A 245,432-nucleotide genomic window follows, 5' to 3' on the forward strand; every position below is an offset into this window, starting at 1 on the left:
TTCTTAAAAATTTTTAAGATTAATTACATCTTTTCGAGAAATTCGATTAAAATTGTATTAAAAATAATTGAAATTCTGCAATAAGTTTTATTACTTATGAAAATAATTAAATTATTACGAAAAATTTTATACAAGAATTTATTTTTTGAAAATAATTGAATTTCAGTAGAGAGAATTCAATTACTTTTTGGTAAATAATTTAATTCCTGTGAAGAATTTTATAAAAAAGTTTTTAATTAATTGAATTTCTGATAAGAATTTTAATAATTTTTGAAAATAATTGAATTCCTAAGAAGAACTTCATTAAAAGTTTTGAATTTAATTTAATTCTTACGAAGCATTTTATAAATATTTTAAAATAATTGAATTCCTGTGAAGAATTTTATTAATTTTGAAAAATAATTGAATTTTTGCGATGAATTTTAATAAATTTTGAAAATAATTGAATTCCTGTGGAAAATAATTGAATTCCTTCGGAGAATTTTATTATTTTTGGAAATATTTGTAAAATAATTGAATTATTGCGAAGAATACTCTTGAAAATAATTGAATTTCTGCAATAATTTGTAACTTTACCAAAATTAAATTTTTTTTCGTGTTATTAATTAAAATTCTTCTATAAATATTGTTTTTAATAATTTTTGAAAAAGTTCTTTGAGAATTTTTAAATCCATTTGTTTACAATATTCAATTTTACGAAATTTCATTTATTTGTAAATTCTTCAATTAATTATATATTAGAAAATAAAAACTTTAAATATTTTAAAAATAAAATTGGCAATTAAACTTTTACAAAAAAAATTAATTTCAAAAATTCAATTATTTCTAAAAATTCACGCTATATTGCTTTATTATTTATGAATATAATTGTATTATTGGGAAGAAATTAATTAAATTAAGGAACATTTTTTAAAATAATTTAATTTTGGAGAAGAATTTTATTACTTTCGAACATAATTGAAATTTTGACAAGAATTGTTAATAATTAAATAATATTAAAATTTTTTGAACATAATAAAATTGAATGTTTACATAGAATTTTATTAAATATTCTTTTTAAATAAGTGAATTTTTATGAAAAATTTTATTAAAATAATAGGTCATTAAAAATCATTGAATTGAGGAAAATTTTTGCAAATAATCGAAATTTTGCTAAGAATTTTATTGAAATTTTTCAAAATACTTCAATTTTGGAGAAGAATATACATTGTTTTAGGAACCCGTGTGGAAAAATTTTAGGGCGCTGACCAAGCGCTTAATAGACTGTCTAACGTCTTTCTAGACCCAGGGCAGACGGTCTTGTCGAGCGGCTGTTCAGAATTGAAACGAAACTTCTACGCTATCGTCTAGAATAGACCAGCGTTTCTGGTCTGATCAGCAGTGCTAGTAAATTCTAATCTACGTCTATTCAAAATTTCTCATTATATGTTATGACAACTATTCTTAGAATGATAAAACTTAATTATATTTGAAATAATTTTAATGACTTTTTTTTATATAAAATTATTAAAAAATATTTTAACTTTCTGTATTTTTCACTTCAACTTTCTTTAAGCGTAAGGCTTTGTGTCCCTCCTAATCTTTGGCATTGGAGATAGTAGTCTTTTTGTAAAATAAAATTTACTGCAAATCAAAACAGCCGGATGAAACTATCAGTCGTACTTAGCACCAATCTTTAGGCGTCAACCACTAATTAATGAAATTAATAAATAAAAACTTATTAAATTTGCTATTTAGTGGATATTGATTCTCAAATAACAATACTCGATGGTTTTTTAAATCATTAAGTATTACAAAATTTGAAGGAGAGGCATATTGGTAGATGACGCCTAAACATTGATGCTGAGTACGACTGCTAGCTTCAGCCGACTAATCAAAACACATAGAAACACATCAAAATCATTTTTTTCAGGGCACATTTAAAATTAAATTATACAGAAAACAACAACAACATAGCACATTATTATTCACGTAAAACAGAAACCACAACAAATACTATAATTCACAAACAAAATGCATCACACACTGACTGATCTAACGACGCCAAACGACGCGACGCCATTAGGCGCCATGTTACTTAACAGCTGGGCATTCATCGACGCATGCGCATATAACATCCTAGACCAAATCTAGACGGTCTTAATAACACCGTACTAGACGGACATATTTGACTTAGATTTTTTCTAATAAGCCAATCTGTTAAGTCACTGATTCGGGACTTGATGGACCCTCTAGAATTAGACGGACTTGATGATTGCTAATCGGGAAATCATTGGACTCTAGACTGCCACAATATTTTTCCACACGGGAATTCGGTTAAAATTGTATGAAAAATAATTTAAATTCTGCGATGAGTTTTATTATTTATGAAAATAATTGAATTCATGTGAAAAATTTATTATTTATGTAAATAATTGAATGATTGCGAAGAAAGTTATAAAAAATTTGTAAATAATTTAATTCCTGTGAAATTTTTATTACGTTATGAAAAAAAATTAAGATTTGCGTAGAATTTTATTAATTTTTTTTAAATAATTGAATTCTTTTGGCCAATTTTTTGAAAAGAGTAAATATTGAAAATCATTGAATTGAGGAAAGTTTTTAAAAATAATTGAAATTTTGCCAAGAATTTTATTTAATTTTTTGGAAATAATTGAATTTCGGAGAAAAATTTAATTATTTCTAAAGTTAATTGAAACTTTAACGAGAATTTTTTCAATTCTTTTGGACAATTTTTTTTTAAATAGTAAATATATTGAAAATCATTGAATTAAGGAAAGTTTTTAAAAATAATTGAAATTTTGCCAAGAATTTTATTTAAATTTTTTTGTAAATAATTCAATTTTGGAGAAGAATTTAATTATTTCTAAAGTTAATTGAAATTTAAACGAGAATTTTTTGTTAAATTTTTGAACGTAATTGAATTTCTGCAATCATTTGCAATTTCTCTAAAACTCTCCAAATTATATCGTACAATTTACGAACTTTTCGTCTTTTCTCAATTAAATTACAGACTTTACGGACGATTTTTAAAAAAACGGACTATAATTAGCGGCAATTTTGTCGAAAATAATTTCATTAATGTAAATTAATAAAACATTGATTGATATTTTTGTTTGTTTATTTGTCTGTCTGCTGTTTTTCGAATAGAGATTTCGCGGCGGCATAAAATTATGATTGGGGAAATTTTTGGAAAGAAATGATTAATTGACCGGTCATTAATTATTTGCCAGGATGCGTTTAACCGGCTTAATGAACCGCGAGGCAGTTCACGCCACATGCGAACGCGTACTCCGTTTATGCGTATGTCGTTCCATGCGATCGTGTGTTTATTTCCACAATCAGGCGTCATAATGCTATTATCAGAGGGTGGAATACATGAAGGGGTGGTTCAACCCCTCACCTCTCCCCTCACCATTCATCCAATGCCACTCTCTCCCACATTGACCTACTGATACACCAACCCCATTAACTCTTCACACCATCCAAAATCCATCATAACAATTTATACATTAACCACATTTTTCTATTGTTGTTGTTATTATTTGTCTGCGAAACAATTTCAAAAATAATCGCTACTACTGTTTTATTATTATCGTTAATGAATAAAACAGGACTCAAATATAATTATAATTTGGAGAATTTCAGAGAAATTACAAATGATTGAAGAAATTCAATTATTTTCAATCAAAAGTAATGAAATTTTTCGCAAAAATTTATTTATCTTCAAGAATTTAAAAAAATTCTCGACAAAATTTCAATTATCTTTAGAAATAATTAAAATTTTCTCCCAAAATTGAATTATTTTCAAAAATTTTAATCAAAATTCTAAAGGGAAAATTCAATAAGAATTTAAAAGAAAAATTTCCCAAGGTTGCAAAGGAAAATTCCACAAGATTTTAAAGGGAAATTTCCTAGAGTTTTTTAAGTGAAATTCCCCATAGTTTCAAAGGGAAAATTCCACAAGATTTTCAAGGGAAATTTCCTAGAGTTTTTTAAGTAAAATTCCCCAAAGTTTCAAAGGGAAAACTCCACAAGATTTTCAAGGGAAATTTCCTCAACTTTTTGGGGAAAATTCCCCAACATTTCAAAGAGAAATTTCCTTAAGTTTTTTTGGAGAAAATTCCCCAAGACTTCAAAGGTAAAATTCCCCTATAGGTTTTAAAGAGAAAATTCCACAAGATTTTAAAGGGAAATTTCCTCAAGTTTCCTCAGGGAAAATTCTCCAAGTTTTCTTAGTGAAAATTTACATTTTAGATAAAAATAATAATATTACAATTCGTAATTTATTTTAGTCCTAATATAGCTGCAAGAATGTTATAAAATCAAAAATAGAATTCATTTTCTTATAAACTATATAACAAAAATTTTATCAGTATGTTATATAAAACACATTTGTTGCTATATATTTAAATAAAAACTCAAAAAATAATTTTTTAAAAATTAATTAACTCGCCCCATTTCTAATATTGACTGACAACTTATTCAGGGATTCAATTATTTTCGTAAATAATAAAATTCTTTTTAGGGATTCAATTATATTATTCATAAATAATAAAACTAATTGTTGAATTTCAATTATTTTTAATACAATTTTAATTGAATTTCTCGAAAAATGTAATTATTCTTAAAAAATGTTATTAAATTTCAGAAACATGCAATTATTCAATAAATTATTTATTTTTATATTTAACTAATTGAATCGTCGTAGAATTTTTTCATGAAAATTAATTTAGGAGTGAATGAAATAATTTAAGTTATAAATTTCTTTGCAGAAATTCAATTCTATTAAAAAATTACACAAAATTCTAATCAGAATTTCAATTATCTTTATAAATAATAAAATTCTTCTCAGAAATTTAATTATTTTCAACAAAATTTCCTCAGTTCAATGATTTTCAATAAAAACGATTTTAATAACATTTTTCAAAAGTAGTTCACAGGAATTCACTTAAGGGCATTTGAACCTTGATGACGTCACACATGCTTTGCACAAACTGTAACGTCATCAAGGTTCAAATGCCCTTAATTACAAATTTTTTATAAATTTCTACACAATAATTCAATTATTTTCATAAATAATAAAAATCATTGCAAAATTTCAATTATTTTTAATGCAATTTTAATCGAATTTCTCGAAAAATGTAATTATTCTTGAAAATTTTATTATAATTCGTCGAAAGAATTAAATTATTTAAAAATTTTGTTGATAAAATTCTGTATGCGGGAATTGAATTTTAAAAAACATGGAATTATTCAATAAATTATTTATTTTTGCATTTAAATAATTGAATTCTCGTAGATTTTTCTAATAAAAATTGATTCAAAAATTAATTTCAGGTTAAATTTTAAATAATAATTGAATATTAAAAGCAATTTAGCATGAATTTTAAGAAATAATTGAGTTTTGAAATTAATTTTTTTGAAACAGTGTAATTGAATTTTTTATAGTATATTTGAAGTTTTTATTTTCTAATATCTGGTTAATTGAAGAATTTACGAATAATTGAAATTTCCGTAAAATTGAATATTTTAAACAAATGGATTTGAAAATTGTCAAAGAATGTGAGTAAGGTAAATGACTATTTAAGATTTATTTTAAAGAATAAATTTCTTAATAGAATTTCATTTAAAAAAATAAATGAAGAAATATTCTTCTCACTTGACGAATTTCATCAAGATTTTCACGTCATACAATTCTTATGTCATGAATATTAAATTGAAAATATATATTTTAATAACTTAATTAATCCTACAGTGTGTGACATATCTTGAGAGAAAAAGTCACTTGATATCTTTGAAATAAAAGTATAAGTCAGCTCTGAATTTATTTGAATAATAGAAGTGATTTAATTAAGAATCTTTTCGTATTAAAAATAAAATTCATTGAATTATTTTTATATTTATCTTATTCTTCGTTTTCTTAGTTATTTTTAATTTTTAATTTTTAATTTTTAATTTTTAATTTTTTAAAATTATTTTAAAATTATTTTAAAATTATTATAAATTATTTTTAAAATCGGGTAATTATTTAATAAAACACCTAGAAAGGTAAAAAGTGAATTTATCCTAAATGGATTTAAAAAAGAATTTATAAATTCATCAATTACAAAAATTCCATAAACTTGATAAAAAAAAATAAATAAATTTACTTCTATTTATCCGCTGGTGAATTTTATTTTAACATCATTCTTTTGGATCAATTAAAAAATAAATTCAGTCAACAGTTTGTTATTCAAGGGAAATTAAAAAAAAAAAAAGATAGAAATAGTATCGAAAAATTTTAATTTGTGTGTTATATGAATAAACTGCAATATTTCGGGACAGTTTTTTTTTTTTTTTTTTTTAAGTGGTAGAGGCGCAATACCGCATTTGGTACGTGGAGTATGTTTAAGCACGATGCGGTCACTGTGGGTACTCACTTTAATCCGTGGGCACAAAAAAAAACAAGAAATGAGAAAAAAAAATATGAACAAAAAAAAAAATGGGGAAAAAAAAGAAGAGGGATATAAATCGATGAAAAGTCCCGACGCAAGCGGGAAAAGTGTCGGCGACACGCGAGCGGACAATGAGATATTAATACCTCCCATTCGGTTTCGATTTCCTGGAAAAACGGTTGATGGAGATAAAATTACCACCGACAACGGAACACCGTCACAATAAATCAGGCGCATATGTAGTCGTTTTATATATATATATATATATATATATATATATATATATATATATATATATATATATATATATATGTTTATTATATCGCATATCAATCCGTATATGTCAATATTATGCACATCAAAATTTACTCATTGTCTTAATTGAAAACTTACACATTAGAATTTCTTTCGTATTTCAATTTCATTTGTGAAATTAAAAAAATTTTTTTTTTAAATTGTGAACAATTTGCAGTAAATTTTTTTAACAAAAAAAAAATAATAATAAGTTAGTAATAAATTAATTAAAATTTAATAATTTAATTAATTAAAATCGAAATTTCGAATGAGAATGCGGGGGGGGGGGGATTTTTTGTTGTCCAGAATGATAATACGAAATGAATAAGAGTGATGATTGTTGGGAAATTTAATTGGAAATCTTAAGGGTGTAATAAAGTTACGGTGTGAGTCGCGAGATAGAGAAATTCGTTAAACCAGGAATGTCCGTGGAACCAAAAGGTTATTGAGGATGAAGATTGCCCCCTTCCGATAACATGGTACTAAGATACTGCCATTTCGTGGCCACTCGAACTTTATCTTGATTGAGATCTTGTTCTCCTGTATATATTCCATTCTCCCAAGAATCTCATATCCATTCCTTCAAGTTCAACTCTAAGATATATTCTATTGATGATATTTACAAAATTTATTTTTTAAATTAGTTATATTAGTTTATATTAGTTATATTATTAGTTATATTAAATAATTAACAATTACTATTAACTAGCAAATGATATAAAAAGTGATATTCAATTTATTATTATTGTACAACTTAAACAAATTTTTTAATTTTCAAATATGAATTTTCGAATAATTTCAAATTCCAAGTTTAAAAAAATTCAATTATCAACTAGTTTACTAATTAATTATTCTTCTTTATTAATTTTAAAAATTTTAATAAAATCCTTCGTAGGAATTCAATTATTTTCATAAATAATAACGTAGGAATTGAAATTATTCTTTAAAAAAGGTCAAATTTTTGGCCAAAAATTCTAATATTTTCAACAACAAAAATTCCACGACAGAATTAAATTTTTTTTTTAATTCGTTATAAAATTTTTCAAGAGAATTCAATTATTTTCTTAATTCGATATAAAATATACCAAAAAAATTGAATTGTTTTCTAAATTTTTTATAAATTCTTCGAAAAAATTCAATTATATTTATAAATAGTAAAATTGTTTGAAAAAATTCAATTATTTTCAAATATATTTCACGACAAAATTCAATTTTTTTTTTAATTCGTTATAAAATTTATCAAAAGAATTTTAAAAAAATCAATTATATTTGTAAATAGTAAAATTCTTTGCAAAAATTAAATTATTTTAAAAAATTTTAATAAATTCTTCGAAAAAATTTAATTATATTTGTAAATAATAAAATTCTTTGCAAAAATTAAATTATTTTCTAAACTTTTAATAAATCCTTTGAAACAATTCAATTAAGAAGAAATAAAAAGTGAAGAAAATAAATAGAAAAGAAGTAAAGTAAATAAATAAATATAATAATAATAGTGATAGTAACAGATGTTAACTTGTATGAATGAATAAATAAATATATAATAATAACAAATAAATAAAACAAAAAATATGCAAAATAACAAAAAACATGAAAATAATTATAAAATAATAATAAAATAACATAAAATAAATAATGGAAATTTTAATAATAATAGTAACAAACAAGCAATACAAAAAAATACAAAATAACAAAAACATAAAAATATTAAAAGAACATAAAAAAATAATTAAAATATTAATAATAATAATATGTAACAGTCGGTAAATTTTATGAATAAATAAATAAATAAAAAATCAAAAGATTTGTAAGGGGATGAAACTTGTTGAAAATTTCCGTTACGATTAGAAAAAAAAGAAGAAGAAGAAAAACGGTTTTTATTTGTTTTTTTTTATTAAAGAGGAAAGTACAATGGTGGATAAAGTGAAGAGCATCTTCGCCAGATGGTTTGTGGGTGTTTTTAGAGAGAAAGAGAGAAAGAGAAAGAGAGAGAGAGAAAGCACGTGGACCTAGAATCAATTTTCGAAGGATACAATCCCTCATCGTTTTGAGCACGAGCTCGTTAATAGACTGGCTCTACTCATAAATAGACTATCGTAGATAACCGTTCCGGATGATTCGTCATAAATGCAGCAATACACTAAGGTCCAGTGGATTTTAATGAACCTTCTTGAAAAAATATCGACACATGTCTCAAGTAGTGTGAAAAAATTTTCAAACACATGTTACTTTTGAGACGATTATTATAATACAAATTAAATATTAAATATATTTCAATTTTTAATTTAATTTATTGCTATGTCAATAAGATTGAAAACATTTTCCCCTGCGGAGAAATTTACTGCGATTACTAAATTTATCATTTACATCAATAATCAAAAATCAATTACTTGTCTATTATCAAATAAAAAATAATCTTTACTTCAAACAAATAATTTTTTTTTCAGTGTATTATTATTTTTATTATTATTTATTCTTATCATTCTTATTAATTAATATTATTAATATTTTTGTTACTATTATTATTCTTATTATTATTTATTCTTATCATTCTTATTATTAATATTATTAATATTTTTGTTACTATTATTATTCTTATTATTATTACCTATTATTATTATTAATATTATTATAACAAATTCAGGCGGTTAATAGTGCAAAAATATAATAAATAAAAAATAATTATACAAATATAAATAAAAATCGTAAATAAATATAATAATGATAATAAAGTAAATAAATAATAAATACTGCATAATAAATAATAAATATTAAAAAGTAAGAAGTAAATATTTAAATAATAAAAAATAGTTATAGTGTCACATTATCATGACGTATTTTTAATAAACAACGAAATAATTAATAATAATATGTAATTAATAATCAATAATAATAATAATAATAATAATAATAATAATAATAATAATAATAATTGTTAATTAATAAACAACTTATTAACGATTATTGAAAAATAATAATAATAATTCATGGAAATAATAATAATTATTTGTAATTATTGTTGATTATAATTGTTCAGATTAATTTAATAACAATTAAAATTCTATAATTTAAATAAATAATAATAATTAAATAAATAAAAATAAATAATGATTAAATAAATAAACTTAAATAAGTAAAAATAAATATATAAAAAAAGGAAAACAAATTATAATAATAAAAAATAAATTAAATAAATAAATAAAAAATCGTGAAAAATAATTTTTATTTTCGAATAAGTTGACAAAATTTTTATTTACATGAAAATTGTGTAACGTACTTGAAATTGTCAGTAAATTTATTAGTCATTGTGTAAAGGAAGTTTGGCTACATATCTTTATAAGATAAAGCAAAAAAAAAAAGAAAAAAAAAAAAAACGGTCAGTGAGTAAATTTTATTCGTCGCATGTGTCGGATCGTTAAGAAAGTTCATGGAGCGTGAAAGACGCACCGCACGGGGCATAGAGGGCCACACATGTTTCGTAAGAAAATAGCACCTGTAGGGGGGCTTTTAATGATAAACCGTATTTTGAAATACGTTAGCATCAACACCGTAACGAAGACGTTGCTGCCGCTGAGACTTTTTAAAGGGACCCCTCTCTCTCTCTCAAGAGACCTTTAAAAACACCGCAGAATTTATAAATGAATATTCATGAAATTTTTTTTTTTACTACGTGAACATTTTTTTCTTGCTAAACAAAATGTTAGAATAATTTCTATTTGTTAATATATTTTTTTATTTTTCTATTTATTTTACCGAGAAAAACATAATTTTTTTTTGTTTTTTGGTAAAAAATTTAAAATAATATAAAAATTAGTAAAATATATTTTTTTACAATCTAAGGACAGTTTCTTTCAAAATTTTTACTTAGAAATATTTTTTTTTTCTAATTTTTTAATAGAAATTTTTTTTTACTGCTTTTGAAATAATTTATTTGCAAATGAAATATATAATTTGGAATAAAAGCAAATTTGAAATAGTGATTGATTTTTTGTTTTTGAATTAGTAAATTTAACTAATAAATAGACGTTTCTAATTTATAAATAAAATTTACTATGAAATAAAAATTTTTCTGTAAGTAAAATTTACCATAAAAAAAAATTTTACTATAAATAAAATTTACTATAAAATATGTTACTATAAGTAAAATTTACTATAAAAAATGTTACTACAAGTAAAATTTACTATAAAGAAAATGTTACTATAAGTAAAATTTACTATAAAGAAAATGTTACTATAAGTAAAATTTACTATAAAGAAAATTTATTTTCAAAAGCAATGTCAATCACTAATTTAAATTAGTAAACTTTTTTATTAATTCAAATTTAGAGAGTATGAAGTACTTTTAATAAATGGTAGTAAAAATAAAAAATTAATATAAAAACAATTTTCTATTTAAACTGGGAAAAAATATAAATAATTTTTCGAATATAAAAAAAAATATACAGCCAAACAATTTTCTACGACGAAATAATTGATTTTTAACCTTTGCTCATATTGTGAGAGGAGTATAAATATTATTTTTTTTTTTTTGGATATAATATCAATAGATAATGTTGGATTGATTGAATTTTAAGATTTAGTTGGTCGCATAGTGTTCTTTGTAAATTTAATTAGATTCTTCAAACAGTGATAGTTGCCAACATTGAAAATGTAAAATAAATATATATATGAACACACATTTATTCTAACGCCCGCATATCATTTATCTTTTATCATTTCTCAAAAATCAGTATAAATACCTTTATCTTTTCAAAATAGAGTTCAGTTTATCGAAATCTATTGATTTATAAAAAGGTAAATGTGTCTAATTTTCAATTATCGAAATAATTTCGTTTTCGTAAAAAAATACGATAGAGAAATCATTTATTTTATATTTTATCCTTTAGTTTACATGTGAATTTATAATGTAATTATTTATTTACTTATTTGTTTATTTATATAATTTAATCATATAAACTGGTTATTGTTTATAATTTATTTACTTGTATTTTATTTTATGTAAGTTATACTTTTATTTTTTATTCTATTCGTTTTTATTTACTTTTATTTATTTTTATTTCTATTCAGTTTAATTTAATTTATTTTTAACTAATTTTAATATTTTTTCTAAGTTTATTTATTATTCATTTTTTATTTTTTAGTTTCTTTATTTTTACTTTTTATTTTTTTATCTCTACTTTTTATTCTCTTCATTTTCATTTTTTAGTTTCTTTATTTTTACTTTTTATTTTTTTATTTCTACTTTTTATTCTTTTCATTTTTACTTTTTATTTTCTTTACTTTTACTTTTTAGTTTCTTTATTTTTACTTTTTATTTTTTATTTCTACTTTTTATTTTTTTTCATTTTTACTTCTTATTTTCTTTACTTTTACTTTTTAGTTTCTTTATTTTTACTTTTTATTTTCTTTATTTCTACTTTTTATTTTCTTTATTTTTACTTTCTATTTTTTTATTTCTACTTTTTATTTTTTTTTCATTTTTACATTCTACTTTCTTTATTTTTATTTTCTTTATTTTGTATATTCTTACTTTCTATTTTTTTATTTCTACTTTTTATTTTTTTTATTTTTACTTTCTACTTTCTTTATTTTTACTTTTTATTTCTACCATTGATGTCTAATTGTGTTTTAATTTAATGATTTTTTTACAATGTAAAGAAAAATTAAATTAAATTTCATTCTTTTTTATTTTAAATACAAATAAAACTTTTTATTTTGTACATTTTTACATTCAATTTTTTTATTTTTTTCATTTTTACTTTTTATTTTCTTTTTTTTCTACTTTTTAGTTTTTATTTTCTATATTTCAATTTTTTTTATTTCTACTTTTTATTTTCGTCGTTTTTACTTTTTATTTTCTTTACTTTCATTCAGTTTAATTTTATTTTTTTACTTTTCATTATTTTTGTACTTTTTTTCCATTTCAATTTTTTTCTACGTTTGTTATTTTTATTTTTAGATACAGAATTCGTAGTGAAAATGAAAAAAATTTTCCTTACACTCTGCGTGACAATTTTGATGGCAAATATTGTCAACGCTGAAAATGATGATTCGGAGGAATTTTTAAGTCAAGAAGACATCATTGAAAGTGATGGCCTGCAGGAAATTTTAAATCTAGAAGCCAATGCATTTCTCGGTTATCCAAAAATGTTAATTTCCCGAGATGTTTATTTGGATGTCTACAATAATATTGAATTAGACGAGGAATCTGGAAAATGTATTCGTCCCTTAAGAAGCGTGAGTAGAATTTTTAATTTTTAAAGTCATATCTTTTTTCCTAAAAATAGAATCAAAAAAATAGTAATTTTCAGTTGTTCAATATTTAATATTTTTTTTCATTCGATATTTATTGACTCAAGTATTGTTTGAAAAATAAAATTAATTTAAAAAAAAATTTTTCCGGATTCAAATTTCAGTGCGGTAAAAATAACGAGCGTGAATGCTGCCGAAATCTCAGATGTGGAAGAATTATCAAACGTTGTCTACCCGCTTGGCTAGTACCAAAACCTCCAGAAACAACACCTGAAACAAATTATTAAAATTCAGAAAAAAATTTATATTTAAAAATAAAACCAGAAATTTTCCAATAAATAACATAAAAGTAAAATAATAATTTTAATTTCACTAATTAAAAGTAAATAATTTCTTCCCCCGGAAAAAAATGGAAAAATAGAAAAAAAATTTCTTTCAAAACAAAAAAATGCGATGTTAGACAATTGTCCTTTTACGGCTCCGTTCACAATCGTGGAATCATAAATCGAAAGCAATTGCGGTTGGCATGAAAGCTTTCCGAATACAGGCAGCAGGCTTGCTATATTAGCTCTTGTAGTTAGATTTTAGTTTAATGATTTCCGCTGGACAATGACTGCGGTAATAGCGTCCGAATCCTGTCCGCCTCGTTCCGACCGAGCACATTCTCCGAATGGTTCCGTGGCATGGACCCCGCGCGTCGTACTCTATACATACATACATACACACATACAACATACATTTCTCTCTTGTGAACGCTTCACATGAAGTAAAGAGCTTTATGTTAAGTTTACACATACAATCGATTTTCATGTGTATTTTTGATTAATTACCGCAAATAATTTACAAGCAGAAACATCGAATGGGAACATTTTCTGTGTAAATTTTCTTTTTTCCGCTCTTTATACAATTTTATTGTTTTAAAAAATAATTTTTTTATTTTAATTTTCTCAGAATTAATTATTTAATTTTTTTTTCTATTTTTACTACTAGTATTTTTATTTCTATTAAAATTATTTTTTTTTATTCTCACGCGTTGGGGATCGAACCACTGACCCTAAGTTCCATTCTCTATTTTACGTGCCTTAACGACAAGGACAAACGCGAATTATATTTTTACTACTGATTTTCTTATTATTGTAAATTTTTTCTAGATTTCAGTATTTTTGGTCTGACTAAAACTATTTTATACCACTGATTTTATCAGTTTCTAAAATTTGTCTAGATTTCTATATATTTTTTTGGTCTGACTAAAACGAGTTTATACTACTGATTTTTTTATTTCTGTCTAGATTTCACTATTTTTAGTCTGACTAAAACTATTTTCTACAATTGCTTTTCAAAAATTGTACCTAAATTTTGCTTAGAATACTAAAATTTCACTGCCTGACAAAAACTAACTTAGACTAATGATTTTTTAATTTTTGTAAATTTTCCGTAGATTTCAGTATTTTTGGTCTGACTATAACTATTTTATACTACTGATTTTTTATTTGATATACTTTTGCTAGATTTCTGTATATTTTTTGTCTGACTAAAACTATTTTATACTACTGATTTTTTGATTTCGTAAATTTTGTCTAGATTTCTGTATTTTTTTTGTCTGACTAAAACTGTCTTAAACTACTAATTTCTTTATTTTTGTACATAAATTTTGTCTAGATTACAGTATTTTTGGTCTGACTAAAACTATTTTTAACTACTGATTTTTTATTTGCTAAACTTTTGCTAGATTTCTGTATATTCTTTTTTCTGATTAAAACAAAAAAAAATTTTTTTTATACCACTGATTTTTTGCATTTAGCACCTAAATTTTGATAAGAAATCGATATTTTCTTTGTCTAACTAAAACTGCGTTACACTACTGATTTTTTGGTTTTTTTAAATTTTGTCTATTTTTCTGTATTCTTGGTCTGACTAAAACTATTTTACACCACTGATTTTTGTATTCTAATTTTTTAATTTAATAAATTTTGTCTAGACTTTTATATTTTTTCGTCTGACTATAACTATCTTACACTACTTATTTTTTTATTTTCGTCAATTTTTGTCTTTATTTCAGTATTTTTGTATTTTGTCTGACTAAAACAACTTTTTACTACTAATTTATTTATTTAGTAAATAAATTTCTTAAAATTCTTAAAACTAAGACTATTTTATACTATTGATTTTTTTCATTTTGTAAATTTTGTCTAGATTTTTGTATTTTCTTTTGTCCGATTAAAACTATTTTATACTACTGATTTTTAGAAATAACTCTCTAAATATGAATTAATAAAAAATGTTCACTAATTTCAATTAGTGACCGACTTTTTTGTTTTTTAATTTAATAAATTTTACTACTAAATTAGTAGAAATTACTATTTATTGGTAAAATTTACGAATTCAAAAGCAAAAAGTCAGTCACTAATTTAAATTAGTAAACTTTTTAACGAAAAAAATGATAAAACGAAATAAAATTCCAAACTTGGTTCTCAAAATTTTTACTAAGAAATTTTCTTTTTTCATTTGGTTTTAGGGGGAAAAAAAATCTATTTTGTCCCTATTGTAAATTTATTTTTCTCCTTATGCCGAATTTTGTTTTATGGTAGATAATAAATTTTTGCAAAAACAACAATTAAAGAAACAACTGTCGTTGAAGGATATTTGTGATTTTGTTAAAGAGATGTTTTGGATGGGATTTCACGAGGAAGGGTTATTCTAATTAGAATTTCCGCAATAAACTTTATCGTTCAGGACAATCGGACAATAACGATGAACCCAAAACAGAGATCTTCAAAGTTCAATGCTTTAATATAACGCTCTAACTTAAAGATAAACAATAAGTTTTCAAAATAGTGACAAATTTTTATTTTCATTTCAATAGAGAAAATTATTATTATTATTATTATTATTATTATTATTATTATATCCGTGATTATTTTTTGAAAATGAAAAACAAAATTTATTTTTTTTTCAAGATTTAAATTATTCATTTTAATATTAGAAAGAAAAAAAAAGAAACTAAAAACTTTTCTACAAATGGAAAAAAATTGTTGGAAAATTTGGTTGTGACTGTCAAACACTGAGAAAATGAAAACTAGAGTGCAACTAAATTCTAACGACAAATAACGAATTCTAAACTGAACTCGACAACTAATTATTAAATTACACACTTGGAGACATAATGTTTGTAGAAAAAGTAAAACAAAGTAATCAGTTTTGTACGTATTTAGATTAAATAGGGGAAAATTTGTTAGTTATACACATGTAATTTGCAAATATATATTCGCTTTCGACTATATGTACTTTTTTTCTTTCTTTTCTTTTTTATTTATTTATTTTTTATTTATTTTTTATCTATTTTCATTTATTTATTATTCATTTTTTAAATTTTTTATTTATTCTTTTTTACTTATTTATTAATGTACTTGAAATGAGTTGTCGTTTTTTTAATTTTCATTTTACCGCCGCGTCGTCTCTTGATTCTAATTTTCCTTTTTCCCCTCGTACATATGTTTGTCTTTCGAAATCAGATTGAAGTCGCAAAACCGTTTTTGCTTTTCTCTCAAAAGGCCTTGACTGAAGGCATTTAACCGTTATATTGTTTTTGATGGCTCATTTTCCATTTCTCGAGCTGTTGTTTAAATCTATCCCATTATTTCCTTTTCCGAAATTCATATATTACATCTGTGATATCGCGCTTCTATATATAAATATATGCAATTACACTATAACAGATCGAATGAAATTTTTTGCTTTTATAATGAAAAAATAAATTAGAGAATTATTTCTTTAGTCCGACTCGAACTATTTTATACTACTGATTTTTTGATTTAGTAAATTTAGTCTAAAGTTTTTAGATTCTTTTTTTTTTTGACCAAAACTATTTATAATTACTGATTTTTATATTTTGTGAATCTTTCCTAAAACTCAAGATAGTTTTGTCTGACTAAAAATATTTTATACTACCCATTTTCTGATTTAGTACATTTTGTCTGGATTTCTGTATTTTTTTGTCTGACTATAACTATCTTACACTACTGATTTTTCATTCTTGTAAAATTAGTCTAGTTTTCAGTATATTTTTGGTCTGACTAAAACTATTTTACACTACTCATTTTTTTGATTTAATAAATTATTTCTAGATTTCCATTATTTTTCGTCTGACTATAACTATCTTACACTACTGATTTTTTTTATTTTTGTCAAGATTTAACTATTTTTTGTCTGACTAAAACTATTTTATACTACTTATTTTTTATATGTCAAATTTTGGCTAGAATTCTGCATTATCTTCTGTCTGACGAAAACTTTTTTATACTACTGCTTTTTTTATTTAGTCAATTTTTTCTAGATTTTTGTATTTTTAATTATTGACTAATTGAAACAATTTTATTTTACTGATTTTTTGAATTCAGTACCTAATTTTCGCTTAGAATTCTAAATTTTCTATGACTGACTATAATTATCTTACACTACTGATTTTACGATTTAGTAAATTTTATTAAAATTGCCTGGTTTTTTTTTTGTTGTCAAAACTATTTAAAAATACTGTTTTTTAAAAATAGTGTTTTTTAAATTTAGTAAAGTTTGTCTTATAACGACTCAAGATTTTTTTGCCTGACTAAAACTATTTTATACTACTTATATTTTTATTTAATAAAATATGTCTAGATTTTAATTATGTTTTTGTCTGACTAAAACAATTTTAAACTACTGATTTTTTTATTTCTGTCCAGATTTCACTATTTTTAGTCCGCCCAAAAGTATTTTATACTACTGTTTTTATTATTTAGTAAATATTTGGTAAATTCTTGCTAAATTTCTGCATTTTATTTTGTCTGAATAAAAATAGTTTCTACTACTGCTTTTCAAAAATTGCATGAAATTGGAATTTCCGTGGAGTTTTTATTTAAATTCTGCAAGTTTTTTATTTTAAAATAATATTTTAATAATTCCAGGGTTATGTCATAGGTAAAGAAAATTAAAGAAATTAATGTTAATTAATAAATTAATTTAAATAATAAATTAATTTAATAAATAAATAAATTAATTAATTAATGTTCAAACATTTTTAAAATTCGATTCACAATTTCTATTATCTTTAAAAATAATAAAATTCTTCTGCAAAAACCAATTATTTACAAAAATTTTAATAAGATTCTTGTCACAATTTCAGTTATTTTCAAAAAATTTTCTCAATTTAATCATTTTCAATATTTACTAGGTTATAATAGAATTTTTCAATAGATTTCAATTATTTAAAAAAAGTGTTGATAAAAGTTATAGAAAACATTAAATTATCTTCATAAATAATAAAATCTTTTATCGAGATTCAATTATTTTCATGAATAATAAAATTCATCATAGAATTTAAATTATTTTTAATACAATTTTAACCAAATTCCTCGAAAAATATAATTATTCATGAAAATTTTATTAATATTCGTTCAAAAAATTCAATAATTTAAAAATTTCATATGATAAAATGCTTTATGAGGATTCAATTTTAAAAAACAATTAATTTATTCAATAAATTAATTATTTTTGTATTTAAATAATTGAATTCTCGTAGAATTTTCTAATAAAAATTGATTTAAAAATGAATTTCAGTTAAAATTTTACATAATCATTGAATATTTAAAGCTAATGCTTTTAGCGTTAATTTTCAAAAATAGTTGAAATTTGAATATATTTGAAAATAATTACCTACATTTTTCCAAGAATTTATTTAAAATTATATTATAAATAATTGAAATCCTGTGAAGAATTTTATTATTTAGGAGAAATTATTGAATTCTTCTAAAGAATTTTTATCATATTTTTTAAAAATAATTGTAGTCTTGTGAAGAATTTTATTATTTATTGAAAATAGTTGAATTCTTGCAACGAATTTTTATTAAATTTTTTTTTTTAATAATTGAAATCCTGTAAAGAATTGTATTATTTGTGAATATAATTGAATTCTTGCAACGCATTTTACTACATTTTTTTTTTATTATTGAAAACATTTTAGAAATTTTATTAAAATTTTGAAAATATTTTCATTTTTAAAATATCTGAATTTTTCGGTCTGATTAAAACTATTTTATACTACTGATTTTTTAATTTTGTCAAATTCTGTCTAGATTTCAGTATTTTTGGTTTGACTAAAACTATTTTATACCACTCATTTTTTTCATTTTGTAAATTTCGTCTAGATTTCTGTTTTTTGTTGTCTGACTAAAACTATTTTATACTACTAATTTTTGTATAATTGATAAATTTTTCCTAGATGATTTTTTAAAATTTTTTCTAGTTTTCTGTATTCTTAATCTGACTGAAATCATTTTATACCACTGATTTTTTTATTTAGTAAATTTTTTCTTGTTTTCAGTATGTTTATAGTCTGACTAAAACTATTTTATACTACTGATTTTATCATTCTGTAAATTTTGTCGAGATTTCTGTATTTTCTTCTTTCTGACTAAAACTATTTTATATTACTGATTTTTTGGATTTACCATCTAAATTTTGATGAGATTACAGTATTTTTGGTCTGACTAAAACTATTTTATACTACTGATTTTTTGATTTCGTAAATTTTGTCTTGATTTCTGTATTTTTTTTTGTCTGACTAAAACTGTCTTAAACTACTAATCTTTTGATTTTCATACATAAATTTTGTGTAGACTACAGTATTTTTGGTCTGACTAAAACTATTTTATACTACTGATTTTTTTATTATTCTTGTTAATTTTGTCTAGATTTCTGTATTTTTTTCTGTCCGACTAAAACTATTTTTACTACTGATTATTTTATTTATTGCTAAACTTTTTGCCTGACTTCTGTCTGACTAAAACTATTTTATACTCCTGATTTTTGTATTTAATACCTAAATTTTTCTAAAAATTCTAAATTTTCAGTGTCTGACCAAAACTGAACTATTATTATATATATAGATATTGACAACAGAAATCTTGCTTTTCAGTGAATAAAAATAAGCTCAATGAAGATTATGTAAAATTCTGTAGGCTTAGATACCATTAGGTAGAGATCACATCAGATCGTTGGAATTAGGTTACACGCTTATCGGCTCCCCCCCTCCCTCCCCCTCTCGCCCTGCACTTCCACGAGTATAGACTGCAACACCCGCGCTCGTCCCTCATGTGTGTGTTCGTCGACTACATACATTCTCGCTGATGGGATAGGAAGGCAGAAAGGACTGGCTCTGGGGAGTCGATGCCATCGGGTGGGTCGATCTATGGATGCTGGACGCTCGCAAATCAACTACCCCACACTGTAAGTGTACACACATACATATATCTATATATAAACGTGCAGGATAGACATGTGTGTAAACATATCAACGTGTAAGAATTTCAATGTATGCGTTTCCTCTATACCAGAACTCAATCGCCCTACCCACTCCATGTAGAGAGAGATGAACGCAAAGACTGGTCTGGCTGTGCAGCGATAAGACTTGCAAGACGTGAAAATTCATTTCCAAGTTCCACTCTCAATATATACTGTCTCCGTTTCATTGATTTTACAATAAGCATTTGATTTCAATTAATGTTGGAATTTGTAAATTATTTCTGACTCGAGAGTTGTGTAACTGTTTATACATGTAACTTTCTGCTAATGTGCAGTTTTTTAGGAAGTAAACAAATAGTGAGCTATACAATTGTAATTATTGTTTACAATTATAATTACTGTTAGAATTAAAATTACTATTTCTAATTACAATTACTATTTCTAATTACAATTAATATTTCTAATTACAATTAATATTTCTAATTATAATTACTATTTCTAATTACAATTACTATTTATAATTCCAATTACTATTTCTAATTACGATTACAATTATTTCTTACAAGTATTCTAATTACAATCATTATTACAATTGTTTTTTACAAGTATTTTAATTACAATTTATAATTACAATTAACATTAACATTACAATTACAATAAGTTCTTACAAATGTTATACTTACAATTTTAATTTGCAATTACAATGACAATGTATAATAAAATTATAATTATTATTTTTAATGTAAATTTTAATTACAATTTTCAATAAATTACAATTACTATTTCTTTTTACAATAATAATTACAATTTACAAGTAAAATTACTATTTTCAATTATAATTACAATTCGTTTCCTTATTTACTATTACAATTACAATAACTATTTCTGAATACAATTAAAATTTCAATTTACTATTGTAATTACAATAATTTTTTTTGTTACAATTACTATTAACAATTTTAATTACAATAATTAATTCCTACTTAAATTGTTAATATTCTACTTACAATTACAATTTAGAATTACAAATATAATTATAATTTCAATTACAAATACACAATAAATATTAGAATTAAAATTATAATTACAATTACTGTTTAGAATTACAGTAAAGATTACAATTTAAGTTAGAATTAGAATTAGAATTTTATTTATAATAAATTAGAAATAATTTTAATGAACTTAGATTTTTGCTAAATTTTAATAATTCAAAATTTTCTAAAATTAATTAAATTTGTCAATATATAACTAATTATTAAAAATAATGGATTCAAAGAAGAATTTAAGTTAAAAATACTAAAAAAAAAATTGAATTTTGAAGAAGTTACAAATAATTGCAGAAATTCAATTATTTTCAATAATAATAAAATTCTTATCACAAAATTCAATTATGTTCAAAATTTACAAAAAAATCTCCACAAAATCCCAATTATTATCTTTATAAATAAAAAATTCTTCAAAATTCAATTATTTTCAAAAAATTTTAATATAATTCTTGTCAAAATTTCATTTATTTTTTATAAAATTTTCTTCATTTCAATGATTCTTAATATTTACTATTTTAATAAAATTACCAAAAAAATTCAATTATTTAAAAACAAATTTAATAAAATTGTACGTGTACGCAAACATTTAATTATTTTCATAAATAATAAAAATTTCACAAGAATTCAAATGTTTACAAATTTTTTATAAGTTTCTTCTCAATAATTCAATTATTTTCATAAATAATAAAACTCATCGCAGAATTGCAATTATTTTTAATACAATTTTAATCGAATTCCATGAAAAATATAGGTAATTATTTTCAAAAATATTCTAAATTCAATTATTTTTAAAAATTCATGCTAAAAGCATTAGCCTTTTAATATTCAATTATTATGTAAAATTTTAACTGAAATTCATTTTTAAATCAATTTTTATTTGCAAAATTCTACGAGAATTCAATTATTTAAATTATTTAAATGTTTTTCAAAATTAAATCCTCATAAAGCATTTTATCAACAAATTTTTAAATAATTAAATTTTTTCGACGAATTAAATAAAAATTAATTAAATTAATGAAATAAAATTTTCATGAATCATTATATTTTTCGAGGAATTCGGCTAAAATTGTATTAAAAATAATTGAAATTCTATGACGAATTCTATTATTTAGATTTTATTAATTATGAAAATAATTTAATGTCTGCTTTAAATTTTATAAACACTTTTTTTAAATAATTCAAATCTATTGAAAATTTTTTTTATATAATTGAAATTTTGCCAAGAATTTTATTACATTTTTTTTAAATAATTGAAATTTTTCCAAGAATTTTATTACATTTTTTTTAAATAATTGAATTTTAGAGAAGAATTTTATTATTTTTAAAGATAATTGAAATTGTAAATCGAATTTTTTAAAAATTTTTGTACATACCCAATGGGAAATTTACAACTGGCGTAGTACTGCGCCAGCACTGGCAGCACTGGCGGCAAGGCTGAGAGCCAGCACTGGCATGGCACTGGGATGATAACGCCGTCTGGCGCTGCCGAAGTACTGTCTGTCAGTGCTGCCAGACAGCGCTGGCGCAGCACTGGACCAGTGCTGGCTGAGAATATTGCCGCAATAAATGCCGTATTGCTATTAATTAGTCGTAAATTCATAATTATAAATAATTTAACAACAAAATGGTAAATAATATTAATAAATAGTTATTATTCATAAAATATTTCTCTTCTTAAAGAAATTGTATTAAAGATGGAGACTAACAATGGATATAGTAAATGAAGTAGAAAAAAATTGTTTATAACATTTAAAAATTAAATAATAAACAATTACAGTAAGTGTGCATTAGATTTTCATATTTTAGTACCTAACGATTGGAATCTAGAAATATCGCAAACCTATGAAAATAAACAAAATTGCTGACGAGGGGAATCGAACCTACGACCTACGGACTAACAGACTAACGCTCTAACCACTATGCTAACGACACATGTGTACAGTAAAGTATTAATATCTCAGTATCATTCAGACATACAATTATTGAGTCAAAGATGAGAAAAAAATAGGGATACGTTAGAAATAATAAATTGAAGTAAAATAAGTTAAACTAAATTTTAATAATTAAATTAAATTATTTTATTTATTGCATTTAACATTTTACGTAATTCTTAAATTACGTGGTAATTTTTTAATAATTTTTTATTCATAGTAAGAAGTATAATAGTATTTTAATAGGAACCAAATTATTATTGAGATTAAAGTTTAAATTTTGTTTATAATTTTAATTTGTTTAAATAATTTATTATTTACAAAATTAGACAATTGTGTTAAATTGTTATTATTAAATTTAATAAGAATAAAAAATGAACAACCAAAAAGTAAAATATTAATTTTTTGAATAAATTTATATTTATAAACATTCATAAACTTTTTTTATAATTTTTTTCAAGTTTATGTCAAAAAAGCAATGTTGGCAAAGAGCGTCGTGAACAATTTTTCTATACTCAGCCAGCACTTGCCGCCGTGGCTTGTCCAAGCTTTGGCGAAACAAAAATTCTGTACTGCGCCAGCACTAATTGTCGAGGCTCGGCTAGACTACGCCGAACAATCGTCTGAGTACTAAGCCAGTGGTGAACATCGGCACTACACTGGCATTTCCCATTGGGTAATTGAATTTCTACGAAAAATTTAATTACTTCTTCTAAATTCAATTTTTTCCAGTACTTTAATAAAAATCGCTGACTTTTCCCTTATTTCCCTGACCTATCACAACCCTGGAAATGTTAAAATATTAAAATATAATTTTATTAAAATTCGTCAAAAGAATTCAATTATTTAAAAATTTGCTTATAAAATTCTTTATAAGAATTAAAGTTTAAGAAACATTCAATTATAATAATTACAATAATATAAATTTCAAAAAGGTTTGAATTTGAATGTTTTGTAGAATTTTAATTCCTACGGAAAAATAATAATAATTAAATATTTTAAATATTTAAAAAATAAATTATTGTTTTCAAATAAAATTACAATTTAAGTTAGAATTAGAATTAGAATTTTATTTATAATAAAAGTCGCAGTTATAATTTATTATTGCAATCAAAGTGCTGATTATAATAGAAATTTGATCAATAATTAAAGTAGCAGTTATAATTGTAATTTTACTTAAAGTGAAATATATAATTCTCAACTTTAATTATACCTGAATAGATAAAAAAATAAATTTAACAAATTTAAACAATTGTGACATGATTATTATAAAACTGAAAACATTTATAAACTTTGTAATGGTTGATTATTATTGATATTTTAACAGTCTTCTCAAAATATAGATATACGAAATTGTCTTATTTTTGGAGATTTAAAGGAACCGTAAATAAGTTTTTGAAACTAGGTTAAAGCGTAATGATATGAACGATGAAATAATTAATAACATGGAGCTTTTGAAAATTTCTGATAAATAAATCACTTGAGCATGGAAGCAAATTCTTATCTAAATTTCATGCCGCTCACTTAATGCTCAGTAAATACTCTCTATATACGAAGAAAATCAATGTTGAAGACATTTCTCCGATTTAACATATAAACTGCAAAGATAAAAAAAATTTAAAAAAAACAAAAAGGAGGAAGAAATAAAATAAAATAATTAAGAGACTAAATTTTTTGTCTGACTAAAACTTATTTTTACTACTGATGTAAGAATTAAAAAAACGACTTTTTTGCCATGCTTGAATTATGACCTTCTTTTGTTACTGATCCCAAAAGTCAAAGAACAAATTCAAAATTTTTAAATTTTGGCAAACAAAAAAAAATTCTAATTTCTAATTTTTTTTGTCTGACTATAACTATCTTACACTACTGATTTTTTATTCTTGTAAAATTAGTCTAGTTTTCAGTAAATTTTTCGTCTGACTAAAACTTTTTTATACTACTTATTTTTTTATTTAATAAATTATGTCTAGATTTTTATTATTTTTCGTCTGACTAAAACTATTTTACACTACTGATTTTTTTATTTTTGACAAAATTTCACTACTTTTGGTCTGACTAAAACTATTTTATACTACTGATTTCTTTTTATTTGTGAAATTTTGTCTAGAATTCTGTATTTTCTTCTGTCTGACTAAAACTATTTTATACTACTGATTTCTTTTTATTTGTCAAATTTTGTTTAGAATTCTGTATTTTCTTCTGTCTGACTAAAACTATTTTGTACTACTGATTTTTTTATTTTTTAAATGATGTCTAGATTTTTGTATTTTTAATTATATTGAATTATTGAAACAATTTTATTTTACTGATTTTTTAAATTTAGTACCTAATTTTCGCTTAGAATTCTAAATTTTCTATGGCTGACTATAACTATCTTACACTACTGATTTTTCGACTTAGTAAATTTTATTAAAATTTTCTGGTTTTTTGTTTGTTTGTCAAAACTAATTAAAAATACTGTTTTTTAAATTTAGTGAATTTTGTCTTATAACGACTCAAGATTTTTTTGCCTGACTAAAATTATTTTATACTACTGATTTTTTTATTTAATAAATTATGTCTAGATTTCAATTATTTTTTTGTCTGACTAAAACGATTTTGAACTACTGATTTTTTTATTTCTGTCCAGATTTCACTATTTTTAGTCCGACTATAAAGTATTTTATACTACTGTTTTTATGTTGTCTGACTAAAACTTTCCTTCACTACTGATTACGTATTCACTATTACCTAATTCTTATTATTGTCAATTTATTATTTAACTGATATTTGTTTATTCATTAGTTATTAGTAATAAATTTTTACTAATTTAAATTTCGAAGAGTGGAAATTAAAAACAGAAGAAAGAAAAATTAGAAAAGAGGAAAGGGAAAAGAAGGAGAAAAAGGACTACTTTTTTCTTTTTTTTCTTTTCAGAAGAGAAAAAAAAGAGAAAGGAGGAGTAAAAAAAATGAAGATAAAGAATAGAAAGAATAAAAAAATAAGAATGTGAATAAGAAAAAATAGAAATTAGAATAAGATAAAAATGTGAAAAAAAATAAAAAGAGAAAAAAGAGAAAAACCCTCATGTGTGAAGAATGTGGAAATTTTTTCTCTGGCGTAATAGATTAAATCTTTTCTTGGCACCAAAATATTGTATCTCTATAATACCCAATGTGCCACCCCTCAATATATGCTGCGTATGATACTCAATCAGTGGTTAGTATTTTTATTCGCCAATTTCAAGGTCACTTGTTGCTTGTTTAGTTATGTCAGCTTACACAGGCGCCTAACACACAAAGATATTCTTGTGTTCATATATAAAGCCAATGCACTCGTATTGGTTACATATACACATTTATTTGTCCATATCCGACATTCAAATACACATACCAATACATATATACAGTGAAACGACCATCGGACCGATATATAGGTGGACGCCCTGTCGATTCTTTCTCCCTCCCCCCCCCCTCTCTCTCACACACTGCCGCCGTCGACTTTTTTTTTCACTCCCGCTTTACTATCACATGAACCCAAGCGAACCACTATTCCCCCCCCCCTTTACCCCCTCTTGTTTTTTTCCCAACACATTCGAGTTTTGGCGTTGCGGTTTTTTTTGCGCAGCTTTCGCTTCAACGTCGTCGTCGTCGTCGTTATTGTTGTTTTTTTTCCTTGAATTTCTTCATAGCATTTGTTTTTGCCCCTGAGAGAGATTTCTTTTTAGCTGCCACGTGCTTTTGCGCGCTCTTTCTCTTTTTTTCTCTCTTCTTTTCCTTTTCGTACGTGGAAATACTTGTCTCGCCACGTGGTATGTGTCGATATTTTTTTTCTACTCTTGTATTTTTTTTCTGTTAGTGGTAAATATATTATTCATTTTTTATTTAAAAATTAATTACATTTTTTTTTATTTTTATAAATTTTGCCCAGATTTTGTTATTTTTGGTCTGACTAAAATTACTTTTTTAGTTTTTTTTATTTTTGTTAATTTTGTCCAGATTTCCGTATTTTTGGTCTGACTACAATTATTTTATACTACTGATTTTTTTAATTTTGTAAATTTTGTCTAGATTTCTGTATTTTCTATTTTTGTCTGATTAAAACAATTTTATACTACTGATTTAAAAAAAATTAATACCTTTTGCTGAGAATAATAAATTTTCTCTGCCTGACTGATACTATTTTTTTAAACTACTAATTTTTTTATTTTTTAGTAATTTTATGCAGATTTCAGTATTTTTGGTCTGACTACAATTAATTTATACTACTGTTTTTTATTTTTGTAAATTTTATCTGGACTTCTGTATTTTCTATTATTATCTGATTAAAACAATTTTATACTACTGATTTTTAAAATTATACCTAAATTTTGAATAAATTTTCTCTGCCTGACTGAAACTATTTTTTTACACTGATAATTTTTTATTTTTGTAAATTTTATCTAGATTTCAGTATTCTTGGTCTGACTAAAAGTATTTGTTACTGTTTTTATTATTTGGTAAATTTTTGCTAAATTTCTGTATTTTTTTTTTCGACTAAAACTATTATCTACTATTATTTTTCTGATTTAGTAGATTTCTTCTAGTTTTTTTTGTCTGGCTAAAACTATTTTACACAAGTGATTTTTTAATTTAATAAATTTTGTCTAGATTTCTATATATTTTGGTCTGACTATAACTATCTTTCACTACTTATTTTTTGATTTTTGTCAATTTTGTCTTTATTTAAGTATTTTTGGTCTGACTAAAACAACTGTTTTCTACTGATTTTGTTTATTTTTGTTAATTTTGTCCAGGTTTCAGTATTTTTGGTCTGACTGCAATTATTTTATACTACTGATTTTTTTAATTTTGTAAATTTTGGCTATATTTATGTATTTTTCATTATTGTCTGATTAAAACAATTTTATACTACTGATTTTTAAATTTAGTACCTAAATTTTGCTGAGAATAGGTAATAAATTTTCTCTGACTGACTAAAACTACATGATACTACTAAGTTTTTTTTGTTTTTCTAAATTTTAGTATTCTTGGTCTGACTAAAACTTTAATTCAATAAATTTTTGTCTAAATTTATGAATTTCTTTTTTTGTTTTGACCAAAATTATTTCAAACTACTGATTTTTATATTTAGTTAATTTTTGCTTAACAATTCTGGATTTCTTTGTCTCACGAAATAACTAGTAACTAATTAAGATAATAGATTAAAATAATTATTTATAATAAAATTGCATTTATTTTATTTTTTATTATTTAATACTTGGGAGAAAAAGTAACTCAAAAGCAGAGGTTTAAAAAAAAGTTTTATATAAATTAAGAAAAAGAGAGAAAAAAAGGAGAAGAAAAATTAAAGGGGTTCGAAAAATGAGAATTTCTCGAAGTCGATTCAAATGAAGGATTGTGCAACCCTCGAACATTCAATGACGTCAGATTGGTCAATAGAACCGTGTATGACTTGCGAATTCTCAACTCTCTTCTCTCCCTTTTCCCCTTAGCTATACGTTCTTCTTTTTTATCTTCCCTTCTTCTTTTTTCTTCCTCTCTTTCTCTCGCTCTAACCCTCTTGATGCTTATTCCAAACATCGAATGCCGCTTATCAACCCTCTCCCCCTCTTTTTCCCAAAACCAACCCTTCGCTCACGTTCCTATATAGAAGCGCGCGAAAGCTCTCGATCAGCCGTTGGTATTTTTATTCTCCCACTTCTCTCACCCCCCCCCTCCCTGAGTACTTTTTTAAGGTCACTTGTTGCTTTTTAACCTCGCAACCCGCAAAAAAAAAAAAAAAAAAAAATTTGCCTTCACGCGATTCTGGTGTTTCTCGCGTTTATGTACACAACAATGCATTCTTCGAATTTTCTATTTTGAAAATTTGCATTCGGCCAGCCACCTCGCTGGTATTTTAACTCCCCTTTCCCTCCCCCGTTTTTGCCTCTTCAACCTCTACCCCCCACCACAGTTGGCGCGTCTGTTGGATTAAACAAAGTTATTAAAACCACAGTCGAGACTCATTTGAAAACGATAATTTACCGGAATCGCTGAAAAATGTGTGCACGCTCGCAGTGTCTCTCTCTCTCTCTCTCTCTCTAAAGTTAAATGAAAAATTTTCCCCCTTCCCGTCAAGCGTCGAATATTTGTGACTGCTTTTCTGGAAAAATGGGGATTTTTTCCCTGAGGGGGGAAGGGGGATGATAATTTTCACATTAAGTGTAGTAGAAAAAATAGATATAAATAAATAAATGTTTAAAAATTTGTTACATTTTTGCTCGAAAGTAAATTATTGTTAAAAAAGTAAATTTAGCGAAATGGAATTATGAACATTGTTGTATTCCGAGGGGAGATTTTGGATTTTAAATTTTAAATTTATATTAATTTAAATTTTAAAAACAATTTATTTTCATTTTAATTAGATTTATTGTTATTTTCATTAAGTTAAATTTTATTAATAAATATTAATTTAATTCAATTTCAATTCATAGTTTAATTATTCAACTGAATTACTGTAATAGAAATTATTTGAACTATTTACTTATAGTTTTTTCTACAAAATTAATTATTTCTAACTAAGAAAATAAAATTTACGTTAATAGAAAATTGAATACTAACTGTAAAAAAATTTCTTTATTAATTATTGATGAATTTTAAAATTTAAATACAGTTGATGGACAAAGAAACTTAGTCAGTAATTAAAATTAATTAGAATTCCTTTTAGAAATTATTAAAAAAGTTTTTCAAGCATTTGAATTAGTAAAAAATTCTTAGTTTTAAGAATTTTAATAAATTTATTTACTAAATAAACAAAATCAGTAGTACAAAATTGTTTTAGTCAGACCAAATCCAAAAATACTGAAATAAAGAAAAAATTGACAAAAATCAAGAAATAAGTAGTGTAAGATAGTTATAGTAAGACTAAAAAATATAGAAGTTTAGACATAATTTACAAAATGAAAATATCAGTAGTATAAAATAGTTTTAGTCAGACCAGAAAAAATACAAAATTCTAAACAAACATTCACTAAATCAGAAAATCAGTAGTATAAAATAGTTTTAATCAGACCAAAAAATATACTGAAACCTAGACAAAATTTACAAAATAAAAAAATCAGTGGTATAAAATAGTATTAATCAGACAAAAAAATTCTGAAATCTCGACAAAATTTACAGACTAAAAAAATCAGTAGTATAAAATAGTTTTAGTCTGACTAAAAATAGTGAAATCTAGTCAAAAGTAAAAAAAATCAGTAGTTTAATATAGTTTTAGTCAGACCAAAAAAATAATAGAAATCTAGACTTAATAAAAAAAAAGAAAATAATCCGGAAAGAATAAAAACAAAATTCAAATATCAATAGAATTAGACAGTTTTTGTCAATTGAAGCAAATTTAGGAATCTAGACAAAAATTTGCAAAAAAATATTAGTCGTATTAAATACTTTTGATCAGATAAAAAATATACTGAAAATTAGACTAAATTTATACAAGAATCAAAAAATTAGTAGTGTAAGACAATTTTAGTCAGGCATAGAAAATTTAGAATTCTAAGCGTAAATTAGGTGCTAAATTTATAAGTCACTTATTACTAATTACTGACTAATAATTAATTTTATATTAAATATAAAATTGTTTTAGTTAGACCAGAAATAGTGAAATCTAGCAAAAGATAAAAAAATCAGTAGTTTAAGATAGTTTTAGTCAGACGAACAAAAAAATACAAAAATTTTGACAAAATTCACTAAATGAAAAAATCAGTAGCATAAAATAGTTTTGGTCAGACCAAAAAAATATAGAAATCTCTACAAAATTTATAAAATGAAAAAATCAGTAGTATTAAATAGTTTTAGTCAGACGACAAAAAAAAATACGAAAATCTTAACAAAATTTACTAAATCAGAAAATCAGTATAGTGTCAAATAGTTTCAGTAGTCAGACCCAAAAAAATATAGAAATCTAGACAAACTTTACCAAATGAAAAAATCAGTGGTAAAAAAAACTTTTTGTCAAAATTTTAGGCAAAAAATCAAAAATAAAAATAAAGTAAAATTTTTAATTCTTAAGAATGGAGGGGGGCAAAAAGAAGGGATAAAAGGAAAATTTTCATGTCGAAATTAGAATGTAATATTAAATAGTTTTAGTCAGACAAAAAAAAAATACAAAATTCTAAACAAAAATTTACTAAATAAAAAAATCAGTGGTGTTAAATAGTTTTAGTCAGACCAAAAAATACAGAAATCTAGACAAAATTTACCAAATGAAAAAATCAGTGGTATAAAATACTTTTTGTCAAAATTTAAGGCAAAAAACCAAAAATACGGATAAAATTTTTAATTCCCCAAAAAGGTGGGGGGGGGGGAGATTAAAAGAAGAAAAAGTGAAATTTTTAATTCCTAAGAATAGATGGCAAAAAGAAGGGACAAAAGAAAAATTTTCAAAGTCTGAATTAGAAGCGAAAAAAAATAAGAAATGAATAAGAAAAGAAAAAAAAATTGTGTCATTGGGTCAAAAAAAAAAATTTTTTCTAAAGAAAAATACAATTATTAATACATCAAGAGAGATGATACATTCATACGTCTTTAGAGTAGGAGAGAGAGAGAGATAGAGGCGATGTGAAAATGGATCCAGGTTTTGTGATATCGGGATAAGGAAAAGGGGTTTTGAGGGTGGGGATAAAGGAGAGGGAGAATTTCTCTTAGTTAGTACGGCAAGCAACCGCCTAAGCAAGAGTTCGCCACCGTCCAGTAACCCTTTAACTCACACACCATTACACCCCTTTTGGGGGAAACCCTTAGTACACACGGATGGAATCCCCCACCCCCCTGAAGAGCCCGTTTGCTGGCAGTGTGTTGAGGTGATTTTTCTTTAGGACACCAATACAACCCTGTGACCCCTTACAACCACCAATTCAGTATCGTCCATCGCACTCGGACAACACCGACGCGCACACCCCATCTTCCCATCTCTTTCCACCTCTCGTCCAATATTCGCGACTCTCTCACTTTTGTTGTTCGCGCATGACCGCAAAGGCAAATCTTCTCCCTCCTTATATTTACTCCTTCCACGAAAGGGACGGGGATTTTTTTTTTAATGTCTTACTTTTTTTCCTATCTTATTTTTTCAGTCTTAATTTTTTTTTCTTCCTTTCTTCCTTTCTCTCTTTCTTTTTTTTCTGTTTCTATCTTTTTTTCTTTCTTTCTTCCTTTCTATCTTTCTTTTTTTTCCTCTTTCTATCTTTTTTTCTTTCTTTCTTTTTTCTTTCATTCTTTTTTCTTTCTTTCTTTTTTCTTTTTTACTTTTTTCTGTTTTGCTCTATTTGCTATTTTTGATTTTTTCTCCTGAGTTTTCTTTTTTCTTAATTTATTTTTTATTTTAGTTTTTTTCTGCCTTATTGAATATTCTATTTTATTTTTTTTCGTCTTACAGTATTTTCTATTTTACTTTTATTCTGACTGAATTTTTTTCTATTCGTTTTTTAAATATTTTTATTCGATTTCCATTTTTTTATTCGATTTCTATTCGCTTTTTATTCGTTTCCTATTTTTTTCTACTTCTTTCCGTTTTCTATTTTTCCGTTTTTCTATTCCTTTATTCGATTTAATATTTTTTCTATAATTTACTATTTATTTTCATTTTGTTTTCAATTTTTTTCTATTCGTTTCGATTTTTTCTATCAGTATTCTACTATTTCACTTTGTTTTCAATTTGTTTTCTTTTCTTTTTTTTCTGTTTGATTAATAGAAAAAATCAAAAATTGAATACAGAAAAAAAGAAAACAAGTTAAAATGGAATTTTTAATTTTAAATCAAAAATGAATAGAAAATTATAAAAAATAAATAGAAACAAAATAAAGAGAAATAGAATGGGCGAAAAGTAAAAAAATAGAAAACTCATAAAAAACATTAAAACAAATAGAATAGAAATATTAGTTCTTTATTTTTAACATTTGTTTTCCATTCAAATTCAATTTTTTTCTTCTTTTCTCTATTCGTCTTCTATTTTTTTTTCATTTTTCTCTATTTGTTTTCTATTTATGTTTCTCTATTACTTTTTTATTTTTTACTTTTACTTATTTATTTCTACTTATTTTTTTACTTTTCTACTTTTCTCTATTCGTTTTCAATTTGTTTTCTAAAATTTTCTATGCATATTCAGTTTGTTTTCTATTATTTCCATTTCTATTCCATTCTATTTCTTTTCCATTTTTATTATTTTCTACTTGTTTTCTATTTTTTCCATTTTCATGGAAATTTTTTCCATAATTTTTTACTCATTTTCAGTAGTTTTTTATTTCTTTTTAATTCATTTTCTATTATTTTCTGCTTTTTATAATTTTTTCTATTATTTTTTTTATTCTTTCTTCTTCATTTATCAATTTTTATTCGTTCTTTCTTTCTTCATTTCGACATTTTTTATTTTTCTATTATTTTCTATTCGCTTTCCAATCGTCTTCTATTTTTTTCCACTTTTTTCTATTCGTTTTCTATCCACCCCCCTCCCCCCTTCTCTACTTTTTAGGAGTTTAAAGCAAAACAAAAAATTTTAACCTGATAAAAGAAAACAGAAAGATTGAAAAAAATAAAGCCTGAAAAAAGGCTAAAAAAATAAGAAAAACAAGCAGAAAAGGAGGAAAAGGGGGGGGGATAGGAAGAATAGAAAAAGGGGAAAAATAGGAAAAAGGGGAGAACAAACGAAAAATAAATTTTCAAAAAGGAGGGGGAAAATAAAAAAATTAAAGAAAAATAGAGGAAAAAAAGGAGGAAATAAGGAAAAATAAACCAAAAAAAGAGGGGGTGAATAAAAAAATAGAGCAAAAAGTAAAGAATAGAAATAGGGAGAAAATAGGAAAAAGGAGAGAAAAAAGGAAAAAGAAGGTAAAAAAAAGGGGGGGGGAAATAATAAAATGAAAGAAAAATAGAGAAAAAAATGAAGAATAGAAAGAGGGAGAAAATAGGAAAAAGGGGAGAAAAGTAAAATAGGCGAGAAAAAGTAAAGAAAAATAAAGAAAAAAGGGGAAAAAAAAAAAAATATAGTAAAAAAAGGGGAGCGAATAAAAAACTAAAATAAATATAAAGAAAAAAGGAAGAATAGAAAAAGGGAGGAAATAGGAAAAAGGAAAGAAAAAAGGAAAAAGAAAGTAAAAAAAGGGAGAAAAATAATAAAATAAAAGAAAAATAGAGAAAAAAATAAGAATAGTAAAAGGGAGAAAATAGGAAAAAGGGGATAAAAAACAAAAAATAAAGTAAAAAAGAGGGAAAAAATGAATGAAAAATGGAGAAAAAAACGGAAGAATAGAAAAAGGGAGGAAATAAGAAAAAGGAAAGAAAAAAGGAGAAAGTAAGTAAAAAGGGGGGAAAAAGGAGAAAAAGTAAAGAAAAATAGAGAAAATAGGAGGAAAAAAAGGAAAAATATGAAGGAAAAAGGAAAAAAGAAGGAAAAAGAAAAAAGAAGGAAAAAAATGAAAGAAATAGTTGTTTAAATGGTAAAAAAAAGAACTTAAACTGCATCAATGGAAGAAAAAAAGAGAGGAAGAGAGATTTTTAGAGGGAGAGAGGAGTTTTTTTAAGATGAACTTTGAGAGGAGGGGGTATTTTTAAAGGAGTCTTTGTCTGAGGTCCCCCACTCCTGAGCGAGACTCCTTCTCCTGAGCTTCTCCTCGGAAGCTCACGGACACGCTTTACATGGCCCACCACCCAAAGAGCCTTGAGGACGTCCTTGTTTAGAAACACACACGTCCGGAGAAACTTTCAACGTAAGCTGTGCGTGTGTGTGTGTGTTTGCATGAAAGGAGACTCTCTCCCTCTCTCTCGTATCCTTCGTCGCAAGCTCAGTCTGGCTTCTATCGGAGCAACGAAAGCAAACGATCTAAACCAACGTCGACTGTCTTTCTCTAGTGTCCAGCAGGGTAAATTCCCCTCTCTCTTTCTCTCCTTCTGCTTCTCTCTCTTTCTTTCCTTGTGCTTCTCTCTCTCTTTCTCCTTCTGCTTCTCTCTCTTTCTCTCCTTCTTCTTCTTCTCTCTCTCTCTTTCTCTCGTTCTATTCGTCTTTCTCTCTTTCTCGTTCTCTTCTTCTGTCTCTTTCTCTTCTTCCATTCTCTCTCTCTCTCTTTTCCTCCTTGAATTCGCCTCTCCTTCTCTCTCTCTCTCCTTTGCCGTCTCCTGATTCCATCCCCACCACTGACTAATTCCGTCGCAAGCTCCTCGGCGCCTTTCGTCCTCGTTCAATTGCCAGCACTCGGATACGTCGGCGCCGTTTCGTTAGCGAGCTTTCATCTCGCTCGGTGTGCGTCCGTCTTTGGGAGCTTGCGACGACCAACGCAAGAGGCGCCACTGTCCGGGCAAAAGAAGCCACTCGCTGGCGGCTGGCGCGTGGTCTGGCTTACAGCATCCGCGATCTTCTCCGCCTACGCGACCGGCCGCCTCCGCCAGTTGCGCCCGCAAGCCCGCAAGTTCGCGCGACACATTCGCCGCGTTATCAAGTGAGGACTTTTTTTTTAAGCAAAAAAAGCCAAAACAATTAAAAAAAAAAAAATGAAGTGAACAATAAAAAAACAGTTTTTTGAAATCTCGTGGTTTATAGAAAACATTATTAGTGAACTTTTCACAAAAAATCTACGTCTCGATTTTTCACAAACAAAAAAAAAAAAAACAAAACAACAGTTTAAAGAGTGAGAGAGAGAAAATTTTATGAGGAAGAGAGGTGAGTGCGGCAAGAAAGTCTTTAATCTCAAAAAAAAGGCCAAAAGCTCGCATCCATTTTTCTTCATTTATTTTTATTTTTCTTTTAAATTTTTGAATTTTTCTTTTGTACTTTTCTCACTCAGCGAAGTGCTCCCCCCCTTTTTTTTCATGACAAAACGAATCAACGAAAGTTTTTTTTAGATAGAATTTTTTTTTTTCGAAAACGGAATATTTTCTTAAATAGGAAAATAGAAAAATATTCTCTACTTTTTGAAGTTTGCGAAAGTTAGAGAGTTAATGAAAGGAAATTTACTAAAATTCAATTCTCAGCGTGAAAGGAAAGTGGTACTTAGAAATTTTTACAATTCTCTGTGATTTGGATACGAAATGTGAAGAGGAAGATTTCAACAAGTGCTTCAATTAGAAATGAAATTGAGAAAAGGGAATAAAGTGACATTGTGTTCTGAGAGAATCGGTCGACTTTCGTGGAGAGTGTTCCAAACAGTGTTCACCTTTCGGAAATAAAATATTCAAAATAAATATTATTCGAAATAAATAAATACTCGAAGTAAATAAATACTCGATATTAATAAATACTCGAAGTAAATAAATATTCGGTATAAATATCAACTCGAAGTAAATAAATAATTGAAATAATTTTCGAATTAAATAAATACTCGAAATAATTTTCGAATTAAATAATTACTTGAAATAATTTTCGAATTAAATAATTACTCGAAATAAATAATAGTCGAAATAACGAAAAATATACGAAAGTGAAAATAAAAAAAAATAAACAAAATTCAAAATAAGTGACAGGAAGAAAATAAAATTTTGAACTAAAACAAAAAAAAAGAAACAAAAGTTTAATAACAAAAGTTAATAAATAAAATTTGGAATTAAAATAAAGAAAAGAAGTTCAATTATAAATAACAACTCAGCGAATTTAGTCTCTTATTTTCTCTTTTATTTATTTTCTAGAACAAACGGAATAGTAAATAAACAAACAGAGATTTTTATCAACTGATAAATAATCATTTCAATATTTTTTTTTGAGATTTTGAATTTATTTGTGTCATTGAAAGAACCAAATTAAACTTAAACTTTTTTTAACTGAATATGTTTTTTTCCTATTTTTCAAATTTTGAACTTTACTAATTAAAACAATTCAATTAACGAAACGAATTAAAACGCTTCTCACGATTCTAAATTCTAAAAAACTCTAAACGATTATAATAGAAGCATAAAGATTCTAAATGATTCTAAAAAAATTCTAAATGATTCTAAAATAATCTATAAAGTTCTAAACGATTCGAAAAAATTCTAAAAGCTTCTAAACGATTTAAAAGGATTCGAAAGAATTCTAAATGATTCGAAAGGATTTGAAAGGATTCTAATCGACTCTAAAGGATTCGAAAAAATTCTAAACAATTCGAAAGAATTTCGAAAAGATTCAAAAAAAAAATTCAAAAATTTTTTTGAAAAGATTCGAAAAGATTTTAAACGATTTTAAACTATTAAAAATCGGAAATTATTTGAAAATTTCAAATAAAAATAATTAATTTTAAAAATAAATAATTACTTAAAATACAAGTGTTAGTTCTGCATTGTCGATGAATTTCAGTGATTGTTACACGCATTCGAGAACTTGTATCGTTAATTCCACTAACGAAGGACACTTAACCGCGATTAGAAATTAATGATATTCGATGCACTGCGCTTCAAATTCGAGATATCAAATTTTAGTCACCACGCGTATTAATTTCTTAAATTACAATTACATTCAGATTTTGATTTCGTTTTATTACGAATTTTCTAAATTTTTACCTCGAAAAGAACATTTCGAATTTTCCTTCGAAGCAAATAAAAAAAAATAATAAAATTTTCCCTTTAGTTAAATATATTCCAAAAATTACTCGTGAAATTTCAATAAAGTTTTTCGAAAATAAATTTTTTTTATTGAAATAAATCTTCAAATAAAATTTTAAATACATTTTCAAAAAAATTTACAAATAAATTTTCAAATAAATTTACAAATGAATTTTCAATTAAATTTTCAAATAAATATTTAAACAAATTTTCCAAAAATTTTTAAATAAGTTTTCGAAAATATAGTTTCAAATATATTTTTAAATTTTATTTTTAAATGAGTTTTTAAAGAAATTTTAAATTATTATCGAAAGTTTAAAAAGAGATTCTCTACGTTTTTCATTTGATTTTCAACGAATAGAAAACTAAATTTTTCGGAACGTGAATTCCTAACTTGTGACAGTGGAAAGTGATGATTCAATAAAAATTTTACCCTCTTAACGTCGAGCGAAAAAAATTTAAAAAACGATCGAAAATAATTATTTACTTTAAAATGAAACAAAAATAGAGAAATATAAAATAAAATTTTCTAAAATTAGAAGTTGTGAAAGAAAATTGATAAAGTTTTTTTGCACATTTTTCGAGAAACTAGCAAAAACGAAGAGAAATTAAAGAAGAAAATAAGAATTTTAATCGGTGGAAAAAATCAGTGAAAAATCTCAAAGCGAAGGAAATGAAAAAAGAAGAGAAAAATTCAACTGGCGAATAGAAATCGCAAAATATATTAGAAAATCTCAAAAATAATATTCGGAAAAAATATAAAAAATATTAAAAACAATATTAATGTTAGAATAGGGAAACAAATTTTTTTTTTTAAAAGTAAAAATAAGAAAAAACGGAAAATTAAAAAGAAAGAAAAGAAGACATATAAATCAAGAAAATAATTATAATGAAGAAAACAAGAAATTTTTAAATCGGTAATTTTAAGTTTCAAAAAGGAAAATTATAAAAGAAGACAGAGCAAGAGAAAAAAAAATTCTAAAAGAAAAAAGAAGTTTTTAAAAGAAAAGAAAATAAAAAAAGGAAAAAAATCACAAAAGAAAAAGAAAAGAAATTATGAGAAAAAGAAAATTTTTCGATTTTTCGTGAAGAAAATGGAAAAATCCCATGAAAGTAGTACAAGTTGATAAGATGTCAGACATAGAAGAGTGTATCAAGTCCCGTGTCCGACGGACGAAGCAAAATACTTGGAACTTAGTAGAACTTGGAGTATCTGGTTTTTTTTTTCTTCAAAATATCGACGATTTTATCAGGGGAGAAAAAGATGTAAATTTTTATCAGATCTAATGACAAAGAGGCGACAATATTAATGACACTGAAGTATCAAATTGAAGAGTGACAGGGCACCTCAACACTTCCGGAGGACAGTAATCCGGGACTCAAGATATACGTCCGGTGCATTTCATTGAATAATCGTTTAGACACAAAAAAAAAAAAAAATAAATAAAACAGGAGAAGTTGAAAAAGAGAAAAAAAAATTGCTGTTTAATGAATCGAAATTTTTAGTACCACTTCCTTCACGACAGAGACATTGATACTTAGTCGGGTTGTTTTAATTAGGAAAGCGACAGAACGAATTTTCCTTCGTCGATTTCTATTTTTTTTATTATTACTTTCAATTTCAATAAATTTTTAAATTTTTATTATTTTGGTTACTATTTTTTTCTATTTTTATTACTTTTTTTTATTTTTCGACTATTTTTATTACTATTACTTTTTTTATTTTTCGACTATTTTTATAACTATTACTATTTTTTTAACTATTTTTTATTTTTCGACTATTTTTATAACTATTACTATTTTTTTAACTATTTTTTTATTTTTTAACTATTTTTATCACTATTTTTTTATATTTTAAACTATTCTGATTACTATTATTATTTCCATTACATTTTTTTCTATTTTAAAAATTTTTATTATTACTATTATTTCTATATTTTTAACTGTTGTTATTACTATTTTTTATTTTGTTCTATTTTTTCTATTTTTTAAAACTATTTCCATTAATATTACCATTTCTATTACTATTTTTTTCCCACTTTTTTATTACTTTTAAAATTTTTTGTTAACAATATTTTTTATGATTACGATTTTTTGAAATTACAATCGAAAATTCAAAAAGTAGAGAAATCAGGAAAGAAAAAAGAAACTAAAAATTTTTTCCCTATTAGGAAACAAAAAAATTTTCCTTCATTTTTTATTTTATTCCAATTTTTTCGAAATTGTAGTAAAAAATTAAAAAAGTAGGAAAATAGAAATTTTTTCCACGACTAAAAAGCAACTTTTAACGAATTTTCCCTTTTTTCCTAAACATTTTTCCAGTGTTTGGAAATTATAAAAAATTAAACATTCAAAAAGTAGTTAAATGTCAGAGAAAATAGAAATCTCCCTGCGATTGAAAAGCAACGCATCGATTTTTCTCCTTTTTTCTATATTTCTTTGTATTTATTTATTTACTTAACGCTTATCAAATAAATAAATAAATAAAAAGAAATATTTTTAACTTTTTATTTATTTATTTAACGTCTATTAAATAAATAAATAAATAAATAAATAAATGAAAAGGAATATTTTTTAACTTTTTGAAATTGTAATTAAAACAAGGAAAAGTAGATAAATAGTAAAAAAAAAATTATAATGTATTCACAATTGAGAATATTTGGAAATAAACTGACAAGTTAGTATTATTATTACTAGAGTATAGTTAACTTACTACAATTTCTGGAATGTAGTGATAATTACATACTAGTAATAATAAGTCACAGTAATTAAAAACTAAATTATATATTATATTATATTATATATTTATTTTTATATACATTATTATATTATATATTATATTAGTATATGAATAAAAATAAATATGTAAATAAAATATAAAAAACAATTAATATCATATTGTTAATAAAAATGTCAATAATAACAATAATGATAATAATAATAATAGTAATTATAATAGTAATAATTATTAACGTACTAGTAATGATTCAAATACTAAATAAAAATTGCAAATAGAAATTCTAAATTCAAATAGAAATTCTAAATTCAAATAGAAAATACAATAAAAAAATAGTAAAGAAGAATAGTTGCAAATAGTTATCATAATTAACAAACACCCAAATATTAAAAAATTTCCACAGAATAATTAAATTAAAAATTAATAATTCACATTTATTTAGCTATTAATTGAATTTAGCTTCGAATTTCCGGAAAAATTCCACGAGAACTAATTATGAAAAAATCTTTCAAAATTCTACAAGTTAGGACGAAAAAAAATGTTCCATTTTGACCAGACAGACATTTTTCCCAATAAAGTTTAGCACAATTCGTTTTTCAACTTTTTTTAACACCAAATAAATAATAAATTTTAGTTTTTATAATTTTTTTCACTTTATCGACAATTTAATTGGAAACAATTAATTATAATAAATTTTCGTTATAATAACTTTTTACTCACGATTTTACAACGTAAAAATTAACATATTTTACAAATATGTTAATTAGAAACAAATAATAAATTTTAGTTATAATATTCATTCACCACTCGGATATTTTAATAAGAAACAATTAAAAAATTTACTCCTAATATTTTCTGCTTACCACGTCAATATTTAAATTCGAAGAAATCGAAAAAAAAACTGAAAGTTACAAATTTAAAAAGAAATTTCAGAAAAGTTTAATCACTTATTTCTTGATTTTGTTAATATAACCAACAACGAAACTTTTTTTTCAAAATAAAAATCAATTTCTGATTATAGAACATAAATTCTTAGTCACTCTCGAAAAAAAAATTTTTCCCGAAATCGGACAGTTTTTCCGGCAAACTGACACATTAGTTTCGTCAAAAAAAAAATAAAACACTTTTATTTCCGAATGAAAATTTTTGAAACACAATTTACCATTTTTCGAGTAACAAACGACAACGACGACTAGAGTCTGCTTAATATTTGCCGGAACTTCTTTTTTTTTTCTCCTTTTTACTTCTCTTTGCTCATTGGAAAGGGTTAAATCTGGTCCTACCGGTCACACGAACAGATGGGGGGGAAAAAATAATTTTATGGACAATGAACTGGTTTTTTTTCGGTAAGAGTGAGAGAGAGAGAGAGAGTGAGTGAATGAGTGACGATTCATTTTGAAACGGTTTGCTCGTTCCAGTAATGCCGCACACACGGTCGACACAGTATTCGATCGATGGTCACGTATAAACAGCTAATAATCAAACGAATCGTGTCATAAACAATCGTTTTTTGGCGGGGGATACACACGTTTGTTGGTCGCAGAAAGTATAAATGAGTGTCGATTCATATACATATTGTGGTGGAGGGGGAAGGGGGGGATGAAGAGAGAGAGAGAGTGACGGTTTTTACAATGGTGGGGAGAAATGAATGTGCTTCGAAAAGCGCGAACTGAAAATAAATGAGCGAAAATTAGTTTTGATACTTTAACCCTCCCCCTCCCCCCCTCTTTCACATATATCAACCCCACCGATACACCATTTAAACCATATCGCGATCGACCTAGTTTTATTTTGCAATTTTTTTTTTTTGCCTCACCCCACAAAACTCATTTCACTTTTGGTCTCAATTGATCATGAAACTTTTGAAATTGTCTTTTTTTAATTTTTTTGCTTTTAATTTTTTTTGTTTTTAATTTTTTTTTAATTTTTAAAAATTTTTTTTTACAGTGAAATAATATGTTTGTATTTATTCGGTTTTCGCGTAGTTTGTGACTGTTATTTTTGTCTATTTGCCTCTTTTACAATAATTACTTTCTTTATTTAGATAATGCTTTTCATTTTTATCTGTCATTCTTCTTTTTTTTATTAATTATTAATTTCGATAATTAGTTTTGTAAATTATTTCCAAATTGTTTTTATTTATTTCCTTTTAATTATTTTCTTTATTATTTAATCTCTAATAATTTTCAACTCTGTTAATTTTTATTCATTTTCCTTTATTATTACAATTTCTATAAATAATTTTATTATTATTATTATTATTATTATTATTATTATTATTATTATTATTATTATTATTATTATTATTATTATTATTATTATTATTATTATTATTATTATTATTATTATTATTATTATTATTATTATTATTATTATTATTATTATTATTATTATTATTATAAACTATTTATTTATTATCTTATTTATTCGTAAAGATTTTTATTTTTTATACTTTTCAAATATTTTTAATATTTTATTATTTATTGTTTCTCATTCTTTCTATTATTTGCTATGTATGATGAACTTGGAAATTTTTAACAAATTGAAAAAAAAATTCTAAACCGGAAAAAAAGTTATAAATTAAAAAAGTGTTAATTTCCCTTGATAGTTTGTGAATAATAAAAAGAATATTTTCCTGAAAATAATTTTATTTTTTTAGCTCTTAATCGATGTATTTTACAACTTATATAATTTTTCTTAAATAAAACAAATTTGAAAAAATTCCTATATTTTTTCTCAAATAAAATGAATTTAAAAAAAAATTCTTTAATTTTTACTTAAATAAAAGAAATTTAACAAAAAATTATAGAATTGTTTTTAAATGAAATAAATTAAATCGAGATTTATATAATTTTTCTAAAAATAGAATAAATTTAAAAGGAATATTTACTTAAGAAATTTTTGAAAAATAAATTAAAAATAAATTAACAATATATTAACAATAGATTAACAAAAAATTAACAAGAAATAAACAATAAATTAACAATAAATTTAAAAAAAAAATACTTTTACCTAAAAAAAAAATACAATCGGTTACTTAAGAATTTCGAAAGATAAAAAAAAAGCAGAAAGCTATAATCGAAATTCCGGAACATTTTTCATGTTCAATAATTATTCACATCCTTCAATTTCTTTCTCTTCTCATTTAATTAATAACTTTCTTCCGCTTCAAATTAGAAAGTAAAATACTCTATCAATTTTTTTTCCATTTTATATCAAAAATTAACAATTTTTGTTTAAACAAAAAGAATTTAAATAAACAATTAATATCACTCGACATGAATAAATTTGGAAAATTTTAATATTTTATCCTCTTATATTTTCAATCTTTGCACAAATTTCTCAGAGTATTTAAATTTTTTCATTCATTTTCATTATACCCAGCTTTTTAAGTTCGAGATTCAAAAGAATAATTTTGTCCATGAAAATTTAAAATGTTCGATTAATAATTATTAAAATATCGAAAATTTTCTATCTAGAGAAATAGAAATATTCCTTTTTAAAATATATAAGGTGCGCAGAAAAAAATTACATGCTTTATACACTTTATACTTTACAGGAAATTACAAATCAGTTAAATGAATTTTTAATATGTTGAATAAAAGGGAAAAAGAATGACTAATACAATTAACTTTTATATTCTCTGGCTGAAAATTTATTATCAGTGACAGTTATCTCATAGTCTTTTATTTGATTATAACGTGAATTATTTGTCGAATTATTTTCTGGAATAATATTTGAGAAATGGAGAATAAATAAATTTTTATACTCTGGGAAATTAAAATAAACACTGAAAATAAAATCGTTTTTTTTTGTACCTTTGGGACAAATTTTTCTAAATACTTCAATTATTGGTATTTCAATTTATAACTCTGCTTTTAATTAAGTCTATTTGTTTGGTTCTCTTTGTCTTATTAGTTTGGGTTTTTGTCAATTTTAGTAATTTTTTTTTGTTGTTGTTGCGGCTTTTAGCAAATTTTTTTTTATTAACCGTCTTGTTGTTTTTAGAATTTTTTCTTGATGCTCGTACTTTAGGATTTTTTCTTATTACTTTTTCTTTTAGTTTGGAAATATTTTCTTCCTACTTTTTTGTTGGATTTACATTTTTTTTAAATTTACTATTTTTTTTGTCATTTCGCCTTTTTTATTTATTGCGTTTTTAACATTTTTTTTGCTTACAGTATTTTTTAAGTGTTTTTCGTTTACAGTATTTTTTTTTGGATTAAAATATTTTTTCTCGTTTTTTTTTGCTTACAGTATTTTTTAAGTGTTTTTCGTTTACAGTATTTTTTTTTGCATTAACATATTTTTTCTCGTTTACAGTAATTTTTCGTATTTTTCTGTTTTTACAGTATTTTTTCGATTTTAATCGTTTAAATTATTTTTCAATAGTATACAGTATTTTTTTTCTTCTTTACAATTTTTTTTCTTGTTCTTATTTTTAGTTATTTCTATTTTTCTTTAATTTTCAGACTTTTTTTTACTGTATTTTTAAGGTTTTCGAATTTTAATTGCTAACAGTACTTTCTTTTGGTTTCTTTGTTTTACAGTATTTTTTCTGATTTTTCCCTTCACTGTATTTTTGCGTGTCTTCTTTCTCATTTACAGTATTTTTTTCTATTCTTTTTCGTTTATAGTATTTTTTTTCCTTTTTTTCGTTAACATTATTTTTTGTTGTTTTTCAAGTATATTTTTTAGTACTCTTTTGTTTTCAGTATTTTTTTTTGCATTGTTTTTAGTACTTTTTTTCTTTTTAGATTCTTTTCAGTACTTGTTTCCTTTTCGCATTTTTACAGTATTTTTTCTTTTTCGCATTTTTTTCAGTATTTTTTCTTTTTCGCATTTTTTTCAGTATTTTTTCTTTTTCGCTTTTTTCAGTATTTTTTCTTTTTCGCTTTCTTTCACTATTTTTGTTTCTTGAACTTTTTCAGTATTTTTTCAAGGGCTAAAAAAGAAAAAACGAATATATTGTGAACGAAAGAAATCAAAAGGGAAAAATTACTGTCGTTCGTTCACAATATTCTTTTTTTTTTCTCTTTCACAGTATTTTTTCCCCTATTTTTCAATTCTCCCATTTTTGTAATTTTTATTTCCATTTTCCGAAAGTAAAATAGTTTTTCGTCACTCTTAACAGTCATTCTTACACTTTTCCCTTAATTTTCTTTTCTCTCACTTCCACTTTCGTACTTTGATTATCAACCATAATTTCCCCATTTTTTTCCTCCTCCCTTCTCGTTTCTTAAATTCCCACAATTTTTCCTTTAAACTTTTCTTTTTTTCTCACCAATTCTCTATTTTCTTTTCCTTACCTTCTTTCCATTTTTTTCGCCACTCAAAATTTCCTTCCTCTCGAAAAATCTACCATATTTTTCTTTCTTCCATTTTTTCCTCATTCTTTTTCGAAATTTTCCCACCATACACGAAAAATGCTCAAAGTTTCACAAAAAAATCCCCTTTTTTCTCAATTTGGCAAAAAAAAAACCCATTTTGAAAATACCCCAATTTACCGGGAAAAAAAATTCTCACCCCAAGAAACTAAAAACAAAAATACAAAAAAATTTGACCCCAAAATGCACTCTTAAAATTGTGTGACGCACTCAACTGTCACAGAACGTCTTGATCGGTTATATATTGGAGGTCAACGGAGTATGGCAATGAATGGGTACAAGAGAGGAGGGGATATGAGTGCGAGAGAGAGAGAGAGAGAGAGTTCGAATCAGTCAGAAATCGAAGAGAGAAAAATGCCAAAATAAACACAAGGTTTGGGGTTATTCGCATCGGAAAAAAAGTGCATGGTCAGGGGTGATGAGCAACCGACAGTGAGTGGGGGAAAAACACTTTGTATCGAGAAAAAAATTTCACCCTCTCTCTCTCTCTCTCTCTCCATTACTCCTCTACTAGTAGAGAGAGAGAGAGAGAGAAAAAATCCGGAAGGGGTAACAAAAAATTGAAGGTTGCCGTGAAAAGAATCGAAAGTACAAGGACGAGTCGAAGGTTTGATTCCTACACTTGTTTCCTTCCCCTCACCCTAAGGGGGGTAGGGGGTAGTGGTGAAGAGAAAAAGTGGGGGGGTGGGGGCAGTAAAAACTGATTGTCCGTGTTTTTATCTTAAGACGATGAAGAGACTGAGTGGGGGACAGGGGGTGGGTGGGGTGGGTGGGTGAGAATTAGTAGAGGGGCGATTGTCGGGGAAAAGCTCGTCGGGGGGTGGCTTTTGTCGTGAGGGTGGGGGGTGGGAGATGACTCCTCCGCTTTGTAATGGAGGGGATAAGACTACCCTCGGAGGCAGAGTGCGTTTGCGCCGCCGCCGTGGAGGTGGCATCCCGCGGCTCTAAGGGTTGCTTGGCCCTGGTCCGGGGGTGGCACGGGGGTGGGGGCGTCCCTGACTGCAGGGTTAGGGTGGTCTTTAGGTCTGTCAGTAGCAAAGCGGCGGCCTCATCATACGGAGCTGCTGGGCTGACCAGCTAGGCCGAAGTCACTTAAAGACGCGTACCACACCTTGTAATATAACACCAAAAAAAAAAAACCGCTACACGCTCCCGCCACCTATACACACACATACACACTTTCACATATACACACATATAAATATAGACACATATGCATATAAATACACTCACATATAAGTACATGTGCATGTAAATACAGTACATGTGCATATAAATACATTCACATATAAGTACATGTGCATATAAATACATTCACATATAGTACATGTGAACATGAATACATTCACATAAAAGTACATGTGCATATAAATACAGTACATGTGCATATAAATACATAGCACATATACAAATACAAGCACATAGACACATATAAATACACACATAAACGAAAATTATCACACATATACAGACATAGACACTCTTCCCCCCCCCCTGGACGTTCAAGTTACACGAACACTAGTACACACACTTATCCTAGTGCACCTTCAAGGACCTATACTTAAGCGCGAGTCAAAGGCACACGATTATACGGTGACCGACCGTCGTCGTCGTCGTCGTCGTCGTCGAAAGAAAGACACTCCGCGAGGACCTAAACGAGAAGAGTGCTCCGTGTTATATTATAAATACTGAAACAAAATAATTTTTTGATTATTATCAAAGACTGATAAACTTTTTTCGAATTATTTTCTACTTTTTCCCATCATTATCTGGAATTTTTGATGACTTTTTTATCATCATCAATTCTTCTTCATCAACAACAACAATATCAAGTGTTTGGAATCTTTGTTAGTGTGCGAGTGGAATATTTATGTGAACCACGTGCATTAGAGAAATTTTCGTCAATTATACGGAAATATTGTTGATTTTATTTCTTGATGTAAAGAAAGGAATTATAAACGAAGAGAAGGGATTTTTTATGGAGATTGGAGTTGATTGATAATAATTCTTCCGTGAAAGACTTGTTGTGATAAACGGGTCTTAGTTTTCGGTTTCGGGAATTTTTTTTTCTTTTGTAATCAAGTGCTCAACACGTGTTCTTTCTTGTCGATATTTAATACACTGACAGGGATAAGCTAAGAAAGGTAAATTATTGGCTAGAGGATAATTTCGATTGAATTTGAAATTTTTCGTTTCTCACCGAATAAGTTGAGTTAGGAAAGAAATGGATTATAATTGGAAAAAAATTGACAATTGAGAAAATAGAAAATTGAGAATATTATTTTTGCGCTTTATTTTCGGTTTATTTTGCATCGTCAGTTTTATTTTCTATTTTGACGTGTTTTCTCCATTATTTATTATTTACTGAACTTGATTATTTATTATTAGTGTACTTGATTATTTATTATTACTGTATATTTAATTTATTATTACTGTATATTTAATTTATTATTACTTTATATTTAGTTTATTATTACTGTATATTTACTTTATTATTATTGTATATTTAGTTTATAATTATTGTATATTTAGTTAATAGTTTTTTATTATTTAATTTAGATTTAATTTTGCAAAATTGTACTTTGCTGTTAAATTATAATTGTTATTTAATTTTCGTCATTGTATTCAGTTTCCCAGTGTAAAATTTATTTTATTTAATTGCCAAGTGTATGATTTATTTTACTTAATCAACTAGTGTATAATTTATTTAATTTTTAATTACCTGTGTAATTTTGTTTTATAATTGTATAATTTTTGGTATTTTTTAATAAACAAGTATATTTTGTTTGATTTTTAATAACTTATTAAAAGTTAAAAAATTTATTAAAAAAACTATTTATTCAAATTTAACAAATTTAGTGTATAATTTATTTAAATTTAATAAATTATTGTATACTTTATTTAAATTTAAAAAAAATTTAGTGTATAATTTATTTAAGTTCTAAACAATAAGTGAATAATTTATTTAATTTTATTATCCAGTATATAATTTATTTAAATATGGAAAAAAAGTTTCACCTGAAGCACCTGCAAATTTCACTATATTAGCGAAATTTTTAATCTTTTCATTTACGACTTTCGCTATTCTAGAGAAATTTATCGCTTTGTTAGGAAAAGCTTCTTTTGTGAATTTAATTACTTAGTGTATAATTTATTTTAGTTTTTAAAATATAGGATATAGTTTGCTTTATTTTTTATAATCTAAAATATACTCTACTTAATTTTTTATAAACGAAAATATACTCTACTTTATTTTTTATAAACTAAAATATACTTTACTTTATTTTTAATAAACTAGAGTATACTTTATTTCGTCTTTAAATAAACTAGAGTTACTTTATTTTATTTTTAATAAACTACTGAAAAATTTACTTTAGCTTCAATAAACTAGCGTATAATTTATTTTACTTTCAATAAACTAGTGTATAACTTATTTATTTAGTCTATATAATTTATTTAATTTAATTACCTAGCATATAATTTTTTTTGTTTTTAATAAACTTTGTGTTATAATTTATTTTAAAATCAATTATCAAGTGTGTAAATTTCTTTTTCCTTTAAATACCGAAAGTGTAAAATTTATTTAATTTTCAAAAAACCCAGTGTTTGTTAACAAATTGTTAATAATTATTTCCTTGTATATTACTCGTATATTTTTTTACTCGCTCCTTTTGTATATTTTGCATATAATTTCTGCGAATTACTCAATTTTTCTTCGAATTTTTAATATAAATAAAATAAATAAAGAAATAAAATAAAACGAACTTTTAACTAAAACTGATTCTAATTTTTTATTTTTTACGATTTAGTAATTTTAATTTTAGTTACAATTTATTTTTTGATAAAAATTCGATTTTAATTTCTGTGAAAACATTTTGTTAAAGTAGTGCGGGAAGAAAAGTTTACAACTTCCAGTTAAATTATTCCTTCAGTTATTATTTTTTAAAAAAAAGATTTGAGAAAAAAAATTGTTACTTGTAAAGTTATTTATTGTAAAAGAGAATTTTATTAATTTCTAAATTTCGTTAAGTTTGTGAATTCGAAAGCTCCTTTATAACAAAGACTATAAATGCTTTTTTTGCTTGAACAAAAAGCATCTTTTCTATTTTTTACTTTTAGTAATTTTCTACAATTATTTATGTTTTTTTATTTTTTGTTCATTTTTTTGAACTATTTATGCCTTTTTGTCTTTTTTTATCCATTTTTTGAAATTATTTCTGCATGTTTAAATTATTTTCGCATTTTCAATCATTTATGCTTTTTTCATTATTTAAGCATTTATTATTAATTCCCATTTATTATTTTTGCATTTTAAAAATTATTTATGCATTTTTTAATTTTTTTTTGCTTTTTTATTATTTTAGTATATTTTTTAATACTTTTGCAATTTTTAGTTATTTTTGCCCTTTTTTACTATGTTGGCTTTTTTTACTAATTCAGAATCTTTTAAAGATTAAAATTAAAAAAAAAATTAAAAATTTTAGAATTTTCTTTTATATTCTTATCTTTTTAATTATTTTTAACTTGTTTTGCATTATTTCCGCATTTTTATCTAAAATACGAAATATCCAAAAAATTTTAACAAAAAATCTTATTCTCACTTTAATATTTTTCAAATCTGTCTTCTTTACATTAAACTTATTAGAGTAGCGAAACTTTTTCAAATATTTAGTCATTAAAGTTATTCGCTGAAAGTTTTTTGTTTAGAAAACATTAATAAAACTTTTCAGTAATGAAACTCAAGTACATAAAAGTTTTGTTATTTTTTGTTTTTTTTTGTTTTTTTTTTTGGTTTTAGTAACGAAACTTAATCACGAAACTTTTTAATTTTTAGTTTCAAAACTTGTTGGCTACACAACTTTACGTGGTTTGAAAAACTTATTTTTGAAATTAATTACAAAACTTATTGGTTAATATTATGCAATTGTGAAACTAAATGAAACTCGCGTTACTTATAGGGAGTGTTTTCAATAATTTAGTTAGGACAGTGAATATAGTTTCTTCTCTATTTTTAAGTAAATAACTTTTATAATATTTTTAAGTTGTACTTTAAATATCAAAATTTCGGTGAAATTAGAATTTTGGAAAGAAAAATTAATTCGGACTTATGATTTTCGAAAATAATTCTCTTTGGCATATTTAATCACTTTCACGCATTTTTCACAACTTTTTAATAGTTTTTATTATTTTCTCAATAATTTCAGTATTTTTCAACATTTCTTAAAATTTGTTAACATATTTAAACATTTTTACCTATTTTTATCAATTTTTGCTATTTTTTACTATTTTTTTTTTTAGTATTTTCAGCATTTTTGAGTTTTTTCTAAAATTTTCCAAGTTTCTTTTAGTATTTTCTGGCAGTTTTTAGTATTCTCACGCGAAGAGTTTTTTTAGCAAAGTTAACAAAAAAAAATTCGTCGTTTAAACAATTTCTAAATAATAAACAATTGTAATAATTACAACTTTGTTTAAAAACTTCCGAGAAATTAAATTTAATTCCCATTCCATTGTCTCTCTTTTTTTTTATTTTTACCCCAAAACAATAAATAATTAAATTATTTTTAATTCCCGTCTGCTTTTATATCGCTTCATTTTCAATCTCAATTTTTTAATTGACAATATAAAGTGATAAATTTCAAGAAAAGAATCGCCAACTTATTATTAAAAATAGAATTGAGAAAAAGTGATATAACTTGAAAAGAATTGTGACATCTTCCGTCGGACTCAGCTAAAGAGAAAAAGAGGAGAACAATCCCAGGGGTGTGGGTGGGGGAAAAAAATTACAAATCATCAGTTCATTAATATTCTCCTTCCTGTCGCGACTTGATTTCGTTTGTCTGGTGTTAAAATAATTTTCCAATAACTTGCCGACAATTTAACGGCAAGAACGGTTCATTAATTTTCGAGGATCAATCGTTGTAATTCGTTTTAATAATTTGTCATTTCTATTCATTTCTATTCTTTTTTTTCTCTTTTTTCTTTTTTTTATATTTTTGTTGTCAACCATTCTTTAGTTGGCAATTTTTTTTCTGTTCCTCATTCTCATAACGCGTCAGACCTATTATCTAGATTCTCCTGCCAATTTGCTTTATGCAGACTGACACAAACCGTTTTATCAGATAAAAATTTTTATTGCAATGAGTGACGTTAATTAACTTATAATATCTGAATTAGATATAATCTTATTGAATTTAAATTTTTAGAGGATTTGTCATTTTTTTTTATTAATTCTGTGATTTTAGGTGAATTGTGTTTGAGTGAATTTTTCTTTTTTTGGAAAAAATTGGGTAAGTTTTTGAAAAAGAATTTCATTTTTAATATTCAATTTCGAAAAAGGGTTGGTAATGAAAAATAAAATATTATTGTATCCATATAAAATAGTAAAAAAAAAAAAATAAATAAAATAGTAAAGGAAAATAATAAATAAAATACTAAAAAAAAAATAGTTGTACTTAGGAAAAGTGATAAATTTGACAGTAGTAATAGTCGTTATAGTCAGGCATACACTTAACTATTTTTAAGCCCAACGAAAAAAATTATTTAATATTATATTATTACCTATTAAATTTATTTTATTTAATATTTAATTTTTATTGTAAAATAATTCCGATAGTGTTTAAGTAGAAAAACAAGTTTTTAGTCAGACGGGGAATAATTTTGGTGTTTTTCTCAGTTCATTGTCGATCTAAATTCATTTTTTTTCCAAGCAAAAAAAAAGTGGTGTAAAGTACAAAATCTGTTAAGAACGAGAAATTTAAAAATAGTGTAAATAAATAAATAACGAAATAAATAAATATAAATAAAAATAAATAAATAAAATATAAAAAATAGTTTAAAAAAGTAATAAAATTAAATAAAAGTTTTAAAATAAAATTAGAAGAATCAATTAGACTGATAAAAGTGATTGTCAGTAGTAAAGGTTTTTATACAGTCAGACATAATTTTACTCAAGTGATAATAGTCCTTAAGGGGAAGAATTAATACCAGAAATATTAAAAACGAAAAAAAACTGTGCAGAGCAAAAGTTATAATTAAGGAAGAAATAATCGCGAGAAACACACACTAAATTTCAGTAGAAATGACCAATTTAAGTCAGACATTTTTCCAATAAAGAATTTTCATCTCCTATTACTTATGTGACATTTTCCAAAAAAGAAATTGAGTTCGGAGAATATTTTTAAATTATAAAACCAATTAGTTATTTTGATTTTAGTTTTTTAACTATCTTTCATTATTATTAATTTTCATTTGCATAATTTTGAACATTTTTATATTAATAAACATTTTTTTAATTAATCATTTTTTTATTATTAGAATTTAATTTGTCACTTACTATTTCTTTTTTGGTAATTGGTATTCATTTCTTTTGTCGCTATTTCCTAGTTTGAATTTTTCGATTTAAATCGAGGAAGTAATTTTTTCTACTAATTGTTCTAAATAATTAATTTTCTATTAATTTACTATTACTTTTCTATTACTATTATTATTTTTATTAATATTCTATTACTTTTCTATTAATTTTCTATTAATTTTGATTGATAATAAATTTTTTTTATTACTTTCTTTAAATATTTTTTTGTATTATTTTTTCGAAATATTAATCAAGTAAATAAATAAAAAAAGAGAAAGGATTTTTCTTAAAACAAAATAAAATTTTGTCAATTAGAAAAAAGAATTTATTTCATAAAATAAAATTTCGTTAATTGAAAAGAAAGAATTCATTTTCGATTTAAATTTAAAATTCTTTCAATTAAAAAGAAATTAAAAATTTCTTGACTTGAAAGAAAATTTCCTAAAATTAAAATAAAAGTCACAATTCAAATTCTAATAATTTAATGCAGCTGTCAGTGTCTATAATAACTTTCTCGATCGTTTTCTTATCAACATCTGCTCGTTGCAACTCAGAGTGGTCAGTGTTTGAAATATAAACGCGTAAAATTATCTAAAAAGGTGTGTAAACCAAAAAAAAAAAAAAACCTTTATTGTTTGATCAAAAGGACAATTTTTTTTTCTTCATAAAAAAAATAAATAAAAAAGATAACAAATATTTACCACATCGCGGTGAATTTATAATATTTGATGATAGTCGTCAATTTTTTTCTCACAGAAACTAAATCTTGATAGTGACACTTGCAGTTTTCTTTATCTGTATATATATATTCATGATTCATACCGGTTCATTGCACTCATTTCATTTCTCAGGAAAGAAAAATTAACTCTAAAAAGAAAGAAAATTCACTTTTAAAATTTTTCCATCAAAAATTTATTTAATATTTAATTTTTCCTTTATTATCGAACAACTTCTTTTCAATTTTTCATTAAAATTGGATTTTTAATTTTACTAAAATTTTTTTCATTACTTTGACATATTACAAAAATAATATTGAAAAACTTTATCTTGCAGGACAAAAAACTTTCGGATAATTACTGTTTGTAAAAATTATTTTCGAATCTTTTATTTTATTTTTCCGAAGTGAGAAACTTTTGCGATAATTTCTTCTCTTTGGGCCAAAAGCAAAAAAAGTAAAAAAAATACAGTTTGAAAAAATCGAAACAATGAATAATTATAAATAACAATAAGTGGTAAATAATTGAAAATAGAAAAATTATTTTTTATTAATTCATTAAAAGTAATAAATAATTTTTTTCAAATAGTTGCCGAAACGTTAAAATTGTGTTTTTTATTCTTTTAAAATTTGACTTAAAGGATTGATAATTTTCTTGACATTTTAATGAATTTTTTTATCTATTTTCGTAGGAAAAATATTATATATATTTATATATAGATTATAGTTAATAATAAATTAACAAAAAAAAAATAAAACAATAAACAATTGTTTATTTATTTTTAATATAAACGATTTTCGAACTAATTGTCGACATAATTATAAACTTATAAAAAAAAATTCTTTTTTCCCATAACAGAGAACTTTTCGTTAAGTTCGTAAATTGAATGATTGAATGGAGAGAGCAGGAGGGATTGAAAAATGTTGAATTCGGAATTAAAAGAAAAAATAAATAAAAATAAAAGGAAAAAAAAGAAGGGAAGCGGAAAAACAATTGAATGTAAAATCGTGACTTCCTTTCGGTCATTGGATTGAACTGGCAAGGCGGAAGGCGACGGAGGGAACTGATGGCTTAGAGGGCCTTGAGTGGTTGATCGGACGGAATTAAACTCAGCGTCTCCATTACGAGTGATCTTAACTCTGGCGTATTCCCCCTTTTTCCTTTCGTATTCACTGCAAAATCTCTCTTTCTCTCTATCTCTCCCCCTTTTCTCTTTAATTTACCACTTCGCTCTGTCTCTCTCTTTACTTCTTAATTAATTTTCCTAAACCAATTAGCCATGAGGATAAGATTGAATCTCCCTTAGAAATTAGAAAACTTGACTGTTATCTATGACGTAAAGTCACAGTGACAGAAAATTTCTCTCTCATTCAAAAAACTTTACCAACAATATTATCCCACTGGATTTCAAATCTTCAATTCAAAATTTATCAAAAGTTTGTAATTTGTTGCGATTTTCATCCTTGTAAATAGTTCTTCAAGTTTTGCATATTTTAATATTCAAATGTGAAGTGAAATTCGTAGTTTTTAATTTAGCGATTTGTTTCATTTTTATATTTTTCATTTTTATAATAAATTTTTTAATATTTTGAAATATTTTTTCTATTTTTATTCTCTCTATTTTTTCTACTTTTCGTTTTATTGTTAATTTTTTTTATTTAATTTCAGTTTTGTTTTATTCTTTTGTTGTATTTTTTCTTTTTTTTTGTTTTCTCTTTTCCTTTTTTGTATTTTTTATAGTAAATTATTTTTTATGGTAAATTAATTAAAAATTTTATAGTGAATTAATTTATAGTAAATTTGTAGTAAATTTTTTAATATTTTGTGTTTTGAAAAAGTTTGTTTGTTTTCAATTTTTGTTTTTATTTTTTCATTTTTTGGTTTTATTATTTTTTTATTTTATTTTTGTTTTATTTTTATGTTATATTTTTACATTTTTGTTTTATTTTTACTTTTTTCAACTTGTCTTTTTTTTGTTTAAAATTTCTTTTACTTTTCCTATTTCTTCTTTTTTATTACTTTTTCTTTGCTTAATTTTGGTTTTTTTCATTTTATTTTTTATATAATTTTATTTTTCTTATTTTATTTACACGTCTTTTATTAAAACAAATCCTACTGTAATAAATCCAACAGACAAGTTTTCTTTTTCTCTATTTTATTTTTACTTTTTCAATTTATTTTTCAATTTTCATTTAATTTGTATGTAATTTGTATTTAATTTTGATTTAATTTTTATTTTGTTTTTATTTTATTTTATTTTTGTTTTATTTTTATTTTATTTTATTTTTATTTAATTTTGATTTAATTTTGATTTAATTTTTATGTAATTTTTATTTAATTTTTACTTAATTTTTTATACATATTTTAAAAAATTTTTTTCTGCTGGAAGAAAAGTTTTCCAAGACGCGAAATTGTGTACGATTTGAATAAAATTATGAAAGTGGGATTATTGTGATTGTTATGTAATGTGACAAAAGTGGAGAATAGAGGAGATCGTGAATGGCGTTTGTTGTCAAAATTTTGGCAAGTTTTGGATGATAGTGACACGTCTTAACGGAGAAGTTCTAGTGAAAGGAAGTTTCTGAAACTTTGTCAACCCCAATTCTCGTGAGAAAAGTTCTGCCAAATGTCACATATTAAGGATAATGCGAGTTTCTTAATGTGAATACTAATTACTATCCTAATGTGATTAAAAGTACGTCCCTTCCAAGTGACACTTTGCCCAAAAATAATGAGCTTTAAAATAAAATTCTCTTCTTTTTTATTCTATTCTTATTATAGTTTTAAGAAAAAAAAATGTTTACTAAAACAAGTTTTAATAAAAAAAAAATCACAAAAAAGATTTACTAAGAAGCTTTACTAAAAAGTTTTACTAAAAAGTTTTACTAAAAAAAATCACTAAAAAGCTTTACTAAAATTTTTACTAAAAAGCTTTGCTAAAAAGATTTGCTAAAAAGCTTTGCTAAAAAGCTTTGCTTAAAAGATTTACTAAAAAGCTTTGCTAATAAAAATTTACGAAAAAGCTTCACTAAAAGATTTACCAAAATTAAACTTTTTTTTGTCCCAATAAGATTTTTTTTTTGACAACGAAAGCAATTAATTTTGTTTTCACTCTGAGAATATTCGAAAATTTATAATATAGAGATATTTTGCTTTCCCTTAGTATTTATATTGTTCTTCACCCTCCTGTCGTCGGAAACTCTTTATTCGTATTTTATGAGTCAAGTGCCTAAGATTACGAAACAAATGTTCCTTATTTGCATACCCAAATGAAAAGCCAGTGATTTTATTCTGTCCTTTTTTGTTCGAATAAAAACTTTTTTTTGCCCACGATTCATTAAATTTACAAGAAACAAAAAAATTTAATTACTTTTTCACAATTTCTCTAAAATAAAGTTTAGGAAAAATTTTCGAAAAACACTTTTATGTTTCAAAAAAACTTTTTTGTTCGAAAAATACTTTTATATTTTCGAAAAATAATTTTGTTTTCAAAGACTATTTTTATATGTTCAAAAATTATTTTTATAATTTCGAAAACGATTTTTTCTATTTTCGAAAAATATTTTTTATACTTTTTCACATGTTTTATTCAAAGTGGTCTCATTTTTTTTTTTTTCTTTTTTTTTAAGAAGACATTAAACTAATGCTGAAAAAAAGGTTACGCCCTTAGAATACAGAACGAGTGGTACTCGCAGAAAAAAGCTTTACTTAATGCCTTATATCTTGAAAGACTTGGGAGAAAAGTCTGAGATTTCTATTTTAAAGTTCTCTTAAAATCCAAAAGGAATTGAAAATTTTTCCCCAAACTGATAAAAATTATGCAATTTTTAACAGTTTGGAAAAAAATTTTTGATTCCTTAGAAAACTAATTTTAAGCGTTAATTATTTAAATCAATGTAGTAAAATCAGCAATATTAATTACTGCTCTTAATAATTATTAACAATTACGATTAATTAATTGCCGAATTAATTAATTACGATTTTAACTAATTAGCGAATTAAATAATTGCCAAATTAATTAATTACGATATTAATTAATTAGCGAATTAAATAATTGTCAAATTGATTAATTACAATTTTAATTAATTAGCAAATTTAAATAATTGACGAATAATTAATTTCGATTGTAATTAATTAACGAATTAAATAATTCCGACCAATTAATTAATTAAATTTTTTTTTAAGTTTCTTCAATAAAATCTTAGAAGTAATTAATTATTAATTTAATTTTCATTCAAAACCCGGAATTTAATTCGCAAAGAAAAAAAATTATCAATTAAACAGATGAAATAGCGCTTAAATAATAAAATCGAGAGGAGCAAAAAAAAAAAGTTTGATTAAAACAATTAAATATCATAAAAGTGGAACGTGCAAATTTTTTTCCCCCAAGAATTTTGAATTATCAATTTCCAATGATTTCTTCGTTTTTTCATTCTTCCATTTTTTTAATAATAGAAAATTCAAGTTATAATCGGAATTTTTGAATGGCGCTATTCGGTGGCGTCAGCTTTAGCCCGAGGGGAATTGGGGAATATGGGGACCAAAAATATGAAATTTGTTGCAATTAATAATGTCGATAATTGGCGAGCGTATGGTCGTATTATGCACAGCAACAGCCGTGTGTGTCGGTGAACTTCGAAGGTCAACGCCTGATAACGAGTTTAATTAAAGCAATCAAATGAAAATATTCACATTAACACACATGCGCTCATGAACTTTCGAAAAGTGCGGAATTTCAATCACCAAATGATCTCTCTCGCACTCTCTTTCCATATATATATATATATATATATATATATATATATATATATATATATATAATTATAAATCTAGATGTGAAGTTATACATCCACATGTGCATTATTTATAAATTTTATTTTTATTTATTTTTTTTATTATTTATTTGTAGATAAATTTACATATATATGTGTAATTTTTAATATATATTTCTATAAATATACGTTTATATGTGTAATTATGCATCTATATGTGAAATATAAGTCTAAATGTGTAATTATACATCTACATGTGTAAATATAGTCTTCATGTGAAAATATACATCTATATGTGTAAATATGCGTCTATATGTGCAATTATACGTCTATATGTGAAATATAGATTTACATGTGTAATTATACATCTATATGTGTAAATATGCGTCTATATGTGCAATTATACGTCTATATGTGAAATATAGATTTACATGTGTAATTATACATCTATATTTGTAAATATAGTCTACATGTGAAAATATACATCTATATGTGTAATTATATATGTATATGTGTAAATATACGTCTATATGTGCAATTATACGTTTATATGTGTAAATACAGTCTACATGTGTAATTAAACATCTATATGTGTAAATATAGTCTACATGTGAAAATATACATCTATATGTGTAAATATAGTCTATATGTGAAAATCTACATTCACATGTGAAAATCTACATTCACATGTGAAAATAAATATAAAAATACAAATACACATTCATTTAAACGTACATATTGCACACGGGAGCGTATAATATAAATATAAACCCAGATCTCTGCACAAATGTATATACGTACATAAACACATATATATGTGTATTCAGACACGAATACAGTCAATTTTGACTCATTATGCAGAAAGTTCGTTGCGCTCGGTAATTTCAATATTCGTTCCATATTCGAAAATGTTTGTCATTGATCCATGACATTGACCTAAATCAGATCACGGCAAAATGCATTCACGCGGAAGTTTATTATTGTGCAATTTCAACCCTCGTTTCTCATTTTCGATATTTAACGGTGTAAAAAAAAAAATTATCAACACTTTCCCACACACATTGTTTTCCATTTTTTTTTTGTTTTTTCATTTTTACTCGTTTTCTTTAAATGCGATAAACATTTTTTTTGTGTACTCACAATTTCTATTTACTAATATAGTATACTAACGAGCTAACTACTCTGGATTCGAATTTAAATAGGCGGGAAATTTAAAGTACAAGAAGTGTCATTTATTTATTTTCAATTTCTAGTTGATTTTTCAATTTGAAATTTTTATTTACTTCTAAACGGGACAAACCCTTGCGTTGGTAATTATTAATGGGCAAAGGAATTATTAAATATTTGTAAATAAATAAATACACTTATATGTGTAAATACACTTATATGTGTAAATATACATCTACATGTGTAAATATATTTCTATATGTGCAATTGTACATCTATATGTGAAAATTGACGTCTATATGTGTAATTACATATCTATGTGTGTAAATATATTCCATATGTGTAATTATACATCTATATGTGTAAAAATACTTTTACATGTGTAATTACATTCTATATGTGAAAATACACGTCTATATGTGTAATTACATATCTATGTGTGTAAATATATTCCATATGTGTAATTATACATCTATATGTGTAAAAATACTTTTACATGTGTAATTACATTCTATTTGTGAAAATACACGTCTATATGTGTAATTACTTATCTATATGTGTAAATATATTCTATATGTGTAATTATACATCTATATGTGTAAAAATACTTTTACATGTGTAATTACATTCTATATGTGTAAAAAAAACTTCTATATGTGTAATTACATTCCACATGTGTAAATAGACTTCTAAATATGTAATTATACATCTATATCTGCTTGATATTAATATATTTACATAGAAAATTAAATTTCCTATAACCGAGCTGCGTAACAGGCTTCGATAGCAAACGCCTCACGGGATGCTGCACAAGGGGGTAATGTGTACACACATATAAAGAAGGGGAAAAGTTTTTTTTTAGAGATACGCGACAAAAAATTGAAGAGAGAAGTAAAAACATCATATTCAGAGAGTTGAAATCTAAAGGAGAGTGTCAAAGAGGGGGGAGGGAGGGAAAATAAGGGAGAAAAAAAGGGGGGAGGAACCATGGGTACCGTGTGCCACCGCGAGATGCATACTAATTACACGTGCCCATTGTTTCGTACGTTCTGTAAAGACATGCTAATTACATCGCGAAGAACTCTTATATACTCCGGGACCTCGACTTCGTGAGAAAAATAAAGAGTCACCAGCGCTCGTCTTCTCGCGTGCTCTCATCTCTCACATTCAAAAAAAAAAAAAAAAATTCTCCTTTCTTCTCAATCTTTACATTCCCGGCCCTCTTCTCACACTAATTTCCTTCTTTTTTTTTTATTTTGTCACCCCGTGAATAAACTGACGCCAAAAAAAAAAAAATTAGCCACGTCTGAATGATTTTCATTTAGAGAGAAATTTAAATTAAATCGTTTTCTTTTCACTCGTAAGATTTTTATCTCATTTCTTTTCAATATTGTAAAAATGTTATTATATAGTCTTGTTTATTTTGTTTTAATAATTTTTTTTAGAAACAAAAATTAATTACACTACTAAATAAATAAATAAATACACTATACTATTTATTAATTTTTACACCCTTTTTCAAAGAATATCAAATTGAGACCGAAAAATGTATCGCAATAATTTTGATCCTTTTTTTTTGTCTCAATTTGATATTCTTATTTGTTTATAAATTAATAATAAATTAATAATTTTTTTTTATAAATTGCAACATTTTGATTCGTTTGTTGTCTCAATTTCATGTCCTTAGGAAAATTGTGTTAATTTTAATTTATTATAAAAAAAAAAAAAATCTTAAATATTTTGAAAAAAATTTGGTAATTTTTTTTTTTCTTTCGAAGAAATACAAACAGAGAGAACAACGCATATAAACATAGAGAAAAAGAGAAACAATTTCGTGCGGCTGCTTCGCAATGACTGTACAACGATAATGATAATTGCGTAGAGAGAATCGCTCCCTTCTTTTATATTCTTTGTTTTCGTCACGGAACTTAGGCCCCTTTAAAGCGCATAGATTTTCGAGTTGTTTTTTCCACACGACAATTATGCATTCGCGTCATTTAAGTTTCTTTTTTTTTTTGTTTACTTTTTTGGTGTCCCAGTTAAGAATTCTATTTTATTTCCTTAAATTCTTCTCCGATTAATATTAATTATTAGATTTTAGTACAAACAATTAGATTAAATTAAATTTAATTAAAATATTAATTATTAGTTTTCAGTAAAAACAAATTGATTAAATTAAATTTAATTAAATTAACTTTATTCAATTAAATTTAATTAAATTAACTTATTTCAATTAAATTCAATTAAATTAACTTAACTTAATTAAATTTAATAAAATTATTAATTTAAGAAACTAATAATTTTTTGCTTCACGTACTTATTGAGAATTTTTTTCTTTTTCTAGATTGACAAATGACGCCGTAACGGAGAGTCGGCTGGTGCAAGAACCAGACAAGAGAGGTGAGTTAATTTAAAATAATAATAATTATACTCTCTAAATAATCGATGGGAAAAAATTATTATATATTCTACTGAATAGTAGCATCTTTTTAATGTAGAAAAGTATTTTCTACTTTTCAGTAGTATTTTCTATTAAATAGTAGTAGATTTCTACTTTATAATAGTATTTTCTACTTTAAAGTAATATTTTCTACTTTATAACAGTATTTTTTACTTTAAAGTAAAATTTTCTATTTTATAATAGTATTTTCTACTTTAAAGTAAAATTTTCTACTTTATAATAGTGCTTTCTACTTTAAATTATAATTTTCTACTCTATAAAAGTATTTTCTACTTTAAAGTAATATTTTCTACTTTATAACAGTATTTTTTACTTTAAAGTAAAATTTTCTACTTTATAATAGTATTTTCTACTTTAAAGTAAAATTTTCTACTTTATAATAGTGCTTTCTACTTTAAATTATAATTTTCTACTCTATAAAAGTATTTTCTACTTTAAAGTAATATTTTCTACTTTATAACAGTATTTTTTACTTTAAAGTAAAATTTTCTACTTTATAATAGTATTTTCTACTTTAAAGTAAAATTTTCTACTTTATAATAGTGTTTTCTACTTTAAATTATAATTTTCTACTCTATAAAAGTATTTTCTACTTTAAATTTAAATTTTCTACTTTATAATAGTATTTTCTACTTTAGACTAGATATTTCCCTACTAAATAGTAGTAAATATTGTCTCAGCCAGATTTAAGTGGAATTTACCCTTTTTGGTCAGACAGTGAATTGTTTAAAGAAGACTTTACTCAAGAGAAGTCTTTCTTCTTAAGTAGAACAACTCGTGAATAGTCAGACGTTAGAAAAGAGTAATATTACTTTGTCAAGTAAAGTCCTAAATTTTAAGTAGTATAACTCGTAAATGGTCAGACAGGAACAATTTTAATACAGACTTGATTGAAGTCCTTATTTTTAAGAAGTATAACTCGTAAATGGTCAGACAAGGGAAATTTTAATACAGACTTAAGTGAAGTCCTAATTCCTAAGTAGTATACCTCGTGAATGTCCAGAAGTCGAAAAAAAATTCAATAATAATAATAGGCTTTAGTGAATTAAAGTCCCTAATCTTAAGTAGTATAACTCGCGAATAGTCAGACAGTGAAATTTTAATAAAGACTCTACGCAAGTAAAGTCCTAAATTTTAAGTAGTACAACTTGTAAATGGTCAGACAGTGAATATTTTAATATAGAGACTTTACTCAAGTGAAGTCCTAATTTTTAAGTAGTATAACTCCTGAATGGTCAAACGTCGAAAAAAATCGAAGGGCTTTAAATATAAATATTAAGTAGTACAACTCGCGAATGGTCAGACGTCGAAAAAATTGAATTAAACTATAAACTATTTATATCCAGAAGACATTAAAATTGTACGTGGAAAAGAAGTAGAAAAGGCGAAAGAAAAAAAAAAGAATTCGGAATAAGAAAAAACAAATAAAAATTTCGAGAAAAATTACAAAATACAAACATATTTACAGATACAGATTTTTTATATCGCAAAATATAGATTGCTAGTAGAAAATATTGTCGAGGATTGTTGTATAAGAAAAGAAGATTTTATTTTATTTATTTATTTTTTTTTTTGAGAAGATTTTATATAATCGTGTAAACGGGGATATATGACAAATAATCCCCAGAGATGAACAATCATGAGGGCTTTGTGGTTTTATTATTTTCCTCAAAGGGCATATAGCGTATATGTATATATTATATAGCAGGGGATAAAGACTTCATTGCACGTTACATGAGCACACGATGGACAAAGCTTTCCTCTCTTATTCCGAGAATGGATTCTTTTATTTTTTCATCTTCGTGCACTTTTTCTTCTCTTTTTTTCTCACGAACATGCCCCACGCGCTTAGGATTATATAGATGTGCGTGCAAAGTGAATCTCAGACTCATTTTGCCTCTCTGTCTCTCATTGCAGTGTATAAGCTTGGGAATTTTAAAATGCATTTTATCTCGTTAGGTATGTGTGTATATGGTCGTTGCTTTCTTCTCGAGCTCTTTACTTTCCTCTCTCCTTCTTTCTCTACCTCTTTCAATCTCTCTTTCTCTCAATCTTTTCTTTTTTCTTTTCCGTTTTCTATTTTTTCCTCTATTTCTTGTTTTCTCTTTTTCACTAATTTTCTTTCTTTTTTTCTCTATTTCTTTCTTTCCTTTTTTCTCTATATCTCTCCTTCTTTTTTCTCCTCTATTTCTGGTTTCCTTTTTCCTTTCTTTTTTTCTTATTCTCTCTTACTTTCCTCTTTTTGCAATGTTTCTCTTCTTTTTTAATCTTTCTTTATTTTCGTCTCTTCGCCTTTTTTTCTTCTCTTCATTTTTCATTCTCTTTCTCTCTTTTTCTCTCTAGTTTTGTTTTCTCTCTTTTTTACTCTCTCTCTTCTTTGGTTTATTCTCTTCCCCCCCCCTCTCTCTCTCTCTCTCTTCTAGTTTTTTCTCCCTTTTTTCCCTCTCTCTTTCCCTCTCACTAGTTTTCTCGCTTTTTTGTTATTCTCTTTCATTTTTTTCCAAATTTTTTTGTCCGTTTTTACCATTTTCTGTCACTTATTTATTACTTTTATTTCTCTCTTTCTCATCTTTCGTTTTCCTTTCCTTTTTCTCTTTTTGCATCCATTTTTTATCTCCTTCATCTCTTTCTCTTCTCCTTCTTCAATATCTTTTTCTTTTCTTCAACTTTTTTCTCCTTTCTTTTTCACTATCTTTTTATTTCTATTTATTTATTTATTTTTATTTTATTCTTTATTCTCCCTCTTCCTCTACTCTCTCTTCTTTTTCTCTCCTTTTTTCATTCTTTTTCATTTCTTTCTTTTCCTATTTTCTCCTTTTTTCCGTTTTCTCTCTTTCTCGGTTTCTTTTCTTTTCTTCTTCTTTTCTTCCTTCTATTCTTCTTTTTTCTATTCTTCTCTAATCCTTTAATCTTCTCTTTCTCTCTTTTTTCTCATGTCTTTTTCGTTTCCTCTCTTCCTTTTTTTGGATATTTTTAGTTTTCTCTCTCTTTCTTATCTCAATTTTTCTTTTCTATTTTCTTCATTTTCTCTCTCTCTCTCTCTCTCTCTTATCCTTTATTATTTTTTATTCTTCATTGTTATCCATTTTCTTATCCTTTTTTCACTCTTTATCTTCTTTCTTTCATTCTAATTTTTCATTCCTTTTTCTTTTTCTTCATCTCCTCCTCTCGCTCTTGTTACATTTTATTTCTCCTTCTCATTTTTTATTCTTTACCTCACTTTTCTTCTTTCTCCTCCTAATTTTTCTTTCTTTTCTTCTCCCTTTTTCGTTATCCTTTCTTTTTTCTCTTTCTCAAAATCTCTGTTTTCTCTTCTATCTCATTTTTTCTCCATTTTTCTTTCTACTTATCGCTTTTTCTTCATTTTTCTGTTTTTCTCTTTCTTTCTCTCTCTTTTCCTTTTATTTTCAATATTTCTTTGCATTATTTCTTCTTTCTCTTCTCGCTTTTTTGTCTTTTTCGATTTTTCTCTTTTTGTTTTGTCCTCGCTCCTTTTTTCCATTAATTTTCTTTTTGTCTCATTTTTTCTTCTACGTTTTCTTTACTTTCTTTCTTCGCTCCTTTTTTCCATTAATTTTTTTTCTCTTTTTTTCTTCTACGTTTTCTTTTCTTATTCTTTTCCTCTCTCTCCACCTCTTTCATTCTCCTTTTTCCTCTTTCTTCTTCTTCTTCTTCTGTCTCTATCCTATTTCCCATTTTCTCCAATTTCTCACTTTTTTCTCTCTTTCTTTTTCTTTTCTTCTCTTTTTGTTTTGTCCTCGCTCTTTTTTTCCTTTAATTTTCTTTTTGTCTCTTTTTTTTCTTTTCCTCTCTCTCTCTGTCTCTTTTACTTTTACTCTTCTGTTTCCTCTTCCTTATTCTTCTTCTTCTTCTTTCTCTATCCTTTTTCCATTTTCTCCAATTTCTTTCTTTTTTCTCTCTTTCTGTTTGTTTTCCTCTCATTTTGTTTTGTCCTCGCTCCTTTTTTCTTTTAATTTTATTTTTCTCTCTTTCTTTCACCTTATTCTCTTTGATTTTATTTTTCCTCTCTTTCTTTTTGTTTACCCATTTTAACAAGAGAAGACAAAATATCTTCTCTTTTATTTTCTTCTTTCTTCTTCTTCTTCTTATTCTTTTTGTTTTCCCATATTCACTTTATAAAGAAGAAAAAATACAAAAATAAAGAGAATAAGATTTTCCTTCATTTCCTTTTATGAGTTTATCATCTTTTCTCCTTTCATGAAAATTCTTTGAGTCTATACTCACTTTTTTTTTATTTCTGAAACTCTATTTCTCATTTGAGAGAGAGAAAGAAAGAGAGTAACAGAAAGGAGAGCACTTGACAAGAAGGGGGTAAAAGAAGTGAAGGGGGGGGGAGGAAAGAGACACACGTTCAACAGCATTCGGAATATACGTGTCTTTATGAAACGCATCTCAAGTAGACAAGTGCATTAAAACCTCGGGCGTTAGTTCAAGTTTGAAGAGGGCACCCGAGGAAGATGTACACGAAGGATGCTGAGAGGAGGTGGAGGAGGAGGAGAGAGTGAACTGACGACAAGCCACACGATAGATGGAGGGTTTTTTTTCCCACAAAGGAATGCAAAGTAAGAACCATCCTCTCCCGATTTATCATCTGACTCTTCCTTTACTGTATCGTTCAACGTTGAGGTTACAATGCATTATCATACAAGGCGGCCCTCTCTCTTTACTATCTCTCACTCTCTCTCTCATATCTCACTTAATTGATTTCCAACCCCTCTCTCACACTTTCATATATACCGCAACAAACAAACCATCCGTTCAAAGTAATTGTCTTCTCTTTATTTTTACATTCTTTTTTCCCTTCTTTTTTTTCCATGTCTTCTCTTTATATTTGAGAAATCTTTACTTTTCTCAAAAAAAAAAAAAAACATGAGGCAAGAGTAAATGTATTTTTTCGCTTGATCCAATTCCCCATATTGTGTATGTGTGTTGGTATAAATTTCGAGTCTTTGAATATTTACAACGCGTTGTATTTAATGGGCAAGACGAATGAAGAATTTCTTCACAAAGACAATTTTTCTCTGATTTGTTATTCTCTATTCTATTTTGTTTTTTATTTTCTATTTTTTGTTTTCTTTTTCTATTTACTAATCTCTTTTATTTTCTATTTTATTTACTAACATTTAATTTTATATTTTTTATTTTCTTCTTCTATTTACTAATCTCTTTTATTTTCTCTTTTATTTACTACTTATAGTTAATCATAAATTCGAATAAAACTATTTTTTTCTAATTTGTTTTTCCATTAAAAAAAAAAATACAGAAAAAAAAAATTTTTTTTTCTCAAAACGAATGTCGCAAAATGCAAATAACGATTGTTGGACGAATCAATATAGTATTATATATGTGGAATTTTTAGTTTTAAGTGGTGTATCGCCAACCGGAAAAGCCTCAGATTCGATAACGACTGTCAGACGTGGAATCGTTCTCACGTGTCAAGTACGACGTCTCGCAAACCGCATGACACATGCGTCACGTAATCTTGCATACGCATATGTTACCGCATAAGCCCCCTTTCAAATCAGGATGTACGAAATCCTTTGGATTAGATAATTGATTAAACACATATACAATTTTCTTCACATCTTTATATACAATCGGATTCTAATTTCTAATCAAGTTTATCAAATTCGAAATTATTTCATTATACGTATATTTCATTCCTCGAATATATATTTATCATAGAATTATATATGAATTATTTAATTAATCTTTGTAAATTTGTAATTCGACGATTTTTCCAATCGATAAATATTAATAAAACAGGAAAAATAAAATCTGAAACCTAACGGTTTCAGACTTCATTTTTACTGTTTAGTTAATATTAAAAGTTGAAATTAAAAGTTTAGTTAAGAATAAAACATATTAACAGTAAATTGATTAAAAATTAGTCTATTTTTAGGCTTAAGAACTGATTAAGTAAATTTTGAATCCAATTGGTTAAAAATTTTTCAAAATAGTTCAAAAAATTTCAATATAGTTCAAAATAATTCAAAATGGTTCAACAAATTTCAAAATAGTTCAAAAAATTTCAAAATAGTTCAAAATAGCAAAAATAGCTTAAAATAGCTTAAAATTGTTGAAATTGGTTCAAAAATAATTCCAAATAGCAAAAATAGTTCTAAATAGTTCACAGCAAAGGTCAAAATTATCTAAATATTTAAAATGGTTCAAAATAGTTGACAGCAAATGTCAATATAGTGCAAATTTATTTAAAATATAGTTTAAAATAGTAAAATTAGTTGAAAATAAGTTTAACTTAGATCTAAATAGTTCCAAATAGCAAAAATAGTTCAAAATAATTGAAATTAGTTCACAATAATTCCAAATATCAAAAATGGTTCAAAATAGTTCAAATAGTTCACAGCAAATTCAAAATAGTGAAAATTGATTCAAAATATTAAAATATAGTTTAAAATAGAGAAATTAGTTCAAAATAAGTTTAAATTAGTTCAAAATAGTTCCAAATAGCAAAAATAGTTCGAAATAGTTCAAAGCAAATGGTAAAATAGTTAAAATTCTTTAAAAATAGTTGCATTTGGTTCAAAATAGTTCCAAATAGCAAAAATGGTTTTTAAAATAGTTTAAATTAGTTCAATATTGTTCAGAGTAGTTTAAATTCGTTAATAATTTATGAAAATTGTTGAAACTAATTACAAATAGTTTTAAACAGCAAAAATAGTTCAAAATAATTATAAATAGCAAAAATAGTTGAAATTGATTCAAAATAGTTCGAAGCAAATGAAAATTGTTAAACTTAGTGCAAAATAGCTTCAAATAGCAAAAATAGTTCAAAATAGTTGAAAGTGAATGAAAATTGTTTAAAGGAAAGGTCAGAATAGTACAAATTGGTGAAAATTTTTTGAAAATTATTGAAATTAATTAAAAATTCTTCCAAATAGCAAGATTGGTTCAAAATAATTTAAAATAGTTGAAAATAGTTCACAGTAAATGTAAAAATACTGCAAATAAATTTAAAATAGTTTAAAATAGAAAAATTAGTTCAAAATAGTTTAAAATAGCAAATATTGTTCAAAATAGTTTAATCTTGTTCAAAATATTTCCAAATAGCAAAAATAGTTCTAAGAAGTTCAAAGTAATGGACAAAATAGTGCAAAATGTTTAAAAATAGTTAAGATTGGTTCAAAATAGTTTTAAATTAGTTCAAAATAGTTGAAAATAGTTCACAGCAAAGGTCAAAATAGTGCAAATTGGTTTTAAATAATTTAAAATAGAAAAATTAGTTTAAAATTGTTCCAAATACCTAAAATAGTTCAAAATAGTTGAAATTGGTTCAAAATAGTTTGAAATAGCAAAAATAGTCGTAAATTTTTTGAAAATGATTGAAATTAGTTTAAAATATTTTAATTTGGATAAAAATAGTTTTAAAAACAGTTCAAATTTTATTATTTTTAGCATTATTATTATACAATGTTGTATAATATTAATCAGGGTCAGAAAAAAATAAATGTAGTCAAAATTGGACCACATAGTCAGGATTGTACCCTGACTATGAGGTCCAACCTTGAATACATTAATTTTTTCGGCATATTTACAACTTTTTGAATATTATTAATTAATATATTCTTTACTAATGAACTATTAATTAATATAATTGTTTAATTACATTACAACCATAAATATTGTGAATAGAAAATAAATTAACTACGCCGAGTTATTTAAAATACAAAACATGAGGCAATTAGAAGAGGCAAATTTGTATAATAATGGAGCGAAGAATTTTTTTTATTTTCTGCGATTCGATATATAATTGATATTGAGAATTGACAATTAAACAGAAAATAGAGGAATGATCGACTGGAGATTCAGTGAGCGAAGATCCGGTGTGTTTCTATTAACGATCACGATGAAGTGAATATATATATCTCTCTCGATATAATTCAGGAAGAATGTTTGCAAATTCTATTGTTGAAGTCGCCATTCACGTCGGCCATTTAGCGCTTCCTAACCTCCACCTCCTTTTTCTACCTCTCCCACCTTTTTATCCGCCTCTCCCACTCTCCTCCTTCAACAAAAAAAAAAAAGAAGAAAAAAAAATACCAGTCGCGATCTCACGATGACTTGTTTCGCGAGTAATCTCCTTTTCTTCTCTTCTCCTCCCTTCCCTTCTCTTCAATCTATCTTCTCTTCTCTTTTCTTCTCGTCTCTTCTTCTATTCTCTTTTTCTCTCCTCTCTCACTCTCTTTCCCTCTTCCCTCCTCTCGTCCACAAATCGAGTTGTATGACGTCCTCTCCTTTTACCTCTCGCCCTCATCTTCTCCATATGCTACCAATCATCAACTACCTTACCGTTCCCCATCGTTTCCCCCCCCACACTCCCCCACCTCGCTTATAATATAACGCTGGGTATCGAACGAGAGATTAATCAACGCCGTGAGCACAGGATGCCGTCAAGGCTCTCACTCAAACGTGATATGTATTCAGGTAAATACTTTGTTCCTCAAAGAGTTTTGTCATGTAATACTAAGCTGGAGTGGATTTTTTCATGAACAAATTTTTTTATTCTTCATTTTCTTTATTTTTTATTTTTCTTTATTTTATTTTCTATTTTCCTTTGTTTATTTTCTTTTTTAATTTCTTTCTCTATTTTCTTTTTTTTTAATTTCTTTCTCTATTTTCTTTTTTTTTAATTCCTTTTACTTCCCTTTTTACCCCCCTCCCCCTCCATTTGCATGAATCAACCAAATAAATACATTGCTGTCCAAAATTTTTTTGATTAAAGTAAACAATTTCTTCAGATGATCAAAAAATTAAATACCGATTAAAATTCTGTAATTTTTTTTTTCTTAATAATTATATTTTTTAATATTTATTTTATTCATTAATTTATTTAATAAATAAAAAAATAAATACAGGTATTATTTATTTATTAATTATTTATTGAAAACCGAAAATAATTGAAACCCGCAAAGAAACTAAAAATTAAAGTGAAAATACAGAAAAATTGAAATATTACGGATTTTTGCAAAAATGAGAATGAGAGAAAAAGACAGACTGTTTTAAAAGAGAGAGAGAAAGAGAGAGAAAAAAGTTGTCTTGTGAGATATTGTTTTTATCGTTTTAAGTGATTTCCGGTTCCTGCGCCGCACAACCAAGAAGTGTGCTCTCGAAGATAATTTCTTATCGAAGACCGGGGGACTTTCTGTAATTTTTTTTTTTTTCTTTTTTTTCTGTTGACATAAAAGAAAAATGACGGAGGCAAAGAAGAGTAGCGAGAAAAGGGGAGAAGGATAATTAAAGAGGGAGATGAATCCTGATTCAGCGTCATCGCGCGTGGGTGAGCCGACGTCGCCAACCGAACAGGAAACAGATTGTCTCGCGTTCTTCATATCTTCCCATTCTCATTTTTTTTTCTTCTTTCAAAAATCAAATTTCCATTTTTTGAATTTTTTTTTCCTTAATTTAATCCTTTTTTTTAATAATATACAAAATCTGATCAAAATCAATTTAATATTTAAAAAAAATTACGCAAATTTACAGCTAGAAACTAAATAATTTTTAATAATTGACAAGAGACTTATCGACAGGAGGTGAAAATGAATCCGCAATTCCTGAAAATAAAAACAAGGACTTTTTTGAAAAAGTAATAAAAAAGGAAAAAAATTGTAGGTTTATCACTATTAGGCAATCGAATATTCGAGGGTAATTTAGATCATAGAAAAAGGATTGTAAACAACTTAAGAGAAATTTGCAATAAATATAAAGAAATTTGCAGAAAAAAAATTGTATTTCAATAACAATCAGTTATTACATCAGCAAAAAAGAATCAAAAGTGTAACAAAATACTCAAAAATTGCAGGAATCGAGTACTAAATAATTTACCTGCAAAAGACAATTGATAACTTTGCAAATAAAAAAAAGAAAAAAAAATTTGCTATTTATCATATTTTGTGTGCTTATGATTCATTTTTATTTGTTTTATTTGTTTATTTGTTTAGCATAAAAAAATTTATTTTTTTATATATTTATATTATTTATTATTCTTTTTGTATATTTATATAATTAATTATTCTTCTATTTATATAATTTATTTATTAAACACTGATAAAAATTTATATGATTCGAATAACCGATTATTTGTCTATTATTATCCAATTAATATTTACTTATATTAAATAATTTATATTTAGGTTAATTAAATGCAGTTAATTAATGAAGTAAATACCATGGTATTTACTTCAAAATAGTTCTAAATGTTTCAAAATAGTTCAAAACAGTGCAAATTAGTTTAAAATAGTTTAAAATAAAAAAAATAGTTTTAAATCGATAAAAAAAAATTCCAAACAGTAAAATAATATTTCTAAATTGTTCAAAGCAAAGGTCAAAATAGTGCAAATACGTTAAAAATAGTTCAAAATTCTTCAAAATAATTCAAATTTATTTTGAATAATTTAAAATAGAAAAATTAGTTCATAATAGTTGCAAATAGCAAAAATGGATAAAATTGTTTCAAAATAATTCCAAATTTCTAAAATAGTTCTAAATAGTTCTAAGTAAAGGTCATAATAGTGAAAATTGGTTTAAAAAGTTTAAAATAGTTTAAAATGGTTTAAAATAGTTTAAAATAGTTTAAAATGATTTCAAAGTAGTTCAAATTAGTTCATAATAGTTTCAAATAAAAAAAAGAGTTAAAAATAGTTGAAATTAGTTCACAATAATTCCAAATAGCAAAAATGGTTCAAAATAGTTTAAATTAATTTAAAATAATTCCAAATAGCAAAAATGGTTCAAAATAATACAAAATAGTTAAAAATAGTTTACAGCAAAAGTGAAAGTAGTGCAAAATGGTTTAAAATAGTTTAAAGTAGAAAAATTAGTTCAAAATAGTTTCAAATAGGAAATATAGTTTAAAATAGTTCAAAATAGAAAAAATATTTTTAAATAGTTCATAGCAAAGGTCAGAAGAGCGCAAATTGTTTAAAAATAGTTTCAAATAGGAAAAATTGTTCAAAATAGTTCAAAGCAAACGTCAAAATAGTTTAAAACTTTAAATTGTTTAAAGATAGTTTAAATTGGTTTAAAAATAGTTCCAAATAGCAAAAATGGTTCAAAATAGTTCGAAGCAAAGGTCAAAATAGATCAAAATGTTCTAAAATAGTTGCAATTGGTTCACAAAATAGTTCTAAATAGCAAAAATGGTTCAAAATAGTTGAAATTGGTTCAAAATTATTCCAAATGACAAAAGTAGTCCTAAATAGTTTAAAGCAAAGGTCATAATGGTACCAATTGATTTTAAATAATTTATAATAGTTCAAAATAGTTTAAATTCGTGTAAAATAGAGAAAGTAATTTTAAATATTTAAAATTGGTTTAAAAATAGTTCCAAATAGCAAAAATGGTTCAAAATAGTTCCAAATAGCAAAAATAGTTTAAAATAGTTGAAATTAGTTCAAACTAGTTCCAAATGACAAAAATAGTTCTAAATATTTCAATGCAAAGGTCAGAATAGTGCAAATTGCTTTAAAATAGTTTAAATTAATTTAAAATAGTTCAAATTCGTTTCAAATATTTTATATTAGTTCAAAATAGTTCAAATTGGTTTCAAATAGTTTAAATTAGTTCAAAATAGTTGAAATTTTTTTTATATAGTTAAAATTAGTTCAAAGTAGTTCAAATTCGTTTCAAATAGTTTAAATTAGTTGAAATTTGTTTCATATAGTTAAAATTAGTTCAAAGTAGTTCAAATTCGTTCCAAATAGTTTAAATTAGTTCAAAATAGTTCACATACGTTTCAAACAGTTTAAAATTTCCAAAAATAGTTCAAAATAGTTGAAATTGGTTGAAATTGGTTTAAAATAGTTCCAAATGGTGAAAATAGTCCTTAATAGTTCAAAGCAAAGGGCAAATTGGTTTAAAATTTTTTTATATAAGTTCCAAATAGTCTCAATAATGAGGCTAATGAGTCGAGAATATTTGTTTAATAAATATTTGCTTATAAGGAAATTAGAAATACTTGTAAAAGAGGCACAGTAGGAGATGAAAGATGGAATAAAAAAAAGTGTGGAAAAAAAAAGAAAACTTCCCCGTGATTGGCTAATGCATTAAAAAATGTGGAATTGTATTTGGCATATAGGGAGAGCGTCTCGCGTCTCGCGATGTAAAACAATATTGATTGATTCTACAATGGGGGTAGATTACGGGGTGGTTGAACGTGGTTGGCGAGTGGTTCGCATTGCATTGTATAGTTGCTGCGTCCGGTCAAACTTTTCATTCTCATCCATATATACCATTTCTCCCCTTTTGATTTGACTCCCATCTCGACTATATACCTTTTTACATTCAACTGTCTCCTTCCTTCTTTTTTTTCTTTCTCTTAGACTCTTTTCCAGGGTTGAGAGAGTTTTTTTGTCTCTCTCTCTCTCTTACTCTTTCTTTCTCTTTTACTCTCTCCACCCCCTTCTCTCTTTTATCCTTATTCTAAAAATTTTATTATTTTTTTCTCTTACTTTGAGCTTTTTTGAACTATTTTCGCTATTTGCTTCATTTTGAACTTTATTTTTTATTTTTTTTGCTATTTTTGAACATTTTAAAACTATTTTGAACTACTCTAAATCAATTATGGCACTATTTTGACTTTTTAGAGTCGATTTATTTGCAGAATATTTTCAAGAATGAGGAGAGAAAAAAAAAGAAAATAGAAAAGCGTACTTGAAAATTTTTCAAATTTCCAGAGAAGTAGCTTCTCACAATTGCAGAAAAGATGATATACATCGTGTAGATACAGGATACTTGGGATGTTACGAGATTGTGGATGAAGGGGATTTTTCAAAAGTCGAGTCAATTCCATTTTCAAAGTGAGTTTTAACCGCTTGCTTGTAAAATTTGTTTCCCTTCTTGAAGAGCATTGGCCGCCCACCTTTTATGCTTTCTCTCTTTTTTTTCTCCTTCAGACATTCGTGCATCCACATTTTTGAGCCGCTTACATTCTTTCATCAAGGATCAAGTGAATTTTCGACGAGTTTTCAAAAAAAAAAAAAGACAGAAAGGGAAGGATTTTTTTCTAAACGTCGAAAATTGCAAAATCAAGTTCTCAAGAAGCTCTCAATTCGAAAATTAGTAATTAAATTAAAAGTTGATGACATTTCACTAATTTCATGGAAGAAGAAAAAAAATTAATTAACTATCATAAATTCTAATTCTAAGTAATTTATAAAAATTGTTTATAAATTTAATTTCTCAATATCCACTAATTTAAATTACTAAATACTGAATATTTAATTTTCTTTTTCGAATTCGATTCTCTATAGCGAATTTCATACTTTATTTTCTCCATAGAATTAATATTTGCAGAACTGGGACAAACTTGGAGAAAATTTTTTTTTATTGAGAAAAGAAGACTAAATATAATGGAAAAATAAAGGAATGGATGAGAGAAAAAGGCGGAGAAGTTTGATGAAAAAATAAAAGAAACAAAAGTAAATGGAGTAATGTTATTTGCAGTGGGTAAAAAAAGTATGATAACAATAAAAACAATACGTCATCCCACGTGAACTGTAATCGTCCTTCGCAACTACTTGCATGACATAAAGTACCATGTTATAAGAGTTGTGTTACGTATGTGGGTCGTGATGGCCGTTGCAAAGAGAGCTCTTAGGCTGAGCCTAGCCATCGGAAAGAATAGGGATGGGCTCTATAATAATTGTTCAAGTAGAAAACGAGCAAACAAGAGTGAAAAAGTGAGGGAGGGAGGGAGAGGCTGCGAGAGAGGAAAAGAAAAGGAGAAAAAGTAAGAGAGAGAGAAAGAGAGAGCTTTCTTTCTCCTTTATTCAAAATAATTGAAAATAGATCAATACAAAAGTCAAAGAAGTTTCGATTTAGAACTCTAAAAAATTAAAATAGTTTAAAATACATAGTTCAAAATAGAGAAAAATAGAGAAAAAAAGTTCACAATAGTTTAAATTAGTTCAAAATAGTTCCAAATAGAAAAAAAAAAGATTAAAGTAGTTGAAATTAGTGCAAAATAGTTCCAAATAGCAAGAAATAGTTCTAAATATTTCAAAGCAAAGGTAAAAATAGTGCAAATTCAGGTTTAAATAATTAAAAATATCAAAAAAAGTTCAAAATAGTTTAAAATAGTTCAAAAAAGATCCAAATAGCAAAAATAGATCAAAGTTGTTGAATTTAGTTCAAAATAGTTTCAAACTAGCAAAATTAGTTCAAAATAATTAAAAATAGTAGATAATAATCCAAAGCAAAGATGGAAATAGTTAAAACTGTTTGAAAATAGCAAAAATAGTTCTAAATAGTTCAAAGCAAAAGTCATAATAGTGCAAATTCGTTAATATTGGTTCAAAATAGCAAAAATAGATCAAATTAATTAAAATTAGTTTAAAATAGTTTAAAAATAGCACAACTAGTGCAAAAAAATTAAAAATAGTAAATAATTATTCAAAGTCACAGGTCAGAATAGTGCAAATTTTTTAAAAATAGTTGAAATTGGATAAAAATACTTCCAAATAGCAAAAGTAGTTCTAAATAGTTCAAAGTAAAGAACAGAATAGTGCAAATTGGTTCTAAATAGTTTAAAACAAATTCAGCATATTGCAAATTGAATAAAAGCAGTTTAAAATAGATAAAAATAGAAAAATTAGTTTAAAAAATTAAAATTGCTTCAAAATAGTTTTAAATAGTTCAAAGTGAAGGTCAGAAAAGTGCAAATTATTTAAAAATAGTTCAAAATAGGTCAAAATGTTTCCAAATAGTTCAAAGCAAAGGTCAGAAGAGTGGAAATTGTTTAAAAATAATTCCAAATAGCAAAAATGGTTCAAAATAGTTGAAAATAGTTCACAGCAAAGGTAAAAATAGTGCAAATTGGTCAAAAATAGTTCAAAATAGCAAAAATGGTTCAAAATCATTCAAATTAGTTCAAAATATTTTCCAAATAGCAAAAATAGTTGTAATTAGTTTAAAGCAAAGGTCAGAAAAGTGCAAATTGTTTAAAAATAGTTTATAATTGCAAGAATGGTTCAAAATAGTTGAAATCCAGTCAAAATAGTTTTTTGAATTGAAAAAATATTTCTAAATAATTTAAAGCAAAGGTCAGAAGAGCACAAATTGGTTAAAAATATTTCCAAATAGCAAAAATGGTTCAAAATAGTTTAATATAGTTCACAGCAAAGGTAAAAATAGTGCATATTGGTTGAAAATAGATCAAAATAGCAAAAATGGTTCAAAATAGTTGAAATTAGTTCAAAATAGTTTAATGTAGTTCAAAATATTTCCAAATAGCAAAAATGGTTCAAAATAGTTGAAATTAGTTCAAAATAGTTTAATGTAGTTCAAAATATTTCCAAATAGCAAAAATGGTTCAAAATAGTTGAAATTAGTTCAAAATAGTGTAATGTAGTTTAAAATAGTTCCAAATAGCAAAAATGGTTCAAAATAGTTGAATGTAATTCAAAATAGTTGAAATTAGTTCAAAATATTTCCAAATAGAGAAAATGGTTAAAAATAGTTTAATATAGTTCAAAATAGAGAAATTAGTTCCAAATAGTTGAAATTCAAATAAAATAGTTTTTAAACAGCAAAAAAAATTCAAAATAATTAAGAATAGTAGATAATAATTGAAATTGGTTACAAATAGTTTCAAATAGCAAAAATGGTTCTAAATAATCAAATTAGTGAAAATTGGTTAAAAATAGTTATAATTGGTTTAAAATAGTTTCAAATAGTAAAAATGGTTCAAAATAGTTGAAATTAGTTCAAAATAACTCCAAATAACAAATATGGTTCAAAATAGTTTAAATTAGTTTCAAAGCTAAGGTCAAAATAGTCCAATTTGTTTAAAAACAGTATTGATTTCATTATTTATAAATAATATAATAAGAAATAAAATCTGAAAAGTCTATTCATGTAAATAATTTTTTTTCTTATATATCTAATCGAATGGAAACCGATTTCGGAAAAGTGTATAACTAAATACATATACATATATACATGTACAAGATTTCTATATGGAGGTTCGCTCGGTATACTTGGGAAATAGTTTCTGAGTGGTCCCAATGGGGGTGGTGCGGCTTTAGCAAGAAGGGGGGTTGGACATTCTTGAACTGAATTCACTGGTTAATTTATTTCTTGCTCGATCTCCTCTCTGACCACAGCTGCTACATGGCTGGGAGTTAATTTTCCAATCCGAACACCTTCACGAGGCCAACTATTTCGAAAACAATTAAACTACACGAGAAATCGGGTGTGCAATCGAGTCCTTAATCGTCCTCCCTGCTCACAATAATCTTATACCCCGAGAGCAACTTCTTCCCAAAATACCTTCAATATATTCCATGTCAATTATTTCTCTGTCTCAGGAAAAAAATATTCCAGTCAATTATTAGTTTAAAAAAAATTTTTTTTTTTAAATTATACTGACACAATTTTTCTAAGGATATCAAACTGAGACAAAAATCGAATAAAAATGTTGCTTCACAACATTTTTGATTATTTTCTTGTCTTAATTTGATATCCTTAGAAAAATTGTGTGTTCATTAATTTTGTTATTTAATAACCATACTGTTTATTAATTTTATTATAATAGTTATTATATTATTATTTATAATTTATAAATTATTGATATTTTTAGTTCCAAATGGCAAAAATAGTTTATAATACTTTTATAATTACGAATTGTAATTTTCGTGGTGTACTATAATTAATTTACTAATAATTTAAAAAAATTTTCTTTTTATTTCTCTCTTTTTTTTGGAAAACAATATTACTGTATATTTTTTTTTTTTGCTGTAACAAAATTCGACCCTTTTTTGTGTATGAGGTCATGAATAAAGGATTAATTCTCCAGGACGTGCGCACTTGTAGCGACGAATGTAAGCGCAAATATACGATGAGAGGTAGAAATGTTGAACGCGTTTGTGTGCCGTAAACGAATAAAAGTGCAAATTTGACGAACCCGCACAGTTTGGCGAGAATGCGCACATATGGCTTGTATATATACATATGAACCATACGTATATATACATTAAAAAATAAAATATATACCTATATACACTATTTTTGTATTTATTATATTAAAAACTAAACTACATACCCAAGTTTACTTATATTTATTTTTATAACCATATATGGATATATAACTATATAAGGATAAATATAACTATATATGGATGAATATAACTATATAGAACTATATTTTTTTATATATATACCTAACTATATATATATATATATATATATATATATATATATATATATATATATAGTTATGTGCAGGTATGTATATATACATGCATATTTATAGACGTATGCGTGTGAAATGCATGCGTGTTAGAGCATGTGCATAAAGTATGGACCAAAAGCATTCCTCTGCACAGAGCCGTGAATAAAAATAATTAACGTAGAATATGGACGTCGGGGAGCCCGATTGGTTTACATTGGCTTGCAGAGGGAAGAGGCAACTGCGGAATTTAAAAAAAAAAGAAAAAAAAAACTGCGTTTACGTTCCTGCTTCGCCTGCAGGATTCAATATCACGCCATTTTTATTTTATTCGATTCTAATTCAACGCAATATTTTATTACATATTTATATGTGTGCCTATATACATACACATATCAGATCGATATACATAGTACATCATTCTCGAAATTCTGCATATTTTTCTCTCCCCTTTTGTTTTTTTTTCATTTTACCATTAGCATTTTTTTTCTTCATTCTTCTATTTTTTCAATTTCTATTTTTTTTTTGAAAAAATTTTGTTTCTCTCCTTTTTTTCGTATTAAAATATTCTATATATTATATTTTGTGTGTTAATATTTTGTAACAAAATATTCGGCGTTTTTTGTTTTTTTTAATTAAAAGGGATAGGGTTTTTAATTGACTGGATGGGGGGTGTATTTTTGTTTATTATTGCAATTCTAAGGGGGAAGGAGAATTTTTTTTTTAATTGAGTTTATTAAAGAAAATTAATACTCTGGTCGATATTTGTTTTTCTGTATGCTTATAATGCAGTAGACTCTCGATAAATTGGTTCGAAATAGTTTAAATGGGTATAAAATAATTACAACATAGTTCAGAATAGCAAAAGTAGATTAAAATATTTGAAATTCGTTCAAAATAGTTCCAAATAGCAAAAATGGTTCAAAATAGTTCAAAGCAAACGTCAAAATAGTTTAAATTGATTAAACATAGTTTAAATTGGTTTAAAAATAGTTCCAAATAGCAAAAATGGTTCTAAATAGTTCAAAACAAAGGTCAAAAAAGCGCAAATTGTTTAAAAATAGTTCAAAATAGCAAAAATGGTTCAAAATAGTTTAAATTCAATCAAAATAGTTTCCAAATAGCAAAAATAGTTCTAAATAATTCAAAGCAAAGGTAAGAAGAGTGGAAATTGTTTAAAAATAGTTGCAATTGGTTCAAAATAGTTCCAAATAGCAAAAAAGGTTCTAAATAGTTCAAAACAAAGGTCAAAAAAGTACAAATTGTTTAAAAATAGTTCAAAATAGCAAAAATGGTTCAAAATAGTTTAAATTCAATCAAAATAGTTTCCAAATAGCAAAATTGGTTCGAAATAGTTCAAAGCAAAGGTAAGAAGAGTGGAAATTGTTTAAAAATAGTTGCAATTGGTTCAAAATAGTTCCAAATAGCAAAAATGGTTCTAAATAGTTCAAAACAAAGGTCAAAAAAGCGCAAATTGGTCGAAAATAGTTCAAAATAGCAAAAATGGTTCAAAATAGATGAAATTAGTTTAAAATAATTCAAAATAGCATAAATAGTTCAAAATAGTTGAATATTGTTTATAGCAAAGGTAAAATTAGTGCAAATTGGTTTAAAATAGAGAAATTAGTTCAATTTAGTTGAAATTGCGTCAAAATAGTTCCGAATAGCAAAAGTAGTTCAGAATAGTTGAAATTCGTTCAAAATATTTTCCAAAAAGCAAAAATAATGCTAAATAGTTTAAAACAAAGGTCAAAAAAGCGCAAATTGTTTAAAAATAGTTCAAAATAGCAAAAATGGTTCAAAATAGTTTCAAGTAGCAAAAATTAATCAAAATAGTTGAAATTAGTTCAAAATTATTTCAAATAGCAAAAATGGTTCAAAATAGTTTAAATTCGATCAAAATAGTTGCCAAATAGCAAAAATAGTTCAATATAGTTGACTATTGTTTATAGCAAAGGTAAAATTAGTGCAAATTAGTTTAAAATAGAGAAATTAGTTCAAAATAGTTGAAATTAGTTCAAAATAGTTCCAAATAGCAAAAATAGTTCTAAATAGTTCGAAGCAAAGGGCATAATTGTGCCAATTGTTTGAAAATAGTTACAATTGGGTCAAAATAGTTTCAAGTAGCAAAAATGGTTCAAAATTGCTGAAATTAGTTCAAAATAATTCCAAACAGCAAAAAATGATTCAAATTAGTTCAAATTTCTTCAAATTTGGTTTAAAAAAAGTATAAAAAATACATGGAAAGTTCAATTACTGAAAGATGAGTGTATTCAACACATAACCCAAAATTATTTTATATTCTAAAATACTTTCTTGAATTTTTCTATAAAAAAAAAAATTTTCATAATTTTTTGTAAACATTTTTGGCAGAGTCTATAAATCCAGGTGTAGGACAGTTTTTTCTTTACAGGTAATGAAAAGCAGATGGTAAATGCCCCTGGGTTTATCGAGGAAGCAAAAACACCCTAAAAGTGGCCCCGAGACACCCTCTAGAGAAAGACTTGTCAGAAAATGGGGTGTCAAAGTATTAGGAGCAAGATGCGCATATACATATATAGCTATATATATATGTATATTCACATACATAATATCTGCTCGGTCAGGAACATATACCAAAGTATTTAATTTTATTGGTCCGGATATGCTCCTACAGGGAATATGTATATATAGATATAGTGATCGATCGCTCATTTCCGCACGGAAATGACACCTATTCATTCTGCCATTTGGCACATTGCTTTTACGGTCAATTGTTTCCCCCACAAGAATTACAATTTTTTTTTCTTTTCTTTTCGATTATTTTCCTATTTTGTACATTTTTCTTTTACTAAATACATTAATTATTTCTCTGATTTTTCTTTAGATTTTTTTCTTTAGTAATTTTCTATTATTTTTCTTTACAATTTTTTTCTTTGCTCAATATTATTGTTTTCTTTTTTTCATACTTATTTCCTTTTTGTTTTCTTCTTCTTTGCTATTTATTTTCTTTTTTTGTTTAATTTTTCTTTGATATTCATTTTCTTCTTTTTCACTTCTTATTTGCCATTTATTTTCTTCTTTTTTCACTTCTTGTTTTCTATTTAATTGTTCTTTGCTATTTATCTTCTTCTTTTCATTCATTTCTTCTTTGCTATTTAATTGACCTTTTACTATTTATTTTCTCCTTTTTTATTTGTTCATTCCTTGTTGTTTGCCTTTAATTTGCTATTTATTTTTTCGTTTCTATTTACCTTTTCTTTGCTATTCATTTTTTCTTTGATATTTACCTTTTTAACAAGAAGTAAATAAAAAAAACATAAATAGCAAAGAAAAAGTAAATTAAAAAGGAAAATATAAAATTAATGCCAAAGAAAAAAACATGGAACAGATAAACGAAAAAAAGATAAATAATAAAGAAAGAAGCAAATAAAAAAGAAGGAATTAAGTAGCAAAGAAGAAGTGAATAAAAAAAGACAAAAAAAAGAATCCTAGAAGATTAGAGAGAGAGGGATAAATTGTGTGAGTACAATAAAGATATTTACACACTTTGCGCTGTTATCTCTCACTTCGAACGAGTGAGTGAATATATAAAGTTGACGAGAGAGGGGATGTGTGTCTGGGGGGTGGAAAAAAACACACACGAGCATAAATTTCTGAAACTGTCCTCGAGAGTAGAAACTAAAGAAAGTCTTTTCACTTTGTTTCGCCCAGCCTTAGACAAGCAAAAAAGGTTTCCCCTTTGGTCGTTGTCGTGAATTGTTTTTTTCTGTCGTTACTTTTCTTTTTTCTCTATTCTTCCTCTTCTTTTCTTTTTAATTCGCAAGTGAGTGAGAGAAACAACATACTCCCTCTCTCATTCTAACTCAGGCGCGAAGAAAATGAGAGGAAAAGGACACAAACCCTCTTTTCTCGAGTCTCTCTTCTTCTCTTTTGTCCCATGATACACGGAAATTAAGAGAGAGAAAAAGTCTTCTCTCACCAACACTGAAATTTTTCAAGTTTTGTGTGCGTGAACGATACTCTCACGCGAATGTGGGTCGTTAAACACACTCCCAAGTACCCAAGGTATTGTCCGCGGACACCTGTGGACTTGACTCACTTGCCATGTACGAGATGTAACCACTTAGTTTTTTTTTTAAGCCCGCAGGAAAATTTCCCTTGCGCTTTTCTTCGACACTTTTCAGCGCCCAGGTTTTCGAATTAAAGCACACCATTTTTTCCTCTTCTTCTTCTTCTTCTTCTTCAAGCAATCTCTTTAAAGTATTGTCCTTTATCCTACACCCCCTAGTGTAGGTTCTCTACTTTTTTTTCTCTCCTGTCTCAAAAGACTCTTTTCACACGCGCTTAAATTTGTGCGGGTTTTTCAAAACATTTTCCTCTTTCTTTATTCTTTGCGAATTTCTTCTTTTTTCGCGACTTTTATTTCTTGTGACAAGATGGTGAGAATTATGATGTATAACGAGTGTTAGAGAGAAAAGAAATTAATTTTTTTTTAGTCGAGAAAAAGGTTGTTGAAAGAAGAAATGAAATTAGTACTTGCATGGTAAGAAAAGATTTATGAACATATAATTATTTTAATTACAATTTTGTTTAGTATTCTTCGAGTGCTAATTTTGTTTTTTATTTTCTACTCGCTTTTATATTTATTTATACATTTTTTTTCAATTAATTAAATTTTTACTATTTTTGTATTTGGTTAAAATGATTAGAAATAGTTAAAAATGTTTAAATTAAATGAAAATAGTTCAAAATAGTTCAAAATAGTTTAAAATGGTTCGAAATAGTTCAAATTTGTTTAAAATAGTTCAAAATAGTTCAAATTTGTTTAAAATTGTTTAAAACAGTTCAAAATAGTTTAAAATAATTCAAAATAGTTTAAAACATTAAAAATATCTGAAAATCGTTGAAATTAGTTCAAAAGAGTTCAAATTTGTTTGAAATTGTTTAGAAAGTAGTTCAAAATAATTTTAAATAGCAAATATTGCTGAAACTAGTTCAAAAAAGGTCAAAATAGTAAAAAATAGATCAAATTATCCCAAAATAGTCTTAAAATAAATTAAAAATAGTTTTAAATTGTAAAAATAGTTCAAAATATTTCAAAATAGTCCAAAACAGTTCAAAAATAGCATAAAAAGTTCAAAATATTTGAAATTAAATTAAAATGTTTCCAAATAGCAAAAATAGTTCAAAGCAAAGGACAAAATAGTGAAAATTCGATAGAAATAGTTCAAAACAGTTTAAAATATTTAAAAATAGTTCGAAACAGTTCAAAATAGTTTAAAATAATTCCAAATACCAAAAATGGTTCAAAATTGTTGAAAGTATTTTACAGCAACGATCAGAATAGTGCAAATTGGTTAAAAACAGTACAAAATATAGAAAATAGTTCAAAATAGTTTAAATTTGTTCAAAATTATTCCAAATAGTAAAAATGGTTCAAAATAGTTCAAAGCAAAGGTCAGAAAAGTGAAAATTGTTTAAAAATAGTTTCAAATAGCAAAAATGGTTCAAAATAGTTCAAAGCCAATGTTAAAATAGTTAAAATTGTTGAAAAATAGTTGAAATTAGTTCAAAATAATTCCAAATAGCAAAAATGTTACAAAATAGTTTAATATAGTTCACAGCAAAGGTAAAAATAGTGCAAATTGGTCGAAAATAGTTCAAAATAGCAAAAATGGTTCAAAATAGTTTAAAGCAACGGTCACAAAAGCGCAAATTGGTTAATAATAATTTAAAATAGCAAAAATGTTTCAAAATAGTTGAAATTCGTTCAAAACAGTTCAAAATAGCTAAAATAGTTCAAAATAATTCCAAATACCAAAAATGGTTCAAAATTGATGAAAGTAGTTTACAGCAAAGGTCAGACTAGTGCAAATTGGTTAAAACAGTACAAACAATAGAAATTAGTTCAAAATAGTTGAAATTAGTTCGAAATAATTCCAAATAGTATTATAAACGGTTTAAAATAGTTCAAGGCAAAGGTCAGAAAAGTGGAAATTGTTTAAAAATAGTTCCACATATGAAAAATGGTTCAAAATAATTCAAAGCAAAGGTTAAAATAGTTAAAATTGTTGAAAAGTAGTTCAAATTAGTTCATAATAATTCCACATAGTGAAAATGGTTCAAAATAGTTGAATATAGTTCACAGCAAAGGTAAAAATGGTGCAAATTGGTCGAAAATAGTTAAAAATAACAAAAATGGTTCAAAATAGTTTAAATTCGTTTAAAATAGTTTCCAAATAGCAAAAATAGTTCTAAATAGTTCAAGGCAAAGGTCAGAAGAGCGCAAATTGTTCAAAATTAGGTTTAAAAATTAAAAGTAGTTTTAAATAATTCAAAGCAAAGGTCATAATAGTGAAAATTATTTAAAAATAGTTGAGATTGGTTAAAAATAGTTCCAAATAGCAAAAATAGTTCAAAATTGTTCAAAGCAAATGTCAGAATAGTTCAAAAAAAGCTCAAATAGTTCAAAATAGTTCCAATGATCAAAAATAGTTCAAAGCAATAGTCAGAATAGTTCAAAATAGTTCCAAATAGCAAAAATAGTTAATAATACTTGAAATTAGTTCAAAACTGTTCCCATTAGCAAAATCACTTCATAATATTTCAAAGTATTTTTTAATAAATAAATAAACACGAGAAAGTAGAAACAACAGCGTTAAATACACAAAATAATTGTTTTACATGCTAAGTTTCAAGAAAGCCCGCAGCAATTTCCTCCTAAGACATCAATTTTCCCTCTTAGGGAATCTCTTTCTCAAACCTCTCTTGGCACACCCTCTGGAAAAACAAAGCTATCGCTTCTTCAAAGAACCCCTTTCCACTTGGTGAAAGTAAAGAAAAAAAAATCGTCGAATAGCTATTTTCACGTCTTCGTCCAAGAGGGAAACTTATTTTCACCCTCTCGAAGAATTGGCAAAGAATTCCCCCCCAAAAACCACCCTTAGTCGTCGTTGGGTTTTCCTATATAAGAAAGCACTTCATTCTCGTGTAAAGACTCTTCCATTCTCTTCTGAAAATGGGGAAATGGGGATCTTCAACAGGTTACAAGAAGCTAGAAGTGCTATAAGTTTACCCTCCTCCTCCTCCTCCTCCTTCTTCTCTTCCTCGTAACTCCTTCTCAAGTTCTGATCTTTGCTCCTCCACCCACTGGCATCTCGTCGAGAATTCATCCCTTATCTGTTGACGCAAAGGCTCGCCGCAAGGCTTTCTCTCCATGACCCTTCAAGATTTCCCCTAAGATTTTCCAGACCGTCTGTCACAGAAAAGGAAAGACCTGTTGATACCGAAACGCTTAAGCGGGGGCGAGAAAACTTTTTCTTCTTAAAGATTCTCTCCTTTCTTTTCTCTGATAATAAATCTTCCACTTTTGTTCGACGTCTACTTGTTGCTCGGCGAGACTTTTCTCTGTTTTGTTATTCATTTTTTTTTTTTTGACAAAATTAAATATCAGTAAGTTAAAATTAATAAGTTAATTAATTAGTTAATTAATTAGTGAGTAAATTTAATTAGTAAAATAAATTAGCAAATAAAAATAGTAAATTTAATAAGAAAAGAAAATTAGCAAATTAAATTAGTAAATTTAATTAGTAAAATAAATTAGCAAATTAAATTAGTAAATTTAAATTTATTTATTTTTACTAATTTAATGCTAATTAAGAAATTAAGTAAATCCATTAAATTTGTTTCAATTAAATTATTTATATTTTATTTCTAACACATAAACTAAAATAGTTTAATAATAAAATAATAAGTTTTTAATAATCAAATAGTTAAATAATTATATTATTAAACTAATTAAACTATTAAAACTATTAATAAGTTTTTCGTTCTTATTTTCTATTTTCAAAGAACTGTCAGGTACAAATTTCGAAAAATTAATTGAATAAAAAAATTTTTTTAATTAAGTAATTAAAAAAGTATGTTAATAAGGTGGGAGGAAAAAAAATTCTACATATTTTCAAGTTTAATTGGTAGTGAAATTAACAGCAACAGGCAAAATTAACTGTCCCTTATTATATAGAAATCAATGAAAATGTTACACTTTGATCTTTGTAACTTAATGGGCTTCACGCCCTTTGTATCACATTATATATTGTAAAAAAAAGAGCGGAAATTGAAGGCTCATTCATGTAAAAAATTTTGCCTCGACACTTTCACTATTTAATAAAAATATTTGTCATAAAAAAAAAATAGAAAAAAAAAACAAATGGAAAAAATACTTTAAACAATTGTTAATGAATTAATAATAAAGTATTAACAGTAAAATATAAATAAACGAAATAAATAAAATACAAAAAAATAAATAAACAATTTAATAGAAAAATAAAATATAAATAAAATGCAAAGAAAAAACAACAAAGAAACAACGAAGAGACATTTCCTGTTTATTTTCGCAAACAAAAAATAAATAAATGAATAAACAAAAGAAGAACAAAATAAATAAAAAAAAAACAAAAACACTTTATTCGTGAAAATCGTTACCAATTCATCTTTTAAAAATTGTGTCTAATTTAGCGGAAAAAAAGATTTATTAACACTTCACAATTGAAATTGAAAAAAAAACATGTGTCAACTTTCTATATCATACGTGCCGTTTTTCTCTGCTCATTAACATGTAATGAATGAAAAATTGAAGTCTGTAATAAAATCCATATTTTCCATGTATATATTTATACATATACATGTTCATGTAAATGTAAAAGTTAAATACCCCAGTTTATTGTGACTGATTAATGCATCTTTTGTTGTTTAATTAACAATAATTCTCAATATCGGAATTTGTGAAATTAAATTCATTAATATTTAAAAAAGGATAAACAATTTAAAACGATTTAAATCGATTAACATATTATTTTATAAAAGTTTATTGTGATTCACTTTTTATTGCCGCAGATATTTGAATAAAATTGCTTTTCAATTTGCGATTCATTAGTTTAAAGCTAAGTCAACTTTATTTGTCCAATTTTTTTTTTGTTTTTAATTTTATTTTCTCATTTTCTCTTTATGAACGTCATTATTATTTTATTATTACAATTATTACTGGTGCTTTTTTTTTATTCATTCGTTCATTACATTTTTTTACCACTATCATATTTAAAAATTAGTATAAACAATTATGTACTTTAAATAATAGTAATAATAATATTTATTTGCCCATTTAAATCATTTTTATTTGTTTAAATTTAAACCATTTTAAATATTATTTCAAGGATCATTAATAGACAATATATTAATAAATGACTAAAATAATTATTATTACACATTTTTACTTTCATTATATTTATTTTTATTTAAAAAAAAATCTGTTTATTTACTTAAAATAGTTCAAAGTAGTTTAAACTGTTTAAAGCAAATTTTAAAATAGTTTAAAACAGTTTCAAACACAAAAAGCAGTTCTAAATAGCAAAATTAGTTCAAAATAGTTCCAAATAGCAAAAATATTTCAAAACAGTTCAAAGCACTGGCCAAAAAAGTGAAAATAGGTAACAATAGTTCAAAATAGATCAAAATAGTTCAAACCAGTTCCAAATAGCAAAAATACCAAAGGACAAAATAGTGAAAATTCGATAAAAATAGTTCAAAACAGTTCAAAATAGCTAACATAGTTTAAAATAATTCCAAATACCAAAAATGGTTCAAAATTGTTGAAATTAGTTTACAGCAAAGGTCAGTATAGTGCAAATTGGTTAAAAACAGTAGAAAATATAGAAATTAGTTTAAAATAGTTCCAAATAGCAAAAATAGATCAAAATAGTTTAAATTGGTTCAAAATAGTTCAAAATAGCAAAATTAGATCAAAATAGTTGAAAGCAAATGTCAGAAAAGAGCAAATTGTTTAAAAATAGTTCCAAATAGCAAAAATGGTTCGAAATAGTTCAAAGCAAAGGTCAAAAAAGATCAAATTGTATAAAAATAGTGCAAATTGGTCGAAAATAGTTCAAAATAGCAAAAATGGTTCAAAATAGTTCAAATTGGTTCACAGCAAAGGTAAAAATATGTCAAATTGGTCGAATATAGTTCAAAATAGCAAAAATGGTTTAAAATAGTTACAATTCTTTCCAAATAGCAAACATAGTTCAAAGCAAAGGTCAGAAGAGCGCTAATTGTTTAACAATAGTTCAAAATAGCAAAAATTGTTCAAAATAGTTTCAATACATTCAAAATAGTTTCCAAATAGAAAAAATAGTTCTAAATAGTTCAAAGCAAAGGTCAGAAGAGTGGAAATTGTTTAAAAATAGTTTCAAATATTAAAAATTGTTCAAAATAATTCAAAGCAAAGGCTTAAATAGTTAAAATTGTTGAAAAATAGTTCAAAATAGCAAAAATGGTTTAAAATAGTTGAAATTCTTTCCAAATGGCAAAAATAGTTCTAAATAGTTCAAAGCAAAGATCAGAAAAGCGCAAATTGTTTTAAAATTGTTCAAAATAGCATAAATGGTTCAAAATAGTTGAAATTAATTCAATAATATATCAAATTGCAATTATAGTTAAAATTAATTGAAAGTAAAAATAAAAATAGTGTAAATTGAATAAAAATCGTTCATATCAGTTGAGAACTGTTCAAATAAATTAAAATAGTTCGAAGTTGTTAATAACAGTTTAAAATAGCAAAAATATTTTAAAGTAGTTCAAAATAGTTCAAAATAGTTCAAAACAGTTTAAAACAGTTCCAAATAGTTCAAAACAGTTCCAAATAGTTCAAAACAATAATACACAAATAATAAATATATTAAGTAATAATAATTAAATTTAACATAATAGTAGAACCATTCTTTTTATTATTTTTTTAATTATTTGAATTCCTAAAATTTTTAAATTAATTTCAAACGATTTGAGTTTGAATTTCAACAAAATTCGAAAATATTGTTCTCCAACTCGTTCAGATTGGTCCAATTGTAATTGTCAGTTTACTAGGTACATTCAGTCCTTGATTTTCGATCTTGGATCTAAAAAAAAATATCTCTCAGTCCATCTGGAAAAATTCTACCCTCCACTGGACCATACTCTTGATTAAGAAAAAAAAAAGTGGTCCAATTATTATTTTCATCCTCAAACGTTTCCATCTCTCGGTCAATAAATATATAAGATGAAATCGAAGAACTTGAGAGTCTGTATAAATTTCACATTTCTTATATATATACATATATATTGTATAAATAGTCTACACTCTGTTTGAAAAATCAAACACCATTATCTTTTTGCCTATTGTCTCGGGAAGTGTTCCAATTTCGACATCTGCTTGCAAACATATAGACAGATAGAAGGAGCAGCAGCTGCCGAAAGGAAAAGAAGGATCATCATCAATGTTCTCGAGTTACTCCCACGCGAGCATTTATATTCCCATTAGAAAATGAATCCTCGTTGACCGATTATCCGCAAAGATTGTCAAGATCAAAAGTTTAAAAGTGCCTCTTCATTCATTGCTCTTTTTTTCTGAATAGAGACATCGCGATATGTTTTGGGTAAACACAAAAACCGCATTTCTTCTCTTCTTTATTTTTTTTTTTTTTGTCAAGAGGGATCGATCCTCTTGAAGGATCCATAACTTCTAAATGTGTATACAATCTGCATATTTTGAATGCTGAATAAAAACCTTTTCTACAGTTGCCAAAAAAAAATACTAAAGATGAATTTTTCCGGTTAGAAAATTTCTTCCTGATTTTTTTTGTCAATTTTTTTTTTTGCTTTTCGATAAAAGTTGAATATTTTGAGATATCGGTTCGTGTGAATGTAGCGGGCTGAGATTTTTATATTTCGACAATAGACGAGATAAATCCCGTGTCAAAGTTGTTCTTTTTTTTTTTTTGGTAAAAGCCCTCATTGGATAAAAAGTCACGTGCTTGATTTTCGACTTTTTGAGATGACAATGGACCGGCAGAAAGGCACGCGCGCATACTTAAAAATGAAAATCAAGATCAGTCCCACATATATTTGCGATTAAACCGGAAGTGCTCTTTATGTGACATTATGAAAGTCAAGGTTGTTTTCTTCTTCTTTTTTTATTGTCACCTGGACCATAAACAGCTGTAAACGATCTAAATGAAATGAAATACAAGCTGATTTTGCTATTTATGTTTATTCCTTAACACACTTTTTTCTTCTTCAAATGATCGTAAAAAAATGACAACTCATTTCGATTTTTTCTTTTCACCTTTTTCTCTTATCATTATTTTCTAATTCTATTTTATTTTTTTTCTTCGCAGAGAAATAAAGTAAACTTCTTATTATTATCGATGTAATTATTTTTCTTTCTATTTTGAACGATTTTTATCTAATTTGCAATATTTTTACCTTTGCGTTCAGTTATTTTGAACTATTTTTGCTATTTTGAACTATTTTGAACCAATTTAAACTAATTTTGAACTAATTTTTCTATTTTACACTATTTTTATCTATTTTGAACTATTTTGAACTAATTTCAAGAATTATGAAATATTTTTGCTATTTGAAATTGTTTAAAACAACTTTTATATAATTTGAACTATTTTTACTTTAACTATAAACTATATTCAACTACTTTGAACCATTTTTGCTATTTAGAACTATTTTGAACTAATTTCAACTTTTTTCAACCATTTGTGCTATTGTGGCACTATTTTGAACCAATTTAAACTATTTTGAATAATTTTTTTTATTTGTAACTATTTTGAACTAATTTCAAATATTTTGAATCGTTTTTGCTATTTGAAACTATTTTGAACCAATTTAAACTATTGTTATCCAATTTGCACTATTTTTACCTTTACTGTGAACAATATTCAACTATTTTAAACCATTTTTGCTATTTGGAATTATTTTGAACTAATTTCAAATATTTTGAATCATTTTTGCTATTTGGAACTATTTTGAACTAATTTAAACTATTTTGAATAAATTTTTCTATTTGGAACTATTTAGAACTAATTTCAACTATTTTGAACCATTTTTGCAATTTGGAACTATTTTGAACTATTTTAAACTATTTTGAACCAATTTAAACTATATTTTGAACCAATTTTACTATTTGGAACTGTTTTGAACCAATTTTAATTATTTGAATGTTTTTTGTGAACTATTTTGAATTATTTAGAACCATTTTTGCTATTTGGAACTATTTGGAACTAATTTAAACTATTTTGAACTATTTTGAACTAATTTTAACTATTTTGAACCATTTGTGCAATTTGTAACTATTTTTACTATTTGAAACAATTTCTGAATAATTTTACCTATTATAAACTTTGCTTCGAACTATTTTTGCTATTCGGAAATATTTTTGACTAATTTAAATTATTGTGAAATATTTTTGCTATTTGAAACTATTTTTAAACTTTTTTTTTTACTAATAAATGAGTTCATTTAATTTACAAATTAGAGTTGTAAATTGACTTAAAAGGGAAGAGAGAGCAAGAGAAACAGAGAGGTAGAATCGTAAAATCTTACATTCGAGCTGGACCGTTAAAGTGATGCTGTTCCTTAAGGATAATGAAACAGTATTTACTTTGAAAAGCTCCTGCCAAAATTCAAGACCCGCACTTCCGGAATCTAAGAACCTTTACTACTTCCGCCTTGAGACGCTCACCGAGCAAAAGCAACAGCTTGGAAAACACTTGTTGAACGTTCTATTTAAGATTGAGCTAAGATGCCACTTGTTGATTCATTCTTCCAAGAACGGGAACTCAGACAATTTCCTCTATAAACCATTCCTCCTCAAGAATACCGCGGACTTACACATTTTTGCTCTTCAATTACCGAAAAAATCTGTCTTCAATTTTTTTTTAATCCTTTTTTTCTAAATAATAATTAATTTACTAAAATATTAAACTATTATCACAATACAAATAAAATTCCTTCGAAACTCCAAAGACTTTTTTTTCCCCGAGAAAAGAAAACCATATTTTCGAGATTTTTATTTATTGAATTAATTAATTTTTTAAAAAATTAAATTTTTATGAAAAATTCATGAAAAAAATCTTTTTTTTAAAAAAAAGTCATCTTCTTTTTTTTAAGGAAAAAAGAAGATGTGTCAAGTTGATAAAATTTTTAATTTTAAAGGTAAACTAATCTGATTTTCTTTGTGTTGGTGTGCGAGTGTGTTGTGCTTTGTGTCTTTGTGTGTAACCTAATGGCACAAGTAGGCGAGTTCACGCGATTTTATCAAGGGGGCGTTTGACAGGGCCTCCGATGGCCACGTGTTTGGTATAGAATTAAAACTGTAGATCAAAACGCCCACCAGCCGAAGTAGGGCGCGGAAAAGTATTTATTAATCAATAATGTGTCATCTTTTATGTATATATATATATTATAAGAATCCCACCTCTAAAATATTATCGCTAATGTCATTTTTTTCTTTATAACGTTTTCTCACGAAACAAAGAGATTTCAGAGAAAGAACTAAACAATAGAATAAGGGAAAATAAGTATTCTCACTTAGAAATTCCTAACTGAGAATACTTTTTTGCTTAGGAATATTTCTTTATTTATTCAACTTGGAAATATTTATTCCACCTTGAAATATTCACTCTACTTTGGAATAAAATAATTTTAAAAGAATATAGAATTGTTTGTCACTTAGGAATATTTTCTCTAGCCTTGAAATTAATAAGTTAAAAATTAATTCGTAAGGAATAAAAATACTTACGATTCATTATTCATGAGAGAATACTTATTCCCTTTTGGAATACTTATTCCACTCGAAAATGAATATTTCAAAGTAAATATACACTTATTTTCAAAATATAGTTAAAATAAGTTTAAATAATTCCAAATAGCAAAAATAATTCATAATAATTTAAATTAGTCAAAAATATTTATGAATAGCAAAAATAGTTCGAAGCAAAGTTTATAATAGGTGAAATTAGTTAAAAATTGTTTCAAATAGCAAAAATAGTTCAAAATAGAGCAAATTGAATAAACAAAGTTCAAAATAGTTCAAAATAGTTCAAAAAGTTCTACGTAGTTCTAAATAGGAAAAATAATTCAAAACAATTTTAATGAGTTCAAAATAATTTCCAAATAGCAGAAATGGTTCAAAATTGTTGAATATAGTTTACAGCAAAGGTAAAAATAGTGCAATTTAGATAAAAATAGTTCAAAATAGTTCCAAACAGCAAAAACAGTTCAAAACAAAGGTCTAAATAGTGCAAAATAGATAAAAATAGTTCAAAAAAGTTTAAATTGAATAAAAATAGTTTAAAATAGAAAACTTAGTTCAAAATAAAAACAAATAGCAAAAATGCTTCAAAATACTTCACAGCAAAGGTCAAAATAGTGAAAATTAGTTCAAAGTAATTCTAAATAGTAAAAATGGTTCATAATAGTTCCAAATAGCAAAAATAGTTCTAAATAGTTCAAAACAAAGGTCAGAATAGTGGAAATTGGATAAAAATAGTTTAAATTGGTTCAAAATAGTTCCTAATAGCACAAATGGTTTCAAAATAGTTTAAATTAGTTAAAAATAGTTCGAAATAGCAAAATTGGTTCAAAATAGTTCAAAGCAAAGGTCAAAATAGTTCAAATCGTTTCAAAATAGTTGCAATTTTTACAAAATATTTCCAAATATCAAAAATGGTTCAAAATAGTTTAAAGCAAAGGTCAAAAAAGCGTAAATTGTTTAAAAATAGTTCAAAATAGCAAAAATGGTTCAAAATAGTTTAAATTCAATCAAAATAGTTTCCAAATAGCAAAAGTAGTTCAAAATAATTCAAAGCAAAGGTAAGAAGAGTGGAAATTGTTTAAAAATAGTTGCAAATAGCAAAAATTGATCAAAATAGTTAAAATTAGTTCAAAATTATTCTAAATAGCAAAAATGGTTCAAAATAGTTGAATATAGTTTGCCGCAAAGGTAAAATTAGTGCAAATTGGTCGAAAATAGTTCAAAATAGATGAAATTAGTTTAAAATAATTCAAAATAGCAAAAATAGTTCAAAATAGTTGAATATTGTTTATAGCAAATGTAAAATTAGTGCAAATTAGTTTAAAATAGAGAAATTAGTTCAATTTAGTTGAAATTGGTTCAAAATAGTTCCAAATAGCAAAAATAGTTAAGGTAAAAATAGTCCAAATTAGTTAAAAGTAGTTTTAAACAATTCCAAATGGCAAAAATATTTCATAATTCTTGGAATTAATTCAAAATAGTTCAAAATGGATAAAAAAATAGTGTAAAATAGAAAAATTAGTTAAAAATAGTTAAAATTGGTTCAAAATATTTCCAAACAGCAAAAATTGTTCTAAATAGTTCAAAACGAAAGTCAGAATAGTGCAAATTGGTTAAAAATAGGTAAAAATAGTTAAAAATAGTTTAAAACAATTCAAAATTATTGTCAATTAATTAATAATCGAAATAGGTCAAAAAAATTACCTTAGATTGAAAATCACTTGTTTTCTCTTGAAAGCAAACATATTTACTATTTGGAGAAATGTAAGATTATCTTTCCTCGTCTTTCTCTTTTTTTCTCCTGATTGAACCCTTTCGAGCACGATTGGAGATAAAATTTTATAAGACTTTTCATCAAAGCGGATATCGTGCGAGACTCGAGAGGATGACAAAAGAAGAAAGTTTTACAATCTGTAAACAGCGGCACGATCACCGTTCAAAACGGATTAATGAATTTCCAGTGAGTTAGCAAGATGAATAGAGAAACTTTAAAAAAAAATTTTCGATAGTGTATATATATGTATATGAATATGGATATATGCGTTTATGTGCATGTACTTTGTGCATGTGTACGTCTATATATTTATACGTCTTTGTATCTATACGTGTATGTATATACGTATATAAATTCGTAAGTGCGTAGAAAATGCACCCTCATCCCTGGGAGAAGCGTTCGATGATTAGATTCTGCCACGTGACCATTGTGTCCCACTGACGAAGAACGTCCCTTATATGTATATATCTATACATAAATAAATGTCTGTGAACGTTAACCGTGCGTGGACAAGTAAGACGAGCTGTCGAAACTCAATCTTCTCTTCTTGCGATCGAATCATGTTTCAAATCAATCCTTGAACGAATCTTCCTCTCCGATGATAAATTGCTGTTCCCTAAATTGAAGCTAATCGACGCAAAAAAAAAATAAATCCACCCTCACACTGTATCTACAGTCATTTATTTTTCTCAACAAACAATAAAAGAAAAGGAGACCAAAAATGACAAAGGAAATATATTTATATTGTTTTCTAAGTGCATAATTGAATAATATTCAAATAAATTCCCCCCCCCCACTAAATATTTTCTAAAAGTCCATAATTGAATAATATTCAAATAAATTTTTCCTCCACTAAACATTTTTTAAAAGTTCATAATTGAATAATATTCAAATAAATTTCCCCTTCACTAAACATTTTTTTTTTTAATAACAAAATTAGAAGAAGTGGCGCAAAAATATTTTAATTATTTAATTCGGGTTTATTTAGGTTAGCATCGTGTCCTGACAAACAAATAATTTTTATATTTAATTTCTTTCCTTTTTTTTCAATAAAGTCTTCAATATATACTAAAATTGAAAATTTGCTAATTTTTCCAATTTCGATGAAAATAATTCAACAGTTTTTTTTCTCCTACCGTTGAATATGAACACGAACAGGCTTTCAGGAATTAATAAACTTTCCGTTAAAAAAAAAAAAAAGGAAGAAAAAAAAACCTTGCCCGCCATGGTGACTCCCACGAAGGAAAATCAATACTCAATACATCCCAGAGGCCCGTTTTATCGCTTATACATACTTGTCGCTCTATCTTTCTCTTATCAGACTCATATCTCTCTTCTATCTCTGCATTCATGTGTAGAAAGAAAAAAAAGTAATAAATATAAATACATAGAAATATATAAATGTGACGTGCTCCCAAGAAGGGTGTCTAAAGAAGAAAAATACTTTGAGGTTATGTTTATGTTATTTTTACCTTTTTTTTTAAATTATCTAAATTTGTAATTGGAACAAACTTTTACTAAATATTCTGAACGTGAATATCAATATTTTTTTTCTTTTACCCAAAACTAAATTTATTTTATTTTTTTCACTTTAAACTTTGAATTTTGACATTTAAGGGTAGTTTTCTTGATAATCGAGGTTCTAGTGTACTTACATTTTTATATAAGTATATTTTGGCGTTCTCACCCCCGCCCCCATAAACTATCTTCCCCCCCTCGAATTTTGTGCGATTCTTTCTTTCTTCTGTTTGCTTCTATAACGGAAAGCAAAAGCACGTGCATGTATGTGGGACTTACCACCCCCATGAAAATATATATATATATATATAAGAACAGATCTTGTCGAGGGTGACAGATGGCGTCGTAGACAAAGAACTAGACTGCTTTCGTAGCATTGCATAACCCAATAAAAGCAAACCAAAGTCGATCGTTTTCCACCCCATCATATTCTGGACCACTATATGCATAAGTCGAGGGATGATGGGGTTGAAAATCAAATCTCGAAGGTACTCTCTCTCTCTCACGAGAAAAAATGCTCATTGCAAGAGATTGAGTTTCTTTATATTCGTATATATGTATATATATTGATGTGAATCACTGATTTCCGATAGTTTTCTAATTCAAATTTATATCTTCATTTCGTATACAAGGGGTTGAATAATGGAAATTTCAATTTTCCGAATAACTTTTCTTCTTCTTTTCTTTTCTCTCTTCTTTTTCTTTTTCTCTCTTTCTTATATCGTATAGGGGGTTGAATATGGAAATTTCAATTTTCCGAATAACTTTTCTCTTACTTTTTTCTCTTTTTCTCTCTTTCTTATATTAAATAATAGGTTGAATAGAAATTTTAATTTTCCGAATAAATTTTCTCGTTCTTTTCTCACTTTCTTATATTAAATAATGGATTGAATAGAAAATTCAATTTTCCGAATAACTTTTCTCTTTCTTATATATCAAGTAAGGGGTTGTTTTGGGGAGCAATTTTTCTAAAACGTATTTTCTAATTTTCTATTTTCTAAAAATTTTGTTTCTGATAAAGGTGAATTTGAAAAAAAAAAAATTTCTAATGAAGGTGATTTTCTAATTTTCTTTCTTTTAATAAAGGTCATTTTCAAGGAATTTCTTTTTCTAATATAAAGGTAATTTTCAAAAAATGTTTTCTAACAATATTCAATTTTTATAATAAGGATCAATTTTAATTTAAAAACAAATTTTTATAATTTTAATTTTAATTTAAACAAATCTTTTTATAATTTTAATTTTAATTGAAACAAATCTTTTTATAATTTTAATTTTAATTGAAACAAATCTTTTTATAATTTTAATTTTAATTTAACGAGATTTTTTTATAATTTTAATTTTAATTTAAAAAATTAAGAAATAGAATTTACGAAAATTGTTTAATTCTTTTAAAAAAAAATTACTTGGGATTTCGTTAAATAATTATAATAAAAAAATAGAAATGATGCACATTTTTTAATAAAATTTTTTAAATAATCTAGTTAAAATCGTAATTAACAAATAGAAATTATAGAAATTTTTTCACTAAAGATATTTAAAATATTCTAAGAAAAATGTTTCATAAATAAATTAATTTTGGAAATTTTTCTATAAAAATGATGCAAATATTTTTTTCTTTCAAAGAAGAACAGAATTTTGTTAACAAATTGTGATAAGAAATAGTAATTCTATAAAATTTTTTCTATACTTTTTAAAAAAGAAACTAATTTTTTAAACAAAATTGTGATTTAGAAGCAGAAAAAATGCAAAATAGTTTTTTATTTCTCAATCTTCATTTTTTTAAAAAATTTTTTCTAACTTTTATCAAAAATTTTGGAATTTTACAAATTTTAGGAAAATAAATATTAGAAATCATAACTATTTAGAAAATTTTTTTAAACAATTTTCTAACTTCTATCAAAAATTTTGGGAAAATAAATATTAGAAATCATAACTGTTTAGAAAATTTTTTTTAACAATTTTCTAAATTCTATCAAAAATTTTGGAATTTTACAAATTTTAGGAAAATAAATATTAGAAACCATAAAACTTTTTAGAAAATTTTGTTTACAAATTTTCTAACTTCTATCAAAAATTTTGAAATTTTACAAATTTTAGGAAAATAAATATTAGAAATCATAAAACTTTTTAGAAAATTTTGTTTACAAATTTTCTAACTTCTATCAAAAATTTTGGAATTTTACAAATTTTAGGAAAATAAATATTAGAAATCATAACTATTTATAAAAACTCTTTTTTAAAAATCAATACTTGTTAGAAAAACTTTTTTTAGAAAACATATTTCATTAAAAATTGCTTTTTTTAGACAAAAAGGATTAGAAAATAATTTTTTAAAAAAAGTGACCACCTACCATGGGGTTGAATAGAAATTTCATTTTTCCGTATAATTTTAACAATGGCTATTTTAGAAACAACTAAAAAATTTCGCTTATACACCCAGAGAAAAAATATATTTATATTTGACTCAGAACCGCATTTAGACTTTTTATTATTTTCAAATAAATTTTATTTTGGTTTAAATAAAATTTTATTTTGGCTCAAATACATATTTTATTTATGTCGAATGAAATTTTTATTTTAAACAAACAATTAAACTAGTAATAAATATAATAAATATTCTGTAATAAATATACATATATTTAAAACTGAAATAAAATATATTTGATGTAAATTAAAATTTTTCTTTGTGTGAAAAGTGAATAGTTGTTACAGGTGAAAATTTTTTTTTTTCTTTAATTAATAATTAAAAATTGAAACTAAAAAAAGAGATGAGGGGGGGGGATTAAAAAAAATATTTTACATAATTTATAGACGATAACTAAAGAAATTATCGTATAATATCAGTGGGTAAATTCATCAGAAAATTATATATAAACGATCGCAAGGGCAAATTAAGTAAAATTTCCTTGGATGATAATCGTCAATTTGAGACCCTCTCTCATGTCGAACTTTATAAGCGACATTTAAGCTTTTCGTCGTGTCATCAAGTTTTCAGCCTTTATGCGACTAAAGTGATTTCGATGTTGAGCAGAGAATTTTGTTGGGATTAAGAGAGGAGGAGGAGGAGAAATTTTGTTAAAGAGAGGGAATTTGAACCTTGGACATGTTTGTAAGGAGAGGGCGGAGAGGGGGGCAAAAGTAGGAAAATAGGGGGGGGGGGGGGGGTTAAACAAAGTTTGATTCCAGTATCTCAGACAACTTTGCCCGGCAAGACTTAACAAATAGGTAAAGTTTCATCGTCGGCCAACACCGGCGGATTTACCGGGAGAGACTACGACATCCTTCTCTTTGTTCCGCAAAATTTGTAATGCATTATCCCCCCTCCCCTCCCCTCTTCCCATAAAATCCTTGTAAAATTTTCTCCATTTTTCATAAACAATAGGAAAATTTTTTTTATTTTATTTGAACAACTTTCAAGTATTTTTTTATTTCTTTTGGAATTTAAACTAAATTTAATTTCGAAAAAATTAGTCAAATGGTAAATTTCCCATATTTTGGAATATAAACAAAATTTCTTTTCATTAAATGCAGGAATAACGAGAAAAATAGGAAATATTCTTTTTTTTTTCATTATTCGCAAATGTATAATTGCGATTAATTTTTTTGGCGAAAGAGAGAGAAAGAGAAAAAAGTCACTCTTTTTTTTCGTTACATATATATGTATTGAAATCGAGGGAGAGTTTTTGCTTAAAATTTCGGTGTTAGGGAAATCCGATAATTTCATAGCGTTTTGAACGAGCTAGTAGGGAAAATTGCGTCCATAATCTGCGTAATACCAACAGTAACATGGTAATGGCTTGAGCACCTGCGCGCTGTTACGATCCATAAATTTTTATATTCGCGGTTTATATGTATTTATACTGATTTTAAAGAGAGCTGCAAAATTTTGCTTTTAGGAAAAAGCCTATTGGAAAGTCAAGGCGGGGCGATTAAACAAAAAAAAAAAAAAAACGAAAAAAAATCACGAAAAAAAGTGCAAAAAAAAAAATGAAACAAAAATATAAAACGAAAGAAAAATATGGAAAAAGAAACAAAAATATAAAAAAAGAAACAAAAATAAAATAAGAAATAAAAATATAAAAATAAGGAACAAAAATAAAAAAAGAAACAAAAATATAAAAAAAAACAAAAATATAAAAATAAGGAACAGAAATATAAAGAAAAGAAATAATTTTTATTTATCCATTTTATATTTTATAAAAAGGAGAAATAAAAATATAAAAAAGAAACAAAAATACAAAAAGAAGAAATGAAAATAGAAAAAAAGAAACAAAATTATAAAAAAATTAACTAAAAAGTATAGAAAAAAAATTGAAAACAATTTTTATTATCACAGAAATAACAACTGCGTTATAATTATTGTAACAATTAATTCTTTCTTATAAAAACGTATTAAATAATTTTAGTTTCCTGATAATTTATAACGATGTGAAATATAAATTTCCATTAAATTCAAAATTAGATTTTTTAAAAATAAAAAATTTTCTTGATATAATTTATAATATAAAATTAATGTTTTCCGATTTAAAAAAAGGTGAGAAATCAATTCTTGTAACATGTTATCTTTTTGAGTGTGAGAGTCGATAATGAGAAATTTAATCGTTCAAAGTGGAAATTGCAACATTCTCAGTCACTTACGTGTTAATTATTCACAACTGTCAATGTACTTTCCTTACATATATGTGTGTTCAGTACCAAAAATAGTTGGACTTTATTTTCTTAACAATATTTAATTTTGTTTCCATTTTCTTCCACTCGTAATAATTAGAATTCAAATTATTTATTATTATTTAAATCTATTATTGTTATTCAAATCATTTATTATTATTTAAATCAATTATTGTCCTTTAAATCATTTATTATTATTTAAATAAACTATTGTTATTTAAATCGTTTATCATTATTATTATTTAAATAAACTATTGTTTTTTAAATCGTTTATTATTATTATTATTTAAATAATTTACTATTATTTAAATCATTTATTATTATTTAAATCATTTATTATTATTTAAATAATTTACTGTTATTTAAATCATTTATTATTATTTAAATAATTTACTGTTATTTAAATCAATTATTATTATTTAAATAATTTATTGTTATTTAAATCATTTATTATTATTTAAATAATTTACTGTTATTTAAATCATGTGTTATTATTTTCTAAAATTTAAATATAAAAAAAAATTTTTTTTTTAAAAAGTCCAAATTTAAATTATTTTACTACTTGAAATTCAAATATTTAAAGAAATTACTTGATTATTTAAATTATTTTACTATTTTAAATTAAATTATTTAAAGAAATTAGTTGATTATTGAAAATAGAGTATTTAAAGGAAAAAAAAGAAGCTAATTTTGATTCTAAAAAAATTTAATGTCACGAAAGGTTAGGTGTCACTAAGAGAAGCTTCGAGACGCCGTCGCCTACGTGGCGCTAGCGTTCTTTTTTAAAAAAATAGCGGGGGCCCTACCTTTACTATCCTATTTTTCCCTACTCTCATTTACAAATAATTATAATTGTTATTATTATTATTATTTTTATTATTATTATTATTATATTTTCTTACATTGAAAAAAATTCATTATTATAACTATTGTTAAATTTTTTTATTGATGCATTGATTTTATTATTATTATTTTATTTTTCTTTTATTATTATTATTTTAACAATTATTCTTATAAACAGTACAGATTTAGTAAAAATAACAAAAAACCAAAATAATAAGCGCAACAATCTAGAATCAATGAACAAAAAGTGTGCGCACGTGCCAAAGAATCATTTTCTCTCTGTGTGTGTGAGAGAGAGAGCAACACCTATATATGTGAGCGAGAGGGAAGGGGTGTGTCAAGGGGGTGGTTCATTGTGACAATAATATCGCCTTAGGCGGCATTGGCGAAGGAGGGATGCAAATTTCGTGCATGTCGCCCCAACCGCGAAGAGACGAACCAACGTCGGTGTGTTTGTCCCTTGGGATTCGAACGCTCCGTTTTTTTCCTTTTTCTTCTCCTTTTTTTTCTGATACTATATAAATATACTGCAACATTTCCTCCTTTACTCTCTCTCTCTCTCAAAAAAAAAAAAAAAAAAATTTAGTGGGAGGGGGCAAAAGAGTCTCTTTTTTTAACCAAATGTGCTAAGTACGACAATGAATAAGTCACGTGTTATACACGCGAATGTATATATACTTGACGAAAGACAAACGAAAAACTCAGCTTAATTCACCGCCAGAAAAAAAGGGGTTGTTCATATTTTGATATTATAAAGTACCATCCATCTTCAGTTTGGGGACTCTTAAAAAAATTTTAACCCTTATTATTATTTTTATATCTTTTTTGCATTTGAGTGGAAACATTTTTGTCTTTTTTTCTTTTTTTTTCTGATCTCGAAAAGTTTCTCTTGTTTCTTTATTTATCTCTATTTCCCTTCTGTTTGTTGCAGCATCCGGCACCTTGAACAATCACCACGACGACACCGATCATCGTGAGTATTTTATTTATTTATATGATTATTTATATTTTATATCCTATATATTTTTTTAATTTATGTTTAGAAATTTAAAAACTTTCATATAATTAAAATCTTTAATAATTTTCTTTACAAAAGTAAAGAAAATAAAGTAAAGTAAAAAAATTAAAAGAAAAGAATTAAGTAAAGAATTAATGAAAACAATTAAATTCAAAATCTTAAATTAAAATTTAAGTTAAAATTAAGATTAAAATCGTTAATAATTTTCTTTACTGTGCAGTAAGAAAAATGATTAAGGACTTTAATTATATGAAAGTTTTTAAATTTCTAAACATAAATTTAAAAAAAAATATATTTTTTTAGTTTATTTTAGTCGTTTGAATAATAATTTAAAAATATCTTTTATTCGATTTGAATTTTTATTTTTTATCGTTGAAAAGAGAAACACGAGCCGGCGTTAATTATATAATTCAATTATTAATTGTACGATAAATATTGTTATAATTGTCGGGCGTAATTTATCTCGCGACTATATAGAAAGGAACAATTGACATATTAATTGACCGCGATAAAATCGGTTATTTTTTTTAATTATTTCACATTTAGTGCATCATTCAATTTCTTATTTTTACTCTCTATTACTCTAATATTATAATTAGTCAAAAGCTGCCAATTGAAATTTTCTACTTATTTTTTTTTTTTTTTGACTAAAACTTAAGTAAAAAATTTATAACTACGAAATGAATTTATAATTACTACTCCAAACTATTGATATTTAAAAATTTTTAAATTTTAAATCTTTTAAACATGTTATGAATTTTAATAATTTCTCAAAATTACAATTAAATTATTTAATTCCTTCCTGAATTAAATTATTTTCTACTATTTTTAACTAAACTTCATCTCTGAATCAATTAATTTAAATAATTTTCCATATTCCAAAAATTTCCATACTATTAAAATTTGGTAAAATCTTTTTAAAATAATTGAACTTTTGAAAAGTGTAAATAAAAATGATCAAATTTTTAAAGAATTTTAATTAGAAACAGGACCATGATTTCTCTAAAATTTTAATAAGTTGAAAAAGTAAATTTTGAATCTTAAAAAATTATTACAAAACAATTCTAATAATTAGTTTTTAAAAATATTTTATTATTGTAACTTTTCGAAAATTAAATTTTTCTTAAAAGAATTTTTGTATAGAATTTAAAAAAAACTAACGAATTTTTTCATGAATTTTAATTGAAAATTTTGAACATTATTGTTTTCTCCAAAATTTATTTATTTATAATACACGGGCAACAAGATATTAAAAATAATTCTAAAATGTTATTATTTTTGGAAATATGTAATTAAAAATAATTACAAATATTGAAGTTTAAAGAATTAGAAGCTAATTTTCATTTTTAAATTTATCTTTAAAGATTATTCATTAAAATTTTTGTTAATTCAATTATTTTCAAAAATTGCAATTAAAATTCTAAAAGTTGATTTTTCAAAAATTTTAACAAAATACTTGAAATAAATTAATTATTTTCAATTAAAATTTTACAAAATTTTAACTATATTCAAAACCAATTTTTGAAAGATTTGTTTATAGTTATTTTTTGCATTATAAAAATGAAAAAAAGTTGCAATTTTTTACTATGAAAATTGTGTTATTTTGTTGCAATGTTTAGATGAAAAGTCGAAATAGTCGCAATTCTTGAAAATTACTCGAAAAAGTCTCAATTTTCTAAATTTCCCTGACAAAAAAATTTTTTTATGACATCTGACAAAAATTTTGTGATTTCTCAAAAATTTTAATAATTCCAAAAAGTAAATTTTGAATCTTAAATAATTATTACAAAACAATTCTAATAATTAGTTTTTAAAAATATTTTATTAATGTATTTCTTAAAAGAATTTTTGTATAATTTAGAAAAACTAATGATTTTTTTGATGAGTTTTAATTAAAAATTTTGGAGATTATTGTTTTCTTCAAAATAATTTTAAAATGTTATTATTTTTGTGGAATATGTAATTGAAAATATTAAAAATATTAAATTTTACAAAAATTAGAAGCTAATTTTCATTTATAAATTTACCTTTAAAGATTTTTCATTAAAATTTTTGATAATTCAATTCACAGTTTTCTTGAAAGTATCAAATTATTGATTCTAAAGCGGATCATAATATATTGATGCAAAAAATTAGGATCAATATTTTTGATTTGAATTACATACATTTTTCGCATCAATTCGTTGCAATTTGATACTTTTAAGTTAACAGTGTTATAGAAATAAATTTTGTTTTAATGTGTCATGGAAATTTTATCATTTATCACCTGGAAACCGCAAAGAAAAATCATGGAATTTTTTAGAAACCCTGTAATTATTCCCAACGATTGGATATATATCGAAAGAAGGGAAAAAAAAGAATAAGAAACAAAATGCGACGCCAATGGATGCATATGCGCGTGGATTGACAATGCAAGGCATCGAGAAAGAGAGAGAGAGAGAGAGGGGGGGGGGGTGGAAGAGGGATGAGAAAAGCAAGGGATGAGAGGAGGTGGAGACGCTCTAAGGTACATAATCATGCTTGCTGATTCCTTCCCTAATAAAAGTCTCACTGTCACTGTTTCCCTCCCTCCCCGCCGCCCTTCTTTTACTTCGGTCCACATCCCGTGTATGTCTATCGTCGACGTGCAACGGAAAAGACAAAAGTGCATGCCTGCAGCGAGAGGGTATGTGATGCACCCTTACATATGTATATATGTGTATGTATAACTGACGTGCCCCCTGCATCACAACGTTTGTTCGTTTGTGTCTGTGTGTGTGTGTGTGGTGAGAAGCAAACGTAGTGGGATAAGACAAAGAGAGAGGGACCCGAGAATTACGGGTCAGAAATGCTTCGCGATGCACCATCTGGAGTTGCAGTTTTTTTTAATTTCCCGATGATGCACTACTCCCAAGAAATTCTCATATATTCAAACCCCCCTAGTGATGCACAATAGTCCATGTAGAACATCCGAGTAAGGAGAGAGTGAGGGAAAGTCAGAAATACTTCCGCGACTTGGAGGAATCGATTGCAAGGGTCTTTTACATACAAACGAGACTTTATTTTTTTTTTTTTTGGTTTTTCAGTTGATATACGAAACGAAAATTGAAAAAAATTTTTCGGTACTTATAAATTAGCAAATTTATTTCGTGACGAAATTATAAAACTTGTTTTGTAACGAATCTTACTCTCTAAATTTGAATTTGTAAAAATGTTTACTAATTTGAATTAGTAACTGACTTTTTGCTTTTAAATTAGTAAAATTTACTAATAAATAGTAATTTCTTCTAATATATTAGTAAAAATTACTAATAAGTAATAAATAGTAATTTCTACTAATATATTAGTAAAAATTACTAATAAGTAATAAATAGTAATTTCTACTAATATATTAGTAAAAATTACTAATAAATAGTAATTTCTAATAATTTATTAGTCAAATTTACTAATTCAAAAGCAAAAAGTAGCAGTCACTAATACAAATTAGTAAACATTTTTACTAACTCAAATTTAGTGAGTAAACTTATTGTTTTGTGATGAAACTATAAAACAAATTTTTTTGTCGAAACTGAAAATATATTTTCGCGTCTAAAATAGAAAACGATATTAAGTTTCTTGTCAAACCGAAACTAATAAATTAATAAACTAAAATCAATTTCGTATGTCAATACGAAAGCGATATAAAAAACCAAATTAAGTTTCTTCTGAAACTATAAACTTTCAGGATTTAATTCAAACTCAAAATTTCATTTCAGCTTAATTAGCAAAAGTTAATTTAGTTTTCTTTCAAAGTTTTTCATATACAGAAAAGCAACTAATCAAAGCAATTGAATAGATACTAGAAAGTATACAATTAAAATAAACAAAATGAACAGTTAAGTGTAATAGTTAATTTAGAATTAACTATTTGCCATTTAATTGCAATTAATTAATTATATTACATTGCAATAAATTAATTCTATTACATATTGCTATTAATTAATTGTATTTGATTGCAATTAATTAATTAATTGTTATTAAATTGCAATAATCAATTAACTGTATTTAATTGTAATTCAAACTTAATTAATTAATTGTAATTCAAACTTAATTAATTAATTATAATTTATAAACTAGAATTGTTTATAAAAAATCTTAAAAATCAAATTAATACATTGTTATTTAATCAAAAAATAATTTTCTTCACTCGAAAATTCAATGCATTTCAATAATTGTAGGTAAATAATTAATTACAACAGTTTGTACAATTTTTTAATAAACAAATGAACTATAGTTATTATAGAATAAAAAATGAATTAATTTAATTGTAATCTAATTGTAATTTACTTGTAATTAATAAATTAAAATTGTTTATTCAATTTCTTGATAAAAAAAAAAATTAATAATTTGTTATTTAAATAATAAATAAATTTTTTTTAGTTGAAAATTAATTTATTGCATTTAAATTGTTACTAATTAATTACAAATTTTTGTACAATTCTTAAATAAACAAACTAATAAATTGTTATTTAATTAACAAATAGTTGTTTTTGTTGAAAATTAATTGGAAACATTTCAATTGTGAATAATTAATTACAATTGTTTGTACATTTTTTAATAAACAAATTTATAAATGGTTATTTAACAAAGAAATTGTTATTTTTCAATAAAAAATGAAATAATTGCATTTTAAGTTAATAATAATTAATTAATTAAAATTTGTTGTCAAATTTGTTAATAAAGAAATTAATAAATTGCTTTTTAATTAACAAATAGTTGTTTTTGTTGAAAATTAATTGAATACATTTGAATTGTAAATAATTAATTATAATTGTTTGTACAATTTTTTAATGAACAAATTAAAAAAGATTTATTTAACAAAGAAATTGTTATTTTTCAATAAAAAAATGAAATAATTGCATTTTATTTTAATAGTAATTAATTAATTAAAATTTTTTGTCGAATTTGTTGATAAAGAAATTAATAAATTATTGTTTTTTAATTAACAAATAGTTGCTTTTGTTGAAACTTAATTAATTGCATTTTAACTTAATTATTATTAATTAATTACAATTTTTTGTTTAATTTTTGAATAAATAAATTAATTAATTGTTATTTAACAAGCAACAAAATGATCTAATTGCATTTGAACTTAATTATAATTGATTAATTAAAATTTTTGCACAATTTTTTAATGAAGAAATTAATAAATTGCTATTTAACTAGCAATTAATTGTTATTCAATTAAAAATAATTTGTCATTCAATTAAAAATAAATTGTTAGTCAATTTAAAATTTTTCTTCAATTAAAAATTAGTTAATTGTTATTTAATTAAAAATAAATTAATTTTATTCAATTAGTTAATTAATTTTGTAATTAATTATTAATTATTGTTAATATAGTACGTATTTATTATTAATATAGTAATTATTAATTTTTGTAGTTAATTAATTTATGTCAATTACACAAATTATTAATAAATAAAAATTTTCTATATGATTTTTGTAAGTAATTAATCAATAACGTTAGTCAAGATTAAAAAATTAATCGATTCTGGTTTCAAATTCGATAAGTTTTATATGATATTATTTATTGCCAATTTTTTCCAAAACAAATATAGAACGTGGTGTGACATTAATAGACTTTCGATTTGAAGGTGTATTTCAAGGTAACCAAGTATACAAAGTGCCCATTGAAAAGTGAACCCTCGACATTATTGAAATACCCACCCGTGAAGAAACCAAGAAGAGAATAAGAGAAGGAAATAGAGGTTGTCTCGGTTTTTCTTGATTCCATATATACCAGAGGGTTCCGACTTTTAAAGGTCCTTGGCCATGACAGGTCTCAAGGTGCATTGCTTTCCTTTATAAGCTGATTTAAAGACCCCATCACACACTCTCACTCTCACACACACTAAAAGAATCTACATATAAAAGGTTTGAAGAAAAAAATACATTTATATATCTAAACTTGCCAGATGGTTCGACCTACCCCACGTTTTTCTTCTTCTTTTTTTTTAATAAAACGCCCACACGCGCCCAATATTGTATTTCGGAACTGCGGTCGTGTCCGTTTGAAAATTCATTTTCTCCATTCTCTTTTCTCGAATAGGAAAAAGAATTGCCTTCTTAACCACAAGAAAGTTATTTTCATCACGACGTGTGATAATGAGGGATTTTTTATTTCGTTTCACGTTCAACATATGTTAGCTGGAGGATAATTTTTCTTTTTCTTATTTTTTTTTTAATTCTATTCTCGATTATGGTATAAAGATGATATACGCACAGTATGTTGGGGGAAATTTATTATATCGAATTTTATAATCTCTTTCGGTGTTTTTTGAGACTTTCCCCTCTCTCTTGTTTTCAAGGGGTAGGAAGAGAATAAAATTTACTGTATCGATACGTTTTTTTTTCTTTGATATTGGCCCACGTGGCACGTTAATTGGAACTTTTACCATTGGGGCGTAGCATTTCGAATTCACCTTTCTCTCTTAATCCGAATTTTTCTTTCCGTTATTTTTTCTTTAGATGAGTGACTCTCTCCTTTCTCTTATTTTCAAATTTAAAAAAATTTAATAAAATTCTTGGCAATATTTTAATTTTCGAAGCTTTTTTAATTTTAATTCAATTATTTTTAATTTTTTAATTAGGTTTCTCAAAAGAATTCAAATATATTCAGAGAATTGAAAAAAATAGTTCTGAGGAATTCAATTATTTTGAGAAATTAATATAAAATTCTTTTAAAAATTCTATTATTTACAATTTTGACAAAATTCTTTACAAGATTTAGTTAATAAAATTGCAATTTTATAATAAAATTTTTCTACAATTCAATTATTTTTATAAATAATCCATTTTTTATAGGAATTCAATTATTTTTACATATAATCCTTTTTAAAAGGATTTAATAAAATTTTTCTCGACAATTCAATTATTTGAAAAAATTTTAATAAAATGATTTATAAATTTGAAAAATTACAATAAAATTGATTATAGAATACAATTATTTTCGTAAAATATAACATTCTTCCTAGGAATACAATTATTGTCAAAAATGTTTTTAAAAATCTTCGAAGCAATTCAATTATTTAAGATATTTTAATAAAATTCTTCCTAAGAATTAAATTATTTGAAAAGAAATTTAATAAAATTCTTTGTCAGATTTCAATTATTATCAATTTTTCAATGAAATTTCTCGATAGAATTTAAATATTTTCAAAAAGTTTAAAAAATATTCTGAAAAATTCAATTATTTAAAAAAAATTTAATAAAATTCTTCACAAGAAATTAATTATTTCCATAAATTAGTAAGATTTCAATTATTTTCAATTTTTCAATGAAATTTCTCGATAGAATTTAATTATTTTCAAATTTTTTTTTAAATACTGAGAAATTGAATTATTTAAAAAAATTTGAATAAAATTCATCATAAGAAATTAATTATTTCCATGAATTAGTCAGATTTCAATTATTTTCAATTTTTTAATGAAATTTCTCGATAGAATTTAATTATTTTTAAAAATTTTTTTTAAATTCTGAGAAATTCAATTATTTAAAAAAAATTTGAATAAAATTTTTCACAAGAAATTAATTATTTTTAAAAAAATTTTAATAAAGTTTGTTGCCATAATTCAATTATTTTCATAAATAACAAAGCTTATTGTAGAATTTCAATTATTTTTCATACAAAATTTAAATAAAATGATAGAAAATTTTATTTATTCTCAGAATTTTTTTTTTATTTTCCCGAAAGAATTTAATTATTTTTGAATATTTTGATAAAATTCTTTATAAAAATTTAATTTTAAAAAATATTTAATTATTTTTGATAAATTATTTATTTTTGCATTTAAATAATTGAATTCTCAAAAAATTTTCTAATTAAAATTAATTGAAAAATGAATATCACTTAAAATTTTATATTATAATTTTATTTTATTTTTTTAGGGTCGCTCTTTTTCTACTATTATTAGAAAATGTTTAATTAAAAAAATTAAAATCCCTAGAAGTAATTTTGTACACATTTTTTATTTTATTATTCATTTATTTCACTTGTCTGCAAGCGAAGAAAATTTATTTTATTATTTCTTTTCTGGTAAAAATGATTTTGTCAAATGCGCAACAAAAAACATTTAAACATTTAAACTAACAAATTTGTTAAAAAATTAAAAATTATAAAAATTAAGTTAATGTTTGTTTTACATTGTAATATTTACAAAAAAAATTTTTTGCTTGAAAAACTTTCATAAAATATCCGAGAAAAATAAAGAAATAAATATATTAAAAATATAAAAATATTTTTTATAATTTTTCCTCTTCATTTTTTTTTATTTTTATTTACCTTCTTTTACATTCTCATCAAAATTGAAAAAATTTTGTATTTTTTTACTACTTTCATTCATTATTTTCTAGAAAAAAAGTCTATAAATTTTACTCTCTATTCGGAAGAATACTTCCGTTTTCCCCCAATAAAGGGAGTAAGTGACATAATTGACCCAAAGAATCGAAAATTGCGTTTCACACTCATTTCTTTATTGCCAAACAAAAACCAGACATCAAGAGAAATTTCCCTTTAAATCTTGTTTTCGATTGAAAATTTCGAAAGGTTACTAACAATTCTCGAAAAAAGAAAAAGGGGGCGATTTGTATTTCTTTATTATTATACAAAAGTTGTACGATCTTTTTTTTTTTTTGAATTTTACGTTCAGAAACGAGTCAATAAAAAGAAAACTGACCGTGAAATTATGTTCTCGCCAAAAAGAGAAAAAAGAAAAAGAAAAGTGAGAATCAAATTGAACAACTTCATTGCACGTGCTTCATTCACTGTTTAAAGTTGAAAAAAGAAAACCCCGACAATTTGTCGCTCGTTTGTAAAATGCTTGTAATTCACAGCATGAGACTTCCGGTTTTTGAGGATTGAAGGCGTGCGAGGGCGGTTTGTGTGTAAGAAAACACGCACACAATATATAAGTACTAAATAGAGAAAAGCCAGCGAAAAAAAATTGTGTCCACCCTCAACAAAAAGAAGAGAGTGAGAGGAAAGAAAATCAATTCTTTTCCAATATAATAATCAAGAGTTTGACTTTTAGTGGACAGCTGATGGCACCTTTTATCGTTTCTCTTTTTTCTTCTTCTTCTTCTTTTTCTTTTTTTCAAAGAAGTAATGAGACCAATTTCTGTCAAATGCTTTTTGATGTCTTTTCTAACTTTTATTTAGATGACTTTTTAAAAGGCCACGAGCCAAAAATTTGAGAATTGGAAAATTGCGTAGAGTGAAATTTTTCTTTTTATATTATTAGGAAGAAATTGATTTTCTACTCTATTGTTGACAATTTTCTTGTTAGGAAATATTTTTACTATACGGATATCAATTATGGCGAATTTTACAATTTTTTCTTTTTTGGTAGAAAAAAAAACTTTTTTCGGTTACGTATTCACTTTGAGTAAATTTTTCCCTTGCACTTTGGGGTGAATTTAATGCACTTATTGCACATTGGAAAAAATTTAAGGCACTTTTCAAAGCACTGCAAAAAAAAATGCTCGAGAAAAAGTGTTATTTTGCCTGAAAAAAATAAATGAAAGTAAAAAAATAAATAAAATGAAAAATATGATAATAAATATAATAACAAAATTTTCGCTTAAGTTTGTTAGCTAGGGATTCGTTTTTAGTTGGCTAATAATAAGTTAATACGAGAAAAAAATTAAATAAAATCCATTGTAAATTTGCCGAATTTATTAAATAAAAAATAAATAAAATAAATTTATTTATTGATTTATTAATTAATTTACTTATTTATTTATTGATTTATTAATAATTTACTGATTCATTTATTGACTTATTACTTTCCTTTTATATTAATTTAATAAAGTATTTATTTGTTTCTTTATTTCTTGTGAATTAATTTATTTACTAATTTGTTTATTTATCAATATTTCTATATTACTTAATTCTCTCATCAATTTTCGTGTTACTTCAACTACTTTTTTTATTAATTTAATTATTGATCAATTTATTGCTTTAAGTTGTTTATTTACCAGTTAAATAAATAAATAAATAAATATATTTATTAATTTATTTATAAATATATTGCTTTGTTAATTAATTACTGTATTAATTTTCCTGTTAAATCAACTCATTTATTTATTAATTCATTTGTTTATCAATTTATTGCTTTAATAATTTTGTTATCTATTAATTTTCTTGTTATAACATCTAATTTTTTTTTCTTTTCTAATTTATCTATTAATTTATTGCTTTAAAAATCAAATTAATTTAATAATTTTCTTGTTGAATTAACTAATCAATTAATTTACTTATTCATCGATTTATTACTTTATTTATAGAATTATTAATTTTTCAGTTAAATAAATAAATTTGTTTATTAATTAATTTATTTATCAATATACTGCTTTACTAATTAATTATTACATCAACTAATTTATTTATTAACTTATTCACTCATCAATTTTTTGCTTTATTCAATTTTCAGTTAAATAAATAAATTGATTCATTAATTTGTTTATCAATATACTGCTGTATTAATTAATTAATCATTAATTTACATGTTTAATCAACTAATTTATTTATTCATAAATTTATTGCTTAATTTACTGATTAATTAATTATTTTGTTATATCAACTAATTTGTTTATTAATTTATTTATTCATCAATTTATTGCTTTATTAACTTATTTATCAATATTTTGCTTCATTAATTAATTAATTTATTCACCAATTTATTGCTTTATTAATTAAGTTATTAATTGTCTAGTTAAATAAATAAAACAATTTTTTGCTTTATTAAGTCATTTATTTTTCAGTTAAATAAATAAATTGATTTATTAATTTGTTTATCAATATAGTGTTGTATTAATTAATTATTAATTTACCTGTTTAATTAACTAATTTTTTTATTAATTAATTTATTGATTAATTGTTGCTTTTTAAGTCTAATTAATTTAATAATTTTCTTCTTAAATTAACTAAATATTTAATTCATTTATTTTCTTGTTAAACAATTAATTCCTTTATTAATTTATTTATCCATATTTTACTTTATTAATTAATTTACTTATTCATTGATTTATTGCTTTATTAATTAAGTTATTAATTTTCTAGTTAAATAATTTCCTTATTAAATCAACTTATTTGTTTATTAATTTATTTATTTCTCTATTAATTTATCAATAACTTCTTAATTTTCTTGTTAAATCAACTAATTCGTTTATTAATTTATTTATCACTTTATTATTTTTGTAATTAAATTAATTTATCAGTTTTCTCGTTGATTTAACGAATTGATTTATCAGTTTATGGAAAAATGATTATTTTCGATAAAAATAACAAAAAAAAAATCGAAAATTTAAATAAATAAATCGAGATTCAAAAATAGTAAATTACTTAAATTATGTTTGCCGTTTACTTATTTCTATTCTTTCATTTTATGGAATCTTTTTATCCTGTGTATACTGACAACACTGAAAATATTTACCTTACACAGAGATAATATAATTTTTGAATCAACAATTGGCAATTTTCATTCAATGTATTTTCTTTTATTTCACAATGCACACCCATTTTCTATTTTTCTATCAGTTACATCTGCATAAACTTTACCCTAATGGATTAACAGATCAAGGTTCACCTTTCTCTCTCTCTCTCTCTCTCTCACTCTTTATACCCGAATCCAATAAGTCGCATACGAGTGCGCTTGAAAAAAAAAGGTTTCTTACAGATGGTCGCGTGTCGCCCTTGTTGGCCGAGAATCAAATCGATTTGCCAGTTTGATTCAAATCGATACGAAATAAGAATAGGTGTCGAGTGTATGTGTCGATTTTCCCCCCTCCAACACCACCCCTTTGATAAAAAAGTAAAATAATAGAAAAAAAGAGAAGAGGATTGGAGAAAAAAAATTTTTTTTTTGTTTCCTTTTCGCCGCGGCGAATAAGGCAGCCGGGCGTCTGGCCAGACGGAATTTCAATGGGGTAGGAGAAAAAAAATAAAATAACCCCCCCTGTGATCATTCCGTATAGCCTCTAAATGCCCGAAGTAGCTCGTGCTACCTGAGCAGCTGCACGTGTGTGCAATTGGGGACTCCCTTCTTTTGGACAGAAAACACTTTTATTTTATTTTACTTTACCTTATACCTTATGGGGGTTTAAGGAAGGGGAATTACAGTAGACGCTATATATATACTACCAGGTACCCCATGGCTTAGAAACGTCACGCTTGAGAGGGGGGCCATCTGCCCCCTAACGAGTATGTGACGTCAGGTGTGACAACGTGTTAAGCCAAGAAGCGTCTGTCTTATTATATCGCCCTCAACCCGCTCCTCTATCTTTTTTTTCGAAACACTGTTGCCGTTTTCTTATTTTGCCATTTTTTCCTTTTTTTTCTAATTTTTATTCATTTTTTGCTATTTTCCTTTTTTATTAGTTTTCTTATTCTTGGAATTTTTATTTATTTTTGCAAATTGCAAAAATTTTTCTCTAAAAAAGAAATATTTTTTTTTATTATTTTTGTTTTGTATTACAGCAACACTGTTGCCGTTTCCTTTTTTGCCATTTTTCCCTTTTTCGAATTTTTATTAACTTTTCCTATTTTCCCAGTTATTTTTTTTCTTTTTTCTTCTTTCTAAAACTTTTATTAATTTTTTCTATTCTTCTTTTTTATCATTTTAATTCGTTTTTTACAGCAACATTGTTGCAATTTCCCTTTTTACCCATTTTTCCTTTTTTCCAATTTTTATTCATTTTTCCTATTTTCCTTTTTTATTTTTTTCCTATTACTGGAATTTTTATTAATTTTTGCAATTTTTCTTTTTTCATTATTTTTTTTTTGCTTTATTACAGCAACACTGTTGTCATTTTTCCCTTTTTGCCATTTTTCCTTTTTTTGAATTTTTATTAACTTTTCCATTTTTTTCTATTTCTTTTTTTCTTCTTTCTGAAATTTTTATTAATTTTTTCTAACTTCCTTTTTTATAATTTTAATTTGTTTTTTTACAACAACATTGTTGCGATTTCCCTTTTTTCGAAATTTTTCCTTTTTTCGAAATTTTTATTAATTCTCTTAGTAATTTTTCCTTTCATTTATTTTTCTTCTTTCAGGAATTTTGATTAATTTTTTCTATTATTTTTTATTATTTTTCTTTTTATTATACCAGCAAAGTTGAAATTCCCCTTTCTTGACATTATTCTTTTTTTTTATTTTTATTATTTTTTTATTAACTGGATAACACCTAAAAAAAAATAATTTTTGAAAAAGTTTGAATTAACATTGTTATTGCCTAATTTTTTTTTAATTGAAAAAGAATAAAAAAAAAAAAAATTGAAGAAAAAATGGAAAAATTGAGGCAAAAAGAAAGAGAATTCGGCAACATTGCGATGGGCAGTTGCTTGGTATTTGTAACGGTGCGCTCGTCAAACTTGTCGAGAAAACAGAACCGGCGGGGGGAGAGATAATTACCAACAGTGAGTTTCCTGAGTTTACGGTTTTAACCAAAAGGGCGAACACCCTAAACGACACACCTTGTGTTCTTAGAAGAAAATTGAGAGAATTATTTACCCCACGGAGAGTGAAAGTTTTGAAAACAAACTTCAAAAAAAAGGTTTCTTTCTAAATTTGTTTATTTCTTTCTTTTTGTTTTACTTTCTTTTTATTAATTTTTTTTTTTGACTGTTTTTGTAAAGGTGTCAATCAAATTGATATGAAACAAATAGATAAAATTTGTACGAAATTGGTATCAAATTCTGATTCGAATTGATACCAAATATTTTATCAAATTTGATACCGAATTAAATTTTTGATATCGAATTGGATAAAATTGGAACCAAATTGAACTTTTGGTTTCGAATCGGATTAAATTGGTACCAAATTATATCGAATTGGGTACAATTAATACAAGTTTTCGAATCAGATAAAATTGGTACCAAATTATATCGAATTGGAACCAAATTGTATAAAATTAATATCTTATTAAAACTTTAGTATTGATTTGGATAAAATTGGAACCAAATTGAACTTTTGGTTTCGAATCGGATTAAATTGGTACCAAATTATATCGAATTGGGTACAATTGGTACCAAATTGAACTTTCGGTTTCAAATCGGATCAAATTGGTACCAAATTGAATCGAATTGAAACCAAATTGTATAAAATTAATATCTTATTAAAAATTTAGTATTGATTTGGATAAAATTGGTACAAATCAACAAATTGTATCGAATTTAATTTTTGGTATCAAATTGGTACCAAATAGAATCTTTGGTATCGAATTGGATAAAATTGGCACCAAATTAAAAATTTGCTATCGAATCGAATCAAATTGGTACCAAATTGTAAAGACTTGATACTGAATTGAATATTGGGTATTGAATTGAATCAAATTGATACAAAATTGTATTTTTGGTATCAAATTAGAACAAATTGGTACCAAGTTTATCCAATTAACACCAATTTCTATAAAATTAAGACCGCATTGAATTTTTTGGTACATTAAATTGATAACAAATAAAATATTTTGGTACCAAAATGGTTAAAATTGGTACCAAATTGCATTTTTTCCTACCAAATCCAATCAAATTGGTACTAAATTAGTTCGAATTGGTAAAAAAAACAGAAAAATTTGGGAAAAAACAAAAAAAATAAAATAAACAAATAAATAAAATGCAAAATAGAAAAGAAAAAAAACCTTTTTCGACGTTTGTTTTCAAAACTTGTTCATCTTCTTCTTTTTCTTAATGTCCACACAGCGGAAAATAATTGACTCAATCTCGGCCCATTTCTTCATGATTGACATAAAGAACGTTTGGTAGATTACATCTCTTGAACCCCCCCATGTGGCCACAACGGTCACCACAAAATGACCCATTTCCGTTATACATTGCTCCCCCTTTCGTCCCGTGTCTTCGCGACACTACTTAAGACGTTTCGCCTTCCCTTTAAGTGCTTCCACATATAGTGACAGTTAACCGGGAACGTAAAGAGTACCCTCCCTGACGTAATATCCAAATAAAAAAAGAATAAATAAAAAAAAAAAATTATGCTACAAGAAAAAAAATTTTTTTCGAAAAAAGGAAAAATTTATTTTTCTCCGAGTAGTTTAAATTCACTAAATAATAAAAAAATAGATAATAAATGAATAATAATTATTACCTTAATTATTATTATTATTTTTTTTTCTTTTTTTTAAATTATCACAATGAATAATTTTAACCACGTTTAGAATTTACAAGGGGCAAGATTAAAACAATAATATAAGAATACAGTATTCCCTCTAGAATTGAGTTTTGTGAGATATTTGGAGAAATGATGAATAAATAAAAAAAAGTGATAAAATTCCCTGCGGAGAATACGTTTAACGTCAAAAGGATAGTTTCTAATAAGTTAAATTATTCCAGACGACCAGACGAGCACAGTATCTTTTATCCTGGTAGGCGTATATTTTCTGTCATTATAGCAAGACCGTTAAAATTGTTCTTTATCGCTCGATTTTTACTTATCGCGTTGGGCGGCTTCTGAAGATACGCAACAACATTCTCATTTCTCATATCCTCGTGTCTCTTCTTAATAAACAACACACCAAGTGACAGGAAGTCGAGGCAAAGTCATTTTTTCTCTCTACACTTTTACATCTCTCAATGACATTTTTTTTTAAATTTAAAAAATTATTATTAATTTCTACTGTTAACTTTTTTAAAAAAAATAAATAATTAACTTTAAATAAAAAATATTATTAACTTTAAATAAAAAACATTATTAACTTTTATTAAATAATTACTTCCAATAATTAATTATTTAATTAATTAATTAATTCCACTAATTTTTGTAAGTGGCACTGGACTTTTCAAATTTGGGTTTAGAAAAAAAATGGAGTAAAAGGACTTTTTTTGCGTTTTGAATTCGATCCGAGTTGTGAATAATAATTAATTCAGACAGAAAAGTGAAAATTAAAATCAAATGAAAATTTTACGAGAATAAATAAAAATTGCAGAGCAATTAATAAAATTAAAATTAAAATTAAATACAATTGTTACAAATAAAAGCAGATGTTAAATAATAAAAAATTGTTAACTTAGAACAAAATTGTCAACTAAAAATTAAATATAATTTTAACAAAAAAGAGACAAATTTGTAAAACAAAAAGGAAATATAATTGTTGCATAAAAATTAAATACAATTATTGCAAACAAAAACAGTTGTTAAATTAAAAACAAATTATTAACTAAAAAGAAAATTGTAAACTAAAAATTAAATGCAATTATTACCAAAAAAAAATTGTGAAAAATATTATATAAAATTGTTGAATAAAATTTAAATACTATTATTAAAAAAAAAAATTATTAAAAAAATAAAATTAAAAATTGAGAGAATATAATTATTGAAAAAATAAAATTTAGAGAATACATTTATTGAAAAAATATATTTAGCGAAAAAGATACAATTATTATATAAAAATTAACTAAAAATTGTTAAATAAAACCTAAATACAAATTGTTAAATACAGTTTTCTTCCTAATTTAAAAAAAATTTACACAAGAATAAAATTAAAATTGTCCTATAAATAGACTTTTAATAATTAAAAACTCGAAACAATAAACCAAAAATCACGAAAATTGTGAAATTGTGCTTTTAAATATAAGAGAAGGCAAAAAAAAAAAAAAAAAACAATGAGAAATTCTGTCAACATTTCCAAGGACTTATTTCAGTCCAATTTCTTTCTTCGCATTTCCTTTAAAAAAGAAAAAAATTCCGTATTTTTCTTTTTCTCTATATTGAGATGCCTTTTGCATTTGGTCTCTGAGGAGAAAATGTAAATGAAAAAAAAAGGAAAACATTAACCGAAAAGAAACAAGAGACTCGGTTTCCATTAGTAGATCTCTGCTCGAATGATTAGCGCTTTTTTGGCACAAGTCATATACACTCGAACTACCCTCTTGTACCTATAAGCTTTGAAGATAGTTTTATGGCTTTTACTTCTTTTCTTGCTGAGAATTTTTCCGTTCAAAATATAGTTGTTGTTGTTGTTGTTGTTCTAGCTAAAAATTAAACTCCTCGATTTTTGCGGACTTTAGTCTCTTGTCATTTCTTTAAGTTTTTCTTCATTCATTTGTGAGTGAAAAGTAGTTTTCTCTTTTTTCCGCTTCGAGCATTTTTTTACTTGAAAATAATTTTCAAGAAAATAATTTTAGAGAATAATTTTTATTGAAAATAATATTTTTTTGTTTTTATTATTATATTTCACATTGTATTTAAATAGCGAATAATAATCCGCTATTTTTTAATACGAGAAAACTTTTTTCTTGTTTTCTGGTTGTTTTGCTTGTTTTCCACTTTTTTTTGATTCGAAGAAAATATTATTTATTAATTTCAATGAAACTTTATTTCTCCTACTTTTCTATTTCAAGCTCAAGAAAATATTTCTTTTAGTTTATTTATTATTAAAAAAAAAAAAGATTTTTTTTATATGTTTGTTTGGTAACAAAACAAAAATTACTTATTGATTCCTCATAGAGGAAGAATTGTATTTATTTATTATTCATTGAACCAAAATATTGTTCTTTTTCTAAAGTGAACAAAAAAAAAAAAATGTTTTTTTTAAACTAAACGAAAAAAAAATATATTTTTAAACTAAACGGAAAAAAAATATTTTTTTTCGTAAAAAAATTATAAAGTTCGTTACCATTTGCAAATTAAATTTTAATTAAACCAATGGTAAAATTTACAATAATTTTAGTTTTTTTTTACTCAAAAAATTTGTCCTTCTTTTTGAACAATTATTTCTTATAATCAGATATTTTTTTCCCAAGTCATTAGTCAATGTCTTCTTCTTCGAATAGAAACTATTTCCTCTAGAGCGCTTAGGCAGATGAGAAAATCAAAATAAATAATCGAAAATACCTTTTTCCGGGGGTTCCTAATGGAATAAATATAGTTTCGGAAATCCAAGGTCAGCGTGTAAATTTTTGCACCCTTGGAAGAAGAAGTTGATATGAATGAAACATATACACGATGATGGTGGACGATAAATCTACGATTCCTGGTTGTGGAGGTCATAGAATTTTTGGGGTGATCGTGAAGGGGGAGGAGGAGGGGGGGGGGTTGAGTTCCAAGTGGGGTAGTGTATATACACTAAGTACACCTTAGAAGCAAGTCCCCGAAATCGTAGGGGACTTTATGGGGGGCATATCTACGTCACCATTGCACACAAGCAGCTGCCAGAAGAGAACGTCATACTTTTTCTTTGTCTCAAAAGGACCCTTCTCTGGTCCTCTTTAGGGCTTTTTGCAATCAGGGGCCACGAGCGTAGCAGATGTTTTGTGACGTGTGCCCACGAAAGAAAAAAAACTTGGTACTTGCACAACTCATTACTCTTGGAATATATTATGTAGTGAATATATATAGGAAAAGTTGTATAAGCAAAAGTCGTATACACGTGACCTTATAGACCGAGATTTGCTATTGTGGACGTACCTTTACGTTTTTTCTCTCATTAAATTTCGACATTGAATTTTCTTGATGCAAAAATTTATTGCAAATTGAAAAAATTTATTTCCTACTCTTTAAATTTAAATTAGTAAATTTTTTTATGAATTTTGCTAATTTTTTAGTAAATTTTACTAATAAATAGTGATTTTTGCTAATAAATAGTGGATTTTATTAATAAATAGTGGTTTTTACTAATTTATTCGTAAAATTTACTAATTCAAAAGCAAAATTTGTTATTGTGGACGTACCTTTACCTTTTCTCTCATTAAATTTCGACAAACCTGTATATTTTCTTGGTGCAAAATTGCAAATTGAAAAAAATTATTTCTTACTCACTAAATTTAAATTAGTAAAATTTTTTACTAATTTTACTAATTTTGAAAAAAGCAAATTTTAGTAAAAAATTAGTTTTACTACAAACTTAAGGAAAATGAGTTAAAAATAAATTTTCCCTACTTCCGAATAACTAATAGTAAATTTTACTATTTTGTGGATTAGTAAAAATTTTAGTAATAAGTAAAATTTGCTTTCAACGTAAAAAATTAAATTAAAAAGAAATTTCCCGCATCGACGAACAAAATCAGTAAAATTTACTCGAAAACGTAGCAAAATAAATTGAGAAGTAAATTTTACTCTTTATCAACAGGTAAATAGAAAAATCGATAAATTTGCTTCGAACGTAGAAAATTATTTATAAGTTGTAAATTTTATTAGTTTTTAATAAGTAAATTTTAGTAAAAATTTCGTAAATTTACTTTAAACTTAAGGAAATTAAGTTAAAAATAAATTCATCGTAAATGAATACTTTTTCTTTGCATATGCAACGAAATTAATTTCGGATTTAAATTTTACTATTTGTCAAGAGGTAAATTTTAGTAAAAATCAGTAAAATTTACTTTAAATATAGAAAAATCAACTCACGAGTATAAATTTTAGTATAGCAATATTAACTCAGGAAAAAATTTTACTCTTTTTCAACAGGTAAATATTTTTACAATTATAGTAAATTCACCTCGAAGAAAATTATTTATAAGTAGTAAATTTAATTAATTTTTAATAATTAAATTTTAGTAAAAATTTCGTAAACTTACTTTAAACTTAAGGAAATTAAGTTAATAATAAATTCACCGTAAATGAATAACTTTGGATGCAACGAAATTAATTTCGAATGTAAATTTTACATATTTGTCAAGAGGTAAATTTTAGTAAAAATCAGTAAAATTTACTTTAAATATAAAAAAATCGACTCACGAGTATAAATTTTATTCAAAATCAGAAAAATTTACTGTAAACGTAGCAAAATTATGTAAGGAGTAAATTTTACTCTCTGTCAACAGGTAAATTTTTTTCTAATTAATAAATTCACCTCGAACGTAGAAAATTATTTATAAGTTGTAAATTTTATTACTTTTTAATAAGTAAATTTCAGTAAAAAACTAAAAATCAATTAATATTTACTTTAAACGTAGAAAATTATTATAATTTGTAAATTTTATTACTTTTTAATAAGTAAATTTTAGTATAAATCAATAATATTTTGTTTTTAATAAGTTTACTAGTTTTTTCTGTATAGTACAAATTACTATATTAATTTCTGTATAGTAAAAAGTACTATTAGTTAATTACACGCAGGAAAAGTTAGTTTACTGGATTTCTTGGCATAGTAAAAATTACTATACTACTTTTTCCTAAACAGTAAAACTTACATTATTAGCTTTCTCCGATCATAGTAAAAATAGAAACACAAAATAAAAATACAAATTAATAACATTAAAAAATATTCGCTAAAAATAAATAATAAAATAAAAAAAAATTGAACTATAGAAAAGTAAATTTTACTAGACAATAAAAATCAGAATAAATATCTTTTCTTTAGGAAAAAAATATAAAATCATCATGAAAAGGATTATAAAAAGGATAAAATTCAAACTTTCGCTATATTCTAATATAAATATATCAAAGAAAAAAAATAAGAATCGAAGGGACGAAAATATTTCTCAAAATCGTGGGAAAGAGTTTTTCTGAAGATTCTTCTTAAAGAAAATTTCCTTTTTCGCGAGGTCGAAATAAAGAAAAAGCAGGTGATTCATCTCGAGGACACACCTGGGTATCCGAGATGTGGACACAAAAACTAAGACTAAATCCAAGGATCAAGAAATATCATTTCCATAGTTGCGAGAATATTTATAAGGAAATCTGACCCCTCTGGTCCCATTTTAGTTCCACTCGAGTTACTTGCGGCTACTTTTATTTTTTTTCTTCCTTCTTTTTTTTGTCATAAAAACATCTGTATTTTGGAAAAAATATATCGAAAAAAAAACCCTTTCCACACCAGATGTATTAGAAGGGGTTTTTCACTCAACAGACCTAAAAGAGTTTACTCTAGATTCTTTTGAAAATTGAAAGAAAAATGACAATAGAGAATCTCAGAGAAAATATATGCATCTGTCGGTGCATATGAATAACTCCTTCAATATTCTTTCTGTCTCACACAATTTTCCTCAAAAAATATATAAAATGAATAAGAATCCTTTTCTTTTGCCAAAAAAAAAAAAAAAAAATGGTAAATCGACGTAGAAGAAAAAAAATATATATCACCTGGTTTTTGATATTTATAATTTCTTGTCGATACGGTCTCGAGGAGAAGTATTTGGAGAAAGAAAGTTGAGAATTAAAAAAAAGGGGGGGGGGGGTAAAATTTTTATTTGAACATTATAAATTGTTAAATTCCAAAACAGAAAAATGTGGAAGGGGAGAGAAATATTGTTTTTCTTCCAAGTGTTAGGAGACACTGGGGTTAGTCGCGTGCTATATGGCAGATGTTTGGAGGGTGCTCAGGAGGTGAAAGGGAGAAGGGGGGGAGGCAAAAGGGAAAGAGGAAAAATGTAGGGTGCACACCATCAGGTAAATAATAAGAGGCCGAGTTAGTATTCTTTACGAACCGCACGCCAACTTATAGGCTTGATTGCAACTTATTCAAATTTCTCCACTCTCCCCCTCTTCACTTCTAATTCTGCACCACTGACTACTTCGAGACCCCCCTCGATTTTTTGAAATACATCTGCGGGTGAATCTTTCTTTTTTTTGTTTACTTTTTTACCTCGAGTTAATTTAATCAGCAAAAAAATTTTTGGAAAAAAGGAAATTGGTTTTAATAAAATTTTGTCAAAAGAATTCAATTATTTAAAAAAAAATTAATAACATTTTCAGAGGAATTCAATTATATGAAATATAATTTTCAAAAAAATTGAAAGAAACCAATAATTAAAAATATTCACATAAAATACTGTGGAAAAAATGAATTATTTTCTATAATTTTGATAACATTTATTTAAAAGCATTAAATTATAACAATTAAATTCATTGCAAGAATTCAATTATTTTTAAATTTTAATACAGCTTTAATTAAATCGTTCGATGTGATTGAGTTATTCTTTTAAATTTTCATAAAATTCTTTAAACAAATTTAATTATTTGAAAGAAATTTACTGAAATTCGTTACAAGAATTCAATTAATTTTCATAAATAAAAAAATTATTTATAAGAATTCAATTATTTAAAAAAATTTACTGAAACTCGCTGAAAGAATTCAATTATTTTCATAAATAACAAAAATTATTCACAGGAATTCAATTATTTTAAAAAATTTACTGAAATTCGTTGCAAAAATTCAATTATTTTCATAAATAAAAAAATTATTCACAGGAAATTAAATTATTTTAAAAAATTTACTGAAATTCGTTGCAAAAATTCAATTATTTTCATAAATAAAAAAAATTATTCACGAAAATATAATTATTTAAAAAATTTACTGAAATTCGTTTGCAAGAATTCAATTATCCTTGTAAATAAAAATAATTATTCACAGGAATTCAATTATTTAAAAAAATGAACTGAAATTTGTGGCAAGAATTCAATTATTTCCATAAATAAAAAAATTATTCACAGGAATTCAATTATTTTAAAAAATTTACTGAAATTCGTTGCAAGAATTCAATTATTTTCATAAATAAAAAAAAATATTTTCTGGAATTCAATTATTTTCATAAATAAAAAATTTATTCAAAGGAATTCAATTATTTAAAAACATAAAAAATTATTCACAGAAATTCAATTATTTAAAAAAATTAACTGAAATTCGTTGCAAGAATTCAATTATTCTCATAAATAAAAAAATTATTCACAGGAATTCAATTATTTTAAAAAATTTACTGAAATTCGTTGCAAGAATTCAATTATTTTCATAAATAAAAAAAAATATTTTCTGGAATTCAATTATTTTCATAAATAAAAAAATTATTCAAAGGAATTCAATTATTTAAAAACATAAAAAATTATTCACAGAAATTTAATTATTTAAAAAAATTAACTGAAATTCGTTGCAAGAATTCAATTATTTTCACAAATAAAAAAAAATATTGACAGAAATTCAATTATTTTAAAAAAGTTTACTGAAATTTGTTGCAAGAATTCAATTATTTTGAAAAATTTTATTAAAATTTTTCGAAAAAAATTAATTATTTACATAATTTTGATAACATTATTTATAAGTAATTCAATTCTAAGAAATAATCATTTATTCTATCAATTATTTATTTTTATATTTAAATAATTGAATTCTTGTAGAACTTGTTAATAAGAATTAATTGAAAAATTAATTTTTAATTTTTAATCCGGTGGAAAAATAAGTATTTATTGAACAAAAATTATTCAAGTATGAATAATTTAATTTAAAAAATTATCAAAAAAATAGTCTTTTGGAAAATTTTAATTTTTTGAATATATAGGTAATTTGAAGTAACCCTTAAAAAATATTTAAATTTCCGTTTTGTGAGTTTTTCCAAATTTAATTGAAATAAATGTTACCTATATATTTTTAAAAAATTTATATTTTTACATTTAAAAATTATTTTGAAATATAATCGAATTATTGAAGAGAATTTTAACTAAAAGTTTGGAAAATAATTGAATTTCATAAAAATTAAAAATTCAAGTTGAAGGGGGGAAATGAAGATCAATTAGAAAATATTTTTGGGGTAATAAAGACAAACTACTTAATTCAGGAGCTATAAAGCCAAACTGCGAGAAGTATTTTGATAGTAAAAAAAATTGAAACTAACAAAGACAATTTAGACAGTATTTTTTTTTTGTCGTAACTGTAGAAAATATACCTTAGGGGTAAAAAAGACAAACTAGATTTTTATTTTTTGTGATAATAAAAAAACCCTAGAAAATATCCCCAAACTCTAGACAACTTTTCTATGCCAAGTATTCCAATAAAGACAATTTCACTAAATTAAATCTAAAAGCCAAAAAACATTCGAATCAATAAAAAAAAAAATGCTCCGCATTTGAAAGGAAATTAAGCCATCATTCAAATTGCGTTCGTTTTTAATTGAAAATTGACGAAATTACGATGTCGATGATCGTAGTTATCGATTAATCGATTAGCCTTTTTTTTCGGTGGGGAAAAGGAATTGAAATTTGCCAGGGAGAGGGGATGGGGGAGAGTAAAAAAAAAGTTAATAGAAAGTCATTGCACGTCCACGAATTCGCGACTCTCTGGGACAAAGTTCAATCCGCGACACGAAGTCAAAGTTCGGGGGAGGAATGAAAAAAAAATCGTTTCGCCTGTCCAGAGATATAGGGATGCAGGGAAAAAAAAAGGTGGACATAGCAGGTAGAGGAAGTAAAGAGAGAGAGAGAGAGAGAGAGATTCATTTTCTATCTTTCTTTTCGTGTCTTTGGATGTCTCTCTCGTGCGCGCGCTGAGATTTTTAGCAACGCCCCGCACCCTTTTTTTTCCTTCTCTTCGTTTTTTTTTTTATTTTCCACGCGTCGCCGCTCGGACGGCCGAGCGATCAATGAATTGAAGCGTCCATCCTTTTTTTTTGGTCAGTCTCGATCCGTCCTCGTTGCACTCGATGCATCCAGCATCTCATCTCTTTTCACTGTCCTTCTCTGCCGGTCGATTCCCTCTCTCCCTCTCTTTCTCTTTTACTCTTTCTGTCTTTCTCTCTCTTTTACTGTTTCTGTCTTTTTCTCTCTTTTACTCTTTCTGTCTTTCTCTTTTTTACTCTTTCTGTATTTCTCTCTCTCTCTCTCTCTCTCTCTCTCTCTCTCTTTTACTGTTTCTGTCCCTTTTTCTCTTTTCGTCTCTGTTTCGTGCAGTCCAGAAAACGAATTCAAGACCTTTCGTTTCTCTCTCTCTCTCTCTCTGATTTCGTTTCTCTCTGGATTTTCTCCCTCGATCCTCTTCCTCCCTTTTCCTCCCCTTTTCGCTGGACGTTTGCATAAATACGCAGAGACGCTGCACATGCATTTTTTTTGCAGCGCGACTCTCTCTCTCTCTCTCTCTCTCTCTCTCTCTTTCTCTCGCTTGGAATACAGAGATGCGTCGACTGATAAATTTCTGCGTTTGCCGACGAAAAAAAATTCAGTTAAAAAATAGCGCGTGCGTATCTATTTTTGCAGCGCACTCTCAAATCGAGTTTCATTTCCGATTTTTTTTCTTTTTTAATTTAGAATTCTTTTCGACGTTTCTGTTTTTTTTGCTATCAAACAATTGAACTAGATTCAATTATACGAAGTAATTAAAGTACATATTCAAATATTAATAATTTTCTATGTTTTTTCTGTCGAATCGTTATCGTCAGGAATTGTCAGAAATCGTTAGATTTCTGACGATTCCTGACGATAACGTTTAATTTTCCCGAAAAATTAAACTTTTTCGAAACCAAAACGATCATTATTGTCGCAGAAATTGTGTCAAATTCAAAATATCAAAAATTTTTACATCTATAAACGTATTGAAAATTTTAGTCACACAGAATGTAATTAATTAATTTAATTTAATTTTAATAAGTAAATTTAATAAGTAAGATTTGTATTTTAGTCAATTGTCAACAAGTGGATTTTGATAAAAAAATTAGTAAAATTTAGTTGAATTTAGAATTTAGAATTTAAATTGTAAAATTTAATTTTTTTTTAAGCTGGAAAATTAAGTAAATATTAAATTTTACGAAAATAAAATTTGAAATATTTAAGTAAATTTTACTAAAGTTAAGTAACTAAATGAATAATTTTTTATATTTTTATATAAATTTACTCGAAACGTGGAAAATTAAGTAAATATTCAATTTTAGAAATTAATAATTCAAATTCAAAATTTAACTAAATTTTACTAAATTTAAAAGAGAAAATTTGAGTAAAAATGAATAAAATTTCTGCGAATGTGTAAAAAAAAATAGTCAAATTCATACTTGAGACGTGGAAAATTAAGTAAATAGTAAATTTTACAAATTCAAATTCAAATTCAAAATTATACTAAATTTCAGTATATATTTAAAAATTAAATCAGATGTAAGTTTTACTCATTGCCAACAAGTAAATTTTTATAAAAAAAATAGTAAAATTTACTTGAAACATAGAAAATTATGTAAATATTTAAGTTTTACTATTTGCCAATAAGTAAATTTTAGTAAAAATTAGTAACTTCGAACTTAATCTTCTATAAACGTATTAAAATTTTAGTCACACAGAATTTTTCCTTATTTCCGAATAAATAAATTTTAGAAGTAAATTTTATTTTACTTGCCGACAAGTAAATTTTATTAAAAATTACAAAATTTTTCTTTGAACGTAAATAATTTACTAAATTTGTAAGTTTTACTACTTTTCAATAAGTAAATTTTAGTAAAAATTAACTTCGAATGTTTTACTCTTTTCAATAAGTAAATTTTAGTAAAAATTACCTTCGAATGTTTTACTCTTTGTAATAAAGTAAATTTTAGTAAAAATTAGTAAAATTAACTTGTAATATGGAAAAATTAACTAAATTGTAAATTTCACTACAAACAAACAAATAAATTGTATTGTCAAAATTAGAAAATTTAATGAAAATGTGTAGCAAAATTAACTCAGGAGTAAATTTTACTCTTTGTCAACAGGTAAATAAAAAAATCGATAAATTTACTTCGATCGTAGAAAATGTACTTTAAGTACAGTAAATTTTACTATTTTTGAATAAGCAAATGTTAGTAAATTTTACCACTTTTGAATAAGCAAATATTAGTAAAAATAAGTAAATTTACTTTAACTCGCAATAAGTAAATTTTAGTAAAAAATAGTAAATCAAGATTGAAAAAAAAAAAAAAATTTTTTTTTTAATGAAATTAAATTTAGATGTAAATTTTACTATTTTGCGAAATAGTAAAAATTTTACTAATAAGTAAAATTTGTTTTGAACGTAAGAAAATTATAAGAAATTTTCCACATGCAAAATAAATAAATAATTTTTATGTAAAAATTGGTAAAATTTACTCTAAATACGAATATATTTTATATAAATAAATAAATAATTTTTATCTAAAAATTGGTAAATAGACTGCTGCTATCGAATCGTTATCGTCAGGAATTGTCAGAAATCTTACGATTTCTGACGAAATTTTTCTAAGAGTCGAAAAAAATGCTGGCGATTATCAAACGAATCGGGAAAATTTATCAGATTTATTAATTTCTATAATTAAATTGTGAGAAAATAATTTGAGAAAACTTGACTCTCGATATTTTGTATTCTCTTTCTCTCTCTTGACTTTTTTTTTTTGCAAAAGAAGGCAAAAGGCACACAAGTTTATTCATTATCCGGTTTTCGAAGTGAAACTGGACATCGCGTGTGTATATATATATAGTAGATGGCAGTGGAACACCAGGGGTAACCCTCTCGAATCCCTGGGAGCCCCGTGGCACTAGCGGCAAATAAAATCGTATTTCATCCCTTTTGCCGGCGAAAATAGTACCTCCATCTCTCTCGGGTAAAGCGGCGCAAGCTCGTACATCAAAGCTCACTCGCGTCTATCTTCCTCCGCGGAATACAGTATATACCCCTTCCTCTATACTAAATCTCTCGTCCAATCCTACCCCCTCCTCCTCTGTCCTCCTCTCTCCTGTTTCAACCCCCTTTCACCCCCTTTTACCCCCCTTTTTCAAACCCTCCTTTACCACCCTGTTTTTTCACCCCCTTAGTGCAGTAGCAGCAGCAGCAGTCCAACCATCCTGCAAAAACCCATACACCACCCACACTGTGAACCATCACCATCACCACCATCCTCCCTCTCCTCCCCTCCTCTTCCAATCCAACTCATAAACTTTTATACGAAGCTTTAGTAGCTGCGAGCTAACTTCCGGTTTGCGATACTACGCATTTATTTCTCTCTTGATGCACTCGCTGTTTTGACGCGCAAACACCGCACAGGTAATCGCTCTTCCTGGTTGCACCAATCACGAGACCGTATTATGCACACGTACACACATAACTTATATATATTGGTAATTTGATTTTTCAATTTGTTGAAATTTCCATGTCAGTAGAATTTGTTTTTATCCGACCACGTTGTGGATATAATTTCACAAAATTAGAAAAGATTTTTTTTTTCTTTATTAATTATCCTTTTGTTCGGAGGATAATTAATTATCAAAAAGAGTCATCTTGTTTCACGTTGGGAGATTAAATTGATGTAAGATTTCGAAAGCAAAAAAATCGATTGGATTTTGTAATGTAAAAAATTTTTGAGAAATATTCCCTAAAATCTATTGTTGATGCAATTTTAAGCAAAAAAGGAAAATTTCGGAATTTCCACTTTCAAATCTTGTGAAATTTTTCCTAAAAGAGAAATTTTCCTTTTAAAATCTTGGGGACTTTTCCTTAAAAGCTCGAGGAAATTTCCCTTTAAAAAATCTTGAGGAATTTTCCTTAAAAGCTCGAGGAATTTTCCCTTTAAAAAATCTTGGGGAATCTTCCCTAAAAGCTCAAGAAAATTCCTCGTTTTTAATTCTTGTGGAATTTTCCCTAAAAGCTCGAGGAAATTTCTCTTTTTTAAATCTTGTGGAATTTTTCCCTAAAGCTCGAGGAAATTTACCTTTAAAAAATCTTCGGGAATTTCCCATAAATGCTCGAGGAAATATGACATTAAAATCTTGGGGAATTTTCCCTAAAAGCTCGAGGAAATTTCCCTTCAAAATCTTGTGGAATTTTTCCTGAAAGCTCCAAAAAATTCCCTTTTAAAAAATCTTGGAGAATTTTCGCTAAAAGCTCGAGGAAATTTCCCTTCAAAATCTTGTGGAATTTTTCCTGAAAGCTCCAAAAAATTCCCTTTTAAAAAATCTTGGAGAATTTTCGCTAAAAGCTCGAGGAAATTTTCCTTAAAAATTTTGTGGAATTTTTCCTGAAAGCTCGAGGAAATTTACACTAAGAAAACTTTGAGAATTTTTTCCAAGAAAACTCGAGGAAATTTCCACTTTAAAATCTTGTGAAATTTTTCCTAAAAGTTGAAAGAAAGATTTTCTTTTAAAATCTTGGGGAATTTTCCCTAAAAGCTCGAGGAAATTTCCCTTTAAAAAATCTTCGAGAATTTTCTCTAAAAGCTCGAGAAAATTTCTCTTTTTTAATTCTTGTGGAATTTTCCCTAAAAGCTCGAGGAAATTTCTCTTTTTTAAATCTTGTGGAATTTTTCCCTAAAGCTCGAGGAAATTTACCTTTAAAAAATCTTCGGGAATTTCCCATAAATGCTCGAGGAAATATGACATTAAAATCTTGGGGAATTTTCCCTAAAAGCTCGAGGAAATTTCCCTTCAAAATCTTGTGGAATTTTTCCTGAAAGCTCCAAAAAATTCCCTTTTAAAAAATCTTGGAGAATTTTCGCTAAAAGCTCGAGGAAATTTCCCTTCAAAATCTTGTGGAATTTTTCCTGAAAGCTCCAAAAAATTCCCTTTTAAAAAATCTTGGAGAATTTTCGCTAAAAGCTCGAGGAAATTTTCCTTAAAAATTTTGTGGAATTTTTCCTGAAAGCTCGAGGAAATTTACACTAAGAAAACTTTGAGAATTTTTTCCAAGAAAACTCGAGGAAATTTCCACTTTAAAATCTTGTGAAATTTTTCCTAAAAGTTGAAAGAAAGATTTTCTTTTAAAATCTTGGGGAATTTTCCCTAAAAGCTCGAGGAAATTTCCCTTTAAAAAATCTTCGAGAATTTTCTCTAAAAGCTCGAGAAAATTTCTCTTTTTTAATTCTTGTGGAATTTTCCCTAAAAGCTCGAGGAAATTTCTCTTTTTTAAATCTTGTGGAATTTTTCCTTAAAGCTCGAGGAAAGATCCCTTTAAAATCTTGTGGGATTTTTCCCTAAAAGCTCGAGGAAATTTCCCTTTTAAAATCTTGTGGAATTTTTCCTTAGCAACCTTATGGGGTTTCTTTAACTTTGTAGAAATTTTCACTATTTTTGGAAAAATTCCATTTTCTTACCTATACTATTATGTGAAAAATTAAATAAAATTTTAAATAAATTTTCATAGATTGTTGAAATTTTTACTATTTTGTGGAAAATTGCACACAAAATTGTATAGTGAAAAATTTTTTCCCCTCCACTTTGTGGAAAATTTCTTAATTATTTTATAACTTTTCCCCAAGTTTGTAGAAAATTTCACTAATTTGTGAAAAATTCCACTAAATTGTAGTAAAAATAATTTTTCTCATAAATTTGTGGAATAATCCACAGGAAAACTTTATTATAAATTTACTTAAAATGTAAAAATTTAAGTAAGTATTAAGTTTTACTATTTTTCAATTTGTTTCGTAAAAATTAATAAATTTACTATTAAAATAAAAAAATTAACTGAAAAACAAATTTTCCGCATTTCTGAATAAGTATATTTTTTCAGTAAAAAATATACATTTTCCTGTGAATGTAAAATTTACTGTGAATAAGGCAACAAAATTAACTCAGGTGTAAGTTTTACTCTTTGCCAACAGGTAAATTTTTATAAAAATTCACTCGAAACGTGAAAAATTAAGTAAATATTCAATTTTACAAATTCACAATTTAAGTCCAAAATTTAACTATATAAATTTTACTAAATTTAAAAGAAAAAGATTTGAGTAAAAATTAAGAAAGTTACTGTGAATGTGGAAAAAAATAGTAAAATTTACTTGAAACTTGGAAAATTAATTAAGTAAATTAATTAATTAAGTAAATTTTCAACATTGTAAAATTTAAATTTTATAATTTAAATTTAAATTTTAAAATTGTAGAAAATTTTAGAAAATTTAACTAAAAAGTAACTTAAGCTTGAGAGTTAGAAAAAGAAAAACAAAAATTTCCCCTCTAAGATAAATTCTATTCCCCTTTATTTATTTCTTATTGCTCCAAGTTCACTAATTAGCAAAGAAACTTAATTTCTCCTTAATTAAATATTCCCTCCAATCAAATGGAAAATTTTCGAAAATTCCTTTTTTTCTAAACGGTGAGAAATTTTTTTTTTACATACATAGAATATTGGAAATAAATCAAGTGAAAAAGTATTTAAAAATTTCTTTTGAAAAAACAAATGCTGGAAAAGTTATGCCGAATGGGGAGGCATTGCAATTCATTTGAACCCTTTTACGTATATATATATATATGTATAAACCTGACCCGAGTTGCATTGGATGTAGAGAATGCAAAACCAGGCGGTAAGCTAGCTGACCGCCAGTGGTTTTCATCGTATAATTCGATTAGCTTCGTATTCACCCTTTTTTTTCCTCTCTCTCCTCTCGCTATTTTTTTCCAGTATAATTCAGTGGAAATGCAATTTTTAGTAATTGCCCTGGTGCGCAATGGTTTGGGTAAGGGAAGACAGAGGTGCGAGGGTTGAAGAGGCAAAAAAAAAGGGGGAAAAAAATACGAGTTTATACCAGTGCACTCGAAAACTGCAAGAGAGGATCTTTACGAGCGCTCGAAAATTGCATTTGCAATTTTCGGTAATCGTGCGGAAATAAATTTTTACCATCTCCCAATATCGCTCCCAAGATTGCTATTATTTTATATTATCTCACATTCTGTGGATATAATATCAAAAAACAATAATAATACACGATGTACTTTCGAAACTTATTATTATTTTGTCGCACGTATATAAGAGTCGGGATAAAAAAAATAATTATTATAAATAATTATTCATTATTTATTTATTCTATTTAATTTATTTTTTTATTTTATTATTTATTTTTTTTTATTTTATCTATTATTATTATTAATATTATTTATTAATAATATTATAAATATCTATTATTTTTCTCCGCTTATTTATTCTATTTTATTTATTCATTTTATTCTATTTATTTATTTTAACTATTTGTGTTGTTTCATTTTATTACACTTATTTATAATTATATTATGTACTAATATTGATTTTTACTACACTGAAAAAATAATATTGTAACTTTTACTATGTAAAACACTAATTAGACAACTTTTATCATAAAATAAAAAATTTTTTTAAATAAAAATTTTTAATAAAAAGTTAAAAACATTAATAAAAATAGACAACATTTTTTCCATAAAAAAGAACTAGTTAAACAATTTTTACAATTTATAGAAAAACAAGTTATGAAACCTCTAATTTTTATTACAATTTACTTGTTGTCGAAGAGTAAAAATTACTAATGATTTAATTTTATCGCAATCACTAGTAACTTTATTAATACTCAAAATTTACAGATTCAAAATTTGTAAAATATTTTTCTCGTAAGTCAATTCTTCTATTAGTAGACTTTAAAGTAAATTTTCCTAATTTTTTTTTCTAATTTTACTTTTATTTTGTTTTTTACTTCCGAATGATTGAATTTTAATTTACTTCTTCGAAAATAAGTAAAATTTCTTTTTGACTTTATTTTTCTACGTTCAAAGTAAATTTTACATAGTTTTTAGTTTTACTAAAATTTACTTAAAGTTTAATTTAAATTTTAATATTTATTTTTATCAAATATTAATTTTCAATACAATAAAAAAATCTCTTCCAATTTTGCAAAAAAAGAAATTGAATTTTTGAAAAATTTTCTATTTTTTTACGGGGAGGGGGGATTTTTATTTGCGGCGAAAATTGTACAAAAAAAAACAGAAATTGAATATTAAAAAAAAAAATTTTTTACTAATTATCGAACTCGATGCATAAAAAAATACAAATAAGGATAAAATGTATTTGTCTTAGAAAAAAATTAATTTATCGTTAAATTAATACTTTTTGTACTAAAATTAACTTTTAACCTGAAATTCAATTTTTTTTTACAAAAAATTTTTTTTCTCCGTTTCGTATTTTTGAATATTCTAGCAAATTTAGAAACTTTTGAGAAAAGAAAATCTTTTCAAAATTCTTAAAAAAAAAGGAAAGTTGAAAAAAATTACGGGAAAGAAAAATCCTTTTGGAGAAGTCGTAGGGGAGGAAGGAGAGAATAAATAATAAAAGGGGGAGAAAATATATTTCGAATTCCTTGAATATTGTTCGCGACAGGACGATAAATGTATATATACAAAATGAATGTGAGAATTATATAGCGAAATAACAAGGTTGTAAACGCCTTAGATAGCACTTTTTCGCGAAATAGTCGCAAAAAATTATTTTTATTGTCAACTTTTACGGCATTTTAAACAATGATTATGTAATGGAGAGCAAAGACTAGTAGAAAAAAAGGAACAATTTTATGGTATCTATATATATACGTATATACGTATATTCCTCTTCGATGTTTAAAGAATACATTTCCGGAAAAACAATTACATAAAATTCTCTTTTGTTACTTTTCTTTTCTTTCAAGGAAACAGAAAATTTTTATTGTCCCATTAAACTATAATTTTCCTTATTTAGACTCTTATTTAGACTCTTATTTAGACTTATTTATTTTTTTATTTTACTCATTAGAAAAATTTTTTCTAAGACAAATAAAAATTTGCCTTCACTTTTTTTTTGTATTGTCATATACAATTTACAATTTTTACTTTTTTGTATTTTTTTTCTGTCAAATTCACTGATTTAGAAGAAAAAATTAATTTTGTTTTCTAAAACAAATACATTTTTTCTTTTTTGTATTTTTTTTTTGTGATACAAAATTTTCTAAGGATATCAAATTGAGACAAAAAGAATCAAAAACGTTTGCTTCGCAACATTTTTGATTCTTTTCGTCTCAATTTGATATCCTTTGGAAAACTGTGTGTCAAATTTGTTGATTAATTTTTTTTTTTTTTTATCAAAAAAGGAAAATTGTATTAATTTTCCTTTTTTGTAAATTTTCTTCCGAGACAAATAAAATTTGAATTTATTACTTTTACTCATCGGAATTGTTTCTTTTCTCTCTTTCAAAGATTTTCTTGATTTAACAAACGGATGGGAAAAAAAATTTTCCTTTTTGGCAAAAAAAAAAATGATGGAAATTTAAATAACAAAATTCGTAGTATTTCCAGCAGCTGCTAGAAATTCGAAATCGATTGATCAGAGGTGAATATATTTTAAAGTTTTCGAATCAAATCGGAATATTTATTCAGCGAGGTAGAATTTGCACTTTTACAGGACGTAATTACCATAAACGTTTACAGGGGGACAAAAAGAAGAAGATATATTCGGAATGTGGTTCAATGAACATGAGTCAATTATTGGGTGCGCATTATAAAAATATATACACGAGAGAGCGCTTATTACACGGGAATAAAATTTCCACATTATCGCGATCTCGGGCCTCTCGATTTTTTTTTCTCTCTCTCTACATATATAATACTCATTTGGATATCGTTTCTTTCTATGATTATTATTCGTCGCTATTTTCAAATTCTCTTTTGCATCGTAACAGAGATAATCCTTTTTCTCTCTCTCTCTCTCTCTCTTGCTCTCTCATCGTTGCATTTCACATCCACGGGGCGTAAACGAATCTCTCACCCCAAAAATTTCTCCTTTTATCTCTTTCCTATCAACGTTTCCCTCACCTCTTTTTTTCCACACATATATATATATATGGAGAGAGAGAGAGAGAGAGAGAGAGTCGCGCAAATTCCCCGTCCCGTAAATATATATCTCTCCTCACCCGACATCATTGGATCACGCTATCTCTCTTCCTCTCCAGAAAAAGTGACATCTGCCACTCTTTTTACTCGCCGGCTTGAAACTAGCTTCAGCCGCGAATCGCGATCGCGGAAAGAGATTATTTTATGCAGGAAGCTCGGCCGAGCGTACTGCTATGCATTATGCAGAATCCGTGCAGGCCTGCATCACGAATTCTGCCCGACGATTTTCCATGCAATGGTGTGACACTATATAGCTATAAATATATATATAAAAGTGCAAATATATTTTTATTTTACAGCTAGGAAAATTAAATAAAAAAGAAATTTTCCGTATTTTGGAATAAATAAAGTTAGTAATAAATAATAAAAAAAAATAATAACTAAAAATTGTGGAAAATTTACTTTAAATATGGGAAATTTTTCGAAATTTTACAATTTAAATTTAAATATCAAAATTTAACTAAATTTGACTGAATTAAGTAAATTTTAGTAAAAATTAACTAAATTTGTCTAAATCAAGTAAATTTTAGTAAAAAATTAACTATGTTACTGCGAATATGTGGAAAAAATTAACTCAGGTGTAAGATTTACCCTTTGCTAACAAGTAAATTAAGTTCAGAAATAATTTTTAACTATTTGTCAACAGGTAAATTTCCAGTAAAACCTATAGTAAAATTTACTTTTGAACGTATATAGAAAAATTAAATTGAAAACAAAATTTTACGTATTTCCGAATAAGTAAATTAAAATTAAATCATTTGGAAATAGTAAACAAAGAGAAAGTAAAATTAGAAGAAAAAATTAATTAAAAAGTAGTAAAATTTACTTTAAACTTTACTTAAATAGAATCTGTTTTCCGTATTTTGGAATAAATAAAGTTAGAAATGAATAAAAGAAGAAAATAATAAGTAAAAATTGTGGAAAATTTACTTTAAATATGGAAAATTTTTCGAAATTTTACAATTTAAATTTCAAAATTTAAGTAAATTTTACTAAATTAAGTAAATTTTAGTAAAAATTAACTAAGTGTAAATGTGAAAAAAATTAACTCAGAAGTTAAAACTTCTGAGTTAATTTTTTTTTTTAATTTTTTTTAATTTTAAAAAAAAATTTTCTTTTTAATCTTTGTCAACAAGTAAATTTTGAAAAAAATTAGTAAAATTTAGTTAAATTTTGAATTTAAATTGTAAAATTTAATATTTTAACGTGGAAAATTAAGTAAATATTAAATTTTACAATTTAAATTCAAAATTTAACTAAATTTTACTAATTTTTTTCAAAATTTAAAGAAATAAATTTTAGTAAAAATTAATAAAGTTACTGTGAATATGGAAAAAATTAACCCAGGTGTAAGTTTTACTCTTTGCTAACGAGTAAATTTTTATAAAAATTTGTCAAATTTTCTTGAAACGTAGAAAATTAAGTAAATATTCAATTTTACAATTTAAAATTCAAATTCAAAATTAAACTAAATTTTACTAAAGCTTGCAATTTAAATTTAAATTGTAATTAAATTTTACTAAATTTAAAGGAGTAAATATTAGTAAAAATTAATAAATTTACTGTAAATGTGAAAAAAATTAACTGAGGTTGTAAGTTTTACTCGTTGCCAACAAGCAAATTTTGAAAAAAATTAGTAAAATTTACTTGAAACGTGGAAAATTAAGTAAATATTAAATTTTACAATTTAAAATTGAAATTTAAAAGAGAAAATTTGAGTTAAGATTAATAAAATTATTGTAAATGTGGAAGAAAAATAGTAAAATTTACTTGAGACGTGGGAAATTAAGTAAATATTAAATACAATTTAAATTTTAAATTTAAAATATAACTAAATTTTAGTAAATTTAATAATGAAAATTTAAAAATTAACTCAGATGTAAATGCCAGATTGCCAATAAATAAGATTTTCGTAAAAATTAATAAATTTTACTTTTAATGAAAAAAAATTAATTGAAAAAAAATTTTTCCGCATTTTTTAATAAGTAAATTTTCAAACGTAGAAAATTAATTACTAATAAATAAATTAATTTTAGTAAAAATTAATAATCTTAGATTGAAACCGAAGAAATTAACTTAATAGTGTATATTTTACTATTTGCAAAAAAGTAAATTTTACTAAAAACTAGTAACTTTGATCTTAATTTCCTATAAACTTTTAGAAAATATTAGTCACAAAGAATTTAATTTAATTTTTATTTAATTTTATTTATTTAAAATTTTATAAGTAGGAAAATTAACTTACTAGTAAATTTTACTACTTTCAAATCAGTACATTTATGGTTAATATCAATTAATTATTTAATTTACTGCAATTGTAGCGAAATTAATTCAGATGTATTTACTTTTATAAATAGTAATTTCTACTATTATTTTTTTTACAAAATTTACTATAATTCAAAAGCAAAAAGTCACTAATTTAAATTAGTAAACCTGTTTATTAATTTAAATCTAGAGATAGTATATAAAAAAATAGTCTAAAAAAAACACTTGAGGAAATAAATATACTCTAAAAAAATAATACTCGAGGAAAATAATTAGACAAAAAAAAATTGTCTCCCCCGAAAAAAATACATTTCTATTAAGTACGTGTTTGTTTCTGATTTGTCATGTTTTCACAATGATAAGCTAAAAAAAAAAAGTATAATCGAAGGCAGTATTTGGAGATTCTAGTGCGCACCAAATGACAGAGAGAGGGAAAAAAAAATTTAAAGAACATTCATTCACTCCAACTATATACGAGAAAAATCCATTAGAATTGTACTGCGGGAAATTATTTAATGATAATGTTTTTTTTCTCTCTCTTCCTCTTTTTTTTCAACAATTTCCGTTTTAGTGTTTTCGTATATACTAAAATGGCAATTTTTAAATATAGAGCATTTCTTTGCTTCGTGAAGTGTGAAAACGAAGAGAGGAGGGGGAGAGTTGGGAAAAAAAGAGTCGAATACAAAAATATAGTATGTCGTTAATATTTGAGTGTACATTCATTTTAGATATGGCAAAAATAGAAATTGAGAATTTATAAATGTGTATATAAATATATACAAAGAAAGGATATATTAAAGTATTGTTTTTTTTTCTCTTTCGAAAACGGAAATTGTTTATATACAATTGTTCGTCAATCTTTTGGTGGAGCGGAAACTTGTCGAGAAATACTGTTAAATTGCTATTAGCTTTTAATTTTATTTATTAGTATTGATTTTTTTAAAATTCGCTTTTTTTGGAAGGTGGTAAAAATTTCGTTGAATTTTTTTTCGTATTTTCACGAATTCAAGGGAAAATGCGAAAAATAACAGTCTCGTGGAAAATAAAAGAAAAAAGAGAGGAAGAAAAACAAAAACAAAATTAACCAAAAGTAAACTAAAAGAACATCAGGTGAGTAAAACACGTCAGTTGCGTTTGGTTCCAATTAAAAAATAACAGAAGTAGAAATTTTTTCTTCCCTAAAAACCTAATGGTTCGCAATTATATTATCGCGGCGCGTGAAGTGGAAAAATCGAGAGAGACAGAGAAATTGTTTTTTTTTTGTCAGTTATATGAAAAGTGCTAGAATTTTTGGCAAGCAAATGGAGGGGAACAAAAAAAATGAAAGAAACGAACTAAATTTTTTTTTCAGTGTCGACACACGTGTGCTATGATCAAGTCCATGACGATACATATTATCTGTAGTGCGCGCGTGGCAGATGCCATATCTTTTAACTAATGATCCATGACTATGGAAAAAAAGAACAAGTTACTAATTAATAATTTCGTGAAAAGGAATTGAAAAAAGAAACCATCTTTCCTTTTCCTATAAACACCGCACCCTTTCTTTCAAGTAAACATTTTTAAAAAACCCTCATCAAAAAGGTTCTTAACCAAAAGTTCTTAACATCATTAGAGGCGGAAAATTATGAATTTATCCCAAAGAGCAAAACATTTGCCAACTGTATAATGTAATCGATACAGGATGATAACTTATTTTTCACTTTATTAAATAATTAACACAAAACTCCCAAAAAGGAAAACTTCTGTTTCTTTATTTCGAACAAAAAAACAAAGAAGGAAAATAATTTTTTTTTTTTTAATAAAAATATATTTTAATAAAATATTAATTTTTTAATAATTTTTTCTCATTTATTTCTTTTTGTATATAATTATTTATTTCTTTTTTTTATATATATAATTTCGATAATAAACAATAATTCTTATAATTAAATAATTAATATTTAAAGCAAAAGCAAATAAAATTTCATATTAAAAGCAAAATTTTTTAAGTAAATAAATAAAGTAAATAAATAAGTTTTTTCAATAAATAAATAAATAATTAAATAAATAAATAAATAATAGTAATAATAAATAATATGTAAATATATAAACAATACCGTGTACGTAAATGTATAATTTTTTATTAATTAGTTTGCGATGACTTTTTAAAAATGTAGGAAACTTGTTATATTTAAAGCCGAGCGAAGTTTATTTCGCTCTATAGAAGATAAAACATTTTTACGGACCTCTATTTTTAATAATTAATTGAAAACCGATGTTGTAAATTGGTTTCATTTCGTTGTTATCAATAAAGAATTTCCTTCCACTGGAAAAAAAAACCGACCGACCGACCGACCGACAGGGAATTAATTGCAAAATATTGTTAAAATATTTTTACGCTGCGCGTCTAAAATCAAATTTGTTTTATTTCTAATTTTTTTTCTGTTTTTGTAAATAACTTTCTTTTTTTTACAATTTTGACAATTGTTGAAAATAATTATTTTTAAACAGTTTTTTTTTAGTAATTCGATTAAATAATAATATAATTAATAAATCCAGCAAAACAAAATTGGAAGCAAATTTTCGTTCGCAGAATTTATTAATAAGTTTTAATTAAATTTAAATTAAAATTTTAAACATTTTTTTTTTTGAAAGAAAATATTTTTTTCGAAAGAGAACATTTTTTTGGAAAGAGAACTTTTTTTTCGAAAGAAAACATATTTTTTTGAATAGAAATCAAACTTTTTCAAGAGCAAAGACAATTTTTCTAAAAAGCTATAGTTAACTAACTAATAGTTTACCTTTGGCAAAAAAGAAAATTCACCTTTTTCCAAATTAAAACAAAAAAAATCCCTAAAAAAGAAACAAATAAAATGTGAATATTCCGGTTGAACGAATAAATACGTATTTTTTTTACATTTTGGATGAAAACAGACGATTTCACGCCTTGTGCAAACAGAGAAGAAACTCTCGAATGGTTTCCTCGCACTTTATCATTATTCGTTCGATAATAACAATGGGATTTGCAAAGAGAGAGAAAGAGAGAGAGAGAGGAGAATGGGTATAATTCCGTGACGAGAAAACAGCAGGAGATGGAAAAGATAGACGGAAAAGAGATGGGAAGCGGACGAATTAGCTCGTGCGGATTAGCATCCGCATATTTTTGTGAAAACGAGATAATGCAAAAAGCGTTGGCCGCTCGGAACGAAACCTGTCGAGACGGGAGAGCAGGGTCGCGGGGGAGAGATAGAGGAGGTGGAAGGCGTGGTCAGTATACCCTGGCAGCTTTCAAACGAGAAGAGAGGAAAAGAGAGAAAGAGAGTCAAGTCGGAATTTCTCTCTTTTTTTCATCCCATGTCATGTGCAGAACACGCTGACCAGGAGCTCTTTCTCTCTCTCTCTCTCTCTCTTTCTCTTTTTCGTTCTCTTCTCTCTCTGTCCTTCTTTCGTTCTCTTCTCTCCCTGTCTCTCTTTCGCTATTTCGTTCTCTTCTCTCTCTTTCTCTTTTCTCTCTCTTCTTTTTTCTCCTTCCCTCTCTTATGCTCTCCCTCCTCTCTCTTTATCTCTCTCATTCCCTCTTCTTTCTCTTTCTTTCCCTCGCTCTTTCTCTCTCTTTGAGAGAATTGGATGTTCAGTCAGGTACATGCAACGCAGGAGACATGAAAGAGGGGAATAAACGATAAGAGACAGAGAAATAACGTTACAGAGATATTGAGAGAGAGAGAGAGAAATGAGGGGGGAGAACCAAAAAATACAGTAACAGAAAGTACTCAAATGTTTATGAGTTTAAGAAAAATTATTATTTTCGCCCAAAACTAAACTGTAAATATTAATTATTATTAAATACTAATTAATCATTAAAGAATTAATTTAGAAAATCACCAATTTGAAAGTAAAAAGTCAGTCAAGTATTAGGGGAAAATAGTTAAGGTTGGACCCCCTTTTGAACTTTGTTTATAACTCCACGAAGAAACGTTAACTGAAAAACAAGAAATTTGAGGTTGTATTGTGTATTTCAACTAAAAATTTCTTCAAGGAAATATTTATCTGAATTCAAAAAAAAAAAAAAAAATTCGGTCCAAAATGAAAAGGAACAATACAAAAAATTTTATCGAATAAAAAAATAATTATTTAACAGTTTTTTTTCGGGGAAATACTATTTATAAATTCAGCCCTGAATTTTGAAAAGAAGGGAAAATATAAAACAATAATAATAATATTATTATTCTAATATAAAACAAAAATTATTTCGGTTTTTTTTAGGGGAAAATTTATCCAAATTCGGAAAAAATTCGGTTCAAACTTGTTAAAAGAAGGGAAAAATATTCTTTTCAAATAAAAGAAAAATTGTTTAACAGTTTTCTTTGGAGAATTATTTATCCAAATTCGAATTTTGAAACGAAAAAAAATATTCTTTCCGAATAAAAGAAAAATCATAGTTTTTTTTAGGGAAAATAATTATCCGAATTCTGAATAAATTACGCCGCGAATTTTGAAAGGAAAAAACGACAAAAATTTTCCCGAATAAAAGAAAAATCATTTAACAATTTTTTTTCCTGAGAAATTCAAATTCATTCATTTTTTAAATTCAAATTCAGAATAAATTCGGCCCCTAATTTTGAAAGGAAGATAAAATACGCCTTATGAAAAAGAAAAGAAAAATCATTTCTGTTGTTTTTCGGGAAAATATTTATCCGAATTCGGAAAAAATTCGGTCCAAACTTGTAAAAGGATGAAAAAAATGTTCTTTGCGAATAAAAAGAAAATCATTTCAAAATTTTTTGCGTCCAAATATTTATCCAAATTCAGAAAAAATTCTGTCCAAACTTGTAGATATATTTTAAAAGGAATAAAAGAAAAAAGAAAATCATTTCCCAGTTTTTTTCTGAAAAATAATTATTTAAAATTCAGCCCCGTATTTCAGAGTAAGTAAAAAATATTTTTTCGATAAAAATCACTTTAGAATTTGAATTAAAATTTTTTTTTCGGAAAATTGACTTCTATTAGGAAAAGAAAAATTCGAATATAAAAGAAAAATCATTTCAATTTTCTTCGGGAAAATAATTATCCGAATTTGGAATAAATTCAGCCTAGATTTTTAAAAATAATACAAAATATTCTTCCCTTTAATAAAAAAAGACAAATCATTTCGGTTTTTTCAGAAAAAAAATTTATTCAAATTCGGAAAAAAATTGGGTTCAAACTTGTAAAAGAATGAAAAAATATTCTTTCCGAATAAAAGAAAAATCATTTCGGTTTTTTTCGGGAAAAGTATTTATCCGAATTTTGAAAGGAACAAAAAAAAAAGAAAAGAAAAATGATTAATTCAGTGTTTTTTTGGAAAATAATTATTTAGAATTCGCCCCCGAATTTATAAAACAAAAAAAATAATATTTTGAAAAAAAATCATTTCATGTTTTTCAATAAATATTTTCTTTCGGAAAATGGAACTTTTTTAGGAAAACAAAAATTTGAATATAAAAGATTTTTCTTTTATATTCAAATTTTTTTCAGTTTATCGGGAAAATAATTATTCGGATTCGGAATAAATTCCGCCTGGATTTTTAGAAAGAAGACAAAATATTCTTTTCGAATAAAAGAAAAATAATTTCGTTTTTTTTTCGGGAAAAGTATTTATCCGAATTTTAAAAGGAACAAAAAAAAAAGAAAAGAAAAATCATTAATTCAGTCTGAATTTTGGAAAATAATTATTCAGAATTCGCCCCCTTAATTGATAAAACAAAAAAAAAAATATTATTTCGGAGAAAAAATTTAACGTTTTTCAATAAATATTTTCTTTCGGAAAATTGACTTTTTTGGGAAAACAAAATTTCGCGAAGAATAGAGAAAATGATTATAAGAAAAAGGGCGATGGGGGGGGGGATGGGAGGTGGTGGAATAATTATAAAAAAAAGAGAGAAAGTCGCTTATGTGGATGTAAGTGCACACAAATATATATATATATATAGCGAACGTGTGGCCCGTGGGGCAAGCGGCAAGGGTGGGTTTTAGGGTGGCGTGGGACGGAACAAAGGGGTAAAAATCATTGCGCGGTCCAGCCTCGAGGCTGATCGATGGTTGCTGAACTCACCCCTTGCCCCTTTGGAACCAACGAGCAAACCACCCTGCGAATTCACCCGCTTCCAACACATTCACTGATCCCTGGGACTCACTGACTGGCCAGACAAAAAATGGCCGGACGAGAGGCGAATAACTCTCTTTCTCTCTCTCTCTCTCGTTATTCGCTTCTCGTCAAGGACCGCGAGAGAGAAGGAGAGAGAAAGAGAGACAGAAAGAGAAGACTGCGAGAGAGGAAAAGAGAAAACGAGAAAGCGAAAGAGAGAGAGAAAGAGAGAAAACTAGAGGGCGAAAGAGAGACAGAAAGAGAGAGCGAAAGAGAGAGAGAGAGAGAGGGTTCAGGGAGGCTGACGTCGGTGTTTGATGACCTCGGGGGTGGCTTACCGGGATCCACAGGGCCACTCGAGGGGTTCAAAGAGGGGCAGCAGAGGCGGGAAAATGGAGACCACCGCTGCATAGAGGTCCGCGGCCGGAAACCCCCCGGGGAAAACTGACGGAGAGAGAATCGATGACGTTGGATGATTTTGCCAACGCCGATGCTGGAGGCCCGGGGTTAACGCTCTCCATTCCGATATTTTCTCGTTTAGGGAATATAAAAGCTCCCTCACCACAATCAACTATTTCTATTTTTTTTTTTTTTTTTTTTTTATACATACCCGAAAATCAATTCTTTTACACTCCTCTGTATTTTTTTTTTTTGCATCATTTACCCACCACGCAATAAACTATTTCCACTTTAGGTCATTCACATTTCATATGAAATTAAAAAATGCACACTATTGAAAATTATAAGTGTTTTCTGTATTTAATGTTTTAAAAAAAAAGGTATTTGTTTTGAGAGAGGTATTTTTCTGTGAGTGGCAAAATTGAGACAAAAAACGATGGAAAATTGTTGCGGTGCAATAATTTTCCAATGTCATTGGTCTCAATTTTGAGAATTTTTGAAAAAGTTTGAATTTTTAAGTGTGAATATAGAGTTTAAAAAAAAAAAGAAGAATTACAAGAAACTAATAAAAAAAAGAATCAAAATTGTTGTGACGCAAAATTTTATACGTTTTTTCGTCTCAATTTGATACTGAATTTTTTAAAACAAATTTTTGTTTCCGAAATCAAATTTCGGATTTATAAAGAATTTTTAATTTTGGAATTCAAAAACGAATTTTTTTGTTTAAAATTTGAATTTTGGAATTAGAATTTGAATTTAAAATTTTCGATTTAGAATTTAAATATTAGAATGCAAATTCTAATTTGTAAATTTATATTACAATTTCGATATGGAATTAAAATATTTTAAAACAAGTCCTAATTTGTGGAGTTATATTTGAATTTTCGATTTGAAATTTAAATTTTGGAATTGAAATTCTAATTTTTTATTTAAAATTAAAATTTTTTGACTCTAGTTCGAATTTTCTAATTAGAATTTAAATTTCGAAGACAAATTCTAATTTTCTAATTGAAATGCGAATTTTGGAATAGAAATGCGAATTTTAGAATTTAAATTTGAATTTTTGAATTGAAATTTGAATTTCATAATTAAAATTTGAATTTTGGAATTAAAATTTGAATTGTACAATTTAAAATTAAAATTTTTGAACTCTAATTTGAAGTTTCTAATTAGAATTGGAATTTCGGAATACAAATTCTAATTTTTGAATTTATTTTCGAATTTTCTATTTAAAATTCGAATTCTATAACTCAAATTACAAATTATTAAAACCAAATAAAAATTGTTGACTGTAAATTAAAATGGTCATCTTAATTTTAAAACATAAGGATTCACATTTGAATTTACGGTTCGAAATTCGAGTTTTAGAATTCAAATTAAAAATTTTTTTAGATTGAATTCCAATTTTCGATTTCAAACTTAAATTTTTGACTTGAATTTAGAAGTTTAAAATTGAATTTCACATTTGTAAATTGAAATTTGAATTTTCGATTTCTAATTCGAGTTTTAGAATTCAAATTCGGATTTTACGCAACATTTAGACTAAATTCAAAAAAAAAAAAAATGTTAAAAATAAGAAGAAAATATTATAAAATTTGTACAAAATACAAAAATAAAGAAATCAAAAAAATGCATAAACAAAAATTCTTTAACTCTCACAAAACAAGTGTTAAAAACAACAAAAAAAAAATGCAGTTTCCGCTTGATGAGACGCAAAAAAGGGAAAGAAAGGCGAAAAGAGAAAAGTAAACCTGAGCTTTGGAATTATTCTGACCTCTCCCCCCTTTATACAAGCTAAGACCCGATCTAGAGCGTTTTCCCCGCAACATCGTGAAGTTAAAATAAAAAAGAAAAAAAAAGAAAGATGAAAAAAAACCAGTGTGCAACTAGAAGAGTTCAACGCCAATGACACGTTCCCTGATCCCGTTAATGATCCCCCACCGTCTCGATCCTTAGCTTCATACTCAGCAGACAAAACGTTTCCTCTACATCGAGGCGTTCTAAACGGATGTGTGTATGATAGAATTTCTTCCGTCATTAAGAAAGCCTTACAATGTTATATATATCTCTACCTCTACGGATTTCTAAGCGTGCGACAGAATAAATTTTGACCCGCCTCATAACACTCGATATTCATCTTCGTATGTCAAAATTTACGAAAGCATTTTTAAATCTTTTTCTTTTTTTGTATTCCAAGTAATATACATCGGCCCCTTGTCTCTTCCGCATTTTCCTTTTAATCAAATATGTGTATATCTCTGCGTCTATTCGAGAAAATGGTAAAACGTGTCTATAGAGAAAACTTGCGGAAACTCTACACTTATATTCGCGTTTTCCACATTTCTTGTCATTCTTCAAATTTTTTTTTCTTTTCTTTTTTTTTTGTCTCGATATTTAGGTATACACTTTAAAACGGACTTAGAGTTTTTCTGAGGATGGCAAATTGAGACGAAAAAAAAAGTATCAACATATTTCGTCGAAACAATTTTGAATATTTTTTGTTGTTTTATTATTTAGTTTCTTGACATTCTTCAAGTTTCTTTTTTTTTAAACTACAAGTTTAATTCCAAAATTCGAATTTTAATTTAAAAATTCGAATTTCAATTCCAAAATTCCAATTTCAATTCCAAAATTCAAATTTCAATTCTAAAATTCGCATTTCAATTCTAAAATTCGAATTTCAATTAAAAATTGTATTTCGAAATTTAAATTCTAATTAGAAAATTTGAATTAGAGTTCAAAAATTTTAGTTATAAATTAAACTATTCAATTTCAATTCAAAATTTCGGATTTTTAATTCTAAAATTCGAATTTCAATTCCAAAATTCGAAATTTAAATTCTAATTAAAAAATTCGAATTTAAGTTAAAATATTTTTTTTTTAAATTGAATTATTTAATTTCAATTTAAAAATACGGATTTTTAATTCTAAAATTCGAATTTCAATTAAAAAATTTTAATTTTAAAACGATAATTCGATTATAAATTTACAAATTACAATTTGTATTCAAATATTTCAATTCCATATCGAAATTCGAATATAAATTTACAAATTAGAATTTGCATTCTAGTATTTAAATTCTAAATCGAAAATTTTGAAATAAAAAATTTAATTTTCTAATTGAAAATTGAATTTTGGAATGAAAATTAAATGGTACTATTTAAAATTAGAATTTTTCAACTTTAATTCGAATTTTCGAAATAGAATTTAAATTTCGAAATACAAATTCTAATTTTCTAATTGAAATTCGAATTTTGGAATTAAAATGCGAATTTTAGAATTGAAATTCGAAGTTTGGAATTAAAATTTGAATTCTTGAAGTAAAATTAAATGGTACATTTAAAATTAAAATTTTTGAACTCTAATTTGAAGTTTCTAATTAGAATATTGGAATTTCGGAATACAAATTCTAATTTTTGAATTTATATTTGAATTTTCTATTTGAAATTTGAATTCTATAACTCAAATTACAAATTATTAAAACAAAATAAAAATTTTTGACTGTAAATTCAAATTGTTAACTTGACTTTAAAATATTAGGATTCACATTTGAATTTACGGTTTAAAATTCGAGTTTTAGAATTCAAATAAAAAATTTTTGGATGAAAATAAAATTTTTTGAGATTGAATTTCAATTTTCGATTTAAAATTTAAATTATTAACTTGAATTTGAGATTTTAAAATTGATATTTAAATTTTTAAATTTAAATTTGACTTTTCGATTTCAAATTTAGTTTTTTGAATTCAAATTCAAAATTACTTTGAATCGTTAGGCAAAAGAAATTTGTTAACCAGGAAAACATTTTTATCTTCTATGTATTTTTCCTAATTTTCTACATTTTTTCTATATTTTCTATATATTTTCTTTATTCTTGTATTTTCTCCATATTTTCTACATTTCTACCTTTTCCCACCTCTGATTTTTCTTTATTTTTCTATTTTTTCCATATTTTCGACATTTTTGTTTTATTTTCCTTTCTCCGATTTTTCTTTATTTTCTCCACATTCTCTAAATTCCCCACCTCTTTGTACACTCTCCAAATTTTTTATAATATTTTTAATTGAATTTCTAACCGTAACCACACAAGAAAACAAAAATTAGTCTTTAAACAGAAAAGTAAAATAAAAAAAAAACAGAACAAAAATTCTGAATTAAAAAAGTGATTTAGTAGTTTAGTTTCAACTAATTCGGATTTAGAGAGAAAAAAAAAAAAGAAAAAACGAAGGGAAAGAGAGAATAAAACATGAAGTTGAATGACAATCCGCGAATGAAAGAAATATTATCATTTTATTGTCAGGCTTGAAATTGAGCGAAAGTCAGTTGCAAAAGTCATCGGAGAGAGGTGAATTCGTGAAATGAAAGAGTGGAGAGAGCGATCGTATGAGGCGAGAGACAGACATGATGGGAGAGTAGAAGGTTAAAAGCGAGTCAGGACAGAGCGACAGAGAGAGAGAGAGAGAGAGAGAGAGAGAGAGAGAGAGAGAGAGAGAGAGAGAGAGAGAAAAGATAGAGAGAGAGAGGGGGGGGGGATTCAGAGAGATTCCAAAAGAGGCCTTCCAGAGTGAGAGAATTTTCCCTCTCGCTCACTCTTTTAAACTACGAGACAGATTTTGCGAAAAAGAGAGCGAAAACGAGAAAGAGAGAAAAACAGAGAGTGCAAACAAGAGAGAGAGAGAGAGAGAACACAGAGCGAAAACGAGCGAGAAAGAGAAAAAAACAGAAAGCGAAAAGGAGCGAGAGAAAAAAGAGAGAGAAAGAGAGAAAGAAACAGAGAGAGAAAAGAGAAAAGAGAGAGAGAGAGAGAGCAAGAGAGAAAATAAAAAAAAAGCTGGAAGGAGAGAAAACGAGAGGAAAGGATATGGGATACTGGACACAGAAAAGAGGGAAAAAAGAGAGAGGGTTCCCTATTTGGTCGTTAGCCAGTTGGCTAATTTCCAGTAGAAATCATGAAAGCTTGCGAGGGGGGAGGTGGTCTGACGAAGGGGGATACTATGGGTCATTCGATGATCCTCTCTGCTTTCCCGTCAGTCTGCAGTCATTGCTTTTCAATGACTTTTTTTTTTTTTTTACTCCTTTTTTTGTGCCGTCCATTCAATGACCGTGTGCCTTGTATGTACAGGCAAAGTTCCCGAGCTTTTCGATGATTCCCCCCTAGGTATACGCGCATATATTGACGAGATGAAGCTTTCTACGTGAGCCCTCGATTGGGGTAGGTTAGGCCGGGGCTCATACAGTATTACACTCTTTCTCAACTCTCTCTCTCTCCAAAGGTATTAGGGTTGTTTCACGTAAAACAATTTTTTACCCTTTTAAATTAGCAAAGTTATTTTCCAGTTTGTGGCATTTTTATTTATTTTTTTTCTTGGTATTTATGTATGTTTTATTATTTAATTATTGGTATTTGGTATCTTGAGGTATTTGGTAATTGGTATCTTGAGGTATTTGGTAATTGGTATCTAGAGGTATTTATTAATTGGTATCTTAAGGTATTTAGTAATTGGAATCTGGAGGTATTTGGTATCTTGAGGTAATTAGTAATTGAAATCTGAAGGTATTTAGTATCTTGAGGTATTTAGTAATTGGAATCTGGAGGTATTTCGTATCTTGAGGTATTTAGTATTTGGTATCTTTGAGTACTTAGTATCTTTTAGTTTCTAGTAATTTTTCTTGTTATAAGAATCTTTTGTTATTTAGTTTTTCGTATGTGGTATCTAGTATTTTTTATTTTTTAGTATTTAATACCTTTTAGTATCTGATACTTTTTAGTATTTAGCACTCTTAAGTATTTAGTAGAATTTAGTATTTACAAGTATTTAGCACTTTCAGTATTTAGTACCTTTCAGTATTTATTATTATTTAGTACCTACTAGTATTTAGCATTAATACCTTTCAGTATTTAGTATTATTTAGTATTTACTAGTATTTAGTATTAGTACCTTTCAGTATTTACACCTTTCCCTTTTTTCTACCTTTAGGTATTTAATACTTTATAGTTTTTACCTTTTCTGGTATCAAGTATCTTTTGTTATTTAATTTTTAGTATTTAGTATCTGTAAGTATTTAGTTTTTCTTAGTTTTTAGTATTTCGCAACTTTAAGAATTAAATACCACTTATTATTTTTCGTATTAGTACTTTTTAATATTTAAACCCTTTTGTTTTTAGTATTTTTAAGTATTAAGTATTATTAGTATTAGTACCTTTCAATTTTTAATCTCTTCTGTTTTTAGTATTTTTAAGTATCTAGTATTTTTAGTATTTGTACCTGTTAGTACTTTGTTTTATTTAGCACTAGTACCTTTTAGTATTAGTATCATTTAATAATAATTAAACCTATTAGTAATAAATTTTAGTGAATAAAGTTTAACTACCTTTAAGTATTTATTTTTTTAGTATTAATACCTTTTAGTATTTAGTATTTCTTGTATTTATTGCCTTTAAATCTGTAGTATTTCTCGTATTTTTTGGATTAAGTATTTAGTATATTTCAAAATTTCAGTACCATTTAGTATTGAGAGTCTTTTTGTACTCAATACTCTTTAGTATTTGGTACCATTTAGTATTTAGTATTTTTTTAGTGTACTAATTTTTTTACTAAAACTACTGAATACCAAACGGTACTAGGTAGTAAAAGGTATTAAGAAAGGTACTAAAAATACTAAATACCGAAAAGGTACTAAATACCAAAAATGTACTAAATACCAAAAAGATACTTAATACTAAATACCGAAAAATACTAAATACCAAAAAATAATAAATACCAAAGACACTATATACCAAAAAGATACTAAATACTAAATACCAAAAATACTAAATACGAAAAAATACTAAATACCAAAGATACTAAATACCAAAACAATACTAAATACCAAAAAATACTAAATACGAAAAAATACTAAATGCCAAAGATACTAAATACCAAAAAAATACTAAATACCAAAAAATACTAAATACGAAAAAATACTAAATGCCAAAGATACTAAATACCAAAAGGTACTTACTAAATACCAAAAATACTAAATACCAAAGATACTAAATACCAAAAAGCTACTAAATACGAAAAAATACTAAATACCGAAAAGAGTAATTAAAATTCTGAAAAATCAATTATCAAAGAGAGAAAAGAAGCATGACCTTATCCATTAAACACATTTGCAATGCGAAATAATAATAAGCGAAGTGGAAAAGTCATTTCTGACAAGACTTCTATTTCTAGGAGAAATCGACCAAAAAAGTTTCTTGACTGTTTTTTCTCTTAAGGCTGTGCGCACACAAAAAGCGAATGAGTGATACGATCAAAATGGGTATATATAACAAGTACGAAACTCTCACCAGTTTAAAATCATTTGTGAATTCGACCTTCCACGTCGAAAATGTCTCGGAAGAAGAACGAAAACGAATGCTTAGAGGTTTCTCCATATGTGTTTGTATATAGAGAGATAAATGTGTGTGCGAAACCCGGAGAATTTTCAGAGGTATACGCGAGGCGCAGTGTATATGTATATATATATATGGCAGGTGGGACGAACCAGGGAACAAAAGTTTAGCGATTCGTGATAGAATGATAGACGTTTGTTCGGAAAAGAAAAATGCAAGATTCGCTGCAGTCACGAAATGGCAAATTGGAGTTGAAACTTCCCTCGTGTGTATATGAGGCTTAGAGTTTGGGGTAGGTTTTGGTTATAAGGCGTGACTTGGGGGTGCCTCTCCTAATACCGGAAAAGCATTGCTCCGATCTCGGGGTTCTTCTCATCTTCTATTGCTTCCTTATCTTTTGTCTCGTTCTATGTTTATTTTCTTATTTTGGGATTATTCAGATTTTTTATTGTATTTGGTTTCTTTGGAATTGAATTTGGTTTTATTTGGAATTGTGTTTGAGTTTTACTTAGAATTGTATTTGATTTCTATGAATTTGAATTTTTTGGATTCGAATTCGATGTTTTTGGTTTGAATTCGAATTGGCGGTTTCAAATTTTTATTTTCGAATTCGAATTCGAAGGTTTTTGGTTTGAATTCGAATTGGCTTTTTCAAATTTTTATTTTGGAATTCGAATTTGAATTTTCGATTTTAAATTTTAATTTTGCATTTGAAATTCGAATTTTCCAACACAAATTCTATTTTGTGAATAAGATTTCGAAATTTTTGTATTCAAATTCGAATTTTTTTATTAAAATTAAAATTTTTGAATTCTAATTCGAATTTTCGATTTGGAATTGAAATTGTAGAAAATAAATTCTAATTTGTTAATTGAAATACGAATTTCCGTATTCCAATTCGAATTTCTGGCTTCAAATTCGAATTATTGGATTCAAATTAACATTTCTGAATTCCAATTCGAATTTTCGATTTGGATTTGAAATTTTGGAATATAAATTTTAATTTTTAAACTTAAATTCAAATTTCCGAATTAAAATTCAAATTGTTAACTTAAAATTTAAATTTTCAGATTAGAATTCAAATTTCTGGATTTAGATTTAAATTTTCGGATTGAAATTGAATTTTAAAAATAAAATAAAAATTATTTTAATGTTTAACCTGTAATTTCAATTTTCAATTCAGAATTGAAATTTTTGAAGACAAATTCTAATTTTAGAACTTAAATTCGAGTTTTCAATTTAAAATTTGTATTTTATAATTCAAATTGAAAAGTTTTAAATTCAAATAAGAATTTTTGAATTAAAATTAAAATTGTCAACTTGAAATAGGAATTTTGGGATTTAAATTCAAATTTGTGGATTTAAATTTGTATTTACGAATTGAAATTCGAATTTTGTAATTGAAATTGAATTTTAGAACTGAAATTAAATATTTTAATTTAAATTTAAAAGTTTTGAACTCTAATTTGAATTCTCTAATTAGAATTGGTTTTTTGAATACAAATTCAAATTTTTGAATTAATATTCGAATTTTCTATTTGAAATTCTAATTTTATAACTCAAATTACAATTTGTTTATTTAAAATTCAAATTGTTAACTAGAAATTAAAATTTTAGAATTAAAATTAAAATTTGTGAATTCAAATTAGAGTTTTCGATTTCAAATTTCACTTTCGGTATTCAAATTTGGATTTTCGAATTAAAATTCTCATTTCAGAATTCAAATTCGATTTTTTCGAATAAAAATTCAAAATTACTTTAAATTTTAAATTAAATTACTTTTGAATCAAAATAATCTCTTTTTTATCATCAAGCTCAAAAATGACTTTTTTCACCCCCCAAAAATAAATAATCGCATTTTGTTATCATCAGTCAAAAAAAGAAGAAATATTTTGACTAGGGAAAATTTTTTTTGATACATAGGAGAAAAATGGTGAAGCTGAAAAAAAGTTACACGATTGACCCACTAGATGTGTCAAATTTTCGACATTCGTTGTCAAGGAGATTGCATCAGTTCCCCGAGGATCATATTAAATTGGTTCCGGTTTGTTGAAAAATTTTCGAAAATCAAATTCATACCGGAAATTACATAATGTACACGACACTCTAGAGGATCGGTGAATACCTTCACTAATTCAAATGACTAGAAATTTCTTTTTTTCAAAAAAAAAAAAAAAAAAAAAAAAAAAAAAAAAAAAAATGCAATTTGAAAGCAATATTTCACGGAATTCTTTTCCACTTTAAGAATTTTATTATTTTTCAATATTTAAATAATTTTATTTTATTATTTTATTTTTATTTATTACTTTATTATTTCTTTCAATTATTCTTTTTATTATTTCAATTTTTCAATTTTTTATTATTTTTTTTTATCTTTTATTATTTTTTTAAACTATTTTTTATTAATTTTCTATAAAAATATATTAATTTAAAAAATTACTGAATACTAAAAAAATACTAAATACCACAGAATAAAAAATTTCAAAAGGTACTAAATTTCGAAAGATACTAAATACCAAAAAGATACTAAATACTAAAAAATACCTAATACGAAAAGATACTAAACACCGAAAGCTACTAAATACCAAAAATATACTAAATACCAAAAATGTACTAAATACCAAAAATATACTAAATACCAAAAGGATACTAAATACTTAAAAAATACTTAATACGAAAAGGTAATAAATACCAAAAAGTACTTAATCTAATAATTATTGAACACGAAACGGTATTAAATACTAAAAAGTACTAAATATTAAAATACTAAATACCAAAAACTAAAAAATACCAAAAAGGCACTAAATACTATAAAATAAAAATTTAGATAGGTTTAGAGAAAAAAAAAATTCAATTCAAAAGAAGAAAATAATGTAAACAAAAGAACATTTTCATTGAAAGAAAAATAAAAAATCATCTAAAATAGCGAAAATAAAAGAAAAATTCCCGAAAAAAAATCGAAATAATTGAGAAAGGTCAGAATTGAAAGAGTCAAAAGTTTCACGCATAACCGGAAGTCTCGAGAGAGTGTGGGCTAAATAAACGAAAAATAGGCCGAAGGAGAGACTATATATATACATACAATATACTCGCGAGAAAAAGTTGGGCAGATATAGAAAGAGGAAAGTGTTAAATTTCAAACATGCACTGCGTTCTCCTTGTGTGGAAAGGGTTTGTAAAAGCCAAATCGGTTTCCGGAGTTTCGTGGGTAGAGGGGGGTGGGGGAGAGGGAGAAAAGGGGTGGTATCGATTTTTGCGTAACTTTAAAAAATCTTAATGCTGCTTTCGTTGGTTGGGGGGTTCGAAGTTTAAATTGAACCGAGTTTGAGAGATAGAAACAGAAGGAAAGGATTCGGAAAAGGGTGAAAGAGAGAAATGAAGAAAGAGAGTGAGTGAGAGGGCGTATACATATATATAGAGAGAGATGGGTTAGGGTTTCGGGAAGATAGAAGGCAATGGGCTCATGTGGGCGAAAGGTTGGGCCGTGCGTGCGAATCCCCGAACGGAACACATGCAACCTTTGATAAGCTTTGGGAAACACATACGTAGAGAGAGAGCTGCAGAAAACCATTCGAACCTTATGCACTTTACGGTTCGCATAATATTACGTAACTGCAATTCAAAAACGAGTCTCTCTCTCTCTCTCTTTTCAAATAAGCTGGTTTCTTTTTTTTTATGCCTTATATTCTGTCCACGAATGTATGTAAGGGGGAAAAAATTATTCAAATCAAATTGAATCCATTCGATGCTTGTCTATAGAAGAAATGAGTAAAAATCAGGTATCGAATCGAATGAGTAAAAAAAAAAGTAAATTAGTATTGAGTTGCATAGAGAGAAACTTCCAAGATCGAGCAGTTCGAGTCTTTTTTTTTTTTGAAATAATAATAAAGGATTTTTTTTTCTGCGTTCGAAAAAGAAATCGAGGAGTATGCCTACTGCTTCGATTTAATTAGGACTCTCTCACATACACGGAGAGTTCAAGGGTTTTTGAATTGAAATTTGTTGCTTTTCTCTGAACTGGGGAGAAAAAAAAATTGTGGATATTTGAAAGAAAATTTTTATTGATATCTGAAAGATTTTCTGTAAATTTTTCTAGATTTTTTTTTCTATTTCTTTTTTTTTCTTTTCTATTTCTTCTTTTTCACCTTTTCTTCTTTTCTTTCTCCTTTTTCACCTTTTCTTTTCTTTCTCCTCTTTTCCCTTTTTGCTTCTTTTTTACATTTTCTACTTTTGACACTCGATAGCAATTACTTTTTTCTGGAAATTTTATGATTCGTTTTATTAAGATTTTCTTTGAAATATTAATTTTTGAAAGATTTTCTGTAATTTGTTGTTTTCTGGAGAATTTCTTTGGAGGATTTTTTTAGAAAAGTTTTTTTTTTAGAATTTTCATGAAGGGTTTTTTTGGAGAAATGTTTTTTTTAGAATTTCCTTTATGGGTTTTTTTGGAATAATTTTCTTAAACTATTTTTTGAGGGTTTTTTTAGAGAATTATTTCTGGATTTTTTTAGAAGTTTTTTGAAGATTTTTTTGGGAGAAATTCTTTAAATTCTTCTTCTTTTTTAAAAAAGAAATTCTTCTTTTTTGAAAAATTGTTTCTGGAGAGTTTTTTGGAGAATTTTTGTGTAGAATTTCTTTAGAGGGTTTTTTTGGGACAATTTTCTTAAACTACATATTTTTTGAGGGTTTTTTTTAGAAAATTATTTCTAGATTTTCTTTAGAAGGTGATTTGAAGAATTTTTTGGGAAAATTTCGTTAAAGGGTTTTTTTTTAGCATTGTTTCTAGAGAGTTTCTTTGGACAATTTTTGTTTAGAATTTCTTTAGAGGGTTTGTTTAGAGAAATTTTTTTTAGACTTTTCTTGCACGGTTTTTTTTCGAAAAAATTTCTTTAACGTACTTTTAAGCAGGGTTTTTTTTAGAATTATTTCCGGAATTTCTTTGGAGGGTTTTTCATACAATTTTTTGGGAGAATTTCTTTAAAGGGTTTTCTTTATGGAGAATTCTTTCTAAAGAATTTCTTTACAGGATTTTTTTTTTTTGAGTATTTTATTTTTAGAATTTCCTTGAAGAGTTTTTTGGAAGAACTTTTTTGAATAGTTTCTTTGGAGGATTTTTTTGGGGGAGAATTCTTTAACCATTTCTTTGAAAGGTTTCCTTAGAAAAATAATTTCAGGAGAATTTCTTTGGAAGGGTTTTTCTGGAAAGTTTATTTTAGAATTTCTTTAGCGGGTTTTTTTGTAAAATTTTTTGAAAGCATTTTTTTTAAAGAGTCTTTTTGTCTTTTTTGGAGAATTCTTTCTAAAGAATTTCTTTGGAGGGTTTTTTTAAAGAATTTTATTTTTAGAATTTCCATGGAGAGTTTTTTTGGAGATTTTCCTCTGGATAATTTCTTTGGAGGGTTTTTTTGGAGAATTCTTTCTGAAGAATTCTTTCTGGAGAATTTCTTTGGAATGTTTCTTTGGAATGTTTCTTTGGAATGTTTCTCTGGAATGTTTCTTTTTTGGATAATTGTTTTTAAGAATTTCTTTGGAGATTTTATTTAAAGAATTTTATTTTTAGAATTTTCTTGGAGGAATTTTTTTGGGAGCACTTTTTTGAACAGTTACTTTGGAGGGTTTTCTTAGAGAATTATTTCTGTAGAGTTTTTGTAAAGGGTTCTTTCTGGAGAAATTTTTTTTAGAATTTTTTTTTGAGACGGTTTTTTTGGATTATTTTTTGAAAATTTGCTTTTGAAGATTTGTTTTGCAGAATTTTTTCCTGAATTTTTTGGAGGTTTTTTTTTTGCAGAATTCTTTCTGTAGTTTCTTTGGAGGGTTTTTTTTGTAGAATTTTTTGGTAGAGTTTTTTTAGAGGGTTTTTTAGAGGGTTTTGTAGAATTCTTCCTGGAGAATTTCTTCAGAGATTTTTTTAAGACTTTTTTTTAGAATTTCAATGAAGAATTTTATTGATTGAAATTCTAAAAAAAAAAAATGAAGAATTTTGTTGATAGAAATTTTTTGCAGAGAAATAAAGCTTTCTAAATTCTTTCCAGGGTTTGTTAGAGAATCTTTTTCAGATTTTCTTCGGAGAATTTATTTTTAAAAAAAATCCTCGAAAAAAATTCTTCAAAAAAGGATTTTTTTAAGAATTTCTTTCGAGGATTTTTTTTATTTTGCAGAAACTTTTTCCGCGTGTTTTCTAAATCGCAAATTCTTTTAAAAATTGTCATTCAAACTATGATTGTATTAAAGTCTTTTTTCCCCATTTTTTTCGTTAAATATATAAATTAATCAAATTTAGCGCGAGGATGAAATATGGGAGATAAAGAATTGTTTATATTTGACATAGTATCGACGTGTTAAAATCGTGATTTACAAGCACAACGGTTATGTGCTTCGAAAGAGGAAGCATCAATATTTCAGGAGATTATATACGAATACCAGTGTTTTCATCAAATAAAAGCTATATTCTATGCTAATAAACTTAGCAAGTTTATTAACAAAAATGTCATATGTTGAGATTTATGACATTTCTTGATATAACATGACTCTCTTTTTTTTCTCCTACCTATATGTACACAATTCGTCAAATGTACTTTGAAATTAAATTAAATTCGTATTTTCAGTCTTTTTCTCTTCTTTTGCATTTTTTTTCTCTCTCTCATAATTTTCCATTTTGTCGGAATTTTATTTCAAGTTTCATTTATAATTTATCAATATATCTAGTTTCAAAACGTAATTTAGAATCTCTATTGTTTCATTTATTATTTAAAATTATTCTTGAAATTTTTTCCTTTCAATTATTCTTTTAAAATGCGGCAAAAAATGTGAAATAGATTTTCTATTGCAAACTATTCTTTCTATTTGCGAATTTAGAAATTTTTCTCGTTTTCTGTCAAATTCTTTCAATTCTACAGAATTAAATAAATATTGTAAAGAATTTAAATTCAAATAAAATTTTTTTGGTGTATCGAAATCCAAATAATGAAGAAAAGTAAAAAATTCTTGTAAAATTGAATATTTCATAAAATTATACGAAAAAAAAAATTCTTTTCAATCTCCAGACTGAAAAATTGTATTAAGTTGATAAAGTATTTTTTAATAATTAAATTTTTTCAAAGTGTGACTTCAAAGGCAGAAAGTAATAAATAAAATATAAATAAAATATAAATAAAATATAAATAATAATTATTAGAAAAATATTGTAAACTTACAGAAGTAGATCACGTCTCGACCTTCGTCACCTGAAAATACAAAATAAATATAAAACGGTACTGAATAATAAAATAAATAAATTAATCTTATATTATTTCTTAAATATTAAATGTTATTAATTAGTAAATAATAATTAAATATTAAATATTATTAATTATTAAATAATAATTAAATATCTTAAATATTTTTTTTTTATTTAAATATTTATTTAAATATTAAATATTGAATACAAAATACCTACTAAATTAAAAAAGAAAAAGAATATTATATTTCGAAGCGAAAAATTTTTATTTTTTGTTTTCGAAAAATTTAATTTATTGAAATGAACTAAAGAGTAGTTTTTTTGAATTTAAAGAGACAAAGTATTATTTCTCGAGGTTTTTTTTTTTGACATGTGTTTATACATACGTTTATTGCATCGTTTTTACGATGAAAAGAGAACTTTTTTTTCTACACAGCAATTAGACAAACCAATGTAAACGTCTCGTTGAAGGGTTTTCAAAACTTATTTCGAGATTACTCTCACGTATATAAAACTCATGTTTCTCTCTATATGCTTTCTCTCTCTCTCTTTTCTCTTTCAGATATATAAAAAATGTAATATGCACATGTTAAAAACTTAGCTTCGAGTTTTAAAAAATGCATAGAAAGTGCTTATTTATTTATAATACGATATATTTCGGGAGGAGAAAAAAGACGGTGAAATTTATCCAAAAAAAAGTAGTTGAACTAAAAATAAAGTCTGGATAATATTTTAGACGATATTTTTATATATTATTATTATTTTTTAAATATTTTAACTATTTTTTAGATTTTTTAAAGTTTTTAACTTTTTTTTAGATTTTTTTAAATATTTATTAATTTTTAGATTTTTTTTGAATCTTTATTAATTTTTTAGTTTCTTTAATATTTTTTTAGATACCTACTTTAATATTTTTTCAGGTTCTTTAATATTTTTTCAGATTTTTTAATATTTTTCCAAATTCTTTAATATTCTTAAAAATTCATTAACATTCTTTTAGATTCGAAAATATTTTTTTTAGTTTCTTTAACATTTTACTGATTATAATATTTTTTTTTTAGTTTTTAAAATTCTTTTTAGTTTTTTTAATCTATTTTTTAGATTTCCTTAATATTTCTTTAGTTTCTTTAGTATTTTTTTAGTTTCTTTAACATTTTACAGATTATAATAGTTTTTTTAGTTGTTAAAATTCTTTTTAGTTTTTTTAATCTTTTTTCAGATTTCTTTAATATTTCTTTAGTTTCTTTAGTATTTTTTTAGTTTCTTTAACATTTTTTAGATTCCTTAAAAGAATGAATAATATTTCATAAAGAATAATTTGTTTTATTATTAAAAAAGAAAAGAAAAAAAAATTGATAAAATTTCTTTGCTTCATAGTCGAATTATATTCTTTTTTCTTTTTTTTTCCTCCTTTCTGAAAGCACGATTTTTCTTGTTGTCGTGGCATCGTAACGACGGAACAAGATAATAAAATTCAAATGGAGAAATAAATAAGCGAAGACCCTCAAGGTTCCTCTTATCGAGTCCCTTTCCCTTTGCTTCTTCTTGTAGGCAGGCACACAGCCTCAGACTATGTTGCCGCTGCTGTTGGGGTGATTTTTGCTCTCTCTCTCTCTCTCTCTCTCACTCTCTTTGGTGCGCCTTACTTGGCCGTTGCAACCCTTACTTCAGATTGTTGAGGGGGTGTAATCCATGCTATCCCACGGAGAGAGGGTTACAGACTGAAGTAATAAGTACAGACCTCGTAAAAAGCTTAACCTCATCTTCTTTAAGATTGTCGAAAAAGGAAGGAAACATAAAAACGGAAACAAAACCGCAAACGACGAACTTTTTATTTTTATTTTGTTTAATTTGTTTTAATTTATTTAATTTATTATAATAAAGTTAAATTTTAATTAAATAAATTTTAATAACATAAATAATCCAATATTTATTTGAAATTAAACTTCCTATTAATCAAAAATACTAAAAAAGTAAAATAAATAAATAAAAATACTAAATGAGTAGATAAATAAGAAAATAAAATGTAAGCGAGCGTAGCCTAGAGCAAAAGCGTTAGTCTGTAAGTCCATAGGTCCTAGGTTCAATTCCCCCCATGCGTACGTTTTTATTTATATTCTGGAATCGTGTTTTTCTAAGTTTTAAATATTTAATTGAACTGAATAAACAAATAAATAAACAAAATACGAAATAAGTAAATAAATAAAATTCTGAATAAATAAGTTAAAAATCAAAAAGCGAAATAAGTAAATGAAGAAAGTACTGAATAAACAAATAAGTAAACGAAAATTCGAAATAAGTAAAAAAATAAAAAACTGAATAAACAAATAAGTAAACAAAATACAAAAAAAAGTAAATAAGTAAAATAAATGAATATAAAAATAAATTAATTAATTGAACATAGAAATAAATAAATAAAATCCTAATAAATAAAAATACTAAACCAGAAAATAGACAGAAATTGTAAAAAATTATAAAACCAGCAAAAAAAAAAAAATAAACAAAAAAAGTAAGAATCAATAATCCAGAGATTGTAAAATCGCAAGAGTAAATATTTAAATTTCCAAAAGCGATGAACGATCAAGGAAAAACAATCTGCGTCGTGTTTAACGAGCGGGAGGAAAAAAAAGTTGCTTGTGCACAAAATGCAGAGAGAGACCTCATTCTTACATAATCTACTGAGAATTACGACAAGCCAGTCGCGCAATCTGCGGCTCTACTCGTGAATTTCTTAATAGCGAAAAACGACCTACCATGCGCGCCTGCATTTCAACAAAAAAAAAGAGGGTTTTTAGAAGTCGTCAGAGCTCGAAGATTCGATTCGAAATCTCACGAGATGAAGGAAGGAAGGAAGGAAAAAGAGGGTTTTAGGGGGGGAGGGGGGTGGAAAAAAAGAGTTAAGAGTCGACGAATTGAAGAGAGAGAAGTCACGAAAGTGTGGGTGGATGGGGTGGTTGAAATGTATAAGGGAGAAGGTGCAGGAGTGGAGAGAGAAAGACTGCTTGTTGGTGAAGCCTTCGTTGCAATGATATCGATTCCAAATGCTTCTTACTAGACGCCGTTGGTGAGGGTGGGAGGGGGGGGGCGGCAACCCCTTACTTTTTATATGCCTTTTCCTCCGAGTCGCGCCCCCTCTTCGATTTTATTCTCTCTCTTTCCACTCTTGAATATTTCTCCTCCGATACCGTTATATTTCTTCGAGTCCCGACTCACTTCCTATCTGCTCTCCTTTCCTCTGCTTTTCTCTCTTTTTTCCCTCTACTTTTCTCTCCTTTTTCTTTCCTCTACTTTTCTCTCTTTCTCTTTTTTTCTTTTCCTTTACTTTTCTCTTTTTTTTCCTTTTCTCTTTTTCTTTCTTTCCTCTCCTTCTTCTTCTCTCTTCTCCTTTTCTCTCTTTCTTCTTTTTTTCCTTTCTCTATTTTTCTCTCTTTCTTCTTTTTTTCCCTCTTTCTTCTTTTTTTCCCTTTCTCTATTTTTCCCTCTTTCTCCCTTTTTTGTTTTCCTCTACTTTTTCACTCTTTTTTTGCTTTTCTCTCTTTTTCTCCTTTTCCTTCCTTTCGTCCTTTTCTCTATGTGTTTCTTTAGATTCTTAGTTTTTGAACAAAAAACTCCAGTTTATTTATTAAAAACCTTAAAAACGAACGAAAGTGCAAAAGAAAAGAAAGACAAAAAGAAAGAATAGAAGAAAGAAAAGAAAAAAGAAAAAAAAGAAAAAAGAAAGAACAAGAGAAAAAAAAGAGAAAATAAAAAAGAAACAAATCATTTTTCCTTATTCTTCGCTTCCCATTTTCGCAACGTTTTCCCACCTTGTCCTCCGCGCACACTAATCGGACTTGTAATGGAAAAATTATTTTTTCCTCCTTCATGACGATAATAATAATCACCGTGGCGGAATGGAAAAGATTCTTCGACCTCCTTTTCCTCTCATTATAATGTCCTAACGGGCTTTAACTTCGTTAATCTCGTTGTTAAGGGAAAAACTTTATTTGCACTGCGGCACGTTATGAACAAAAAAAAAAAAAAATCTCGTATTACAAAGACACGCATCGCTGCTATTTTCCTTCGGGTTTTTCCAACTCTTTTCTACCTTGCGGAAAAGAAGTGTGTATGGAGAAGCTGGCGGTGGGGGGGGGGGATACTTTAGAGAATTCTAGTAAGCTTCGTAACGAGCTTATTTTTTCAGAAGCAGCACCTTTTTCTTTTTTCACTTGTTTTTCAAAAAAAAAAAAAAAAAAAACTCGCCTTTCCTCTTTTTCACTCTCTTGCATTCCTGACTCATATCACAAAACTTGCGGTGCCTCGAGTACTTTCACTCTTGACTTTTTAGCAGTTCACCTGCTTACCCCCACCAGGGGTGATGAAGGGAGGAAGTGGGGAAAAAGGGTTTACTCTCCTTAAGACCTGCTCTCGTTCTCCAAAACAAGGAACTGATTCTTTTTTTGGTTTCAATTAATAGCAAATTGGTAGGAAAATAAATAGCAAATTAATAGAATAAAAATAGCAAATTGGTACTAAAATTAATAGCAATTTAGTACGAAAGTTAATAGTGAATTGGCACGAAAATTAATAGCAAATAAATACAATAAAAATAACAAATAAATACAATAAAAATAGCAAATTAATACAATAAAAATAGCAAATTGATACAGAAAGTAAATAGCAAATTGTCACGAAAGAAATTAATAGCAAATTGATTTAAAAATTAAAAGAAAATTGATACGAAAATAAATAGCAAATTAATACAATAAAAATAGCAAATTTATACAAATAATAAATAGCAAATTGATACAATAAATAAATAGCAAATTGGTACTAAAGAAATTAATAGCAAATTGGTTTGCAAATTATTAGCAAATTAATACGAAAATAAATAGAAAATTAATACAATGAAAATAGCAAACTTATACAAAAGATAAGTAGCAAATTGGTACAAAAAATTAATAGCAAATTGGTACGAAAATAAATAGAAAATTTGAACAAAAGTTAATAGCAAATTGCTACAAAAATTAATAGAAAATTGGTTCAAAAATTAATATTAAATTGGTACAAAAATAAATAGCAAAAAAATAGATAACGAATAAAGATGTCAATTAAAGAATTGAAAATTAGAAGAAATAGAAAAAGGTGAATTGGCAAATAAATAATAAAAATAGCAAATAAGAACTGAAAATTTCAAAAAAAAAATGGAAAAAGGATAAAAAATGTCAAATTTTGAAGGTATTGAAGAAAGGATAGGAGAGAAAGGAGAAAAAAAATTGCAAGCTCTACTGCACTTGAAGACAGATATCGCTGAGGATTGTCTGATTACTGCTTTCGTCTTCCATCTTTTCTACCGTGGTTTTTTATCCACTTGAGAGAGCAGTACGTTCACCCCTTTTTCTCAATTTTTTTTTCCTTTTTTCGCCTCCCCAACCTTCTGATTTCCGTCTCTTTCTTTTTCACTTTCCCCCTCTCCTTCTTCTTTGCCTCTTTCTGGTTTAATTGATTTCTTAAGACCCGAAGGGGTTCGGATAGCGAATATGCACTTTTTTCCCCTACTTCTTCTTCATCTTCTTCTTCATCCTCTTTTATTTTTGCGACATAGAAACGGACGGCGTTGACGTCCTATATGAGTCAAGGGAGAGAGGATTCGTCTTCTACTAAGAGAGAGAGAGAAAAAAAGAAAAAGAGTTGATTCGTCTTCTATTGAGTCGAGAGAGAAAAAGAGAGAAAAAAGAGAGAAAAAGAGAGAAAACGAGAAAAAAAGAAAGAAAAAGAGAGAAAATAAGAAAGAGAAAAAAGAGAGTAAGAGCAAGAGAAAAAAAAATGAGAATGAGCGAGAGAGACAGAGGGTGGAATGCAAGATATTGCAGCCCCGCGGGACACACAGGAACGTAATCTCCACGACGAAGCTGGAGACGTATTACAATTGCAGCGCGGTCCTCCAACTACCAAGTCACTAGTTTCCGTACATGAATGGCCCATTCTCCTTGGCCTGTCTCTAGGAAAAGTCTATTCCGATTACTACATTTCATCCACCTCCAACTCATTCTCATTCTCATTCTTTCATCATGTCCTCTTTCCAAACCATCTTTCTCTCTCGAAAAACAAAGATCTACTTTTTCACCTACCTGAACCTTCAAATCATTTTTTACCCCAAAAATAGAAAAATCCAAATTTTTTATACATAAAAGTTTTCATTTCTAAAAAAAATTATAGTTTAAAATGTTTTTTAACAAAAAAAAATAGTAATTATCATCAGTTTATCCAAGTCAGTTTTTATAATAACAGAGGAAAAAATCTAGATGCAAAAATTTATAAACAAAAACATCTAGATGCGAAAAGAATAAATCTATAAGCAAAAACATCTAGATGCGAAAAGAATCTATATGCGTAAATGTAGAGGCAAAAAAATCTACATGTGTCAATTAAGGAACGAAAAAATCTATATGTAAACAATCTGCAAGCGAAGAAAATCTACAAAGCAAACTAAAACTTTTGATGAAAATATCTAACAGCAAAAATCTATAGTCAAAAATGTCCAGACGCAAAAAAAATCTATATGCGTAAATTTAGAAGTAAAAAAAAATCTACATGTGAAAATCTACAGAGTGAAAAAGTCTATATGTGAAAAAAACTACAGAGGAAAAATTCTAGATGCAAAAAGAATCTATATGCGTAAATTTAGAGGCGAAAAAAATCTACATGTGTCAATTAAGGAACGAAAAAATCTACATGTGAAAAATCTGCAGGCGAAGAAAATCTACAATGCGAACTAAAACTATACAGGCGAATAAATGTAGACGAAAAAAAATCTATAGGCAAAAACATCTGGAGGCAAAAAGAAACAAAATACGTAAATTTAGAAGAGAAAAAATCTAGATGCGTCAATATAGAAGCGAAAAAAATTTATATGTGAAAATCTACAGGATGAAGAAATCTATATGTGAAAAAAACTACAGATGAAAAAATCAAGACGCGCAAAAACATTCTATATGAGTAAATTTAGAAACGAAAAAAATCCATCTGTGAAAATCTGCCAAAAAAGGAATCTATAAAACAAAAAAAAAACCTACGGGTTAAAAAATCTAGACGAAAAATATTTATATTTCTAAATGTAGAGAGAAAAAAAATCCATAGATGAAAAAATCTACAAAATGAACGAAAACTATATAGGCGAATAAATCTAGACGAAAAAATATATAAGCAACAACATTTTCACGCAAAAAGAATCTATAGGCAAAAAATCTAGACACTAAAAGTGTCCATCTACGTCAATTTAGAGGCGAAAAAATTCATATGTGAATATCTTCAGGGCCAAAAAAAATCATATGTGAAAATCTACAGTGTGAAAAAATCTGTATATGAAAAAAGACTATAGAGACAAAAAAATTTAGATGAAAAAAAATCTATATATACGTGAATTTAGAGGCGAAAAAAATCTACATGCGAAGTTCTGTAGACGAAGAAAAATCTATAAGGAAAAAAATTTATCAGACGATGAAAATCTATGAAGGAAAAAAATTTATTGTCAAAAAAATCTATATAATTGTGTAAATTTAGAGGCGAAAAAATATATAATGCGTAAATTTAAAGGCAAAAAAATCTATATGCGTAAATTTAAAGGCGAAAAAATCTACATGTGAAAAAATTCAAAACCAAAAAAATCTACAAGTGAAAATCTACAAATGCCGAAAAAATCTACAATTGAAATTCTGCAATTGCTGAAAAAAATCTACAAATAGAAAAAATCTTCAAGTTTTAACTTTTAACAGAAAGGAAAAAATTATTTTTCCCATAAATATAAAAAAGTTCGTATAAATATTTCCAAAAAGTAAAAATCCGTCTTTTTTTGGTGGGGGGGGGGGGCGAAAAGTGACGACAAGTGGCAAGGGAATAATTATTATTCGTTTCGTGGAACGCCTTTCTTAAAATATCCTTGCACCATGAAAGTGTGGCTGCTGTTGGGAGAGAGAACCCCTTTTATTTTTTGTCGAACGGCGCGTCCTGGAGAATTCCGTGCTCTCAATGTCGTAGACGGTGGCGGTGATATGGATATATATTTTTTTCTCGAGAACGTCGTGCCGAGGGGTGCGAAATCCTAACGGCAGTGCGCGATATAAGGACCGCAGGACTAGAAGGGGACCACGAAGAACAAAGAATGCAAGTATAAGGTGGTTGCCAGTAGAGAGAGAGAGAGAGGAGAGGGGGGAGGGTGGCTTTAGGATGGGTGGTGCATATAAGATGGGCGACGTACAATGCACACGCACCCTCTCTTCACCCACTCGAAAACTCCTCAAGCAATGCCGCGCGCCTCTACAAGGGGCGAGAGAAAGATTCCGAAAAAAACTCGGCCGCTCAATACATTTCCTTTTCTTTTCTTTTTCTCTCCCGACGAGAAAAAAAGAATATAGTCTCTCATCATATATACGAAAACTCTATCTTATTCCGTTTCAATATTTTTCAAAAAGCAAATTTGGAGGTCTATGAATGAAAAAAAAAAAAAAAAAAATTGTGGGAAACTCAATTGATTTTACTCAGTTCTTTTAGGAGAATCAAATTGAGACTAAACACCCATCAAATGACTGAATTTTTGCTTTTGATTTAGTAAACTTTACTAATGAAAATTAGTAAATAGTAAATTTTACTAATAATTTCTATACTAAATTATTAGTAAAATTTATTAATTCAAAAGCAAAAATTCAGTTATTCGAAAAAAAAACTCAACCGATTTTACGTACATTTTTTCTAAGGGCATCAAATTGATGCCCTTGGTAAAACTGTACGTAAAATCGGTTGAGTTTTTTTTTTTTTTTTTTTTTTTTCATAGAACTCATTCACTTCTTAAAAAATATTTTCATTGGTAAACATTTAGCTTTGTAAACATTTAGTTGAGAAGTATTCAGAGAGTAATGAAGTTTTTAATTTTAATTAAAAGAAGTATTTTTTTCAAAAAAAAAAAAAAAAAAAAAAAAAAACTCTGCTATTGATTAAGATGTGGGAAGTGAAGAATGTATAAGTTTCGTCGGCTGAGACAAACTTGGGGGAAGATTTTTTAAGAGGCAAGGAGGAAAAAAGAAGGGTTCGACTCTTAAAAACTTTAGAGCGCACAATTATATATGTGGGAGGAATATTCGTGACGTGAAAAAGCTCGTTGAGTTGCCCTTCCATCACTCTGCATCTTGGATGGTAAAAGTGGCGTAAGAATAAGGTTTACGTCGCTCGCTCTTAGACAAGATTCACTTCTTTCTCACTGACTTCCTCTTCTTTCTCACTGATTTCTTCCTCATTTTCTTTACTCCAAGATTTCTTCTCTGTTCTTCTTTTTCGCTTCTTCTTACGACGAGAGAAAATTTTAATTTAAATTAAAAAAAGAATTTTTTTATTTTTTTATTTATTTATAGAATGAGAAAAAATGTTTTGGTTCATTTAACCAAATAATTGTCTGTTAATAAATAAATATTTACTTGAATCAAGTAAAATCTGATAATGAAATTTAAAAAAAAAAAAAAAAAAATTGGCGATTTGTAAATAAAAATAATATACAAAGGCAAATATTTAGAGACAATATTGAATTGACAGGAGACAAGTGATCGTTTACTTGATTCAAATAAATTTTTTGTCCTCGCAAGTAATTTTGGAGTAAACTTCAAGGGAATATTTCCACGTGGATTTCTCTCTCTTCCAAGAAGAAGGAGAGGAACGGTTGTCAAAATGACTTATGAAAAAGATGAGGATCACGAGATACGAGAGCACCTCCTTTAGAAACAAGATGACTCCACTTGAGTTTCAACCATCCGCTTCGAAAAACTCCCAAGGAATCATGAAGTGTCGTTGATGCTTCGTATCTTACAAGCGGTGCTCATCTCCAAGGATTACCATATAATAATTGCTCTCAATATTACTTTTCCTCTATACTCCCAAGTTTTCTCCTAGTATACTTTCTATATTCAACTATTCTTTTCTCTAGACATTAGAAATTTTTTTTCTCCTAAAGCCAAAAAAAAAATCTAGGCGTGAAAAAAAAATCTATATGTGCACATTTTTGAGAAAAAAAAATAAGAAAAAAATCTATAAGAAAAAAAATTGACAGTCGATAAAAATCTATGAAAGGAAAAAAACAAAAATTTTTTTCTTTCAGATATTGTAACTAGTGTTTTTTAAGGCGAAAAATTTTTTGTCTTCTACCAAATAAATTTTTTCCTGCCAAATTAAATTAAAACAAACAAATTAAAATCTTTTAGACGAAAAAGAAACTGTTATATACGAAAAGGAAAACACTTTTAGAAAACTATCCACAGTTTCGAGTCAGTTTTCTTGAAAATCGTCCCTCAAAGAAGAAAGTCAGCTTCGAGAATTTTTCTTTTTGTTGCCAACAACAACAAACAAACAAACAAAAAAATAAGAGAAAAATTGTTGAGTCGCTTTTTTTGAAACAAACTCGGCACTCGTCATCTTTTCTTTTTTTTTTTACTTTCTGCTTTCGTTGGAGAAACGAATGGAGGAAAAGATGTATAGTGTCTCACTATTTGGAGAAAAAGAAAATGTTTCTATTGTCTAGAGGCGCATTAAGAACAAGAAGAAGAGGGGAGAAAAAAAAGAAAAAGAAGCTTTTGCACAGTGACACAAGCAACGCGTGCTCAATATTCTCCCCGAGAGTAAAGTGTTGGATATCTCATCCTCTGTTTATTTGTCTCATTTCGCTTATACTTCTCCTTACACTTTACGATCTAAGTCGTATATCGAGCCACTCTGCTGATTTCTCTCTATGTAAGTCGCGGACTTTTCTTTACATCACTCCCTCGCTTTTGAATGTCGGAATAAAAGGAAAAACACTATTTTTTTAAAAATATTTTTTCGTTTTATTTTTCGACATTAAAAATAATTAAATTTTCGAATTTAGTTACAAATCATAATTTAATTTGTAAATTAATAAAAATTACTTGGGGAATATTGAAATTTTTTAATTTAAGACAATAGTGAGAAATACCAACTTATTTCAATAAAGTATCATAGACATTATTTTAAGAATAAATATTTTTGTCTCTCTGACGATTTTAATAAAAACAATATTTACAAGCCAAAGAATTTTTAAATTATTAAACAATTTGTGAAAAATAACTCTTTCGAGATTGACACCATTTTATTGACATTTTCAACAAGATTTCTTTTATTACAAATTAAAATAAATTTTATTTACCACTATTGGATTTTATTCTCTTGTAATAAATAATAAATTAAAAAATTTATTAATATCATCATATTATTAAAAAATTTTATATGCTAAAATCTTTTACTAGTCTATTAAAATTTTTTATTACAAGATTTTTTTTTAAACATTTTACTAAAGTCTTCTATTAAAACTTTGTATTACAGCCTTTTATTAAAATGTAGTACTACAATCTTGTTCTAAAGTATTTTATTAAAATTTTGTACTACAGTCTTCTATTAAAATTTTGTACTACAATCTTGTCCTAAAGTATTATATTAAATTTTTTTTATTAAAAAAATAAAGAGAAGCATTTTTTTAAAGAACATTTTTTTATCTCAGGAAAAAATATTTCCAATCAAACAGAAAAAGTAGGACAAATAAAATTAGGAGTAAAAAAATAGTAAAAATCTCTTACTAAAGTCTTGTATTAAAATTTTTTATTAAAATCCTTTTTCTGAAATTTTTTTTTGCTAAAATCGTTTATTAAATTCTGTTATTAAAATCTTTTTAACAGAATAGCAGAAGAATGTAGAAAAAATTCCAAAAACGGTAAATTCCAGACAAAAGAAAATTGACAAAAAAAAAAATTCCAAAGATGATAAATTTAGAAAAAAATAGAAAGAATGGAAAAAAATCCAAAAAGGGAATTAAAGAGGAATTAAGCTTTTTGCAAAGAAGACAAAAAATTTTCCGCCCAGGAAAGAATAATTATAATTAAAACAGAAAAATTTCTAGTTACTACTGTAATAAAAATTAAAAGAAGAAGAAATTGTCAAAAAAGGAAAAAATGACCCAATTACAGTCCAAACTGTATTTTTTTTACAATTTTACCTCTTTTTGAAAGAAACTAAATTTGGACCAAAAAATACCGCCTTCCTTCAACTCGGAAGTAATTCAAAATCGATTTTTTTTTCCGAAAATTGTCCATTTCCTGTCGAGCAGTCGTCATCATTATCATCAGTATTAAAAACTTTCCTAGTATAACTCATTAATGGCGCGCGGTAATTTCAGAATTGTGCCTCCCTAATAAACGAAAGCTAGCGGAAGTGCCAGACCACTGGACCAAGTATCCTCACTTTTCCCTATAGAAAGGCATATTGAAGGTAAATTGTAAATTGAATCGGAAGAGGATGAGGAAAGAGGTGAGTAAAGCGTGATTGAGAAGGAACAAGGAAAGAAAATGAATAATGCACAGAAACGAAAAGAGGACGGCAGGAGTGCTAGGTTATAATAATAATAAAAAAAAAAAAAAAAAGATCAGGAACGATACCTGTGTGACTGTCCGTCCGTCCGGACGTCCGTTGTTTTGTTACAATCACGTATCCGTAGCAAAGTATCGGCACATTTTACTCAGCCTACCAACACAACCAGGAACCAATTCAGGATGTGAACTGTCCTGGGGTCGAGCTTGAGTGGACATGCAGACTCAAAAAGGTGTGGAACGTGTTCCGGTTTTTTTTTTTTTTCTTTTTTGTTTTCAATATGCGCGTCAATTTTAAAGATCCAGGAAATTACTATACTCAATTGATTCGTCATTGTCGCGACACTTCCGATTTCTTCCATTTTCTTCCGATACTTTTTTTCCCTCTCTTCTTGGAATTTTATTTTCGAATTTTATTTTTTTATTTTAGTTTTTCTAAGGATATCAACATTTTGATTCGTTTTTAGTCTCAATTTGATATTCTTAGAAAAACTGTGATTCGAAAAACAAAACTAAAAATGTAAAATGAATGAAAAATGAAAATGAAAATGAAAAAAAAAAAAAAAAAAAAATGGAGAGAATGCAAAAATTAAGAGCCAAGCGATTATGTAATTCGTTTTTGGTCTCAATTTGATATTCTTAGACAAACCGTGATTCGAAAAACAAAACTAAAAATGTAAAATAAGTGGAAATTGAAAATGAAAATGAAAATGAAAAAAAAAAAAAATTGAGAGAATACAAAAATGAAGAGCCAAGCGGTTATGTAATTAAAATGGCCTAAATCAAGAAATGCGCACGTAACGAGCTTGTTGTCTTATTTATGTTAAGCACATACATTTCCCTTAATTGGCGGCACCGCGGTCGGATTAATTGGTTTCAGCTCGATTTGACAGTGTGTGTGTCCAGCCCTCGTTTACTTGTTGCGGATGCACTGCATCGCACACACACACATATCACGCAACATAACTCACAAGCCCAACATCAACGTCCCATTTGATAACATAATTGCGTATACTTGCACGTACTCATTTTTTATCCCTCTCCTCATTCAAAAAAAAAAAAAAAAAAAAAAAAAAATAGAAATCACAAAAAAGAACAATTTTTTTTCCCACTATAATAAATTTTCTTTTTTTTTCCTCTTACTCTCTCTCACCCACAATAATCGCGCGCGATCTCGTTTTCCGCACATTAGCCGATCTTATTTTTTTCAAAGAAAATAACTATATATTTTAATAGAACATTTTCATTTTCTAGGAAATTTTTCTTGCATAAAAAATAAAGTAGATAAATAGCAAATAGAGCGTGGGGCGAGAAAAATTAAAAATAAACTTTGTGTTCGAGAGACGCACATGTAATATTATACCAACTTCCTGTTTGCGAAAGAATTATTAATGCGTTGATTAGAAATTTGTTTTCATTTTTTTTTTTCCAAATACTTTTATAATAATGGGGAAAAATTTGACATTATATACATGGAATAGAGTAAAAAAAAGGGCAAAAAAGAAGAAATGTGCATAAAAATGTAATATTTCGAGTAGTAGACGGTCGGGCAAAACAGTTCGAGTTTTCCTTGAACAATAAAATGCTTTTATAACACTTTGTTTGGTGTATATATCTCGGTCTCGTTATTTTCGTTCGCGTGTATTACGAGCACTCTTTACTGCTTTCAGTTCGTCCTGGCCAGTTTATAACGTCACTGCTGACGGTGACAAAGTCAACGAGATAAAAAAGGCAAAAAAACAAAAAAAAAGAACCTAAAAATGAAAACAAAAAAAAATTACCAAGATGCATCATGTACTAGAAAAAATTATAGAAAAAATTCGATATTAAATACAGATTTTTCTTATTTTTTTCTGTATAGTTAACAGGCCTACAGTCAGAGACTAAAAATAAAAAAAAAATATTACCAAGATGCTTCATATGTAATGAAAAATTTCTATTGTAAATACAGATTTTTTTAGCCTACAGTCTAAGAATATTAAAAGGAAATACATGGAAAAAAATTTATAAAATAAGATTTTATATTGTATTTACTTTTAATTCTATATTCTATTCTATTTATATTTAGTATAGAAAAATTCCCAAAAAGAAAAAAAAACAGAATATAAAAAGATAAAAACATAAAAACAAATTTTAGGAACAAAATTTAATATATACTAACAGAAAGGTGGTAAAAGTAAAAAAAAAATCTCGGGCAATAGTTAAAAAAATTTTCTTTTTACACATATATATACTTAAAGACTTGGGATGCTCTCAAGTGTCGAAAGAGTTTCACATCTAGTAATTAAAATTGCATCTGGTGAAAAGAATTCTTAAGTGTTTTTCGACTGATATTAATCCTTAAAACGGTTTTTTTTTTTTTTTGACTTAAGGCGTGCGATGAATATAAAATCATTATAAATCACCCCCCACCTCACTTCCAATGCTTCCGAGACTCATTAAGGTTTAGAGGGCTGAGACTCGACGACCTAAGATGTGGTTAAACACCTTCACGCTAACGATTCAAATAAGTTATCTCCGCATTGCTGTAATTTCAGAATTTCGTGAATCTTGAAAAAATTTCTTCATATTCCATATTTATTTATATTTCAATTTATCTTTTTCTTTTGTATTTGTTTATTTAGTTTTTGTTTTTAATCTATATTTTTTTATTTATATTTTTATTACTTATTTATATATTTAAATTTCTATTTTTTTTTATTCATTTATTTATATTTATTTCTTAATTTTTTGTATATTTATTTGGTAAAGAACTAAAAAAATTCGGGAAGAAACGAAAATGATTCGAAAAGTAAAGAAAAAGACTCAAAAAGGAACAACAAAAATTCGATAAAGAACAAAAAAGATTCGATAAAGAACAAAAAAGTTTCGAAGAGGAAAACAACATTTCGTTAAAGAACTGAGTTTTTTATCGAAATTTTTATACTAAATTCTTTTGAATATTATTTTAAAAAAAAATTCTTCACAAGAATTCAATTATTTTTATAAATTTCCATAAAATTCTAAAAAACAATTCAATTATTTTCAAAAGTAATAAAATTCTTCGCGCAGAAATTCAATTATGTTTAAGTTTATTTTTAAATTCCCCTGAAAATTACAATTATCTTTATAAATATTCAAATTATTTTTAATACAATTTTAATCAAATTCCTCGAAAAGTGGAATTATTTTAAAAAAAATTTTATTAAAATTTGTCTAAAGAATTCAATTATTTCTAAAAAATGTAAAAAAATTCTTCTTTAGAATTCAATTATTTCGATAAATAGCAAAATTCTTCATATTTACTAAATTCTTTTGAATATTATTTATAAAAAATATTCTTCTCAAGAATTCAATTATTTTCATACATTTCCATAAAATTCTTCGCAGAGATTCAATTATATTTAAAAAAAAAAATTTTTAATTCTCCTCAAAATTTCAATTATTTTTATAAATAGTGAAATTGTTTTCCACAATTCAATTATTTTCAAAAATTTTAATAAAATTCTACGCAAACATTCAATCATTTTTATAAATATGTAATAACATTCTTTGTAAGAATTCAATTACTTTTATAAATAGTAAAATTCTTTGCAGAAATTCAATTAGCATCAATGCATTTTAATAAAATTTAGTGAATCAAATTTTCAATTATAATTATAAACAGACAAAATTATTTAAAAAAAATCGAAAAAATTCTTTGTTTAATTGAATAAAAAAAAAAAATTAAAAAATTTTTTTTTTTTTATTTTCCAATTTTTTAAATAAAATTATTAAAAATACATTATTTTCAAAAAATTTAAAGAAACTCGTCAAAAGAATTTAATTATTCATAAAAACTTTAATAAAAATTTTTTGAAGCCATTTGTTGATTTATTTTTGTTTGAAATCAATTAAATTTAAATTTGATAAGAAAAAAAACCGTCAAAAATTAGGACAAAATCGTGAATTTCGTTGAACGAAAATAGTAGACACCCTGATGAACGAAAAACGAGAATTTCCTTGTCTCACTAAGAAAAGACGATCGAGTTCGTCTCCTGAGAAAAGAATGCAAGTGAATCCACAAAGTAAGGGGTAAAAGATACGTCAATATTGCGGTTTTTTTTTTTTTTTTTTTTTTTTTATTTTGACGATGAGAGAGAAAAAAAGAGTGTGGGATGTGTGGGAGAAGGCCAAGGAGGTGCCATGTTAACAAGTGCGGATCTTCTCGAGATGTGCTAATCGTAAAGTTGACAGATTGTAGATTGTTGCGAAGTGGAGTGCGGAAAGGAAAGTCGCAGTGGGGTCAGAGGGGTAACTCAAGACGAGTCTAAGTGAGTCTTCCGGCCGACAGATAATGATAGCCCTGAGAACTTGTCCCGACCCCCGGATATGTATTACGCATGTACATATCAAAAGCACACAGACACAATTACAATGTTACTTATACAAAGTGTCACAACATCGTCATCTCAACGCCTCTCTATTTTGTCAAGCGAATTTATCTCCTCTCCTCTCTCTCTCTCTCTCTCTCTCCTCCACGCGTTATCAACGTCTCGATTGTCAATATAAAAATGAGACTTGAATTTCATTCTTATTTTCACTCAAAAAAAAAAAAAAAAAAAAAAAAAAAAAATGTTTACTTATTTCTACACGATTTTTTTTTTGAGTTAAAATAAATTAATTAAAAAAGCAGTAGCTTTCAAAAATTAAAAAAATTGATAAAGAACTATCTCCCAATCACCCAAAGATTAATGAGATGAAAATTAGAATTCCGTCGAAAAAAAAGGCGCTCGTTAAGTATATCCAAGTTCCTGAACTGTTGACAATAGTACGGAAGGCGATACACTTGGATGAACTTCCAGTATTGTGAGAGTACCTAAAAAGGAATAGGAGTGGGGGAAAAGGGTATAGAAAACAAAAATGCTTAAGTATTGACCTGAAATTCTTGATGAACGTGTATTATTGTTTTTGTTAAAGTCAAAATTTTTTCACCTCCACGATTTTGAATTGTGTGATCAGTGGAGCCCGTTTCCTCAGAGGACGCCTATTCGTGTCGTGATTACTGTCCACGCACTGTGCGATTTGCTTCCGAATTGGTTTAAAAAAAGAAAAAAAAAAAAAAAAAAGAACTCGGAACTGAGCGTCACGCATTCCAATTTCCGAGTAGAGCTCATCTCCTATGTGTATATTATTCTTATATATATATACATACACATCAAAGCGTGCATCAAAAGTAAAGTATATTATTCATTTTGACGATTACGAACTCGATTGTAAATTGAAAGTACAGGAAGTAACTTGTTCGATATAGTGAAATTAAAAAGTATCAACACACATGTGATGTTTATTGTAGATTGGAAGTTTTTATGAAAAAAAAAGAATTTTTAAAAGGGGAATGATTTATTCTAATTGTCAGTTTCACACCACTGCAATTTTCTATTGTATTATTTTTGCATTTTCTCTTTTTCTCTTTCTCTCATTTAATTCTATAAGCTGAAGATTAGAATTTTTTTTATTTTTATTTATTTATTTTTTTTTATTATTTTATTATTTTTTTTATTTTTAATTCTTTTACTCGTAGAAAAAAATAATTTTCCCTTCTTACAAATTTCGATTTCTACCCTGGCGGAAAATTCAAAGAGCAAAAAAAAATTCAAGACGTTTAGAAACATTTTTTTTTTTTTTTTTTTTTTTTTTTTTTTTTTGAATCTGAAGTACAGCGATGATTTCTGATGAATAAGGGAATGGGTGGGGGGTGGTAAATGAAGAAGAACGAGAAGGCACTCTCTTTTTTTTCTCTATCTCAAATGTATGGGTTTATGGAGGATGGAGTATACTTGAAGTGAGCTCAACGTTTCCCTTATTCCTTCAATCAACGTCAGCTGGGGAGGCGAGTCTAGTGTGTACACTGGGCAAATACTCGCGTGCTCCGCACTAGAGCATAGGAGCCCAGTGACTACATCATTCAACTGAGATGGTGGTGTAAGCTAGACGCAGTTTATCTCCCGCAACAGTCATCAAAATCGATTTTCACCGTCGAATTCATATGAGACTTTAGTTTTTCCGCACGCGCTTTTCTTTATATTTTCCTGCAAGTTCTTCCACATGTGTGTTCTTCGAATGCAGTCGAAACTCTTTAAAGTGGGTTCTTTACTATTTTCTACTTTTTAATTTAGAAAATTAATAGTTTGGAAGAAAGTTTTTTATTTTTTATGATATTTTGACTCTGCCTTTGATTTTTATTTTGACTTTGACTCTGACTTTGATTTTGACTTTGATTCTATTTTTTGACTCTGACTTGGACTCGAACTTTGATTCGAATTTTGACTCGGACTTTGACTCCTACTTTGACTCTGACTTTGATTTCGGCTTCAACTTGGACTCGAACTTTGATTCTAATTTTAACTCCGACTATGACTCTGACTTTGATTTTGGCTTTGACTTGGACTCGAACTTTGATTCGAATTTTGACTCTGACTTTGATTTTAACTTTGACTCAAACTTTGATTCTAGTTTAAAATTAGTAAATTTACTTCGAAACAAAAGCTAAATTAACAAAAAGAGTAAATTTTATTCTTCAATCGAAAAAACTAAATTTTTTACCAAAAATTATACTAAATTTACTTGTGAGAGTAGATAAATATTAGTACAAGTTTTATTAAACCTACTATACTGAACTAATAAAATTTTTTTTGCTCTCGTATCGATATAAATTGGAATAAGTGAATTTATATATTATACCACGGGAAGTTAATAATGATTCTTGCCTTCTACGACAACAACTTGACCTGATTAGAATTCATAACCTTCGTCAACTGAAAACTCCAACTGAATAACTCTTTCGTTATATACTTTTGACCTCTCACAATTTACTCGGCTCATATGTTTGCTCAACGAATGTCGACTTGGAAAATTTTACATCTTAAATATAGAATCACATTTTTTTCCCCTTTTTTTCAAGTTGAAATTCCATATTGATATATCAATTTTCCTTCTTTACTTTTCATCAAATTAGGGGGAAAAAATTACAAGAAAGAAAAACCGATTTTGAAAAAAATATTTTTTTCCAAAAAAAGTAATTTTTGGGGAAGAATAGTCACAGAATAGTTTGTAAACAGTTTTAAAAATTTTTGAAAATAGTGTGAAAATAAAAAATCGTATATGAAACTATACTTTAAGAATATTTTTTAAATTAAAAATGGTTTGAAAATTATTTGAAATGGTTTTAAAATAGTTTTAATAAATTGAAAATAGTTTAAAAATAGTTTGAAAATAGTTTGAAAATAGTTTTAAATCAGAAATGGTTTCAAAATAATTGCAAATGGCTTAAAAATAGTTTGAAAATAGTTTTAAAACAAAATTTTTTCAAAATAGACACAAATTATTTAAAAATAGTTTTTAAAAATTGAAAATAGTTTTAAAACAGAGAATAGTTTTAAAATGTCTGGAAATAATATGAAAAAAGTTTAAAAATTGAAAATAGTTTGAAAATAGTTTTAAAAATACCTTGAAAACAGTTTGAAAGTAAAAAAAATCGTTAGAAAAAAAATTTTTAAATTAAAAATGTTCTAAAAATAATTTAAAATGTCTTAAAAATAGTTTAAAAATAGTTAGAAATGGTTTAAAAATAGTTGAAAAAATTAAAAATAGTTTGAAAACAGTTTGAAAGAAGAAAATAGTTTCAAAATAGTTAAAATGGTTTAAAAATAGAAAATAGTTTCAAAATATTCATAAAATAGAAAACACTTCGAATGCAGTGTTAAATAGTTTAAAAATTGTTCTAAAATAGGAAATATTTTCAAAATAGTTGGAAATGGTTTTAAATTAGTTTAAAAATAGAAAATAGTTTGAAAATACTTTGAAAATAGTTTGAAAACAGTTTCGAACACAAAACAGTTTCAACATGGTTGAAAATAGTTTTACAATAGTGAGAAAAAAGAAAATAGTTTTAAAATAGTAGAAAATAGTTTTAGAATAGTTATAAAAAAGAAAATAGTTTTAAAATAGTTGAAAATAGTTTTACAATAGTTAGAAAAAAGAAAATAGTTTCAAAATAGTTGAAAATAGTTTTAGAATAGTTAGAAAAAAGAAAATAGTTTCAAAATAGCGTGAAATAGTCTAATAATAGTTTGGGAACAGTTTAAAAATAAAACCAAAGAAAAAAAAACAAAAACAAAAATAATTTTCAATAATTTTCGGAAGGAGTCTGACAGGGGACGAGAGAAGAGTACACAATAACAAGACCGGAAACAATGATACAAACATGCATCATAAGTATGTCTAAACAAAGTGGTTTAGGTGCGACTTGAAGTTAACCTAAATTGTCTCAATTGAATTAAACGCGTTGAGGCGCATCCGACACTTGGGAACTGGCCCCGTAACATGTCACATTTGACCCGCGAAACTGCAAAAAGAGATGGGAGATTACTCTTTTTGCTTCTCATGCAAATTGTCATTATTTCGCAGTGTCTCTCGGTGCAATTTCTGTCTCCCTCGTTACCCAAGTATTTCTCTGTCTTTTCGTCACTTCTCAAGCGAATTCAGCTTATTAGCTTAAATTGCGAGGACACCAGGGAAATTATTATATATATACACACTCCCATTCATCTTTGACGATGACTAATGAATCTTTCAAGCAAAAGGTCACTTTATAGCGGAAACAAAATCCCTTTGTCATACAAACTCGATATTTACTTTTATCCAATTACCCAAATTCGTGTTTAAAAGGAGAAATTTTCCCTTTTATAGCGGAAATTCAGTTTGAAAAGTGGATATTTTTTTGAAATTCTAGTTTGGGGTATTTTCCTTTGTTTAAGTTTTCTTCTCTGAGGCAGTTGTTGAGAATACTTCCAAGTTCTGGAATTGAATTCTAATTTCGCTTCTTTTATTTTTTTAAATTTTATTTCTATTTTTGTTTATTCTTTATTCTTATTTATTTTCCTTCTTTTTGATTAATTTTTAAAATTTTTTCTTTTTTCGTTCAATTTCTTTACAATAAATATTTGCTTAAAACAAAATTCGCTTGAATCAAAATTTTCTTAAACAAATACTTGCTTAAATCAAAATTCGCTTAAATCGAAACACGCTTAAGTTAAAATTCCCTTAAATCGAAATTCGTTTCAATCGAAATTCCCTTAAAACAAAATTCGCTTGAATCAAAATTTTCTTAAACAAATATTTGCTTGAAACGAAATTCGCTTAAATCGAAATTCGCTTGAATCAAAACTTCCTTAAATCGAAATTCGCTTAAATCGAAACACGCTTCAATAAAAATTCGCTTGAATCAAAACTTCCTTAAATTGAAATTCGCTTAAATCGAAACACGCTTCAATATAAATCCGCTTAAATCAAAATCCGTTGAAATAAATATGCGCTTAAATCGGAACAAGCTTCAATATAAATTCGCTTAAATCAAAATCCGTTGAAATAAATATTTACTTAAATCGAAATTCGCTTTAATCAAAATTCCCTTAAAATCGAAATTCGCTTAAATTAAAATTTTATTAAATAAATATTCGCTTAATTCGAAATTCGCTTGAATCAAAACTTCCTTAAATCGAAACTCGCTTAAATCGAAACACGCTTAAATCAAAACTTCCTTAAATCAGAAATTCGCTTAAATCGAAACACGCTTAAATCAAAATTCGCTTCAATCAAAACTCCCTTAAATCGAAATTCGCTTAAATCGAAACACGCTTCAATAAAAATTCGCTTAAATCAAAATTCGTTTAAATAAACATTCGCTTTAATCAAAATTCGCCTAAATCGAAATTCCCTTAAAGCAAAAAGTTCTAGTAGAAAATCTCCACAAGTTGCGAACCCTCAGCAAGAGCGTCGACGATTGGTCCCCCTCCACTTCGTCAAGTTGCGCGCGCAGCTTTCTCTCGACACTAATCGAGACTCGCAATGTTTCCCCGACCAAATTTAAATAAATATTTTCGTTTTTTTCTGTTTTCTTTTTTTTTTACTAGCGAAAGTCGACAAATTCAAGTGTGGTAGGAGAAAATAGATCAGAGAGCAAAGTGGAGTAAAGACGTAGTAGTAAATGGACAAGGTGACCGATCAATGAGTAGCTGGGGTCGAGTAAGTAGAAACTCTCAACTCCAGGACCGTGTTCCGTTCCTGGAGTACGGCATAAGTAACGTGGTGACGTCGATATACTAATACTGTGTGGTGTCTCTCATATCAATTTGTGACGGGCCGCGGAAGGAAGGAGGGAGATTGGTGGCTTACGTCGAAGCAGTGAATCGAGGGTGTTGGGATTGGAGTGTCCGCTCCTTTAAGCGGGAACGGGAGCCTCTTCTCTCTCTGTCTCTATATATGTCTTTCTCTCTCTCTCTCCTTCTCTCTCGCTTTTTGCCTCTGTCTCTCTCTCTCTCTATGCTCTCCTCTCGTATATGGATCGTCGGAAGTCACCTTCCTCATTATCATAGTAGTCAGCCTCTCGCTCACTCGGGCACAGCCTTCATCCTGTGCCCTAGTCACTTACGGCCCATAGGTGCCCAACTCAAGAGCATCAAACTGACAAGGCCACCAGGAGTTTACAATTCATCTGGCAGCGTGAGAGCCCCTGCAATGGGGGACAAGACGCAAGTCCATTACACTCAATCACGACATGATTGGCTCAAACGATCAGACCATCACTCGCCGCATGCGTTTACGTTTACGTGATGCATTCACTGCTCCATCGTCTTCCATGCATCTTCCAGATGCCCTCAACACTCCTCTCGATCATTCCCGTCCATTAGGCGACTTCCTCTCCTCAATTTCAAATTCCCCCCAACGGAAAATCAAGCAAAAACATATTCCAATAGCAACTTTTCCCCAGTAGGTTCAGGTAGAAAATTAATAAACTTTTTCTAACCTAATGGGAAAGTTTTGACCATGGGAATCCAAAAATTTTAGATACAACAGAGTCATCTGAAGACAATAATGTCAAATTGAGACGAAAAGCAAATCAAAAATGTTGCTTCGCAACGTTTTTGATTCGCTTTTTGTCGTTAATGTTTTTTTTTTGATATTTTCGAGATATATTTATCTCTATATGATGCTCTAAATCATCAAAAAGAACAATCATCTCGTTGTATATCGAAAATTTGTGAAACTTATCCTTTGGCGCAAATCTCGTGAGACATTTTGTGCGAAACTTTGGCAATTGAATATAATTAAGTAAACCCGCGACTGCGACAATGTGACGTCGATAAAAGTAACAAAAACAGAAAGGAGAGTTTGGGGGAGGAAAGAAAAAATATACAAGCTGGATCATTGCCATAAGACTTGTTTTCATGGCGTAATACTGAAATGTTTCGCTTGCCAATATGCCGCGGAAGTATATCTACATAACTGCCTTGGTAAAGTAGTTCGCGGCCAATAAAAGAGATGCTCCAAGCTGTCGTTAAAACACTTCACTTTACATCGTTCCCAGTTATCAAACATCTAATTCTTTTTTCTTTTTTCCTCATTCTTTAACTTCCTTGATTTGTTTTCTTTTTTCTGCAAATGTCGTCGCGCAATTTCATATCGTTGTGGTCCATATAATTTTTTTTTTAGACAAATCGATTTTGTTTTCCAAAACTAATGTTTTCCTGTAAATTCTCAATGTTTTATAACTGAGAGAACGGAGAAGTTTTATTTAACTAATTTACTGAAGAAAACTTGATTCTACAGTTAAAAAATTCAATGAATCTTATCAAGTGTTTATCTTCTGTTTTTTTTTTACCCCTCGGCGGTTAATAATAATAAGGAAACATTGGAGACCGTTACTCCTCCTTTTTTGGCACAAGCCAAGCGGTCCAAAGGTCTAAGAAAGTTAAACGAGGGAATTTCCCCCCCAAGACGTTGGTGTCTTGCGTCGCAACAATGGTCTTTTAAAGAAGTTGAAATGACGGTTACGCCTTAGTGCGGCAGCTGGCACGCGCGACTTTCTGCGACTCCGTAAGAAAGCTTCCTTCTACTTCTTCTTCTACTACAACTACAACTACAAGCTACTTGTTAAAATAGAAATTTTTTTTCTCTCTTTTTTCACCCCAGTACCTGTATATATGTAGTGTGCGCGCCTTTACCCTCTTTCTTGCTCCTTGTGCACACATTTGCCGGAACCCTCCGTTAGTTTCCAAGTAGGGGAATGATTTTAAGAATCCCAAAAGTCTCCTTATCCAAGACTCAGAAGGGGATACCCGGGTCATTTAAATCGGGAAACACCACCCGGTAAAACCACCTGAACTCGCACGAAGGGGACCTCCTCGATCATTTATTGCAGTGGCGTCGGATTTATTTTCTTTGGGGTCTTTAAATCAGTGCTGATTGGGAATTCGTATTGAGACTCTTTATTATTATTATTTTTAAATACTGCTGCTGCTATTACTGCTATTACTGCTACTACTACTACTACTATTACTACTGTTACTGCTAATACTACTAGTATTGCTACTATTACTACTACTGCTACTACTATTGCTGCTGCTATTACTGCTACTACTACTATTACTACTACTGCTATTACTACTATTGCTACTATTATTGCTGCTACTATTACTACTACTGCTATTACTACTACTGCTACTATTATTGCTGCTACTATTACTACTACTACTATAACTGCTACTATAGTTACTTTATTATTTTTCTTTTTATTATTATTATCACTACTATTATTATTATCATTACAATTATTAATATTAGAATTTTAATAATTTACAAGGTGTAATTAAAGTTTGCTTGAGGCACCTATATAGTTATGTCCGGACCACTTAATCTCGATTGCGAGCAAGAAGTGTCCTCGCCATCTGTCGGATAGTTCGAAAAAAGGCGCGAAATTCAAATTGATTAAATTAATTATTATTTAAAAACCGAATATTAAGACACTCTAAAGGGAATTTTTATTTATTATTATTTGAAAGTAGAAAATTGAAACATTAGCTCTTAGTTTGCGTCAATTTTATTTTAAAGTTTGAAAAAAAAGAAAAAATTATTATTTAAATTAAAATTAAATTTTTGTGTCTTTTCTAATTTTCTAATCTGACATAATTTACTTTGTGTATTTTTAAAAAATTTTCTTGTAGTCATTAAATTTTTTTCAGAAATTTAATTGAATCATTATTGGAAATAATTGAATTTATTAAAGAATTTTACAAAAATTTTTTTGAAAATAATTGAATCACTACAAAGAATTTTATTAATTACGAAAATAATGGAAAATAATTGCATTTTTTTTCGTCAAACTTTATTAAAATTGTATTAAAAAAAAAAAATTTCTAACAAGATTTATTATTTACAAAAATAGTTGAAATCTTGCGAAGAATTTTATTAAAATTTTTGAAAAAAATTGAATTTCGGAGATGAATTTCATTATTTACGAAAATGTTGGAAAATAATTTAATTCTTTCGAGAAATTTTATTAAATTTGTATTAAAAAAAATTTAATTCCTGACAAGATTTATTATTTACAAAAATAATTGAAATCTTGCGAAGAATTTTATTAAAATTTTCAAAAATAATTCAATTTCTGCCAAAAATGTTATTATTTACGAAAGTATTGGAAAATAACTGAATTTTTTGGTGAACTTTTATTACAATTGTATTGCAAATAATTGAATTCCTGGCAAGAATAACTTTATTATCTACGAAAATAATTGAATTCTTACTAAGAAGTTGATTAAAATTTTTAAAACTAATTGAATAATTTTAAAAAGATAAAAAAAATAATTTTACAGAATAAAATTGTTTCGCGAAATTCCATAAAAATTATATTAAAAATAATTAAAATCCTATCGAGAAATTTTAATAAAATGTTATGTAAAATAATTGAAAACCTCCAAAAAATTTCATTTTTTCCGAAAACAATTAAAAAAGTTTGGAAGAATTTTAGTGAAACTTTTTAAAAATTATTAAATTGTTTCGAGGAATTTAATTAAAATTTTATTGAAAATAATTGAATTCTGATGAAGAATTTTTATTAATAATTTTGAAAATAATTCAATTCTTTTTAGGAATTTTATTACAAATAATTTAAGTCTTTCGAAAAATTTTATTATTCATGAAAATAATTGAATTCTTACGAAAAATTTTGAATTAAATGAAAATAATTGAATTCTTGCCAAGAATTTTATTTAATTTCTCAAAATAATGGAATTTACTTCCAAGATTTTTATTAAATTCTTTATAGGAATTTACTTCAAATTTTACAGAAAATAATTGAATTCTTTCAAAAATTTTATCCAAACTTTTTTAAAAATTGAATTGTTTTAAGAAATTTTATTCAAAATAATTAAATTCTTGCCAAGAATTTTATAGAAAATAATTGAATTCCGGAAAAAAATTGTATTAATAATTAAAACAATTAAATTCGTTCCAATTTTTTATTTAATTTCTCAAAAATAATTGAATTGTTTCGAAAAATTTTATTAAAACTTCTATAAATAATTTAAAAAATCGTATAAAAATGGTTGCATTCGACAATTTTTTTTAATGTCTCAATTTTACTTCATAAACTGTAAAAAAAGAGAAAACTTATTATTTTTTCAAGTTTTATTCAACTGGATAATATTACTGAAAGAAAAACAATTGAAACAGTAAAAAAAGGAAAAATTCGTTGTCGATCAATTTTTAAATGCCAGGAAATAATCTCTTCTCATGTGAAGAGATGAGAGAGGGTATTTAAATGGAATGAATGCGACGCCAATGGATGGCAAAGACCGTTTCTATTTCCTTCCCTCCCCGTGTTACTTGTGATGGAAGTATAAGATTTTTTGCACCTTTCAATATCAGACGTTAGAAATTTCCCACAGACGAGAAGTCATGGGAATACAAGGAGGAGCCAAACATTATATTCTATAAATATATCTTCGTGAAAAGTGTGTCTTAAACGACAAACTTACCTTTTTTTTTCTTCAATCAAACCCTCCTGTGAGAGAGCAGAGAGATCCATCAGCTGAGCGTGAATCTTCGGGAAACATTTAAAGATCCGCAGATGATGACCGTTTGTGGTTTTTATAAATGGAGGAGACAATCTTTTTCTCCTTCACCTGGAAAAACCGTTACAAAAATGTGTTATTAGTCTTCTGGAAAAATGAAAATAATGATCGAGAGATTTACTGTTTACTTTATTTTAATGTTATTCATATTTTTTTCGTACGGTGTACTCTCGATGAATTTTAACTCAAGGGAGATGAAAATAATTATTTATTTAATTTTATTTATTTTTATTTATTTTATTTATTTCAGGTTTAAAATTCGCTTGAATCAAAACTTCCTTAAATGGAAATTCGCTTAAATCAAAATTCGCTTGAATCGAAATTTGCTTAGATCGAAATTCGCTTGAATCAAAACTTCCTTAAATCGAAATTCGCTTGAATCGAAATTCGCTTAAATCAAAATTCGCTTAAATCGAAATTCGCTTAAATCAAAATTCGCTTAAATCGAAATTCGCTTGAATCGAAACTTCCTAAAATCAAAATTCGCTTAAATCAAAACTTCCTAAAATCGAAATTTGCTTAAATCGAAACTTCCTAAAATCGAAATTCGCTTAAATCAAAATTCGCTTGAATCGAAACTTCCTAAAATCGAAATTCGCTTAAATCGAAACAAAAATCAAATAAAAAAAAATTATTACTAAAAAATAAAAAAACGAGTATAAAAACGAAAAAACAAGTAAAAAACAGAATAACAAGTAAAGAAACCAAAGTAAAGGCCTAAAAATAATTTTTCCAAGAAAATATGTAAATTCCTTATGACCTTCCACCCACATAACGTGGGAGTGAGAATTCTGATAAACAACCCCATTATTCAAAAGACAACTAAAAGTCAATTCAAGTCTCACGAGTTAAGCTCACACACAGACACATTGTATAAAGAGGAAGTGTTTTGTGGAGAAGGATTGAACTAATTTATATTTGTGTATATATGTATATTCACCCCCTTCGATATATTCATGACTTCTTCCTGTTTTAGTTATTATATATATACACCAAGGATTCTAAAACATCCGCACATGTTACAATATACATGTAAATATTGCGTGCCTATTACTGTGTCGGCATGTGCATATCGGAATTTCATCCACACCCCCGTTCGAGAGTCACATGTCGAAAACTTTCGTGGGGGGTTAATTCGCAGGGGGTAGCGCATGGGAACCTGGCAGTAATCATCAGTCCATGTCCACCATATATTATATTAAAATGTACTATATATACGTGTACGTGTTGCTTCCCCTAGTTTTTAATCGTGAAATTATTTCTAACTAACAATTCATTGTAATACTTGTGGAATATATCGCTTTGGGGTTTATTGGGATGAATATTCATTGAGAGCAATTAAGAGTGTTTAATTTTTTTAATTATCTTACTATTGTTACTATTTTACTATTTTTTAAAATTTTTTTATAATAAAAATAATTTATTTATTTGAATATTAATACATTAATAAATATATTAATAATTTTAGTAATTTTTATAATTAAATTTGATTCAAAATTTATAGAAATCAATTATTAACTAATAAAGTAGGTAATTGATTATTATTTATAGAATAAGTTTCAATAATTAATTTTTATAAATTAAATAAAAACTTTAAATGAATTCAATTATTTTCATAAATTATAAAATTCTTCTTTAGAATTGAATTATTTTCATGAATAATAATTTTTTTCGTAAGAATTCAATTATTTTCATGAATAATAAACTTCTTCGCAAGAATTCAATTATATTTATAAATAATAAAATTCTTTGTAAGAATTTAATTATTTTGATAAATAATAAAATTTTTTACAGCAATTCAATTATTTTCATGAATATAATAACATTTTTCTCTGGAATTCAATTATTTTCTATAAAATTCTTTTAAGCATTCAATTATTTTGATAAATAATAAAATTCTTTACAGAAATTCAATTATTTTCTTAAATAATAAAATTCTTCGCAGCAATTCAATTACTTTTATAAATAATAAAATTTTTCTAAGGAATACAATTATTTTTAAATAAAATCTCTTTCAAAAATTCAATTATTTTCAAAAATTTTGAAAAAACTCTTCATCAGAATTCAATTATTTTTAATGAAATTTTAATAAAATTTCTTGATAGGATTCTATTATATTTTTAATAGAAGTTTAATTTTAGTAAAATTCTTCTTAGAATTTCAATTATTTTCCTAAATTATAATGTTCTTATCAGGTATTTAATTATATTTTCAATACAATTTTAAGAAAATTTCACGAAAAAATTCAATTAATTTAAAATATTTTCTTAAACAATAAAATTTTTTGCAGTAATTCAATTTTTTTCAATACAATTTTTAGAGAATTTCACGAAAAAATTCAATTATTTTCCAACAATTTCGGAAATAATAAAATTCTTTGTCGCTTTTTTCAAAAATTTTGGTAAAATACTTTATAAAATTCAATTATTTGCAAGAAAATTTCAATTAGATTAAAAAAAAAGTTTGAAAAAGTTATTTCGCACTAGTAATTAGTTATTTCCTATACTAATAATTAGTTATTTTTAATTATAATAATCAGCTACTTTCTACTAATGATTAGTTAGTAGTTTTTGAAAAATTTCTTTAAAAAATTCAATTATTTTCCAACATTTTTTTAAATAATAAAATTCTTTGCAGTAATTTAATTATTGTAAAAAAATTGTAATAAAATTCTTCACAGAAATTCAATTATTTTCTGAAATAATAAAGTTCTTATCAGGAATTCATTTTTTTTTCAATTGAATTTTAAGAAATTTTCCCCAAAAAATTCAATTATTTTCCAGCAATTTCGGAAATAATATTTATTCTTTGATGCAATTCAATTTTTTTCCAAAATTTTGTTAAAATTCTTTATAAAATTCAATTATTTGCAATACAATTTCAATTAAATTAAAAAAAAAGTTTAAAAAAAGTTATTTTCTATCAATTTCGGTAATAATAAAATTCTTTGTCGCAATTCAATTTTTTCCAAAATTTTGTTAAAATTCTTTATAAAATTCAATTATTTGCAATAAAATTTCAATTAAATTAAAAAAAAAGTTTAAAAAAGTTATTTTCTACTAGTAATTAGTTATTGCCTACTAATAATTAAGATTCATTTGAATATTGACGAAGCAAAAAGTCAACCAACGTTTTACTAACAATCACCTACTTTCAACCATCTCTCAAATTTAGAGAACACACATTAAATAAATACAATATAATAATATAAATAATACAGAATAATATGTAAATATATTCGACCCCACACAGAGAACATAACATTTGAACACGATCAAATGTAACACCCCCGCACTTTGTATTCACCCCAACGACCAATAGACACTAGTGAGAGTGAGTGAGAGAGATAGAGGTATAAATACCAACGGAATTATGCACACAAACGTGTCAATGTATACGTTCAACATATTATCGGCTAGCCGCGATGCAACAAGTTGACCGGTGTCAATTGATGTGTTATTAATTAGAGGTTAATTGCGTTAATGCGTCGACGAATTGATCCGCACCCCCCTACTCTCTCTCTCTCTTTCACAATTTTATTATTATTATCATCATTTTCTTGTATTTGAATCATTTTCATATTTGTATATATACATATTTGGCACACTTCCAAAAATCAAGTGAGTGTCGAACGATTTTCATAATTCACAGCTCGTTAAATTTTGTTTCGTTTTTACTCACTTGTATTTTCACGTCAATTACGTCAATTGCATTAATATACCATACCCCCCCCCCTTACTCGGAAATCTATTTTCTCATCCCCGTGGTATAAATAATTTTCAACTGCGGTGATATTGTCGACCTTTGATCGATTTTTTCTTTTTTTTTTAATAACAATAAAAGGTCAGTGACATTAAATTTGTTTGCGGGTTTTTGTTATTCGTGAAAGTATACTTTCGGTTTTCATATTAATTGTTTTTCGCTTTTTGGAATTTTTAATTAAAAAATTTAAATTTCTTTTTTGACTTTTTGTGTTGTAAACAATGTAATTTTTTCCTTTTTTGCGGTAAAATAACTGAAAAGTAATTTACTATCAAAATTTTAGATTTGGGAATTTAATTTAAGATTTTTTTTGAATAATAAAATGATGCGGTTTATATTTAATTTTGTTTTAAGAACGTAATTTGGATGAATTTAGACAAAAAATAGTTTCAATTTTTAATTTCATGCACTTTGAATTGAATATAATTGCAATTGTATAGCTAATTTTCGAAAAAAAATTCTTGAAAAAGAAGAAAAATTGCGAGTGGCCACTTGCGCGAGAGTCAAGTAGTCATAAAGAATGTAGGAAAAGTATAAAATTAAGAGATTTGGAAAAATCGGCTTTTAATTAACTCCTCTAATTATCAAACTTGAATATTCTTTTATATATATTGGAGGCACTTGAGGAACCAATCGCTTTTGCCAAACAATAGCCGCGCCCAGAGCTCATGGGGAACTTGGATGAATTGTTTCATCAAGTTAGAAATTATTCAAAAATCTTTGCAATAAAAAAAAATTATTTGAATATGGATTTATTTTTATTTTGTTGTAATTTTTCTGAATTTATCATTCGATTTTCTTAATTATTTTAAATAAAACGTTCGAGATTAACGATCACGCTATGGTAAATAAAAATAAATTCTTTTTTCAATTTAAAAAAAAAAAATTTTTTCAATTTAAAAATAAATAATAATAATAAAATAAATTATAAATAAAACGTTGAGATTAACGATCACTCCGAGTCTTTGACTCGGAGTGCTCGTGAATCTCAACGTTTTATTTTTATTTTTTGAAAATTCGTCAGATTTTTTTAAATTAAAAAAAAAAAATTTAAATTTAATTAAAATTTTAAATTTCAAATTGAAAAAATTTTATTTTTCAAATTAAAAAAAAAAAGAAAAAATAAACTCCGAAATTTTATTTTTTTTTCTCGCAAAATTTATTCGCATTGTGCGATAATCACCCTCTCGGAATAATCGAATATCTCACCTGCGTCTAAAATGTTAAACATCGCATGACGTACCGGAAATGATTGTTAGTTGGGTGCGAATTCTCCCTCTCTTTGCATCGTAAATGGCTCACTTTTATTATTTTTTTTTGCGCCAGAAGAAAACGAAACTTGAAATTATGTAATTTTTTTCTATTTTCACTTTCACTTTCATTTCCATTTTCATTGATTTTTACTTTCGCTTTCTTTTTCACTGTTGTAAATTTTCTGCTTATTGTTGTTTTCATTTTCATTTCCACTTTGATAGAATTTTATTTTCACTTTCACAAATTTTTATTTTCCTTTTCATTTTTATTTTCTTTTTTGCTTTCAGTTTGACATCAAAGTTAAAATGAAAGTGAGAATAAAAATTTGTGAAAATAAAAATGAAAATAAAAGTGAAACTAAAATTAAAAAATCAGTCAAAGCGAAAATGAAAGTGAGAATAAAAATCTGTCAAAGTGAAAGCGAAAGTGAAAGTCGACGTGAAAATGAAATTAAAAAAATTAAATTATAATTAAAATGAAATTATAAATAATCGAGAATCCAGAAAATGATAAAAGATGTAAAAACCAAGAGAGAGAGAGAGAGAGAGAGAGAGAGACGAAAAAAATTCGTAAAAGTAAAAAAACGACAAGAAATTAAAAAATGAGATCATATGAAGTCAATTATCAGACAAAAAATATAAAATTCTTTGTAAGAGCCAAGCGAAAAAAAAGTTTTCGAGCCGGAAGTGGAAGACAAAGCTCAGCTTCTGAAAAATTCTCCTCGAGAGTACACATATGAATATAAAATTGGTTTGTTGTAATCAAAATGCTTATAATTGTCCATCCATATCGTCCGGTTTTGATGACAACGGAATGAACGCATCGTTTCTCGCGTGTAATTAGCTTCGCCGCTTACTTCCGATTCTAGAGAGAAAGGAAGAATGAAAGAAAAAAGAGAGAGAAAAAATATAGAGCGAGAAAAAAATATAGAAAAAGGGAGAAAAAGAGAGAAATAGAAAAAAGAGAGAAGGAGAAAAGAGAGAGAAAAAAATATAAGAAAATAGAAAAAGAAATAGAGAAAAAGAGAGAAATATAAAAAAAGAGAGAAAGAGAAAAGAGAGAGAAAAAGATATAAGGAAATAGAAAAAGAAATGGAGAAAAAGAGAGAAATAGAGAGAAATAGAAAAAAAGAGAGAAAAAGCTATAAGAAAATAGAGAAAAAAATAGAAAAAAAGAGAGAAGGAGAAAAAAGAGAGAAAAAGACAGAGATATAAGGAAAAAGGAAGCAACAGAGTGAAACAGAGAGAAACAGAGAGAAAAAACAGAGAGAAAAAGAGAGAGGGAAAAAAAGGAAAGAGTTCCTAAAGCCATTTCCGAAAGGGCACCTTTTTCCTGTTACAATTTTATGATGGCCCCCATCATCGTCGTCGCAAAGTAAAAAAAGAGAAAGGTGCACGCGTGTATTCGTGTGAGGGAACTGCGTGATGCCCCCCTCGAAGCTTCCCTCAGGTAAAGTGTTTTCGACCTTATCGCTCCTCGAGTCCTCGGAATCTAACCATATGTCGCACCACACGGTTCTCGATTCTCTCAACCTACATACATTTATATATTATTGTATATATACAATAATTGGACTCGAGATAACTTATCGATATAATACCAACTTCTAATCAGATCGTCCCTTTTATATATTGTATTTTTTTCCTCTCTCTTTTTTTTGCACCTTTTTTCTCCTTTTGATAACACTCCGATAACTTTTCTAAAAAACACTATATTTACTTTATCAATAATAAATAATAATAATAGTCATAATATACAAGTAAATAGAAAAAGTAGTAAAGAAAGTACATAAAGAATAAATAAATTAAAAAAAAATTTAAACAAAAAAAAAATAAAATAATAATAAAAAATTCTTCCTCTATGGAAAAGCATTATTATGCAAGTAAATAAATAATAATAATAATATTACACGAGTAAATAAATAAAAATAATATTACACAAGTAAAATAGTATAATAAAAAAAAGAAAAATTGCTACAATTTTGACGAATAGAAAATTTAGACTTTGGAGTAAACATTGCGATTAACGACCACGATACGAAAAAGAAATAGATTCAAATAGTAAAAAAAATCATTGTAGTTTTGAATCGAGTAAACAAATTTATCGTATCGAGTAGAAAAATTTGCAGAAAGTAAAATTTTGCAAAATAATTCAATTTTGAGGTGCGGAAAAAAACGTATTTTGTAATGTGACGGTTTTTAGAAATTAATAATTCAATCTCAAAATTTTAATTAGTAAAAATTTGTAACCAATTTGAATTTAACTTTTTAATTAAAAAATTAGTTAATTAGTAAATATTACTAATAAATAGTAATTTTTACCAATTTATTAGTAAATTTTATTAATAAATAGTCAATTTTACTAATATGACTTTTTGCTTTAGTAAATAAATTTTTAATTAGTAAATTTTACTAATAAATAGTAAATTTCTCTAGTAAATATTAATTAATTATAATTCATTAATAATATTAAATTAGAAATTTAAAGATTAATAAGAAATAAGAAAATAAAAATGGAATAAGAAAACAAGAAATTAAAAATATAATTATTAGAAATATGAGAAACATTAGAAATATTCTGGTAAAAGTTGCAATGGAAAATAAATGAAAATCTTGGAAAATACCCGATAGGGAGATTAAAGTCTATTGACTTTTTGGCTCGTGTTTATTGAGGAAAGCTGCTATGTTGAACTATCGAGGGCAGGTGCTTAGCTGCTCAGCTGTTGCTTCAACAGAACGCATTGCGTACTAGAACGAAGCGTACACATTCAGGTAACATCAACGCCTGTCTAGTGAATATACACACGCATCTCAAAACTAAATACCCTTAAATCAATTTTTTCCTAAAATTATACATTTACAGACAACGAAAATGCCAAAAAAAAAATTTCGATAATTATCCACCCCTCTCCTGCCAAAAAAACAATCTTTTCGATTTTTAAAAACTTAAACACCCAAGAAAAATAGATTTTTTGTTTCCGAAACTAAAAGTCTCTAGAACTTTGTAGTTTTTGTTTCATTAACCAAAAGTATATAGATTTTTGTATAGTTTTACAAACAAAAATCTATTTTGATGATAATTTATCATCAAATAATAAAACCGAACGTAAAATTATCGATAATCAATCAAAAATCTATTTTTGTTTCCTAAATTAAAATCTATTTTTTTTTTCTAAAAAAAATCATAAATTTTTGTTTTTTTCTTTCATAAGTAACAGAAAAATGAAAATGTACATAAAGATTTTGTTCTTAAGAAATTTTAAGAAGAAAAAACCAGATATTCATTCAATTTTTATAGTTCAATATAAAAAAGATTTAAAAAAGAACAGCAAACTGCAATGTACATCGAGCTTTAATTCTTATGCCATTTTTTTTTATTTTTTTGAAAAGACGATTAAAAATGCAAGAGAGGAGAAAAAAAAATCTCAAGGCTTAGTAAAACAACAACGGTAAATAAGAAATTCAATGGTGCAATTTTCTTAAATCGAAGAAGAGTTATGTATATAAAAGTATACTCGAGGAGACTCCCTTGCTATTTTGAGGCGCAGCTTCTCTTAAACCACGACCCTCGATACTCAAGAATGGAGATACATATATATATAGAGCGCAAAAGTACTACTCATTTCTTTTTTTTCTTATTTCGTGTACTTCAGAGATTATCGTGCACTCGGACAAGCTTTGCGAATCGATGTTCTTTCAACAACTTTTTCCTCATTTACCCAAACCACCGAGTTCTTTTCAATTATACCGCATATATACCGCGGTAAAATGCAGATCTATTATGTCTTGTCTTGCGTCCATGAAAAGAGTTAAAAAAAAACAATTTCGAATAAATTTTTTTTTGCGGATTAATAAGAAAATTGATCAATACTTGAAAATTTTTTTCATTGAGTAAAATTCGTGTAATTAGAAAACATTTTTTTTAAAAATTAAATTTAGTGAAGTATCTATAAATTTTTTGCTACAGCAAAAAAAGTTTATGTAAGGATATCAATAAATTGAGACAAAGAATCAAATTTTATGTTGGAACATGTTTGATTTGTCCCAAATTTGATAAACTTAGAAATGTGCATGAATTAAAATTTGTTTTGGAATTTAGAATTAAAGTTTGTGTAAAATTTTTTGTTGCAGACGGAAAATAAAAAAGAGTGGCTAATCGAGAAGAGGGAGCGAGGGGCAGTTAGCCCTTTGGCGAACTCGAAGGATGCAGCTCCCAGGGGGGAGCACGAGGATTCCGCGAGCGAGCGTTCCAGCGGCTATTCTCGCTATAATAACAAGCAGCAATACAATAATTGACAAATACCAATACAAGTGTAAATCGAGAAATAGTAAAATTTGCGCAAGTAGATATCGTCGTGGCTGCGGCATAAGCAAGGAGTGCTGCACAAGCCTCGACCACGAGCCGATCCCATTGAAAAAGCGTCGCGGTTTCGACTCGAGTACAATCCGTCGACACCGAGATACACGGCGGAAGGTGTGGAACAAGGAATAGTAATAAGAAGAAGATTAAGAAACAGGAGAAGAAGAAGAAGAAGGAGGCGAAGGGACGAGGAAAGGGAAGAAGATATCGAGAAAGTGTGCTGTCGTCAATAAGGGCGACGGCGCCGGAAGAATCAGGCAAAAGAAGAAGAAGAAAAAGAAGTTGGAGGAGGAAGAGGAGGAAGAATCAGGAAAAAGAGTGAAGGAGAAAAATCAGCAACGGTTGTCGACGACGAAGGAGAAGGAAAAGTGGAAAGGGAACTTGAGAGTGGCTGAAAAGAGGGGAGACCTTACTGAAAGAAACGAGGAGGCAGCAGCTGCAAAGGTGGTAGGGGAAGAAATATCGTGTAGAAGCATCCACAGTAGTAAAGGCAGCGCTCCGTGTTACGAGGGGCTATTCAAGCGCGAGGGGGAGGGGTGACAAGAAGCCCTGGCGGGGAGGGGAAGCGGAGGCCTTCGGGGGGCCGACCAACCAGACGGCTGATGATGTCATCGGAGGAGGAGACCGAGTGTTTCGCCCTCTACGGAGCAACCACGGACAGTAAGCAACAGCAACTCTTGAAGAAGCAGAAGCGCACCAGACAGCGCGTGGACGCCGGCGAGCCGCGTAACAGCTACTCGAGTATACCGAACTTCACGTCGCGACCTTCATTTCCCGGCGGTGCATTTTACGGCGCGATATTCAGTGGTAACGGTGTCCCGCACCAGAACACCCAACAACCGCTTCAACAGCAACAACAACAACAACAACATCACCAGCAACTCCAGCAACAGTCTGGAGTGCCTAGAACCCAAGGTCATCTAGGTGCTACAACGACGGGTCCCACGGCAGCCCAGCAGCATTCCGCCCACCCGGCCTTCGGGTTTTTTGGGGCAACGGGCTTCGGCCCTCCCAAGATGCTTAACGAACTCCTAGGCCGACAGGTCAAGCAGGCCAGCGACGCTGGGGGATCGCCTCTCGAAGGGAGTCACGGAATGACAGGGGCTGGCATGGAATCTGCCACCAATTTGCAGCAGGGGGCAGTTGTCAACTGTGACGAACTCACGACCGCAGAATTGGCGCCTCACATGCTACGCAACTTGCTCCAAACGCACAAGCTCAATGCTCTCTCTGCGCAGGACCAGCCCACCAACAACAACAGTATCCACAACAATAACAACAACAACACAACCACGGACCTACTAAAATCCCAACAGCATCAGCAACACAGTCCTCATCATCAGCAAAATAGTGAGAGTGCGCGCAGTGGAACAGTGCAGAGTGGCGGCGAGGAAAGTGTCGATGGTAATGTGAATAATGCGAACCACAGTGATCGTGATAGCGTGATGCCAGGTGATGCTGAAGACAGCGCTGAAGATGCTGCTTCAGCCCAGCGCGCAATGGACGAGGCTCTAGCCGAAGCCGGCATGGAGCCCGGTGCAAATTTAGACGGTTCCGATTGTGAGCAAAGCCTTCCATCGAGTCCCTCGGTCCCACAATCCGGATCCGTATCGATAAAAGAAGAAATGCAGGACTCAATAAACGTCAAACACAGTCCCAGCAATTCGCCATGTCCCATTCTTCCAAAGACCGAAACCAATTCCCCAACCACCGAAATAAAACGTGCTCGAGTCGAGAACATTGTCAGCTCGATGCGAAGCAGTCCCGCATTGCAACCAGTCACTGTCAACGGCTGTAAAAAACGAAAACTCTACCAACCCCAACAGCAGACGGTTCACCACGTTCACCAACATGGCGTCACCGACTCAATGCTGGACTACGAGGAGGACAGCGAGGAAGAGGACACCCTACCAATAAAAAAGAAACGCGACAATCTCAAAATGCAATTACAAGGCATGCAAGAAAAATTAGCGGAAATGCAACAAAAGTACAACGAGCTCACCAACAAAGTCGACGCCGAAGCGTTAGACATCGGAGACGCGCCACCTAGTCCGCAACTACAACCTCTTCCCCCACCGAGACCACAACGACCTCATCCACCATCCTACAATGGCATCGCCAATTTAACACCCGATCATCCTCACGTTGCTGCTGCAGCCGTCTATCACAAAATGTACCTCGAGCAACAGCAGCAGCAACAACAACAACAGCAACAACAACAACAAGCTGTTCTCGAAAGAATGAAACAACATCAAGAAGCCGCCAGGCAGCAACATCAACAAAATTCACCCCAACTATCAACCACATCACAACAACCAAGCCAAAACAATACCGCACCACCAACTCCCCAACCCCCTCAATTGCAATCATCAAACACACCTCTACTCCACAAAGACTACAAAGATTTTCAAGATCGATTACAAGTCTTCCGAGGAGCAAATCAAAGTACAACCTCCTCATCAGTGACACACATAACAGGCGATGAACTAGAGGGTTTCGCGGATACATTAAAAAAAGAAATCAGCACCTCACTATCATCATTAATTGACAGTATATTCGCGAGGTACGCCCCACAACGGCGACTTCTAAGTAAACATAATGAGGCCGTTCAATCGGCAACCGAGCAATTCAGTAAAGTTGATTTAATGGCGAGTCAAGTACTCGAGAGGAAGTCACCGAGAACGAAGGTAGTTGATCGAGGAGCACCCCAAACACCGGGTGGCCCAAACGGACTACGGGGGCCCCTAAACGGTGGGCCCCCGCCTCCACAATCTACGGGGTTTCCCCAAATCGGTCCCATGGGTGGTGGTCCCCATGGTCCACTCTCTGGTCCCACAGAAAATAATCTCAATCAAATAAATCAATTGCCCCCACATGTTAGGCCAAGTGTTGGTATGTTTCAAACTCCGAAACCATCGACAATTTATGGCATGTCATCAATGCATGCGCAACAACAGCAACAGCAGCAGCAACAACAACAACGAGATCAACAACGGGATCAACGTGAACAATATTGTAATTTGAGAAATGACGATAGAGAAAGCAGGGACTCGGAACAAAATGAGGCACTATCGCTTGTCATGACGCCAAAGAAAAAACGCCATAAGGTTAGTATCTAATGATTCTATTAGGTTAATGATTACCTGTTGACTCGAGATTAATCGGTATTTACTAATCCTTTTTCTACTGAACTGATCAGCACTGTTTTTATACCGTTGGAATGATCATCTTTACTACTCGAAAGATAATTTTATTCTCTTTATACTCGAATCTCTTTTTTTCTGAGATCTCAAAAAATCCATTTTTACTGATCTATTAGAACCAAACTACTAATAATTAATTCTACACTTTATCACTGAACTGATCATCACTATTTTTTCTGTGCTACTCAACAGGTCATTAGTGACCTTTCGTTGCTATTTAACTGATTATCGCTGCTCTCCTTCAATTAATGAGGTCATTAATAGAAGATCGCAGATTAATAGATGATCGCATTTTTTCTTTAATACTCAACTAATCATCTTGTTTTTACTATTTATATTTTACAACTGATCATAATTTTCCCTACTGATATATTTGTTTTCATTATTCAATAAATTAATTAATCAATCATTATTCAAATCATCATCAATCAAAATTAAAATACAATCATTTTTAATTGATTTCCCAATTTACTTTTATTGTTATGGTTGAAAAAATTATAATTGCTAACTAAATAAATAGAAATTGCTGTATAGAAATAGTTGTTATTGATCATCATGATAGAAATTAGTTTTTATAATCATCTAGACTTATAATAATTAAGAAGTAGTTATTTTCTATTTATGATAACAATTGTAACTGATCTTTATTGATCTTTAAGGATCTTGACAAAAATAATTAACAAAATTAATCTTTACGAACAGAAATTTTTACATTTAATTGGATCTTTCCAATAAAAGACAGACAAAAATATTATTAATGATCGTAATCGTGATTACTGATTTTTTTTGGTTCTTGATAATTCAGCGTTTTAATTAATTAATTAATTTGATTATTCTAAGAGCAATGATAAACTGTAAAAACTGTAAAAATTTAAACATGATTAAAAAAGATGATTATCAATAACAACTCTTGTTAATTAGAATTTTTTTGAAAGTGAAGAACAAAAATGAATCCTGAGTCTTTAAATTCAAATTAAATTGGATTACATATTGAATTGGAATTCAAACAGAATTAAAATTCAATTAAAATACAATTAACTTTAAATTCAGAAATAAAAATTCAATTACAATTAATATGAAATTCAGAAATAAGAATTCAATTACAAAAAACTTGAAATTCAGAATTAAAATTGAATTAAAATTGAATTAAAATTGAATTAGAATTCAAATAAAATTGAGTTACAACTCAAATAAAAGTGGAATTTGAAATAATTACAATTTCTAATTATAATTTAATGGATAATTTATTTACAATAGATTTCGAAATTAAAAAAAAACGTAAAAATTAAAATTGAATTACAATTGAATATAAAATTTAGTCATAATAGATTTCAAAATTAAAGAAAAAAAATTGAATGAATGAAAAAATTGAATGATGATGATTATATTGAAAGTAATGTTAATTAAATAGAATTTTTCTAAATAGAATAAAAAAGAACGAATTCTTTCGTCTTCAAATTCAATTTGCAAAAAAATGATAAATCCTTTCGTCTTTAAATTAAAATAAATGCGGAAAAGAACGAATTCTTTGTCCTCAAATTCAAAAATTGATGAAAAAAGTAAAAAAAAAGTCTTTAAAATCAAATTAAAAATTGTTGAATTCTTTTGTCTTCAAATTCAAATTGTAGAAAACTGATGATTCCTTTCGTCTTAAAATTAAAATAAATGCAGAAAAGAACGAATTCTTTGTCCTCAAATTAGAAAATTGATGAAAAAAGTGAAGAATTCTGTATGTTGAAAATCGTATTTAAAAATGCTGAATTCTTTTGTCTTTAAAATCAAATTTTTAAAAAAATGATGATTCCTTTCGTGTTCAAATTAAAATATTTGCGGAAAAGAACAAATTCTTTGTCCTCAAATTAAAAATTTGATGAAAAAAGTGAAGAATTCTGTGTCTTCAAAATCAAATTAAAAAATATTGAATTCTTTTGTCTTTAAATGAAAATAATTGCAGAAAGGAATGAATTCTTTGTCCTCAAATTCAAAAATTGAAGAATGAAGAAGAATTCTGTGTTTTCGAAGTAGAATTATTAAAAAAATTGATGAATCCTATTGTCTTCAATTTCAAATTGTAGAAAAATGATGATTCCTTTCGTCTTCAAATTAAAATTGTAGAAAAATGATGATTCCTTTCGTCTTCAAATTAAAATTGTAGAAAAATGATGAATTTTTTCGTCTTTAAATTCCAGTCAGATGAAGAAAGAAAGAACAAAACGAGCGAAGAAAAAGGATTCATCTGAAAATTAACACCAAATAAAAACAAAAAATTGTGAATTTGAAGAAATGAAGATTTGAATTGAACTGAATTTAATTTCAATTCAATTTCAATTCAATTCAATTTAATTTCATTTCATTTTAATTTTAATCCCATTTAATTTCAGTTAAAATTGCTATAGTCAATAAGTATAATTAATAACATTAACCATAAGTGAATAATTTTGTGATCATAACAATAAAGAAATTTATTGAAACAGTTGTTTTCTCAGGTGACCGATACAAGGATTACTCCAAGAACAGTGTCGAGAATCTTAGCGCAAGAGGGTTCAGTGTCACAGGGCGGAAGTGATAGTCCACCACCACCGCCGCCCCCAAGAACTTATCACACACCGATGCTGCCAGTGTCTCTGCCAACGAGTGTAGCGATACCAAATCCAAGTCTCCACGAGAGTCAAGTATTCTCACCGTATTCGCCATTCTTTAATCCTCATCCGGGACATCCGGGTCAGGTACCACCACCAGGGCCTCACCATCTTCCGGCAAGTCCACCCGGCAGTGGTATTGAGCTCAGGGATTCACCTCCACTGCCTCATCCCCCGGCCATGTTGCATCCTGCACTTTTAGCGGCAGCGCAACACAGCAGTCCAGACTACGGACATCTCAGGATGGACAGCAACGACCGAGGTAGCGATTGCAACTCCGGTGATATCAGTTACGACGGAGTTCAGCCTACAATATCCTTTTACAATACTTTTTTAAATCTCAATTTCATTCGGAAATCTTGTTTTCTAATTTAACACGAAAATTTTTACCATATTATTGCAATATTTTTTATTATTCGATCGAGAAACAAAAATAAGAAACAGGAAATTTTTCTAACTGGAATTTTGCTAACGAAGAATTGTAACTGGAATTTTGTTAGCGAAGACTTATTTTCAGAAATTTAGAGAAAAGTGAATTTAATTCATTAGCATTAATTTTATAATTAATTCTTTAAGCAATTAATTCAAAAATGGCTAAAAATAATTTAATTCATTGACTAAATAACTAAAAGAAAATAAATTTAATTTTTGATTCAATTTGAGAATTTGGAGATTTCTCCACCTGAGAACGCCAAGGTCGCCGCTAGATGGCAGTTCGCCAGCCACCTAGCGGCGACCTTGGCGTTCTCAGGTGGAGAAATCAAACCTCCATCTTCTCCCTCAAAATTTTTGTTCCTGCAACTCTTACGAACTTTTTTTGACACTTAGTATTTTTTCTTTCTAAATTCAAAACCGAAATGTTAAAATTCAGTCTTCCATTTGGTTTTAGTTATTTAAACAAAAAATCTCTTTTTAATATTAAAAACTACGAAAATTAAATTAAAACTTAAAACTTTCTTTTTCGAGAGAAAAAATTGTCGGCGAAGAACTGAAGAATTTTGGTCCACAATTTTCGCAATAGTTTTTAGTCAGGCGCAGAGGCTTTTTGCAAAGAAACTTTAGGCCGAGGAGTTTTTCCGGCAAAGAGCGGAGGCAAACTAGCCCCAAGGAGTTAATTGTAGTTTTGGACGAATGTTTGATTAGTTTCCCCACAGGAGTTAGACGATTGTTTCGGACTACACGTATACGGAGCCGAGAGAGTTTGTCCAACAAACTGAAAAGTCCAGTAACTTTTCTTTTCTCCTTCGAAACTCCCCGATTTTCATATAAATTCACCGGAAAAACTCAAGACACGAAGATTCGTTCCAAATTTCTTCCCTTCTCAAAAAAAAAAAAAAAAAAAACAGTTGAGAAGTACACAATTTTTTTCCATCACTAAAATTTATTTTTCCCCGTTTTCTTCCATTCAGAACTTTAGAAATTTTTCTTCTTTTCTAAAAATTGAAAATTCCTTCTCTTTTCGATTTTTTTTTTTATTTAAAAATTCAGAAAATCTATATTTTTCGAAAAATGGTAACATTTTGATTCAAAATAAAAATTTTGAACTGGAAAAAATTAAACAAATTCTACAGTAAAAAATTTTCCGGAAATCGGGAAAATTTTTTACTGTAGAATTTGTTTAATTTTTTTTTCAGTTCGAGTTTTTTCTACAGAGAGAATTTGAGAAATATACTCCCAATATAGAGCGGGCAAAAGAAAAAAAAATTGATGAAAAAGTGAATCTCTTACTACTGTATTGTGTTGGGAGAATTTTTAAAGTTCCATGAATAGATCACTTGCCGCATCAGTTGGTTGTGCACTTTTTCTCTGATCACCTTATTGCCGAGCGCCTTGGCGGGAAAATTTCGAAAGGGTATTCAACGTGCCATGAGATCGGCTTGCAGAAAGACGGGCGACTATGGTAACGCAGGCCGATTGAACACGGTGCATCGTAACTGCAGCGTTCGATCGGCACACGAGGATTCTTTGCCGCCTTTTTAGACTGCCTTTGATGTAAAATCAATGGCGTATTTTCCCTATATATATACATACATTGTCCTAGGTCGAGAGTTTCAAGCAAAAACCACTCTCGCATCAAAATTTCATTTTTCCCCTCTCACTAAAATTTTTTCCCCCTTCTTTCGTGCTGAGAGTCTTTTTCTTTCTCTATATAGTCCGATTCTACCCGATTCGAGTGTTTACTCCAATTTTCTAAATATTATTTTCAATTTTAATTTCAATTTAATTTTCAATTTAAATTTCAATTTCAATTTCAATTTAATTTTCAATTTAAATTTCAATTTTATTTTCAATTTTAATCTCAATTTAAATTTCAATTTTATTTTCAATTTTATTTTCAATAATGTTCTCGAAAATTATTTGAGAAAATATTTTCTAAAAAAAAATTCTACTCCAAGGAGTAAAATTTTTAACGGTAGAATTATTTCATGAAAAATTATCCCAGAGAGTAAAATTTTTACTGGTAAAATTATTTTTAGGAACAAATATTTCCAAGAGTAAAATTCTTGCAAGTAAAATTATTTCTTGAGAAAATATTTTCAAGGGTAAAATTATTTCTCGAGAAAATATTTTTAATAGTAAAATTATTTCTCTAGAAAATATTTTTAATAGTAAAATTATTTCTTGGCAATATTTGCAAATGTAAAATTATTCTTTGCGAAAGTATTTTTGCTAGTAAAATTTTTTCATGGCCAAATATTTAGAGTAAAATTTTTTCTTGGGATTATAATTCTTTGGGTAAATTTTCTCTTGAGCGAATATTTTACATAGTAAAATTTTTTTAGAAGTAATTTTATTTAACATTAAAAAAAAATCTTGAAACAATATTTTTGAGCGAGTAAAATTTTTACCGGTAAAATTATTTCTTGAAAAAATATTTTCTGCGGGGAAAATTATTTCTGAAAAAAATAATTCCTAGAGTAAAATTTTTGCCTGGAAAAATATTTCCAAGTGTAAAACTTCTTCTTGAGAAAATATTTCCAGGAGTAAAACGCGTCCCTGAGAAAATAATTCCAAGAGTAAAATTCTGTCTGAAAAAAAAATTTCCCAGAGTAAAATTTTCCCTGCGAAAATATTTTTAGGAGTAAAATTTGTCCCTGAGAAAATTATTTCCAGAAGTAAAACTTGTCCCTGAAAAAATATTTCCAACTGTAAAATTTCCCCTGCAAAAAATATTTCCCAGAGTAAAATTTTGTCTAGGAAAATTTTTTTTTTCATTTAGGAAAATTTGAAGATAGTGAGAAATAATGTTGATAATTTAAAAATAATAGAACGGGTGGGGAGGGGGGGGTGATAATAATAATTTAGAAATGAGGAGATCAAGTCCGAATAAGAATGAAACCACATCAAGAGATCCTATTACAGATAAGGAGTCGGTAAGGCTTCGGTTTGAAGATGTGGCCAATCGTGGGTCAACCGTGGAACGTTAGAACCCTGCCCCTTCGTAACTTCACTTCTCCACAGCTTGTACGATTTCTAATCTCATTTGATGATACAAAGGAAAAAACAAAATTAAGTTTGAGAAATCTGCTCAGTTCTTGCGCCTGACAATTTTATTCCTGCGGTGGAAAAAAGAGAATTTCTTTTTTATTTTTAAACTCGTATATTTTTTTTGTAATTCGAATTTTTGGATTTTTATTTTTGAATTAATTACTACTTCTGAATTAATTACCACTTCTGAATTAATTACCATTTCTGAATTAGTAGTTACGAATTAAATTTTGTTTCTAAATTAATTACTATTCTTGGATTAATATTTATTTTTGAATTAATAATTTCTGAATTTGGAATTTCGAATGAATTACTATTTCCGAATTAATTAGTATTTCTGAATTAATTTATATTTTTTAATTAGTATTTTTGAATTAATAATTTCTAAATTAGTATTTTTGAATTAATTTCTGGATTAATTACTATTTTTCAAAAAAAATAATTAGTATTTCTGGATTAACTACTATTTTTGAATTAATTGCAATTTTTAAATTAATTGGTATTTCTGAATTAGAATTTCCGAATTAAATACTATTTTCGTATTAATTACTATTTCTGGTTTAATTACTAATTTTTGAAATAATTACTATTTTTGAATTAATTTTTACTTTTGAATTACTATTCTTGGATTAATTATTATTTCTATTAATTTTTATTTTTGAATTTACTATTCTTGGATTAATTACTAATTAAAATTGCTAATTTTGAATTAATTTTTACTTTTGAATTACTATTTCTTGAATTAAAATTAGTATTTCTGAAATTAGAGACTCAGAATAAAATTTAAAATTATATTTAGTAAAATTGAAAATTATTCATTTAGCCGTAAGTTTCCTGTATTAGCAAATATTTCCCTTAACCACAGTGCACTCGTCGACGTTGACACCGATGCATCTCAGGAAGGCGAAACTGATGTTCTTCTGGGTGAGGTATCCGTCCTCGGCTGTCCTCAAAATGTACTTCCCCGACATCAAATTCAACAAAAATAACACCGCCCAGCTGGTCAAGTGGTTTTCCAATTTTCGGTGAGTGCCATTTTTTCTTTTTTACTATTTTCGTATTTTCTCTCCCGTCCTTCGAATTTTTCTCCTATTTCTGTATTTTTTCATCCTATTTCTGTATTTTTTCTCTCATTTTTCTATTTCCCTCCTATTCTTTTATTTTTTCTTCTATTTTTGTATTTTTTTGTTTTTTATTTCCTGTTCTGTACTTTTTTATCCTATTTTTGTATTTTTCCATCCTATTCTTGTATTTTTCATCCTTTCTTGTATTTTTTCTTCTATTTTTGTATTATTTTTTTGTTTTTTATTTCCTGTTCTGTACTTTTTCATTCTATTTTTGTATTTTTTTGTATTTTTTCATCCTATTCTTGTATTTTTCCTCTCATTCTTGCGTATTTTCTCCTATTTCTGTATTTTTTATCCCATTCTTGAATTTTTTCTTCTATTCTTGAATTATTTTTTCTATTTTTGTATTATTTTTCCTATTTTCGTATTTTTTTCTTTTTTTCCTCCTATTCGTGTATTATTTTTTCTATTTTCGTGTTTTTTTTCTCTTTTTTCATCATATTCTTGTATTTTTCCTCTCATTTTTGTATTTTTGTCCTACTTCTGTATATTTTTCTTCTTATTCTTCTATTTTTTCTCCTATTCTTGAATTATTTTTTTCTATTCTTGTATTTCTTTGTATTATTTTTCCTATTTTCCTACTTTTTTTCTTTTTTCCTCCTATTCCTGTATTATTTTTCCTATTTTCGCATTTTTTCTCTTTTTTCTCCTATTCTTGTATACTATTTTTCCTATTTTTGTATCTTTCTCATTTTCCCCCATTTTCAAACGTTTTTCTCTAAATATCCTTGTCACCAATGAATTTTTCTTCTTCTCCATTAAAAAACCAAATTTCCACCTGGATTCCAATTCAATTTTCCCTGGGAGAAAATTTACACTGATTTTTCTTTTTTTGATGAAAATTCGTCTCTTCCCGATTGTCTTTTTTTGGGGAGAAGGGGAGGAAGATGTTTGAAAATGTCGTGGCGAATTTCTATGGAAATTAGAACGTGTGTGCGGTTTTCGTTTTCAAATTGAAAACCACACCCTTTGGACAGAGAGAGAGAGGCGAACAAGGAGAGAACCCACGGGAGAATCTCAATGGGTGTGTCTGAATCTTAATTACCCTCCCCTGAGTAGTTGGGATAAGTAACGTGGCTACATATCGCGACAGGTAGTAGCAATCGGTTATGTTACCTACATATGACCACCAAGCCGCATTAGTCTGATTATAATTAGGCTGAGTACTTTCAGATCCAAGATATACAAAAATAGGAACCATTACACAGTCGTGTGTGACCTCAACTTTTCCTCCCATCTCCGTATTTGCATTTTTATTTTTCTTATAAACATAGAGTTCTCTTGGGCAAATTAAATCCCACGAAGAAAGTAGAAACGATGGCGAATAGAAAAAGAAAAAATTACTGTTAAATTTTTTCTTTTACTTTTTATGGAAGTAAAAAATTACAAATGTTTTTAAAAATTTGTAATTTTTATTTTCACTGTTTTGTATCTTTATCCGAATTTTGTAAAAATCGTCAAAGGAAGAAAAAAAGTGAAAAAAAAAATTTAAACTAATATTAAAAAAAAGAAGTAAAATTTTTTCGAAAGAGAAATAGAAGCAACCCTTGAAACCTGATTGCGAGGATTAATTGACAGGAGATTATATATTTGATGGATGATTAAATCAGATTTTTGAAATTGATTGAAGGATGAAAATTATTTTTGTCTTTGAAGAACATCAAACGAGAAAAAGAGAGAGAGAGAGTAAGGGGGGGGGGAAGAAGGAGTTAGGAATGATTTCTTGTCTTTTGTTTGAAGGTAATGACCGTCCGGTAGAAACGTCCCTTGTCATTTGAAAGCACGCTCGTTACCCTTCCAACCCCTTGTCGCCTTCCCTTGTTCCTTCAGCGGCTAATCACGTAAGGGTTTACCGTGGTTTTTCCTCGTCGTTTTCTAGCAGGCGTTGTCGAGCGTGCTCGATCTGATAGCCTAATGCACGGCTTCCTATGCGGAAATGCCTTCCAACATTATTCTATACGCCTTCCACTATTTTATACAAATGTGTGTGTTTGTGTTATACATTAGCGTTGTACTTTTTTGTCACGACAACATTCAAATTCATTTTCTCAAAAAAAAAGAAAAAAAATAGAAAATTATTAGTTATTAATATTAAATGCCTAATGGGGAAGAATTCTCATTCAATTTCCTTTCAATTTTTACTTAAAAACTTTATTTCACACGAAGTTTGTTTTGAAGGAGCAAAAAAAAGAAAGTTTTTTTTCACTTGTTTTCTTTAATGACGGACGTATTTTGTCTTGTCTTTGGAATTTCTTTTCGGGAAAAAAATGTCTCTTCCTGTTATGAAAAAGGAGGAGTGAAATTTATCTAGAGGTGTGATTAATTTCCTGCGTGTCAAGAAAATTGTTTTCTCAAGTCAACAAAAAAAAAAAAAAAAAAATAGTAAAAAAAGTAAGAAAAAAGTAAATTTTGATAAATAAATAAAGAAAAAGAAAGAAAAAAGTAAAAAGAAGTAAATTTTGATAAATAAATAAAATGAAATAAAAAAATAAAAAAATGTAAATGATTTTGAAAACTATTTCGGGAGTAAAATAAAATTTTCTAAAAGTTGCGAGTAAATTCGCAAAATAGGAAGAAAAAAAATTTAATTTCTGCTGAAAATCTGTTACGAGAGAAAATTTTTTACTGAAAGCTTTTTTTCACTTTGGAAATAAGCAAACTTCTAAAAAGCAAAATTGACTGAAAATTAACAAATTCATTCAAACAAAAAGTATTTTTTTAAAGCTTTCAGTTTCGGAGTAAATTTTACTAAAAGTAAATTTAATAATTTAAATAAAAATTGATTCATTTATTGAAAAATCGAAAGTAAAAGTCTATTAATTTATTTAAAAAATTAGAAAATAAAAATTTATGACAAATTAGAAAATAAAAATCTAATTTATTAAAAATTCGAAAATAAAAATCTAATTTATTAAAAATTCGAAAAGAGAAATCTAATTTATTAAAAATTCTAAAATAGAAATTTATTAATTTTATTGTTTCGTTGAAAAATTCTGGGAAAATTCAAAAATATTAATTTCTTAAAAATTAAAAAATAAAAATTATTAAAAAATCGAAAATAGAAATCTGTAAATTTATTTTTTTGTTGAAAAAGTCTGGGAAAATTAAAAAATATTAATTTATTAAAAATTTAGAAGAAAAATGCATTAATTTATCAAAAAGAAAATAATTTGGATAAAAAAACAAATTTTTCAAAAATAAGGAAAAAATTTATACATTTTTTTGACAGTAGCAAGGAAAAGATTTACAAAAGCCATATATAGAGATTTTTTCCAATGGAGAAAGGAGAAACTTTAAAGGATTATTTATTTCTTGTGTCATCTGCATATATGTATAGGTATAATGTTGAATATATATTATTGACAAGTTTCGTCGAATAAAGCCTTAGCGTTAGACGATTGGGGTCGTTGAGGATGGGGGTGGAAAGGAAAAAAAAGTGACAGAAGCTTCAACTGTGGTTAGTAGTTTATCAGATCTCACGACAGGACACGCGACTCAACTAAAATGATCATATCTTTTCGGATGGAAGAAAATTTTATGTCCTACGATAATCGACAATGGACGATCATACATACATATATGTATATGTGACATATTCTCTGCTTCGAGCAAATGAAAATTTCTTCTATTTCAATATTACTTTTGCCCTAATATTGTAATTTTACTTGGAATTTTTGCTTTTTTGTTTTGAATTGTACTTTTTGTTGAATAGTATTTTTAATATTGGATAGTATTTTTATTTTTGCTTAAAAATTACCTTCAGTTGAATATTGCCTTTATTAAAATAGTATTTTCGCTAAAATAGTATTTTTACTAAAATAGTATTTTCGCTAAAAAAGTATTTTTACTAAAATAGTATTTTTCCTAAAATAGAATTCTTTCTAAAATAGTATTTTTACTTGAATAGTATTTTTCCTAAAATAGAATTCTTTCTAAAATAGTATTTTTATTTGAATAGTATTTTTACTAAAATAGTATTTCAATCTAATTACTATTTTTAGTCAAGTAGTATTTTTACTTAGCTTGAAATTTACTTTTAGTCAAAATTTACATAAATAGTATTTTTTAGCTTGAAAAATACTTTTACTTAAATTTACTTAAATAGTATTTTTACTTAGCTTGAAAATTGCTTTTATTAAAATATTATTTTTACTAAAATACTATTTTTAATTAAATACTATTTATACTTTTCCTTAAAAATTACCTTTCGTTAAATATTACTTTTTCTTAGATACTATTTTTACTGAAATACTATTTTTATTCAAATACCATTGTAACTAAAATTCTATTGTAACGAAAATACTATTTTTACTCATATAGTATTTCTACTCAAATAGTATTTTTCCTCAGCTTGCAAATTACTTTTAGTTAAATATTTTTCTACTTAAATTGAATTTGCATTTAAAAATTACTTTTACTGAAGTACTATTTTTACTAAAATACTATTTTTACTTAGCTTGAAAATTACCTTTAAACCTTAGTTAAATATTTTTCGACTTAAATTTTGTTTGCACTTAAAAATTACTTAATTACTAAAATACTATTTTTACTTGCGCCTAAAAACTACTTTCAGTTAAAAATTACTTTACTTAGCTTGAAAATTACCTTTAAACCTTAGTTAAATATTTTTCGACTTAAATTTTGTTTGCACTTAAAAATTACTTACTTACTAAAATACTATTTTTACTTGCGCCTAAAAACTACTTTCAGTTAAAAATTACTTTCTTCGAAACATCGAAAATTTTCCCAAATTCTCATATTTATTCAGAAAATCCAATTATTTCCTCCCAATCTGATAAGAAAATTCTATCGAAAATTACCTAACAAATTAATATCGAAAAAAAATAATCATTTTCAATCACTCGATCAAAAATAGTCCCCCTCACAAAAATACAATAGACACTTTTTATCGATAAAAATAAACAGAAATATTTCGATGAAAAGAAAACCGAAATTTGAAAATTAAGAAAATTGTTCTGTCAATATAAATATAATAAAGAAATAAACTTATTATTGCCAGGAAGGGAATATTTATTATTATCATCATCGAAAGCCTATATCTATATGGAAGGGGTGGTGGTGGTGGTGTTGTTTCTTATCCTTCGAAAACGTTTTCTTATCGTTTTCATCGTTTCCTGGCATGAATATTACCCTGTAATGTCACATCGTAAGGGGTAGGCGTAATGACGAGGTAATTTTCTAAACACAAATTTCCTCTTTTCTGCTTATCTATATACTCAGTCGGACATACACACGTGACCGATCGTTAGTGTATATCCACACACTTCTTCTTTTTCTTTCCACCCAAAGTGAGACCTTCGTGTTTGCGACCACTGTAAAATGGATTACAACTATTCCTTGGAAATTATTTCATATTCTACGAATGTGGTCGATAATTTTATTTTTTTCCTTTTTCTTTATAATAAGAATTTGTTCCGATCGGGTGTCGCTGTTAATGGTTCTTCGTTTTTTTAAATAATTCAGAGTCTTTTTAACTAATTGTTTTTTCTGCAGATTTTTTCTGAGGATTTCAAATTGAGACAAGAAACGAATCAAAAATGTTGCTTCGCAACACTTTTTATTCGTTTTTTGTCTCAATTTGATATCATCAGGAAAAAGGGATTTTTTTCTCCTCTAGATTTATGCGTATAGACTTTTTTCGACCCTAAATTTCTTCACTTCTAGATTTTTTTCGCCTGTAAATTTACGCGTATAGACTTTTTTCGCCCCAAAATTTTTTCGCTTCTAGATTTTTTTCGCCTCTAGATTTTGTCGCTTCTAGATTTTTTTCGCCCCTAGGTTTTGACGCTTCTACCTTTTTCGTTCCTAGATTTACGCGTCTAGACTTTTTTCGCTTTTAGATTTTTTTCGCCTGTAAATTTTGTTGCTTCTACTTTTTTCGCTCCTAGATTTACGCGAATAGACTTTTTTCGCCCCTGAATTTTGTCGCTTCTAGATTCAAGTTAGCTGCTTATTTTGAATCAAGTAATTTTTTCCACCTGAAAGTGCGCCTTGAAAGTGTAAATTTCCTTTTTCTCGCGTGGGGAGGAAAATTGGTTTTTCCTTGCAAGCAGGCGTAGGCCCAGTTTGTCAAGCAAACATGCGAGAAGGCAAACTATACTCTCTCGCACAAGGGAAGGGAGAGTAAAAATAAAAAAAAGAGGACTGAAAAGTGAGCGTCCAATTAAAAAGCGACGTAGGCGGTTTACCGAAATCTTGACAACAAACGAGCCGAGAGGCAATCTCCACACACGGGCCGAGTGTGTTTTCTCCTAGGCGCGCCGCGGATGTTTTTTAATCCCACAAGATTGCAGTATGTAAGCACACACGTAGCACACACAACGGGGTGGCCGGAAAGGTGGAAAGGCATTATAAGCGAAGGGCCATTTAGCGTAAAGGCGCGCATAGACGCGACAGTCACGCGTGGATATTACCTGCCTCTTACATATTATGCCTCGAATATATGCTGGTCCGTCTGTCGAGAAGGCAAAAAAGAAAAAAAGGAAAAAAGAAGGAAAAATCTCGTGTGTGCTTTCAAGCACATACGTTTGGACAAGCTCTCTCTCTTTTCTCTCTCTCTCTCTTCCTTCTTTTATTCTCTTTCTCTCTCTTTCTTCTTTTATTGCCGAGAGATTTCTCTCTCTTTCTCTCTCTTTCTTCTTTTATTGCCGAGAGAGAAATTTCTCGGCAAGAGAGAGAGAGAAAAAGAAAATAAAAGAAGAAAGAAAGAGAGAGAAAGAGATAAATAGAGAAAAAACAGTAAAAGTGAGAGAGAGAGAGAGAAAATAAGGAAGAGAAAAACAGAGTAAGAGAGAGAGAAATAAGCCTACTAGAGAAAATTCGTGCCTTGAGGTGGGTTTTTAGGAGCGTACCTGTTTTTATCCGCACACGAGTATATATACAGCATCCACTAACACGAGGACCATTCACTTTACATGAGCCATTCTCTTCATACTCTGAAGAGCATGTGAGCTTCCGGACTCACTGCCGGAAGTCTCCAAGTGGGAGTCTTGTAATTATTATTCTCTCTCTCCTAATGTCCCCCTACTCTCTTTATACGATAGTTTTCCCATCATCTCGTCCTTTTTTTTTTATCCGAAATCTCATCCTTGATTACGCAAGAACGCGTCTGAAAAAAGGGTTTTTTCTCTCACAAGAGAATACTTCAACGAAGACGCCTGACGCACTTTCAAAAAAAGAGAAAAATCTCCTCCACGTCTGAGACATAGAGTAGCAATCCTCGTCTTTATTTCTCACGAGACCCTCGAAAAGAAAGCAGAGAGAGAGGGAAATACAGAAAAAGAGAGAAAATACAGAAAGGAGAAAAAAGACAGAGAAAAACAGAGAAAGAATAAAAGAGAGAGAGAGAGAGAGAAGAAAAAAGAAAGATAGAGAGAGAGAGGGAGAGAGAGAGAGAAAAGGGAGAGAAGATCCTGTGGCAAGTACGAAATGAGCAAGTACGAAATCCTTTGAGACAAAAGCTTTGAAATTTTACTCCCTGGAAGAGAAGAAAAGTAGTGGGTGGGAGAGTGAGAAAAGGGGTAGAAGAAGGATGTATCGCTCTTCCGCATTTCAAAATATATACATATACATCTATTTCCACTGATGAAAAGAAGAAAACTTTTTGGTCTTTGACTTTTCGGACCGCGTTCTTTATATATACTATATAGAGTTTTTCTTTTTTATCAAGCTCTCCTCCGCTTGTCGTTTGGTTTCCTTTTTTTTATTTTTAACTTGAAACTTACCTTCTCTGATGGTAAATCTCCGGTATCTCTTCTTCAAGGAATGAGAGAGGTAAAAGAAACTAAGAGCCCTCGATGTTTATACAAAAGAAAAGTCCTTTGCATTTATATATCAAGGCTCGCTCCTCCTCCTCCTGTGTAGGTGTAGAAAATATGTATATACATTTTTCGCGCATGTATGTGCTCATCTCGAGAAACTTCTTAATTAAAAACTCACTGCACTGCACAATGGAGTGCCAACTCTTTGAGCCGACCGAGATTGCCGCACAGGTAAATCTCATCCTCCTCGTTTCTTTTTCTTAAGATATCTCACGTAGTCGATGGAAAATTGGTTATTTTCTTTTGGTATACAGTAAAGTATTTGTCTTATTTTTAATTATTTGTTAGGAATTGTAATATTTTCGCTTTTTTCTAACAATTAAAATATGTTCCGTATTTCTATTCCTTTAATTAAATTACTGGGAATATGAAAAATAATTTAAGGAAAAATTTTTACGAGTAGAAAACAATTACCGGATTTTAAATAATAATTGTGATTCCCTTGGAATAAATTTCACTCAGTTCGAATAAAAATTGTTGGATTCAAATTAATTACGTTCCCAGTGAAAATTTGGAAACAAAATTTCGAAAGAAATACAAAAAATATAAGAAATAGAAAACAAGTGCGTAAAAAAAGAAATGCCCCCTTAATTAGAATATGTTTCTTAGGGCGTAATTTTGATTATCCAGAAATCCGTGCGTAAATATAGATAATTAGTACGACGGGTACTGGACTTGAAATGCAAATTAAAAAAAAATCAATTGATTTTGACCCTTTTTTTCTTTTTTTGCTCATAAATATATAGAAACGTTATAACGGGAAGATTTTTTAACAAGAGAAAAAGTCCACTTTAAGTTGGAGGCGAATGATGAAGCAATGTGCCCCATGAGGCGAGGCAAAACCCTACACGTTGGTTCTGCGCGTAAACGGCAGTCACTTAATTAAAAATTACTTAATTACGTTCTTGGCACTAATTAGTGGCGCTTGACTCTTTTTCTCTCTCTCTCTCTTTCTCAATTCTTTTTCTCTTTCTCTCTCTTGGTCGTACAACTCAACTACGTTGCAAACCCTTCCGTCCTCTTTTTTTTCCCTCCTCTCTCCTCGCCCACGCGTATTCCTTTTCCTCGCTCTCAAAACCCCTCTCGTCCGTTATGACGGGCTTTACCTTCAACTTTCCTACAGTTTTTCTTTCTCTTGTTTTTCAAGCAACAGCGAAAATTTTTTTTTTTTAACTTGTGTCTTATGTGGCTACAATATTTTTTCTCCTGTTGTTAGAAAAGGATTCTTATTATTATTATTACTCGTCAAGCAAACTTTGTATTCTTGTGTTCTTAAAAATTCATCTTCTTAATTTCTGAGAAATTTTATTCTTTCGGGGAAATTTACACTCTTGTGTGTATAGTGGTTATGACTAGACTTGTGTGTTCAAGTTTCAAAAAAAAAAAAAAAATTGAGAGTTTTTTTTACGTCTTAATTAAATGCATTTTTCTTCTTCTGGTTTTTGCATTTTTTACTTGATGCAAATTATATTTGGCAGCAGTCAATTTTTCTTTGTAAATTTTTTTTAATTGGAGCAAATTGTAAGGAAATAGAAATTCGAAGCAATGAAAAATTGGAACCAAATTGAAAATTCGAGCCAAATAAACATTGGAACCAAATAAAAATTAGGACCAAATAGAAATTAGGACCAAATAGAAATTGGAACCAAATAAAAATTGGGACAAAAAAAAATTTGAACCAAATATAAATTGCAACCATATAAAAATTAAAAGCAAATAAAAATTGAACCAGAATAAAAATTTGAACCAAATAAAAATGGAAACAGAATAAAACTTTGAACCAAATAAAAATGCGAAGCATATAAAAATTAGAGTCAAATAAAAATTGCAGCAGAATAGAAATTAGAACCAAATAAAAAGTTGAACCAAATAAAAATTGAAACCAAATAAAAATTGAACCAGAACAAAAATTTGAAACAAATAAAAATTGAACCAGAAGACAAATTTGAACCATATAAAAATTAGAACCAAATAAAAATTAGAGCAGAATAAAACTTAGAACCAAAAAAATAACCATTTTCTCAAAATTCAAATTCCTAATTAGAAATAATAAACAAAAAAAATTGTTAATAACAGAAGAAGAAAATAATTAAAGAAATATAGGGGGGGGGGAGAGATGGTTTGACTTGATAGCCAATCCCGGAAGGCAAATGCAAGTACAGGGAGAGGGGGAAGGGGGGGGGGGGTTCTTGCTGTCGCAGCAACATCTCATGCAACAGCGTTCCTTTTCCAATTTTTTGATAATGAACACAAGTACGAGAAACAACGGGTATTGGTCGGACGAGAGACAATACGATGGCCGCAGGGCTATCGCGGGAGGAACAGAGTATATATACGAGACTTTATATATAGGGATGAGAATTTTTCGAAAGAGGAACTCTCTTTCTCGCTTTTACGACTCGAGCAAAAGAGGAGACACAGCGAGAGCAACCTGAAAGGGGAAAAGGCGGAGTATTACCGCACAGGATTCAGCGACTTTAGGGGGATGTAAGCATCGCCGTTGCAAGGCTAATCCCGCGCTATGAGCTCCTACTTGCAGTACTTGGTACACTCAGTTTCAAATAGCTATTCAGCCACCCCAATATATATATACATATATATCTCTTGAAAATTCATTATTTTCCAAACTAGTTTTTTACTAATGTTCCTTAGTTTTTTTTTGTTTTCTTGTATTTTTTTGTATTTTATTTTTTTCGATTTCTTGTATTTTTTTTTTTGTATTTTTTTCCTTCTTGTATTTTTATTATTTCGTGTCTTATTATTTACTTTCCGTTATTTTTCACTTTTTAGTATTCTACACTTTTCAGTATTCTTCGCTTTTCAGTATTCTTCACTTTTTAGTATTCTACACTTTTCAGTATTCTTCACTTTTCATTTTTCAATATTACTTTTCAAAACGTTCTTCATTTTTTTCTTCGTATATTACTCACTTTATGCAAATTTTTTTAATTGTTTAATTTTAGTATTCTCAACTTTTTCTGTATTATTCAATAATATTGGCCAAATAGTTTTTCAAAATGTTCTCCATTTTTTTCCTCTCCTGAGTTTTTACGCTAAATTTAAAGAGAAAAGAAAAAATTTTGAGAATATTTTCAAAAACTGTTTGACGAATATTGAGAAATGAAGAATACTGAAAGTGAAGAATACTAAAAAAGTGAAAAGTATAGAAAAGTAAATAATAAAAAACGAAGCAATAAAAATATTAAAAAAGCGAAAAAAATGGAGAACAAAAATACAAGTAAATAAAAAGATGGAGAACATTTTGAAAAACTATTTTGCAAATAAAAATTCAAAAGTGAAGAATACTAAAAAGTGTAGAATAATAAAAAGTGAAGAATATCATAAAGTGAATATTAATATTTGTATATTTTAATAATTCAACAAAATAAAAAGTAATAAAAAGTACAAAAAGACGAAAAAAATAGAGAACAAAAAATTGAAGAAAAGTTACAAAATGGAGAACATTTTAAACTATTTAACGAATTTTATTGAAAAAGGAAGAATAGTGAAAAGTGTGAAATAAAGAAGGAAGAATACGAAAAAATTGATAATAAGATACAAAGTAATAAAAGTACAAGAAAGGGAAAAAATGGAGAACAAAAAGTACAAGAAAGGAGCAAAAATGGAGAACAAAAAATACAAGAAAGGTACAAAAATAAAGAACAAAAAATACAAGAGAGTAAAAAAATGAAGAACAAAAAATACAAGAAAGGAACAAAAATAAAGAACAAAAAATACAAGAGAGTAAAAAAATGGAGAACAAAAAGTATAAAAAGAAGAAAAAGTATTTAATCCCCCCCCTCCCCCGCTTTCAATTTTTCAATACTATCAATTTTTCACTGCTATCAATTTTTCCCCCGAAACTTAATCAAATTTAAAAATAATAAACACTGCGCACGCGGATATTAATACCAAAAAAAAAAAGAAATAAAAAAAAATTAATGTTTTGCCATAAAAAAAAACTTTCCAGAAAAAAACCCCCTCCCCCCACACCCCCTCTATATACTCTCGAGCGCAGATTTTGATTATATTTTCATTTTCAAGCGATAGTTAACGACTCTTTTTGTGAACAAAAAAATTGACGAGCTCATTAATCCGACTAGAATTTTTTTTTTATACCTAAAAGATTTTTGCCCAAAAAAAAAAAAATGTATTTTCTTTAGTCTAATGCGTAAAAAACGTTAGGGAGACAGTCAATCGGCTTTGCGAAAAAATGTTGGAATGATAATATTTCAGTGTCCCGCCCTAATCGGCTTTGTATTCGCCGCGATGGCGGAAAAGTAGAAAGGGGTAACATTCTCTCTCACTCTCTCTCTCTCTCTCGCCCTTTCCACACAATTCCTCACTGCCGCGCTCCATGAAGGATTTAATTTGCAACCGACGGCGAAAAACATTTTTTAACAAAATTTACTGCCTCAACTTCAATAGCAGAGGGATTTTATTGAGTAAAGGATCGAATCCTCTTTTATTTAACCCATTACACATTGAAAGCAGCAAAAAAAAAATGAAAAATGGAAAATAACAAAAAAAACAATTGTTACAAAAGTCCCAATTAACCCGCAAAAAAGAAAAAAGATCACGAAATCAAAAGAAAAATTATTTTTCGAAAAGGTATTGAATGTATAGATGTAAAAATTGGGAGGAAAAAAGAAAATATTTTCTCTTGTGGAAAATTGAGACTCAAACTCAAATTTTTTGAGAGAGAGAAAGAGAGAAATTTTTAGTTCTTTTTGAATAAAAAAAAGAGAGAAAATTTAAGTTCATTCAATAAAAAAAAGGAGAGAAAATTAGTTTTTGAATTAAAAAAGAGAAAATTTAAGTTCTTTCAATAAAAAAAGAGAGAAAATTTAAGTTTTTGAAAAAAGAGAGAAAAAAATTTTTTTTTAAAAAAGGAGAGAATTCACTGTGGAGTGAATTGAAACTTGAAAATATACTCTCATGAGAGGGGGCTCAGGGGGTGGGGGACAGGGGTCTGGGGGGTGAAAAAATATAATACATTTAGGCTCGATGAAGTTGCTTGAAAATTCACAGTGCGACACGTTCCTGTTCTCTCGTGAGACTTCAAGTGTCGAATTGGAAATGCAGGAATCGGCGTGAAATTGCTACATTTCGGCCAACATTTATCTCTATATAGTTCTCTCGCGGGGGTAACGTTCGGCTGGACAGCGACTCTGAATTGATTTCATTTGAAAACCCTCTCTCGTCAAGCTTCCCTCCTCCTCCTCCTCCACCACTCCTCCCTCACACTGTCTCTCTTTTCCTGCTTGTTGGCCGTTCACCCCCTGTTTCCTCGTCTCTACTCTTCCGATTTCAACCCGGGGTCTCTCTTTCAACTACTGCGATGCATCACTGTGCAGACCTCGAAAAAAAATCTCCATTTAAAATTCACGTCCAAGTAAAATAATTTTTTCCCCTTTTTTTTTTGCTTTTTTAGCGAATATTTTTCTATTTTGCAAATGAAAAATAAAAATTTAATCTCATTTGAAAATGTTTAGGGAAAAATATTATTTTTTCTGAATTCGATATTCGAAACTGTTTGGAAATGTAAAAATTAAATTTTTGACTAGAATTCAAGAGAGAATTTACCTTGTACTATTTTTTTTTTACTTATTTCACTTTTATTTTTACTTATTTTTCACTTTTTTTTTCTTTTTACTTATTTTTTCAACCAAATGTAAAAATTTGGGCAAATTTTTACATTTGGTTGAAATAGTAAATTTTTTCATAATAAAATATAATTTTAACAGTAAAAATTTCTACTAATTCTCCGTAAAATTTCCCTAACGTAATTTTCCCCTCGTTTTCAATTCAAATTCATCGATTTTTTAGTCAAAATTTAATTTTACATCTAAAATTAATTTTCTTTTTTCGTTGAAATAATTAAAAACAATTTCTTTTTGTAGAAAAAAATTATTTTAGTTACAAATAAGAATTTAAAAAAAACGAACTAAAGTAAAGAACAAGAGAATAAGGAATATTGAAAAAAAAAAGATATTCAGACAATGGACAAGAAAAGCAGCGAGGTTAATCGCCTAACGACAATGAATTTCGAATACGGCCTACTTGTAGCCCGTATAATAGTGCCTAAGATAGTCGAATAGTAACTTGCTGCGCCACCCGCATGAGTGGTTTTGCTTTCGGAACACTTAGAAGCTAACTTGACATATGGGCGATTTACATACGACGTTGTATAACTGTATTTAAACGACCTATCCCCCCTCTCCTTCCCTTTCTTTTTTTTTCCCAGCAGCAATGAATCGAAATCATTCCCCAATATTGCGACTCGTAAGAATACAATTCTCCTCATTCTGAAGAGCAATGACGAAGCACTTTGCAAAATAGGTTTTCTCCTTTTGTCGCCAAGACCCAAATAATGACTGATAAATATCCTTCTATCACATAAGTAATCTGTTGAATGATGGTATTAAATCTCCTCAAATCCAGGGGATTTATGATAATTTATATATTTTCACAAAAATATTCTATTTATATACAGAGAAATTTTTGGCTAAAATATTGTTTAAAAAAAATAAAAAAAAGTATCAAAATTGTTCGTTGTTTAAAATTTGTTTTTAACGTTTTGTTTAAACGTAACAAATTGGAAAATTGCTTTAACGTTTAATTTAAATTTGCTTTAACATCAATATTTTTTTTTTTTTATTTTGGATGACGGTTTAATGAGAGAATTATGAATCTTTTGATCTCGTCTCGGGAGTCGATGCAAGAGACAGATGCAATTTAGCGTCGATATCGTTTTACTGACAAAAATATCAAATGACACACAGGTTCTTCTATAACTTTACCAATTCTCATTTTTCCACTTTTGTACGTTTCTGTTTTTTCGATTTCCTTTTTTTTAAATAATTCCCCCTCCAGTGTTTTTCTATTTTTTCTGAAAATATTTTTAACATTTGGCAAAATTAAATTTTAGTATTTCTATATTTGGCATTGTCGAATTTTACTATTTCTATATTTGGTAATATTTACCACTTTGACTGGATAATATTTAATTTATATTTGGCATTATTTTTATATTTGGTAATTGGTAATGTTAAATTTTACTATTTCTATATTTGGCAATGTTAAATTTGTACTATTTCTATATTTGGCAATGTTAAATTTTACTATTTCTATATTTAACAATGTTAAATTTTAATATTTCTATATTTGGCAATTTTTGAATTTAACTATTTCTATATTTGGCAATGTTAAATTTTTACTATTTCTATATTTAACAATATTAAATGTTACTATTTCTACATTTGACAATATTGAACACTAAATAGTAAACATTTAACAACATAAATTTAAATACTCGTACTATTTTTATATTTGACAAAAACTTATTATTTCAACCGTATAAAAAGTTGTCAAAAAGTAAAAATAGTAAATATTTGACAATATAGAGCCAAAAAATTATTTTTACATTTGGGAAAATTTCCCCTAATTTCGACTATTAACACTGGACTCGTTTCTAATTCAGATCTAGAAGAATTTTACCATTTCTATATTTGACAATGTTAAATTTTACAATTTTTGTATTGTCAATGTTAAATTTTTAGCATTTCTATATTTGGCAATGTTAAATTTTAGCATTTCTATATTTGGCAATGTTAAATTTTAGCATTTCTATATTTGGCAATGTTAAATTTTAGCATTTCTAAATTTGTCAATGCTAAATTTTACTATTTTCATATTTGACACTGTTAAATTTTCCTATTTCTGTATATGGCAGAAAATTCTATATATGGCAATGTTAAATTTTACCATTCCCATATTTGACATTGTCAAATTTCATCACCATATTATTAAAAAACGTTTTCAATTGTCGGGAGTGAAAAAAAAATCTATCCTCAATATAAAGTAGACTCGCAATCTTTGGAGGGTTGGATAACACCCTTAACTAACCCAGTGCCCCACTGGCATGAGAGTTTGGCCCCTAAACCTAAACCATTCTCTCCGCCTCCATCGTGTAACGGTCGCCAAATAGATCCGATCATGCGATGATCTCACGAATACACTTCTCTTCTTTTTTATTTTTGGAGATGGCGAACGAAGGGTGGAAAATAAAAAAGATGGTCCTTTCTCATTTACACCCCCTCCTCCGATTTTACTAAAACTCCCTTCTCTCTCTCTCTCTCTTTCTTTCTCTCGATTTTTTTCTTTTCTCTATACCTTTATTTTTATGTACATAATACAAAGTATATAGAATCTATCGATCTATTTTTCTTTTATGGCTATATAGGTGCGTGTATTATGCGCGAGTAGTGACGCTAATTTATTTTCTACGCCACTGATGCTTGTCTTTTTAACCATATTTTTCTCCTCGGCTTATTTTTCAAACTATTTATAGAAAGTCTATTGGGAATTATTACTGCAAGATTATAAAATAGAAAATGATTTTATTTATTAATTATTTAAAAATTAAAAATAGAGAAAGTTTTAAGAAAGAGAGAGAGAAAGGGAAAATGTTTTGGTGGGGGGAGGGGAATTTGCTCCGTTTGTTTTTCTCGGTCTCTTTTTTTTTTTTGTTTTTTTTCGAGAGTATAGAATTGACTTTCGTGAATTTCTTTCTGCTGCTCATTCTCGCGCACTCGGACGAATCGGCTCGACGTAATATGGTTTAGCATGGCATGACAGGAGGTAAACTTGACAACAAAGAATTATTGATTTTTTCTCAGCGATATGAACGAGTTGCCGGGCGGTTGAGCGGTCCCGATAGGGTATTCGACAAAGGATGTTTTCCGTGTCCTTAACCTAGGCAACCCTTCTCCTACGCTCTTGCGTGCATGCTCCCGTTTTGTCTCGCAATTCCCTCCCGAGAATGTGAGAGAGTGCATTACTTGCATATATATATAAATACATCCGAATCTCTCTCTCTCTTTTACTCTTTTTCTCTTTCTCTCCTTTTCCACTGTGTAAATGCAGCGAGGACTTAACTGCCTCATTGTCATTCCGGCAAGCATTCAAGAAACTTTTTCGGGACAGATGTGCAAAAAATTTAAGGTCAAAAATTCATCTGCCATTTTTCCCCCACCACTGCGAACCAGTTATAAACTCCTTCGAATACAAGTATATAATTTCCCCCCCTTATTGACTGTGAAAAAATAGTTCCTTTAAATTTTAAAATATAAAATGATTCTAGGTGCTAAAATCATACATTTCTAATTTCGACTATTAATAAAAAATTCTTTTCTAATTCTAGAGAAATTTTACTATTTCTATATTTGACAATGTCGAATTATACAATTTCTATATTTGGCAATGTTAAATTATACCATTTCTATATTTGGCAATGTTAAATATACGATTTCAATGTTTGGAAATGTTAAATTTCACTATTTCTGTATTTGGCAATGTTAAATTATACGATTTCTATATTTGACAATGTTAAATTTCACTATTTCTGTATTTGACAATGTTAAATTATACGATTTCTATATTTGACAATGTTAAATTATACGATTTCAATATTTGGCGATGTTAAATTTCACTATTTGTGTATTTGGCAATGTTAAATTATACCATTTCTATATTTGGCAAAGTTCAATTATACGATTTCTATATTTGACAATGTTAAATTATTCCATTCCCACATTTGACTTAAATTTTACGACAATTTTATTATTCTCCACCATTTTTTGAATCACACCCTAATTATAAATTACCACCAAATTCACAACAAATCGACAAGAATTCGTCTATCTCAGGATGAAAAATTACGAGTAGGGTTTCAAAAGTGAAAAAGGGAAAAATAACAATGAAATATGTGTCAGGTTGATGAAACTACCTGTCGAAATATTTCTGAAGATGGAGAAGGACACTTTGCGCTATTATATATATATATAGGTATATGATACCGGGAGAAAGAGATGGTAACGGATCGATTGAATAATAATAAAAAAAAAAAATTGAAAGAAAGAAAGGAAAAAAAAGCTCAAAGTGCAGTGAGAACACGAATCATCCGATACGATATGTTGGCATCAGAGACGTTGGGGTGAATATAGAAAGGGGGATGGGGGCAAAACCGTTATGGCAAAAGGAGGGGTGGACCGCGGTCTATTCAAGAGTAAAACCGCTCAAAGCAGCTGCCCCCGCCCCCTTAAGAGTGAAACACACGAAAATCCGTGTGTGTCTCCTTAAAACGAAACGAAAGTTTTCTGTTTGGAAAAAAAATAGAATAGAAAATGAATAGAAAAAAATTCGATTCAATTTAGATTCTTTTGAACAGGTTGAATTTTATTGTTCGCGTTTTGTATTCGCCTTGCCTAGTTCTATTGTTGTTGCTAAATCTCCAAGAAGCTAATTTGAAGTCGTTCGAATGTTTTTGAATTTATTTTCAATCTCTTAAATATTGAATCCCTATCTGTCTATTTCGGTTGGATTTTTGATTCCGAATTTGGATCAACTTATGATTTTTTATGCACGCACTTTTTGGTACCGATTGCAAACTGATTCTTTTAAGTGAATAGTGTTAGTAGCATTGGACATTTCAAGAAAATCTAAAAGTTGTTTGCTTTGTATCAAAGTTTCAGTAATCAAAAATCAGAAGATGATGGGAAGATGTTCCAAAGATGGAACAGATCGAAAACAATTTCTACCATGTTTCGAACGAAAACAAACATTCAGTAGATAATGATGATTCGAAAAAATCAGTAACTGAAGATTAGTGGATGAATGGTGGTAGTAGAAGGGGAAACCGGTTGAAGAAAAAAAGAAGTATGACAAGAGGGAGAAAGGAGTTTTAAGGCAGCCAGATGTACTAGCGGGGGTAAAAACGTAGGGGGCAGACGAAGTGCTCATTGTAAGATCGGCGCGTGCGGCACGCGGCTCCCCTTTTTGCACACACATACACACACACACACACACTCTATTTTTCTCTCTTTCTTTTTCTCTCCAGTCGTTTCTGTCACGTCTCGTCCCTTCTCACCCATGAACTTCTCTAGTCCCTGGACCCCTGTTCTTCGGCCTCCCTTTTCTTTTATAAAAGGGCGGCAGCCAGTCGACCCGGGGCCCAGAAAACACACTGATTGTCGAAGGCACATCTGCCATACGATCGCGCTCGATTGTCCGAAGCTTAGAAACTTGTCCGTGAAAAAAAGTGGCTTAGGGTGATGACGAGACAACTGAAAGATGAAAAGGGTCCAAGAGCGCATCACAAGTTTTTCATTACTCCCTATTAAATTACATCCAAACTGATACACAACCTCTCTCATTCTCTCACCCCTTCTTTTTTTTATCGATGCTTCCCACCCAGGAGTTAACATAACTAATTGGCGATCGTGCTTTACTTTCTATTCGGTGATTCTTAGGACGGTTGGGTCCTGAACCTAAATTTTAGATAGGCTCTAGGCTCAAAGGTGATTTTTAGTTCGGTTGTATCCTAAACCTAAATTTTAGATAAGCTCTAAGATGATCTTTAGTTCGGTTGTATCCTAAATTTTAGCCTAGGTTAAAAGCTAAGTTTTAGGCTGAAAGGTTAGCCTAAGATAAAAAAATTTCCCGTTCGCAACGAAAAGTAGATTCGCGAATATTGAAATTAACTGAAAAAAAGTCGACCCCATCATGTTGCATTCTCAAGCTTTGCTTGCGGTTTTTGCTGCTTCTTTTCACCCTTCGCGTCTCCTTCTCCGACGTGATAAACCCTTAGCTATAAAAATACATCATAATTGCTACGCTACCGCCATGAAATAGAATCAAGTAATCACTTGTTAAGTTGTATTTTAATTACGTGATTTTCCCTCGGCTCACTCTTAGATTCGGTTTTTTTTTGCAAAAATGTCGCGGGGGTTTTTTTTTTTATTAATACACACGCGCCTTGTCGCGCATACCTGAGTGTCTAGAGTTGATGGCGTTAAAGTGTTAATTACTAATTAAGAAGGGTGCAACATCAAGACCCTGAGCGACACCTTTTTTCAACGCGCCCTCTGAATACAGACTCATACGCTCTGCTGGACAAATATCAAATGCGACCAGGCAAAATTATTCTTTACATATACATATCTAGTTGCGCATTTTTCTTTGCTCTGTATCAACATGATGCTGCTCATTAAATTGCCGTGTGATTTTTAATTTCTATTAATTCCTATTAGTTTTCATCTTTAGTTTAAATTTCTATTTTTAGTTTTGATTGTTAGGGGATTTTTAAGAAAGGTTGTTAATTGGGGGGATGATGGTCGATTGGAGGGGTTTGATAAATTTTGGCATCGTTCTCGAGGCGCAACTGTGGGAAAGTTTCCGGACTGCTTCGCAGGGTTAGAAGATCAAGAAAAGCATTGTCAAAGGTCGGCCACCTGAGTGTAACGGTTGAAAAAAAGAGGGGAGGAGTTTCTTGAATAGAGTGTGTAAGACGAGAAGTACGACGTCTCAACGAGTCACTTGAAAACAGGGGAGAAACGACTTTTAGCCACATCCGTAACTTGATTTTTTTCCCACTGATATACTAAAGTCTCTTCGAAATTTTCGATATTATTCAAATACTTTCAGATTGAATTAAAAGAAACAAAAGGATAATTCTTATAAATACCTTTCCATCTTTCTGAAAAGGTCCACTTATGCCATCGATAGTCTGCATCATCTGCATCATGTGAAATCAAAAAAACAAGATTTTGTTAGAACTGAAATCATGAAATCAATTTTCTTTAAATAAAGTATAAGTATACAGTGTGGTATAAAGCAATTAGCGGTGGGAAGAAAGAGCCACTGCATTATTGTTATTGAGAAAAGAGGTTGGCATTTGGAAGCATTCTTGTTACTCTTAGCGGCAACGAAGCGTCTCGTAATTAGATGCTAATAATCACACCCTCATTGCTGGTGAAATATCTCTCACTCTTTTCTCCTTCTCTCAGTCTATCAATTCGTCCCCTGCTTCAACGATGCGCAAGAAGACCCCGAGGCAGTCAAGAGCTTATTATTCTAATTATACACAATACGATAATGAACTCGTTGGTCCTCTCTTTATTTTTTTTCACGTCTCCATATCTCTCACTCTCTTGAGGTTGCTCTTCTTCGTACTTTGATGCAGTTCGAAGAGTGGCAATTCTAGCACTCGGCTCTTTTTTTTTTGTCGTCCTATACTCTCAAATGACTAGAGGGAAAAAAAAACCTAGTCCTCTCCCTCTTGCACTCTTACAAAACCATTATGCGACATCGTAATCCATCTCTCGTACCGCGCGCTGTCTCTCTCTGTCTCCAGGAGTGTCTGTTTTAATTAGGCACTCGGCGAATATCATCAAGATTTTGCCAGCAATCCGAAAAGCGTATAACTGAACATTCTATATACTTGGCGATTCGACGAAGCTCGATTCGACGAATGCTGTTCGATGGGTGGTTGAATAAGGATTATAGACACCCTCCCTGCTGATGTCGAAGAGACGTTCAAGTGTCTCGTATTTATTACGAACACTACGCTTGCTACCGCTAATCAAAGAAAATTGTTTCTTGCTGATGAAAGATCTTCTAGATACCGCAAACATATTTTTTCTCTAGATGGAATCCTTTTTCTCACTCTAGAATCGCAAGTATAAACTCCCAGACAATTTTTTCCAAAGCAAGAAAATCAGCGCATTTTTATCAGCGCATATCAATCGTGTGCTTGCTGAATCAGAAGCAATCTTAAAAATTATCCTCGAGACACAAGAGTTATCAAACTGCTTTTTCCAGTGAACCGTAAATATTTCCTTTAGAATTCTCCTCGATTTTCACAAGATTCACGAGGAGAATCTCTCGTGAGATTCGCGTAACGCCGAGAGTGCCTCATGTATGCGCAATAATATACTTTAATGACAAAGTCTTTTCCCTAACCATCATCATATTCCCTTGTGAGAAATATATAATTCTTATCCTTCTTTTTTTTTTGCTGTCTTGTAATTAATTCACTGACAATATTTATACATGCATTTTTGAAAAAAGTTGGCGGGTCATCATCTGTATAATTAACGGGTTGCCAATTAGTAATTTAGTTTTATTTTCCCCAAAGGTTTCGTTAATTAACAGAAAACTAAACTGTTCCAGGTCTTTTACTGACTTATACTGTATTTTTTGCGCAGTATTTTTTTCTGTGTGTGTGTGTGTGTGTGTGTGTGTGCTTCTCGAGTCTTCTTAGATAGCTCGTTTTTACACCATTATAAACGTGGAGGCGTTCGTCCCAGCCCCTTTGAAATGTGGGCGACGTCGCGTGCTCTTTTTTTCCGAATGAACTCACCTTTAGACTTGTACGACGACAAGAGAAGAGAGCGAATATTTTTCTCTCTGCAAAGAGAGTGGCAAGTATTCTCTTTGCGTCATCTCTACGCGCTCTTTAGTATATCGATCTTTAATTAATTAGTGGCAATGCACATATCTTTACCGCATTAGTGACTCAATCTCTTCCCTCCTCCCTTGCCTCATGTTCGCCTCTCTTTGCAAAAGAGAAGGCGCGCCTTTTTCTGAAGGTGATTTCTATATAAAAGTGTCTCTAATTTGCAATCTTTTTTTTTCTATGTTACAGGGAGTTCTACTATATCCAGATGGAAAAGTACGCGAGACAAGCTGTATCGGAAGGTGTGAAGAATTCTGATGATCTACGAGTTGGAGGTGATTCGGAAATCTATCGAGTTCTCAATCTTCACTACAACCGCAACAACCACATTGAGGTATGGGGTCCCCAGGTGCGCAATTGAAACTGAACAACGCACAATGCTATAAACATTTCTTTTCGTTTCTTTATTTTTTTGGAAAATTCCTTTTGCAAACTGCTCTTTTGCATGCGACAACTGCATGCTAACAAATGCTAAAAATGTTTACAATGTTGAAAACGTTTACAGTGTTGAAAACTTTGACAATGTTGGATACGTTGAAAATGTTGGAAGTTGTTAAAAATTGGAGCTAAGCAAAAAATTTTTGTCACGCTGCTTTTGAATGTCTTTAAACAAATTAGAAGAAAACAGCAAGAGACTAAATTCCCTTTTGTTACAGGTGCCTGGCAACTTTAGGTACGTTGTGGAGCAGACTTTGAAAGAATTTTTCAAAGCAATTCAAGGTGGTAAGGATACGGAACAATCCTGGAAGAAGTCAATCTACAAAGTGATCTCGAGGCTAGACGATCCGGTACCAGAGTACTTCAAGAGCCCAAATTTCCTTGAGCAACTGGAGTAAAGGTGTGCTCACATCCCCAATTTAATCAGCGAGCATCGAGTGTGATTGCTTGATGATCGGCAGAGAAGAATTTTTAATGAAAAGAAGATGAAGAAGAAACAATGACACCGCGACGGCTGAGAAGGACCTTAATCTCGTGGTTGACCGTCGATGGAAGCGCATCAGGTATCCTTAGTAACATATCGAAACCGAGCGAGAGGAAAACGAAAGCGTAACACCTAGAGATCATCATAAAAAATTTAAAAAAAAACAAAAAACCGTCGCCAAACATTTGTCACCGATGCGGACATGGCGAGCGGATCACTTATATCCGAAACTCAAAACTTTGAGTGATAGGAATACAAAACTCGAATAAGCGTGTCAATTAATTTGGGCGAGATGACAATTTTATCGAGCACCTCAATAAAAACCGATTGACAAGTGGTCCACGATGAGAAGGTCGAATTCGCGCATAAGTTGACTTTTTTTAAAAATCAAAATCCTTTTATACATTGAGGTGATTTTTAGAAATTTTCGCCAACACAAAATCGTTACCAAAAAAAAAAATCAAATTGTTCTAAAAAAATCAATTTTTTCTTTATTATCAATTCACGAAAAGTGTTCTCAAAGAACTTTTTATGAATTGATAGAAAAAAAATTCTTCGAGACGAGGAATGGAACGATCTGAAATTAATCGCAAAGCGCTCAATTTCACGTCGTTTACTATTTTAGTGACGATTTTGTATATTAATACTCGTCACGTGCTGTGAATTATCGTTTTTTTTTTTGTTAACAAAATTAACGTATTAAAGAATAGAGAGGGAAATTCTCTCGCGGAAAAGTGTTTGCAATACGTGACGAGGATTATTATTTTTCGGCCCTTTGGAGATGACTCGATGACGAGAACTCCAAAGTTGCAATCTGCAGAATGCAAAAAACTTTCTTTTCTTAGAAAAGGTATTCATACCAAATAAGTTTTTTTTTTGCTTGAACTTTCGGGTTCTTCAAATTGTAAATATGAGAACAAACAAAAAATTTTAATGTATTGTATAGGCCACAGAGGTAAAGTACGATAAACGTGACGCAACATTATTATTATTATTATTAGTTTTTTCGTGCAAAAGAGGGAGAGCGTGCGAGTGAAAAGTAAAAGCGAGCGAATGAATAAACCAACTTTTCACGAAGGGCAAACAAAAAAAAAAACTTCGCGAAAAAAAATTTAGTGAAATTACAGATTTAAAAAAAAAATTCAAATCAGCAAATTTATTGTGTAACACTTTTAATGCTATTGGACCAAAAATGCATTAATGCGGGGACAAACTGATTGTTTAAAGGACATTTTCTTTTTGCAATCTGTGTTTCAGCGGAGAATAATATTAGAACGATGGGATTTTTTATCAGGAGAATTTTAATATTAGCATTTTTTTTATTTTTTGCAATTCAATTTTAATCAAACTTCAATTTTAAGTATAGAATTCAAGTAAAATTAAATTTTATTTTTGAAATTTAATTGAATTTGAAAAATAAAATTAAATTTATTTAATTTAAATAAGATCAGATTTAACTGAATTTAAAAAATAAAATTCAAATCTTTAGTTTTGAGATTTAATTGAAGTTGGAAATTAAAATTGAATTCTTTCATTCTTTTGGGACTTATTTCTAATTGCGAACAATTCTTCAATGAAGTAAAATTTTAGGCAAATAATTTTTATTCCGAGTGTAAAAAAAATATAGGGACATTTTTTTACCACAATTAAAATTATCGAACTGATATCAAAAGTATCAAATTGATTAAACAAAATTTGATACTTTTGGTATTTTTCGAATTCAAAATATTCTTAAGAATTTTAAACCGGTTGGAATAAATTTTAATAAATACTAAAAAAAATTTTATTCGATTCAAATAAACCGTTATTTATTTAAATCAAATAAACGATCATTTATTTGATTCAAATAAATGTTTATTTGATGCTAAGCAAACATTAGAGATTTTTCCATCTGTTATTTGAATGAAATAAAATTTTTTTCAGTATATAATGTAAATTATAATAAATTGCATTAAATTATAAAGGTTTATAATAAATTATAATAAATTATAATAAATTATAGTTAATTATAATGAATTATAATAAATTATACTAAATTGCAAAAAATTATACAAAATTATAATAAATTACACAAATTTACAAAAGAATTAAACAAAATTACGAAAAAATTACACAAAATTAAAACGAATTACCCAAAATTAAGAAAAAATTATACAAAATTTAAATGAATTACACAAAATTAAAAAAAAAATTACAATAAATTTAAACAAGTTCAAAATAAACTTCAAGTTTCCACATGTTTAAATTTGTCATAATTTTCTTTCAATTATCAAAAAAAAAAAAAAAAAAATTCAAATAATTTAAAGCTAATCGAACGAAATTGAACATTTTTTTTATCCAATTCTGAATAACTGAAAAAAAATTTTCCCCACTCTTAAAGTATCAAACTTTGAACAATATTTTGCAAACAGTCTTGAATTTTAAAAACAACTCTAAAATAGAAAATGAAAATTTCCAAAAAATAAATTTTGAAAATTTTAGACATTTTGAAATTAAGAACTAAAAGCAAATTTAAAGTTTGAGATTTTAACACAAGAAAACCAAAAGAGAAAAAAAAGCTTCAGTCGTTCTTCCGCGAGGCATTAATGACCTAATATATTAATTATAATGAATAATAATATCCGTTACAATTAATATTATTTTGAGATGCTAGGCTAGTCGTAGTGTCAAGATAAAACGTGTAAAGAATTTAAAATTAAAACTAAAAAAAAAAAATAAGGAAATTAAGAAAAAAAAAGAGAATTTGAATCGTACCGGCGGCGTCCTGATATAGTAGGGCAATGATATAAGTGAAAAAAAAACTTATGGGTGAAATTGACATTAGACGCGGGTACGTATCTATTTAGAGTAGATTATATTGAGAGAATATAATTATATATAAATATATATATATAGATATATTAGCATTTTTTTTTTTTTTTAATTGAGAAAGTTAATAACGACGCGATTTCACATCACAATGTTGAACACGAATTATTGCGCTTATAAAAATAATGCACGTAGACAATTAATTATTTTTTAGATAAAAAGAAAGAAAGGAAAAAAATATCAAAAAAACGCGAAATTTGTGTTCTTATTGTTGAATCAATTTTGTAGATATAAACGAAAGAAACAAAAGAGAATTTACTATTTTTCGGATTATGGCGAACATTTCGCAATTTTTATATAAAAACAAAAAAAATCGCTAGAATCCATTTTTGAAATATTCTTTTTTTTAGATATAATTTTTGTAGCGTTGGATTAATTTTAAGTTATTTTTCATTTACACGCAATTTTTCCCTCAACCTTTCCTATTGTACTGCAAGTATTTTTATTGTACTATTTTTCCAATTGTATTTTTAGAAAATCCCCTCTCTCTCCAAAAAAAACAAAAATGCTGTACTTTAGTTGAGATTATGATTTAGATTTATTGTATGATTTAGCTTAATATATATTATATTATTATTATATTATTATATTATTATATTATACACACACTTTTGCAAGCGGTGAGTCTTAACCTAGTCACGAGTCACTATTTTTTAATTAATTATTATCAATCGACCTATTGATAATTTTATTTATTATTCACGCAAATAAAAACAAGAAAAAAAACATTATTAATTTGCTTTATTGATTTATTTTGCCGATTTTTATATCCATGTACTCCTTTTGTTTTACCTTTAATTTAAAAAAAAAAAGTCCTCGACTGTTTCTCGGCCTATGATTCCTGCAAAAATCCTGGGCCTTGAATGTCACAAAGTTGAAAGTTCAACAGTCGACTTAAAAATGTTTGGCGTTTTTTGGCCTAAGTGTTTTTTTCTTTAGTGGCCTAAGGGCGATATTTGAATTTGTTTCCAACTTTGGACAAAACGAAAAAAAATTTTTTTGTTTACGGTCGAGGGACTTTTTTTCAAATCGCGTTGTGCTTAACTGAAAAGAAATTTTTTTTTTGACGAAAGAAACAAAAAAAAAAAATGTGAAAAATTGACAAATTTTGAACTGACAATTTTTTCTTATCGAAAATTCAAATCATCGAAGTAATTTTTAATCTTATATATCTGGACGCCGCTGCGGAGATTGCGTCACAGAAATAAAAAATCGCTCTGTACCTATACATTTTTCTTTTTAAATTCGAAAATTAAAATTAAAAAAAAGTCAAAGTGCGAAGGACTGCCATCTCGTCCAGAGAATGACAGATCGATGACAAAGACGATTTTTTAATTAAAGAAAAAAAAGGAGAATAATACTAAAGTAAATAAATAATAAAGAAGCAGATTAAGCAAAGAATAAAAGATGAAACGAAGCAAAAGATAGTAAAAGTGGTGCGCGAAGTGACTAAATAAAATGCACCATTTTCAAATATCCTCGAGTTAAATTTGTTTAGGTAAGGAAAAAAAACGGTTAAAAGAAAGAGAAAAAAAAACATTTATAATCGATCGACTCGCCGTATCAGTGCAAGGAGACGATAATAACTTAAAAAAAATAAAAAACCGCAACTCTAAAACTAGAGGCAAAGTAAGGAAATGTAAGAAAAAAAAATGTTTCGGGAGAAGAAAAAGAGAGTTAAAATAATACGTACATACCTACGCGTAAATAAGGCAAAAAAAAAACGTAAACAGAATATTAAGTAATAGTATCTAACGTTAAACACTTGCAAGCTATTAATTATTATATTACGATTAATTAAAGATAAAAAGTGGCAGGCGACACACCTACCTTAAACTAATAAACTAATTATTAATACGATTATTATTAACTATCGAGTTTTTCGTGATTAAGTCATCGTGATAAACGAGAATCGGAGTAAGTTATAATTGAGAGAGACAATTTTTCCTCGATTATTAGAGTGTAAAACATTTGATGAAAAAAAAAAAAAGAAAATTACAACCAAAAAAGAAAGGAAGGGCGCTGGATAGATTTTTTTTCGTAGAATTTAGGGAAAAAAGAAAAGCGTCCTCTCCTTTTTTTTATCCGTTTTTTCCAGGTGCGTGAGAGGATAATTTTTGTGCGACTGAATATAATGATGATAATTAATTATTAAAATGAAAGTGAGAATTTTTTTTTTTCGTGTAAATGTAAAGATGATAATTAATATTACATTTTTATGCGAGTACCGCGTGCGTTACTAACTGATTGTTGACAGCGTGCGGACAAATTTTTCTGTGTGATAATCTCGTACATGTAGAGTGTTAAGAAATAATGGATTTTGGCGCGGTTGTGGTCAGGCGTGGAATGAGGATAACTCGAGGATTCAAAAAAAAAATAATTTAGGATGAAGCTCTTTCGAAAATGAAAAGAAATAAATATTTATATCGAAGGATATTCCTTCCCTTTTTAACATATCAAAATGAAATTTCAATTTTTTTTTGCCTTTTTTCATTTTGTTGAATATATTTATATAATTATTTTTTTCAAAACATATTTTTTATTTTCAAAATCGTCGATTACTCCGATTTTGAAATATACAAAATAATAGAGGAAAATAAAAAAATAATGGCAACGTAAAAAAATTATAAATAAAAAAATTATGGAAAAAAATTATGTTTAAAAAATTATGGTGAAAAATTTTACGGTGAAAAAAATTCTGGTAAATAAAAATCTATGGAGAAAAATTCTGCTAAGTAAAAAATTATGGTCAAAAAGTTATAGTGAAAAAATTATGGTCAAAAAATTATGAAGAAAAAATTAAAAATTAATGATCAAAAAATAATAAAAAAGAATTGAAAAACTCAATGATAGAAAAAAATATCAACTCTTGATTTCAAAATTTTTTATTAAAAGTAACAAAATATTAAAACATTTTTTTAACAATTTAAAAATTTTTTTTACAGAATTAACGGTAGTTGATACTCCTACCGTTAAATAAAATAATATTAAAAAATTTTTTTTTAACGAATAACGAATAAAAATGAACAACTTTTAAATATTTTCAATTGTAAATTTTATGGAACTTTTCCATGTTCAGAATTTTTAATTTCAATTTAAAACAATTTAATTTAAATTCAATTCTACTTTATTTGAATTAAACGAATTAATTTAAATTATTATTTTCAATTTTAAAAAAATAATTTCAATTCTCAAATATATTTCAAATATTGAAAAAATAGTTTCAATTTCAATTATAGTTTTAATTTTAAAATTAATATCAAATAGAAAAATTAGTTTCAAGTTAAAATAATTATTTTAATTCGAAATTCAAATTCACAATGAAATTCAATTTAAAAAATTAAATTACATTCTAAAGTAATTTAAAATTCAATTTAAAATCAAAAAATTTGTTTCAATTATTAAGTTGAAGTTAAATTCAATTTTATATTTAATTTTGAGCATAATTTGAAATTAAAAAATTAGTTTCAACATTAAATTTACATTCAATTATAATTATTTTCAATTTCAATTTAAAAAATTATTTTCAATTTAAAAAACTATTTTCAATTTAAAAATTAATTTAAATTTAAAACATTAGTTTCAATTATAAATTGAAGTTAAATTCAATTTTAAATTTCAATTGAATTTAAAAAATTAATTTCAATTTTAAATTTAATTTCAATTCTAAAAATTTGTTTCAATTCTAAATTTAATTTCAATTCTAAAATGAAATCCAATTTAAAAAATTAGTTTCAATTTTAAATTTAATTTTAATTCTAAAAATTAGTTTCAATTCTAAATTTAATTTCAATTAAAAAAAAAATAGTTTCAATTTCAAATTTAATTTCAATTCAAAAATGAAATCCAATTAAAAAAATTAGTTTTAAATCCAAATTTAATTTCAATTTTAAAACTTAGTTTCAATTCTAAATTTAATTTCAATTAAAAAAAAAATAGTTTCAATTTCAAACTTAATTTTAATTCAAAAAATTAGATTTTGATTTTAAAAATAGTTTTTGTTTTGATTTTGAATTCACTAATTTACCAAAATTAGTTCAGGTTCAAAAAGTTAATTTCATTATAAAATTGAATTTCAATTAAAAATTTTAAATATAAATTTAGTAGAAAGCAAATTTTGAATTCTAAACTACAACTATTTTAATAATTGACTTTTTTCACTGGCTATTGTTTATAACACTAATATTTTACAGGGCAATTAAGAGGCTGTCGATACTCCAGCTCTTAACGCATTTTACAAATAAATAATTTACAGATGAATACAATTTGAGAGGCTGTTGATACTCCAGCTCTCAAAATACTTCAAATTATAATTTTCGTGAAATAAAAAAGTTGTAGATTTAGAAATTAAATGCTAAATTAAATGAATTAACTGAATAATTAAAATAAATTAAATAAATTAATTAATTTAAATAATTTAAATGAAAAAACATTTTCATTAAATTTGTACTATATTTTACATTATTTTTATTATAATGTAATTATTTTATTATTAAAATTACAATATAAATTAATTTTGAAATTATAATGTAATTAATTTTTATAATTATAATAAATTATTTTATTAATATTTGAAATTATATAAATATTTATATAAAATATAGTTTACAGGACAGGAGAGGCTGTTGATACTCCAGCTCTCCATTAGATTAAATTTTTTTACGAAATATAATTTTTTTTTGACAAATAAAAAAAAATTGTTCATTTTTACAAATCAAAAAAATTCATCCCACACATTATGAATATATTTTACAGTAAATCGAGAGGCTGTCGATACTCCAGCTCTCGATACCAATTTTAAATCCTCTCCCTTCGTCTCAAAAAACTGAATTCAAGAGTTGATATACGAAAAATAAAATTTAATTTCCAATTTTTAATAAAAAGTAAAAAATCATCTAAAATAAATTTCAAGAAACCAAAATTCAATTTAATTAAAACATCGAAAAAAGAAACAACTAAAAAAAAGAGAAAGAAAAAATTCTTTTCCAAAAAAGAAATGAGCACATCTTAGAATCCAAGAGTCGAGGGGTCATTAGAAACTTTAGGGGCGGGGTGGGGGGATGCGATTTTTTGTCGAATAATGTGGATGGTGCAGAAGCGTAGGGAGCCAAGTGTCCTTGATGCGACCGTCGTTGAAGCCAAATTAAAAAAAAAAAATCTCGCGATCTCAAAAAAAAAAACCAAAAAATAAAAGAAAAAAAAATAATTTTTTTTTTCAAATTTTTTGGAAAAAAACGAGCGAAAGATCGACATCGACACCAAAAAGAAAAAAAAACCAAAAAAAAAAAAAATGCGATTTCGGACTGAGTTCGGAACCACGGGCTAAGAGACGTTCGGCGCAAACCGATCCTAGAAGAGACAGAGAAAGAAGAAAGCGAGAGGGAGAATAAGTGAGAAAGAGAGAGAAAGAGATATAGATAGAGTTTGAATGAGTAAAGAAAAAAAAAAATTATACAGAGAAAAGCCGACCTCCTTGCCTACCGGGAGGTCCGCAAATATATTGTAAAGACAACTTAGTAAGTGAATTTAAAATTAAGAGAAGTCAAAAAAAAAAAATACTTAAAAAAATGAAAAAAAAAAATGGGGGGAAAGGGAGAAAAGTGATGAAATTTATAATGACCGTTAAATGTATAAGTAAAATGAAAAAAAAAAATGAAAAAATTACTTCGTTAAAAAAATTATGTCCTTTCCTTTATGCACGATACTCTTTTGGCAGCTCTTTTGGCGAGTAGAGACACCAGCTCATTATATACATACAACACGTCTTTTGGCAGTGAAGATGAGTGAATCTTGTGTGAATGAGAGAAAATGATAAATTCTGCTACCACGGTCCCGTCGTCCGACTCAGTGGCGCTATCGAAATTCACAATTAGCGCTCAAATTTAATGAAATAAAAAAAAAGACAAAGAAAAATAATTATTAATTATATATATATTAAAAAAAAACTAATAAACATCAAGTACGCAGTGGACGAACAGTGCTATCCATTAAAAAAATTAAAAAAAAAATAAACCCTACCGGTCACCTAGAGTAAAAACCTTATGTAAGAATGATTATTAAAGCAAATGACAGGAAAACAAAAAAATGTGTTGAAAAAAAAGGTTCATCATCCCCTTGGCCAATTACATTCAGCAACCAATAGTTGGTCCTCCCTTTGTTTCCGGGTTTTTGATGATTATTTCAAATTTGGGAATCTCTTTGATTTTTTATTTCTCTTCTTTTATTTTTGTCTTTTCTGATTCTATTTTTTCTGGTTTCTACTTCTTTTTCTTTTTTTCTCTTTCTTCCTTTTTTATTTTTCTATTTTTTTTTCTTCTATTTTAATGCCACTTTTTGTATTTTTCTTCTTCTTTTTGTCATTTCTCTATTTATATTTTTCCCTTTCTGCTTTATTTTCTCCTTTTCTTTTTAATTTAAAAAAAAAATTTTTAATTAAAAAAATTTTTTTTTTATTTTATTTTTTAGTTTATTTTGTTCTGTTTTATTTCTTTTTTTATTTTCCTCCTGTTTTTCGTGTCACATTTTTATGTCTCCCTTTGATTTTATTTCTCTTTTTTTATTGTTCTTCTTCTTTTCTTCATTAGATTTTTTTTTATTTACATTTTTTCTTTTTTTTCTTCATTCCACTTTTTTTCTTTCTCTTCTCTTGTTTTTCTTCTGTTTTCACTTTATTTTCTATTTCATTACAATTCATTGTTTTTTTCTCTTTTTCTTCTTTTTTCATAATTTTTCTTCTCTTTTTTTTCAATTTTTAAAAAAATTCCTCTCTGCTCTTATTTTGTCATCTTCTTTGGAATTAAAAATGGCTGTGGAACTCTTCTCTTTCGAAAGTTCATTCTTTGAATTTCCTCTTCACCCTTTTCTCTCTAAATCTTTTCTAATTTTTCTTCTTTAGAAATTTTCTCTTCAAATTTCTCATACTTTTCATTTTTTTTTTTTTTTTTTAAATATTTTTCGCCTTTTTTTGGACTTTTTGTCCTTTTTTCCACCCTTTAGGTGCCATTTATCCTCTTTTGTACCCTTTCGGTACCATTTTCGCTCCTTTTTCTATAATTCGAAAATTTTCTCCCCAATTTCACTCCCCGTATTTTTTTTTTTTTTTTTTTTTTCAACAACCCAGATTGTTCCGTTATTTTCAATTCCCTTAAAATCCAAAGAAGTGAAAGAAAATAAGCAGGCTTTCGTTAATTATTAAAACGAAAACTAATCTTTCTAAACAAGTATCGAATAAAAATAAAATTTTCCCCAAAAAAAAACGTTTTGAAAAAAAAAACGTTTTTGAAAATAATTGAAAATTTTTAATTTTGTGAAAAAGGGGAGGACCGGAAATTAAAGAACGCTAGGCGTGTATAAAGATGAACACACACGAGATTAGAGTGTATATGTATGGACCTCCAGAAAAAAAGATATATATATATACACACACATTGAACATACGTATCAACAAGCAGTGGAGTAGGTTATTCGTACTTATAAAATAGAAGCTCCTAGTTAAATAAGAGTAATAATATTTAGTAACGAAAAAAAAATAAATAAATAAAATACGAACGAGCAGTAGCAACTAAATTGATGTGTGAGGATGTAAGCTAGATCGCCACACTGAGTCTAGGTCCTCAGAGGAAACGCAGACCCTTCAAAAAGAAAAAAAATAAAGAATATATAAAAAAAGGAAAAAAAAAATTTTTTGAAAAGACATCGAGTCCGATTTACCAAAAAAAAAAAAAAGATTTTAATCTTTGTCATGACTTACAAATTTTTTTTTGCTTTGAAGAAAAAAAAATACTATTTTCTACATTCCTCATTTTCCATTACCATCGATAAGAGGACCAAATCTACAGTTCTATTTCTGAATACAGAAGAATTCAAGAGGACCACAAATGAGATAACAATTTCCAATTTGAAAATAGAATTTTGAAAATAGAATTTAAAAAAATAATTGTGACAAAGTTGGTAAATCGATCGATGGGAAAGTCTTGAACGATTGTGGGAATTGTTTTTCTGCGTCCCACAAATGGTCCCTAAATTAAGGAATCATCGTGTGGGACATCGTTGTCACAGCAAGTACTTTTTAGGCTCATCACACTCTGTTAATTTTTGTCTTTCAAGAAAAGAAAAAATCGATCCACAATTTAAACAAACCGAAACAATTTCGAATTGAACAAGAAAAAAAAATACTTCCGTCCTTTTTGCATCCGTGCAAGGATGCAAATGCATCGACAATTTTTTTTTTTTAATTTCAAAATACTTCCACAATTATTTCTTTTGCAATAGTCACAAAAATCGATTTAATGGGAAATTTTCTTGAAATGAAAAATTTAACAAAGTGTTTATTTGATGGGAAAGCAACCTGTCTACTTTGATGAACGCATTACGATATTTGACGAACTGCCATTTTCGATAAATATATAATATATAAAAGTTTTCATTTTTCAACGTTCTTCCGGCGTTTTTCTTCGGATTTTGTTTAACAACACTTTATTGTTTCGCTATCCTCGGTTGCGCACAAGACGAGAATATGAAAAGTTGAAAGTAGGGGGAAGCAAAAATTTCGTTTTTTGGCACAAAAAAAGGATTAAAAAAAAAATGAAGAAGAGAAAATTTGAAACGAGTACACGGGGACTTGTGGAACATATTCGCATGTGTCATTTTTGAACACTTTATACAAAAAAAAATCACACGTGCATTACTTGGCGTGATTTTGTCCTGTGACAGAAGTCTTCTAATTTGCATACTGCCATCTGATGTTAATTAAATATTTATTTTCTCTCCAATTTATCTTCGCTCGTTGGGCATTATTGTAAAAAAAAAGAAATCACTAAGAAAATTAACGCGTATCAAAAAAAGGGTACGAAACTCTTGGGCATTTTTCTCAGGGAATCGAAAAATTTTGTGATTTTCATGGCTTTAGGCAAAAATTTATCAAGGTGATATCGTTAAAAAAAGAAAAAGGATTTCTTGTCATAATTTTAAAAGAACCCCTTAAAAAAAATATATTCTAAAAAGATTTTTTCTCCTCTTAATTAATATCAGATGGTATTTAAACAAATGCTGATTTCTTCTTGTGGAATTGACTCTCTAAATTAAATGCACGTTCACATTGACACTCAAAAAAAAAAAAAAAAAAAAACACACAAAGAACATGCAGTTTCGGCCCGAATCCAAAAGACACATCAAGGAAAAAAGTACAAGTTTTCACGTTTGCGCCTTACATTAAAATTAAAAGTTGATCAAAAGCGTATTCTTACCAAAATCGGCCTTAGTATATACTTTTCCAAAAAAAAAAAAAAAAAATACTACCCGGAGTAAAAGAAATTCCCGAATGGATTCACTGGAGGAACACACACAATACTTTTTTCTCTCAATGAATCCGATCTGGATGGGAAAAAATTTTCTCCAAAATAAAACATCCTCCACATCCCCGACACACAACCCTTCTAGAAGAAAAAGTAAAAAAAAAAATAAATAAGAAGAAAATAAACTCTTTTCGCGTAGAAAGAAAAACATTTCCTGCATGTTGACGCGAGTGGATGGGTCACCCATACACTTGGGAACCAATGCGAAAAAACTTTTTTCGAAAAATGAATGCTGGGAGAATTTTTCTTTTTTGGGTGACCCCACCATAACGTCTGCGCGTTTGGGCCAGCTCGTCTATAAATCATACTGATAAGATCAACCGTTCAACGATGTAAACGACAACAAGGTGTGACAGCAACCTTCGTGATTCGTTACGCTTTAACATAAAAAAAATACGTTCGTTAAGTGTGCATGATTAAAAAAAAAGTACATATTATAGGACACGCCGTACGGGTCGTTGATGGTGCTATTCTTCAGTATTATAACACAAGAAAAAAAAATAATGCGTATTTGTGCAATAGTTTTCGAAACAGTTCCTTAAATCTGTGTTCCGCTTGAACTATCTTTAACTCCGCTTTATGAATCCGATCAATATACAATTTTTCGGATTCTCTATATCTGTACAGATTTTTAAAACCGAAAGAATAAGAATTAAGAAAGAATGAATAACGGATCTGAATCTTGAAAGATTTGGAGAAAATCAGAAATCATGATGATGATTTAATGAACCGAGGTTCAAAACAAAAAAAACCGTCAACCTCTCGTATGGTAATTCTCTAAATAATAACTAAAAAAAAAACCCCCTTAGGAAACATACCGCCTACACCAGATCCAACAAAGAAACAAATCTCCTAGAAACCTGATCTACTCCAACAGTTTCGCAAATCTGTCTCAGAAACAAAATCACTTTGTAATAACAGAATATTTAGAAGGGCACGAATCAAGGATTAAGACGCTGCGAACTAATGAATTGTACTGTAACTCATTGTTTCATCGTAACATCGCTCGATGCCTCACATCTCTCAAAAATTTACCGCTCAAAACAGCGATCTCAAGCTGAATACCGCAAGATTGCTGAAAAAAATTTTTAAAATCAGGTCTTTTAGAAAAAAAAATTTTTTGCCTAACAAGAGAGTGGGACAAAAACGAGTGGATAGTCGAGAGAACTAAAACTGGCCCAACTGGGCAGAGCAAACTCGACGAGAAAAAAAATCCAAAAAAAGGGAAAAGAAACATACTAAAAACCAAAAAAACCTTCACAAAGCCAAAAGAAAAAAAATCAAGCAGAATTTACAATCATAATCGTCCGCAGAAAGCAAGAAGAGAA

At 27.0% G+C, this 245,432-nt stretch overlaps 2 protein-coding genes across 10 annotated transcripts; both read left to right on the forward strand.

The window, feature by feature from the left end:
• Positions 1-10,186: 10,186 nt before the first annotated feature.
• On the forward strand, positions 10,187-13,338 carry LOC122511599. 3 transcript variants are annotated; one of them, XM_043626954.1, is made up of 3 exons: positions 10,187-10,209; positions 12,691-12,968; positions 13,148-13,338. In XM_043626954.1, exons 1-3 carry the CDS (start codon positions 10,203-10,205, stop codon positions 13,268-13,270), a joined length of 408 nt encoding a protein of 135 aa, XP_043482889.1. In that variant the 5' UTR covers positions 10,187-10,202; the 3' UTR covers positions 13,271-13,338. The 3 variants fall into 3 exon arrangements, with proteins under 3 accessions (XP_043482889.1, XP_043482891.1, XP_043482892.1); XM_043626956.1 differs by lacking the exon at positions 10,187-10,209 and adding an exon at positions 11,395-11,525; XM_043626957.1 differs by lacking the exon at positions 10,187-10,209 and adding an exon at positions 11,506-11,637.
• Positions 13,339-35,364: 22,026 nt separating this feature from the next.
• LOC122511604 (homeobox protein prospero) lies at positions 35,365-233,784 on the forward strand. 7 transcript variants are annotated; one of them, XM_043626969.1, is made up of 8 exons: positions 35,365-35,901; positions 62,226-62,281; positions 103,906-103,947; positions 198,135-201,470; positions 204,041-204,467; positions 208,560-208,719; positions 231,151-231,310; positions 231,618-233,784. In XM_043626969.1, the coding sequence occupies exons 4-8, from the start codon at positions 198,966-198,968 to the stop codon at positions 231,795-231,797; spliced, it is 3,432 nt and encodes a 1,143-aa protein (XP_043482904.1). In that variant the 5' UTR covers positions 35,365-35,901; positions 62,226-62,281; positions 103,906-103,947; positions 198,135-198,965; the 3' UTR covers positions 231,798-233,784. The 7 variants fall into 7 exon arrangements, with proteins under 7 accessions (XP_043482904.1, XP_043482898.1, XP_043482901.1 ...); XM_043626963.1 differs by having other exon boundaries at positions 35,367-35,901; positions 204,041-204,517; positions 208,565-208,719; XM_043626966.1 differs by having other exon boundaries at positions 35,367-35,901; positions 204,053-204,517; positions 208,565-208,719.
• The last annotated feature ends 11,648 nt before the right edge of the window (positions 233,785-245,432 follow it).

This window comes from Leptopilina heterotoma, unplaced genomic scaffold, assembly GCF_015476425.1.
Source record: "Leptopilina heterotoma isolate Lh14 unplaced genomic scaffold, ASM1547642v1 Lhet_88, whole genome shotgun sequence".
NCBI lineage: Eukaryota > Metazoa > Arthropoda > Insecta > Hymenoptera > Figitidae > Leptopilina > Leptopilina heterotoma.

Bases quoted from the DNA above. Each gene is read 5' to 3' on its own strand.
- LOC122511604 (XM_043626963.1), top strand. From the start codon at position 198,966: ATGATGTCATCGGAGGAGGAGACCGAGTGTTTCGCCCTCTACGGAGCA. The intron at 201,471-204,040 runs GTTAGTATCTAA...TTATTGAAACAG, and splicing joins CAAAGAAAAAACGCCATAAG to TTGTTTTCTCAGGTGACCGA. The intron at 208,720-231,150 runs GTGAGTGCCATT...TCTATGTTACAG, and splicing joins AAGTGGTTTTCCAATTTTCG to GGAGTTCTACTATATCCAGA.
- LOC122511599 (XM_043626954.1), top strand. The intron at 12,969-13,147 runs GTGAGTAGAATT...TTCAAATTTCAG, and splicing joins GTATTCGTCCCTTAAGAAGC to TGCGGTAAAAATAACGAGCG.